The sequence below is a fragment of the Nematostella vectensis genome, chromosome 2 (assembly GCF_932526225.1).
Source record: "Nematostella vectensis chromosome 2, jaNemVect1.1, whole genome shotgun sequence".
Classification (NCBI taxonomy): Eukaryota; Metazoa; Cnidaria; class Anthozoa; order Actiniaria; family Edwardsiidae; genus Nematostella; species Nematostella vectensis.
In genome coordinates, this window is record NC_064035.1 from 12,078,817 (window position 1) to 12,340,345 (window position 261,529).

A 261,529-nucleotide genomic window follows, 5' to 3' on the forward strand; every position below is an offset into this window, starting at 1 on the left:
AATGCTAAATCGACATCCTTTTTTTAACTTTCGCGCTAATTCGCGTCACGGGGCACTTCCCCTTGAGAGGTTCTAGCTACATGACTCCTCACGTTTGGACCTGCGCGGTGGTGCTGCGCAACCGAGGCCATAAGCTTGATTTGTTGAAAAAAAAAACTTTAAATACTTTGATGGATATAGGGCATGGGGTAAAGGGCATCAAAACTGGAGGCATATTTGGACATCTTATAATAACAGCTGTCGATCAGTTTCTAGGAATCTGTCTCTATGAAAGCAATTTCTATGAATTAATTATATGAATAGAAACCCGACCCCTTCTCCGGTAGTAATATAAAGTCCTTTTACCTTCTACTCGAGACATACCTTTCAAAAAATCAGTATTACACTCCAATCAGTAGCCCATATCCCGGCCCTTCTATATCCTATTGTCAAATTTTACATATCCAGTGACATTGTTATCTCTTTTTCTGTGACCTTTTTAACTTTATTCTTATTAATGCTCACGTATTTTCTTTTGTCTTTGACCATCGCTCTGGTTTTCCATCCTGCTTCAAATTACGTCACGTTTTAGCAAATTAAATTGGCTCACTATTTTTGGGGGTACTTGAAAATGACTTGTGACGGTTTAAAGACAATGCCTAGTCTTCTAAATAAAGTCCTCATTTATTGAAGCTGTAAGTCTCATTTATTGAATCTGTCTCCGGGTTCCAGAGGCTCCAAGCTTCGCGGCGATTTAAAACGTTTTGAGCGAAGCGCTCAAATAAAAAAAAAAATTCGTTTTCGCTGCGAAGCTCGGAGCCACTGGTATCCAGGGTAAGCTATCTGTGAATGCAAACCACTTCTTATGCCTGGTGTCATCATGCGCGGAAACTTGCTTACAGAAGCAGCATACATTATTGACAGAGGACAGAGATCTGATAGATTAACTACAATACAATAGGAGGTAAGTCTCGTTATTGATTATAAACAATCCACCGCGACCGTAACGAGAAGGTACTGTGTTTGCTCTGCAAGTATCTATGGTGATTATATGTAATCTCTGCTCACATGATAAAAGAACATTCTACGACTTTTCCATTAGCAATCTGCGTACATTAAAACACGATCGCGCCCGCTAAAGGTCATTTCCTTAATAAAGCCACATGCAGTAATTGACAATAGCTCAGAGTTGGCATTTTGCCTTCATTCCATCGAAACCGCAAAACGCGTGAGGGTAATAGGGCTAGGGTAACCTTGGTAGGATCTGGTAGCTTCTTTTTGTCACAAAGCTATACCAACAGTATTTTAAGTGCACTCATCCCTGCCCTTAGAGTATCGCCATTATTCAGTAGGTACCTCTTGGACTAAGACTACCTTCTAAGTAAAGGTCTTACGCGGGAGTGGTTGGACCTTGTCCAACTTTATGTTCTCACTATGACGCAGTATTAATGTATACTTGATAGTCATCCTTTGGTGGGGAGAATATTACATCTCTCTTTTGCTCGCTCACAATGACAAGTAGGTCTAAAATAGAGCAACTCACAATACAAATTATCTTATCTCTGGATACAATTTAACCACAATGAATAGACATTTGTATCACATGAGATGGTAACTATTTGCCATAGGCAGATAACAGGAAGCAGATTATAGTGACTTTTTTACTCCTTTATGATATAAGCCGATTACATAAGAAATAACTACATTTTTTTGGAAATGAAAATTCTAATTTCCAGAGAGCAAGGCTGAACAAACTTTCCCGATGTAATATTTTTCACACATGGGAACAATATTGGGCCATATTGGAACACATGAAATGAACAGTATCAAGCAGAATTTATAACCGTACCACAATGCGTTAAGATTGAAGCGATAAAGGCTTTGTGCTTTCGCTATCAGTTTTTTCAAGTCAAAATAATGCTTTTTTCGCGCGTTGATCAAATAACATCCGGGCTATCAACCCAAACAAGCGTCGCACACAATGGCTTGAAATGCAGATAAACAGAAATAATTACAAATAAATTAAAATCCCTTGGAAAGCACAACAGCCGTTAACGCGAGCGAAATGCTCCGACTTGTAATCGCAGAGATGTTCGCCTTTTTCACGGCCTCGCGGAACGTGACAGCATAAGTGAGCGGGATTATTAAGTGTTGCTCTCTGTCCGGTTTTACATGATACTCCAGGTACCCCACTATTGTAGACACAAAACAATAGTAACGATTCGCGACAATTTGCAGACATGTCTGGTCGGGTATAAAATCGCCCCCCTATACCACACCCCCACAACGCAGCGCGCTATTCCGCCACGACAAGAAACGAGCGGACATCGACGGACGTAGACTCACCTTTACCGTAAGAAAACAGTAATCGAGGCAAGTAGGGCAAACAGTTACGATCGATAACTCAATATCAGACGAACCGCGACTTGACTTCACTCTCGTATGCGCGCTGCCTTGATCTGCCGCGCAATAGGAATTCAAGCCGTTTTGTTTTTGTGCGACCAGAGGCGATATCTGAGTAGGGCGGCCGGGCATCCCGTGATCAGATGCCACTTCAGTAGCAAATAGGCGATTGCGGTTGAGATGCGCATTGTTGGCAGCCGCTGCTGGCTTTTACTGTCACTTCAGTCATGTCAGCGAGAGATAGTCAGATTTACGACATAACCTTGGGACCTGAGACAGGAATAATTCCAATAAAACCGGTTTGACAAGTTTTCAGCGGGATGATGACCTCGTAATTCGTCTAGATAAAGAAAATGCTCTTTTTTGTATTTTGTTTCATTGTGTCATTGAATAAAAAACATATTCTGGACCTCGAATTTCCAAAAAAGGAATTTATAAAATAAGCACAAAAAGTTTAAAAAAAAAAATAAAGCTTTCCAAAACCAAATACGAAATCCCTTACCCGCGCAAACTCTTTTTGTCTTAATACAGCTTTCTAGTCTCCTCGGAGCCACTTGCGAAGAGACTACCGGTTTTAGAGCTATGGGCCGTTTTTTGAGGTTTTCAAGGCTGGAAATGGGGGGGGGGGGGGTGCGCAGTCATAGGAATCATATAGAAAAAGCATACTATTTGAAAATTCCTGTGTACGCGCCTGCGATGTTCTTATATTTTAAGTGTATATAGGAAAAAAAATACCCAATGGAAATGATTGATGCAATAATATATAGGGTTCTTATTATGAACACAATATTATTCTGCATTTAAGAACTGATCACCCTTGGTTAGAACATGATGTGTCTCAGCAGCAAAATCATGTCATGCAGGACGTTCTTATAAAAAAAGTTCTTATAAAAAGAGTGTAGTGCAGTAGAAATATAGCATTGTAATGTAATCACTATTTGTTACAATTAACAGAGTTGAACGTTGATTATACAAGGGAAAGGAAAATCAGGAGATCTCGTTAAATCGAGATAATTACGTAAGCATGTTTCTGCTGTGGCGTCGTTCCGGAATTGAACATTATCCATTGAGATTTACAAGTATTTGATGACTTATTCCGTGCAAGGGGCAAATCATTTACCACCCCCACTAGTTGATAAGGAACTAGGGACCCAAGAGAGCGAGATGACTGTCATTTGCACATCCTTGCTGCGTTGTAATGAAGCTAATATAAGCATCTGTGCGAAATGAACTGAGCCGTGTCCGCGCCGTGCGCTTTTAGTTAGAAAGAACGTATTTCAGGAAACTGGAATGGGTAAAATAAACGAAACTTTGTGGTACAAGAGTGTGTCGGTGGGGGCAGTGGAATTGGAATCCATAGGGGGGGAGGGGGGGGGGGGGTTCCAAATGAAAAATTTATAAAAAAAAAAAGAAAAGTCAAGGTTGTAGTTAGAAGGGGTGTTTTGAAGTTAAGGGTCCAAGTCAAGTTTAAATGCTTCACCTCTAAATGGCTTAATCCATTCGTGACCCCCCTCTAAAAAATAATTTAAAAAAACAGGTTTAGTACAAAGATAATATGAGACAAGTCTCAAATCGGTTTTATTAAAAACAATCCGAGAGAAGTATAGATGCACAAACTGTTCTCGCGATTTCGGACATTCTTGTTAATATCGCAAATTGGTTTTATGTGGAATTGCGTTGTTTAAGACGTGGTCTGGCTCTTGCTTGGCATCGGAAAGCGATTATCGAAAGTTCGGAAAAAACTGACAGCCCCCCGAGTTTCACAAGCGCGGAAACGGTTCGTATTGTGCTAGCGTCACAGAGTGTACGTGTTATGAGATAAAGGAGTGATCGGATTCACGTAAACCAAGATGTCAAGAGGTTCATAATATAGGTCAAAGTGAGGACAGAAACTAGATAAACCTTCGATTTCGCTAGGGTACAACACAATCAATGTTAAACCTGTAGACCACAGAACACTACCTCGAGGCCAATAAGAAATGTTTAGGGCCTGAAAGAATTGCCATGCTAAACGTCCGGCATTGGTGTAGTGGACCAACGCGCTGCGCCCCGCTACTCCCGCTAAACCGCGAATCGAGTCAATCAACAAGCAGGGGCGCCTCCAGAAAGTGTAGTCCACATCACAGCACAAACGCTCGTACAATAAATGGGTTTATTGAGTAACTAGTTTAAAAAAGAAAACGAATAGGCTTAAGTCAAGGGTCGCGAAATATTAAAAGTCTCGTTAAAATTTCGCAAAAGTCTCGAAATCTCGGAGTTTCTCTTCATGGTCTGGGATATTTTTCTATCCTGGTCTCGAAGTCTCGGATTCTCTCACGGTCTCGGAGTCCCGGATCTTTGTTAAACGTGCTGGCTTGGATTTTTCTTTACCAAGGTCACGGATTTCCCCTTTTATTTTGAGTCTTGTTTTCCGATCTAACCAATTTTGCTAACAAAGAACAAGGTTTAAGCCATTTTCAAATAATTTCTTTGTCTTTGTTTTATAGAAGGAAAATCTCGGGATCGGTTAAGAGACCTTCACAGAATCTCGAGCTCGGATTCTCATCACTTCGCACTTACAATCACAACCCCCCTCCTCAATCGTTAAATGTAAAAGATTGTTTATACATACGGACGAAGATTCCCAGCTCTGTGCTCTCGCACATAGACGTAAAATGCGCGAAAGACAAAAGATCACGATTTTGCTTATTTATTTTTTTTCATGCAATTTGTTTTCAAGTCGTCACCGGAATTCCGCCAACTTAACCCTTAATAACGGCTTTCCGCTTACGGTCGACCCACACCAGCCCGAAAGCGGAAGGTTTGTATTAATCGACCGCAAACACGTGTGAGTGAAAGGTAGACATTTTGCTCGGAATTGCCCTTAAAGCACTGGTTAAACAACGCTTGAAATCTGAATAATCTCTATTAGAAATTCTTTACTGACGCAAGGGGGGACTGTTCTAAAATCATAAAACCAAAATTTCTAGTTTAAACCAAGACATATTTGACATGCTGGTGTACTTGCCATTTCGCCTTTCACAGCATGTTTTGCATGATAACGATATTACACAAGACCCCCGATATTTTTCGCTGTTTCTCAGCGAGCTGGCGTGGCGTAACTGACTAAAACAGGGCTCGGATCCTGGGTATTGCCTCCCGCGCGGGTAACTCAGGTTCTTTTGTGTTGCTAGATATCGCCAGATAGCGGTGCTGGGGCCGAAATAGTCTAGCTTAGCCGTAAAGCTTTAGCTACCATACGGCGTATGTCTGGAGTATGGTCTGTTGTTTTCTTCATATTTCATCTGATCTGAGGACTCGTTCGATCCTCGGGCAATTGGCTCTACCTTTTTTTTTCTATTACTTGTCAGAGCTTATTATGGCTTTATATTTTTTCATGTCATTTCCGTTTTCGGTTATATATTTCATGTGCTAGACAGGCGACGGGTCTGTGCAGGATTAGATATTCTTTAATATAGTAATAAAAACAGGAGGCCGCTTTTTTGATGGCCGAATACAGTGCTCGCGCCCATCCCTACGCGGCTGGTTCGATTATGCTTCTAAAGCCACTTGTGTTTTTTAAAATAATCAAGACAATCCATAGTTTTACTGAATTCGCATCTTTTTAAGAGCGGCCTCCTGAAATCATTGAACCTACCACTGACACCCTGCCCCCCCCTTGACAACGTACATACGGGTGGAAATCTATAATTTACCTTTGGAATCCCAAGGGATAAACTGACAGACATGTGTGAAGCTGTGGTAACCATTTACTTCTTTTTTATTCATATTTAATATTGTAAAGAGCTTCTGTAATTATATTGGTTCCACAAGCTACTACCAATGTTACATCTACATACTAAATGTACTTTTATTGTGTAGCATATAAAATATGCTTACTTTTTATCAATCCCCATTTTGAGATTTTACATACACATTGTTCAAATTAATGATAAGCACTAGTGAAAATCATTGAACAATTACATTATTCGTACTAATTATATTATTCGTACCATTTATATTATTCGTACCGTAAAGCAGGTTAGGGGGAGGGGAACAAATGCCTAGTTGAGACGCCGTTCTTTTAATGTGCCGTTCCAAATGCAAGAGCATGCAAATTAAGATGAAACAAACGACTTCGTTCATTCAGAACAGAACATGAAAAGAACGGCATCTAAGCTAAGCCTCACAGCATAATATACAAGAAAGTTGTTAAAAGTTGCTAAAAAAAGATAACCTGCATCTTTGTCTCAGCTTGGGATTGCCAGAAACAGAGATAATAAAAAAATTTTTCAAGGCTTCCACGTACAAATATTTACAGGTTTCGTGGTACATAATTACCAGATTACCACCTACCACCCTATGTAATGGGGAGACCAAAGCAGTAGCGATGAGCCGATAAATTCTTGGTTGATAAAAACTTTTATTTCAAGGAATTACTGACTTCACGAAATAAATATTCTAAGACTGCCAGCACCTAAAACTAAGAACTTGAACGATCAATCTGAAAGTGTAAGACAGAACAGGCGCGTTCCCAGGATAGTCCGAGGAGGGTGGGGGGTAGGGGGTGCGCAGTCTTAGGTATCATATGGAAAAATCATAGTATTTGAAGATCCCTTAATAAGAAATGACCATCTTTTTGGCCGCCAAGGGGGGTGCGCCAGCACCCTGTGCACCCCCCTGTGTACGCACCTTTCAAGAGGGCTATTACCACCCTTAATTTCGATTTGTAAATAACCATTGCAATAAGAATTGTTATCACCTTTTAAGCTATAGGAAATTTGAGTGAAAATAAAGTTAATGTATGTATATACGTATGTATTTAATATCTATTCTAGACTTGAACTAAAAAACTTTAAGAATTGACCTATTGGACATTACTATGGCAATATATGATATGCCGTTACCATGGCAAGGCCCCTGCCATAACTGCACATAGTCATTCTTCCTGTCGTAATAAGTTTCAACAAGCATATTACACCTAATTGCATTATCAACATAAGGATAATAATTTTAGTGATTTGGTACTAGGTCCATGTTATTAGTATAATCTCTCTTTTTGTCCATTCATCCCTTGCTCTGTATTTCCTTTGATTGTCCAGTAACTGATAATATCAGCTGATCATAATATTTAGCAAGGAAGAGCCATTTTGACCTCTTATCAGAGAACACTTTCTTGAACAAAACACCATACTACAGTGCTTGGCACTATATCCTACAAAGTGCTTAAAAAGGCTTCCCCAGTTCAAAAAGTATAGGTATTAATAAGATTGTCCAGGCAGCTGTTTCTTTAAACAGCATCCATACCCAATTATAAACCAAATGAAGGCTTCTTTTTTCCCAAGCTGAATTTTGATGCACACTTATTGTTGGTTGTCATATTGATGATTTTGTGTCTTGAGCCAACAATGATCATATAACACTTGAGAAGTATCCCATCATTAGCCTGCCATGAAAATGTCTGAAACAACAATTTGGCTGCGTTGTTTTCAATCATTTGGAGTTAAGAATTCTATACTATGGTTCAAGTTTTTGACCTTGTGCAAAGTACTGTACAAAAGCTTGGATATCTCCTGGTGCAAAGTAAGATTAGGCTCCATACTGCCTTATAACATGATCAATCCGTGAGCGGCAAATGGGGCATGGGTCACAACGCCTCTTGAGGACCTGTGCACATGACCAGCAACAGCAAAGATGTCCAGTATCTCCATGGATTAAGGTGGCATTTTTGGGATTTTCCAGGCAAATGATGCAAAGATGCGCATATTCATCATCCTCTGTAGGGGTGGTGATAAATTTGCCACTCTCTGATAGGTTTCCCTCCATTGATTTTGGCTCAACAGGCTCTTCAGCAACATTCATTCTATCTTGGTGAGGATGATTAACAGCCGACATTAGTCGGTAACCTGAAGAGGATGTCAAAGAACATCTTCAATTTATTGTATTATGTTATTATATAGGTTTGTATGTGAATTTCTGTCACTATAATGCTTCTCTGATTCCCTGCTATTTTTTTCAAAACAAGAGAAAAGTATGGCTTTTTTGCACACATTTGTGTTTTTAGCTTCTGTCCAAATGTTCAGACCATGGACCTTTTTTATAGACAAATCTTTTTTCAGACATTTTGAGATCAGATAAGTTTTACAGCGCACACACCTTTATTTTAGGGTATACCTAGTGACAAGTTGGTATATGCTGCCAGGGCTTGATTTTAACATTGCCAACTTACCCAAGCTTAAACAACAATGAAAGAAACAATCTTCAAAATCACCTGACAACTACTAGAGTAAGTAGATATTGTGTAAGATCGAACCCTTGGAATTAATAAGTATGGAAATTACCATTTCCACCAACTCCTGGGGGTGGTCCTGCAACATCGGTTGATGTAACTGCTTAACAAAAAAATAAATAAGTATTAATAATACATGTAGATAGTATAAAGAGACAATAGTACACAATGTTAGTCATTATGCATACAAAATAATATTTCTCCAGTTTTCAATATTTCACTTGCCAACAGTTGGCATTTTGACCACAAAGATTTAGACTTTAAATTTTGTTAACAAAAAAGGAAGCCAAGGGAAGGGGACTACTCAACAATTACTAAAATGTCTTTAAAAAAGTACAAGAATCAGAAGACAATAAACTTACTATAATCAGGATCCAGCCGCATCAAACACTGATTGCAGATATCATATTCACATTCTCGACAGTGCCACGGTCTGAAATCATCTGATGGTCCATGGACTGAACCACACTCATCACAACGCCATCCTCCATTGAACTGCACATAAACATAAGTAGCATCTGCTCGCACCAACGGATGAGGATGGCTTGGAATGATGTGCTTGCGAAAGCAGTCACGGCAGACATCAAATTCACAATCCTCACAATGATGAGAGAACCTAAGGGAGAACAGTCAAGTACTAGTTAGGACAGCTCTTTAGTTCTAGACCACCCTTCTACATGTTGTATTGTAAAATATAAGACTATAAATAATTTAGTAACTTATTTTGTGAATTTGACAGTGCCGGAAATAACATTTTCTGCATAAGGCAGGCATGCATCATGTAGGAGAGACATGTAGGAGAGCGCATAGGGTGCACAACCTTAGCAAATCCTGGCTGCAAAGAGACCTTTGGGGTGTCACCAAGACAGACCTGGTCATAAAAACTAACCTCTCATTGATGCGACTTGTCTGGCGACAGACATCACACACCCAATTCCCATCGGTGTGGCTGTACACAATATCTGTATGGGCAACTCTCAGTGGATGATGGTGTACAAGATGTCTTTGAGGATTGAAGCATGATGTACACAAATCAAACTCGCACAAGCTACAGTGATAAGAAAATCTATCTTGCAGCTCCTGACTAGTTTTGAGGCATGCATTACAGCGCCACACTCCAGACGTTGACTGGTAGAATACCTCTGAGCTGTTGACGTAGTATAAAGGGTGTGTATGTGCAGGAGTTCGATGGGGCTTGGCACATGATTGACACAAGTCAAAGCTGCATTTAGAGCAGTTGTAAGGATAGGAAGATGGTGTATGCTCCTGACCGCAGTTGTCACACTTCCAGTGGCCATTATAAGAATCATATACAACTTTAGGGTTAACTTGACGTAGTTTATGGGGATGGTATGGCACTGAGACTTCAAGCACACTTTGGGGCGAGTCTGCCACCTCCATTTCTTCCATACTATGATGTTATATCTGCTAAATTAATGAAAAGAAGAATGCCATTTTTTAAATAATTTCTAAAACCTAAATACCACCAACTTCCACTCATCGTTCATCCAATAGATTGGGCACTGAGTCACTCTTACAACTGATATTTTGCCTAATCTGTTGACTACGACCCAGAGTACAGTATACAACAATAGTGTAGTTTTAAAACGAATTGACATTAAGTAAAGAGTAAAATATATCTTTTTGAAATACGAAATAGCAGCGGATATCTTAAGAGTCAAGATAAAATTTGAAAAAACGAATAACTTAAAATACTATTTTTATTCTTATTTTCCGCCTTTAACAAATAAACGCCAACAAACTCAGGACCAGGCACAGTGAGTAGCATTATCTGAACTTTAAAAGTAACAACACGTCCCCTTTACCTTTCCTACAGCACTGAAGAAATGCAACTGAAATTTGATGGCTGATTGTAAGAAGACTATTTTGAGGATCTTGTTGTTCGTCACACTGCAGAGTTTTCTTACCTTTTCACTCTAAACAATCTTTTCTCGATGCAACTCCGTTTGAAATGTAGTAATGATGGTTATTTGGAGTCCAAAGATACAAACTTATTGCGTGTGTGTCATAAATAGCATAAGTTGGACGGTACAAACGGGATAAAGCAAGTATGAATACGCACCGAGCATAGCTAAATAGGGAGCTCCCCCACCCCGGTGAGGCTACATTGCGAAATACTAGGGGGGACCGGTCAAGCGACAATTGTTTACGAGCGAGTTCTCTAGAATTTCTGAATACTTTAAAAACACACAGTACTTAAAAAGTTTTGAAATAACGTATCTAATTTCTTCTTGAATCAGTAAAAGATGGAAATGTCATGAAAACGTTTTATAGGAATGTGTTGGATTATTCCACCCAGCCATCCCTCCCTTAGTAAAATGACGTAATTGTCTTTCATCGTTGGGAGGATTCGGGGAAGTCCCGGAGGATGTGAGAAGACACTCGACGTGCGGTTCGGAACGCAATAATACATATGTTACTCATATTCTGTAATTGTATTTTACTACTGCAAGAATGTACTCGTTTATGTTTGTGAATGGATATTCAGTGTTTATAAAATGGAAAATGTTGTGTCAAATGTCATCACCACGAAAAAAATTGTATCTTGGTCGCACAGGGATTTTTTAGAGAGGAATTGAAAAATTCGGGTGATTTTTTATTCTTCTCTTCCGTTCTCAGAGTCCCATTTTTGTTTATTTAAAAGTATTGAAATATAAATGAAAATAGTTCCAGACGGTTTGGCTGACTGTGCGTCAGTGGGTAAGAGAAGTCTGGAAGCTCTGAACTGCCGAATTAAAATCGAGCTGCCGAATACCTTACGAAGCTATAACGATTCCCCGGCATGCACTAGACCCCGCACCCACATGCTTTCTTTCTCTTTGCGATATCTTCAATCATGGGTCACTCGAACGTGTGGTTTAGCCATCCTAGAAGCTACGGACCAGGCTCCAGATCTTGGTAAATATGACTTTTTAATACCATAGAAATAAAGCTAAGTTTCTATTCTATCTGAAAATCTTGTTGTTACTCAAGGAAAGTCAAATGCCAAGCAACATTTTAAGGATTCTCGTCTAGATCTGAATTTAAAATGGCCGCCGAAAACCTCAGTCAGCGTAAGTCAACGCGGCAAAATGGCGTTTTTTTGACGCGGTTTATATGTATATTAGTGTTTTATGAGCTTACTTTAGATTTCCTATTCATGTTTATGAGAATCACTAAAGTGAAAGAATTCTTATTGCACGTATGTATGTTGTTTCGTACCAACGAGAAAAACAGCACAATCTTTCTGTTGTTACTGTTTGTTGGGACGATGTAGTTTGTTATGTTTCGTATAGTTTTTCAAATGGTCTTTCTTTCAATGACTTGGCATTTTAGTAATTTGAAAGGAAGTCTTTATTTGTTAGATTTATATTACATATAGGAGGAAACAATTAAAAAAATGTTCACTCTCGTCTAGATTGAAAGGCCAATACTTTTTTTATTTGCTTTATTTGCTATGTAACCTTGGCAAAAGACTGCATTTTGAATGGCACGTTTCATTTTTCAATATCAAGTATATTCTTGCTTACTAGCCTGAGTGTAAGGAACCATACCGGCAAAGAATCTGCGAGAATATAGATAGTGCTCTAGGCTTATCTCCTGCCTGGAAGAGATGTTCAGACTGTTTGAACCTTACCTTGCTGCAGAGCTAAATCTATAATAAAGGGGTTAAAAATATGTCACAGAAGCATACAATTAATTGCATCATCCAATTGCATTCGTTTGAATAGAAAATGCAGCTATTATATCTCAAAGAAAGTGCATAGACTCAGGCCCTGTCCCTTAAGGGCCTATGGTACTATCTCGTTGCTACAAAACTCCGTTGCTACGAACGGGGAAAAGCGCTACATTTGGTTAAATAGACTAAAATCGCCGCGCACTTTCCAACTTGGTTCCTCGGCCCAGTGGTTAGCAAGCGTTCTGGGTTAAATCCCCAGTCAAGTCTATTTTTTAATTTTTATTTTTTTCGAAACTCCAGAAACTCCAATTTTCTTTTTTTTTTTCAAGAGATTAAAATAAACTTTCGACATTTTGTAGAAGACAATGCGATTTTTATATGTTTTTTTAGAATAAAAATAGATGGCGAAAAAACAAGATGGCGGGCATTTCCGCACGAAAAAACATGTGAATTCTGAACATTTTACAACAATTGTGATTTTTTTTTCATTCAAACCATTGATATTACCACTCCTAACAACTTAGCGCTTTTTGAAGAAATAAAAGTTATTACCAAATATTTGGTTTAAGAAGAACATAAAAATTTTACATTTCTCACGGTATCAAAATTTAGCAAATCTGATGAAATATTTCTGCAAAAACAATTATGTTAGATTCAAACAGTAGCTTCTCTTACACGTTTTTCTGTTCTGGGTCACATGACCATGGGAGGGGTCAGGTGACGTCATCACTTGTGTCATTTATGTCTCAAACACTTATATTGAAAGTTCCAAGAGATTTGACAAAAAGCAGAAGCTTTTATAAAACAAACAAATTTCCCTAGCAACAGACTCAAAAGATAGTACCATAGGCCCTTAAATAAGGAACAAGTCTTCATTCCCCACAAGACTACCCAAAGTGCAGAGCAGATTAGAATCAATCATGACTAAGTTGCAAAGAATCCTTTGTACACACAAAGAAATAACAGCAAACTGCTTGGGATTTGGTGACTACAACAACAATGACAAAATATGTGAATTAGAATTCAAAAACCGTGTGTACTTGTTTGAAAAGATGCTATTCTATAGTGTGTGTGTGAAAATAACAAAACTTGTAAACTCTTTTGCTTCAAAACCTGTCCAATCTCTTTATGATTTGGTTGTTTTTGCACTATAAATGTTTTTAGACATTATTCCAAACACAATAAAGTCTTGTGGAAATGACGACTTACATAGATCAGGTGCAAGCCTTTTATACTTTAGGTCCTTATTGTGATGACCCAATGACCAAGTAAAATGTTGGTACTTAATTAGAAGCATACTTATCCCTGGCTGACCAAACAAGGCCCAGGCTCTAAGTTGTTGCAACTAAATTTTCTGTTTATTTCTGTGTTGTAGCCGTGTGTGTTCCAATCACCATGGCCTCATTCGCAAGTATGGGCTGAATATCTGCAGAAGATGTTTCAGACAGTATGCCAAAGACATTGGCTTCCAAAAGGTAAATGTTGAAATCTAACATTTTATACCCACAAATAAGCAGATAAGACTGCAGAAATGAAGGAATTCAATCTGATGTTTGGTTCTGTTATCCCTTTCCTCAATAAGGATATTATGTCCTGGTAATTTTTGAGATGCTTCTATATATTGATTTATATGAATGATAGAATATGGTATTCACCTTTCAAGATCTTCTAGTGTTTCAAATTAAGGTGGCGCGCCGAGGTTGTTTTGGCTAAAAGCTTATACTAAGTTCCCTACAGAAGATTCATTTTCGGTGCGATTTTCGTAAATTTTTCAGATTTTATTAATACATCTATGCTTTATCAGATTCGGCTAGATTCACTCTTCTCGAAAATCAAATTAGTTTTTGTCATGCAAGTTAAAAGGAGGCAATATTTTTATATTAAAATAAAAATCTTGAAATCTGTGCGATGAAATTTTTTCTAAATCTACAGTAACACCTAACAATGCTCCAACTTGAAGCACACAGATTTTTGGCTTAAAACTGACCTGTCAAACTTCGCGATTGATGAATCTTTATTTCACGCCAAAATTGTCCTTGCAATATTTGAAAAAATAAATGCACTCTTGCCTACAAAGATCCATCCCCGAATTTACTCCCCCTGCCAAGTCCAAACCCTAAGGCAACTGGTGTGAAAGGGGCAAGAGGATCAGTGTTGCACAAGAATAAATTCCTGATATTCAATTCGAGAGTATTTTTGTTAAGATAATTTTAAAACTAAAAATTTTTTTCTTTTCAACATTTTAGCGCAACCCGCTCATCTTCCAAACTATTACCCGACGCTATTGGTAAAATAGGCCTTACCGAAAGTAGGCCTTACCTTAACTCTTGATTCTAGTTTCTCATAACCGCAGGTTCGAAATGCAACTGCATTAAGCAAGTACTTTCGGTAAGGCCTATTTTAGCCATAGCGTCGGGTAATAGTTTAGAAGAGAATTAGCCGAAAATGAGTCTTCTATAGGAACTTAGTAAAAGCTGTTTAGCCAACACAACCTTGGCGCCCACCTTAAAATAAAATCATCAAACCTATTTCTATTTTAAAAAATTAGGACTTATTGGGTTCTGTAAAAAAACAAAGTTCAATTGCTGTAAAAGCTAGTGTATCTAGTGTTATTCAATGTGTGGTATCAGTCCTGTAACTAGAAGGTTTTGTTGAAAGTTGTGAATCCTGGTTGTATTGTAGTCTCCTAGCCACTGTTATTGATCCTGTATCTGTTGTATTGTAGTTTCACTAGCTGACCAGAAGACCTTACAGTGGTTATATGATGATACAGAGGTGCAGATGTGATGGATGCAAAGCCTGAAACACAAACCACCGACATAGTTGACTTGTGTACCCATTGTATTGAATCAATTAAAAGCTAGTTAATATTGGAATGTTTGCATTGTTTATTACTTTGGGTATTTGGATAGGCCTGTTCATTACTTTTGGTGTTTGAATAGGCCCCACAGGCTATCGTGCGTTAGTTCACACACACCTGGAGTATGCCTCCTTAGTATGCGCCCCCATTACAATAAAAAGATGAGGGTGATAGAGCCCGTCCAGTGATCGCCTGTTGGCAGTGACAGCCCTTGCCCCATCCCATGTCCTCCATCCTGCCTATTCCTTTCGCCCTCTACTGTTCTTTGCCAGGTGGTCTTCAGGCCTTCCCCTTTTCCTTTCCCCTTCAGGGGTCAACGATAGGGCGGGCTTTGTTGGTGTTACTCTTTGTTTTGTCGTAGAATATGTCCTATCATCTTCCCTGTAAACACAGGGAAATTGACATACGATCGTGTAAATAAGAAATCATGAGATGTAGCAGCAACAGGTAAAACAGAAGCTCTAACGAAGCAGGTGCGTACATAAAGGGGGTGTGGAGGCCGCCAAAACGTGGAGTCGTTTCATATTGAGGGATAACTATTAATAACATTATCCTTTATAAAGTAAGTATTAAGTTATTTCCTATTGAGATGCATTAGTGGATATGCCTAGTTTTTTTTACCAGGGTAATCAGAAAAATAGTGAAAAAAGAACTATTGTTGTCATTCTATTAAATTCGACCTGTTTTTCATGGAATGTCGGGGACATTCCATGAAAATGCTATTTTCATCCTTAATCACTTCTTCGCAATTAACATATTTCCTCAACTGTAGGTATGTAGGGTCACAGTTTAGCCCTGACGCTTTGGTACACCAAAACTGAAACTGTTTCATGCTGATTGTTTTGGTCTAACTGAAGAAAATGTCCCAGAAGGTTCTTTGTTTGAAAGCTCCAAGGGGGTGTCTTTGCACTTTGTTCAGTACTAACTACCACCCATGTGTGTGTCATGAAATGGGAGGGGGATGCTGTCCCACTTGGTGTGTCTTTGCACTTTGTTTAATACTAACAACCACCCATGTGTGTGTCTGTGTGTATGAAATGGGGGGGGGGGGGGGGGGGGGGGAGTCGGAGTCGGGACATGCGCCTTTGATTGGTGCATAGTTTTCAAGAAGTGTGGTGACCATTACTAAAATCGCCTGGAACTCCGCGCATCCTTGGCCTTCTTCTCGTATCATCCACCACCTACAAGCAGACTATGCCATCCCCAGAGACTCGTCCCCGGGTGACAGCCCTCTGCGAGCGGCAAATCAAAAGTGACGTCATTAACCGACAAGCCGCTCAGCCAATAAAAGCCGAGGAACTAGGCAACCCAGATGGAAGGAAATGGACGCGATTAGGTGCGGGGTTAATATGACCACAGCTGCATTCCCGAAAAAGCGGAGTATAAAGTGCCCATTTAGAAAGAAAAAATACCCGACTTATTGCTTGGGCCTATTAACGTGGACTTTAAAAGCACACTAGCATACACACATTGGCATCAGTCGGGCCAAGACGGGACGCTCGCACAGTCTATTACCCGTGCAGTTCGGCAACCATGGACAGCTGTTTCGTCCTTATTAGGACTCGTCAGCATGGCATAGCCGGTTTGCTTTAGTTAAACTTCATCGGCAAAAAACTGCAGAGCGACTTCGACTCGAAAGAAGTGCTTTAAACCACAGCTTAGATCCATGTGGGATCTAGAGCTGCGGCCGGGCTAGCGTGATGCCAATTGTGCGGATCACGCATGCGACCTTTGCTAGTCTAAAACTCCGTCGGATAGCCAAACTATCCTTGCGAGTATGTATACATAAATGTGGACTTTAAACTTGAAGCCTGGGGGCGACGAATCTCGGACATCCAGGGTCATGTGAACTTTTAGAGAAACTTCAGCTCTGTTCACGCCGCTGCTGTGTACATCCCAAGTAGGAAAATGTAAATATCCAAGGCTAAAACCTTTTCAATGTAAGGGGCGCTTTGTCATGATTACAACTGAGTAAATAACCGGGACATTTCCAAAAAATTTTTTATAATATTTCGAAAATTGAACTAACGATATTTTCCCCATTCATTTTCAAGGTCTTTTTGTATTATATCTAATTAGAAAATGATTAGTCCCTCCCGACCAATCAGCGCTTTCTATATGAACCCCCTAAATCTCATAGTAATTTTAATTAAAAGGTGTCAAGCGGCGAGGACATTGAACAATAGGGAATTAGTGGGGAATGTAGTTAGTAATTAGTGGTTATCTTCTTAGTGATTAGTATTCCCTAAGTTGCAACTTTGTTGCAGACCGCACTTTTTCGTGTTTTTGATGGGGGAGTCGATCCCGGTTTCCTTTTTTTTTCGCCAAATGATTTTTAAAACCGCGCGCTTTCTTTTCCGGGGACGGAAGGCTGATTGCACTCGCAGATTTTTGTTAATTCGTGCCCTAAATCCCATAGAACACTCGCGTCCATTATGTAACCCTTGCTAAGTGTTATTTATCGAGAAAACCTTTACTTTTTGTCAAATGTGCATTTATCTAACGTTAGCTGTTACTTCAATCGCCCTGTGGGTGTTTTTTCTTGTTTTGATTTTAGGAAAACAAGCTCGACCAGTTCTACTTATCTTCATCCTCTATTTGTTGTATTTGATTGAGAAAGATAATAATAGCATTAGAAGCACATGTCCGGTCTTTCTTGAGTAAGCCGAAAATATGTTTCACTTTATGGTTCTCTCAAATACCCATCGGAGCTAATCAAGTGCAAGGATTGCAGTATCGGATCTAGGGGGAGGGTTTAGGGGGTTAACCCCCCCCCCCTGGGCTTCCAGAGAGCCGTATGTAACAACAACAAAACAAACCTCCCCCCTCCTCACTGAGCCGAACCCCCCCTGAAGCGAAAAGCTAGATCCGCCTCTGGATTGATATAACCTTAAAAGTTAAATTCAGAAATATGTTTTAAGTTAAGAAACATCAACACACACATCAACAATACAATTCAATACACCTTTATTTAACTAACTTTATTGCACCATTGACCTCATACCACGTATACATACACTAGTGTTCTAAATGGGGCGCTTTGTTACAACAAGTCACAAGTTTTAACGATTTTCAGAGTTGGCGTATTTTCTACGTGTTTTTAATGTGCTGTATGAAACGTTCTAAGAAAAACGTTTCATACAAGCGGTCTTAAAACTTATGCTTTTCAAAAACTGCAAAATATGACCTCTTTGAGGTCTCTGACCCCTCCTGTAACGTCGTTGTTTTCTATCCTCGGCCACACTCTTGCGGGCACCCCTTCAGATCATCCTCCGCTAGTGACACCAAGGCATCCCAGCTGACGACGTTCCCTACACCGGAAGGGCACTTATTCGCTAGGGCCAATATATCATCATCAGGCAGGACCTGGTCCCATATATTAACGCCGGTTATGTTCCCTCGATAGCATTGATTCTTGTCAAAGCCTCCATTTCCGCCGTAACTGTCTTGCTCCTGTCCGAGAGACAGAATGCCTTGTTTGATAGCATACCCAACTCTTTTATTTTTGTTGGATTTGATCTTGTTACCGTCAATATAGATCTGATACTCGCCCTCGCTGTTTTCCCATGTGAAGATGATGTGGTGCCACTCTCCGTCATAAAGATTGAAATCATAAGTAACGAAACTGAAAAATCATAAAGAAAATGTTTGAAATCATGCAAAAATAGAAAACGCAAATATCGGTTAATAAAAACATAAGGGGAGGGATAAAGAACAATTTTTAGCCCTCCGAAAAAGCAATCACATAATCAGTCGATTGCGAAATACAAAGCCCGGAAAACTCAAGTTTAATTTTTATTGGCTTAAATTAACCTTGACGTCATGGAGTGGGGCACTGTTAGAAACGTGCCCAACAATAAGCTTGAAAGCATTATTATTAATTTTACTATGCCAAATTTGTCGAAGTATTAATTTCTTATTACAAGTTATCGAGTTAGTATGGCATGCAGCCCACATGCGACCCACTTTACTCGAGAACCATAATATCCAGTCTCTAGCGCAGAGAGAGGGAGAGGAGAAGTAGATGAAACGTCACCTCCGTCTCTTGGCCTCAATCTCCTACACGCCTTTGAAACCCAAACACAGGAAGCCAAAATCCCTAGAAAAAACCCCTCATAATTGATTTGATATTTATCCAATTGAGATGCCCGCGGGGGGGGGGGGGGGGGGGGGGGTTAGTACCTGTCATAAGAAGAGAATTCGAGTCTGGGTGAGTCGGTGAGATAGATGAGAACGGCGTTATAGTCATCTTTCGTTGCGACACTGATCAACGACTGAAGTGCCAGATTTCGCTGCACGTTCTGAATCCAGAGGGAGACCGTCAAAGCTGTCAGGTTTCTTCGCATAGGAAATGTCACGTGACGACTGTGGCCTTCGCTGGCGGGAAACTGAAGCTGGGTCAGTTCTGGGGAAGCAATTAAAAATAATGCACATAAGTTACAGATTCCAATTATGAAGACATGGGTTTTCCAATTAGGTCCTCGTATTCATTATCGAATAGCTCTTTAACTAAGAGGGTTTCCATACGAATAACAAAGGGTCAGAGCATCATTTAACCAAGAAAATTTAGGCGGAGTTCTGTCACGGATGATAGAATTGTTGTGGTGGCTGTTTATATATGGACCAATGAAAATTAAATTGTGGTCAGTGAAAGTTATAAAGCCTAGACCAAACATCAGGTCCGTACGCAGGTGGTTGCAGGGGGTTCGCACCCTCTCCTCTACAAAAAACTTACACCCTCCGCATCCCCACCTCGAAAAAATCCCCCCCCCCCACAAGAATGATCCTGGGTACGGGCCTGAACATTCACATGTTAATTTAGTTAGAGTTAATAGGCGACTTGCACTAAGAAATTCACGTGACATTTTGAGTGGGAACTCAAGCCAGATCAACACAGAGATGGCTGCGGCCGTCACGCCAGATGGCAACGAAAACAAATCTAATGAAAATAAGCCCTATCTGACGAGCCCATCGAGATCGCCTCACAAAAGGTGATTTCTTGATGCAAGTCGATTTTTGTAGAGAAATTTATTCTTGCACCCTTTTCACATTTGTCTCCTGCGTAGCACCTCGGGCAGACGCAGCGCGCCGCCTTCTCTCCCCCGAACCCCGTTTGACACGTCATGTTGGCCAATGGACACGTGACCCCCGAACATGCGCTCTAAACAACAAAACAAAGACAGATGGTAGGCAGACAGATTTGAGGACGGGCAAGCAAAGAGACACATACATAGAAAAGAACGGACAGACATCAGTTACCTTCACTGCGCGGTAGACTGCGCCATTGACGTCCTCCAAGTCATCAGCGTGTGTCTCGTGATTGACAGAGTTCAGCTCATATATCTTGGAAACTGGGGAGTAGTTCAGTGATTGACAGTCTGGACTCTTATGGCACTTGATCTCGCACGTCTCAGCGCTACTTGTTGTCATGGTAGCAATAACATGGCCTTTCAGTGTTTTGTTTTTGCTTTCCTCGAGGAACCTTACAGAACGACATCCATCTTAAATGACACAAAATTTTCGAAACTATAGAAAAGGACGGTGAAATCCAGGCGGGAAACCAGGTGCGCCAGCAGCAGCCTATAGTGCCAGTCTTAACCGGTTTTCAAGTGCTCGATATAAACCGTGAGGCAGCTTAGGGTCTGGGTGAGATCACTCACAGGGGAAATTTTCTGTGACGTCACAACTCTTACCACAGGAAACCCGATAAGAGACACGGGTAAGAACACCTAGAGGCTACGCGAGCAGATGTGGGGGTACGTGTGTCCTTTGTGCCCGCTCCTAGCAACGCGCCAGAAATTTATGAATGATGTATAGATGTCATCGAATATTTGCAGCTGCTGGTATCATGGCCGACATCACTATTGCGGAGTGCGAAACTTTTACAATCTATATTACTTTGTGGCTCTTTTTTCGTTGCAGAGCGACGGAAATATATACCGAGTTTATGAAGTTTATTAAGTTTCTTAAGGAAGCTGCCTGCAGTTTTCTAGTAGATATACCGCTCATGTTTAAAGGGCTACAGTTTCCGTTTGCGCAAAGCATGGAATTTCAGATTAAGTCCATTTATCAATTTTATCAATCCAATTAAGTCCATTTATCAATTTTCCAAAAATTCAATCCTTACTTGATAGATGGACTTAATCTGAAATTCCAAGCTTTGCGCAAACATGAGCGGTATATCTTTTAGAAAACTGCAGGCAGCTTCCTTAAATGCTGTACATTGAAACTGTTTGCTCGATGGTGGACGTGGACGTAGTATGGCTTGATCAGGAATACCTAGTGACAGCCTTCTTAGTCCATACTCCTTCAATACTAAAACTCCGGCGAGTGTGTTATCGCACTAAACCTCAAAGACTGTTGAGATGATCGAGTATAGTAAAACCTTACCTGTTGCGGCCGAATTCGCCAAAATAGCAGTGAAAAGGATTGTTAAAAAACTCAAGAAAACGACCATAATGTCAGTAGCTTCTTCCTCAGCGATCCTTTAGACCTAGCACATGATAGAACACACTGCTCATCATATCGGCGCAATGAAATATTGATTGCAGAACTCAATTTCTTCCGTGTCGAGCTATGCGGGGTCTCCTTGCAAAGTAGTCTTGTTTACATTCCAATGCAAAAAATGGGATGGAAGCGACTAACAGTCTAAAGTTTAAATAAAACTTTTATAGCTTTTTCTTGATTTTCCATTCTTGTTCATGGTTAATCATGTGAAACAGCATCAAACCTTGTTTTGAAGTATCTTTGTAATTCTAGAGTCAGTCTACTCTCCTTCGCAGCTAGATAAAGTTCATCATACAAGGACTCCCCGCTTCTTCTCTACTTTAAATTAAGTTAGACCACTTTTCCCCGGAACATATCAAGATAGTGCGTCTGCATTGAGGCCTCTAATTGTGTAACTTCAGATTCTTCTCAAACAATGCCTTTAATATTATTAAGGAGCGCTAAGCAATGTAGAAAACAACTAAGGCCTAGATTAAACGGCGTGTTAGAGTCGCACCGTTCTGGTTCGATCATAGAGCGGCTCTACAATAAACGTCGAACTTTTTGTTTGTTATTTTCCATCGGTATGTAGTGTAACAATATAGTCATTAGGCACAAAATACATGCTGCTTTGTCTTATGGCGCTAAAATGAAGGACAGAACACGAGACTAGAAATGACTAGAAAAGCCTTCTTGGTCGGAGCAATATGGTCTAATAGGAAGAGGAGAATGAATTCATTACATGCGACTCCTGGTGCGTCTTCTGTTTTTTTTTGTTTTCAATTACAAAACGGCATTTCGCATGAAATGCACTCTCATTTCGTGTCTCCGAAACCAAAGCTGCACATCTGTACCCGACCAGTCGAGTCCTCAGGTAATGATTTTCGAAACGCCGCCATTTTCACTATTGCCTGAAAAAAAAAAACCTCCCCCCTCCTCACTGAGCCAAACCCCCCCTAAAGCGAAAAGCTAGATCCGCCTCTGGATTGATATAACCTTAGTTAAATTCAGAAATATGTTTTAAGTTAAGAAACATCAACACACACATCAATACAATTCAATCCACCTTTATTTAACGAACTTTATTGCACCATTGACCTCATACCACGTATACATACACTAGTGTTCTAAATGGGGCGCTTTGTTACAACAAGTCACAAGTTTTAACGAATTTCAGAGTTGGCGTATTTTCTACGTGTTTTCAATGTGCTGTAAGAAAAACTTATGCTTTTCAAAAAACTACAAAATATGACCTCTTTGAGGTCTCTGACCCCTCCTGTAACGTCGTTGTTTTCTATCCTCGGCCACACTCTTGCGGGCACCCCTTCAGATCATCCTCCGCTAGTGACACCAAGGCATCCCAGCTGACGACGTTCCCTACACCGGAAGGGCACTTATTCGCTAGGGCTAATATATCATCATCAGGCAGGACCTGGTCCCATATATTAACGCCGGTTATGTTCCCTCGATAGCATTGATTCTTGTCAAAGCCTCCATTTCCGCCGTAACTGTCTTGCTCCTGTCCGAGAGACAGAATGCCTTGTTTGATAGCATACCCAACTTTTTTATTTTTGTTGGATTTGATCTTGTTACCGTCAATATAGATCTGATACTCGCCCTCGCTGTTTTCCCATGTGAAGATGATGTGGTGCCACTCTCCGTCATAAAGATTGAAATCATAAGTAACGAAACTGAAAAATCATAAAGAAAATGTTTGAAATCATGCAAAAATAGAAAACGCAAATATCGGTTAATAAAAACATAAGGGGAGGGATAAAGAACAATTTTTAGCCCTCCGAAAAAGCAATCACATAATCAGTCGATTGCGAAATACAAAGCCCGGAAAACTCAAGTTTTAATTTTTATTGGCTTAAATTAACCTTGACGTCATGGAGTGGGGCACTGTTAGAAACGTGCCCAACAATAAGCTTGAAAGCATTATTATTAATTTTACTATGCCAAATTTGTCGAAGTATTAATTTCTTATTACAAGTTATCGAGTTAGTATGGCATGCAGCCCACATGCGACCCACTTTACTCGAGAACCATAATATCCAGTCTCTAGCGCAGAGAGAGGGAGAGAAGAAGTAGATGAAACGTCACCTCCGTCTCTTGGCCACAATCTCCTACACGCCTTTGAAACCCAAACACAGGAAGCCAAAATCCCTAGAAAAAACCCCTCATAATTGCTTTGATATTTATCCAATTGAGATGCCCGCGGGGGGGGGGGGGGGGGGGTTAGTACCTGTCATAAGAAGAGAATACGATTCTGGGTGAGTCGGTGAGATAGATGAGAACGGCGTTATAGTCATCTTTCGTTGCGACACTGATCAACGACTGAAATGCCAGATTTCGCTGCACGTTCTGAATCCAGAGGAAGACCGTCAAAGCTGTCAGGTTTCTTCGCATAGGAAATGTCACGTGACGACTGTGGCCTTCGCTGGCGGGAAACTGAAGCTGGGTCAGTTCTGGGGAAGCAATTAAAAATAATGCACATAAGTTACAGATTCCAATTATGAAGACATGGGTTTTCCAATTAGGTCCTCGTATTCATTATCGAATAGCTCTTTAACTAAGAGGGTTTCCATACGAATAACAAAGGGTCAGAGCATCATTTAACCAAGAAAATTTAGACGGAGTTCTGTCACGGATGATAGAATTGTTGTGGTGGCTGTTTATATATGGACCAATGAAAATTAAATTGTGGTCAGTGAAAGTTATAAACCCTAGACCAAACATCAGGTCCGTACGCAGGTGGTTGCAGGGGGTTCGCACCCTCTCCTATACAAAAAACTTACACCCTCCGCATCCCCACCTCGAAAAAATCCCCCCCCCCCCCCCCACAAGAATGATCCTGGGTACGGGCCTGAACATTCACATGTTAATTTAGTTAGAGTTAATAGGCGACTTGCACTAAGAAAGTCAAGTGACATTTTGAGTGGGAACTCAAGCCAGATCAACACAGAGATGGCTGCGGCCGTCAAGCCAGATGGCAACGAAAACAAATCTAATGAAAATAAGCCCTATCTGACGAGCCCATCGAGATCGCCTCACAAAAGGTGATTTCTTGAAGCAAGTCGATTTTTGTAGAGAAATTTAGTCTTGCACCCTTTTCACATTTGTCTCCTGCGTAGCATCTCGGGCAAACGCAGCGCGCCGCCTTCTCTCCCCCGAACCCCGTTTGACACGTCATGTTGGCCAATGGACACGTGACCCCCGAACATGCGCTCTAAACAACAAAACAAAGACAGATGGTAGGCAGACAGATTAGAGGACGGGCAAGCAAAGAGACACATACATAGAAAAGGACGGACAGACATCAGTTACCTTCACTGCGCGGTAGACTGCGCCATCAACGTCCTCCAAGTCATCAGCGTGTGTCTCGTGATTGACAGAGTTCAGCTCACATATCTTGGAAACTGGGGAGTAGTTCAGTGATTGACAGTCTGGACTCTTATGGCACTTGATCTCGCACGTCTCAGCGCTACTTGTTGTCATGGTAGCAATAACATGACCTTTCAGTGTTTTGTTTTTGCTTTCTTCGAGGAACCTTACAGAACGACATCCATCTTAAATGACACAAAATTTTCGAAACTATAGAAAAGGACGATGAAATCCAGGCGGGAAACCAGGTGCGCCAGCAGCAGCCTATAGTGCTAGTCTTAACCGGTTTTCAAGTGCTCGATATAAACCGTGAGGCAGCTTAGGGTCTGGGTGAGATCACTCACAGGGGAAATTTTCTGTGACGTCACAACTCTTACCACAGGAAACCCGATAAGAGACACGGGTAAGAACACCTAGAGGCTATGCGAGCAGATGTGGGGGTTCGTGTGTCCTTTGTGCCCGCTCCTAGCAACGCGCCAGAAATTTATGAATGATGTATAGATGTCATCGAATATTTGCAGCTGCTGGTATCATGGCCGACATCACTATTGCGGAGTGCGAAACTTTTACAATCTATATTACTTTGTGGCTCTTTTTTCGTTGCAGAGCGACGGAAATATATACCGAGTTTATGAAGTTTATTAAGTTTCTTAAGGAAGCTGCCTGCAGTTTTCTAGTAGATATACCGCTCATGTTTAAAGGGCTACAGTTTCCGTTTGCGCAAAGCTTGGAATTTAAGATTAAGTCCCTTTATCAATTTTATCAATCCAATTAAGTCCATTTATCAATTTTCCAAAAATTCAATCCTTACTTGATAGATGGACTTAATCTTAAATTCCAAGCTTTGCGCAAACGGAAACTTAAATGCTGTACATTGAAACTGTTTGCTTGATGGTGGACGTGGACGTAGTATGGCTTGATCAGGAATACCTAGTGACAGCCTTCTCAGTCCAGACTCCTTCAATACTAAAACTCCGGCGAGTGTGTTATCGCACTAAACCTCAAAGACTGTTGAGATGATCGAGTATAATAAAACCTTACCTGTTGCGGCCGAATTCGCCAAAATAGCAGTGAAAAGGATTGTTAAAAAACTCAAGAAAACGACCATAATGTCAGTAGCTTCTTCCTAAGCGATCCTTTAGACCTAGCACATGATAGAACACACTGCTCATCATATCGGCGCAATGAAATATTGTTTGCAGAACTCAATTTCTTCCGTGTCGAGCTATGCGGGGTCTCCTTGCAAAGTAGTCTTGTTTACATTCCAATGCAAAAAATGGGATGGAAGCGACTAACAGTCTAAAGTTTAAATAAAACTTTTATAGCTTTTTCTTGATTTTCCATTCTTGTTCATGGTTAATCATGTGAAACAGCATCAAACCTTGTTTTGAAGTATCTTTGTAATTCTAGAGTCAGTCTACTCTCCTTCGCAGCTAGATAAAGTTCATCATACAAGGACTCCCCGCTCCTTCTCTACTTTAAATTAAGTTAGACCACTTTTCCCCGGAACATATCAAGATAGTGCGTCTGCTTTGAGGCCTTTGATTGTGTAACTTCAGATTCTTCTCAAACAATGCCTTTAATATTATTAAGGAGCGCTAAGCAATGTAGAAAACAACTAAGGCCTAGATTAAACGGCGTGTCAGAGTCGCACCGTTCTGGTTCGATCATAGAGCGGCTCTACAATAAACGTCGAACTTTTTGTTTGTTATTTTCCATCGGTATGTAGTGTAACAATATAGTCATTAGGCACAAAATACATGCTGCTTTGTCTAATGGCGCTAAAATGGAGGACAGAACACGAGACTAGAAATGGCTAGAAAAGCCTTCTTGGTCGGAGCAATATGGTCTAATAGGAAGAGGAGAATGAATTGATTACATGCCGCAATATATTGGATAAAGAAAAGGCGACGACTCCTGCTGCGTCTTCTGTTTTTTCTATAATTACAAAACGGCATTTCGCATGAAATGCACTCTCATTTCGTGTCCCCGAAACCAAAGCTGCACATCTCTACCCGACCCGTCGAGTCCTCAGGTAATGATTTTCGAAACGCCGCCATTTTCACTATTGCCTGAAAAGTGCGAGGCAAGGGGCTACATACGGGCTTCACGCTATATACAATACAGGGTCTCAAGGGAGTTATTGTCAATTGGGCGCATGCGCGAAGAACAGGGGGAGTCAATAATACTCTGCACGGGTAGCTCCTTTTTTTATTGTTGTTCAAACAAAACGATTTGCATTGATTATAAACTCATCTGCATAATGTAATCGTTATGACTGGTGCGACCTTGGAGCACCGTTTAATCCCTCGCCGTACCATAGTCGCATTATCCGATTAGCCCACCCGCTCCAGAAAGTTGGTGCGACCTCCTGATTAATTCAATTTCGTGCGCAATAAACGGCGTGCTAACGTCGCATTATCTGTCGAACTTTTCTAGAGCGGCCCGATAACGCGACCCTGGCACGCCGTTTAATCTAGGCCTAAGTTAACAATGCAGCCATCTGACGCATTAACATTCATTCTAGAAAACTAGAACTCGTAGTCTAATTGTTAAGTATAACTAGACATCGCGTATCTCTGTTCAAATGGCAAGCAAAAACAATAGCTGCTGTATTTATTAATCACTATTAATGCATTGTTTTACCAATAGTACAACTAATTAGTAATAAAATTAAGACTTAAAATTGACCAAATTACTCATATGTACAAAATGGTAAAAATTTGGAGGTCGTTGTTTCAGTTACACAGGTGATGTACCGACGGTCTGAGAACAGAAGTATTAGATGTAAAGCTTAGTCATCTCATTCATGTATCAAGAAAGTTTACCAAAATTGGCGCTCAAGCTGAAATTAGGCATCTTTTGGAGATGGGTTTGCAAAATGACTGATTAGTCTGGCTAGAAATATTATTTATATACTGATCTCGTTAGCAATTACTTACTTACTTACTTAACGTTACCGAACAGTTTCGCGACATGGTCCCGGAAAAAAATGATTACGCGCGCACAATTTATCCAAACTATACAAACGAGGTATCAAATTAATCATTACAAAATAATGAATCTATCTATGTTTGTTATTTATTGCTTTAAAGAAAACTTTTTTTAATAAATGGCAGTAAAACCTAAAACGATATCTTTGGAAGAATTTAGGTACCATACCCCGTGAGTGAAAACTGACGCCAAATGTCTTATTTCAATCAGCACATGCTTGTTAACAATAGTGTGTCTTCGATTTTTGATATCTAGTTTCATTTAAAAGTAATTATATTTCAAAGTTACAGTATGCAAATTTCAGCCATATCCGGCAATCAAATTCCGATAACTTTCGATGGATTTAGAATTTTAATGGCTGTACACACACTTTTGTTAGCGAGGTATTGCTCTATCGACCTGCCAAATTTTATGCAATTCCGAGCAATCTATATGGTACATAAATTCAAAAGTTTAGCGTGTTTCGGTCGAGTTTTTGTTTTGCCGTAATGCGCTTCTAAAGATTTCTTGATGCTTAATCCCTTTTCCGGATTATAACACTTCACACCTAATCGGGACACGCACGTTAGCCAATAGAGTTTGACCACTGCTGTGTTGCGTTTCCGAAGAAAACAAACGCTTATCAAGTGTTACACGCGCTTTTGACAAAAGCAACAAACTAGGAGATCGTAGACATTGGCAAAGAAAAATGCCAAATACGCGGGAAGAAGGGAGAAGCAAAGGATCTCAATCCGGAGGAAGCGAAAACTAAAACCTCCTAAATTAAATGGCTGCTATTTGGTCAGTGTAGATCTTCACAGGACAAAATCAGCCCGTTTGAATAGTGCGTTATCGTCTAATTTGTGTTTTGTGTAGATTTGTTACGAGGTTTTGGGTGGTTCTTTTATGGTATTGGGGGTAGCCGGGGATCGTACACGCTGAGCAAGGGTTGACCGTCTTCTTTGTTCTTTATTGCACCGCTTGAGTGTTTACAAATGTTAGAGCTACCACTGGCTAGCGGGAGATTGGCTTTACGAAGGCAAGTACTTTCGGAAGGTAGTGAAGGAACATCTCTTTCCCGGAAGGGCGACGAAGCCAACTTTAGAGAGTCCTGACTAAACCAACCTAGAGCACTGCCGTGTAGTGTCCTCGCAACAGTTACAGCACAATCCTAGAGCTAGTTACTATGCTGCTCAATTTATACTAATCTCATTAATAAACTGGTCAAACTGGTTTTAAGGATGATGTAAGAAAAGAAGATCGGGTGTTGACTTTGGGAAGAAAATCAACGATTAAATAATAAATGACTTAGAATAAATTCCCTCGATAGAAATAGCAAGAGCAGTATAAAAGGAATAGTTTGACTATAGTAATATGCAAAATTAAGTAATGTAACAGCGGTAAGATTAAGGATAAAGGTAATCGTTAAACTGTTATTTTAGCCTGGCAAATATAAAACCTGTTTTGCTAAACAGTAACTACGCATGCTTAGTCAAACAATGAAGAGATCCACGTAAAGCAAATAAGTGAAATGTCGAATGGAAAGTGAAAGTAAATATCTGACGTGTCGGAAACGACTTTTGCATTAATTAACAATTCCTTCATAACAGATTTAACAGAGAGGAATTCTTAGAGTATCTACGTAACTATCTACGTGCGAGCGTTGAAAACGGACAAAAACGAGGAAAACCTATGCGTATGATAAGATAATACCAGAACTGCCACTGGGATTATACATTAGCTTTTCTACCTTCCCAAGGATTCTTCTTTTTGCGAGGCGTGTTTTTTCTTTGTTATATATATACTAAAAATACTAAAAATGATCGAATATTGTAGAACAGAGTAACTGAAAATTTAGCGCGAGCGCCGATGAAACAAAACACAACACTTGTGGCGCGTTGCTTGGTAACGGGCAAATTCGAGTCTAATAATGACAGGATTAAAAGATTATAACGCGAAATGTGTCATATGCTTATAATTCTCCTAAAAACGTTTTTCGCTTATATTTTCTAAAATAAAATCGCTACCGTAAATATTATTCCAGAATATGGTAGTATTTAATGTAGGGACTCAGTTAATGTAAAAATCGTATTTTCGGTATTTCTGTCCACATGAAACTGTTCCGTAAACCTCTTCATCCCCGGTGGTGCTGAGCTTCTGCGAGTGTTAGCTGGTGTTCCGATAACTCAGACAGGATGGTTCTTCTCCAGGTGGTTTTGGGTCTACTGGGCTTTCTCCTTCCTGGTGGTGTCCACCTTAAAGCAACCTTTGGAATGCGTCGCTGGTCCATGCTTAGAACATGCCCAAGCCATCTCATGCGTCGGCATTTGATTTCGTCAACACGTTAGCAATTGGCACTGCCTTTTTATCGGTAGTTGTTAACCAAGGGTCCCTGCTTTATTTAGTACTAAGAGGTTGGCAATCGTACAATTGAAAGAATAATAATTTTGTAAACAAAATGTAATAAATGTAAATGCGTTTGGTGGGATATATTTTTCTTTTTTTGGAAAAGCTAGTCGTTGTACCGGTCAAATATCCTACAGATCAGAAAATATTGAGTATCTAGTATTTATCCAGAGTATTCTGGACACTCTCAAAATTGGCGCTCTCTGTAAAAAAAAATATAGTACTCAGTTTAGCTGTACTAGAATATTAATTTGCATATTTGAATGAAGGCCGTGATCTCAGTTTTTTTCTTCAGGATTCCTCGAGGATGTATCGTGAACACAAATAAGTAAAGACATAAAGGAGATAAATGCTAGTTAGGTGTAGAATAAAACAACTGTAAAATATCTCCGAATTCGAAATTATTGCTTTTGATGATAGCCTGTTATGATTAAATAAGGGTAACAACTTTATCAAAACAATGGCACTGGCCTTGGCTTTATAATTCCTGTAATATTTCTCAACTTTAGGATCTATATTATTGCTATTGATATAAATGTTTACTTTCCGCCACATATGATATACTTTTTGTTAATGATAAGCACTAGAAGTATATAAGAGGCTGTAAATATGAATTGTAAATAAATTGTAAACTTTACGCGCCGGTGATTTATGACAAATGGCGAGTAAGTACGCAGCTGCTTTGTCTCCTATTATCTTTGTTCTACAAAGGAGTTCTTTTGTCTCTAATGGCCAGTGGTCAAGCGCATGCTCAATACAAAATCTCTGCCTGTTCAAAAGGACAGTTAATAGTGCATACGAGGATTGATTATCTTTTTAAAAATCTTCTTTTTTTTTACAAATTCAGACATGAAAGTACAAGTGATCATATCCGTCACCGTTGTATTTTCACTGATCTACCTTGCATTGAATGACGTGTCACTTGGTAGGAATATTAAGTCACTTTCCTCAGGTAAGTTCAAGTAGAGCTCATAGGCAACTATTTTATTTTTAAAATTTTCTATGTATCTGTTACATGATATACCGGAACCAGTTTTCTAGAAGCTCTCACACAGCGCCCACATGGCTTCGGTAGCTTTTATTATCTTGGTCACTATCTAAAATCACAAAAACGTTGCACGGGTGAGTCGGTCAAGTTGATAAGCGAACAGCATGCTGGGACGGTTTCTGGGAAACATTCAACATGGCGTCGTTAACATGATGATGTGATACTAAATGAAAGCTACAAAATGGTTGTAGCACTTCTGCTCCCGGGATATCTTTGTTTGCTAGATTCACAACATCAACATTGCCATCGTTCGACGAAAGCCAAATAAAAAACTCTTAAAATACATCAAAACTTTTTTTATATTGTTTTCAGAAGGTTCCAGGTTGCATGATGGATTGAGTCGTGTGCACATTGTAACACAGTACACGATATTCAAAAATCCAAAGAAGCTGAAAATCATTGCACGGAGACAAAAAGAAATGCTGGAGGCCTTACAGAACAACCTACATCACCCACATGTAAGCCCTCAGATCAACCTAGATCACCCACATGTAAGCTTTGCAGATCAACCTACATCACCCACATGTAAGCCTACAGATCAACCTAGATCATCCACATGTGAGCTTTGCAGATCAACCTACATCACCCACATGTAAGCCTACAGATCAACCTAGATCATCCACATGTGAGCTTTGCAGATCAACCTACATCACCCACATGTAAGCTTTGCAGATCAACCTAGATCACCCACATGTAAGCCTACAGATCAACCTAGATCATCCACATGTAAGCTTTGCAGATCAACCTACATCACCCACATGTAAGCCCTCAGATCAACCTAGATCATCCACATGTAACCCCACAGATTAAGCTAGATCACTAACATGTAAGCTTTACAGATCAACCTAGATCATCTACATGCTGTAAGTTTTACAAATCACCCCAGATCACCCACATGTAAGCCTACAAATCAGCCTAGATAACCCATATGTAAGCCTACAAATCAACCTAGATCACCCATATGTAAGCCTACAGATCAACCTAGATCATCCACATGTGAGCTTTGCAGATCAACCTACATCACCCACATGTAAGCTTTGCAGATCAACCTAGATCACCCACATGTAAGCCTACAGATCAACCTAGATCATCTACATGTAAGCTTTGCAGATCAACCTACATCACCCACATGTAAGCCCTCAGATCAACCTAGATCATCCACATGTAACCCCACAGATTAAGCTAGATCACTAACATGTAAGCTTTACAGATCAACCTAGATCATCTACATGCTGTAAGTTTTACAAATCACCCCAGATCACCCACATGTAAGCCTACAAATCAACCTAGATAACCCATATGTAAGCCTACAAATCAACCAAGATCACCCATATGTAAGCTTTACAGGTCAAAATGAAGTATTACAAATCAACCTAGAGTACCCACATGTAAGCTTTACAGAGCAACCTTGACCACCCATATGCTAGCCTCCCTTGCAGGTGTTTTCAGGGGGAGCGAGCGACACCTGCCTAAAAGCGCCTGCGAGGGAGGCTACCCATAAGTAATCCTACAGATCAACCTAGATCACCCACATGTAAGCCCTCAGATCAACCTAGATCATCCACATGTAAGCCTACAGATCAACCTAGATCACCCACATGTAAGCTTTACAGATCAACCTAGATCATCCACATGTAAGCCTACAGATCAACCTAGATCACCCACATGTAAGCCCTCAGATCAACCTAAATCACCCACATGTAAGCCTACAGATCAACCTAGATCACCCACATGTAAGCTTTGTAGATCAACCTAGAACCTCACATGCAAGCTTTGCAGATCATTCTAGATCACACACATGTAAGCACTCAGATCAACCTAGATCACCCACATGTAAACCCTCAGATCAACCTAGATCACCCACATGTAAGCTTTGCAGATCAACCTAGATTACCCACATGTAAGCCTAAAGATCAACCTAGATCACCCACAGGTAAGCCCTCAGATCAACCTAGATCACCCACACGTAAGCTTTGCAGATCAACCTAGATCACGCACATGTAAGCCTACAGATCAACCTAGATCACCCACATGTAAGCTTTGCAGATCAACCTAGATCACCCACAGGTAAGCCCTCAGATCAACCTAGATCACCCACATGTAAGCTTTGCAGATCAACATAGATCACGCACATGTAAGCCCTCAGATCAACCTAGATCACCCACAAGTAAGCTTTGCAGATCAACCTAGATCATCCACATGTAAGCCCTCAGATCAACCTAGATCATCCACATGTAAGCCTACAGATCAACCTAGATCACCCACATGTAAGCCTACAGATCAACCTAGATCACCCACATGTAAGCCTACAGATCAACCTAGATCACCCACATGAAAGCCCTCAGATCAACCTAGATCGCCCACATGTAAGCCCTCAGATCAACCTAGATCACCCACATGTAAGCTTTGCAGATCAACCTAGATCACCCACATGTAAGCTTTGCAGATCAACCTAGATCATCCATATGTAAGCCTACAGATTAACCTAGATCACCCATATGTAAGCTTTGCAGATCAACCTAGATCATCCACATGTAAGCCTACAGATCAACCTAGATCACCCACATGTAAGCTTTGCAGATCAACCTAGAACACCCACATGTAAGCCTACAGATCACGCACATGTAAGCCTACAGATTAACCTAGATCACCCATATGTAAGCTTTGCAGATCAACCTAGATCATCCACATGTAAGCCTACAGATCAACCTAGATCACCCACATGTAAGCCTACAGATCAACCTAGATCACCCACATGTAAGCTTTACAGATCAACCTAGATCACCCACAGGTAAGCTTTGCAGATCAACCTACATCACCCACATGTAAGCCCTCAGATCAACCTAGATCACCCACATGTAAGCCCTCAGATCAACCTAGATCACCCACATGTAAGCCCTCAGATCAACCCAGATCACCCACATGTAAGCTTTGCAGATCAACCTAGATCACCCACATGTAAGCCTACAGATCAACCTAGATCATTCACATGTAAGCCTACAGATCAACCTAGATCACCCACATGTAAGCCCTCAGATCAACCTAGATCACCCACATGTAAGCCTACGCAGGGCCTCTACTGAAAAACTTTCTAGCTAGCCACCTTCCTACTGACGTTAACGCTACCTGCACCGTACCATCTATAACTAATTAATTCGAGTAGATAAAAGCGTTATTACTACGCTGTTTACCTATAAGTAACATTAAAGTTTGCTTAAAAACCTTTTTCTTTCTATTTCTAGGTCGCAAAAATTCATGTGTTATGCAAAGACGACAGTGAGATGCAATACATTTTGCATTCTAAGCTTGGCAATAGCGACAAACTGCTCTTTCATCACATTGGTCGCGATCTTTGCTTCTCCGACGTCTTTCGGTATATCAGTGAAAATCTTCTGGGAGAAGCAGCGATGCAACTAAATATAGACTGTTTCTTAGAGCAAGGTTGGCACCGATTGAACATCACACTTCTACAAGACAAGACGATGTATGCCCTAACAAGACACGAGACGGACTACAGCATTAAGCACTGCAACGCCAAAGAATTTTGCCCTAACGATAGACTCGCCAACCAAGGAAGCCATGACGCATTTATGGTTAATCTTATCTCTCCTCTTCCGGAGGCGATGCTCAAACAAATGGAAATACTGAAGCTGCCCTATCTCGGAATAGAGCAAGCACTAATTTCTCTGTTTCGCAAATATGGGTTCAAGGTGAAGAATCCTTGCCGTATTTTGCGCATTTTTCATCATCACTGCAGTAAATATAGAAACATCAAGCAGAAGTACATAAATGGGACGAGAATAGACCGATTTCTTGGCATTAATGGGAGTCTTGGGAAAGTTTACAATACAGGTCTTTGATGTTCACCGAAAAGAAGTGATAGGGTAAGGCAAATAAACTAATATCGTCGGAAAGAAAAACACAGAAGTCGAAATAGCGATTCGAGAGGCCAAAGCCTCGTCTCAACCTCGCTGGCCACTAAAAAGAGAGACGTTCGAGGTTCTGGGTAAAGGCGGTGGGCGAAGCATTGAAATTTTGAGGCGAAAATGTGTTTTTGACAGTAGCGGATTTACGGAGTTGGGGTAGCCAAATGTAAACGAGAAAAACACCATTTGGTTCTCAGATTCTAAATAAACAAAAAATAAAAACACCAAATTGCAACACCTCCCTAGAACAACAACCAAAACCAGAGATTCTCAAAAACACAAGTTTGTCCCTTCAGACTTTATTGGTTTGGTTAATACTACAACTCGTCACAAACTAATTCATCTTCCCCTTTAGCCCCTGTGTTCACCTAGTACTTGCAGTGCGACAATGATCAAAAGAAGATTAGTTTATCATCTACGTTCATCTTGCCGGCTAGCTCGTCTTGGTGCTAATTAATCGGCTTATTACACATGCCTTGTGAATAATAAATGATCTAAAACTTCACGATACGCATAGTTCTCAGCAATAAATATCATATTTTCATTTATTTAGATCCTTTGGTCTGCTACCCCACTTTAAACGAGGACAATAAAGTCACTTTTGGATGCAACGACAAGGGGGGGGGGGGGTAATGACAACAACTGAGGAAAAGAGAAGGGGTTATGGAACACACTTTAATAATTTCGATTCGACGACGTTCATCAGCTTCTTTGATCGCGACACGCGAAATTTTCAATGATGCATAGAGGGAAATATTTCAAGGAGGGTAATACACTGCTCAAAGACAATCATGATAAAACATACTGAAAATTACATCGGATTTCAGACGCACTGACGCACCAGAGGGTTGTTTTTGTCGGTTTTCAGCTTCCCACCGAAAATTCGCAGACGTATGGGTGAGTTGGTTCTTAATCCGGGTTTTGTGAGACGGACTCTCTTGCTATAAAGCCAGGAAATATAAGTGACCAGCTCAAGTTTAAAGACTTAGCTTGGTGGTATCGATGATAATAACCGAAAAAAGGGGAGAGGAGAGAAGATGTCGGTAGGGGATAAAAAGGACTGACAAAAGAATTATGAAATTTGGCAGAATTTGCTACATATTCATCCCTACGATGAAAGCCATAGTCCCGAGAAAGGAATATCAATAATTTAACTTTCTTCACTAAAACTCTAGTCACGGGCACAACCCTCTCCTTTTCAATAATATGATGACAGATATATCTAGTTATTTCCTATGGTTATAAAACTACTCATCGCTTGTCGACTTTAGCTAGCAGAGCGGCAATTCGGGCATCAATCTTGGAACAGTTCTCTTCAATGGCGGACAGATTCGTCTTGAAGTTTCCCTCAACCTAGAGAGAAATAATAGAAATAATTAGATGTGCTCAGAGAGGGCAACACTAACAAAATTATAATAACTGATGATGTATAATAGCTGATGATGTATGATAACTGATGATGTATGATAAATGATGATGTATAACAACTGATAATGTATAATAACTGATGAATGGTAATGTATATATACGATGCTGCTGCTGAAGAACCTAATGAAATGATGTTATCAGCGCTGAGTATAATGAAGCTGATGAAATATGACGCTGATGATGCATGCTCGAGGATCCAGCGTACTTTGCGGGCGCTGATCTTTGGGAGATCAGTAACTCTGGATCCTCGAGTATGCTGATAATGACGCTGAATATAAAAACGCTGATGATGATGCTGTAATGATGCTGATGAAACTGAATATACTGAAGCTGATGGTGATGTTGATGATGTCGATGACGCTGATGATGATGCTGTAATGATGCTGATGACACTGAATATACTGAAGCTGATGGTGATGTTGATGATGTCGATGACGCTGATGATGATGCTGTAATGATGCTGATGAAACTGAATATACTGAAGCTGATGGTGATGTTGATGATGTCAATGACGCTGATGATGATGCTGTAATGATGCTGATGACACTGAATATACTGAAGCTGATGGTGATGTTGACGATGTCGATGACGCTGATGATGATGCTGTAATGATGATGATGACACTGAATATACTGAAGCTGATGGTGATGTTGATGATGTCAATGACGCTGATGATGATGCTGTTATGATGCTGATGACACTGAATATACTGAAGCTGATGGTGATGTTGATGATGTCGATGACGCTGATGATGATGCTGTAATGATGCTGATGACACTGAATATACTGAAGCTGATGGTGATGTTGATGATGTCGATGACGCTGACGCTGATGATGATGCTGTAATGATGCTGATGACACTGAATATACTGAATACTGAAGCTGATGGTGATGTTGATGATGTCGATGACGCTGATGAAGATGCTGTAATGATGCTGATGACACTGAATATACTGAAGCTGATGGTGATGTTGATGATGTCGATGACGCTGATGATGATGCTGTAATGATACTGATGACACTGAATATACTGAAGCTGATGGTGATGTTGATGATGTCGATGACGCTGATGCTGATGATGATGCTATAATGATGCTGATGACACTGAATATACTGAAGCTGATGGTGATGTTGATGATGTCTATGATGCTGATGATGATGCTGCTTTAATGGTGTTGATGATGACAATGGAACTGATGATGATGACGTTGATGGTAATGATGATGACGACGACGACGTTGATGGTGATGATGATATAATTTTCTAACTTAGGCCGGAGTCAGAAAAATATTTGACAGTACATAATTTCTAGAAACGTTTTGTCCTGGTTATGATAGGGTCTTGGCGCAAGTTGCCGGACCTCAGGAGGTATTCGTGGTCATTCGTGCAGGTGAGGGACTTCATGATGTTGCTAAGGATGGGCCGTAATCAGCCTTGAAACACTCAGCTAGTTACTGTACCTATTTAAGAATGTTGCCTGTTTGATGACGGTGATGACAGGAATAATTAATGCTGATTATGATAAGGATATGAACGTGATTTGTTAGATTGGGTTGGTTACTGTACTGTACCTCTTTAAGAAGGCTGCCTTGTGTGTGAAGCTGGTTTGACACATCCTGCTGAGCTTTGTCCAACTGAACAAGTGTCTGTCCGAAATGACTCGCTACAATGGCAATAAGCAGAGAGAGGTTTGTTAGAGGTTTCTAGCAAGTCTATTCACTGCCTTAGTGTATGCCTCTTTCACTCAGGATTTTGATTTTTAAAAGGTGTCAACATAATCCACCATACACCAGACTACATATCTGGTAAAGCTTGATAATCCAGTGGAGCTAAAAATACATGCCATCAGGCTCAATAGGCAAGGAGTAAATAAAATGAAAGGAACTTAGTAAGTATTTGTGAAACATGAATACAGTGTCACTTTTGTTTAAAGGCCGATCTAAAAACAGCCATGTTGGCTACTGTATAATGCAGATATTTTGGTACCACGTAAACGAATAACGATTTAATGATACTTTTTTTTTCTGTGAGTACCTTGTTGATGCAAAGCTTTTAGAGAGTGGAGTCTATCAATCTATGATCAAAAAAAACATAACATACTGTGAATCAATGCAATATAGCAGAAAACGATCAATGCTTACAGTAAAAGAGTATTGAATAAAGCATTCTGGGTCGTGATATAATTATAATTATATAGTTCTCATATAATAAAAGAGGATTGGCTGAATCAAAAGATTAACATTTTCACACGTTTTAACACATAGTGCATCAAGTTAGTTATCGTAGTCTATAATGTGCAACACCTATAGGTGAGGCGAATCATTCAGGGGAAGAGATTTTTCCTAATAGGCGAGCCAAAGCAATAACAGTTCTCTCCTCTATATTCGAGCAGGCAGAACATGGATAGTTATATTCAGAGTAACCTTATCAAGGAGAACGCAAATTTACTATTTAAACCTGTAGTATAAAGACAACAAGTGTTTAAAACCTTACCACATCTGGTACCACATCAACGACGGTGTCCCATTTATTGAGCTGATCATACAACTGAGAAACCTACAACACCATTAAACATACAGTATTATCAGAGCAATTCGTTGACAAATGCTATTTGAAAGGTTTTCACTTTTAACTCTAGTACTGATTTAATTTTACCTTAGACTGCTTGGCAGCATTTTCGACTTCATTCTTTTTTTCAGAGATCTGGGACACATGGTGAAGTACTCCCTGTACCAAGACATGTCATATAATAATTATTCAATTAAAAGGACAATAAATATCAAGAAAATAACAGATCAACAGTTCTCGTTATAAAAAAAACTGAATAGCTAATTGTTAAAGGCAGATGTCCTTGGGTTAGTGGACTTTGCTAAACAGCCAGTGAATTTTTGTAACATAGGAAAAATGGGCTGTTTTCTAGCAATGCTGCCATTTATGCAGCATTTCATATCATTTACAGTATAATTATGAAGGTGTCATTATGGAGTGATTCTCACCTGTAGCCTTGCATCAATATGCTCAATGTGATTGGCGTCCAAGAGAGCAATCTTTGATTGAATAGCAGACACTGCAGACTGATATCAATAAATGGAAAAGCAAACGATAGAATAAAACAGAAACATTCTAAAGAAGTTGAAGTACATTAGTTTAATGAATGACTAGAAAAAAACACAGACAAGTTGTTTATACATTGTGCTCACTACATGTCGATTCTAATTGGCTAAGAGTATGAGCTTTATTTTGAACAACACAATCTCAGGGTCTCCACTCAGATTAATGAATAATCAGCTAGCACATTAATGATTCTAGGCTCACAATGCATCTTGGGCCTAGGGCGTGAAGATTCAAAGGGAGAGGTGGCGTCTTTTGTTTCCATGAATATGTGTTACACTGGAATCAATGTTTAAGTGAAAAAACAATGTCTTGCCAAGTGTAATCAGTTTCTATTCCACTTATCTTGACAATGATTATTCTAAATATCATTAAAACGTCATCCAATAGTTGTTTAGAAGAACTAGTTGGTCTGCAAAAGGTGTGGCAGAATGAGGAAAATAAATCAACACAAGGTTGAACTGGTATGGTTTATGCCTCTCTGAAACAAAGTTGTTTCGATACATTGTGTTTTCCATTACAGTAGGGACTGTTTACTATAAAAAATAGAAGACGGCTGGGAGAGAAAAAGGGGGACCTTTGCAAAGGGAGTAACCCTAAATTGTTTAAAATGATGGTACCTGTTTTAACAATGATTGGTCCTTGTATACAGTATTGTTGTAAGCCTATGAGAAATTCTACATACCAAGAGACTTTTTTCTTTGATTTCTAGATCAGCAGTGATGGAAGACTGCAAAAAAGCACCACAGCAGTGAAAACTGTTCTAATTCACAAACAATAATAGCCCTTTATGCATCAATTATGGGGATTGCACAATATGTTAAAATGACCCAAATGTTATTCAAATAGTTGTTTTCCATTGCTGACTTTGCTGGTGTTTTTATACTGGAAAAATAACAGCCTCGAGTGATCGTAAATGCCATTTGGTCAGTTAATTTTCAGAAATGCACTGGAGGGAGTTTAAGGAGTACAGCATCTCATGCACCACTAGAATAGAAGGAAAAAAGTAACCAAAAGACTTTACACACTCATGAGTCACGATCATAACGACACACATACTGTAGTGTCATCAAAAACTCACTAGTGCATTGATTCCTGATAACATCCACAGACAAATCACTGTCAAAACAAACCCGAGACATACCACCATATCTGTGTCATGGCCAAGTACTTTCTCCAATGTCTGAACCCTGTTCTCCAGTGCGCTGAGCTGAAGTGATAGGCATAATGTTAGTGTAAATAAAAAATTAACATGTTGTTGTTTTCTATGGGTTTAAGTGAGTGGAAATGTGGGTTTTGAAGGTGGGGTGGGGGATTTTGAAATTGTGCATACATCCAAATGAGTACCAAGGATTGGCTAAGGGGGAGATGTATGCAGTCAAAGGTAAAATATGGAAAAAGAGAATTGACCCACTTTTTAGTGGCCAAGGGGAGCGGGCACACCCCTGTGTAACTTCTTAGGATTAGTGTTGCTCAAACTTGAAGGTGGGTTCCGTGTATCTTCAAGATATCTTCAAGGTATCTTTAAGATACACTGTATATAAAGGACATATGTATTCAAGAAGATATGACAAATGAATTAAGCCTTTTCTAGCAAAACAAAGCTTCATACCTGAGAAACCTGATTGAACTTTGCATGCTCTGGTTTGTAGTACAACTCATAAGTGACAAAGTCACTCTTTGATGGAGGCTTGGCTTTAATGCTTTCATGTGATTTAAATGCTTCCAGCTGTGTCTGCAAGCGTCTAGGGATTCCATAAACTTTCAACTCAATGTTTCATAGCAAAATCATTTATCAAACAGTATTAACTTTCATTGTTTGAAAATAAAACTGATTTTGAAATGCAATTAGAAAAAAACTAAATTTCAGACCTGCAGCAGCTAAAGGATATCTCAAACTAAACACAAGATTTTTGTTGTATGAAAAAAAAATACACTAATAATCATGGATAATAATCATGGTGAATTACTACTGCATGTGTACTTACTGGGACAAACCACCTTGTGGTGAAGAAGAACTTTCCAAAACCTGTAAGAAATAGCAGCATAAAAGCACAGATAGCAATATATGCATACACCATGGAAAGTATCTCTTGGTTTTGTTAAATGATAGCATTTGTCAATTAATTTGACATGCACATAGCTGTCACTATCCACCAAAAAAACTTCGAGCTTTCAGACATAAAATGTTTCCTGATGAAAAAAATTCATCATCATTTATCATTAATACAGGAATGTTTGATAATTTGCGTTGTTGCAGGCCGCATCTTTCAGGTAAATTAATTATGTGATTTTCAATCAAGGTTTTGTGATTTCTGTGGAAGACATTTTAGTCAATAAACACCAACAAAATTTTCCATGATTTATGCAATGATTTCCGCCATTTTCCCCCAACTATCAGAAGGCCAGTACATAGTTCCATATTTCAAATTACTCTACAGACTACAATATCTACATAAAAAATATTCATATTAAATGTGTATCATGTACCTTTTTCCCTAAAACTTTCTCCAAGTGAAGATCATGAAGCTGAAAAGAAAAAAATACACACAGTAACATACTTGTCAACCTCAGAAAATCACAAGGCTTGATATTTTTTGGGGGGAGGGGTAGGTATATTTATATTTGGGGAGGGGTGGAGTGTACCCTCAAAGGGGCTCGCTAAAGCAGTTAAATGGCTTTCCTGCTATTATTGAGCCAATCAGCAGGCGTTTGCCGCTCAGAAAGCTCTCGGCCACAATATAGATTTCAAATGTGTGTTCGGTTAGTGGCGCTACGAAAAAGAGAAAAATGGGCAAAATGTTGATTTTCTATAGAAGGATTTTAAGCTCCACGCTCCACACGGGAGAGCCGGAGTAGAGGTCCATAATCTTGAGACTCCCGCCTAATGCGGGAGAGTTAACAGGTATGCATTTTAATAAATTGTATATAAAACATTTGATCAAAATTCTGGTGTCATATTTCACTGTACCTGCTGTTGCAGAATTTTCACCTGTTGATGAAAAAGGACATGATATCAGTTTTACACAAGCGGCCTGGTGTACTAATTTTGATGGCAATTTCTTGGAAAACCAAAATTTAAGAAATGAAATCAATTTTAAAATAATGTTTTTTGTTTAACGATTTTGCTCACAATATGTAAGAGCAATGTTTAAACACCTGAAAAAGTCCTGAATCGAACAGTACTGGAATATAAGCCTGGTCCTCTTGTTTGAGAGGTGCAGTCTGCACCACTGGGCTATTGCATCAATCTCTAATGGGAGGGGGGGGGACTTATGGTTTATTAAACACTTAAATGCCTTTGTTTGCTAGGAGTTGAAAGGTAACTACACTTTCAAAGTACATATAGACTAATGACATAAAAGAGCATAATAAATTATGGATACTTTCTATCCTTTCTGCAAACCACAGTGTATACCTCCTGAGCTAAGGCAACTGGAGAAAGCTTTTTTTCTTCTTCCTCGTCCTGCACAGTTCCCTTCAATGAGACAAAAATGATATAATCACCATCCGTCATTATTTGTTTTTACTCCCAACATGCTGAATGACTTACATGTTCCAATTTTCTTCAAACTGTTAAGTCTTTCATATAACAACTCTATAAAACCAGAACTGATGAAAAATTGGTGTTTTGAGTGCACTTAAATGTTTGAGGTCATTGGACATTCTCTCCTGCCAGGTTGATTAGGTTCTGTTGAAAAGATTGCTAAAAATACCAATTTTCAGCCTGTAGGTTTTTAATCTCTAAGGTTCTTATAAGTGGGTAATATTTTATCAAAAACCTGATCAACTAATAAAAAAATGGAGCATTTTTGTTGCTCCTGGCCCTTGTGAGGTTGGGCTGAATTCCAGTAATTGAAGCAGTAAGTTTATTACTAAACTGAACATCAACTGCAAAACATGTGTCGTAAAATGGGATCAACATACTTCAAATGAGATCAACAGAGCTTGTGTATGACATAGGTACTTCAAATAAAATCAATGGAGCTTGTGTATGACCTAGGTACCTTGATTTGATCAAGCTCTTCTGCAAGCTCCCTCATCTCATGCTGTAGTCGCTGATACTTTTGTTCAGGTGTCTCCTTCTCACTTGCATCACCTATGATCTCATATTCTGATCTTGTGCGGTAGCCTTTTATCTTTCTTAGCCCAATTCCATCAGAAAAATCTAAAAGGAAAATATCAACCCCATCAGAAATTCTTTGAATAAGTGAGCAGACTTGCCTTTATGATATATTTGGCTAGGGCAAATCTAATGGCAAGTACAAATGAATACAAAATAGCAGGTGCACATAGGTCTAAATATAAGGGCATACTATCTATTCTGTTCTACCATTCTACCAGCTGTTGTTACATGACTGTTGTTTTCTTACTGATTGGCATGAGCTTATGCCAGCACAAGTTTGTTCCATGTCATAAAATTCATTGTTCATTTCCTGATGCCAATCAGACATGAGTGCTGGTTCTAAACTCAGTTATTTTACTGGTTCATGTAAACATATTATTTTTCCTTGCTTGCATTTGCTATACTGCTTTGATACATTTGGTGAACAAACAATGATTATCAATTAAAAAATAGACAACTTATTAACAAACCACCTTTACTGATCAAGAATGTACTGGTTATCGAGGGTAAATTGTACCCTTGATAACCAGTACATTTGTAACTCTAAAGGTAAACTTAAATTTTATTGCACTAACAATATGGTTCATTTAAGGAAACATACCTATCCCACTTGAATCCAGATACTTTCCCTGGAATCTATTGAACGCTTGGTTTGTATCAACACTTAGGACTTCCACATTTTCGTCAGCATCATCATTCTATTAAAAAAAAACATTCTCCATGATGCACACACAGAAAGCTCAGAAACAATAGTGCAAGTCTCTGTGCCATCAACTTTCCTGGACTTTCTTTAAGTCTCCTGGATTTTGGTTATGACTCTTGAATTTTCTTGGACATAGATTAACATTATCATTGGTTCGTCATACTGTATCGTCATACTGTATGATATATTATATTAGCAGCCTGTGGTATTTTTAGGAGGTGTTCACATAAAAATAGTATGGTTAAAGTAACCATACTATTCAAATTAAGTGCTCCCTTAAAATAATGTTTAAAAAAGTAAGGTTGATGGTTGAATTAAAAACTATGTACAATAAGAATACAAAATTGTAAGCTATATACAATCATCATTCTATATAAAACATTAAACATGGTATTTAATACAAGTAGTATTTAATATCGTTAATTTATTATAACAAATCTGCCACCTATGCCACATTTAATGCCCAAAAAGAAGCTAAAACAGCAAAAGCATTAGAAGCAACAAGGTTTAGAGTTAAGAATATTATGATAGGAGGAGCATTTAGTACAGACAGGCTGAACTGCCAAATTTTAGGTCAATGATTGGGTGTCTACAAAACGAAGACCTAAAGCCTAATACCTAAAACCTGTGACCCAAAAAGCTACGACCCACCAAAAATTGCAGTTATTATTTAGTCTACCTAGTTTTTGTGCTTTTCATGAAAGAAATATTCTCATTTGCGGGTGCCAATGAACAAACCATTTTCAACGTTGTTATTTGTCCCATTGAAAATGGTAGTTGAACTCATTTTTCAAACACGCTCCTTTGCCCAAAAAATTATCTCGAAAACTCTTCCAATAACCTAACAGAACCGGTAATTTAGAGAAACGCCCCCATTATAATTTCCAAAGTTAATAAAGAATAGATTAGCTAAATAATTATTGAAATCCTTGTTTTGTTGATGTCTGTAGACAACTTGCACTCCAAACATTGTGGCATGGGCATTTTTCGAAAGAAAGACACAAAACAAGTAAATAAAGTCTCATTTTGTAGAAAAACTTCTAATTATTTCGCAAAGCTTTTTTTTTTTAGGCGCACTGTGACAGGTAAATGTCAAATCATTTGACAGAGATTAAACCTCATTGGTTGAAAGGAAATCCCATAAAATGATGTTAGCCTTGATTAGCCCACTTTTTACCGGGCAGTGGAATGTTTTTTTCTGTGATGAAAACTTTCTACAACTCAACACAACTAGAACATAAAGCAATTTCCTGAAAGTTAGCGGGCAATTAAGATTTTTGAAGAAACACCCGAAAAGTTTACTGGGTGAGTTTATCGGCATTTTAAGAAACGACCATCTGGAAACACAATGTAGTGCTTATCCCTATTTCCCAATTTAAAAAAAGAAAACAAATTGAACTAGCTAATTATCTCATAAGGATCAGTGATTCCACATGAAACTTCCAAGCTGTGTAGCCATTTTGGGAAACAAGGAAGGCTTAATAATAACGGCAACACTTTAGTGGTCGTAGCTTTTGGGGTCACATGTTTTAGGTTTTAGGTCTTCGTTTTGTTGATACCCGTAAAGGATTATATAAAGTAGCTTGAAAAAGTTCAGTGCAACATTTAGGAAATAATGTGTTAAGGTACTAGCACCGGCTATTTTGGGGTATTTTGGGCTTGTTATAAAATTGAACTGCCATGGAATTGATCAAAACTGACTACAGATATAGAAAGAATAGTTACTAAAGAGAACTGTGACAAGTGAGTCTAGTGTTTTTGATGGTAATAAACTTGTCCATACAGGTACTAAAAATTACCAAGTAGCATTTATAATAAAGTCAGTCTTTATATTCATGCCAATAAGAAAGTGGTAGGAGCTTAGTGTTAACTAGTCGTTCTTGATTATATTTTGTCATCCCAGCTAAGAATCAGAATGTATTTAGTTGCTCTCCTCTGTAGGTTTTCTACTTTATTTATTTCATTAATAGATGGCAGGGACCACACCTTGTTAGCGTAGCCTACTAGTGGTATTACAAAGGTTAGATATAAGTAATAGCCTGCATGTTTGCATAGCGGATGACTTTCGGCTATGATGACAAAGATCATGAACAATAGGTTGCCGTTTGTGGGTCACTGACACTCTGAACTATTAAATCTCAGCTGCCAGTCTTTACTCCAGCAACTAACGTTTTCTAAATCCCCTTGTTGACTAGCACACTTAGTGTCATCAGCAACAAGGGCGACTTGACAATCTACTACAGAGGGCAGGTCATTCACTATATTCCCCTATATTCTCAGGCTGATTTGTATTCCCTTAGGTATTCTTGGAGATCCTTAACCTTTTTCAAAGTCCAGGAGAAATTCATTTGCTTTTTTCCACTGGATTTTGAGAGATTTTGGATTTAAAGATTCAGGGATATAATTTTGAACAAGTCCCTACACCTTTAGCTTCAGGGGGTGTTGGATTGTTTAATGACGACTCTCTCGATTAAGCAATCTGAAATAAGACTTGAACAACTGCATACCAAGCCCTGTGGATAGAAATATGCATTGAGGGGAAAAAACATAGTGCTTGGTGTTTTCGCCTGACCAGTTTCTAAAATATTTTGAAAACAAAATAGAGAAAATTATATCCTCCTGGAAAAGAGTCTGCGTTTTGGGTGATGCAAATTTGGACCTTTTGAAAAGTGAATGCTGTCAATATTCATGAAATAACCTGATACCCTGAAGAAGTCTTGATTAGTGAGTAAAAGGGTTGTTCGAGTGCATTACTCAATGTGCTTTTGTCATTCCATCTTCTCGGCCAAACCGGCTGTCGGTAAAAATTTGCTCATGTGAACATAGATTTCGTGGTGAAATACACGTTTGGTTGTCAAATGAATATAGATTTTTAGGGGTGATGTTTACCGGAAACGAGATTTATAGTGTCAGTGTCATGTGTTGGAACTGCAAATGTTTCGAAGGTCAAAAGTTTGGTTGTTCTGAGCAAGGCTGTGCTTTGGCAGTGCTATGTTTATGTCGTACTCCTTTCAGTAGCAATAAAAAATTGTGTATTTGTTTTGGACTCTGTTTATGGGTTTACCGCCGGGGCAATGTAATAAATAGAAGTATTGTATTGAAATTTAAGTTTTTTTAAGTCATGTTATTTAGAAATAGATTCGCTGTCAACCCTTAATTATGCTTTAAGAAATGGAAGTGCTTTCTTCTGCTTTCCCTTTGTCCATTACCACAATTCCGTGGGGTTGATTTCGGGGACTCCTCGGTATCGTTTCGGGTCCCGGGATCAGTTGGGGTACTTTTAGGGATCATTTCGGGTCCTGTACAACACTCCCTCATGTGAACACCCCCTTAGACAGTAGCAAGGGTAGAATCACTATTACTGTAAATTGAACAGGCAAGATTGGCGAGTGGTGATTAAATTAAATTGTGCTCTATTTCTTAGTAGATGTTCCAATTACTGCAAAAAAGCAAGATCCCGAACACAATTCTTTTCTCGTCACAAATCAAAAAATTGATATCTCATGTTATATACTACGGTACTGTACCTGGGAACTTTTGTCTTCATCGGTAACCACATCAGGCGTCTCAAATACGTCTTGTTGATTATCCTGTAGAATTAAAAGCAACCATCGGATTTTAAATTTTCAAATGATTCGTATGGGAATTTATGGTGTTAAGAAGGCTAAACAATCTGAAAAAAGCCGAATTTTTACTTACAATTCCTGGGAGGTTTTCGTATTTACCTCTGGCGGCCATATTGGTTAGGAGCAGAGTAACCAGGCCAGCAGAGCCCCCTAGCAGAGCCAAGTCCTCCGGGGTCCGTCAAGCGCAAAAGAAGACACAAATACAACACACATACACTCAACCACACATACACACAAAATAATTAGCAACAGCGGCTACGCCCTAAAAACTACAAAGACAGTTTGAAAGGATTCCGATGATAAATTGGGCAAGATATATGTACGAGGTGAAAAATGGGAGACATAATAAAATCCTCCCATCATCTTCTTGGGTTTCTTCCTCGCGTCTAGAGGAGAAGCTCATAAAAATAAAACACTCGGAAAAAACAAGGTTGTTTTCCTGAGCATAAATACTTAAAAGCGCTATTTTTTTATATAATTTTCTTATACAGTAACAATCCAGTCGTTACCCACGACTGGGTGTGACAGGAAATTTGAATTATTCATTAGCAGCGTTGGATGAAATATGAAATGGCTCTCTGGTTCTCTGAAAGGGCGGAATTTGGCGGTTATAAGAAGTATAAAATATTCATATTACGATCTAGCTGAAATTAATCTGACGGTGACCCTCTAGAGTGCCCCCAGACACTTGTAAGCTTATTAGAATGTTCTGGCGCGGCTACAGTATGTACATTTCATTACCTTTTTTTGTGTGTTAAAGGAATGCATAATGAATTTGACGGAAAGCATAACACACCCTCTTGAATATATACGGAACATGTACCCCGGATTGAAGAAAGCTTTTTGATTGGTCAAACCGCGGAATTTAAAATGAATGCACAGCACGTGACCTTACTTCCAATCAGACAGCTCCCGGCTTCGATCTTTTGCAAAGATTCGTCGTGTGCAGTGGGGAAAAAGGTTAGACTTAAATCTACAAAATGGACCCGAACTTCGTCAGCAAATGCTCTAGGGAAGAGCTTATCCATTTGGCGAAGATGGCCGAACAAGCTGAACGCTACGATGATATGGTTAACGCTATGAGCGCTGTGACGAAGGAAGGGAAGCCTCTAAATGACGAGGAAAGGAACTTACTGTCCGTCGCCTACAAGAACGTGGTGGGAGCTAGGCGTTCGTCTTGGCGAGTAATCTCCAGCATGGAGCAAAAAGCCCCAGAAGAGATGGCGGCACTCACTAAGAAATATCGAGAAGATATAACGAACGAGCTAAATGGAAAATGCGCCGAGGTGCTTGATATTTTAGAAAACTACTTACTCAAGGACGGCCAAGATGATATTAATACCGAGGCTAAGGTGTTTTACCTTAAGATGAGGGGAGACTACCACCGATATTTAGTCGAGGTTGCCGAGGGAGATAGCAGGAAAGAAAATATCGAAAAATCCAGGGAAGCATACAAAGATGCAAGCGCCAAGGCAGAAGAATTGTCACCGTCCCATCCCATCCGACTCGGACTGGCTCTGAATTTCTCAGTATTTTACTACGAGATTGAGAACAAGCCACCGGAGGCATGTAAACTTGCAAAGGAGGCATTCGACGACGCGATTGCAGTCTTGGATAACTTGAAGGATGAATCGTACAAGGACAGTACACTTATTATGCAGCTTCTCCGGGATAATCTAACGCTGTGGACGTCGGAGCAAGACCAAGAAGGACAGGACGATGATTAGCAAGTTGCCATTTCCGAGGAATTTTACAGTCATGTACTAAAAGAGGTACTAGCTTGGCCAATGCTAGATAAACAAAAGTCTTTGGTTCGTAAAATATTTTTGTTCACTGCTTTTCAAGCCGAACTTTTCCGATTATCTCGCATTGTTCTTGACATAGCTGCCAATACGAACGTTGACAAATACCCCCATAGAGAAGTGCCTTCTTTCTTGTTTGTGTGTTCGTATAAAAACACATCTGATTATTGCCGGCATCTAAAAAATTACTCTATCTATGCATAGCGTATTTAAATTCCATAGAATTCCAACAAATGTGTAACGGCAGTTCTGGTTAGGTTGTATTGTACGCAAAGTGTTTCAGTATTTTGAATAAAGCGATGTAAAACAGTTGTCGAGTAGTCGATCGAACGGTAAAACATGAATGTAATGATAGCTATAACCTCTAAGGTCATTGGGCTTTTCTTTTAATGATCATCTTAAAAGCTAATGAACTATTAGCAAAACGAATTTCCTTCTCCTTATAGCTCAGTTCTGTTGGTAAATAGCTAAAGGTTTTTTGTTGTTGCGAAATCTAAATGAAATTCAATTGGACTTCCTAGTGACATATTGTCTATCTTCCCATATTGATAATTTTTCTGTCTTTTCTTACTCTAAATTAGTAAGAAAACGATCTCGACCAACAGATCGAGTAACAGAAATAACGATTATAAGCTTGGGTGGGTAATAGTATTCGGGCGGCGATTGAAAATAGATCTGTTTCTGAAATTTATTCAAATAAGGCTGGAAGCCCATGTGTATCCTGCATAATCCAAATACAATTTAGTTGAGGTTTGATGTCAAAACTTGACATTTTCAGGTTTATCCAAAGTCACATTTTAACCCAAAATCCATTACCCTGGCATATTACCTTTTTTAACCCTCTACATCAAGAATTTTCATTGAATTTTGATGGTTCCCAAGCAAGATGTTCAATGGTAACCAAACCTCAAAATATGTACATCTCTAAAGGCCAATCAGATTCAAACACTGTATTGTATCAGAATTAAGTTTTCCACTTTTCAACGATGATCAAATTATCATTGCATTTTGACATAAACACATTAAAAAAAAATTTCTAAAGATTAATGACACTAAAAACAATCAGACAGTTTACTACTTTGTATGTTACAGGAATTTAGGAATATGTTTTTTTTGTCATCTTCAGTCAGTGTTTTCCCTATTTTAATATTAATCTGTCTACAACCTAAACTCATGAACCTTATTGGCTGATTGCATCTTTTATCTGCACAGGGGGGGGGCTGAGGACCTTAAAAATCCTAGGGGGGCAGGGGGTTTCCAGAGGCCTAAGTTTCCAGCAGGGGGGGTGGCAATAAAGAAGAAATTCTGAGGGGAGGGGGAGCCATAACTTTTAAATTTCAAGGGGGAGGGGGAAGTAGCCCATAAATTCCAGGGGGAGGGGGGGAGGCTAGCTATGATTTCTTAAACTTTCTTTTATCATTCTGATTTTCAGACCGGGGGAGACGGGGGTTACACAAATTTCTTTGGGGGGGGTAGCTCTGTAATTTTTTTTTGAGGGGGGGGGGGGGTTAAAGTAGCCCAGAAATTCTAGGGTAAGGGTATCTAGAGCCCTAAAAATCCAGAGGGGAGGGGGGTATAAATGCTTATATCCTCAACCCCCAGTGCAGATAAAAGATGCAATCAGCCATTGGGGGAAGGGGCTATCTATAACCTTGCTCATGAACAGTGGCATGGGGTACTTTCCATGTTTGGTCCTTGCTTGTAATAGATTTTAGGGTCTAATCTCGTTAGGATGGTACCTTTTATGACTGTTATTACAGAATCAGTAACTTAAAAAGAAATAAAGTACCAGTTACAACCTTTTAAAAATGAGGTTCCGCTATAGAACAAAAAGCTCCTCCCACACCTGGGCTCCACGCTGGCAGTCACAAATTACAAGTCTCCTGTAAATGCTCATCCCTGAACCTGTCGTTTGGAATAAAACTATTTTTGTACAGGTAACAAGACAATTGTGTTAAAAGAGATTGATAAATCAGTGATTTGCTTTCCACTCGTTTTTGGTGCAAATTTTAAATTATATGCTATCCATTATCCATAATTTATGCATCTGCATAAATTATTACTTCAAGAATCAGTGGGTCTCAAGATGAAATAATGGTTAAAAGGGCCAAGAGCCCTAGTCCTGGAAAAAAATATGAAACATGAACGCTCGCTATAAAAGGGATTATTGGCCCCCTTTTTTGCAAGCTCTTGCGCAGGTCATGGCCATTCAAAGCTAGACTTCATTGAGTGAGGACCTCTGAAACTGCCAAAAGAAAACAGCAAAAAGTAAAGCGGTACGACAAACTACGACAAATGTGAAGTACAAGAGATTGTTAAAGAACTATCAGGCAAATTCAGGAAAGTGTTTGAAGTCAATTCTCTACAAAAACGTGCAAAAATTGTCATTAAGAAATTAAAATTCCAAAACAGTGTGCGCGCGCTCATTGGAAAAGGCATCATTCAGGTGCGCGTGCGAACAAACAACTTTTCAAAATTCATCACTTCAAAAACCTATCTTGTTTTTCGTTTTGTTATAACAAAAGGCTAATAAATAGACTGTGTTTACTTCAATGTGTTTTTGACCAATCTTGAGCTCTATTATAGCTTTCTGGCCTCTCTCTGCGGAGCTCTGCACTCAGTGAAGTCAAATGACGAATGACAGCTTGCATAAGGCATGCCCCTTGTATAGTGCGCGTTTATGTTTAAGAGGCAGTTCACCCTCTTTGCACCACAATATGGTTAAGTATTTTATTTGTTAGCCAGCGAGATATGTTTTAAGGAGGGGTAGCATCTAACCTTCCACCCCTTCCCAAGTTCCACTGTCCATGGAAACAAAATAAATAAAGATGTGTAAATGGGTGAGTCTCAAAACCCTGTCAAAATCAGTTACTTCTCTCCCTACCAGAAAAAAAGAGCTCCGCAATAACTTCACATTAATTTTTTACTTATACATAATATGCTGTCTTTATGAAGGAAGTATAGAACATTTTTAAAACTGTACATTTGTTTTGACTGAGCAAGAACAAGTTTTGTGAGCTAGATTGCACAGCGTTCAGTTACATACTCTGCAAACTAAGCCTAAAATACATAAAATCTTGAAAAACTCACTTAACCAGGAGTGTTCTTTTGCTTATATATAGTTTCTTTGGTCTTTCCCTGTTACTAGAAAATTCAAGTTCAATCAAAGTCTTTACAAGTTGTGAAGTTAAGCTGTAAAGTGCTGATAAGGACATTTCTTTTTTGGTTTTGGTATTCATTTACAGTATCTTGCATAGCAAGCATTTTAATACTAAAACATTAGAACAAGCAATGATTATTTGTTTGACCAAGTTAGTCACCTGCAGAGTTGTATACTGTGTAGGTCATGCAATTGCTTGTGACTGGTCAGAATATGACACCAGAAAAGATGTGGGGTCACCACTCTACTACACTGTATTTAAACCTGAAATCCATAGAAACTCTTGCTAGGGTGTAGCTTTTATTTATGTTTTTTTTTATGAAAATGGTTGCAACACAAGCTCTGCAGCTGATGTGAGTTCACTTAGATCTGGATGCCTTGGTCTCACAAATGGAGGATGGTCTCTTCTAGCCTTGAAAAGTTCTGTGGGTGCTCGGCAAACAAATTCCATGCATTCCATTGGTCTGGGCGTGTCTTCTTCTGGGCCTGTTGGGATAAGCTTTCATAACTATGTATATTTTTTAAATCTATAATCAATTTTCTTGGGCCCTAAAAAATAATGGTTGAGTGAGGAGAGAAAAAAATATTGATTTCACCATACTTGGGACTCATGTCTGGATCACAAAACTTACAGTACAATACTTAAGCTAAATATATGCCACATTATTTCAGTTGCAGTTGTATTTTGCCAATCTTAATGGCTCTTGTCAATGGCTAAAGTCTTCCTCCCACAATTTTGCGATTTCATCATTGTTTTAATTAGCTTCCCCTATTGATAAAAAATAACAGATTTTGAGAGCTTCTTGATTGTAGAAATATTCTTATTTCTGTCAACATTACACCTCTAAATTACCTGGTAAAAAAATTGCTGGATCAAAGTGGGGAGGATGTGGTACTGTTGGAACAAGCCAGGTTATCACAGCACTTTTGACAGCATACTCATCCTGCAAAAAGCCCCTGATTTGTGCATAGTAAAGCCCGCCATCAATATCCTCTATTGAGATGACATCACCAACTTGGTAAAGTATATTCTGAAACAAATAGTGATTGTTAATGGGGATGTATAAAAGTGAGGCTCAGAATGCATTACAATGCCCATCTCCATGTCAATTTTCCAATGCCAGTTCTACTGTGATAATTTGGCAAAGATGTTGTTTAGGAGTTCATTTTACAATAAAAACTCATTGATTGAGAGACATATGACCCATGGATTAAAGATAGAGCATTTTTTTTAAAGCTATATACATACAATTACTGTAATTTTCCTAGTCTGTCCCTGTATTTACCCTATTTCAAAAGCAAAGCTTGGAATTGATATCAGCATGCCTTTTTTCATTTAACTTATTTCATGATACAACAATAAGATGGTTGCAAATCCTGATAAGAGTGTAAAATTTAACCAATTGAAGCAAGTTTCACAATTTGGAAATTGTTGGTAAAGACAGAGCTTACATAACTGCAGATTACATACCCAAAAATTTACCAAGGTTCATGGGCAGTGGCCTTAAAACTGTAATAATCGCATGATAAAAATATTAGTATTACTTACTTTGTAATAGACTTTGTTAGAAGCAACAACAGTTGCCACGCCAGTAGGAGATTTGTATGGCTGAGAAAAAAAAGTAGCTGTGAGCCAGTAACTGGAAAATATCTACAGACATACCTGCCAACTTTCCCGGTTTTTGTGGAAGACCCCCCTTTTTTGCCTTCACCTCCTGGCAATAAAATTGAAACATCCTATACATTTACTGTTATCTCCAGGGAAAAATCATCTAGAATTTCGTATTTGAAGCACAATCTTCTGGTTTTTTTAGCTTTCAAGGTTGGCAAGTATGTATGTACAGAGGGTATGATTGGCTGAGAGAGAAATGTAGCTTGTCACAAAAAAAAAAGGAAAGGAAAATGTAAACAATGTAAATTTACTGTAATAAAAATAATAAAAAAAATGTATGTACAAAGGGTATGATTGGCTGAGAGAGAAATGTAGCTTGTCACAAAGGTATGCAGTGGTTTCGTTAGAAACCTGGATTGCTAGAAGACGTTTTGCTTGAAGCCTTGGCTGGTTCACTCCTTGGTTGGGTCGCTCAAAGCCTTATAATTGGTTAAAAAAAAGTAAAATACATAAAAATTAAATACATAAAATCTATTTTAAGTTATTTTTCTACAGAGACACTTGAACAATGGCGCTTCTTTGGTTGCGTTCCGCTGGAGCAATTACAACAACCTTTTTGTGGTCTTTGTATGATCTATTTGATATGCGAATTTTTTAGCTAAAGTAAACCGGCGTGATTTAGTCGCCACCAACAAATAAACCTATGTTGTTGTTGTTCAACAAAGACACTTGAACAATGATGCTTTTTGGTTTGCGTTCGGCTCTATCTAATGGAGCAATGTAGCGATTGTAAAAATCTTTATTGCAAAAGAAAGCTCACATATTGGGGAATCTTTTGGTGGGGGTCAGTTTGATGTGCGAGTTTTTGAGAGAACGCAAAACAGCATGATTTAGTCGCCGCTGACAAAAAAACATGTTGTTGTTAACAAAGATACTCAAACAACGACGCTTCTTTCGTTTATGTCCGGCTCTATCTAATGGAGCACATCGAGAAATTTAAAGCTACATTTCCTTTCCATCGCTATTAACTCGTAAAAAATACTTCACCGATGTAAACTTGGTGTCAAATCTTCGAGCGAACCAACCAAGGTTTCAAGCAAAGCAACTTCACCTACGAGCGAACGAGGTTTCTAGCGAAACCACCATACCATACATACTGATGTCAATTGTGGTATGAATGGCTGAGAGGGAAAAGTAGCTGTAAGTTGGTAACAAAGAACTGATGTTACGTTTGCCTATGGTTGAGAAATAGAAGAAAAATACCAATTTTGTAAATACAAACAATACTTAATACTGACAATTGTCTTAGAAGACGCGGTACGTCTTTCAATAATCATGGCGCTTACCTTTCGCTTTAACTTGGCGAGAGTTCTTCGATTCTTTTCCCTTGTCTTGTCGCCGGATTTGCCATTATGATGTCCCTTCCGTGAGCTAGCCTTAATCCTTGCAACTAATTTTCTACTCTCCTTGGAGCTCTGCCTTTGAGTTCTTGTGCTCGCATTGACTCGTTTCAGGTGACAACAATTACAAAGAATTTCACCATTTGCGCCCTTTCGCCACATTAACGATTCGTTGATTTTACACGCAAAGCATTGAGCATTCTGCCCTAATGGCATTGTAACGGGAATAGTCCTTTCAACAGTAGTAACTATTGCTAAGAACTCCAAATGTCCACAAGACAAATATCTAAATGGAATAAGCAATGTTTTCCCCCATTTTGGATTTTGTGACAAAAAAGCGCATGCTCCAAGATTATGTAACCGCTGACAGTCTTTTAAGACTGTCGCCTTTAAAAAGGCGCACCTTATACTTTTATAACTAAAAACGATACAAAAAGACTACAGGTTTTTAATGACTCATTTAGGTGTGGCATTATATTAATCAGGTGAACATGCGTTATCCTGTCGTAATAAATTATCTCCTGGAAGGACAAAATCAACAAATCTTACGGTCACATTAATATTGTATTAGCAGCGCGGAAATAGAAGTAAGGGCAAATTCTATTATTCTATTATCATAACCTTGTATTTCTATCACTCTACTGAAATGTCACATCTTTTGTTCCGCATCTCCAAGTCTCGATAGTCAACCCCCCCTCCCTCCCCTAACCAAGCCCCCGAGCGAAATCTGGATCTAGCTCTACTAACCGCTGGCCGGTAGCTGAGCCAGCTGTTTCCTCAAGCCACTTCCTCCTTCCTCCCTTCCATCTCCTACTGACGAAGGGCTGATCGCACACCGGGTTATCAAACTAAGCGTTTGCTTCAGTTTGCTGCATGCTCACGCTATCTGCTTACTCAATCAAACGTCTGTCGTTTATCTACACCATCTAGAGATGTCCAATTGATTGTGAAGTCCATAAGATTGCGCGATCAAGGAGGCGAAGACTTTAAAGTGCAAACATGACTGTTTAGAGGCTCGGCGGATTATTACTCTCCCTGCTAACAAACGCTATCCTTGCCTTCGCGTTTTATAACTCATTACGACCTTAGGGACAAGCAATGACACAACAAGGTATGAGGAGGTCTATTTTCTAGAGAACAGAGTTGATTTTCTAGGCGATGAAAGTTCGCCATTTGCACGCTGAAAGGTAGAAAGCATGAGTACTGCGCTCCAAGGTTATCCAACATATCACGTCTTCTGTAACATTGTTTCCTTTCTGCCCTAGTTACAGTAGACGGCAGGGTCTACGATACAGTCGAAGATGACAAGGAACCAGTTTGGAAGTCCTATCGTGAGTAACAAGTAGTAGTCGCCAAAAGCATGGATTCATCCTGTTATGTTTTGGTCATTGTTTCCCTAAAACCCGTTGATCCGACATGTTTTATTTGACAGAATCTAATTAGTTTTACTTTCTTTTTTATTCATAGTTTATCAACTCCAGCAAAAGGCACCTCAACCCATTTGCGTCGTTTGTAATAACGAGGTAGTGAATCGCGTTATTGCTGGAGTAACTATGTGTTTTCAATGAATATTCTGTCCCGCCCGAGTGGCTAGAGACTTGCTGACACCTGTTGCAGAAGAACATATGTTTCAATGAAAACGTTCCACTATTTATGCCCATTTATGGTAGTGGCACTTGATCATAAAATATGCAAAATTAGTCAATCCAAAAGATATGAGTTTAAAAGCGAGTGAGTAACATGCCCTGTCAACTGGTTTATGGGGCATTTAGGGTATTTCAAAAATCCGTCTATTTATTCCTACCTTTGTTTTTTTTGTTTTTTTTTTTTAGCATCATTGCATTGCTCCTTCCAATGCAATGCTTTTTAGGGTTAACTTTGATATTGTTGGTATAAGTTGCTGATTCTACATACTCCATTGAAACATAAACATATTTGTGAAGAAATCTATTTTATACATATTTACTCTATCAATCCTGTTATCACAAATTCTCTTAATCTACTCTTTGTATCAATGCCAGATCAGATTATTATCTGTGTAAAACCCTCAATAAGTTATTTGTATAATAATATTAGGATATATCATACAAAAAATATATTTCTGCAGATTGTAAGAAAACTCAAATAATATTATATCCTCTACAAATAATCAATGATAATTCTTTGTGCAAATGATGATACAAATATTTTCTTTTATTTATCAGATTGCAAGAAAACCTGCCCATTATGGGAAAGAGTAAGTATGCCAGGATATTTAGTTTTACTTAAAATCATTTTGAACATGTTTATTATCAACCACTCATTCGACAGGTTTCATGGTTTTATTTCATAACCACTCATTCAACAGGTTTCATGGTTCTATTATATAACCACTCATTCAACAGGTTACATGGTTCTATTTTATAACCACTAATTCGACAGGTTTCATGGTTCTATTTCATAACCATTTATTCAACAGGTCTCATGGTTCTATTTTATAACCACTCATTCAACAGGTTTCATGGTTCTATTTTATAACCACTCATTCAACAGGTTTCATGGTTCTATTTCATAACCACTAATTCGACAGGTTTCATGGTTCTATTACATAACCACTCATTCAACAGGTTTCATGGTTCTATTATATAACCACTCATTCAACAGGTTTCATGGTTCTATTACATAACCACTCATTCAACAGGTTTCATGGTTCTATTTTATAACCACTTATTCAACAGGTTTCATGGTTCTATTTCATAACCACTAATTCAACAGGTTTCATGGTTCTATTTCATAACCATTCATTCAACAGGTCTCATGGTTCTATTACATAACCACTCATTCAACAGGTTTCATGGTTCTATTTCACGAGAAGAGGCAGATGAGCTGGTGAGTCGTCAAGACGGCTGTTACCTTGTCCGGGAAAGCCAACGTTCGCCATGGGCATATACTTTGACAATGAGGTTGGTAGTGATACATAATACTTATACTGCATTTATACACCAACACTAAACAATATATATTTCAGTCAATGACAATATGGTCTCAATATACTCTTTTGTGATTGTATTGCCAGATTCGATGGGACAAAAAACTTTAGGCTGTATTATGATGGAATGCATTACGTTGGTAAGTAGTTACTTAACTCTGACAAACTACTAAAACCTTTGATCCTGGCAAATAACAACTTCTAAGCATCCTTTTGAAACTTTCTATTATTATGTAATCTTTCTCTTCATATCGCTAAGACATTCTTGAGTATTGTTTAAAAACTCAAGTCCCAAAGCTTTGTTTATTCCTTGGAAACAATTTTCTTTTGTTTCTTGTGTATATTGCCCCAGGTGAAAGTCTCACTCTCTTCATATTTCTCTCACTCACCAGGTGATAAGAGGTTCCAGACCATCCACGAACTGGTAGCTGATGGTCTCATCACGATGTACATGGACACTTATGCTAAAGATTATATCGATACAATGATGATAGATGCAGTCAGGCCAGATGAGGGTAGTAAGGAAGCAGTGCAAGAAAATGGGCAAGTGAAAGCTGTTGAGACAGATGGGGCTAAGACACAGGTAGGTATTATTTCCAATTTTATCAGTAGTTGATGCCAACTTAAAAAGTCCCAAGTAATACTAATATGTTGGCTAGCATGCTTATACAAGGTTTTAAAAACGCTTTTAATGAAGTGCATGCCCATGGTTTTCCACCAAGCTTTTGTGAAATTTTTATTTATACGACCTCAGTGTTGTATTAAAATACAGACAATCTAAAATTTAAAAAAAAGCTTATAAAATATCTAAAAAACCCAGCTTACTTTATGCTTTACTGTAAATGTTTTTTTTATTGATATACTTGATGCTATATGTATTACTATTGTAATCAATTGTTATAATTGATTGGTTTGGAGTCAGAATTTTTTGTTAAATTTTTAGTCATCGTTAAAGAATATACCACATACTTTAAACCACTTGATACATTTTGTTTTTAGGTTTGATTTCTAGTTTTATTGGAATTTGGGATAAAAAATTTTCTAATGTATTATCAAGCTGGAAGATTCTCTTCCTTTCGTGGTTTTGAGTTATGATAATTTCATACAGTGCACTCTTGCAATATTATTTTTCCTGAATAAAGCTACTTACTGTTTAATATTGAGTCACAAACAGTGTTCTCATCAGTATGCCTCACAGAAAGTGCCCTGTAAATAATTAAATAATCACCATGATGCCAATAACCTGTTGAAACTTAAAACACTTTCTTTTTTCAAAAACTAAAAATAAGAGAAAAATGCCTATAACAGTGACACCATCTTAAAATTCTTTGTTTTTGTTTTTAATGAACTAGGATACTGCTTTGCACTAATCTAAATAACCTTTTAAATCCATTAATTATTCCAGATTTCATTATAATGGTGTAGAGGCTACATGCTGCTGTAGAGTATATGTATCAGATAATCTTTGTTTCTAGCACCTAGCCTTGTCTCTATGCAATATTGTGTCCAATGATATCTGGCAAAACACTAGAACCATTTTGGCTTTGGCGATATAAACAACTGGATTAGACTTTGTGTGGGTTACAGACTGACTTGCAAAATATCACTTTAAATTTACTCTTGTGCCTTGAAAATTTACCAAAAAACACATCAGTTGAAGTAAATAACCTCTGTAGTTGTGTGATATGTGTGAATTTGTACTATACCCAGCAAAAAAAGTAACATCATTAACTGACAACCCACCCAGCAAATTGAAGCCAGGGGAGGCCGCTATCTAGGATCTTTATTAGAACAGTTTGTGAGTTTTTTATATGGATAATTGGAATGGCTTAAACCAGCTAAAGTACTATTTGTTTTTCATGCTTACTTTTTATTTAGTATTCACAATATAAAAGAAGGCCTACCAATATCTAAAGTGTGACTAACTGCATTGTATCCTGTGTTTTCAAAGGTCTCTGTTTTCTGGGAACAGGACCAAAATGCCTCTAGGGAATGTTTCCCTAATTGTTTTGTTAACTATAAATATTCACTCAAGTGTCACATTCTAAACATCCTAACTTACAAAAAAAAGATATCTTGAAAACTTTTCCACAGTTGCCAGCTAAGAAGGAAAGCCAACCTATAATGATTCACTCAAGTATCACATTCTAAACATACTAAGTTACAAATAATGATAACCTTAAAAACTTGTCCACAGTCGCCAGCTAAGAAGGAAAGCCAAACAGAGGTGGTGCAACCTACTAATAAAACTAAAGATTCTAAACAAGTGCCAGCTTCTCCAGTGGTTGTTCCTAAAGAGGTAATTGAGTAAAACCCACTTAAGTTAACAACAGCATGATTGAGATATTGTACTTATCTTGAAGTGGTAACCAAGAGAGTAAAATATCTAATACCCTTTAAAATCGTTAGCGTGAAAATGTTGTTTAGCATTAAACTATAAACCTATTTATGGTTTATTTTCGAAAACAAAGATTTGAAGTACCAATAAAGTTTGAATTTAAAATATTTTCTACCTTTTATATAATTCTAGGAAAAAGTACCCCAAAACTGTTAAATATAAAAAGTTATAAGAATGAGTTAAAATAAAATATCAGTAATCTACGAAAATAATATATTTAATAGTCACCGTCAAGATCATATGTTAAATTTTATGTTTTGTAGCGTAAGCGTACTCGTGCATTCACAATTACAACCACAGACTCTTTTATTTCACGGCTAGGGTGCTACGAGTTCCCTCATTGGCCGAATAGTGGGCCGGACATCCCCGTACTGTTCGCTCAAACACAACACAACCATTTGCGGTACAAAAAAATGATATCAACATGATAAATTTTCCATTTTCCATTGGTATTTATGAAAATTACACCGGTCATATTTACAAAACAGGGCGCCTACAAGGGATTTCTAAAGTGAGAAGTTTCGTCTAGCAGATCGTTTGCTGGCGGGAGACCTTTGTCGGGGACTAGAACGAGCTTTTCCCGTCAGATCATACACCTATATTATTCGCAGCGGTTGGCGTGCGGTTTGTAAATTAAAAAATAATTCATTATCCAAAAATACACATTCAGAGGCAAATATAAAGTTTCTGTCAGTTCAACTACTTTTTTAAATAATAAGTTGTAATTCGATATATTCGATACCGTTTGATTGAATTTTTGTTATCTAGGGACCGTCTGTAATTTCTAGTTTTCGAATGCGTCATTTGTGTTATGTGACCTACATGTACCTGCTAATCAGCATAGAATAATTCATTGAATATGACAGACGGGGGAGGTAAGAGTTTGTGTCTCTTGGCCCGCTCACACACTGCGCGTATAGCGACGCGTTCTGTTAATGGCATCGGATCCGGTTCGCTTTTGTTCTTTGCGTCAGCCGTCCATTTTACGACCCCATGTCGTACGAAAGGGTTATTTCAGCCGCGGCGATTGGCTGGGAGGTTGTGAAAGTCTGGTTCATTGCGCTGGTAAGGCCCAGCTAAACAATAATCGCAAAGTTACTCAAAATCACTTTTTTGCCAGTTATTCCAACTGTTACTTTTCTATGCCACATTTGCCACATTTACCACGTTTTTGAGACATTAACATGACAATGTCAGGGGATGTGTGGTTTGGAGTGATTTTTCTTCCATTCTACGATGCTAGGTGCAAGCCGAGAAAAACATCCTTGTGAATTATCGCGTAAATTTTGAATCGCATCCTTCGCATTCCGTGCGATCAGATTAAGAGCTAGTTTGTAAATATCTGTAGGAGCACTGCATCTTGTCCACCCCAAGCGTACGTAAAGATGTCTGTGTGGTCCACATGAGCCGTGTGCGTGCGCGATGTGTCTGAGGGGTCTCAGGACTCGACTATTTCGCTTGGTACGAAAAAGCCCAACAAGGAATAAGGTCTCCTTTCAGCAGTGATTCCATCTAACTCCCTACCTGTGTTTTTGTTTACAGGACAGACGATTTAGTGCTAGCAAGCGACCTAGCGTGAAACCGTCAGCATACACGAAAGCGCATAACTTTAAGGTATTATCTACACGCCTGGAGTCCCCTATATAGATTTATGGACGAGTGATTTGAATTTAAAGATTTCATTTGTGCAACAGCACACAAACCTGATGCGGGATCTATATGTCACGTTACACCTGTTGGTCAATGCCGTGACATGTGTGCGTGACCTACGTGCGTGACTGCGCTCGTGATTTCGTCTGGCAGAGCTTAGAAGATCGATTTTGCAATAAACCACGGAATAGAGACTTTGGCACGTTATTGTGGGGGGGGGGGGGAGGGGGGAGCAAACGCTATTTATCGTCAGCATTCCTCGTTACATGACAGGAAACGTTTCGATCAATTACCTGCTTGACACCGCGCTTTGAATAACAAACGATTGACTTTTAGGTCAGGTTTGTGTGATTACGGGGTAACGTTCATGTAATGTTTTCTTGCAGACGAACACTTTCAAGGGTCCTCATTGGTGCGATCATTGTCGGAACTTTTTATGGGGGCTTACTATGCAGGGGGTTAAGTGTCAAGGTAAGCGACCTGTTCATCTTTTCCTGCTCATAGCAGACAGGCAGAAAGACACAGACGGACGGACGGACGGACAGTGGGTGCGACGTACAGACAGCAGACAGACGGGCATGTCTCACGTTTCGTTTATTTTAACGTGTACACCGCTAAACATAATGTCCATTTTATTTCTCTCGAAAACAACGATAATATTTTACAAAAACGTAGGAAGAAACCACCGGACAGCCTCTATCTGCTGGTGTGCGTCGGACCTTGTGGTCTGCGTCGACAGTTGATTAATTAATAAAACCTTTAAAAGAAAAAGTCGACAACAACGCAGATTTATGTTTTTTAGAACGATATTTCGGCAGGCCAATACCTGCCTTCTTCAGGTTATAAATGAGTTACAATGGCATGTTATAGCTAGTATATGTACAAAGTTCATTGATGATTAACTAACAAAAGGTAAAAATAGTAATTTAGTGACTTATGGAAGATGGTAAATAGGGTGGTGTGGATTACTAAGTAGCTAAGTAGATAATATTTTACTAAGTAGATAATATTTTATTAACTTAATACAGCTGTTATCTCATTACACTCTTTTGTATTATTATGGGCCACTGGTAGGTTCTAGGATGATGATCCTCCTATCCTATCCTGCTCAGTACTGTTATTTTCATGTTTTTTTTTACTCTCTTTCAGACTGTGGCTTTAATGCACACAAACAGTGCACAAAAGCGATCCCAAATAACTGCAAGCCGGACAAAAAGTATATCAAAAGAGGTGAATACTTTTTCCTGTACAAGGGAAAGATCCCTGCAGAACTGAACGTTTCTTGACGTCTCGTGAAACCACGTTATACTCATTCAAAGTGTTATCTTTGTAGCCTTTGGCGTGGACCTCACTACACTCGTCAAACTTCATAACACGAAAAGACCATTTGTAGTTGATATTTGCATAAACGAAGTCGAAAAGAGAGGTCAGTAGCAACGCAAATACCGTCAGTACTCGTTTTGGCGCTTTATCGAGTGTAGGCTCTTATTGATTGATCGCGGCAATATCTCGACAACTTGAAGAAAGAATATACCCCGGGGGGGGGGGGGGGGGGGGGGGGACTCCAGAAAAAATCAGACGGGGTGGTCGTCGGCAAAATCAATTTTAAACTCTAAGGGATAGCACTTTGGGTGTGGTCAACAGCAATTCTTACCCCTAAAGATAGCAACTCGGGTGTGGTCGAAGGAATTTTTAACTCTTAGATATAGCAGAATCGTAAAAAAACGTTAAACATCCCCTAAGTTATAACAGTTTGTCATATTTATACCCTAAGAGGTCACAGAATCGTAGAAATCCTTAAACACGCCCTAAGAGATAGTAGAATCGGAATAATCCTTAAAAACCCCGTAAGGGATAGCTGTTGGTCGAAATTTTATACCCTTAAAGATTAGCCTGCGTGCAGCCGGAAATAGATCCATTATTACTATTAATAATTATTACTATTAATAATGGAACTATTTCCGGCTGCACGCAGGCTATAAAAGATAGGACGATCGTACATACATATACATACATAAATACTTTTTATTTGGTCCTTATACAGATTGTGTACATGGGATGAGTTCCAAATAAAATTAAGATAGTTTCACATGCGATGTAGGACTACAACGTTAATGTGCTTCGTAACGCATTGATTTTGGCAATAAATTTTGATATTATTTTTTGAAGTTTTGTAGGTGAATTAATGAGGAGGAGGGAGAGGTTCGTTGACATTCGATTAACATTAATGTTTGTTGCCATTTGTATGTTTGTGAAAACTTCGGCTCTTTCATTGCAAAATTTGGGGCATCTTGTCAGGAAATGAACCTCATCTTCCACCTCAGCGGTAGCGCAAATAGGGCATATCCTCTCATTTGCTCTTTTGTAAGGTTTTCGATAACGCGCAGCTTCGATTTCGAGCTTATGATTGCTAATTTGCAGTTTTGTCAGCGCGATTCTGTGGTTTGTATTGGTGACCTGGCTGATATATGTTTCAAATTCGTAGCAAAGCCAGCGCGCGGAGCTCCATAGGTATAGAAATATGGTATAGCTATGCGACTTGGTTTTGTGGTCATCGCGCGGGTATCCTGTGGTGTCACAATCCATCCATCCAGTCAACCGTGCAACTCCCAGGCCCCCTCGGTCTTACGTTTTTACGTATTTTTATTTTTTACCGCCATCAAAGTTCGTATGTTCACAGCAAAAAAGGTAGATTGAAAATAGTATTTAATGAGAAAATATGCGGATTCAAATGGGTTGAAATCTTTGAGGAACCGTTTTGTCTGAAGTACGAGCCGATAGTAAAATCTACCCGAGTGTTCGTAAATCCCGTCCGTTGCAGCAGCAAAAAGAGGACTATTTAGAGGCTCTACACTACCATTCTAATAACATTCCTTCACGTCTATATCTATGGAGATCTATAAGGAGATCCTGAGAAGAAAGGGCCTTGGATTTATGTATGTTTTCAGCTATAAAAATAATTCGCTTGTGTCCACGAGTTTCTTGCTAGCAGAAAGTTGACAAGTTCACAGTTTACAACAAAAAGCGAACACAACCACACAAGCGACAAACAGAAAGCGACAAAAAACACTGCCAAGGTGAGTTTTGAACGACGGTTTGAATTGAGAATATCACAGTTATGTTTCTTTTATTGTTGTGCTTTTATAATGCTCGTTTATTCGTGTTTTTTTTTCCAAAACCAATCGCCAAGCTAAAACACCATACCAGTTTGACGTCAAGATGTCATATCAAAGTCATCTATCACTGTTTTGATTGGCTTAAATACCATCTACTTGAATTCCGATCGGCTTATAATTTTGGAGTGCACTTGAGTGGTTTTCATTCCACTGGCAATCGCCATGAAAATGTTCAATTCGTAAATATCTACACGTTCTATAAATTCAGGCATATATTCCTCACGGTAAGTAAGAATTTAACGACAGAAATACGTAGTAGTCTAGTTACTGTTTCAATGTCACTTAGCTTGTTCGATTTATGCATTTGTTTATAGAGTTTGCTTTGAGAATTCGTGGTCTAAGTCAAACAATTTGAGCATAACAACATCCTTTGATATTCTTCGTTCTCTCTATACTGACTGCGTTGAGATATTTAATAAAGGCTGACAAATATCATCCTGTCATTTATTGCTAAAGAAGATCTTTCCTGTCTTTATATTCTGTGTATTTAGGCTTCTCGAAGATACAGCCACTTTTTTAACATTATCAAAACTACAAATAACTTATATATACTATATATATCCTTACTATATATTAACTTTACAGTTACAAAAGAATTTTCTCATCAAAAGTAAAAACACAAAATGCTTAGCTTATATTGTCTGCATCTTGAATACTATCTATTGTGTTTATTTATTTATTATCCAAATAGTTGTGAAAAGTTAATAAGGTTATAACTGGCATGATGAAAATGTTGTTTTGAAAGAAAAAAAATACTTATAATTGTTTTCACTTTTATTTAGGTAAAACCAACCAAGGATTGCCCGAGGGCCATGATTGATGCTGAAGGCTGGGAGACATGAGAATAGGCAAATGTCTTAAAGATAATAAAGTAGGGGATTTCTTACTTTGATACAGCAGTAAATGCGAAATAGGCTTTTTTAAAGCAAATACTTGCCCTCAATGACAGACCTGAAAACATTTTTTCTATCAACCTAAAGATAATAATGAGGAAAGGGGAAATGTTAGGAGAGTGCTCAACCAAGTTGTTGCATTACGGAAGATTTTATTTATCAAAGCTATAGTCCAATTTCTTCCTTCTCCCCCCCCCCCCCCCCCCCCCTCTCTCTCTCTCTCTCTCTCTCTCTCTCTCTCTCTCTCTCTCTCTCTCTCTCTCTCTCTCTCTCTCTCTGTGTGTGTGTGTGTGTGCACCCTAAATAAATTAAAATAGGGAATAGGTTTGAAAATTTGTTCTCCTCCTTGCATTTAATTTTGGAGTAGCATTAGCATATGTGGATCCATGGTTTTTATTAAAAAAAAGCAGGCCTCCATCCTACAGGGTGGATGCACCAATGTCTAATGCATGACTGGAAGTATGTTTGTGAATTTTAATTTCCTTGGTGATGGAGTATCACCAGCAATAAGCCAGTAATATTAATCTTCCATATGGCACCTGAAGTGTATCTAACTGTATCATTCTATCTTTGGAATGCTGTTGCATCCATCATTTGTTTCTTTGCAAGGGAAAAGCTGGTCAGGATGTAGCTTTCATACAAGTGTACATTAATGAAACTTCTATCAAGGGAAGGGTTTTTTATTAGCAAGGTTCAGGGGGGGACTCTCCAGAAAGATAGACGGGGGTGCTCAACCTATCTTTTATGGTATAATGTTCTTACCAACTTCTATCTCTTAGGGTGTGTTTTAGGATTTTTCCGATTCTGCTTTCTTTTAGGGGTTTTCACGCCCGGGGAGGAGTATTTTTCCGATTCTGCTATCTTTTATGGTATCTCACGCTAAGTGGTGGCCCAATCGCTTGAAATGTATTTTACAATAAACCACAAGTCAACTGATCAGTTAATACTTTCGACTTTATTGTCGGTAACATAACAATATAGGATCCGTCAGCAAATTAAAACCAGCATTGTTTTTTAATGCTATCTCTCAGGGTTAAAAATTTCTCTGACCACACCCATTGTGCTATCTCTTAGAGGTAAGAATCCCTTAGGGTTAAAATTGATTATGCTGTGGAGCACCCCGTCTCTCAAACTCCTGTTTCTCAAACTTAAATTATATAAAGACAACATCAAGTGCTTTTTCAATAATAAATCTGTAAAGAAAACAGGGGAAAATGTTAGTAATATGCTCATTTATGCTATTATTTCATTATTGTTATATATTTTTTAGAGTCACAGTTCAATTATAGTCATTCATTTCTCCCTTTTTCTTCTCCCCATTGACTTTTTGTTATATTTATTTCTCTCTAACATAGGTCAATGAACATGGTTTGGTTTGAAATTAGAAATTGGAATTAAGCACTTTCAGTAATAATTTAGGATTTGCCTCCATTGCATTCATTTTTGATTAGCCAGTATGGGTGGATCCAGGGTTTCTAAAACCAACAGGCCAATGGGTGGGTGCACCAATATGTAATGCATGACAGGAGGTATATTTGTGGAGTTTAGTTTCAACACATTTTTCTGAATAATCAGTTGTGGTACATGAAAACTACAGTAGTGGGTCTATGGGGGGGGGGGGGGGGGTAGGGGGTTTAAACCTCCCCTTGGGCTTTCTTTTTTTATTATTATCAGTGTATCTTTTCACCCCAAAATCGTTACGAAGGTAAAATAATGACGAAAATTTTTGGGCCAAATCCCCCCCCCCCCCCCCCCCCCTTGGCAAAAAGCTAGATCCGCCGCTGAACTACAGTATGGCATCTAAATCTTTGGAATGCTGTTACATCCTTCATATATTCTTCACAAGGTCAAAGCTTGTTAGAATGGTGTTTTGATAAAAATATACATAGTGGAACTTCTAAGGGAAATAAGGTAAATTACGTTTCTTTTTGGGTTTGCTTTTTACATATTTATCTATTATTGATTTCAATAATAGATAAATACATTGGCATGTGTCTCTGTTATGCCAAAAATATCGTGCTTGTCGATATAATTTTTAACCTCTTGTAGTTTTAACTTACTACCCAGGTTTTTGCTTTGATGCCCGTGAATATCCCAGAAACCGAAACGTAAGAGTTTAGTCGGCGGCCGGGACAGTTGTTGACCTGGCATTTAAAATATAGTGCAAAGGACAAAGAAGTTAACTATTTACCCTGAACCAGTTGGCTATCTTGTTCGCAGCTTGAAGCAGCTCATCCGGTAACTCACTTCTGGGCATCCGCGGGGAGACTTGATCCGCGCGGTATCCCTGTGGTCCTCTCCAGCTTTCGCGGTTGCCTCTTGGTTGCCTCCCGTCTTCTTTTCATGGGAGCCCCCCCCCAGGGAATATACCGTATTTTTATGGATTTAGAAACTTTGGTTTCTTTATGGTAATACGCTTATGGTTTAAACGATCAAACTCAGGCAAAAGCTTTGAATCTATCAGATGATACCTGTTGCTTTTAAGAAAGGATATTACAGTATTACTGAACAGTGTACATATTCTTACAGGCCTGGACTCAGAGGGACTTTACCGAGTTTCTGGCTTCGCGGATGATATTGAAGCACTCAAAAATTCATTTGACAAAGGCAAGTCTTCAACTAACGTCGGAAATATTCTAGATATTTAAAGCACTCACACAACCGTTAATTACTCAGATGGCGAATCGGTGAACCTCTCCACGTACGACGATATCAACACTATCACAGGCGTGTGCAAGCTGTACTTCCGTCAACTGCCTCTACCCCTCATCACTTTCGAGACTTACAGTAAATTCATAGCCGCTGCAAGTAAGTGTCCATCTCTTGTCGATTATTACTTTTGTCGGTTCTACCCTGTTCCAATTGCAGGAAGACACAGTTTATGCTCTCCCGCCACGATCATACCTGTTTAGTCACAGCATCCTCTCCACCCCTGGTTGGCAAGACCGTTCTTGTCGGTTTTATCCTGTTCCACATATACACGGAGACCAAACTTATTTTATTGTCATTCCGTCACAATTATCTTTGTCCCGATTGCCTTTCTCCCACCTTTGTTGATTACCGCTTAAATTGATATTTAATTAATCTCTGTTGCATTGTCGTGTGCTTTCAGAAACACAAGACAAACACCTAAGAATAGAAGAGCTATCCAAGGCGTTAGGGGAACTTCCACAGGCGCACTATGAGACGATGAAATTCTTAATGGGACATCTCCATAGGTGAGTAAGAACGACCTACTTCTTACTACAGGTGTAGCCGACAGTGCTGAATAACGTATGCGCATGCGCTTGTTCTGGCGAAAACAAACAAAATCTCAGTGTTGAATTGTTCCAGTAAAGGTACGAAAGGCTGACTTCGGTCGCTGTTTTGACTTACTGTACAGCATTAAAACGATACTGTACAAAAGATGACAGATTTGTTTGATAATGAGGGAGTCATAAAGAAAATTTTAGCCTTAGGTTTGATCTAGTTTTCTCAGCATTCGTCAAAATGTGAGAGTGCGCCGGTAAAACGCCGCCATTTCAAAACAAAAAGGCTGGTTTAACCGCGCGGTGCTGGAACTAGTCTTGCGTTTTTCAGCACTGTCGGTTTAGCCCGCTTGATTGTTAGTGTAGGGACTACCCTTCACAAAATCACGGCTTCACAGGCCTATCCCTGTTTTGTCGTGGTTTACTGACTATCTTTCTCCTGACTCGTTTTTTTACGGTTCCTACTGATTAGGGTGTCACAAAGGCGCAGTAAAAACATGATGACGGAAGAGAACCTTTCCATCGTGTTTGGGCCGACGCTTATGCGTGCCCCAGAAGGCGACTCCCTTGACTCACTGGTGGACATGAAGTTCCAGAGACTCGCCGTGGAGCTTCTAATATCACATCAACACGTGCTCTTCGATACGCTATAGTCACGCCGTTTGTGCCGGCATCGTAACCGGTGTGTACTTTGAATGTTCGAATGTGCAGGGGGTGATTCATAGAGAATTTTCCCGAGTAACCCCAACATCTTAAATTTGCTCTTTGTAAACTTGCCGAAGTACAGAGATTCATTAATATATATGATTTAAACCACCCGAATTCGGCACTTCGAATTCGGGATCTCGATTTCCTGGGAGCGAGGGGGGTATTGATATTTTCTGGAATCGACCCCATTTGAAGTGGGCGTACGGCTTGATCACAAGAGTTGCGCGTTTAGTTTGTGCGCAGACTTTTGATGTTTTTCGTTGTTCACGTTCAGGTGAACAGAACTCTTAGATCCGGTAACCACATCAGTCAGATACACGTGGATTCCTCAAGCTAGCTACCGTATCTCCTCAGGGGCTCATAAATAGGGGCAATCAACTTCCCCATGTTCTGGTACTATATAGGTGTCACGGCGTTCCCTAGGATCAGGCTATTTTTAGACGCGCGGATGAGCCAATCAGTTTCAACCTTTGTGTTGACGTTTTGGCTGAGCTCAACTGCACGCGCAGTCTCAGTCAAAAAGCTATGTTCTCTCTTCGATACTTTGACTTTTTGTTGCTCTCTTCTTTAATGTGAATCCAACCCTACCTATGACTTTGAATTCTAGCTTGCAATTCTTTTGGTAAACAAACAAAACCGACGGATGATAGATAAAAATATATTCTTCCTAACTGCAATTTGCGCGTAGGGCCTCACGTCACTCGCGCGCGCGACCAACGTCAAAGTAGCTGATTGGCCAGTTCGTGCGCGCGCGTCTAAAAATAGCCTGATCCTAGGAAACGCTGTGACAGTTATATAATACAGATGATTGCCCCTACTTATGAGCCCCTGATCTCCTCTAATGCCGGATTGCTAAGTAAACCGTGGCCCAATAATAGATAGGTATATATAATAGATTTTACGTATTTTACTCCCCCTCTAGATATAGAACACCCGAAAACAGTGCGAGACATTCCAAAAAGAAACAATAGAAAATTTGTTATAGGTTTTCAAATAAATTATACGACATAAATTTTAATCCAGAGTACCTTAACACTTTCCAACGAAAGACGTCAAACCACGTGAGCCGCTTTTGGAAAACAACATTTTATAGATTACAATAGGTTTACAATGTTTTGTTCTCAAGATTTTCCATCTTATCGCTGTTGTACAATGTTATGTTTTGTAAAATTGGGATCTATCAAAAATGTCATATAAGTATCGCCTCAAATAACTAGGCTACATGTGCCGTATGTTTCCTAAATATTTTTACTAGGTTAGCCACCTCCAGCCTTCTCCGCTGGCATCTCTCTTAAAAAGAGAAAAGAAAATACGGATAAAAAAAACGAAAACGCAAAAAAAAGCTAAAATTCTTGGGGAGGGGGACTCGTCCCCACTCCCCTCACATCCCAGGTGCCCGAAACACAGGTAGCCCAAACCGCTCAAAGCACTTTTTTTCCAATAGATTTGCCTGCGGAGGAGGCTAAGCCACCTCCAAAATACATTTTGCCCGCGACAATATTTTTGGTATCTCGGCTACCAGATTAGTCGCGCGTTTCAATGTATTTTGGGGTGGTTAAACTAAGAAAACCTCACGCACATTTTATGGCGCGCTTTACATGTTTGCCGATTTGACCCGGCAGTAAAACAACCTGAGATGAAACGTAATGCCAGTGCGCCTTTTTCGGTATGACATTGCTGAATCATGTCTTATGCCAGTGCCCAAGTCCCCATTTGGCAGAGGAAGACGCATAGCAAATTGCCATGCTGAATGAATGTTATAATAGCGCTAAACTACAAGTAATTTCTCCATCCTTTTACTGCAAGAACCTGCCCCTGAAGTCATGCCATTTATTCGTGGTTTATAGAGTTTACACGGCTAGATAAGTGAATATCTAAATGGCTTACATTGTAAGTTAAGACCCATTCTTATACTGGCCTATCAATGCATTACAAATAAGCGTTTAATGGACGCAAACCCCTTTACATTTCTTATCTCAAATGCTAGATTCTTAGCATGGTATATTGTATTATTGGCTATGTATAAATGCCCCTGATTTTTTAAACGAGCCTAATATATCAATGATATAAAATAATAATAAAAATAATGATTACATTGTCAGCTAAAAAATTGTGTGATTCGTATTTGGAAAAGTGTGATTCACTCTAACAGTAGTTTGCAGTCGAGCTGTTTTATGGCAATCTAGACGGTTTGTCAAATCTCTACCCCGAACTCGTTCCCAGGGCCCTCTTTCGTGTTATTTGGGTAGGCGAGGGCCCTGGGAATGGGGTTTCCTCTATACCACCCCAGACAAAAAATGGTATAGGCGACAACTTCCACTAAGGAACCGCCTTTTGAGTTGCAAACTCGCGCGCACCGGCTTTTGGCGGCAAAATACGAACGACAAAAAGCTTATTCAGAGCTTTCGAATCAGCCAGAAAATTGCTGTCAGAAAGGGATTATTTTTTATTGAAAGATTTATTTTTCATTGCTCTCTGGCGTGACGGCCGTTGCCATTGTGTGTTTATTTGGGCGTGGGTTTGTCACTCAAAAAGTCACAAGACTTCTTTGGCGGTCGCGAAACTAGAATTTCTGCTATAATTTTATTAAGCTAAAACTCAAATTTCTACAATACTAAGCAAATAAATGTAAAACGGCTTGTAGCAATAGCCTAGTCCCTGGCATTATGGGGCTTCTGTGCTCGTAGATGAACCGCGAGGAAGCTTGAGACGAGCTCATTCAGTAGTTAGGTAGCCACCTAACTAGTGGTATCCAGTGATATCACAACTTTCGCTAGACACAGGAAGCCCGGGCAGAACGCCTTGGATTAGGCTGGCCATGGATTATTCATCAAAAGCAACAAAAGTCTATCATTTCCAGTGATGATTTCCACTGGAAGTTAGACGCTTATAAAAGTCTACTATTTTAAAAAGTCTACGGGAATGTATATCACCGCCATTTTCTATTGTAAATTCTAAAAAAATGGCCGCATATTGGTTTTGGTTCTTAAAGTGTTTCTTACAGTATTTATCTGTTATTAAAGTGGTTGCAAGCGATATCCTGGTGTAGTATTTGCCAATTGAAAACGAGTAAAGGAATGGGTTCCTGGCAAATGGGAATTTTGGAACCTTCGGCTGGAAAAGGCATACATCTTGACTATACTACCCTGAGAAATTATCCCACAATCCATTTCAAAGTGCTGTCGAACCCAGCCCCTCGCTCATTTAACTACTGGTGAACCTAAAACAATCTCAGTGAAAAAATAAGTAACAAAATATAACCGGTTAATCCTGACGTCCCCCTAGCTGTTTCTATATCGTCATCGCGCACGTGGTTATCATGGGTACCACGCGGTTATCACGTGGGAATTGCTTGTGTTTGTGGGTTTCACAGGGCAGAGTCCTGTCCGTCCTGGGGAGATTCATTAGCCTTAGCTGCTCCATTCGTCTCCGGCGGTTTGTTTTCATCCTCTGCAAACACGTGCAATAACAGTAGTCTCCATCAGTGATACGGAAGATAGAAATCTGACATTAGACGCAATTAGTATCATTGAATGCGCGGGGTCTTTGTCTACGTTTTGTTTTGTTTACGTCTCGTTAATCTAGCAGTCATTAGCCTGCGTATTGATCGCGCGCGCCTGGGTTATGCATCCAATTTGCGGCTTATGTTAGAGTCGGATGCTATGTACTTCTTTAAATATACGAACTGATGGCTAAGATCGTCCAATATACGAAATGATGGCTAAGATCGCTCAATATAAAAAATGATGGCTTGAGTGGATTTAAATAAAGCAAGCTTCTTAATCGCGGTCTGTCGAGTAAGTGGTATTCTTTCGTGACACTGCGCTTTGTATTGAAAAACTCGATTCGTTACGCAAGCCTTATCTTGTCTTTAGATAAGGTTTTCTCGCCTACAAAACTTACTTTTCTCCTCCACCTTGTCGTCTTTTCCACAATCCTCCTCCACAAATCCTTTATTCTCGGCATTTACTTCAGGCGCCTTCCCGTTTTCAACAGCTACCATTTGATTCTCCTCGCAATCGACCTCGTCCCCTTTTTTAGTTTTGCTCCGTCGCATGCAGCAGCAACAGACGATGATAACGACCACCAGGAGAATAAATACGAACCCCCCGACTGCGATAGCTGCGATCTGCCAAAGCCTGAGGATAGGGGCGGGGGTTCCAGGGGTAGTTGTAGTTAGGTCAGGCGGGGTAGTTGTGGTGTTGGCTGGACCTTGAAGACGAACCGTTATTAGCCTGCGCAGCAAGCGTTCCCGTGTGTTTTGAGGGGCCCTTTGAGCGAAAGGAAACCCAGAGAAACAGAGGAAACCGGCGAGAAGTTCGATATGCCTCATTTTGGCCGCGCGAAAAATGGGGCGAGCGCAAAAAAAGTACGCGGGGGAACTCCCTTCTTTCCCTTCCTTCCCGCCCGTACTTTTTTGCCTTCGCCCCATTTTTCGCGCGGTCAAAATCTCGCTCATCGAATTTCTCGTCGGTTTCTGGGTTCCTATGCGCTAAAAACACACGGGAACGCTTGCTACGCAGGCTAAACCGTTATAATTCCATCATTGTGACACATGACACACATACAGTTATTAAAAATACGTGGACGCTTCTCAGCTTATCTGCCAAACTACCAATAGCCTGCTAGCCGGCTTCCCGAAACTCCGCAAAGCCGGGGCTAGAAGGCTAAACTATCAAAGAAAAAAATGTTAGTTGTAGACTACTTTATTTAGGCACCAACTTTGCAGGGGCGGGTCCAGGATATTTTGAGGCTGTGTCACTTCACGTGGACAGGCCAGAGTATCAGGGAGTCAGCCTTCCCTCATATGCTTCACTTGTCTTTTCCAACCTTCCCTCATGTGCTACCCCAGTGTAATTATAGGATGGATAATGTAACTGCTAAGGGGAATGCATGTATGCCGATGACCGAGGGCATGCTTGTGAACAGGTTTCTTTCCTCGTTAAACAGAGAAAGGGTTACATAACTCACTTGTAGGAATAACAGGTGTAGCATTTACGGCATTCAAGGTAGAGCTCGCTCCAACAGCTGATAAGATAAAATCAACAAATCGCAATCAATGCTGAATTAAGCTGTAAGCTTACTAGGACATCAAAGCTGTTCGTCTTACTTGGTGTGGGTGTGATCGTAGATCCACTTGCGCTCGCTGGTATCACACTTGTAGTAACCAAGACAACAGAAGTAGTTGCTACTATATGGAAGACAAAAGGAAGGATAAGTGTATCGATGTTGTTAAGAAAATTAATGACAAATGATGAGGATAGTGAGGATATCATGACAAGAATGGCTGCGATCATGTTGATGGCGACGACAAAAAGATGGTGGTTATGATTATGAAGAAGATGGTGGTGATGATGATGATGTGAAGATGGTTGTGATGATGAAGATGGTGGTGGTGGTAATGATTGTGATGATGATGAAGATGGTGGTGGTGATGATGAAGATGTTTGTGATGATAAAGATGGTGGTGGTGGCAATGATTGTGATGATGATGAAGATCGCGTCTGAGAAACGCGCATTGTTCGGAATACAACTTTTGTCATAGTCTGTGTTCATAAAGACTTAAACCATTTCAACTTTTCGATTTATTTCCCCGGTTTGACCACGCCTACACAGGCGACCACCTAGTTATTCTAGAGAGCTTGTCTTTGGTGGTCAGTAGTTCTTTTTAGTCATAAGGAGTTTTATCATTGAACTTTAATAAGCATTTGCGTTGTTATACTTCTGATTGAACGGCATCCCATCTTAAGCTGTTTCTAGAGGGGGATTTTTAAGCCTTGTTTGCTGATAAGATAAAATCAACAAATCGCAATCAATGCTGAATTAAGCTGTAAGCTTACTAGGACATCAAAGCTGTTCGTCTTACTTGGTGTGGGTGTGATCGTAGATCCACTTGCGCTCGCTGGTATCACACTTGTAGTAACCATGACAACAGAAGTAGTTGCTACTATATGGAAGACAAAAGGAAGGATAAGTGTATCGATGTTGTTAAGAAAATTAATGACAAATGATGAGGATAGTGAGGATATCATGACAAGAATGGCTGCGATCATGTTGATGGCGACGACAAAAAGATGGTGGTTATGATTATGATGAAGATGGTGATGGTGGTGATGATGATGATGATGTGAAGATGGTTGTGATGATGAAGATGGTGGTGGTGGCAATGATTGTGATGATGATGAAGATGGTGATGATGATGATGATGATGATGGTGGTGAAGAAAGTAGTGGTTATCATGATGGCAGAAGTAGTGATGATACACTCTTTTTTATAAGAACGTCCAGCCTGAGATTTCACCAAATTCTAAGATAATACTAAGAACATGCCGAGGCTAAGATGGCAGAAAAAATTCTTTTTAGTCCTGATGCGTTCTTAAATGCAGAATCAAATTGTGCTCATAGTAACAACCTTATTATTGCTATTGATCATTAGTGTAAGTCTATTCCTAATATTTCTTTGGGTATTATACTTTTTCAGCCTTAAAATGCTCCAAAAATAAGAACGGCCCAGCCTCAACTGAAAATTAGACGTTCTTTATAGAAAAGAGTGTAGTTTGTCGCAATGATGGTGGTGATGATGCATACCTTGAAAACCTTCTGCAGTAGAGGTAGAAGGAGACGGTGAGGCTGCTCGTGGAAAAATCATGATTAAACAGGGCCGTAGCAGACCTCGAAAAGTATTTTTTTTTTTGGGGGGGGGGGCACAATACAGAAACGTAATATAATATTAGGGGGCATAGCCACACCCCTACTGGTCATTTCCTTGTAATTTTTGAAAATATTGGGGGGGGGGCACATGCCCCAAGTGCCCCACCACCTGCTACGGCCCTGATTAAATGAGTTAGTTCATTCAATATCCACAATGTTACAAAAATATTATAGCACAAATTAACAGATTGAGGCATATAAACCTTGAAAAACGGCGCTATGAAGTCATATAAAAATCATAAAATGAAAATACCGTAGATGTAAAATGTAACCGTAATCGCGATCATTATAATTCCGCCCCTCAAGAATTGTCGAAATCTGTTTACCGAGTTGCGTAGCAATATCAGAACAAGACATAGAAGATAGAAACACCAAGAACAACTTGCGTGAGATATGCTGGCGAGGTCAAGCCATTTAAGATAACCCTTTCGTTGAATAGATTGATTACGATTGCTACCTTGTCGGCACAACTATTCCAACCAATATCAAGGTCTTCCGTGAACGTTCGAAAAGGAAAGGCTATGATAACGCAATATTCATCGAAACCAACCCAATCTTTTAGTTATCGCCTACTTTTAGGTAAGCGCCCACTCCCAGCGCCTCCTGTTTTTAAGGCGTAAAATATCTTAAAGGATTTCCTTCAAATAAACACCTCCCACCCCTCCCTAAAATTTTTCGATGTTGTAACCGTGATTCTTTTGACGCTGTAACCCGAGTTTACGACGCAGAAATTGAAGTGAAGTAATATCAAGGGTCTGAGAAACGCGCATTGTTCGGAATACAACGTTTGTCATAGTCTGTTTTCATAAAGACTTAAACCATTTCAACTTTTCGATTTATTTCCCCGGTTTGACCACGCCTACACAGGCGACCACCTAGTTATTCTAGAGAGCTTGTCTTTGGTGGTCAGTAGTTCTTTTTAGTCATAAGGAGTTTTATCATTGAACTTGAAATAAAGGTATTTTGTTATTCATTCAGTTAATAAGCATTTGCGTTGTTATACTTCTGATTGAACGGGATCCTATCTTAAGCTGTTTCTAGAGGGGGATTTTTAAGCCTTGTTTGCTAAGAGGTTTAACACCCGGTTATTCTATATTGGTTCACAAGTCATTTAGGAATTTGCATGTTTAAGCAAACACCCCCCAAGCTGTACACGCGAACAAAAGATGCTTGTTAATTTAACAGTTTATCAAATACCACTCGCGGTAATTAGATCAAATAAGGAACAAAGATTGCCAATTAGACTTCGCTCATGGAATTCGTCTGAGCTGTTTATCAATGTTCACAATTACTTCTTGCCATGTTTTATGCGTGTTTTACAAGCGGCACCTTACGCCTGTGTCATCAAACTACAGGACTGCAAGACTAATCTGCTAAGAAAATATTTCCTCTCATTTGTGTTTGTTTATAGCAACATCAACAAGATTGTCTAGAAAATGATTAATTTGATCGAAGCGATAATTCATAGAAGAAAAATGATCCCCTAGATGTGTAGGTTATCACATTGAACAATTAAAAAAAGGGTTTTCAAACTTGGGCTCATCTTTGAAAAGTTTGGATTAACAAACAATTCTGTGAAATGAATTTTTCACATGACAAGATTAACCCAACGCACAATTTAAATGCCAGTTGGATGATAACCCTTTAAATATGGCAAATTTTGATTACTGTTCTTGTTTGCCAGCAGACGAGAAAGATGTACCCGTCTTTTCGAGATAAAGATCTGACTGTTAAAAAGAACATTGGGAATCTTAGTCAACGGTACTACCGAAGATAGCCAATCTTTCCCTCTGTGCTTAGTAAACTAGACGACGACCGGGTGAAAAATTATCCTTATTTTGTGCTAAGCGTACTTTTACAGCGACTACGGTTCCACCTGGCCCTGTGCCATTAAGCACGAGGAGGATAGCTAACAGGTAACGGCCCCACGCCTCAAAAGTAAAATCATCTTCATCTTTTAATATAAAGTATTTCTTGGATTTCACCATGAAATGTGACTTACTTGTACTGGAGACATTCGAGGTCGCAGCCATACAACCAGCTGAAATGGTTAATAGAAGTACCAACATCTGGAAAGTTCCCATTTTTGAACAGCCACACAAAATTGTACAATCGCTTTGTGTATGTACAGTATCTGCAGTTAGCGTCACACTACTGTTACCAAGACGGGAGCTCTGATTATTTAGCACTCAAGCTTTCCGAATCGTTCCTTGCCTTGTTACTTGATAATCACGAATAACCTACTGACAGATAGTTGAGTCTTGTTCAATAACCTTGTATTAGTTAGAACTTGTCGAATACTAATGACGTCATCTAAACCTAAACCAATCACATAATTGGGTAGCGAGGGATGCCTGACCTTTTCTCGACAAAGTGATTACAGGGGACATAGACAAGTTTTATTGGAGCCTTGTGGATTTTTCGCGATACTAACTTCTTACTCATCGAGAGTGACCTCATGCAAGGAAATATCAAACTGAGGCTTTGGCGTATCGACCGGGGCCTTCCGAGGCCACCCCAGGAGGTGAAAACTTTATGTGTGGGGAGTGGCCTATCTGAAAATTCCATCCGTATTCCCAAAGAGTGCTATGAAAAAACGATCCGTTTTAAACGGATGACGTGATGACAGGTGACGAAAGAAGTATAAATTGCTAGAGAAATGAAGAACATTCAAAGAAAACTATTCGGCAGCATAAAATTAACGACCAATAAATTATTGAAGTAATTCATGTATTTCAATTATTTACACCTAGATCCACAAAATGAGTCATGACAATTATGTATTTACAAACGCCTACTATTGCCGTACGGGGAAGACAGTATTCCCTTTAATTTCTTGTGTTCACTCTGTTTGCTCTACTGCACTATGCCATAGTCGAACAGTTCCGTCGAACCCACAGGAAGCCAGTACGGATAGAGGTTCACAATACCATAGATCGCGCTAGAAAAAAAAAAGACTCAGAAAAAAGATTAGTTGTTAGTTGCTGTTGAAAAAAGTTAGTTGTCGTTATTGATGTTAATATAGATAAGAACTCATTTTCCGCCTCCACGTGCGTCTATTATTTGCCGTTTGCTTATCCGTTGAATAAAACATGAAAACCTTTACTTTTGCGAACATAGAAAGTTCCCTAAAATTTCCGTAAAAAATCGTTTTACCCTTTCTTATTCAGTCCGATGTAACATTACAAAACAAGCGCGAAAATACATGAAGCACGAATCGGCGAAAATGACGATGACGTGATGATGATGACAACACTGTTGCTAACGATGAATAAGGGCCGATGATGATGATTGTGATGACGATGACGATGATGACGACGACGGTGATGACTAATACTGACACTCATTTTTCGACTAAAACAAACACACTATCTTTAAACAATACTTACAACCATTCCAGTATGGCCTTGCAGCTTAGCAACCACTCCCTGACTTGTAACTTCCCATACTACAATGCTTTTGTCTTGTGAAGTCTGTGGAAGCAAGGCAAAGTTAAGTAGAAGTTAACCACTTACACACCCTCATTCAAATTTCTTTTGCTGGCCAAGTTAGGGGTAGCAAATGGTAAATATGGGGAATATTTGGTCTTTTAATGGTCCCCAAGTGGTATTTTAATGGTCCCCAAGTGCTCTAAAATGAACATGTAATGCTAAAATGCCCACAACTCTTTGCACTTATATCAAGGCAACTAAAGCAAGTAGGGTCACGGGCTTACTCACCTTAGATCCTCTAGTAACATTGTTTTAATATTGTTTAAATATGTTTGTGCTTTTTTAGCGTTACAGTAAGATAAACAGTTCCGTATCACTTCATGTTAAAATTGCTCTATCTTTTTTGAAGAGTGCCCAATGCTCATGATTCACTCAAATTTACTTATGCATAAAATATACACAGAAAAGACTACACATTTTCTAAAATTATTTTATTTTTTGGTTGTTTGCCAATGTTTTTTTTAAAAGATGAATGCAGATGCAGTGATCATTGTTGTTTCTTTTAGGGTGTAAATTGAGAGCCTTGAGTATCTTTTAGGGGTGAAAATGAGAATGCCCAGATTTTTTTTACCTCCGTATCTTTTAGGGTGCTATTATAGCCATCGCTCATCTAACTTGTAGCTTATAAAAGAGCATTAGAACATGTCAATCGGTGTTTTTAGATCACTAACCAGCGTAAAAATCACGATTGATAGCAAGCTTAACAATGATCTGTTTGTTTAGCCTGCTTTTTTGACCTCAAAAAACATGTTTCAGTTACACATGATTATCAGATGTAATGGAGTGCTGAATGACTATGCATATGCAAATCCGTGAGGAACCAGAAGAATCTGATAAATTTTTCACATGTAGTGCCCTTCACTCACCGAGTATATGCAATGCCCTTCACTCACCAAGTATATGTAATGCCCTTCATTCACCGAGTATATGTAATGCCCTTCACTCACCAAGTATATGTAATGCCCTTCACTAACCGAGTATATGTAGTGCGTTTCACTCACCAAGTATATGTAATGCCCTTCACTCACCAAGTATATGTAATGCCCTTCACTCACCGAGTATATGTAATGCCCTTCACTCACCAAGTATATGTAATGCCCTTTACTCACCAAGTATATGAAATGCCCTTCACTCACCGAGTATATGTAATACCCTTCACTCACCAAGTATATGTAGTGCCCTTCACTCACCGAGTATATGTAATGCCCTTCACTCACCAAGTATATGTAATGCCCTTTACTCACCGAGTATATGTAATGCCCTTCACTCACCAAGTATATGTAATGCCCTTCACTCACCAAGTATATGTAATGCCCTTCACTCACCGAGTATATGTAATACCCTTCACTCACCAAGTATATGTAGTGCCCTTCACTCACCGAGTATATGTAATGCCCTTCACTCACCAAGTATATGTAATGCCCTTTACTCACCAAGTATATGAAATGCCCTTCACTCACCGAGTATATGTAATGCCCTTCACTCACCGAGTATATGTAGTGCCCTTCACTCACCGAGTATATGCAATGCCCTTCACTCACCCAGTATTTGAAGTGCGTTTCACTCACCAAGTATATGTAACACCCTTCACTCACCGAGTATATGTAACGCCCTTCACTCACCGAGTATATGTAATACCCTTCACTCACCGAGTATATGTAAAGCCCTTCACTCACCGAGTATATGTAAAGCCCTTCACTCACCAAGTATATGTAGTGCCCTTCACTCACCGAGTATATGTAATGCCCTTCACTCACCGAGTATATGTAATACCCTTCACTCACCGAGTATATGTAACGCCCTTCACTCACCAAGTATATGTAATACCCTTCACTCACCAAGTATATGTAGTGCGTTTCACTAACCGAGTATATGTAGTGCCCTTTACTCACCAAGTATATGTAGTGCCCTTCACTCACCAAGTATATGTAGTGTCCTTCACTCACCAAGTATATGTAACGCCCTTCACTCACCAAGTATATGTAGTGCGTTTCACTCACCGAGTATATGTAATGCCCTTCATTCACCGAGTATATGTAGTGCGTTTCACTCACCAAGTATATGTAGTGCGTTTCACTCACCAAGTATATGTAGTGCGTTTCACTCACCAAGTATATGTAATGCCCTTCATTCACCAAGTATATGTAGTGCGTTTCACTCACCAAGTATATGTAGTGCGTTTCACTCACCAAGTATATGTAGTGTGTTTCACTCACCGAGTATATGTAATGCCCTTCATTCACCGAGTATATGTAGTGCGTTTCACTCGCCAGGTATATGTAGTGCGTTTCACTCGCCAGGTATATGTAATGCCCTTCACTCACCGAGTATATGTAACGCCCTTCACTCACCAAGTATATGTAGTGCGTTTCACTCACCAAGTATATGTAGTGTCCTTCACTCACCGAGTATATGTAATGCCCTTCACTCACCAAGTATATGTAATGCCCTTCACTAACCGAGTATATGTAATACCCTTCACTCACCGAGTATATGTAACACCCTTCACTCACCAAGTATATGTAATGCGTTTCACTCACCAAGTATATGTAACGCCCTTCACTCACCAAGTATATGTAATGCCCTTCAATCACCGAGTATATGTAATGCCCTTCAATCACCGAGTATATGTAATGCCCTTCACTCACCGAGTATATGTAATACCCTTCACTCACCGAGTATATGTAACACCCTTCACTCACCAAGTATATGTAATGCGTTTCACTCACCAAGTATATGTAACGCCCTTCACTCACCAAGTATATGTAATGCCCTTCAATCACCGAGTATATGTAATGCCCTTCACTCACCGAGTATATGTAATGCCCTTCACTCACCGAGTATATGTAATACCCTTCACTCACCGAGTATATGTAACACCCTTCACTCACCAAGTATATGTAATGCGTTTCACTCACCAAGTATATGTAACGCCCTTCACTCACCAAGTATATGTAATGCCCTTCAATCACCGAGTATATGTAATGCCCTTCAATCACCGAGTATATGTAATGCCCTTCACTCACCGAGTATATGTAACACCCTTCACTCACCAAGTATATGTAATGCCCTTCACTCACCAAGTATATGTAATGCCCTTCACTCACTGAGTATATATAATGCCCTTCACTCACCAAGTATATGTAATACCCTTCACTCACCGAGTATATGTAACACCCTTCACTCACCAAGTATATGTAATGCGTTTCACTCACCAAGTATATGTAACGCCCTTCACTCACCAAGTATATGTAATGCCCTTCAATCACCGAGTATATGTAATGCCCTTCACTCACCGAGTATATGTAACGCCCTTCACTCACCGAGTATATGTAATGCCCTTCACTCACCAAGTATATGTAACGCCCTTCACTCACCGAGTATATGTAATACCCTTCACTCACCGAGTATATGTAACGCCCTTCACTCACCGAGTATATGTAATGCCCTTCACTCACCGAGTATATGTAATGCCCTTCACTCACCGAGTATATGTAATACCCTTCACTCACCGAGTATATGTAACGCCCTTCACTCACCAAGTATATGTAATACCCTTCACTCACCAAGTATATGTAGTGCGTTTCACTAACCGAGTATATGTAGTGCCCTTTACTCACCAAGTATATGTAGTGCCCTTCACTCACCAAGTATATGTAGTGTCCTTCACTCACCAAGTATATGTAACGCCCTTCACTCACCAAGTATATGTAGTGCGTTTCACTCACCGAGTATATGTAATGCCCTTCATTCACCGAGTATATGTAGTGCGTTTCACTCACCAAGTATATGTAGTGCGTTTCACTCACCAAGTATATGTAGTGCGTTTCACTCACCAAGTATATGTAATGCCCTTCATTCACCAAGTATATGTAGTGCGTTTCACTCACCAAGTATATGTAGTGCGTTTCACTCACTAAGTATATGTAGTGCGTTTCACTCACCGAGTATATGTAATGCCCTTCATTCACCGAGTATATGTAGTGCGTTTCACTCGCCAGGTATATGTAGTGCGTTTCACTCGCCAGGTATATGTAACGCCCTTCACTCACCAAGTATATGTAGTGTCCTTCACTCACCGAGTATATGTAATGCCCTTCACTCACCAAGTATATGTAATGCCCTTCACTAACCGATTATATGTAATACCCTTCACTCACCGAGTATATGTAACACCCTTCACTCACCAAGTATATGTAATGCGTTTCACTCACCAAGTATATGTAACGCCCTTCACTCACCAAGTATATGTAATGCCCTTCAATCACCGAGTATATGTAGTGCCCTTCAATCACCGAGTATATGTAGTGCCCTTCAATCACCGAGTATATGTAGTGCCCTTCAATCACCGAGTATATGTAATGCCCTTCACTCACCAAGTATATGTAGTGCCCTTCACTCACCAAGTATATGTAGTGCCCTTCACTCACCAAGTATATATAATGCCCTTCACTCACCAAGTATATGTAGTACCCTTCACTAACCGAGTATATGTAATGCCCTTCACTCACCAAGTATATGTAATGCCCTTCACTAACCGAGTATATGTAATACCCTTCACTCACCGAGTATATGTAACACCCTTCACTCACCAAGTATATGTAATGCGTTTCACTCACCGAGTATATGTAATGCCCTTCACTCACCAAGTATATGTAATGCCCTTCACTCACCGAGTATATGTAATACCCTTCACTCACCAAGTATATGTAGTGCCCTTCACTCACCGAGTATATGTAATGCCCTTCACTCACCAAGTATATGTAATGCCCTTTACTCACCAAGTATATGAAATGCCCTTCACTCACCGAGTATATGTAATGCCCTTCACTCACCGAGTATATGTAGTGCCCTTCACTCACCGAGTATATGCAATGCCCTTCACTCACCCAGTATTTGAAGTGCGTTTCACTCACCAAGTATATGTAACACCCTTCACTCACCGAGTATATGTAACGCCCTTCACTCACCGAGTATATGTAATACCCTTCACTCACCGAGTATATGTAAAGCCCTTCACTCACCGAGTATATGTAAAGCCCTTCACTCACCAAGTATATGTAGTGCCCTTCACTCACCGAGTATATGTAATGCCCTTCACTCACCGAGTATATGTAATACCCTTCACTCACCGAGTATATGTAACGCCCTTCACTCACCAAGTATATGTAATACCCTTCACTCACCAAGTATATGTAGTGCGTTTCACTAACCGAGTATATGTAGTGCCCTTTACTCACCAAGTATATGTAGTGCCCTTCACTCACCAAGTATATGTAGTGTCCTTCACTCACCAAGTATATGTAACGCCCTTCACTCACCAAGTATATGTAGTGCGTTTCACTCACCGAGTATATGTAATGCCCTTCATTCACCGAGTATATGTAGTGCGTTTCACTCACCAAGTATATGTAGTGCGTTTCACTCACCAAGTATATGTAGTGCGTTTCACTCACCAAGTATATGTAATGCCCTTCATTCACCAAGTATATGTAGTGCGTTTCACTCACCAAGTATATGTAGTGCGTTTCACTCACCAAGTATATGTAGTGTGTTTCACTCACCGAGTATATGTAATGCCCTTCATTCACCGAGTATATGTAGTGCGTTTCACTCGCCAGGTATATGTAGTGCGTTTCACTCGCCAGGTATATGTAATGCCCTTCACTCACCGAGTATATGTAACGCCCTTCACTCACCAAGTATATGTAGTGCGTTTCACTCACCAAGTATATGTAGTGTCCTTCACTCACCGAGTATATGTAATGCCCTTCACTCACCAAGTATATGTAATGCCCTTCACTAACCGAGTATATGTAATACCCTTCACTCACCGAGTATATGTAACACCCTTCACTCACCAAGTATATGTAATGCGTTTCACTCACCAAGTATATGTAACGCCCTTCACTCACCAAGTATATGTAATGCCCTTCAATCACCGAGTATATGTAATGCCCTTCAATCACCGAGTATATGTAATGCCCTTCACTCACCGAGTATATGTAATACCCTTCACTCACCGAGTATATGTAACACCCTTCACTCACCAAGTATATGTAATGCGTTTCACTCACCAAGTATATGTAACGCCCTTCACTCACCAAGTATATGTAATGCCCTTCAATCACCGAGTATATGTAATGCCCTTCACTCACCGAGTATATGTAATGCCCTTCACTCACCGAGTATATGTAATACCCTTCACTCACCGAGTATATGTAACACCCTTCACTCACCAAGTATATGTAATGCGTTTCACTCACCAAGTATATGTAACGCCCTTCACTCACCAAGTATATGTAATGCCCTTCAATCACCGAGTATATGTAATGCCCTTCAATCACCGAGTATATGTAATGCCCTTCACTCACCGAGTATATGTAACACCCTTCACTCACCAAGTATATGTAATGCCCTTCACTCACCAAGTATATGTAATGCCCTTCACTCACTGAGTATATATAATGCCCTTCACTCACCAAGTATATGTAATACCCTTCACTCACCGAGTATATGTAACACCCTTCACTCACCAAGTATATGTAATGCGTTTCACTCACCAAGTATATGTAACGCCCTTCACTCACCAAGTATATGTAATGCCCTTCAATCACCGAGTATATGTAATGCCCTTCACTCACCGAGTATATGTAACGCCCTTCACTCACCGAGTATATGTAATGCCCTTCACTCACCAAGTATATGTAACGCCCTTCACTCACCGAGTATATGTAATACCCTTCACTCACCGAGTATATGTAACGCCCTTCACTCACCGAGTATATGTAATGCCCTTCACTCACCGAGTATATGTAATGCCCTTCACTCACCGAGTATATGTAATACCCTTCCCTCACCGAGTATATGTAACGCCCTTCACTCACCAAGTATATGTAATACCCTTCACTCACCAAGTATATGTAGTGCGTTTCACTAACCGAGTATATGTAGTGCCCTTTACTCACCAAGTATATGTAGTGCCCTTCACTCACCAAGTATATGTAGTGTCCTTCACTCACCAAGTATATGTAACGCCCTTCACTCACCAAGTATATGTAGTGCGTTTCACTCACCGAGTATATGTAATGCCCTTCATTCACCGAGTATATGTAGTGCGTTTCACTCACCAAGTATATGTAGTGCGTTTCACTCACCAAGTATATGTAGTGCGTTTCACTCACCAAGTATATGTAATGCCCTTCATTCACCAAGTATATGTAGTGCGTTTCACTCACCAAGTATATGTAGTGCGTTTCACTCACTAAGTATATGTAGTGCGTTTCACTCACCGAGTATATGTAATGCCCTTCATTCACCGAGTATATGTAGTGCGTTTCACTCGCCAGGTATATGTAGTGCGTTTCACTCGCCAGGTATATGTAACGCCCTTCACTCACCAAGTATATGTAGTGTCCTTCACTCACCGAGTATATGTAATGCCCTTCACTCACCAAGTATATGTAATGCCCTTCACTAACCGATTATATGTAATACCCTTCACTCACCGAGTATATGTAACACCCTTCACTCACCAAGTATATGTAATGCGTTTCACTCACCAAGTATATGTAACGCCCTTCACTCACCAAGTATATGTAATGCCCTTCAATCACCGAGTATATGTAGTGCCCTTCAATCACCGAGTATATGTAGTGCCCTTCAATCACCGAGTATATGTAGTGCCCTTCAATCACCGAGTATATGTAATGCCCTTCACTCACCAAGTATATGTAGTGCCCTTCACTCACCAAGTATATGTAGTGCCCTTCACTCACCAAGTATATATAATGCCCTTCACTCACCAAGTATATGTAGTACCCTTCACTAACCGAGTATATGTAATGCCCTTCACTCACCAAGTATATGTAATGCCCTTCACTAACCGAGTATATGTAATACCCTTCACTCACCGAGTATATGTAACACCCTTCACTCACCAAGTATATGTAATGCGTTTCACTCACCGAGTATATGTAATGCCCTTCACTCACCAAGTATATGTAACGCCCTTCACTCACCAAGTATATGTAATACCCTTCACTCACCAAGTATATGTAGTGCCCTTCACTCACCAAGTATATGTAATGCCCTTCACTCACCAAGTATATGTAATGCCCTTCACTCACCAAGTATATGTAATGCCCTTCACTCACCAAGTATATGTAATGCCCTTCACTCACCGAGTATATGTAATGCCCTTCACTCACCAAGTATATGTAATGCGTTTCACTCACCAAGTATATGTAATGCCCTTCACTCACCGAGTATATGTCATGCCCTTCACTCACCAAGTATATGTAATGCCCTTCACTCACCAAGTATATGTAGTGCCCTTCACTCACCAAGTATATGTAATGCCCTTCACTCACCGAGTATATGTAGTGCGTTTCACTCACCAAGTATATGTAATGCCCTTCACTCACCAAGTATATGTAACGCCCTTCACTCACCAAGTATATGTAACGCCCTTCACTCACCAAGTATATGTAACGCCCTTCACTCACCAAGTATATGTAACGCCCTTCACTCACCAAGTATATGTAATGCCCTTCACTCACCAAGTATATGTAACGCCCTTCACTCACCGAGTATATGTAGTGCCCTTCACTCACCAAGTATATGTAGTGCGTTTCACTCACCAAGTTTATGTAGTGCTCTTCGCTTACCAAGTATATGTAACACCCTTCGCTCACCAAGTATATGTAATGCCCTTCGCTCACCAAGTATATGTAACGCCCTTCACTCACCAAGTATATGTAGTGCCCTTCACTCACCAAGTATATGTAATGCCCTTCACTCACCAAGTATATGTAGTGCGTTTCACTCACCAAGTATATGTAACGCCCTTCCCTCACTAGTATATATAATGCCCTTCACTCACCAAGTATATGTAGTGCGTTTCACTCACCAAGTATATGTAATGCCCTTCACTCACCAAGTATATGTAGTGCCCTTCACTCACCAAGTATATGTAATGCCCTTCACTCACCAAGTATATGTAACGCCCTTCACTCACCAAGTATATGTAATACCCTTTACTCACCGAGTATATGTAGTGCCCTTCACTCACCGAGTATATGTAGTGCCCTTCACTCACCAAGTATATGTAGTGCGTTTCACTCACCAAGTATATGTAATGCCCTTCACTCACCAAGTATATGTAATGCCCTTCACTCACCAAGTATATGTAACGCCCTTCACTCACCGAGTATATGTAACGCCCTTCCCTCACTAGTATATATAATGCCCTTCACTCACCGAGTATATGTAATACCCTTTACTCACCAAGTATATGTAATGCCCTTCACTCACCAAGTATATGTAATGCCCTTCACTCACCGAGTATATGTAACGCCCTTCACTCACCAAGTATATGTAGTGCCCTTCACTCACCAAGTATATGTAATGCCCTTTACTCACCAAGTATATGTAGTGCCCTTCACTCACCAAGTATATGTAGTGCCCTTCACTCACCAAGTATATGTAATGCCCTTCACTCACCAAGTATATGTAGTGCGTTTCACTCACCGAGTATATGTAACGCCCTTCACTCACCGAGTATATGTAACGCCCTTCCCTCACTAGTATATATAATGCCCTTCACTCACCGAGTATATGTAATGCCCTTCACTCCCCAAGTATATGTAGTGCCCTTCACTCACCGAGTATATGTAACGCCCTTCACTCACCGAGTATATGTAGTGCCCTTCACTCACCAAGTATATGTAACACCCTTTACTCACCATGATATGTAGTGCCCTTCACTCACCAAGTATATGTAGTGCCCTTCACTCACCAAGTATATGTAATGCCCTTCCCTCACCAAGTATATGTAACACCCTTCACTCGCCAAGTATATGTAACGCCCTTCACTCACCAAGTATATGTAGTGCCCTTCACTAACCGAGTATATGTAATGCCCTTCATTCACCGAGTATATGTAACGCCCTTCACTAACCGAGTATATGTAATGCCCTTCATTCACCGAGTATATGTAACGCCCTTCACTAACCGAGTATATGTAGTGCCCTTCACCCACCGAGTATACGTAATGCCCTTCACTCACCGAGTATATGTAGTGCTTTTCACTCACCAAGTATATGTAGTGCGTTTCACTCACCAAGTATATGTAATGCCCTTCACTCACCGAGTATATGTAGTGCTTTTCACTCACCAAGTATATGTAGTGCGTTTCACTCACCAAGTATATGTAGTGCTTTTCACTCACCAAGTATATGTAGTGCATTTCACTCACCGAGTATATGTAGTGCTTTTCACTCACCAAGTATATGTAGTGAGTTTCACTCACCAAGTATATGTAGTGCGTTTCACTCACCAAGTTTATGTAATGCCCTTCAATCTACGAGTATATGTAATGCCCTTCATTCACCGAGTATATGTAACGCCCTTCACTCACCGAGTATATGTAGTGCCCTTCACTCACCAAGTATATGTAATGCCCTTCACTCACCGAGTATATGTAGTGCGTTTCACTCACCAAGTTTATGTAGTGCTCTTCACTCACCAAGTATATGTAACGCCCCTCATTCACCAAGTATATGTAACGCCCTTCACTCACCGAGTATATGTAACACCCTTCACTCACCGAGTATATGTAATGCCCTTCACTCACCGAGTATATGTAATACCCTTCACTCACCGAGTATATGTAACACCCTTCACTCACCAAGTATATGTAATGCGTTTCACTCACCAAGTATATGTAACGCCCTTCACTCACCAAGTATATGTAATGCCCTTCAATCACCGAGTATATGTAACACCCTTCACTCACCAAGTATATGTCATGCCCTTCAATCACCGAGTATATGTAATGCCCTTCAATCACCGAGTATATGTAATGCCCTTCACTCACCGAGTATATGTAATACCCTTCACTCACCGAGTATATGTAGTGCCCTTCACTCACCAAGTATATGTAATGCCCTTCACTCACCGAGTATATGTAGTGCGTTTCACTCACCAAGTTTATGTAGTGCTCTTCACTCACCAAGTATATGTAACGCCCCTCATTCACCAAGTATATGTAATGCCCTTCACTCACCGAGTATATGTAATACCCTTCACTCACCGAGTATATGTAACGCCCTTCACTCACCAAGTATATGTAATACCCTTCACTCACCAAGTATATGTAGTGCGTTTCACTAACCGAGTATATGTAGTGCCCTTTACTCACCAAGTATATGTAGTGCCCTTCACTCACCAAGTATATGTAGTGTCCTTCACTCACCAAGTATATGTAGTGCGTTTCACTCACCAAGTATATGTAGTGCGTTTCACTCACCGAGTATATGTAATGCCCTTCATTCACCGAGTATATGTAGTGCGTTTCACTCGCCAGGTATATGTAGTGCGTTTCACTCGCCAGGTATATGTAACGCCCTTCACTCACCAAGTATATGTAGTGTCCTTCACTCACCGAGTATATGTAATGCCCTTCACTCACCAAGTATATGTAATGCCCTTCACTAACCGAGTATATGTAATACCCTTCACTCACCGAGTATATGTAACACCCTTCACTCACCAAGTATATGTAATGCGTTTCACTCACCAAGTATATGTAACGCCCTTCACTCACCAAGTATATGTAATGCCCTTCAATCACCGAGTATATGTAGTGCCCTTCAATCACCGAGTATATGTAGTGCCCTTCAATCACCGAGTATATGTAGTGCCCTTCAATCACCGAGTATATGTAATGCCCTTCACTCACCAAGTATATGTAGTGCCCTTCACTCACCAAGTATATGTAGTGCCCTTCACTCACCAAGTATATATAATGCCCTTCACTCACCAAGTATATGTAGTACCCTTCACTAACCGAGTATATGTAATGCCCTTCACTCACCAAGTATATGTAATGCCCTTCACTAACCGAGTATATGTAATACCCTTCACTCACCGAGTATATGTAACACCCTTCACTCACCAAGTATATGTAATGCGTTTCACTCACCGAGTATATGTAATGCCCTTCACTCACCAAGTATATGTAACGCCCTTCACTCACCAAGTATATGTAATACCCTTCACTCACCAAGTATATGTAGTGCCCTTCACTCACCAAGTATATGTAATGCCCTTCACTCACCAAGTATATGTAATGCCCTTCACTCACCAAGTATATGTAATGCGTTTCACTCACCAAGTATATGTCGTGCCCTTCACTCACCAAGTATATGTAATGCCCTTCACTCACCGAGTATATATAATGCCCTTCACTCACCAAGTATATGTAATGCCCTTCACTCACCGAGTATATGTAGTGCCCTTCACTCACCAAGTAAATGTAATACCCTTCACTCACCAAGTATATGTAATGCCCTTCACTCACCAAGTATATGTAATGCCCTTCACTCACCAAGTATATGTAATGCCCTTCACTCACCAAGTATATGTAATGCCCTTCACTCACCAAGTATATGTAATGCCCTTCACTCACCAAGTATATGTAATGCCCTTCACTCACCAAGTATATGTAATGCCCTTCACTCACCAAGTATATGTAATGCCCTTCACTCACCAAGTATATGTAACGCCCTTCACTCACCGAGTATATGTAGTGCCCTTCACTCACCAAGTATATGTAGTGCGTTTCACTCACCAAGTTTATGTAGTGCTCTTCGCTTACCAAGTATATGTAACACCCTTCGCTCACCAAGTATATGTAATGCCCTTCGCTCACCAAGTATATGTAACGCCCTTCACTCACCAAGTATATGTAGTGCCCTTCACTCACCAAGTATATGTAATGCCCTTCACTCACCAAGTATATGTAGTGCGTTTCACTCACCAAGTATATGTAACGCCCTTCCCTCACTAGTATATATAATGCCCTTCACTCACCAAGTATATGTAGTGCCCTTAACTCACCAAGTATATGTAGTGCGTTTCACTCACCAAGTATATGTAATGCCCTTCACTCACCAAGTATATGTAGTGCCCTTCACTCACCAAGTATATGTAATGCCCTTCACTCACCAAGTATATGTAACGCCCTTCACTCACCAAGTATATGTAATACCCTTTACTCACCGAGTATATGTAGTGCCCTTCACTCACCGAGTATATGTAGTGCCCTTCACTCACCAAGTATATGTAGTGCGTTTCACTCACCAAGTATATGTAATGCCCTTCACTCACCAAGTATATGTAATGCCCTTCACTCACCAAGTATATGTAACGCCCTTCACTCACCGAGTATATGTAACGCCCTTCCCTCACTAGTATATATAATGCCCTTCACTCACCGAGTATATGTAATACCCTTTACTCACCAAGTATATGTAATGCCCTTCACTCACCAAGTATATGTAATGCCCTTCACTCACCGAGTATATGTAACGCCCTTCACTCACCAAGTATATGTAGTGCCCTTCACTCACCAAGTATATGTAGTGCCCTTCACTCACCAAGTATATGTAATGCCCTTTACTCACCAAGTATATGTAGTGCCCTTCACTCACCAAGTATATGTAGTGCCCTTCACTCACCAAGTATATGTAATGCCCTTCACTCACCAAGTATATGTAGTGCGTTTCACTCACCGAGTATATGTAACGCCCTTCACTCACCGAGTATATGTAACGCCCTTCCCTCACTAGTATATATAATGCCCTTCACTCACCGAGTATATGTAATGCCCTTCACTCACCAAGTATATGTAGTGCCCTTCACTCACCGAGTATATGTAATGCCCTTCACTCACCGAGTATATGTAGTGCCCTTCACTCACCAAGTATATGTAACACCCTTTACTCACCATGATATGTAGTGCCCTTCACTCACCAAGTATATGTAGTGCCCTTCACTCACCAAGTATATGTAATGCCCTTCCCTCACCAAGTATATGTAACACCCTTCACTCGCCAAGTATATGTAACGCCCTTCACTCACCAAGTATATGTAGTGCCCTTCACTAACCGAGTATATGTAATGCCCTTCATTCACCGAGTATATGTAACGCCCTTCACTAACCGAGTATATGTAATGCCCTTCATTCACCGAGTATATGTAACGCCCTTCACTAACCGAGTATATGTAGTGCCCTTCACCCACCGAGTATACGTAATGCCCTTCACTCACCGAGTATATGTAGTGCTTTTCACTCACCAAGTATATGTAGTGCGTTTCACTCACCAAGTATATGTAATGCCCTTCACTCACCGAGTATATGTAGTGCTTTTCACTCACCAAGTATATGTAGTGCGTTTCACTCACCAAGTATATGTAGTGCTTTTCACTCACCAAGTATATGTAGTGCATTTCACTCACCGAGTATATGTAGTGCTTTTCACTCACCAAGTATATGTAGTGAGTTTCACTCACCAAGTATATGTAGTGCGTTTCACTCACCAAGTTTATGTAATGCCCTTCAATCTACGAGTATATGTAATGCCCTTCATTCACCGAGTATATGTAACGCCCTTCACTCACCGAGTATATGTAGTGCCCTTCACTCACCAAGTATATGTAATGCCCTTCACTCACCGAGTATATGTAACGCCCTTCACTCACCGAGTATATGTAGTGCCCTTCACTCACCAAGTATATGTAATGCCCTTCACTCACCGAGTATATGTAGTGCGTTTCACTCACCAAGTTTATGTAGTGCTCTTCGCTTACCAAGTATATGTAACACCCTTCGCTCACCAAGTATATGTAACGCCCTTCACTCACCAAGTATATGTAATGCCCTTCACTCACCAAGTATATGTAACGCCCTTCACTCACCAAGTATATGTAGTGCGTTTCACTAACCGAGTATATGCAATGCCCTTCACTCACCAAGTATATGTAATGCCCTTCACTCACCGAGTATATGTAACGCCCTTCACTCACCGAGTATATGTAGTGCCCTTCACTCACCAAGTATATGTAACACCCTTTACTCACCAAGTATATGTAGTGCCCTTCACTCACCCAGTATTTGAAGTGCGTTTCACTCACCAAGTATATGTAGTGCGTTTCACTCACCAAGTATATGTCATGCCCTTCACTCACCAAGTATATGTCATGCCCTTCACTCACTGAGTATATGTAACGCCCTTCACTCACTGAGTATATGTAGTGCGTTTCACTCACCAAGTATATGTCATGCCCTTCACTCACCAAGTATATGTAATGCCCTTCACTCACTGAGTATATGTAGTGCGTTTCACTCACCAAGTATATGTAGTGCGTTTCACTCACCAAGTATATGTCATGCCCTTCACTCACCAAGTATATGTAATGCGTTTCACTCACCAAGTATATGTAATGCCCTTCACTCACTGAGTATATGTAGTGCCCTTAACTCACCGAGTATATGTAGTGCCCTTAACTCACCAAGTATATATAATGCCCTTCACTCACCGAGTATATGTAGTGCCCTGAAGGGTGCCAGCAGCTTCTTGGTTGACTGTACTCATCGTTGAGCGAGCCATAAAAATTAGCAATCTGAGATAACATCAACATTTGAGCTCTCACAATCATTGGAATAACAACATAATCATGCTCTATACTTACCTGGGATCCATTTTCAAGATCATATATAATAAGTCTGTTTTTATCTAAGGAAGAAAAAAAATCAAATAGCTGTCTCATCCTTCAGACACTGTTTAGTTGTTGTTGTTGTTGTTTGTATTCTTCTGAAAAAAATCCTATTTAGTCCGTTGCAATCCCCTCCCCCCCCAAAAAAATGAATAACATAGATGTTGATATATGTACTGTTATTTGAGTTTTTACCGAAAGTAAAAGTCTAAATACTGACTAAACAAATGTTGACCACATATACTAACAAACTATGTGAGTTACCAGTAGATACAAGAATGAACTTGTCAGAAGGACAGCAGCTAATGTCCATGGCTGTAAAGCTGACATAGTCATCTCCAAGAGCATTCATATTTATTGCCTTTATCTGTAGATAAAATTAAATGTTTTTGTATGACCCGAGGTTCTACTATACATTCTAAATAATGAATGTGAACCTTTTTATAAAATTTAGGGGCTGGGCTTTTTTAAATTAATCCTCATTTCTCCTTACCTCGTTGGGTTCATCTTCTGTCATATCAATAATATGTAATTTGTGGTCATTTCGGATGGCAGTAATCAAAACATCAGTGGTCTGAAATAGGTAAAGATTGCAATAAAGAAAAAAACTGAGAAAATCTAATATAGAAAATTATGTTATGTTATTTGAACACAGATTGACAAACCTGTCTGAATGTGATTGCTTCAACCTGGCCGTTAAATCTCATCTGCTTTTTCAACACATATTTATCATTTTCATTTCCTCTGAACCAAAAACAAAAAAAAACAATGCATTACATTTTGATTTCTCAGATTACACAACTCTTTAAACATTATTTATTTCATTGCAGAAAGTAACTCTCATGCAGTTTTTGCAGTAGTTTTGTTAATTTTAAAGTTACTTTTAGCCTTTTGGTATGCTTACATATAAACTTTTTTGCACACCTGCCAAACTTTAGTGTCACATTTGTGGAAGCAATGAAAATTTTCAATATTTCAAAAGCAGGTACATAATAAGCCAGGTTCACACTAGCAATTTCTGTTGTGTGACAAGCTGTATTAATTTATGCTTTGCTTGTGATTTCCAATACATCCTAGGCTTCCATGCAATGAAATTCATTTCAAAATAGCAGCAGATCACTTCTGAACAACATATTGTGTTTAATCGAGTTTTCTTGCTTTTTCTGCTATACTTATTAGAGGTTTCACATAGAATTTGCAACTGTTTACACAAAAAATGAGATAATTGAATTGGCTGTAATAAATGTGTATGTAGTTGTCAATTAAATTGCTGCCGATGCGAAATTAACTGTTGATGTGAAATTGCTGCAGGCTTTTCTTACATGCACAATTCAGGGTTGCAGCTAGATGGCTGAAAATAAAGTAGCTCAGTTTGCAAACAATCAAAGGTATCTTGTACCTGTAAATACAGATGCTCTGGTCATAGGAAGCTGTTGCAAAGCAATTTCCAGAAGGAGACCATCTCACTCGCACAACAAACCTATGAAACATATTCTCATCTTCAACACAAAACCTAAAGTAATAAAATACAACAAGAATAAAAGATATTTCTTCACTCAATGATCCCTGGCTATTACTTAAAGTGATTTACAAAAGAAAAAACACACAGATTGAAAACAGATACCTACCTCTATTTTGAGTTGTTTCAGCCTGTCAAGGTAAAACACTGCTGCTACTAGTCAGCAACTGAGCAATGGGTGAATAATGGGGAAACAATTTATTTGTACAGGATATAACTACATTTATTGTGGAACTTTCTTTAGGCTGGCCATATTTGAGCCCCCATATTTCAATCATTTTGTGTTGCAGAATAATTCATTTTGTTTTTCTTCCGATTTGAGGTTTTGTGATAATTTTTAGGGGAATCCCCTGGTATTCACTGGAACCCCTTTTGTGAAATCCTGCTCTTTAAAAAATTCCAAAGTTTAACAATTCTCCAAACAAAGCAAGATACACTAAAATAAGATTACACGTAGGTATTACTTACTTTCTATGGTGATCAAATGACTGGAGTACCGATGGCTCACTGTTTGTGAGCTGGACAAGGCATACTTTTCTATCCATGCTTCCAGTAAGCATAAGACTCCTATCATCAATAACAAAAAAATCAAGCATGTACTTTATCTTAATCTTAGCATATTGTTTTAATTAGATAGCTAAAAGACATGTGTTCCACATATGGTATAAGAGGCATTTATTGCAAGGCTCCTTATTAAATATGTATTAAATTTAAGCCAATTTTTTAGACATGAGAAACACCCGCCACTAAATGATGCAGCTGATTGTGAGGCTGCAATCAAATGTTTTGCCTTATTATATTTATTATATATAGTGTATAGGCACCCAGTGTATAAAACACATAAAATTATCTTTTTGAAGCAGAAGAGCATATCCAACATAGAAAATGGAATGGAAAGGGTTGTTGGTGTTCTATGTTAAAGTGAAGGCTAGCTTGCCCACAGCCCACAATAAGGAATGGTTACATATGTATAGCTGTATGGGTTAAACAGTCAAACTAAGGCACTATTTTCAAAGGCTAATATATAGTTTTTGCAGGAATTAGCCTTAGCTTTTTGGTCTCATTATATTTTATTAAACACAAGCCTGTTTTGTATGGGCTGCATAGACTCAAAATCTTCAGTCTTAAAGCCTAAAGTGGCTGGTTGCGGTTAAAAAATATGTGTACCTACTGTTTGAATGGATGGCAATCAATTGTGATAAGAGCCGCAGAGTGAAGGGTCGTCTGTGAAGGGAGGTTTTTAATGCTTGACGTATCATGAGGAAGAGGTACGGGGAGCACCAATGTAGTCAACATGCCTCCAGTTGAACCCATTATTAACACTGTTTAAAAGCCAAAAGGGAGTTATATATAAAATTGTGAATAAATAAAAAGGTACTCATTTAAAATGCTGTCCAAGTGTGAAAAGTAAGATAAGAAAAAAAAGGGATCACAAAAAGAAATCACTTTCTATGGATCAAATAGTATAATCTTTTAAAATATCTTTTGAAAATGGCTACAATGTTACCTCCATCAGATTGGAGTCGCAAGGCTAAGATGTTAGACCCTCCAACCAAACACTCCAGACAAATCAAACACTGAAAAATAAACAAACAGCAAAAATGTAAAATACAATCAAACCCCGCTAACTTGAACTCTGAAGAGAAGTAAAAATCAGTTTGAGTTAGCAGGGAATTCCAGTTTGCAGAGTAAAAATTACTCAAAATAAGGTTCAAGGGAAATCGAACTTAGTTCGAGTTAGCGGGGATTTCGCTTTAGTTGAATTCTAGTTAGTGGGGTTCTACTGTAAATTCAAGTATATGAAAAAAAGGTAACTGCATATTATGAGTACCTTGTTAGCAAATGTGCTACCAGCAATGTCACTCTGAAAAAAATGCCAAAAAATAAATTAAAAATAAACAAAAAAAGAAATCAAAAAGGCATCTAAAGGAGCGGTCATTAATTACTGGGGGGGGGCAGCAAATATGTAGGGGGGGCTACATTTTTTTGGCGTCGATTCACGTACAAATTCATGCAAATAAATATCTATGAAACTAGAGGATCGATAGATGGGTTAAACAAGCTGTTTACTAATTTTTGATAAAAAAAGCATGTTCAAATCCTAAGGATGAAAGGACATTTTCATCCAGAGTTTGTAATGTGCATGGCATCTGACAATTAAGTAAATTAGAAGTCCCTCCAATAACTTGCAAATGGCTTGCATCACCAGTTAAAAAATTGGTATAAAGGACAAACTGATGTAAAGAAATGACTACTCTTAGCAGAGAAATTCAAAAATCAAAACTTTGGGATTTTTTATTATGTTATCCAGGGGCATTTTGTTTGATGCAGATGCAATGTTGTGTAACAGATAATTCATGTAGTTGTGTTTTCTAATAAATAGGTCTTCCCTACCAAGGGCAAAAGACTGGGAGCCAACACTTTGTCTCTTGTAAGTTCATGGTATTCATCTGTTAAGTGAAAAAAGATTAACCATTATTGTAGAACACACCTCATAAATAAACATGAAACTGACTTTCATTTTACACCTTATGACTCCAAACATAAGCACACATCCAGGGGGTGCATGTGGGTGCGCATTATCATTTTTCCATATGAAACTAATGACGGCATCATGCTCAGCAATATACTGGGTATGCACCTGTCACATAGCTGAGAGATTTCATACAAAATGTTTAAAAAAATAATAGCTCTTAACTAGTCCCATTTAGGTATGAACCAAGGACTCCAAACGATTGTAAGGAGAACCAAGTATTTCAAGAAGGCATACCAGTTTCCTCCCCCATGTACCTAGAACTCACTATTTCAAAGCAAATCTGCACATGTCGAGAGGATGGGCTAAAAACTACACAAACTCAGTAGCGGGTTAGGGGGTTAACCCCCCCCCCCCCCCCCTTTGTTTGGGCTGGCTTTTTTTATTGTTTCCATTGAAACAACCTATGTAACAAAAGTTATATGGTACCAATAATATCTACATAATTATCTACATCTACATCTTGTGTCTGTTCATTCCAAAATCGTTACAAAGGTAAAATAATGAGATAACTTTTTGAGTCAAACTCCCCCCCCCCCCCCCCTGGAGAAAGCTAGATCCGCCCCTGAGACTATGGTACTAAGTGCCATAAAACACGTGATCTTACCTAAAACGGACAGCAGTTCACCAGATTTCTTTATAGAATCTTCTTTAAATTCGAAACCACTGAAATTTTAAGTTAAAATTGTAGAGGAACGCAAGGTTGTGTACCACAAGAACGCGACAATTAAACGGGATTAATGACTGATGATAATTGGCATTATTACCTCTCTTCTTGAAAAGCTGAGAGAGATTTCAAGTAGCCTTGTTCGTGTAGAAACTGTGAAATTAGTTTGTGCACTTTCTCGCGGTCCATCGCTGAACATAAATTTTGTTTGATTAGCTATGTTCTTCTTGATTCGACGAGAAGATACGACGCATTCGATCCGCCATATTTAGCACAGTAACCTGGCCTCCTAGCGCCTCGAGATGAAGGTTTATAATGCGAGAATAAAACGTCACAAAATGTATCTAAAATCCCGAATGTTTTGCTAGAAAAGATTTTAAAATACAAGGATGAAGTGGATGCTTCCGTCCTGCATCGCAACATCTCAACAACGCATTGAATGTTGTGCTATGTTTGGGCTCCCTGTGTTTTAAGGTAGCCAGGCCTTATTATTCGAATGCGTTTTTTGGCGGGAGTTTGAAAGACGAAGAAGGCGCCAAACTTAGGTGAGTTCAAATTCACTCTTTCACCCAATAACAAATTTCGCTGTCACGGAAAGCAGACCCAGTCTGCAGTCGCCGATAACATAGCAAACGGAACCAGTATTCAATGTAAAAGGGGCTGATTTCTGTTTTCGGGACGGACTTCTTCTAGTTTTAATGAAAATAAGACGAATAAGCTTGGCTAGTGATATATTGTTTTATGAGACTCGTTGATCACTTCGTGCTTTCGCTTTCACTTTCGTGGCATCTGTGAGTGAATTCGGCCATATATGGTGACGAGAAAGGGGCTTCCCCTAGCTTTTAAGGCTATGGCAATTTAGATTGCGTAGTTCTCTGACCGAAATGTCGATTTATTTACGACTTTCTTCCCTCCTGGCACGGTTGAATTGTGAACGTGACATCCGCACACTCGCTAGTTGAAGGTCTCATGGACATCGAAAGACTAACTAAATGTTAAGACTTGCTTTAAAGATGGTTATAGTGGTGCTAAGACTAATACGAATGCAACTTTTTCAGCACAAAGCATCACTTTCATCGAAGCAAAGACGACTAAAATTCAAAAGCACAGACATGATCGGTTTAACAAGAAACCAGGGTCTGTGCTCGTCCGCGAAAGTTTTAATTCTCGAAGGAAACATCGGAGTGGGCAAGACAACGTTAGCCTGTCAACTCGCTAGGAAGCTCAACTACAAGCTCTTCCTAGAACCAACCAACAAGAACCCTTATTTAGCCAGATTTTATGAGGATCCCAAAAGATACGCGCTAAAAATGCAAATATGGCTATTTCGCCAGAGATTCAGAATGTACTCAAAGGCCACCTCGCATGTGCTTACTACAGGTTAGTAAATATATTATTATTTACTTGTTAACTCTAGTTAACACTAGTTTAACTCTAGTTCCATTTTTTGTAATCTGAAATTTGCTTTTCCATATTAACATGCCTGGCCCTACCAATCAATAATTCTGATGATCAAAAATAATCAATACAAATCAATCAATCAATTAATAGTGGAAATCAATAGAAATCAATAACATTAACTATGGCGGTGTGGGGTGATAAAATGTGTGGTGATAAAATGTGTGGTAATAGACATTAGTATAGAGGATTAAAGTTAGCAAGTGTGGCTATGTTATATGGTGTATCGCATTAGCGGGTGTTAGGCTAAGAATTATTGTAATAAATGGGAGGTAGAGAACGGGCTTGGTGAGCTTGTGGATCTTATTAGCGAAGTATAAATCTTAATTAGGTCATTTGAGTCGACCCCAGCTTTCCTCAGAAGTCTAAGTGCGTACAGGCGTTTATTCACCTTTTTTATGATGTTTTCAACATGCATATTCCATGACAAATCCCTACTAATATGAACACCTAGCATTTTGTAATCTTCAGACTGTTTAACTTGAGAACCATTCAGGAACAGAGGGGCAAGCTCTGTTGGTTTGAATTGTAGGAAGTTGATAGTTAACTCGCGACACTTTTTTAGATAGTGGTTATATGAGTATAGGACAGTTGGTTCCTTGATAAAACCCGATATTAAATCGATAATAATCAATATGATTGAATACCCTTGGGCTGAAAGTACCAATTTTTATGGATTTCCAATATAAATCAATAATAATTGACTGATTAATATTGATTATTATTGATTATTATTGATTAATTAGTTTCTGATTAGTTTCCGATGATCGATTTTTATTGATTGGTAGGGCTGTGGAACATGAAGCTTGAACATTGGGGGGGTGGGGCAAATATCAAACATATGACGGGGTGAATTTGTGGAATTTAGCTCCCATACATATCTTGTAAAACTTCTGCCCAAAAAGGGGGTTGGTAAACACTGTATAGAGTGTATACAGCACCATTGTTTTGAAGTGAAAAGGATTCAAGGTGATGTTTTCTTCACAGGTCAAGGGGTGCTATTGGATAGGTCTGTGTTCAGTGATTGTGTTTTTGCTGATGTCAACTATAAAGAAGGCACGATATCTGAAGAAGGTACTAAATGTTGCTGGTTTTTATTTGTATGATTATTAATATTATTTAATCTGGACTATACGTTTTTTTCCTAAGGTTATAAGTATTACAATGAGCTAAAAACTAAAGCATTGAAGTCAGTACCTCCCCCCCATGTCATGCTATTTGTGGATGCATCACCAGAGGTGTGTTTTGAGAGGATCCATGGCAGAGGACGGGTAAGCTACATACAACTGGGCAAAATTGACGCATTTTGATTGAAAATCAAAAACCCACCACACTTGGCATATCAAATACATGATAAAAATGTTCTGTTGATTTTAACATTTAGGACTATGAGAGTGGCATACCCCTCTCCTACCTGAAGGCACTGCACAAAGCATACAGGAACATGCTTATTGACATGAGGTAATTCTCCAGTATTAGTTGTTTAAATCTAAAACTTATATACCCTTATTACTAGTTCTATTAAACAGTTCCTTCTAAACACCTATATTGTAATTTGCGAGCTCTGGAACATTGTTATACATTACATTAATTTCTTGATCTTATTGTGTTGGCAAACCCTCTTAAAATCTTAATTTGCTTTTCACTTGTATGGGTTTTCTTTTCAGGCAGAGGGGGACATGTGTCTTGGAATATGACTGGTCACATTTCGGTTATCAGTTCGAGGTATATTTTAAAAAGTATCAAATGTTGTGTGGATATGTTGCTGAAGGTATTGTCGGGGATCAAAATAGCGGCCAGAGTTTTCTGGTCTTTGCTGGTTTTTTTTTTTTTTTTTTTTTGAAAAGAGAAAATTGAAAAAATTACTTGTTGTTTGAACCTGTTGCTGCCCTCTTCCCAGTCCTCGCTATGGCCTTGCTGATGTAGCTGTTCTCACATTTCACAGGTATGCAAAGATGTGAATATGGCATCTTGTACTCCATGGGATACAAATGTATTACAAGATTTTCACAAAATGTGAGATGAAATGTAACCCATGCTGATTGTTGAATTGATATTTTTAAATTTTTCTCTTCTTCATCCTCAGATGGTAATAATCATTATTTGATATTGAAGTATTTTGTTCTTTTTCAACAGTGTTGATGATAAGAATTTGATGAAACACACTTTATCTCTAAGTTATACCATCCCTGAAGTAGAATTTTCTGATGACCTAGATGATGAGGTAATGTTCAAGTTACTGTATCCAAGTTAATTGTAATCATTATTAAAATAATGGGTCTGGAAGTTTGAAAAAGTCCCAAAATGCAAATTAAAATATAATAATGCTGTTTTGCTTCAAGCTTACAATAATTGTATTGCAGTGGTACTTCTAGGATGAATGCAGCATTTTAGTTAGAAGCAAACATTATGGGACTATTTAGAGGTTGATCCCTTAGCAGGTAGACACTCCTTCCCAGGTATGCGTGACATAACAGCAGCTGCTTAGCATGCTGTTTTTTAATGTAGAGAACTTTATTTTAATTGTTATTTTTTCATTTTAATAGAGTGAGAAATTACAGGAGGAGGAAAAGAGGTACCATCTGCATGAATCAAAGCAGTCTGCTCACAAGAGAATGAATATACTAAAAGATGTCTTAACGAATAACAAATAGGGAGTGTTCTTTGCTTTTAACAATGTTTTGTGTATAGCCTCTGTATATAACAATGTCAAACATTCATCAGTTTATTTGGTGCTTTTATTATATTTGAGGTTTTCTCATAGCAATGCCTTAGTTATAAACAAAACACATCTTGAAATTGCATTTCAATATTGTATTATAGTTTTATCCTTTAATAAAAAAATTAAATGCCATTTTTGGCTAATGGGGACATTGTGCATCTATAAATTTTTCTCTACAGTTACTGTCCACATAAATGCTTTGAACTTTCCATTATTTTGGTTGTGTGTTAAATGCCACTGCCAAATGTACTACCTACCATCTTTTAAAATTTCCTTCCCCGTCATACACTCTTATTTCTCACCAAAGCAGACTTACCATCCTAAATTCCTTCCCAGTCATACTTTTATTTCTTACCATAGTAGTACTGAACTACCACCCTAAATGGCTCCCCGGTCATACCGGTCTTATTTCTATATTGTCCTCTTATATTTTTTAATGTCACGCGGCACTTTTCCTGCGGTAACGCCTCTTGTAACTGTTCCGCCGTGATATATTTAATGGTTGAACAAGCTGGTTTGCCTGTCGAGCCGCCTGTGCAATGACCACGTGTGATTCAAGCGTCTGGTTTTCTCTATGGTACATGTTCAACGGGTCTTCTTGGACACTTACTCTGATCGTCTCTGTTATGACATGAGTTAAACAAAGTTTGAGCAGGGGTCAAGACGTTTTTTACCACCGGTGACAACCACTCATGACAACCACTCGTGACAAAATCACTGGTGACAAAACCACTGGTGACAAACAATAGTAAAACCACTCGTGAAGAACACAAGCGTCTTGAAAACTTTTCGTAACAATAATTATCGTTGATAAGTTACAGCCAAGTTTGTTGTTGCGCGACCACGGCGAATCCAAATTCCTTTTCTCGTCTGGGAATAGCGCGTAGTCAATCAAAAGGTTTGGGGGCAGTTTGTCTGGTTTTGGTTTGGTTGACTAACGCGCTAATTATGGATTCTGGGAGGTCGCGCAACAACAAATTTGGCTATAAGAGGCCATTAAAAAAGAAAGAAAAATATGTTCAATTTAACTCAACGCTTGATCATAAATTCGAAGTGTTATAGAGACATTGTTCGGGTCTTGGTAAGATCTTTCCTCCACGTTTACTACATTAAGATATCAACATTTTCCAGGAAAGAAATTAACAGAATACCACCCGTGACAATTGGCTTTTATTCAAAAGCAATTGATTCGAATCAAACCAAACTCATATAGATGAAGAGTCTTAGTAAGATCTTTCATCCCTGTTAATTACACTGAGATCGCACTAATTTCATTTGCTATCGAATTAAAGCCAATTGTCACGAGTGGTATATAGCGATCTCAATGTAATTAACGTGGATGAAAGATCTTACCAAGACCGGGATTAGGGCAAATCAGTAACACATACTTTTCGAGCACGGCGCCCTAAACTTGAAAAAAATATGTATATATATTATAAGTATTTTTTAAGGTTAACGTCTAATCTTGTTACTGGCAAAATATCAAAAGTGTTCTATTTATTGCTATAAAGTTATGGTGCTAAATGAAAAACTGTCCGTAATTGGGGCAATACACTGTAGTATGTATTGACAGCCTCATTAGAAATAAATTTTCTAGCACACCCCCCCCCCCCCCCCATATCTTAGTATGAATGAACAAGCGCCGCATTCCCTGACAGGCGCCCTAAATGTATATAAATAACACCGCGATACTAAACAGAATACCAAAGAAACCCGTGGAGTTTTAACCCGCAGCGAGTTTTAGTTTTTTTTTTTTTTTTTTTTTTTTTACAAAAAAAACATTACTATTTTTAAGTATTCTTTATTTCCCCTCGAGGTCTGAAACCTCGTTACCAAGTAACTTAGGTAACCGGAATAAAATAGTATGAAATGAACATTTACTTTCATGTTTCTCAGAATATAAAATTGAACACGAAGTTGCGTATAAGGATTTGATCTAAGGATTTAATTACACAAATACTTTTCATGTTTATGGTATGACATTTTTTTCCTGCTTCGAAAAATCTAAGCTGCTGATAAAAATGCCGACAACAAACTTATAATTGTTAAACAATGAAGCAAATTAATAATTACGTTATTTTTTATAGTGCTAAAGTATTGAGTTAAATTGTACGTTTGTATCTTTAGATTTATTAGAATAAGCGGTTGAGAAAAAGCCTATGTGTAATGGAAGAAAATTATTGTCACGAACGGTCTTCAAATAGTAGCTGTCACACGAGAGGTTTTGTCACCAGTGGTTGTCACCAATGGTTTTATCACGGGTGGTTGTCACATGTGGTTGTCACCAGTGGTAAAAAACGTTTTGAGTCTAGTAGCAAAGTTTCGTTAGAAATGGAAAAAGAGCGCCTGAAAACAGTGGACTTGCGCTAAGAGATCACGTGACCTTTCTGGGCCGCAAATTTAAACCGAAATAACCACAGAAATGACTGCGCCCGCCACCTGTGAACGACGAAAAAACTAAATCCTTAAATGAAACTAAACCCTTTAAAAAAATACTGGCTTTTTTCGTAAGCGCTGATTAAGTTGCTTTTTGTTGCTGTTATTTTGCCACTAAAAAGCCTGAGCGCGCGCTAGTTTGCCACCCAAACAGTCACGTGATCTCTTAGTATCAGTCCCATTATAATACTTTATAGTGTACAAAGTGACGATCACCCCATCTACTTTTCTGGAAAGTCTTCCCGTGCTCGTTTGTGTGCGTGTGTGTTTATCTCCGTGGTTACGCACAGCACATCGTCACGTATTTGAAAAATAAAACTCCAGCCTGTCCGTTAAGTCACACAAACAACTGGGTCTCAAATTTGTATTTCTTAAAACATTTGCATCACAATTCAAATACCCTGGTTATAGGGCCGTGACAGACATCGATAAACTGGAGGGGGGGGCACGATACAAGGGTCTTGCTACTTTACCTGAGTGAGACTGGGGGCGTCTTGAGTCATCGAAATCAAATGATTGTCTAACGGAGCCATCGTTAACCGAACAGAAGGATGGCCTAAGTGATCCAGCGTTAATTGTGTGCTCCGAGCAGATGGTCGTCTTGTCCGAGTCGTCCGTCGATGATACACGTGATCTCACACGAGCAGTAAGGTGTGGTACCAGCAAGTATCCGGGGGAGGGAGGGAGGGATTCGCCGTCGTAATCGCTGAAATACGATGATGTCCAAGATAAACTTCGATGAAACTCGCGCCGTGCTCGAAGATTCATCGGAGAGGACTCTGAGCATTCCGTGGCGCTTGATGTTCTTCCGAAGTCTTTGAAACTTTTCGTGTCGCTATCAAGTGAGGGATTACGCTTTACAATAGTTGGTATTGGAGACTGCGTCACTTTATGATTGAGGTTATCTAAAAAATATATAATTACATCTAAGAATACCAAAAGTGCAGTTTTTAAAACCTTAATTAATATCTGATTTTATTTACCCTCCCCGATATTCATGACAACTACTTTGAAGATTGACGGGCAGTAAACGATGTTTTTTTTTTGTTGTAATGGTGTTCGACTTGGGCGCTAAGGGTGTTGCTCAATAGAATTGCGCCCCTTAGGTTCGAAATGTATGTTCTCGAGTATATTGTATGTGGCTTTTACTCTGCACTAATGCCTTTGGTATCTTTTTTCTTAACTTTCACTCTATTTTTGTTATCGTGGGCTTCAGTGGTTTAAAGAATTAGCAATAACTGATGTAAATTGCGAAGATATTACCTGCTTGTTCAGCTCTAGTCTTCCTGATCCTCGCCCTGAAGCGAGCAGTAGCGAGGGCAGTCACGCTGATCTCTCGTAGAGTCATTTGTTTTCGCTCAAACTCTGAGATCTCCCGGTAATCGGCATCTACGCATAAGAGAGGGTGTCACCTTAGTGTTACAATGGCCTCGCGTGACCTGCTTCTTGTCACATGATAGGCTTAACTGACGTCATGTGACATGAAACCATGTGACCTTTGTTTCAGATGACCCCACGTGACGCACTTTATGTAACATGACCTCGCGTCACGTATTATGTAACATGCTAGGCTTAACTTACGTCATGTGACATGACCCCACGTGACCTTTATTTCAGATGACCCCACGTGACGTACTTTATGTCACATGATCTCGCGTGACGTACTATGTCGCATGCTGGGCTCAACTTTACGTTAAATGTTTTTTTATATATGACTTGGTATTGCCTGATAGGTGGCAAGACTCACCAAAGTCGAACTCGCCGTTGAACGTAACGCAAAGCGCTCTGGGATGCCTGATGATAAACCAATAGGCGCGTCTGTAGTGTTTCCTAATAAAGGCATGTAACAATGGATTGAGGAGAAGACCTATCAGCACTGCGTGTAGCTGGTAATGTGCGACTGCGGAGTGTTTCATCGACACTGCCCCTATGTGCTGCAGCGTCACTAGTACCTAGAAACGATCACAACGTGACGATGAACTATTAACGTGGGTGAGTGATGGTAAAATAAATATCTATATGTATACATTTCAGGGGCGGATACGGGGGGTGGGTTGGGTGAATATCCACCCCCCTTTTTGAGTAAAAAAAAATGAAAAGTTACTTTGCTTAAAGGAAATAAATGTCTGAGGGACGGAAGGTACTGTCCATTTTTCTTTGCCTGCTTGACTTTGCTGACGCGACGAATCCAATTCTGCGTGAGGTCTTGTTAGATCTACGTAGTGGCCACTGGATCAGTTATATGCTGTCTATCCACCCCCCATTTTGAAATCCTGGATCTGCCCCTGAATTTATAATTGAATTAATTGAAATCTGTACCACTCAAGGAGGTGGCCCAGTGCAGTTGTCGGAAATTTACTTCGAACATAAAACCCAAAACTACATTGGTGTTGTGGACAGACTCATCATTATCAATTATTAAATGACTTATGTACACACCATACACATCGCTATTATAGTGTATATAGTAATTTAAACAGCATATAGATAACATAGGTTTATCATTTAAGTTCCACAACTAGATACTGTATAAGCTAGGAATACAATGACAAGACATGGTAATGAAGTGATTATTATCTGTTGCCCCCCGAGAACGTTTTTCCCCCATTACCATGAAATACTATGTTATTTGAAATTCGTCAAGAAACCTTTTATATTAGGAACAAATTAAAACCACGTAAACAGGCGCGCGCACCCGTTTTCCACCTTTTTGGGGGCTCCTATACTACTCTATACCCAGGGCACCACCTCGTCAGTTTCGAGGTCCTCGTTTTATTTAAGGCGCTGTTTTATTTGATTATCGCGTCTCTTGTTTCTAAATGGGTAACTTTTTGCTCCATTTGTCTGGTACTGTCTAAATGTTTTTTCAAGCCCACCTACCTGGCAAACCAGCGAAAGGTCATTCTTTCAGACTTTCACTGTGACAAAACTTCTGTTTCCGTGAACCAATCAGTGATCGAATATTTTGTCATGTCTCCAGAATCACAAAAATATAAGTCTAAGGCAGATCTTATAGTCTGTAGTTTTATATGATGTGTCATGCTGACCATCAGAGAGAAAATAAAAAAGTAAATGAGATAAAAGGTGGCAATCGCGATGTGTGAAGCAACAGTAGTGACTTGGGAAAATCCAATTGCCTAATCGTCTAAACCCCCCGGCCACATCTTCTCCCCCGCCCAATATAATTAAAACATGGAAATGAAATGAGACTTTTAAGTGGTAGTGTTGTTTTTTTTGCCTGGTGTTTTCACGAAAACGTACAACCCGTTTATTTGTCGTCGGTAAAGTAATGTAATATGATTGTTTTTTTTTTGTATTACGCTAAGACAGTGGCTAAGGTTTTACAAATTTGGAGAAGTCACAAAGGAACGAAATCGAGCGTTAAATTGTATAATTCGTCGATAAGTACTTGCAGTGTTTTGTTATTAAGAAGATTTTCTTACTTTGCGGAATAGTAAATCGCTTTCTGCACTTAATAAAAAAAACAAACATGGATTAGAATGAGTAATATTTGTTCTGGTCTCGCGTTTGTTTATCCGGATGTTATTCATTTTTTTATTTTTTCTATGTATTTTTTCGATTCTGGGATATCAAAAAATGAGGAATGATTTTGTACTTTGCAGTTCCCTTCACTGCTCCATATACCCTCTGCTCTACTCGCAGTCTGATAATAGGTATTCCCACATTCTAGTTCTAGCGCTAAGATAATTATAATAGATGAAAAGCAATTCAATATATTTTTTCTACGCCTTTTCGCATTGTTGTTATAAGGTCTCTTAGAATTCTCGAGAGAAAAAAAACACGCTTAGAATAAAATTTCTCGTCATATTTGCATGTGCATGTGACGCATGACATCGATTAAAGTCGCATAATTACCGTGCTTACCTGAATAGGGAGGAAACAAAGTGGAAAGTAGCAGGACACAGCTGACATGAGTTTCGCGTACTTCAAATCGTTTCTTCTCTGAGAGTGATTGCGCGGTGGACGCATTGAGAATGATAGCGGGCGCTCGCCGACGCTTTCGACGGGGGCAACATTTTTCCCGCGCTGATGTCGTCTTTTAACAAAATAAACCACCACGCCGATATTACATAGAAGAACGACTAGTACAGCTAGCCCAGTGTCTATGCTGCATAGGATAATGTACGTAGTAGTCAAGGTTTTTGCGTGTTGCTCTGCCAACCAATGGAAAAAGCATAGCGGCCACTCGGAAGTGTGAATTTTGTGCACTTTTAAAAGTATCCCGGAGAAGGGGATTAGGGCCAGTGCTAAACTGTACACTCCGGACAGGCCCACGGCATATCTAGTAGGTCGAATGAGGATTTTTGATCTATAGAAAAAAGGCTTGGAAATAGCGAGGTATCTGTCAATAGCAACTAGAGAAGCGACCAGCATAGAAAACTTGAATAAAAACATTGATAAAAAAGCGCTCATAAAGCACGCAGCTTTGCCGCCTGCCCAAGAACCAGTCGATCCGTACATCACTAGAAATGGTAGCACTAAAACTGGTGTCGCGAGGTCTGTTGCCGCTAAAACGCCAAGAAGTAGGTCGGTTGGCTTTCTCCGCTTCTTTTTCCCAACAACGCATAATGTAAGTACATTCCCGGCTATAACAACAAGCGAAGCCAGAGCAAAATACACCGCTGATGCACATCTCTGGTTGGCTGTAATAGAACCGCCTGTAATATCACTACCATTGTACCCTAGGGACGATTCCATGCGAGCTTCTCGGCGGCGGCATTAGCGAAAACGCGAATTTCTTTCACACGATTAATTAACGGTCCGTTATGCTTAGTGGGATGTGATGCTTTCCATACGTATCCACCTGGCTTCGACTCGATGGCAGTTGAGACCGCTTTAAGATCGGCTCCTCTTCAAACGTCACGTCTCTTCTTACGATAAACGGATAATAAAGGCACAAGAAGGAAAATGATTTGGGACGAGACTAGAGCGCATATCTTGTTTAACTGTCATGATGACGTCATACCGCCGTTAAGTTGAGCCGTGATGAGGAGTTTCCTTTTGTTTCCGTCTAATTTTGACACGAAAAAAAAACTACTAGTGTCTCCAATTTACGATCTCTCTCGTCTTAGCGACAATGTAGTCGCGATAATGACTGAATTAAAACACTAACAGGATGATCCAAGCAATGGCGTCAAAGCCATTGGAGAAAATGCGTTCATTTAGCAAATGCTTTACGTGCTATTGAAAACACGGTGATTACCGTTTCGATAACAGGTATTGTTGGCCCGTGCCCGGTGACACAGGCTTATTTGATTTTTAAAGGACTCCTCACAACTTTGCTAGATTTTACTGCTTAGATGTTACGACTTCCTAAAGTTACGCATTAGTCCCGGAGTGCAATTGAGATATATTGACTGTGTTTTTATGAGAGTATTTTAAATTCAAGCTGCTCCAGATATCCAAAGTGCGATCTGTAGGATTAAAGATAAACTTCCCATTTAGACTTCCACCACAACCGATGTTCTCATGAAAAAGGAACTAAGTACTTGATAAAATTCACCATCAGACACAGTGAGGAAGGATCTCGCCTTGAATCTTCGCCTTTTCACGAAATAATCTTTTCCTCGCAATATCTTTTATCTGTTTCTGATTTGTTAACATCTTTTTCACGAACTTCAGTTAACAAATAATTATTCTGTATTCCTGAATATTGCAATACTGATAAACTCTGAGACTGTTATGATATGAGTAAAACTAATCATCTTCATATATATGCCTTTCTTATCTGATATGAATTCTTGATCCGAAAAAAAAATCTGCGCGACCCCAGGGGGCTAGTAAACCTGCGGAAGCAGATACACCCCCTTTTTTTTTTATAAGAACCCCTTTTTTTAGAACGTCCAGGCTGAGAGTTCACCATTATATAAGAACATGCTAAGAGCATGCCGAGGCTGAGATAGCAGATTTTTTTTTTCTTTTATAGTCCTGACGCGTTTTAAAATGCAGAATATAGTAACAACATTATTGCTATCGATCATTAGTGTAATTCTCTTCCTAATAATTCATTGAGTATTATATCCTTATATATATACACTAAAACTAATAACATGAGAAAACACTTTGTTATGATCAACAGCACCTATATTTCGGCTGTGTACAACAGCCTTTCTCAGGGTGACTTATATGCTAAAATTTAAGAACATCGTAAAGAACATATTCCGCTTAAAATGTCCAAAAAATAAGAACGGCCCAGCCTCAACTGAAAATTAGACGTTCTTATAAAAATAGAGTGTAACGATTTTATTTTATGGGTTTATGGGAGGGGGGGGGGGGGGGGGGGGGGATCAAGACTTTGTCGTCGCCGTTAGGCGCAAAGTTCGTGCCCCGCCTGCCTCTGCTCTGTGCCACCGACCTTTGTCACTTTTGTTTTCCCACAAAAGGGTTATATAGTTTGTTTACATTTGAAAACCTTATCCCTGACACTAGATGCAATCCCAAACAATCGTTTACAGTTTCCATTTTCCCTTTAGCACCACTCCCTATAACTCACAGTCGTCTCAACGCAGTTAATCTACAGTCCTGAGCGAGTGTTCAACAGAATAAGAAGGCAGATACTCGATGTAGTTACCCACCCCTCTGTAACAGACCCGGCGAAAGCTAGATTTTCGTCAGGTTTTTTTGAGAACTCACTGGGTTCGAAAGTTTCACCGGGTCAGCTGATTTTTATTTACCGCCGGTCATTTAACTTACTCGTCGGGGAAGAAAAAAACTGTTCGGGTTGATTTAGAAATTTCCGGGTAGGCCGTCGGGTTTGGTTTCGCCGGGTCTGTTGGGAACCTACAGTCCTCAGTGAGTGTTAACAGGAGCAGACACTCGACAGGCTGTTTTGGACAATTCATCGATAAATAATTGCAGTTTTTTGTTTTGATGACTTTTTTTAATGTAAGACGTGACAGTTCAGGTCGAATTGGGTAGAAAGTGAATTTATTGTCGCTATTAATGAGACTGTTCTTGTTGTTACATTTGTTCTCTTCCGGCCACATGACTTAGTATGTCCTAATTTTTTTTTGGCGTCGCATTATTCACTTGACGCCTGCCAGCTCCACTTTTCAAATGCCTTAGATCGCTGGTATAATTTCGCCAATTTTATTTAACAATTATACCATTTCCATTAAGGTGGATAGTGGCGAAATCGCTTGTTTTTGCGAGGTTCCCGAGTTTTATATATTACCACCTAGGCCTATACTATTATTCAACAAACTAAACCAGCTGGGTGGCTATCCTCCTAGATGTTGTCTCTCTCATTTTATAATACAATATCTTCAAAATAAGAAATTAATAAGATTGAATAATATCGATTTTTTTTATTTATTTCATGTACATAAAATTTTCACAAACGTCCAGAGATAGTTAACAGTTTTCCCCAGTTATTTACAATAGTCTACTGAAGCTTTGAATATAATAACAAAATTACATTCTAAAAAAGATGGAAAGGCAATTTATGACTGAAAGTTTGGAAATTTCCCTATAAAGCACTAGCCTACAGGTAAAGAGCTCTACTGGCTTGGGTCTAATTTACACAACAAAAATGACTTGTTGAAATTCAGGGGTAAAGCACTTCATATACACTTGCTTGGGTCTATAATTTACTAAACATAAAATGGCTTGTTCTAAGCGACTGGTTGATACTGTTCCACTCTTTCCAGAAGGCGATCAGAGTAACCAGGAGAGTAATATCTGCAAACGGAACAGACAAATTGGAATCAAATTCTTGGCAATTCGAATGTCTCATATGAAGCAACAGAAATGTACATACACCCCTCCCAATCCCTAGTGTTAATACTCAAAACACCTGAATGGGTATTTTCCCTTGCCCGCAAATGTAAAACAAACTTAGAAACACGGTACCTGACGATCTCCTCAGGATAACAGTTATTGATGGTGTTAATGTATTCGTGGAGTGCGGATCCCGGCTCTGCCTTGATCTCCTGAACTTTTTTGAGCCCACCGCTAGTCACAAACAGCCTACGGGCCTTAGCATCATGTGGCAAGACCTTGGCGAATTGTCCAACAACATGCTTCAGGATGTTAGGTGGGGCATCGTGGAGAAGGGGTTCTAGTGCCGGCAGATGTGTACACTTTTGAAGGATGTTCTTTAATGCTTTTTTGGCCTGGGGATTTGAAAAAGAACAGTTTTAAAGAAAAATGTGCCTGAAACAATGCTGGCTTTGTCAACAAATTACGAGGGATATCTGACAGTGACATGACCCATCCATGAGTATCCAAAGAGCATGTGTATGACCAGCCTGGAACTAGTCGTAGGTTGTGCATATGACTATACCTTTGTTTGTAAGTCCTCAGAGCTGTCAGGTCGAAGGTAGCACTGAAGCAACTTTGGGAGGACATTGGCAACAGCAACAGCTTTAGCGTGCTCTGGAGTATGGCGGCCAATCTGGCCAAGCGCCCATGCTGCTGCAGCCTGAAAAAGATGACTTGTGTTTCAAACTTCTGTCTTATATATGAGAAAAAGATACTCAGATGGCTGAACAGCTGGGAGCAAGGTTAGAGTATAAGGTGTTTATATAAACATATATCAAACAAATATCAACCAATGTTGCTTTCGTTTTTCTTCATCTTTGGTAACGCCAATATAGCCTTTCCATTAACCAGCTGGCACATACACAGGGGAGGGGTGTGTGCAGGGTGTCTCCCAGGGTATCCCCCTTGGCTACCAAAAAGTGTGTACTTTCTTATTGAAGGGTTGTCAAACCCAAATCTTTTTCCATGATACCTGTGACTGTGCACCCCATTTAGCAATCCTGCACCTTATCATCCCTATACAAAAAGTCATTTATTTTTTTTTTTTTTGGAAAAGAATATCCCCCTGCCCATGCCCTCCTGCAAATGGTTGTGAAACGCATTTGACTAGCGGCAATATTGACTAGGGGTGAAAGGTGTCATATTAGGAAGAGGTATTTTAATAATCAATTGAAGCTTCAAGAAGAATATCATAGCACTGAGATTGACTTATTAGAAGGAACTTTGATGCTCTGAAACCAGGGTAAGGTAATTAACATGCTGAAAAATACATACCTGTATGTGATCTTCTGACTCTTCAGCTATTGAAATCGAAAGCTGCACGACTCCCTGAAATATCAAAGAAGGCTTTCTATTAAATCAGATGCTCTATTTCACAATGTGACAGGCTTAACCATAAATAAAATATACATACAAATGGAAATGCAGTACTGGCTATCAGAAAAGCTTAAAGCTAAACGAATACCAAAAAGCCATTTGAGAAACTATAGTGAAAAAAAAGATTGCAAGACATTTTAGAAAATAAGTGATATTTATAGATACAGTAGGCTTAGTTTTCTTACCTTGGAGACGATCACTGACATAGCTAGATTTTCAGAGTGTGCCGCAACATATCCCAGCATCATAACTCCAGGCAGACGAACATTTCCACTTTTATCCCCGACATAATCTACCACAGCAGCTACTCCTCCTGCGTTGACAATCAGCTGAGCAAGCTACAGAGAACAAAGACACTAAGATCATATTGCCTGTTATATAATTAGTACCTGGAAAATTGTTAGTTACATACCTCAGGTGTGTGTTTGGCAATCTCTCTGATAAGTGTGGCTACATTTTTGCACACATACTCATCGGGATCTGGAATTGTTAAAAAAATATCACTTCATTATAATTTAATCTTAAGTTTAAAGGCTTTTCACATGTTCATAGGAATACTCCAAAACACCACATTATATGGAGTGGGTAAACCCAAAATAAAGACTTTCCAAATTATACACTATGTATATGAATTCTAGTTTGTTAATTTGTTTAGGGGGGGCTAATAGCGGTACGTAAATCCGCCGATCCGCTACATTTTTGGGACAAATCCGTGGATCCGCAGATATTTTTAGATCCGCATGGTTTGACAGATAAACAATAGCATCGACCGAAATTCATTTAAAATCCGAAATTGGACAGTCGAAGCAGTCAAAATCCGAGATCCGCGCCCAAATTGTCGACAGATCCGTGATCCGCCGTATTTCCAAAATCCGCCAATCCGCTGAAATAATCATCAAAATCCGTAATCCGTGAGCATTTTGGGGCCGAATCCGCCGATCCGCCAACCTATTCACCCCCCCGTTTAGACTTGCTGTATAACAGTAAGAGTAAAAATATTTCTTTGTGAACTAGTGGACAATGAAAAAAACTACCTTTCAAGCAATTCAAAACAGCAGGAAAGATTTCTGCCTCAACAACCATTTCTGCAAGGTCTACAGAATGCTTCGCAATCTGGCTTAGAGCAGAGAACACTTGACGCTGCAATATTAAAATACAAAAATGTGATTTAAAAAATGGAAATAGTAATTTATAAAATTGCTTAAATTATGTTATATGTTCTCAAACATACCTTGAGTTTTGCATCAGTATTGAGAATCATTTGAGCAAGATGGGCAATGGCACCAGCATCAACCACTGTCTGAGCAAGCTTACAAAAAAATGAACAAATAATTAATAGAGAACTTGGCACTGGGATAATAACATTTAAGTTATACAGTATTGTATGTTTCTTATAATTTTGAAATTGCATGTGTTTGATTTAAATACAACTTATTCAACTCTTTATGGAATTCTTGTACAAAAAAGTCATCAATATTAAAACTCTGGAGATAGATAATAAACACTATAAAATCATTACCTCAGGAGAATGCTTGCAAATGTCACTGAGAGCTGAGGAGGCAATTCTCTTGAGAGCCAGTTCAGGTTCCTGGATACACAGGACAAGCAGAGGAACAGCTCCAGCATCTACCACTGCCTGAGAAAGCTCTGAAAAAAAAAAACAGAGGATGTGAAAAGGTTTACAGACAGCTGCATCTACCTTTAAAAATATAGCCTCTTTTTCTGACATGACGTTAGAAATGATTCTTGGAATTATGTCACTGTACTGAATTGTTGCTTGGGGCAATTGGAATAAGAAGAGCAAGGAATGTGACTCAGATTCCCCTTTATTTAGCATTATCTCACCTGCATTGTGTCTGGCTATGTATCCTAAAGCCCATGCTGCTGCTTCTTTGACTCCAGGATCAAACTCTTCCAGGCAAATGACCAGTGCATCTAGAGCTCCACAGTCAACAACACACTATAACAAAGCAAATAATGAGTAAATAACAAATTTTTGTATGTGAAAAACTACTGGCATCTACAATCAACAGTTCATCATCAAAATTCAAAAGGCAAGCTGATTAAATGATAAGCAGCAGTTGCTCAAATTGTGGGGATTGGGTGGACATTTACTATAGAACATTCACTATTAAAAATAAATGATAAATGCTCACCTGAGCATGTTGTGCTGAGTGTTTAGCGACAGCTCTCAAAACAAATGCAGCAGCCTTCTTGTAAAATCTCTGTTTTGAAAAAAAAAAGATATCCATGAGATCTACGAGTAGAGAGGTGTCCCAGCACGGCTGCTGACATAAATGTACATACATTCTGCTCTGCCAGGGAATACACCAATTGGGGAAGAATATCTGCCTTGACAACAGCCTCAGCAAGATCATCATTGTAGTTGGCCAATCTGCCAAGAGCTAAAGCAGCTGTCTGTTGGATCGTAGGTACAATATCTAGTAGCAAAGGCCGGAGAAGTGACATTACACCTGAAAAGAGAAATTCATTATAATAATAAGTAAGAACAAGAAATGTGATGCATCTATGTGGTGTTGTTAAATGTTACTAAGATCATAGTGTCTAAAGAACATAGATAATATAAGCTTAGATAAACCTAAATCGAGCTTTAAAGTAAGGTAAAAGGACCCGGGAAGAACATGAAGAACGACACACGAACATAAAATTAACAAAAATACATATCATTGTGAAATGAGTTAAATGTTATTGACGGCTTACCAGCATTTTGCAATGTTTCTATATTTTGTGGTCTTGAAGCAAGTTCTGCGACAGTCTGCACAAACGAGGTCCTTGACTTCTGGTACTGTTCGAAAACTAAGAAATAAAACCACATATTCTACGTTTAAAATCAACTAACGGATTAGCAAACTTGCTTTGATGAATTCTCATACCTTGAAGTACTTGTCGAGTACTCATTTTGTATACTTTTTTTATCCAAAGTATGTGGATAATCCAGAGAAAAGTTAGAATTCCTTCACCACAACAACCAAACTAAGCCTTTCCTATATTTCTTGTTGCTGTTGTGTCCTAGCAACGGTAAAACAGAGCGTGCGCTTATGCATGATACCGCTGGACGCTAGCTTATTTAGATCGAGCCTAGTTCTACGCAGTCAAAATGAAACAGAAAACCCATTCATGCGAATTGCTCAAAGTTTCCGAAGTTTGTAGCGCACCAAAATAATGTAGCGCCTCCCCCAAATAAGCGCCTCGCACTTAGTAGACCTCCAAGGAGACTGTACGTTTATAAAGAAAGTAGTGATAATTGAAAGTACTACCCGCCGCAGCATTTTATTTTTGAAAGCTTATTTTGTAGCAGGATTTTTGCTTATTGTTTGTTGTTAAAATACACTTTTCTTTATAGCGACAGACCGGATTTTGAAATAAGCTCATCCCCATATAATAAGCACGGCGCTTATTCAGGCAATTAGGGCAGTTTGTTTTCTCAGTGATTCTGACAACATTCAAAGGTTAGGCTCGGTAGGAACCGTTATTATAATCATGATAAGTTTATTTATTATCCCGGGGTGTGTGTGTGAGGGGGGAGGGGGGGGGGGGCTTGAGTATCTTGATAAAAGTAAGGGATAAAATTAGTTGCCCCCCCCCTCAGTAGGAACAAAATTTTCCATGCCCCCCCCCCCCCCCCCCCCCCATTGTGCTTCCCCCATACTTCTTTGCGAGAAAAGCGAAGCACGAGAAAGGAAAGAAAGAGACGCCTACGGCCTAAAAACGCCTGCGAGGGAGACTATGAAAGTCCCGGATTGTCATAGATTCTACACAACAGCAGCGGAGGAGCGCTGGGGACGAAAATGATATAGTGTGTATACAGGTTTGCATTCCATAGATAAAACGTATCCTGGATTGTGCATGCCAACCAACTACCCGCAAACCAAGACTCTTTGAACCAAGAAGTCGGATTTGACACAATTATATAGAAGCGACAACATCAAAAGAAATCAGTGACCCCCCTTTTTTAACATCCATACACTTTTGACGCCCCTTCTTTAGACCTAAGAAATTTCTCGAAACCTCCCCCCCCCCCCCCCCCCCCCCCACACACACACACACACACACCTCCCCCTCGGAATAATAAATGAACTTTCCATAAGATGATAGTAACAAACGGAGTGGATAAATAATAAAAACACACACAAAATGCTCATATAGTTCACGAACAAATTATCGTTATAAAATTATGCGCTATGGAAAATCATATAAACGATGGTGTTGAAAACTATCTTGAGAAACGGGAATTCGAGTATTATTAAGATCAAGTTAATAGGGTTCCGATTCCACTGGAATAAACAGCACGGAAACTCGTTAGCCAGAATTTTATCAATTAGAGAATCTTAAAATGTTATTTTGACCAGTTGAATCTCATACTTGGATGGATTCCATGACCTTTTTGTCAAAGCATGCTCGTTGCTATGATATGATTGCCGCTTGAGCAGACAAGGGGAAGTTGATGATGTAATTGAAATTGTACCTGGTTAACGATGGCCCTGTGCTAACAGGGGGTATCACATTATAGTTATACCTCTTCTTACTCTAGCCTTTTCTCTGCGCCGTCAAATTGATAAAAAAAACCTTCAGTTGGGACCCCTGGAGTTAACAAAGACAGGCGCATGTCGTAGGCAGTGTTCCTTGTTTATGGGTCAAACTGTTTTTTTTAGAACTCAAAACTGCTGTGCGCAAGGGCTGCGAAGACAAGGTGTCTCTAAGTGTGTCGACAGTGTTAAAGAAATTCGCCTGGTATTTCTGGATACTCCGATAGAAACAAGGTCTTCAATCACCTCTTAGAAGGTACAAACGAGTATACAAATAATCAAGCTGTAATGGACTGTTTTAATAACTGTATTGTTATTCGGTATTTATTAATGACGTTTGATAAACAATTTACTTAGACTTATATTTAGCAGACAGCTGTTTTTTAAGCATACTATAAAGTAATATTATAGTTTCTCGAGCTGTTTGGATTATGTGAAAACTAGATTGCAATTTTTACAAACAAAATATTTCAGTGCTAACCTAGCATGAAGAGCTGTTCACAAGAAAGTTTGTTTACAAGAATCAGACGAACACACACTTCATTGTTTACAGTTGTTTACATTTGCGAAATAAACTATAACTAAATAATAAATATCAACTTCTCTAGAGAACAGAACTACACAGAAAAAACTATGTATCAACTCATGCAGACGTGTTTTGTTAAGTTTACGTAGTTGCCATGCTTCTATGAAGAGGTCGTTTTCGATTACCGATGTCTATTTCTCGTAACAATAGAACCAAATCATTAAGATTCACTACTATATTCCCGGGTTATATTGAGGTCAGCACTGATAGAAAATGAGCGTTCACCATTAAGCGGAAGGAGGAACCACGACATTTCTGATTTGGAAATGCCGATTACAAAGGCTGTTAAATTAACATTAAGACTTGATTCCAGAAAAATATCGGGGGGGGGGGGGGGGGGTCGGAAATTCCGTGATTTCGGGACTAGAGGGGGGAGGGTGAGGTTAAAAATACTTTGTTTATTTTTCATGCAAACACTGCATTTGGGTAAATTTCCAGGGCGGTTAGTTCCGGGGAATTGGGTTGGGTCGTTTCCCGTTGCACGCAGAGCTATAAGTGTAGCGAAATTACACAATTCCTCATAGCTTTTCTAGATCTACCGCCCCATTTATTAGAAGAGCACGAGAGAATATTTGAAAAATATTATATGACCGCACGATGGTAAAAGGCGTACTAGCACGCTTGCATGTCCAAATCCTTTCCTTCCAGGTAGTTAGTTTACCAATACCAGGTTTTATTTATTAGCGCCCCTCCCACTCCCCCCGGGGCAGGGATGATGCCCCCTCTTTCTAGGAATCCTAGAGCTGCCCGTAGAAGGAGTAATAATAATATTTTTGCCATTTCTGTTTTCAGGCGTCGACTTCAAATGGCTGTTTAAGATGAATAACGCTCATCGGAACGCCCTTCGCCGTCAGCGGTCGCAGTTGCACAAGGACCTGGAGCCGAAAAAGCTTTTGCCATATCTGGCGTCAATCCTAGATGAGACTGACGAACAGGAAGTGAAAGGAAAAGGGACGAGGGAAGACCGGTGTGACAAACTTTTGGAGATTTTACCGAGGCGTGGGCCAAATGCCTTTGACGCATTTGTAGAGGCCCTGAAAAATGTCCAGGAATTTCTTGTTGGGCCTTTGCTCCAGGAAGTAGGTTAGTTGAACATGCGCTACCAGAGACCCAGAGGCCGAGCTAACTTTTTTCACTATTTTCAACGCTATAAGACACAGCACAGAATTAGTAACATTTCGCAAACTGGATATAGATTGAAATAGCTTTTAAGCTAATCAATAATTCCTTTGTCCTTTATTGTGTTTTGAAAATAATCATTTTCTCATTCATTGTCTTTTTAGAAAGGGAAGAAAAGCTTGCAGAGATGAAAAACGAGTTGACTCGGGCGCGGACACACAGCGCCAGGCTCCGAGAGGAAATTACATCTATCGGAACTCACCTTGATTCGGAGAAACACAAGCACGAACACACCAAGAAAGAGTTAGAAGAGCTTAAAAGCATGCACCAAGCTATGATTAAGCAATTCCAAAGTGATTTCTCAACCATGAGTTTTGAAATTAAACAACTGAAAGAGGCAAGAAAAAAAGATGCAAAAAAACTTAAAGAAGAAAAAGAACAAAAAGCTGGACTGGAAAAAGAAATCGATTGTATTCTAATTGAGCGTGACAGAATAGCTACGTTTTTGAGTGAAATGGAAAGAAATGGGAAAACCCCACCTTTTCTACAGAAAAATCGTTCAATTAATATAGACGATAGCGTTTTTGATGAAATTTCACGTGATGAGAGCTTACAAGAGAGACAAAGGTCTGAGGGGGAGAAATGGGAACACGATGAGACTCGAAATTGTCCCCGGATTTACGACGTTGAAACTTCCAGGCGACAAACCTTGAGCGAAAGATGCCTACCGAATGGGCTTGGGGACATAAGATTGAGTTCGGTAATCAGCGAGGGATTACTTGACAACGATGAAACCATACAAGAGCTTCTTCGTGAACGAGACTCGCTAGAAATGAAGTGCAAGGAGTTAGAACAAGTCATTCTTGATAACGAGTCAACGGAGACGAAGAGTGAATGTCACAAAGTAACTTTGGATAGGGCAACCTCGCCTCTTTCTGCTGACTTGGAACGGATTGAAGGTGCGGTCATGAGACCACTTAATCTCCCCTCCCTTGAGGAACCATTTGCTACCCCTTACCTATTTGTCTACCTACCTGCCTTACTAAGGCGCGCTCTCAGGATTGACTGACGGGGGGTCGCGCAGTCATAGGTATCACATGGAAAAAGCATATTATTTGAAAATTCCTTAATTTTTTGGCTCAAAGAGAGGGTGCGCGCACCCCTCCCCCCCTGTGTTCCTATGGAGGTACGCAGCCATCAGGTATCATATGGAAGGTGATGCTATTTGACGATCCTTCAATAAGAAATCACCTACATTTTTGGCGCGCACACTGTGTACCCTCCTTAGATACACGCCTGCTCTTCTCCCTGTCCATATCTCAGAAATTTACGCCCCAGTAAATAACTTTCCTTTGTTTATATATTACTCTTATAGTGACACCATGCGACAAGTGCAGATTATTACAAGAACAGTATGAGGTTTTAATCAGCGAAAGAGATCAACTGAATTAAACAAATCAATCGCTAGAAGAAAAGACACGACAACTGGAATGCAGAGCCAAAGAAATCACCGATAAACTTGAACGAGAAAAAATCGCCTTGACTACTAAAGTCAGATCTATGGAAGAACAGTATGAAAGAACCTTTCAAAATCATGCAAACGAGATACGCAATACTAAAATGGAGATGACAGAGCAACATTTGCTTGTAATGAAGGACTTACAGAATCAGAATTCCGAGTTGTCAAACCGTGCAGAGAAGGAACGACAGGAGGTCTTACGAATAAAAGCAGAGTTGGACAAAGAGCGAGAGAGTAACAGAGCACAGCAAAGAGACCACGATAAGCTCAGGAAAAAACTCCAGTCAGAGAAGAAGCAGTTAAAGCAAAAGCTTGAGCAGGAGACAAAGACAAAGAAGGAAGCGGATAAGGAGGCCGAGAGATTCGTTATGGAGATGAAGGAGAATGAAAAGAGGGCGGCATGTGAGCTCACGAGATTCAAGGAGACGATAAGCGTGTTGCAGGACAAGTGCGAAACCCTAAATGAGGACCTAAACCTGTGGAAATCCCTTAAAGGTCGTAAGTATTAAAGCCTGTTAAATGACATGAAAGTAGCGACACGAGACAGCTACCTTTTTTATTCTTTCAAGTTGTTCCTGATCCCTTTCCTGTTGTTTTTAGATAAAAGGCTTTTGTTTATTTTCTCTAGGCTCGAAGCCTAGTGGAATTGTCAGTACTTTTAGATAATAAGCTCATAGCTAGTGATACCATGTGGTACCATCCATAAAAGGTCCATACCACTAACTCCACGATGGATGGGGGAGGTATTTCAATGCCGAATTTTAGAGGTTTGTTTAAACACTGTATTGTGGCCACTTTCACATTTCCTACTGTCGAAATTCTTTGGAGAATAGATTTGGGAGTCTCTGAGAAAATCACCTCCGAAGGGGTAGGAATCTCTCCTAAGATCACATATTTTACCTAACGATGACCTTGCAAAAGTCGAGCGTAAAAAGTAATTGGGGCGAAAGAAAAAAACGTTCCTTGAATGCAACACTACCGCAAGTCGATTACCTATCGTTGTAAGCTCCCCTTTAAGCATTCCTCATCTGAAAATCCTCCTACGGCCCTAGATAAATCCTTAATCATGCTATGAGGTGAGAAGATAACCCGGTTAATTTTCTTACTTCGCCTTCAGGTGTATTTAATTATAAGAAGGATTTTGACCGAAATGGCGTCATCTATGCACTTGGCACAGCGTTCGGGACGAGTTCTTGGGTCAACCCCAGCTGTCTTAGCACCGGGGTGCGTGTGTACCGTTCTTCTGGCTACCAAGGAGAGGCCAGTGACCTGCTTGAGACCCGTAAGGGTACTTGCAGTTGCACGAGGGACGAGGAGAGATCCTGGTGGTGCGTTGACCTCGGGGAGCACTACACGCTTTTTCCGACTGTATACACCCTTCGCCATGGGAGGGATAACGGCCTGTCAATCATCCGGAATTGGAAACTGGAAGGGTCACGTGACGGACACAGGTGGACAGTATTGAAGGTGCATGAAAATGACCGAGGGATGAAAGGGGCGTACCCTTTTTACACAGGCACGTGGTCAATTGATGGCCAGGTTAGTGCAATGAGGTACTTTAGAGTCTTTCAGACAGGGAAGAATTCGTCAGGTCGGTACGCTTTGTACTTGTCCGGATTCGAGATCTACGGAGTTCTCGTTGATATGAGGGCGTGAATTACATCCTGCTTCTTTGGCTCTAGTTTACATCTCATGAATGATATTTTAAAAGAATTCAGAGGACAAGCTCAATAGCTGTAAAGACGCCTGATAAAAAGTGCTTGACACATTAATTTTATCTGCAGTGCTAAGTAGAATAAGGACGTTTTTTTTAGAATCTAAGGCCGACGAAGTTTGTTAGGAGTCATTCGATGAAGGAAGGGGCATCTTCAACTAAAACTTGTGTGCTATTAATACAATATTTAAAAAAAAGGCAGTTCTTTGCTTGAAAACTAAACTATTATACAGAGACCATTGATATACAACAAACTATTTGGTCCCAACTCTCAAAGGAAAACGTAACGAGTTTTCCGTGGGCCGAGCCTCTTTGTGGTCATTCACTTTTTATATTGCAAGAATCACGTGACACGAGTGTGACGCAAATACCACAGAAATACACCAAATAAAGAGGCAAGAAACGCTGTCTAGCTTAATAAATGATTCTTTATTTCATTCATGTTGCGTGTGCCCTCTTCAAGGTTTGCCAACTCCATTGTTGCAGAAAAAAGAAGCACGTTCTCCATCCCTTCTCTCCCCTCGCGAAATTCAGAAATCTAGCCGTTCCCTAGCAGTTCCTGTGTTGGAGCCATGCTTCCAGCAGGTCCCTAAACCTATTCATTTTAACAGGGGTTGTCGCACAACCGGTGGGAATTACTTAATCAGTTCTCAATATTTGGGCTTTTTATATCGTAAGAAGAAATTGTTATTTTTGCGGATCAAACTTAGTCGGACCCTTAGCGGCCAGATTTCTGGATTAACGGTATGTGTTCAGAATAGACTGTTTTATTTACACTGCAGAACGTGCATGTCTTTATAAGAGATTGCTAAAACCAAGATAATATGATTTACCTAAATGTCTACTCATCGTCGGTATCACTTTCGGAAAACTCTAGCGGGTGAGTTGGCAATATTGTCAATGCTTCTTGCGCCTTCCCATCTCTATCTACAAACACAAAGCCATCTAACTGACCTCCTCCGGACAGCGCTGAGGGATTCTGATTCTCCAATAAAAACCTGATATTGTTTATACTGACGCTGACACCAGCAGAATCGGGAAATTCGCTATTCAGGTCATCCGGATCGATCAAGTCTGATGGTGTCAGTTGTTTTCGCGAGTCCAGACTTTTTTGAATTGGCCCGACAGCGCATGCCACAACTGGGATAGACCCCCGTTCGTGTTCAGTAAGCTTGTCAAAGTAAGCTTCCAATGGTTGTTGCTCTTTATTCCCGTTAAATGAATTCGGAGTTACAGAGTCCACATCTTGCTCGATATGTGTTGGATATTGTGTTTCTAAGGGTTCTTGCATGTCTCCTTTGTATATGGGGTTTAACGTAGCAGAATCCTCGTGAATTTGTGAAGAAAACATAATTGTCTCAGGCTTGCTTGAGCTATGCATCTCGTCGTTTTCATAGTGATGATAGTCAGCATCATTTGGAACAGGGGCGTCAGAGAGAGGTTGTTGGGCTTGCAAGTTGGACTCATCTGTCTGCAGCCTCGATGCTATCCCTTTATCGATGTCAACAAAATCACATTCCGTCTCTATTGAAGAACCACGAAACGCAAGGGATCCCTTGAGAAGGTCTCGAACCTGAAAAACGAAAAACAAACAAAGGTGGATGATGTTAAGAGCCTAGAAGAATTACGGAAAATAACCGTATATAAAGATTTCTGTAACCTTATATAATACATTGTGTAAGCCTGTATGATTGAGAAAAACTGTGTTTGTTAAAAGAATGTCGATCAGCAACTCCTTTGAGAAAGCTCCTTGTATACATTCGTGAATAAAACCGTCTCGACAAAAAAATACTATAAGATTTAAGAATAATACATTTTTATCAAGGACATTTGAATAAAATGATCAGTATTTACTCATGTACATTACGCACTTTTTTCACGCGAAAATTATCGGGGTGCGTATTATGAAACTTTTATGTATGAGAGGTCATAAATTTGCATGATAAAAAAAAACAATAGAAGGCTCTTGATTATTTCCATCTGCGAATAAGGGAATGTCATTTCGTAACTTAGGTTGTTGTAAATAAAAACTTGAACATAAAAATACTGTTTTCGTTCTATTCCTCTAGCGCGCTTGTTTTTGCTAAATTTTTACTGGTTTTGAATATAGTTTTTAAACATATTTTTCGTCTTTAGGATTTTGTCAAATACGGTTTCTTTTCTTTATTTTTTGAAAAGGACGTAAACAATTAGGGTGCGTATCATGCATAAGTGCGTACATGAGTTAATACGTTAGCGCGCATTAACTAACTCGCCGCGAATTTCAATCGCCAGGTCTGTCAGGCGGCGGCGGTGAATTCGCCGATATCTAGACGGGGGGGAGGGGGGTGAATAGGTTCGCGGATCGGCGGATTCGGCCCCGAAATGCTCACGCATTACGGAGTTTAATGATTATTTCAGCGGATTGGCGGATTTTGGAAATACGGCGGATCACGGATCTGTTGACAATTTGGGCGGGGATTTTGACTGCTTTGACGGTCCAATTTCGGATTTGAAATGAATTTCAATCGATGCTATTGTTTATCTGACAAACCATGCGGATCTAAAGATATCTGCGGATCCACGGATTTGCCCCGAAAATGTAGCGGATCGGCGGATTTACATACCCCTATTCACCCCTCCCCTAGACGTCTGATGGGCGGTCATATTCGCTGGCAATCGCCGGCGACTAAATTCGCTCATACGAGCGTACAAAATCGCCTAGTGTGTCGTGGCTTTAGATTAGCCGTGGGGAATGAATCATATAGATGATTCAAATTGCAAACGGGGAAGGGATAAATACCTGTTTTAATCCGGCAAGAGTTAGAAACACCACATCTCGATCAGCGCGATCATCTTTCATAATTTCATCTTGCATCAGACCTACAAAACACGTTTTAGGAGTTTAATAAAGAAAGGAAATGGGACTCAAGGGATGCTGTAACAGTCTGCAGACTGCTTGCAATTTTAGTAACCAAAGGGTGCTTCCGATCCAATAATAAGATTTTCTAGCCTCTCTATATAGGTTTATGTAACAGCCAATAACCTTCCCAAAATGCATTGCATTGTTGTTGTTATCGTATAATAATAAATATCCTTTTAGGACTAAATATTTGATAAATGTCTTGATTTTCGCTGGCGCCAAAGATTAAAAATAGTTCACCTATATAAGAGTCCATTTTGCGTCCGCAGTACAAAAACATCCCTTCCATCGATTCGACTTTGGAGTTCAGGTTTGAGACTTGCTCTTGAAGACGCTGGTGGTCCTACATTATAAGTATTCATCTTTTAATGGTCAAATAATAGGACTCAGGATGGTAAAGGACAACACGCTAACAACACTACTACCAACACCACCACCACCATAATTAAAGCCACCACCAACATCACCACATCTTCCAGCGCCAACGACCACCCTACCACAACCAACAATCACCACTTCTACTAACGTCGACAACAACACTACTACCAACAACACCACTTCTACTAATGCCGACAACAACACTACTACCAACAACAACACCACTTCTACTAACGCCGACAACAACACTACTACCAACAACACCACTTCTACTAACGCCGACAACAACACTACTACCAACAACACCACTTCTACTAACGCCGACAACAACACTACTACCAACAACACCACTTCTACTAACGCCGACAACAACACTACTACCAACAACACCACTTCTACTAACGCCGACAACAACACTACTACCAACAACATCACTTCTACTAACGCCGACAACAACACTACTACCAACAACACTACTACCAACAACACCACTTCTACTAACGCCGACAACACTACTACCAACAACACCACTTTTACTAACGCCGACAACAACACTACTACCAACAACACCACTTCTACTAACGCCGACAACAACACTACTACCAACAACACCACTTCTACTAACGCCGACAACAACACTACTACCAACAACAACACCACTTCTACTAACACCGACAACAACACCACTACCACCAACAACAACACCACTTCTACTAACACCGACAACAACACCACTACCACCACCAACAACACCACTTCTACTAACGCTGACAACAACACCACTACCAACAACAACAGCACCACTTCTATTAACGCTGACAACAACACTATTACTACCAACAACAACACCACTTTTACTAACGCCGACAACAACACTACAACCAACAACAACACCACTTCTACTAACGCCGACAACAACACTACTACCAACAACAACACCACTTCTACTAACGCCGACAACAACACTACTACCAACAACACCACTTCTACTAACGCCGACAACAACACTACTACCAACAACAACACCACTTCTACTAACACCGACAACAACACCACTACCACCAACAACAACACCACTTCTACTAACACCCACAACAACACCACTACCACCACCAACAACACCACTTCTACTAACGCTGACAACAACACCACTACCAACAACAACAGCACCACTTCTATTAACGCCGACAACAACACTATTACTACCAACAACAACACCACTTTTACTAACGCCGACAACAACACTACAACCAACAACAACACCACTTCTACTAACGCCGACAACAACACTACTACCAACAACAACACCACTTCTACTAATGCCGACAACAACACTACTACCAACAACACCACTTCTACTAACGCCGACAACAACACTACTACCAACAACACCACTTCTACTAACGCCGACAACAACACTACTACCAACAACACCACTTCTACTAACGCGGACAACAACACCACTACCACCAACAACAACACCACTTCTACTAACACCGACAACAACACCACTACCACCACCAACAACACCACTTCTACTAACGCCGACAACAACACCACTACCACCAACAACAACACCACTTCTACTAACACAGACAACAACACCACTACCACCACCAACAACACCACTTCTACTAATGCGACAACAACACTACTACCAACAACAACAACACTTTTACTAACGCCGGCAACAACACTACTACCAACAACAACACCACTTCTACTAACGCCGACAACAACACTAATATCAACAACAACAAAACTACTACCACCACAAACGCCAACAACACTATAACCAACAACAACACCAACAACACTACTATAAACAGCAACAACACTATAACCAACAACAACACCAACAACAAAACTAATACAAACAACACCACTTCTACTAATGCCGACAACAACACCACTACCAACAACAACTCTACTAACACCAACAACACTACTACCAACGCCAGCAACAACACTTCTACCAACAAAAACAACACTAATATCACCAATAACGCCAACAACACTGCTACCACTACCAAAGTCAACAACAACACTACTACCAACAACAAAAACACCATTGGCACCACCGCCAATAACAACAACAACAGCAACGACAGTAACAACACTACTACCAACAACATCACGATTTCCACCAACAACCACACCATTACCACTAACAACAACAACATCAACAACAATACTTTCTATTTTCAGTAAAATAGATTAAAAAGTATTTTGTATTTGTTATTGTGGCAATAAAGAAACCTTTTCTAGCTCCTCTATGTTAGTCCTGGAACGGGTCCTGGGTCTTATAAGCTTCGTCTTCAACTCGTTGCTAAGCGACTTCATAGCTCGACCAGTACTTGGACCTACTGAGTCAGAGCGTTCCCTTGGTTCACGGCCTGGGGGCGACAGTGTACGTGCATCAGGGCATTGCTGTACCAGTTCCTCATATGGCGGGCTCACTATTATTAAATACATTATAATGTATTATTCAAATAGTAAACAATGACCACAGAAGACACAAAAATATAAAAGCGCCACAAACACTCCTGAGTTTGCACAAAGAGACAAAAATGGTAAGTAATGTCAGTATCAAATTGAGAAAATTTCTACCACATTTTGGAAAAAGTGCTCTTTTTACCGCAAGGTACTTGGAACCAGTCCTTTTAGTGTTTTGTTGTATACCTGATGCCTCATTGCTTGATCTGTGAGAAAGAGCCAGGGTTTTTGGTTCACTAAATGGCACATGTCGCTTGTTTATGGATGCAAGAGCAGACTGAGGCCTTCTTATGGCGCTAATGCCCTTCTGTTGAAAAAAAAAATATACCAGAAAGGGTCACCAGTCATGGGGAGTCGTCAGTTATGCTATCAATTCAGGCATAAGACCCAGTCTACTAGCCGGCTTTCACTTGCGCTTATTCAGTAAAGCCTCAGTTCTCTGTTTATTCCATCATTTTTTTCCAGAAACCACATAGTACTTTCCCTTGACACATTTCTTTTACCTTGATAATTATTATTTGATCTCTAGCATTAGTTCATGTTGTTCATACCCGAATCATGTGCCCTGGTCTGTTGGCTGAATCTGGCATGTGATCAACAGCTGCAAGTGTCTTGTCGGTTGCAAGGACACCAGGTGCTGTTGATGTTGATGATGATGATGGGGGCGGAGGGGCGGGGCGGGTAGGTACCCGGCTGTGGGGGCGAGATTTCTTGGTCTGGAAGTAAAGAGAGATATGTTCACAATTTTATTTTTTATTCATTATTTCAAATAAGGTTTGATCCATTTCATCTGAGACTAAGGACACTTTTTTTTCAAATACCGAGTGTGAGCTGATTTGGGGAAAGTTTATGCAATGTTTTCAATCAAATAAATCCCTTACCCGATAGATGACAAGCAAATGCACAGAGCAGTTCTGTTGTATGCTTCAAGGGACTGACAGACTGCAGTTCTAATTGCAAGAAGTTGGGGCATCGGAGGGGAGTTGTCAGGGTTTGTTGAACCCCTCTCACATTGCTGTATGCTTATACATAAGAACTCCTTGGGGGGATTAGCGTCCACTTACCTTTGGCTCCCGCATGGCAACAGCTCTCTTTACATAGGAGTGGATGTCTTCATAGGTGCGCGGGAATTTCATCAAATGTCCTAAGCAAGAATTATAATTACCTGCCATCACTAAAGAGAGAGAAAATGTGTGAGAAAACATTTGTCTCTTAGCTAGACAGGCTAAGCACAATTGGGTTATGTAATGCAAGACCTCACGTTGCAAAACTAAGATCTATAGCTTACATTTGTTTCTTATGCTATGCAGCATTCCAATATAGATATAGTCCACCAGATCTAGGTGGGTACCCTCTGCAAACAATGCGTCCCAGAGCACAAGGAAATCAGGGAACGGAAACTCTCTGCTGAACAGCAGTCGAATCCAGCGGCTGATAAACAAAAGCAAAAGAAGTGTTGAGAAAATGACCCACCAATTGAGCCAACTTTACAAATAAAGAACAGAAGCATTGGTTATTGATCCTACTCTACAAATAGGATAAAGTAGCATTGTGTAAACATTTCCTATATTACAAATAATGAAAGAAAAAAAACGTTGTGTGACTTTACTCAACTTTACTTACAACAACAAATAAAAAAAGAGTTTAATCACTTACAGTCCATATAGTTGAGGTGCAATATCAAGATCTTTAAGATGTAACCACAGATCTGTGTCATGTTTTCTCAACAAATGATCTTGAATCTTGTTGAGTTTCTTGACAATAGCTGTTGGCTGAATAAAAATGTCACCATAGTGAGAAATAAATAGCATATCTAAAGACAACACACTTTTGGCAGCAACTTGTCTTGCAAAACAAGTATAAAACTATGGTATGCACGTTAAAATCGTATAACATTTTCTTAAATTGCTTAACAAATCGGTTGATTGGCAATCTTTGACTTGACAAAACTTTCTGCGATAAGTAGAAAATGTAACTTTTTTTATTTTACAAGACAAGCAACAATACTAACTTATACGAAATATTGACTTTAATAAATTTATATTTTGTACTCACTTCCTAACTTGATAAGCAATAGAAGATATGGATGGTAAAACAAATGTCTGTTCAAGAGAGTGAGACGTATGAAATGATTAACAAAAATGAAACTTACGGGTGTTGTGGTTGGGTCTTTGAACGGTGCAGCATGCACATCTATTAACTAAACAAATGGGAAAAAATAAATAAAGCGAACTGAAAAAAGATCCAATCCGTCAAAAATGGGCTGGGGGATATGAAGGGTAAAAAAATAACCATTTACAACCAATAAGAAAACTGGGTTAAATTATCTCAAAATAAACAGGGCTTCTGGAATTATGCGGGAAAAAATACGAATTACACAGGGTTCTTTGCTTAATTTACGCACTTAATTACGCAGGAAATCAATCATTACGCTCTAAATTACGCGGGATTTTGCAATACACTTTTCTTTAAAAATATAAATTTTGCAGGATTCTTTACTAAATTACGCGCTAAATTACAAGGAATATCAACTGTTACACCCAAACTACATTTTGTACCGAAGGAATAAAAGAATATCAAAGAAAAGAATAAGACAAAGAATATCTGTCTTTTTTATGAGAAATAGAGGTAAGAACCCTAAAAGAACACGTCAGATTTACGTGGGATTATGCGGAAATGTGTGGATTACGCGGATTACACGGAGAAAGTCAAATTACACGCTTCTGCATAAGTGCGTAATTCCAGAAGCCCTGAATAAACAACTTTAAATCAGTTTGTCATCTGGACCCCTTCTGCTTGAGGTGGCCAAAATAAGACATTCAAATATGAAGCATACAGAAAAAGGTTTAGAGTGTGGAGTGAATAAAAGAAGAGCATTGATCTAACGGCAAGCAAAGAGATTACCCTTGACACAAAATACCTGTTGTTGCTTGGCCTCTGGATGCGGCTGATAGTGGTGATACCAAGTTTCTGTCGCATCCATTACTTGGGAGAACAACATACTAGAAATAAAATCAAATTTATGTCAGGGCATTGTCCATGGGATGGATTCATTTTCATGCTAAAAAAATGTTTGTTACAAACAGGGGCAAATATTTACACAAATCATAAGGAAATGACCAATAGGGGAATGGTCTAGGGGCATGGCTATGGCCAATAAATTGAAGCCAGCTACAGACAGCCCTGCACTTAGAACACAATGCATTAACAATTTGAAATGAAAATACGTAAACAAAATACATGACAAATGACCAGTGATCAGAATAGTTGAAACAGCTGTTCAGCTTGGACCAAACTGTGTCTTTATCCAGGAAATAATAGCAGTGTTTGCATCTTAAGCTACAATGAATACTTACAAAGCATCATGCTCAATGTAGAGAGGATCCAAAATAGCTTTTGTCATCTCCCTACAAACATAGAAATGATGTTACCAAAAAAGTAAAATCAGCAACAAGAAGAAAACAACAACAAGAAACAGCAACCTCAATAGTAACAGCGATAGGGCATTTACTTAGTTAAAAAATCTAACTTACATCTGGTTTCCATCAAAATATCTGTACATTCGTGAGTCGGTATCCATTCTCAATAGTAACAGCGATAGGGCATTTACTAGTTAAAAAATCTAACTTACATCTGGTTTCCATCAAAATATCTGTACATTCGTAAGTCAGTATCCATTCTCAATAGTAACAGCGATAGGGCATTTACTAGTTAAAAAATCTAACTTACATCTGGTTTCCATCCAAATATCTGTACATTCGTGAGTCGGTATCCAGCACATGTATGAGGGGGGCTAGCAACTCATGCATTCCCTGTAGAATAAAAGTATACAATAACTAAATCCTAAAGTATTACAAAAAAACACATTTTTTTAACTTATTATATTTAAGAACCAACTAAAAAACAAAACTCTCCTGCTACCAACCTGTTTGTATCCTAAAGTTTCGTTTTTCTTCGCATGACAGAAAAGAATGTTTAACATCATGTCCCTATAACAATAATTATTTTGATAAAAATAAAGTAAATGAATAACACCGAGGCTGGAGTTAAAAATCCAACACCTAAAAATTTACCTTACTCTCTCTGTATGAAAGTATGGATTTTCAGGATAACTATAAAACAAAAAGCAAAAGCTGTCAGTTTCAAACTTTACAAGAAAAATCTGCAAATAATTATATTTGTCAAGGCCATAGCATGGGGTGGGGCACTTGGGGCTTGAGCTCCCCCTCCCCTCCCCCCAAAGAAATGACCAGTAGGGGCATGGCTGTGCCCCCAATATTTTCTTAACATTTCTGTATCATGCCCCCAATGTTTTGAGGCCCTGCTACAGCACTGTTTGTACTTACAGTCTTTCCAAATCTCTTAAAATGATGGCCTTAAGTTCATTGTCCTTGAAAAACTTTTTCCAAGGGCTCTAGAGTAAATAAAAAATAACATTAGGTAATGAGAAACAAATATTTTTATCTTAAAACTAAAGCCTGTTATTTTTTGTAGAACATTGCTGGCAGCTTATTCTGAATCTCTCCAAGACACTTACAGTTAAATAAAAAGACCATTAGAGAGCACTAATATTATAAGTACACTACTTACATCTTCTTCCTGGGATAAGGGATGAAATGTTTCCATGTTGCTTGTTTCTTTGATTTTATTGGGATCAATTATGCACTGATTAAAAAATACAAAGATAATGTTACTTTAAATGCAAAGAGTATGTGTTCCATTTACAGGGGCAAGGTTAATAATGGAGATGAGTAAGACAAGGAAGGGGTCTTGTGCTATGCATCCCAGGGAATATTTTGATATGCTAGTAGAAAAACCTGGAATAACATTACTCCATATTATGGGCCTCTAACTGTGACTTTCCTGGCTGTTCAGTTGGCACAACCTTTATTGATATGACTCTCAGTGTTGTAATTACCTTTGACTTAAATGATATGTACTCCTCTCTATGCTGTTTACTTGTTGAAAGCCAGCTTTCCTGCTTTTCTGGTAGACACTCTAAAAATAACTAGGCAGACAACAAATAATTAACAGAATGATCTGTAATCGTTGGATTAATAATGTTACCTTTTGTATATAGGTGCTTGGAAAAAAATACAGATAATGAACATGAGATGCCCATTGGTTGATGTATAGGATTTAGCATTAATTGAGAATGCATACTATGATGCGTTTTAGTATAAATCCACTCACATACTTACTATCATGAATTTTGCAATTTGATTGGCTCCCGTACTAACTATCTATTGAGCCATAGATAGTAGATTACTTGTTCTTGTTTTCTATGAGTCAAATAATCAATCTATTGACTATTGACTCATAGTAAACTCAAACTTGTAGTTTAATCGTTAAGTATAACCTTACCTTCCAAGCAACACTTCTAAACTTCGATAATCTTAGTTTTCCATTCAGAGCATGGGCCTTTAACTGGTAGAAAAAAAAAAACACAAAATACAACAAAATAAAACAAATCTCAATACTGTCAAGTCTCTAGCAAAATAGGGGTGGGGACTGAACTATGCTTTTTTTCAGATCATACTGTAAAATATAAATCTTTTCATATTTTCCTACACATTTTCTTTCCTAAGTTAAAACAAAAATATTTAAACACACATTATATTGACAACTCCCCAATTGTCTGTTCACATTTTCAACAGGCATATGTGCAATGATATCAGATTTTCGGCATTTACACAGTGACATACTGCATAGAGAAGGTTTATGTTTAGGGAGAGGAATACCAACTTACATCTGATAAATAATGTGATGATGAAAAGAGCTTATTCCACTCCTCTCTGTTATAAAAAAAATAAGAAAGGATTAGTCTGAGCTGATACACTGTCTTTCTGAAATCAAGAGTACTTTTTTTCTCATGCTTACAGTAAATTTTGAGCTTCATCCCATGGACTGGTAGCATTAACAACCCTGCTATTAGGCCCTTTGTTGTCTGTGGCATCAGCTCCCAGTCCAAAGCTCAAAGCTGGTGCCGAGGCTGATAGGATATGGCTTGCACCAAGAGGGTCATCCGATGTCTTGTTGTGGGAGATCGGCATCTGGTTTGCATGACCGATTTCATTCAAAAGTGAATCACTTGTAAATGTCAAATGGTCACTGACAAATGAAGACTCTGAGACTCCACTGTCCCTGTTCGAGGCTAAAAAATAATCACAGTCTGTTAATTTTGTCCTTAATCTGAACAACTATACTTGGGGTATAGTTAGTGCAGTAAAGTGAGGGGAGTTGCCCCTTTATCAAAGTCAAATAGAATTTAGAGGAGATTGGGGGAAAATGGTGTTTGCTCCCCCTCAGCAAGCAAATGGATGTCTAGCTAGGGTTTGCACCCTTCACGGCTATAGTTAAGCCATTCTTCAGTTTATAGGAAAGGAGGAGGAAAAGTTAGATTTTTATTACACTGGGTCATTGATGTGTCTGTAAAACATTATATGGACTTTACAGGACTCCAGGGTTTGTCATCTATTAAAAAATGTGTAATATTTAGTTTGATAATTTATAACTGTGCAATTTCAATTTGCTTTTTGCATATAATTTTAAGAACAGATGTATTGTGCTATTTTTATACACATGTCACCTATAGATAAATCTCAATCTCCCTGTTCTACTTTATCCAAATAAAGAAAAATGGTAATGAAAATCAAATATTTACAACAAATCAAGTAAATCATAGGTGATAGACATAAACCTTTAACAAGAAGACTTCATAACCAGCAATGTGTAGTATTACCAATGCTCAATGCTCTATGTGTGTTTACTCTTAAAAACATTACAAGGGACAATAAGAAAATGCTGATAAACAGTCTAGTTATTTTCTAGGGTACAAGCATGAGTAGTAACTAAAACAAAAAAATATTATAAATAATTAATGAAATAGACATGACTTGTTAGACAATAATGGACCTTATCTGTGTGGTGACAGGCTATATTCAAATCAGAAATGATGATGCTTCCTTAAAAATGCATGTTCAGAATGTACTAAAATATTCAAAGCATGAAAAAACGAATTAACAAGGGAACAAAATCCTTGATTTGAAATAAATGAAATAAAAACAAATCGGATTTAGCTTTTATATTACTTGTTATATGATATTTCAGACCTTTGGATTTACTATCACAACTTGATGATAAATGTTTACATGTTGAACCTTCCAGTTTATGGCTGACAACACCAATCTCTTCAGTATTCAATAGTTGAGGTTAATCACACAGTGGCAAACAAAATAAATAAAATGATCTTATGTAGATATTTCAAGATTTACTTTGCTAAGAGTTAAATAAACTTAAGCTATAACGTAACTATGCAATAAGGGTTTTCAAAATACAATGGTTAAAAAATAATCACATTTTGGAGAAATTTTGTCGATTGTATAGAAATGATAGAAGAAGGGCCAAAATAGCTTGAAAACGCGTCTATGAGTTGATTGATTGTTTATTCTAATCTTGTTTAGTGGTGCCAAGGTAATGATCTCCTGTCTTATTTTGAAAGCGCGGAGGTGCAGGAGTAAACAATGTAGATGCTCATATTATTTCGCCACTAACAGTATGCGATCGGACTTTTTTCATTGAACACTTATGCCTACACAAAAAGGGGATTGTGTGTAATGACAACATTTATTAATTTCAGGCCCACAAGGAGCCTTCACATGGGGATATCTTGAATGAAGTTTACAATGATTAGGTTCATCATATCTACTTACACTAGCAGACTGTATAAAGACTAATATAAATGAAAAGTGCAAAATACCAATACACCAACATATATCACGTTATAAACTATAGAACAAACTTTCCAAGCAACCAGTCTAAATCTAGAAAAAGCGTTTTAATGATGCTTGTGTGAATGGAGAGGAAAATAATAAAATGAAATAAAAATGGAATTAAAGTATAGATTCAAAATTGACACCTTTTTTGGAGCTGATCGTGTCTTGGTTTCGAAACGGCCCTCCAAACGCGTCCAAAGCATCGTGAATGTCTTGTGATGACACAGAACTAGGAAAATTCGGCGAGAATTCTTGTCTCTCCATTCGCAGAGATGATTAAGGCCAGAGTAACGAGATGCTGGAAGCGGTGATTAGAATTCTGTCCATTTCAGCTGCTCTATGTGATGTTCTGTTCGTTCACGTCGATTTGTGGTCACGAGATACGCATCGCGGGCTCACACTAATCGCCTTTTACTCATGCTGGAGGGTGGGGTGTGGGGCACGTATTACTTGCAAGCCCTCTTTATCCCTTATCTTCTCAACTGATCTTCTTAGTATGAAAACTTTGTATGCCCTGTTGGCTTAAATCATTGAAATCACATTGAAAACACCTAAAAGGAAATGATAATAGGGTAAGTTTAAAGTAAAGGAAAAATATAAAATTATGTTCTGTAAATTATCCTTTCTCGACCTTTGTTGCGAGTCCAAATGCATTTCTACTGTAGTTTCAAAATGAAGAAGATTAAAAAGAAAAAGAATAGAGTCGAGTCGTGAGACAACAGACAGCCGCGAGTGGCCACCTTTGTTAAATGATGGCCGTGAAAGCCTAAGTCCAATGCTGACTAAGCCCAGCACGCATTGCATTATGGTCAGGATTTTACAATATGTCGGAAAGATACAGCTTTAGTTTGACAACTTTCAGGTAAAAAATGTTCTTTTTGATCAGTTTTTCTTAGCTTTCATCAGCTAAATTTTGTTGTGTATACTCAAGGCCAACTTTACTTCTGCTGAGAGCCTTTTTTTGCCCAAAGTTGGTTTTTATTGGGGCACATCTTCAATTTAGTTTTGCCGGCGTGGGACGTTCAAAAAAGCTTTTTTTCTATTGAAATTTGCCATAACTAGCCGCGAACATTAATTCATTTGTATCCTTTATTATTAATCTGTCCCTGTAGTGTTTGTTATGATTCTTGAAAAAGTTTTGTGTTTGTCAAGTAATTTAAAGCTGATTTAGTAGTTTATAGAAGGCAACAGTTGCATTTCTCTCATCTCAAGTTTATGCTTCTCACTTTTTGTTATTGTTATTGTTACTATATCTTATAAATATATTAGATATGTGATACTACTGTCAATTAAATAGATACAGAAAGGCACTCTTTGAATTTCAGGGTTATCTGGTATTTACTATGTACTGGGCAAATAAACATGAGGTTTAAAACATTACACTTCATGGCACATGCTGACTTTAGAGGCAATTGTTGAGTGTAAAAGCTCTGTCTATGGGGTTAGATACATTTATTGCATGGATTTTGTGGATTTATTGAAAAAAACTGGCTTATAACTTTACCTATTTCTTACAGCCCCTCAGGGAAGCTTGTCCAGATTGAATATGCCCTAGCAGCAGTTGCCGCGGGTGGGCCATCTGTTGGAATCAAAGGTAGGTATACCTACATTCAAAAAAAGAACACCAGTTTTCTTTGATCATAGCCAGATGGCACAGTAACATGCCTTAATGATAAGAGAACGATAAAAACTGTTGGAATACAATCACCTATGATCTATACCTCTGACACACTTACTGTAATTGGCAAGTGTGTTTTATAAAACAGAACATTACACAGTTATCAAAATAATAGTGAAAGATATATTAGTTTCTAGAGAAAAATAATAATAATTGGAAGAATCAAAGTCAGGCAAATAAGACTTGCTAGTTACATAGTTGGTTTGTTGTAACAGAAAAAAAAACAGTGATCTGTTTTTATTGTACTGTAGCTAATAATGCATATATTTATTTCAGCTTCTAATGGAGTTGTTTTAGCTGCTGAAAAGAAACAAAAGTCAGTACTCTATGATGACAGTACAATTTGCAAGGTATAGAACAGCATAACTCATGATACACCTGTCAATGCTCAAAGATAGTGACAAAACTATGGTAATACTATTGGTAGTGATGGTAGTTATAACAATGTTTGATAAGGATGCTCTCTATCAGTACTACGTAGGTGGTTTTCATAGGTGTTACAGTACATACAAGAAACCAGAAGTAAACATTTGCAACTTCCAATGAAAAACCCTAACTCAATCAATGAAATACAGTCGGTTTTACAACCTGTGTTGTTATGTTGTCATTATAAGGTTGAGATGGTCACCAAGAATATTGGAATGATCTACAGTGGGATGGGCCCTGATTACAGGTACAAGAAAGCATTACCAAACTTAGTACGTTATTGTTCAATTATTATTATGTTGTTAAATTTCAATTACTGCATTATTTAACATAATTCCCTTGAAATAGTTCTACAACCCAGAATTTTTTAAAACTTGGAATAAACAATATTGAAGTTTAGGGTTTTCAAAAAATGGGGGTAACCGACCTCCTTTTTCACAACAGAGGGTTGTACTTTTGACGCGTTTTTACTGATCGCGCGAGGAAAAATCACAACTCTAAATGTTCAAAAGTAGTGCCTATAGTCTTTAAAAAAATAAAATTCTGTTTGTCGAGCTGCCAAAATCCGATCCCCTAAACAATAACCCGTAGTGGCAAACGTTCAAAACAAATCACATTTTAAGAGATCGCACTAAAAGACACTGTGTTCGCCACTATTTATACGGTAAAAAGCGCCATTTTGAAGTATTTTTATGGCTTTTAATAGAAAATAAACAAATTTCTACAAGCCAATTTTTTTCTTTCAGTATATCATTTTTCTGTATATATTTAACTATTTGAGCAAATAAAAAATGGGGGTAACCGACTTTGTTTTTCTGTCAAAGCGATTTTAAGTAAAAAACACGCGCCTTTTGCTTTGTTTTCTTGTACAACTGTGGAACGCGCGCACACTTAATACTGGAAAATTCGAACAAACAACGCACGCCACTATGCGCTTAAATTTAGGGGTATGGTTGCTATTTTGGAATTGCAACCTTTTTCACAAACTTGCAATCTTCTTGGGAGCCTACCAAGTCACTAAAGTGTTAAAGTGACAATCGTGCTAAGTTGACTTCCAGCAAGCTGATGAAAACCTCAACTGACAAAAGCATCTATTAGAATCAGCGCCATATGCTCTGAATAATCAGGCACATTATCAAAAAACATCCACCAGACATACTGCTTTTACAATGTTTAAAATATTTTTGGTGTTTTCAGTTAAAAAAACACTTGAGATTTTAGTGTAATTGAAAGGAAGTCAACTGGTGCAATTGCCCCTTTGAGTGATTTATAGAATACTTTTGCTAAAATCAAAAGGCAAGGCCCTTGCCAAGTCATGGGTTACAGCAGTAATAACTGATAAAAGTTTGTTATATAAACTTAGATATATATTTTTTGTCAATTGAACAGAGTACTTGTACGGCATGCTAGAAAAATAGCTCAGCAGTACTACCTGATGTACAAAGAAAATATCCCAACCTCTCAACTCGTCCAAAGACTGGCATCCGTCATGCAGGAATACACACAATCAGGGTAATTTTGTGATCAAAACTTTACTAATTTTTAAGGGCATGATCAAATGTTTTTTACCTGGTAGTGACATTTCTGTACTTGACAGAATAGTATGGATGTACTGCCCCACACAGTCTACTTTTGTGTATTTTTTATGGGCTGCTACAGACTTAGTTTTAACACATTTAGCCTTGACAGTGTTTTTTGCTATGTTTACCTGGTGTTTTTCACAATGTGACGAGTCGTGTTGCCATCTTTTGTTGTTGTTGTGGCTGGGTACAAGCTTGGGATGAGGAGAGGGTTTGAAACAATGCCTGCTTTGAACCTAGCTTTTTCTGGTAGCTCATTACTTAGAGGGAGTTCTGGTAAAATGCTCCTTGGGTAGCTTGCGGTTGTGTGCCTAGAAGAGTCTTCCTCCTCCTCGTCTCCTACTGTAACTATAAGCCTCTCTTCTCTTGACAGCATTCTTAGTTAGTCTAAAGAACTTGTGGGTTGCTCATAAGCTTGTGCATACAGTACATACCACAGGGTTTAAAAACCCTATTTAAAGATGCATTGGTCAGGCCTTTGGCGGGCTCTCGAAATTTAGGTGAATCCGCAAAATCCCCAAAAGGCTGCGAATTCTGCATAACTTGCTAAAATGTTGAAAAAAGTCTGTGAAATCATGGGGAATTTGCCAGAAATTTTGCAAAACTCATACCATTGTACTACAATGAACATGAAGTTATAGGAGTGGTTTGTATGCAATGAAGTCCAAATCTATCAGTAAACTGCCTTCAAAACTGAAGTACACTGAATGAACTAGGCACTAAAGGTTTTCTTTAAACTTCAAAGCAAATTTTTTATACAAATTAGCGAAAACCACCAGGTTTTTTGTCATGCTAAGTAGTAATAAATTGTATTTTTTTATATGGATATATTCGGATTCTAATTATGTTTTAAACAGAATAGTAAAAGAAGTATGCTGCTATTGTCTTTGCAACCTGTTGATGTAAGTTACAAAAGTAGTGATCAATAAATTTATGTTTTTGAAAACTGTTAAATCATTTTTCAGCTGAAGTAGCTACTTTTACATTTGTAGAGCAACAGCTATCTGGTATTTGTCACTCAAAATGTTATCACATAACGTCTAATATCCTACACAATGTATATGTTAGCAAAATAGTAAAAAAAACAATGAGAAAAAGATATCTACTACAAAATCAACCACTGAGATTTTCTGCAAAATTCCCGAGAAATCTTTGATGTTTCGCGAAATCCCCGCTAAATATGACTAAAAAAACGCGAAATTTGGCGTCTTTTTCCGCGAAATATCAGAAGGCCTGATTGGTTTTAGGCAAGCAGAAACCATACTCTTTACAAAGTCCTGCTGGGACCACCAAGTCCTTTGAATCTTCAAACAAACTTTGTGTTGACGAATATGTCACTCTCTTCAAATTACTGTATTGTATGGTGATGTCACAGATACCAAACCAACAGTAGTTATTAATACTTCAATCCAGGTTTTTTTAGCTCGTTTTTGTTTGATCACCACTTTGAATGGTGCTATTGCTTGATATCATATCATAGAGTGTAACTAGTACAGTAGCTCATGCTGACCTTATTTTGATTTGCATGCCTTGGTGGTTTTGCACTCCTCTACAAATACTTTTTTTACTTTGTGATGTGTGACAAGTAGTATCATGTGTCTCACTGTGGACCTGGTATGTGCTGTTACTAGGAAAGGTATATTTTTCCAGTAAGTACTTTCCCATTTCTCCCCTTCTCCCCAGCTTGCAGGTGGCAGTCACACAAATGGCAGCTTGTTACAGGCTAAAGCACAATTTGTTAACCCATTCAAATCAAAAGTGAAAAGTCAACATGTTGTTCATTTGGCTGTTAAATCTTGTTAACCTTGTTAACAACCTTGTTTACATGACTTGATGTACACACTACATGTCATTCCTTCTGAATGTACAATGCTATAATTGTTTTTTGCTATTCCTTGTTCTTTCAGTGGTGTTCGTCCTTTTGGAGTCTCACTGCTTGTTGCTGGTTGGGATGATGACCGACCATACTTATTCCAGTGTGACCCTTCTGTAAGTAATTTCTTCCTATTTTTGGGAAGTGTAGGTACAGTACAGCCTGCAGGGAACTCAACATTTTGTGCGCGAATTTTGCGCGTTTTTTGCGTGTAGTTTGAGTGTAATTAGATTCATACACTCAAATTACACTCACCTTGAGTGGACTACATGCACCAAACTATGTGCACTAGTTTGCCTCATTAACTGCAGCTCTTGTGTACTCACATGATTATAATAATTTTAGGGCGCTTACTTTGCTTGGAAGGCTACTGCTATGGGTAAAAATTATGTCAATGGAAAGACCTTCTTAGAGAAAAGGTAGGGATTCTTGAAAAGTTGTGTGCTTTTTTCACGGACAAAACAGTTTACATTTTCAGTCACGCATGAACCCTGTGTCTTTTTCGTATTTTGGCGGATGTCAATCATGACTTTTGAATTCTTCCAATTCTGCATCTGTCACAGCTTTAGATCGATTACAACCAAAACAACATCAAAGTAGATCTCCTTCCTAGCTACTGTCACTGAGAAAATACTGATAAACACAGTTCAAATTGTTTCTTAGCTTTGTGTTTTATTGTTAATTAAGTTTGTACAAATGTTCCTACTGTATGTATATATTTAACTGAAAACAAGTGTAAACGCTTTTTTATTGCATCTCACCTGAATTTCAAAAAAAGTATGTTTGCAGCATTAGCATTGCATACAAAATACTTGTGATCTTTGTTTTACGTTTTGTTTTTCAGGGGGAAAAATAATAATTTTATTATTGGTTGGTCATCACAAATTATCTTACTGTTATTGTATTACTCCTTGCTAGATATAATGAGAGTTTAGAGCTTGAAGATGCAATACACACTGCAATTCTAACCCTAAAGGTAACTAGATAACATTATATATTGAAGGTTGTACCCATTATGAAGTAAACCAGAGTACTTACCCCAGTTATAATTATATTTTCACGTTCATAACAATTTAGCCTCGGTCAGCGATTTTTTATTTAAATGATCTATCTTTAAAGTAATGATTTGTATCATAACGTACTATTAGTAATTTTGCCCCACCTATTGTACTTGCAATTGGATGATTTGTGGTAGTTCTTCTCAGGGGAGTCAAGAAATCATTATATTAAAAAAAATACTGGGGCTATTTGGAGAAAAACTGGAGGTTCTAGTAGTAAAGTGAATTAATTATTTGAAATGCTTGTAGGAAAGTTTTGAGGGACAGATGACTGAAGATAACATCGAGCTTGGAGTGTGTAATGAGAATGGATTCCGTCGACTTACTCCACCAGAGGTGAAAGACTATCTAGCAGCCATCATCTCCTAAGCGTCTCACACACATGATGCATACATGATACTAATAGTGGAAGGTGTTTAGAAGAAAGGGCTAGGTCTAGGTTACATTGCATGCCCCAATGAGCTCAAACTAGTTGCATATGTGGCAACAACGCCACAATGTAACATTTTGTAATGCTACTGGAAGTAAAACTCTGCTTATCACGATTTGTTGTACCTGTCTCGTCAAACTACCTTCAACAAAACCAGTTATAAACAGTATGCTACAACTGCATGTTGTTCTGTTGTACACAAAAAATAAATCTCTTCTGGCTGTTAGCCTAACCTTCAACTTCTTGTTAGTTTTAATCGTGCTGTGGCTGGCCGTAGTGAACTAACGTAGTCTGCCTTCTCATAGGCTTCCACTGGGTGTTTTTCTTGGAGATCCAGCATCAAGTCGCTAACACCATCGTTACTTCCCAAGTCCTCTTTTTCGGCTAATCCCCAAAAATAAGAATCCTTTTTAGAATGATATTAAAACTAGATAAACTATATTGAAACCAGTTTAGTTATATGGAAACTGGTGTGTCTAAATGAAACCAGTTTAGTTATAATGAAAACAGCACTTAAATTGAAACCGCAACATACTTTTTAATTGCATTTTCTGGGCCTTTTAATAACCATGTAATAACCTTTTTCAAGTCTTTTCGTGATAATCCTTTTAATATACTTTTCGTTGGTCTTCTCATTGCCTCTTAATAGCCTTCTCTGTGACCCTAAGACAAAAAAGATATAACTCTGTGGGGACGTAAAACATTTTTACAGTATTGAGATAAACGCCACACTGCTTAAAAATCGACCGAGCTCGAACCCGGATCAGGTCAACTTGGTATTTCAGAGGTGTTACAACCTGGCCCTCTACATTGGGGATTGAGAATGTACCATAATTGCCAAAGGCTGTCATTATTTCTAGTGATTGGCTTTAGACCCTACGCCTGACCGGTGTTCTTGCCTGGTTTCCTGTGCTAAGAAATAAAAAATGAGGTAGCATGGGGTCTGATACGAACTCACTCATAGGAGATGTCACACCTCTTACTAAACACAGGAGACCCGGTAAGAATCTCTGCGACTATGCTGCACGCTAACTGCGGTCACACTATTATATATCTTCTCACGTACAGTGTATCGCGTGCGCGAGAGGATAAAACCGCTGCGATATCAGGTTACAAGTATCATCATAAACAAACCTGACACCCTCCATTCATTTAGGCGCTTCTAATCTATAGTTCATTAAATCTGCGCACTTGTTTTATCCGATTCCTCCGAGTCATCAGATCCGGATGATGCGCTCCCCGGCGTGCTAAGGTGGCTGGGCGGTAAGTGATGAAAGACGGGGTAGTAAGCATACGGAGAGGGCATCCCGTAGAACCTCGCGTGTGGTAAGCTCATGGAGTGCTGTACAGGACCCGAAATGATCCCAGGACCCGAAACGATCCCAGGACCCGAAATGATCCCCAAAAGTACCCCAACTGATCCTCGGACCCGAAACGATACCGAGGAGTCCCCGAAATCAATCCCAAGGAATTGCGGTAATGGACAAAGGGAAAGCAGAAGAAATACTTGCAAGTTTTGAAGCATAATAAAGGGTTAAGAGCGACTCGATTTCTAAACAACGTGACTTAAAAATATTAAATTCCAACACAATACTTCTATTTATTACATTGCCCGGCGTTAAACCCATAAACAGAGTCCAAAAGAAATACACAACTTTAAATTGCTACTGAAAGGAATACAGCATAAACATAGCACAGCTTTGCTCAGATCAACCAAACTTTTGACCTTCCATCACACTCTTAACATTTTGCGGTTCCGACACATGACTCCGACACTATAAATCTCATTTCCGGTAAACATCACCCCTAAAAATTAATATTCATCTGACAACCAAACATGTATTTCACCACGAAATCCTTGTTCACACGAGCGAATATTTACCTAACACATTTTAGGCAGCCGGTTTGGCCGAGAAGATGGAATGACAAAAGCACACTGAGTAATACACTCGAACAACCCTTCTACTATCGATGCAAAATATTAAGAGGATGTGAAAGCAATATTATGTGAGTTTTGAATTTCCTCATGTAGTCGTGCGTATACCCCGGCATGATCTCACGATATGATAGGTCTTTCATTTACCGAAAACAAACATGCCAAAAAATAACTTTAAAACATTTCGCTTCCTATGTAAAGCAGCATGTCCCATCTGTAAAGACTTTCTTTTATGGCTTGTTATGTAAAAATGATTTATCCACGCCGGGCTCCTCAAATTACTATCACATGAGTTGTTAGTTGACCCCAATTTTTGACTCAACCACTGTATTTCCCCCGCAGTCGTATATAAAAATCTTAATACTATAGTTTTAGTTAATGTAAATTTCCTTTTAATAACACAAACAAAGCTAAATGTTTCATATGTTTTTTAAAACTGAAAGCCAATCCTTACACATTCCTTTAGTTGTCCATTACTGTAATTCCTTAGGGTTCATTTCGGGGACTCTTGGGGATCGTTTCGGGTCCCGGGATCAGTTGGGGTACTTTTGGGGATCGTTTCGGGTCCTGGGATCGTTTCGGGTCCTGGGATCATTTCGGGTCCTGTACAGTGCCTCTCTGCACTGTGAAAGGGGATGTGGGACGGGCTCATCGTCCACGGAGAAGCTCGGTGGAATTTGCGGTGCTGTTACGCCTGGATGCGTAGCTTGTACCGCTTATTCTTGAACCACGTCTGAAACAGTTATTGGTTACTGATAAGAAGGAAATACTTTCTATTTTCTAAGACGCAAGTAGGTGAGGGTGAATCTTATAGCTTCTTATTGACTCACATTTTTCGGCCAAAGTTCAACAACCTAACTTAGAAGATGTTATGTGATTCAATGAGATAGTCACGTGATGTGTGACGCAGCGTATCAAGCAGTCGTGCGTGTTATATTGAAGTTATTAAACGAAAATAAGCAAATTTTTGTTCTGGAGCTCCAGTCCCAGGCAGTGTCTAAATCTATTACTACTTGCCAAGGATGTGAGGGGAAGCCTTCAAGTCCTTCTCTAGACATGTTAAACAAACCTGTATACTCCGAGGAGAAATTTCCAGCAAAAGAGCGAGTTGTTTGCAGGTTGACGCATCGAATATATGCAGATGATGAGAACGTCCCGTTCAAAACTAGCGTTTGGTAGGATATAAATTGAGTGCGGGTGATTTGAGAGTTGGCTCCATTATTCATCCTCGTATATGTTGTTTTTATTTTGCCCAAAATGCCGATGTTCGTTTCTGACATACTAATATTCTATTATCTGGCTCATACTACTCAAACTTCTATTACTCATACAACATGTTTGTAGTAGATTGCCTTTATGCTACTATAGACTTCAAACGATCTGGGACGAAACTGGTTGTATTCGTGTCATAATGTCTTTTGTAGCTTTTATCAAGACAAGTAGACCGAGATAAAAAATTAAGAAACATACAAATATATCTTAGACAAAAGATGATGTAACACTATACCTTTTTTGAAGTCCAATGGTTTTTGTTCTGGCAGATTCATTTCTGGTCAACCTCTAATGTTTACCGGGGAAAAATCGATACTAAATTCTTAAAAGGGAAAGTGCAATAAAGAAGAACCTCGAAAAGCCATACCAAGTATTAAAATGAATGACGCACTTTTGATCTTTGCATGGAAACTAAATAATCAGGGTTACTAGCAAAATTTGACAAACAAACAAGCTTTGATTTTCGTTGGTTAACATAATTAGTCGCATCGCAGGGGCATTATCCAAACTGCTTCCCAATTCAATGAACCACTCTATCGAACTCTAATTTCCACATGGTTATATAAATAAATGAACAAACAAACTAACAAACCCACACACAAATAAATGAATGAATACGTGAGTGAGTGAGCGAACTTAGCCACCAATGCTCCCCTATTATTGGTATCTAGGTTGATTTACCTTATACAGTGTCGATTGTCCAAAAATCTGGCTAAGCCCGAGCTTCTCTGGCTCAAAGACGGCCCTTGAAAATCGATGTTAGGAGAATTCTCGAGCAGAATATAGGCACTTGGTCTTGCGCCGCTAATATGCACTCGAATTCTCACAAGCAAACAGCTCGAGTAGCGCGATTGAGTAGTATAGTAGGAACCGAATTAGCCACGAACTTTCAGGGAGTACTGATTTAGCGGGGGAATTGATTATCAGCGTCAAAGCCGCATTGTCACCAGTTTACTTCCGGAGGTCCGACTGAAACCTCGACAGTTAAAAAAAATAATAATCTATTAAAATCCGAGATATTTAACAGGCCATCCGCTCTAAATTACTAATCACATCCTCAAAAAAACCTCAAATAGACACACTGCTTTCAATATTTTGAAATATTTTTTCGCGTATTGCGTTAAAAATCATCTGAGATTGTTACGTAATCGACCGGTAGTAAAACTGGTGACAATGCGGCTTTAACGGTCTTGTTTTCCTGCAAACAATAAAACTTTAGTTCTGATCCTCCAGGTTTATCTCCATGAAAAACAATGCCCACTCCTTGAAGGGTTCTGCTGTCCATGAACCTGGAAGAGTGTTGGTGATTCATTAGAAAATGATTTCTCTGTCCGATCAAAGCCAAACAAGAAAATCCCCATGAATCCATCTTTTCTAGCAAGCACGGCATTCGTTATGCCCTAATAGATTTTAGATGTCCTAGGGTATTCTCCTTATATGTTAATAGAGCTGTATTTAACCGATAAAATACATGCAACTGCCGATAAAATCCTCGTCTAGAGTGTAGCTGTGCGTCCAAAAGGTGGGACAAGCACTGCTGAAAAACTTGGATGCCGCTTACTAAGTACAGTGGTATATCACATTTACGAGCTGTAAAAACAAGGAGTGTCTGTTTTTAGTCTGTTGCCTGTAAATTCTACATTTCATACTATATTTTGGTATCCGCTTCAATCCATCGGGATAATAAATACCACAGGGAATCCCGTTATCAGGATAAAACCGAGTCAGGATAAAATACCAAGGGAAGCCCCGTTATAAGTGAGGTTTGAGTAAGAGGACTTAAGTCAGTTCACCACCGGAATCCGATGGTCGACGACCGGAGTCCATCGGAATTCGGTTGGCAGTTTTGGACATGTGTGTGGAATTGACAGGTTTTGACTCTTAGCCATGTCCTCACCCTAGGGGAGTGGGAAAAAACAGAAAAAAACAACCTGAGGGTACTGGCTAAACCCAGATTGCTTGTTGTCTAAAATGTTATGTACACAGGTCCTGACTGTCTCCTACGTCGGAAAGGCTTCTAATTGGCTTAAAAGTGACGTCATCATTTCTCGCTGGCTCGCGGGACAGTGAGCGCCAAGACTTTGCAAACCCGCTCGTATTTGAGATTCCCGGTATCCTTTACCGGTTTCGAAGGTATAAATAGCAAGCGATACATCTCGGCCTCATTTTGACCAAGTATGGCGGCTTTCCAGTGATTTCATGGCAAACGGTGAGTAAATTTCGAACTAGCGCCTGCTTACTTGCTCGTTTCTATGAGAGAACACGGAACTCACCGACCTCGACATATTTAATTCCTGCTTTTTTTAACGCCTAGAGAACCCATCTTTTGAGGAATCCCCGGAAATTTCGATGTGCTCGCAGTTTTCGGCTAATGCTCGCATGCTCGCCCATTTTTCCCGCCGTGCTCGCATTGTATTTTTCCATGTGCTAGCTGCTCGATTTATTCAACAACTAAAAATGCTCGGTCTCGCATAAAAAACGGGGTGCTCGCAAGTGCTCACCAAAGACCATTCAAAGGCCCTCATATAAGATCATGCATCCTCTAGGGGTGGCGGAGCTGGCTTTTTTAAAGGGCTCAAGAAAAAATTCAGAGAAACAAATTTGCATTGCGTATGAATAAAAAAGTTGGTACACAGAGAGGTCTGGGGGCATGCTTCTATTTTCAGGGAAAGAGTAAGACAAGACTATCGACGAAAGCATTGAAGCTAGATGCCCTTATATGGCCATCGGTTAAGATATACAGAAAATATTACCAGAAAACCATCAGAACGAGGAGCTACGCAATCCGCCCTTTCCCTTGATGCACCCTTAATTCCTTATCTTGTTGAGTTGTCATCTTATCAGTTTATATTAACTGATAAGAGTGGAGTTCTTAGACGCATTGTAGGAACAATTAGCACAAAATAACTAAACAAAAGTGTACCAGTAGCATCCTCCCCATTTTTCAATTGTTTGATTTTTGTTCATTTTAGTGAAAGTCATTGCATAATGAAAAGTCTTTTTCACATAAGAGACGGCCGGAACTCAGTGGCTATAAATTCTCGAAGGGTGCGTGGAAAAATATTGGTAGAACCAACTAAACGCTCTTTGCGTGCGTTTTTGTTTTTGCAAGAATAGAGTTTGTCTTTATCAGATTCTGCTTTTTTGATAACTGGCAGCAGAGGAAACTAAATATCTGGTGATTTGCGTGGAAAGTGTTAAAGATGTGAATAAATGGTCACAGCACTAGAACTCACTACGCGAGAGGAGCCACACGCTCCATCTAGATTTCGCTCCTAAGGCAAAATCTAGATGGCAAGCATACGAAGGGAGCCACACGGGTTAAGGCGAGTTCTAGATGGCAAGCATACGAGGGGAGCCGTACGAGTTAAGGCGAGTTCTGGATGGCAAGTATGCAAAGGGAGCCACACGGGTTAAGGCGAGTTCTAGATGGCAAGCATACGAGGGGAGCCGTACGAGTTAAGGCGAGTTCTAGATGGCAAGCATACGAGGGGAGCCGTACGAGTTAAGACGAGTTCTAGATGGCAAGTATACGAAGGGAGCCACACGAGTTAAGGCGAGTTCTAGATGGCAATCATACGAGGGGAGCCACACGGGTTAAGGCGAGTTCTAGATGGCAAGTATGCAAAGGGAGCCACACGAGTTAAGGCGAGTTCTAGATGGCAATCATACGAGGGGAGCCACACGGGTTAAGGCGAGTTCTAGATGGCAATCATACGAAGGGAGCCACACGAGTTAAGGCGAGTTCTAGATGGCAAGTATGCAAAAGGAGCCACACGAGTTAAGGCGAGTTCTAGATGGCAAGTATGCGAAGGGAGCCATATTTTAAGGGATCATTAAAGGTCCTTCTAGCAATGGTTAAACGTACCTGTATACTCCGAGAGGAAATCCCCAGCAAACGAGCGAGTTGTCCGCAGGTTGACGCATCAATATATGCAGATGATGAGAACGTCTCGTTCAAAACTTGCGTTTGGTAGGGTGTAAATCGAGTGCGGGTGATTTGAGAGTTGGCCCGATTATTCATCCTCATATTCTCTCCATATGAATTCTCGTCTTCTGTAAAGAAAAAGAAGCGATGTTTAGAGATAAGTGTAGATTCTCACTTTTGCTTTAAACTCTTAAGAACATGATTATCTATACAAGTCAATTGCTTCCATCGACTTCTCACGGTTTTGTTTTGCTGAGACGACTATAGACCACAAAATGAAATAACGAAATATTAAAAAAAATGTTGAACAGAAGATTCGTAACGTTACCTTTTTTGATGACCATTGTTTTTTGTTCTGTCAGCTCCATTCTTTGATCGACTTCTAATTTTAAAACTCGATAACAATATTTTGCGCTGTATTATCAAAAGGACAACTGCAAGTAATGGAGAACACCGAAAAGCCACCGGTTAAGGTTTGCAATGAATGACGCACTTTTGATCTTTGCATGGCAACTGAGTAATTGGAGTAACTAGCAAAACTTGGGACAAACAAACAAGCCTTGATTTTCATTGGTTAACAATTTACCTTCGTTTGAAGCCTACAATCAAATCAGTTAAGTTATATGATTTTATCGGACAAAGTATTCGAGAACCCTAAGTCAGTTTTGATGGAATTACGGTTATATAACTATGCGAGTATGGTACTAGTCACGAAAGCAATACTACCCATAGCAAATACTTGGGTTATGTCATATAGAATCACAACACAAATATTAGATATTAGATTAGATTATTAGGTATTACAAAATTTAGGCACTACCTAAAGCGTAGCCCCACACTTATTGTTCGTATCTATAAGTACAAGTGATAGCATAGTTTGATAGAGATAGATAGTTTATTTCAAAATTGTTGATTGCAGCGAAAAGGCTGAATTAAAAAATTTAACAAAAATTTAACAACAAAAAAATTAATCATCTAATACAAATAATAAGATAATATGATAATAATAAGTTAAAATAACGATAAGAATATGCTTCACAAATATAATTGTGCTTTATACAGTATACAACCTCTTTCAAATAATGTTGTATCGTAACCCGCAGTGCTTCATGAGTAGCGTATAAATGGCGGAATTGTGGATTCTTCTAGTGCAACATATTTAGAAATAGTTGTATATAGATTCCCTCAATTAAAAACACCATTCGGGCCATTTGACAATCTTTTGGAGTAGCGCATAAACAACAGAAGATACTTTTTCTTACGTTTATCTATGAATAATATTCTCGCATCATCCAAGGTTTACGAAATTGCTTGGATTTCTAAAATACCAAAATGCTAGGTTTGAGCAATCCTCGTGATCAGCAAAACTTTTAATTTTTTTCATTCATTCATTAATTTGTTTGTTTGTTTATTTATTTAAAAATGAATGCACGAACTTGAGAACATTCAAAGCTATATTGTTTGTTTATTGGTCTCTTTCAAGGGTGTAAAACATGGCTGTTAAAATTTTAACAAGTTTTTGCTTTTTAATTACCAATCACATTTGCTGAATTATATTTGGCTTTCGAAAAAGTAAGTTTACTTTGTAAGCTACTTTGAATTATTCTTCGTGGGATGAATGCACCAAGATTAAACTGAAGGTTATGGTGTCGAAATTATTTTTCGAATGTAAGTACTTATTTACTACAATCAGACTTCTCTTTCGCACCCTAGGACTTGCTTACAAGACTGAACTCACATGAAATCCTTACGATAAAATACACTGATAGTGCTGTGAAGCTTTTTTAGCAAACGTATGATGGAAATTAAAAATTTACTTTTGCGCCTTTTTAAATTTTCTCTCAATCAGAGAAGCGAAGGGCACAGACATCATACGGTCAAAACAAAGACATCCCATCGTGACCATGAGAACGTATATACACTCTTTTTATTATAAGAACCTTTTTTTATAAGAACGTCCAGGCTGAGATCTCACCAAATTTTAAGAACAAGCTAAGAACATGCCAAGGCTCATAGGGCAGCAACATATTGCTTTTTTAGGCTTATATGTTCTAAAATGCAGTTAATTAACTTGTGTTCCATTGAGTGGTTTCAAAATTACGTGCAACAAAATGTAATTGTTAAAGTGTAATAGTCAAGCCAGAACAAAAGGAAACAAATACATTACAATGTATTAGTACTAAATAAACTAAATAGTATTTCACGGGTTTGAGCAATCCTCGTGATCAGCAAAACTTTTGAATTTTGTGTTATTTATACTATGTATATAGAAAATATTTGACAAAAATTTAAATGCACGAACTTGAGAACATTCAAAGCTATATTGTTTGTTTATTGGTCTCTTTCATTGGTGTAAAACATGGCTGTTAAAATTTTAATAAGTTTTTGCTATTTAATCACCAATCACATTTGCTGAATTAAATTTGGCTTTCGAAAAAGTAAGTTAAATTTGTAAGCTACTTTGAATGTATTAGTACTAAATAAACTAAATAGTATTTCACGGGTTTTTTGAAACTACTCTAATATATATAAAACCTTAAATATTACATTGCTTTTTATCATTTGTGCAATTCTCCTCCTAATAATTCATTGGGTACTATATTTTATAAGCACTAAAATTTAAGAGCATCGTTGAGAACATCAACTGAAAATTTGACGTTCCAATGAAAAAAAAAAGTGTAGCTTACCACTTTCTCTGACTATGGGGCCCCGCAAAAACACACCAGAAAACTGAAACATGCGTTAAGATCGATTTAGAGTAATCGCGCGACTCTGAACATAGTTGGTATGGAAAACTACTGACCCTCTACTAACTATGAATAATGAGTTGAGTGATATACCCTTGTGTAAATTCTTATAATCTTTCATTTATAGCAATCTAGCCAAAAGAAAGTATAGACAACTTTTCTAAATAAGGATGGAAGAACGACAAACCGAACCAACGTTTTGATTTAAAAAAAAAAAAACAGACCTTTCTTAATAACCGACTCGGTATCAAGAGCTGATGCCCTGTGTGTTTTATATTTCTATTTTTACATTTAATATCCATTTTATAGCTTTGAATGCTGTCGTCGTGAAATTTGCAGTCTGCTAATACACGAGCAGCTTTGAATGCGGCAAATCACCGCAGCTAGCCTGGCGACACTTTCTATTGCGAAAATGCCAAGTGCGGTGCAAACAGCGTCAACATCGGCCAGCATTGCTGGCACCACTATACTCGGTTAACTACAAACGAAATGTTGGCGAGCAACTACACAGCACCTCCCAACATGGGGCGTAAACAGCACCTCCCAACATGGGGCGTAAACAGCACCTCACAACATGGTGTAAACAGCACCACACAACATGGGGTGTAAACAGCACCTCACAACATGGGGTGTAAACAGCATCTCACAACATGGGGTGTAAACAGCACCTCACAACATGGAGTGTAAACAGCACCTCACAACATGGAGTGTAAACAGCACCACACAACATGGAGTGTAAACAGCACCACACAACATGGAGTGTAAACAGCACCACACAACATGGGGTGTAAACAGCACCTCACAACATCGGGTGTAAACAGCACCTCACAACATGGGGTGTAAACAGCACCTCACAACATGGGGTGTAAACAGCACCACACAACATGGGGTGTAAACAGCACCACACAACATGGAGTGTAAACAGCACCACACAACATGGGGTGAAAACAGCACCACACAACATGAGGTGTAAACAGCACCACACAACATGGGGTGTAAACAGCACCACACAACATGGGGTGTAAACAGCACCTCCCATCATGGGGTGTAAACAGCACCTCACAACATGGGGTGTAAACAGCACCTCACAACATGGGGTGTAAACAGCACCTCACAACATGGAGTGTAAACAGCACCTCACAACATGGAGTGTAAACAGCACCTCACAACATGGAGTGTAAACAGCACCTCACAACATGGGGTGTAAACAGCACCTCACAACATGGGGTGTAAACAGCACCTCACATCATGGGGTGTAAACAGCACCTCCCATCATGGGGTGTAAACAGCACCTCACAACATGGGGTGTAAACAGCACCTCACAACATGGGGTGTAAACAGCACCTCACAACATGGGGTGTAAACAGCACCTCACAACATGGAGTGTAAACAGCACCTCACAACATGGAGTGTAAACAGCACCTCACAACATGGAGTGTAAACAGCACCTCACAACATGGGGTGTAAACAGCACCTCACAACATGGTGTGTAAACAGCACCTCCCAACATGGTGTGCAAACAGCACCTCACAACATGGGGTGTAAACAGCACCTCACAACATGGAGTGTAAACAGCACCTCACAACATGGGGTGTAAACAGCACCTCACAACATGGGGTGTAAACAGTACCTCACATCATGGTGTAAACAGCACCTCACAACATGGGGTGTAAACAGCACCTTCCCAACATGGTGTACAAAAATTGCTAGGGCAGGAATTCTGGATACTTTCACCAGCAATACTGGTGCAATTCCCACAAGTTTTTTTTTCTAGGGTCGGGAGGTTGATGGATAGAGGGTGTACGACAGTCGCTATAAATGACCACCAATTTTACCCTAAATGTCAGTATACTGACATTTAACTGAAGCATTTATTATGATCCGAGTGTTTTTTTTCCACAAATTAAACAAATGGCCTAAAAAATGCCAATACAAAATGGTTATCGGTTGAAAATTTTCTTGAAGATTAAAAAACAGCAGTCCAAAACCAATTGACTCTAACCAATAACTACTCTAACTGTTAACTCGACTCGAAATTTTGACCAATTGACAATAATTCCAAACTTTTGCTAACTTAAAGTTTCAAAGCCAAAGCAATTCACATTAGAAAATTGTTTGGAACATTGTCTGCGTTTTTCGAGATTCCTTCTATTTGCGAAGTTATAAAGATTTGAACAGAACAACAAATCATATTCCCCTGATATAATTTTGGTGCCGGTCAAGTGCTGATTGATATGATGCGCTTGAGCTGGCTTGCTATGATAACGCCATGGTACTTGAACTCGCGATATAAACAGCACTTGTTTAGTCTTTTTGGGGAATGCGTATCGGCATAGGTGGAAACGCACGAGTCTAAGTCCAGTAATATGACCCGAAACAAATTCTTACAATGCATCTGCCTAATTAATAATAATAATAATAATAATGACTATTATTATTTAGGGGTATTTTTGGCATAGAATTATTGGTCTATAAGTTGTGATACAATAAATTATAGAGAATGCTAAAACTGGGGCAAAAGGTCTAAGAATTTTATTTGTCTGGATGTAAATTAACTTACAACTATTAGGAATTATTACGTGCCCCTTCTTTTCACCACCAGACAAGGGTAATGGCGAGAGATTAAAAAAACCCGACTCCATGCGAAAACCTTGCACTATAGGTCCTTAAAGAGACAGACAAGCCCGCGGGATCACCCGCTCAGGGTGTGATACGCTTCGGGTCACGCGGGAACATGGAGGATTTGCGGACATTGTGTAGATCTAAGTAAAGCATCACTACTCGAGCCAAACCTGAAAAATAACAAGCAAAGAGAAATTAAGTTACAACATTATCTCCCTTAACATTTACTGTATAGGCTCTACAAGAAGACCAGTATAAGCAGTTTGGGCAATCAGATCGATACCGGTGCTTGAAATGGCTTGGTCATGTCCTCCGCATGGACCAACAGCGGATACCAAATGCGGAATGGCGGAAACCCGGTAGGCCAAAGACCACCGGGCAAAAAACTGTTACCTCTTAACTGAAAGATCTTGGCCTCAGTTGGGGACAGGTACAGCACCTTGCCCGCAACCGACAAGAGAGACGGCGAATCAAACTTGCCTTATGTCCAATCAGGGGTGAAGAGGCCTAAGTAAGTAACATCAAATGGAGACAAGACGTTTTTCTCTACAAGGAGAGGGCTTCTCACATTAAGATATAGAATACCTCTCCTATCAGTTCAAAAATATCGAAATGACAAGGCAAATGAGAGCGTTTTATCTTCTGTGTCAAGATGAAGATAACACATCCAAACGAACCAAGGAAGCCTAGCCATGTTCTCAAATGATCACTTGGCACAGCTAGCTGTACTCACCAATCCCACCTCCTGCATGCGGAGGAGCGCCATAGCGGAACGAGTCAATGTACGACTTGATGGTTTCCAGATCTGAAAAAAAAAATATATATATATATATAACAGCATCCTGCAGTTGGATTCTCCGTAAAACACAGACGACAAAGTCAAAAAAGAGGACTCTCACCTATCCCGTGATGGCTTGCTCTCTCTTTGAGCTTCTCAGGGTCGTGGATTCGCTGCGCACCGGACAATACCTCCTCCCCACGTATGAACATATCATACGAGTTGCTCACATTCTGTCAGAGAAGCCAGAGTGTTACAATACTCCTACCACTTCCTTGTGCTGTTTCAAAAAGGGGCCAGGCCCTTCTTTGAGAGGTATGTGAACGCTGGACAAGCAATAGTTGCAGTGAAACAAACTAAGGCGTTAGGACCGTGTTGATTAACGTGGGTTTAATTGTGGGTGAGTGCTTTTTCCGAGCAGCATGGTCAAACAAAAATCTACATACATTTTATATTTTTCTGTGGTAAAGAGATTAACGCTGGTGGTTAAGCAGCAATTAAAATTAGCGGGATTTGAATTCTGCCCTACAGTACAGTGTGACTTGATACAAAAATAGAATAAAGCAAAGCAATATGTATAGTAAAAGGGAATCCAACCATACTTTATTGTTGTTGTTAACATTATGCTTCCTACTAATGTAACCTCTCAAGCGGAGCCAACATTGGCCAAACCTGTTGGTTAAAATGTTGTACTGAGGTCACGCGTGTGTGAAAACAGCCTCAGCAACTGCCAGTACCCCTGCTGGAGGTCAGCGGCTGGCTGCCTCGACCTTAGCATTTCTAGTGTGTGTCATGGTCTTAACAACACTGCCAAAAGGTGAGTGTAAATGGATAATGTCAACTAGAGTACCTTGTTGCATGTGCTTGACTTTTCTTACCCAGCGAGCTCTCTGTGCCACAGCAGTGTTTCTAGACTTACCGGGTTGAAGGGGTCAGGCATAGTGTAGAAGGGGCGAATGCACAGTGGATACTTGTCCAGGATGAAGAAGTCAGTATCATACTTCTGTTTGACGAGCTTGCCAAGGAATTTCTCATTTGGCGTACTAAGATCTTCCTCATAACCCATCTCTATCCCAGCTTCACGTAACATGTCTACCCCTTCACGATACTCGAGAATCAGCCTTAAAAGATTAATGAAATCCATTACATCAAAAGAATACTAGCAACATTGACATGATCAGATGCTTCAAAAGAAATGAACTTCTTGTCCACAACCATATACATCAGGGGCAGCGGTGTGGTCCAATAAGTGTGTGTGTGTGTGTGTGGGGGGGGGGGGGGGGGGGGGGGGGGGATTGGCTGGGGGTGGTTGGTGGTTTCATGGGAGGGGTGGGTGGTGGTTCCAAATCCTATTTATAAGAACGCGGGGATTTTAAAATGTTCAACAATTTTGTTATCGGTTGCATATATACCGCTTGAAACACGTTATCGTATCTAAAGAAACATCCGCTCAGAAAAGTGGGGGGCCCCTCCCGTTCTGCCGCCTCTGTACATACATTAAGTGTTTTTATAAACACTTTCGCTATACAGGACAAATGGAAACCATAAAAAAAATCAGTTAATTGACTATTGATTCTCTTTGACAGGATATATTTATAATCTTCATTTTTTAGTGTAACACATGCTGTTGTGGCCACCAACACAAAGTTTGAAAAAGGTTAGCCAATTAGCATGCAACTTCGGTGCCGTGCTCTGATGTGCTGTTGTCAGTTAGTTTGCCTGGCTATTTTAGGGAGTGAAGTCATATCAATCAGAAAAGACCTCTTTCTCACACCCTGATTAGTTTGAAGAGGGAATCAATTAGAACTTCGAGTAGACCACAGCCAAATATCAAATACCACGATAATTTCCTTTATTTTACAAAGTTTATGGTATAGCTCTGGATATAATAAAATTAATTTTATTTTTTGCACCAACTGTGAAACCAATTTCTCCAAGTTTCAAAAAACTATAGAGAAATGCCTATAGAGTTGAAATTGATATGGAGAGTTCAATGAAACAGTGCATTTAGGAAAATTCCCAATTATCAGATATGATTTACATGTTTCAGTTTCCCAGACCCCAAAATTATTGCTGCAGATTTTAAAATGTCCTGGTGCAAGAATTTTGATGCCTTATTGATGGAAATTAATATTCTGTTGTTATTCATCCTAATTGGCTTACTTCACAAGACTGTCAAGGTGGCCCCGTTAGCAGAATCACACTGTTATTAAGTTAAAAGGAGGGAGAGCGGACTGGTAACATGATAATACTAACGCTGGTTCCAGGAACTTGAAAGGCTCACTTGGATACTGCTTCTGGACTTTAGCTATGTCTTCAGCATACCTAATGTGATAAGAAATAATACACACTTTATAATTACACAAACCTGACTATCAATCAATGCAATGTGCAGTTTATAGAAAATCTACAGGATACCTCTCCTGGAGGCCTTTGAAGATATAGTTGAACATGTCACCAATGGTTCTAACGACCTGTAAAACATATAATGCTGTTTCAGTGAATAAAGCAACCCAATTCTGACATAATGGCTAATAGCAAGGGCTAAAAGCAAGCTCACTTTTTACTCTATGTACTGTAGTTTATTCCCTACCTCATGATAGTGTTCATAAAAGCTCATCTCCACATCCAAACCAATGAACTCTGTCAAATGCCGGTGGGTGTTGCTATCCTCAGCACGGAACACTATGAACACAAGATAATACCACAAAAGCTTACTAAATACCAAGCATTGATTTTCATTCTTTACAAACTGAATTTGCATTATGAGTGGTTCCATAAATGACAGTAATTGCCCATAAATTTACTGGAAAAATATAAAGTTCCATCAAAATGTATTTAATAAAAGTATATGTAAAAAAGTGAAGGTGCACAGGAATTATTGTGTATGAATTGTGTATGTTTACAGTATATTGTTACATATGGCTGGTGCATCAAAAACAGAAAACATCAGTTTCTAAATGGATATCAGCATTGTTATTTGTTGAAAAATCATGAGACAGTAAATGAAGTGATTAAAATCTGACCTGAGCCAATGGTGTACACCTTGTCAAAATCTCCTGTTAGCGCCATTTGCTTGTACAGCTGTGGTGATTGTGCGAGGAATGCCTTGCCTAAAGAAGTTGGACATGATGAACAGTTCAGGAAAGAAATAAAATAGAAATGTCCTATGGGGAATAGTGAACATGTAACAGTTATAACCCTATACAATAAAGTATGTAACAGTTGCTAAAACAACAACGGGTTTTCAGTTCTGAACGTATTCCGCCATCTTGGGACCGACGTGCATGCGCTAGTCCCAGTCCTACAAACAAACTGCTAATACCATCATTGGCCCACATAAAATTGCGCTGACTGGCAAAAGAAAAGTGATATCTGACCTGTTTCCGACCCCACACTTAAAAAATAATAATAGTTTCCTGACAAACTGTACTCAAGGTTATTTTCAACTAATATATCCGTTTATTTTCATCCACTATCTATGCAAAAGACTTCACTTACAGAAGTCTGTAAAATACTGTATATTATTTATTGGGAAGCAAATCAGAGAACTGAGAAAATCTTCAGAAGTACAGTTCCATCCTGTTATGAGAGCATCCAAAACGAAAAAGTTGTAGTCACCTTTAAAATAGGAAACCTCAAACACATTGGCACCTCCCTCACTTGCAGCTGAAGTAAGAACGTGATAGAGATTAGCATGGATTCATAAATATTGTAGAAGTGCTTTATTAGAATACCTTCCACTTTGATTGACTGTGTATTGCTATAAAAATCTATCCATTGTTACCTGCCCATGGTTGTCAAACAAATGAGCAAACAATATGCGAGTAAACTGATTTGAAAATTTAGTATTTCGATCTTCTATGTGTTTTACACACTGTATGGGATTAGAGGGCTGTTATGTTCTTTCTAGGTAACTACGAAGCAATGCAGAATACAACTCACAGGGGATAAGCACTATATTCCACTAAAAGTTCTACTGTATGTGGATCAGGAATTGTACTAATAAGCATTAATGAAAATTATTTATTATGAGTTAGAGTTGTATAAATAGAATGCAGTTAAATTGTAGTTCAAAAGATTTACAGATGCAGTAAAACCTGTTTTGATCCTTTTTGGATATTGTTGTTCAAATTGACACCCAAATCTAGAGCCAAGATAATACTAACCAGTATCACAAGTAGAGGTTTGTATATAACTGATGGCCAGAATTATAAGCCTTTGTTGTATTTACTAAGATTAGACACCAACTATACAAGTACCTGATATGATTTTTGGAGTATGGATCTCATGAAATCCTTTAGAGTCCAAAAACTCTCTGAATAGTTTACAGACACCAGCTTCTATGCTAAATATAGCTTGGTTAGGAACAGTCTGGAAGGAAGAAGAAAATCAAGGATGCTTATGGATATAAACAATTTTGTGCCATGCCTTGATGTCTTGCAGATTTAAGTGAATCACTCACTCGTAAATCAATGATCCTGTTGTCCAATCGTGTGTCCTGGTTCACATGTGCTAGCTGTGGGTGGAAAAACTAAATGAGCAGACCACAAAAACTCTTAGTATTCCCAGTTTGTAGTTTGTCTTTCTTTTACTTATTTTTTTAGCACACAGCTCTCCTTATTTTTTTAGTCTTGGCATTGCAAAAAAAGAAAAAAAAAAACAGTGTTCAATGCAATGCAGTATCTACCACACCTCATCAGTCTCTGGTCTTGAGGCATCTTCAATTTGCAAAGGGAGACGTGGCTCTGACAAGCTGATTACAAACAACTGCAACAGACCATAACAAGTGATAATAATAACAAGGCACCAGTACAATGCACCTCAAGTTCAGAATAAAAGCACACAAGAGACGGGCAGTTAGTGACATTATACCTTATCCACTAGGATTTCTACGTCTTGTTGACTGCAACTCTTGATCTTCTGAGCTGCTGCTTTTACTTCTCCCTCAACATCAATGATTGATTCTCGGTTAATTCTGTTGGGAGGAGCATGTGTGATAATCTTCATCCTTTCTAACTCTGATATTAAAAACCATAAATCTTGCATTGCTTAATGCTAACAAAACAATTCCAACTGATTAGGAACCATCTTACCCTGCGGCAAATTTGACCATATGTTTGCTGACAACATCACTTGCTGCACACAACGCCTGGACAGTATACTGGCGGTCTCGTAGGGTCATGAAACACTGCTTGCCTAGTGGGCAGAATAACTTAAAAATTAAAGAGTGACTGGAAAAGCATGCTCAAAGATCCCGTGTATTTTGTGGGCTCTCCCAAAGGTCACTACGCAGAAGAGCCAATGGAAAGTTTCCTAGTAAGACTAGTTCTGAAGGCAACACGTCGGAAGCTAAGCCAATTTAAAACTGACAGCCGATGAAATCAAAATTATTCTGACGGAATTAAATACAGTTTCTTTCTTCGAGATACTAAAATGGAACGTCAGAAATATGTTCCTTTTCGGTTGGCACACACTTAGTTTGAACTTTTTGTGAAGAAACACTGTCATAGACAAAATGTGGAAAACTTAGCCTTTGTTAACCTTATTCTCATGCTGCAGCCCAAAGCTCGACAGCAGGTGAATTTTCACTCATAAGTTTACTCAAATTCGTCTCAATATAGTTCTGATCTCCAAGTGCTTAGACCTTGTTCGCTTGCAGTTAGATTATTGACTTCAGCGGGCAAACAACCACAATGACAGGGTTCTCTGGAACAATCGAGTCACCAATTTTGCAGGCTTTTTTAAAAAGAAGTGGCAAGATTTTAAATACCAGGCTTTTACCGAAGCCTGTCGGTAGCTGAGCAAAAACATTGCTCTTTCCCACTAAACACGACTGTATCACAAGCAATTGTTCTGGCTTCAGAGTTTCTCTTATCGTACAAAACAAAGTAACTTGATCCATCAAACTGGCAAAGCATTTGTCAGCAATGTGAGCGTTGTTAAAATTAGGAATTACAAGTAAACATTGCTGTGCTGTGATTGGGACATTTTTCACAGCTCAGCTCCCAGCATTTTGGAATTCAAAATTGTTATAAACTTTTCCAGTGGCTCTTCTGCGGAAGTGACCTTTGGGAGTGCCCGCAAAGGATGTTGGATCCTCAAGCATGCTGGACAAGGTAACTGATGAACTGTGATTTGAGCTACACTATAGAAGCTTCATCTTCTGGGGTAATAGAATCAAAATGATATAAAACATTTTACGAATAATCTATATTCAAGGAAATGGATATAAAATACCTGTAGCTCTGGATGTGTGAATCCTTGCTCTGACAAGAACTCTCTTTCCAACCATGTCTTCTGTCAAAGCCTGCACTTTAAGCCACTGTCTTGCTATTTTAAAATTAGAGCAAATAGCTTTAGAAAGTTAATATCAGAGAAGGTAATGTAACACATATGATCAAAATGCAACAATAGAAAAAAAAACGTGATGCTATTACATTGATCTACATACATGTCTTCTCTTTGGACTGAAGTAGAGGAAGGACAGCATAGCGGTCTTTGGCAAAATCCTAAATTAAAAAAAATCTTAAAAAGCATACTTAAAAATAACTATATCTTTTATCTAATTATTCTAATTAATGGATTCAATATCTGTATTTTAAAGAAAGTAAAAATAACCTTTAATATGCTTTAGAAACACACTTTGCATTTGATTTTTACTCCAGCAATAAATCAATATATTGACAAACCATAGAGAAACTTATCATTACTTTAGTTGCTATGACAACCTCAAACTTACATTTGCTTCTTGTGCTTCTGCCTCTGCTGCCTATTATTGATATAAAAATATTAGAAACAAGTAGAAGGTTCTAGCACTCAATTGAGCAAGTTATAACAAGACCTAGTAAAGGGTGTAGACTAAGGTACTATTATTGATATAAAAATATTAGAAACAAGTAGAAGGTTCTAAAACTCAATTGAGCAAGTTATAACAAGACCTAGTAAAGGGTGTAGACTAAGGTACTATCAGACTAGTAACGAAATAAAAGGGGCACATTTTGCAATAACAGGTAGAATGTACACAAATTTAAACAGCAAGAAAGAGGTCTGGTGTAAACCCTTCCCACCCTCCCCTTCTCAAGAAGACATTCATTTCTTTCGTGCATTTGGACTTATAAGTAAATACTTAAATTGGAATCAGCTGGGAGCTAGATTTATTGACGACTACCCCACATTCCATTTCATTACCCCGTACTATCAAGGTTAAAAACATAGTTAAAATGGTTTATTATGGATAATCAAATACTTGCTAAGTACTCAAGTATATTTCCAACAAGATCAAAGAATATATTGTTTTGTGGGAATGGCCCTCGACCTTTTGAAGCATAGACTTTTTTTAATCTACATACCCTTTGCGCCTCCCTCTCAGCTTTTTTCTTTTCTTTCTCCGCTTCTTTCTCCATTTTCTTCATAGCTTTCTTGGAAAGTGGCTTGCCGTCAGGCCTAGAATGCAAGTAAAGGGTTTCTTTATTCGCCTATTAAAGTACCACGGGTCTGATGAAATCTTCTCAACGCACCCTAGCGGAATGTCCTCTGGCTTGGCATTGGGATCAGCGTTCTGGTCGTTGGCAGACATGGCTGGCGGTAATCTGTAGCCCCTGTGGAAAACTCGTGTTGGAGTTGTGAATCTAGTAGGTGGAAATGCGGGTTTTACAAGCGTCCGAAGGAAACGTGCGGCGATACGAGTGGAAGAGAGCATTAGAAAGGACCAAGCTAATCGAGCATGACACTCTCATGAAACAGCCGCAATCCGCTGAGCGGATTTCCCGTTAAATGTGACGCGCGGTCCTGGGTCCGATTATAGCCAAATTCGTTGTTGCGCGCCTGAGAAGCCAAAATTTCTTTCTAGATCTTCGCGCGTAGTCAATCAAACCAAACAATAAAAACTAGACAAACCGCTTCCAAAGCTTGTGTCGGACTACGCGCTGTCCCCAAACAAGACATGGATTTTGGATTCGCCGAGAATTTGGCTGCCCGGCGAGGGGACTCCCATATTATAATGGCGGGGATGCTCGTAGGGAATTTCATTTTTACACCTAAAAGGTACCAAAAAGGGCGCCAATTTTTACCTCTAAAAGGTACCAACGAACAACCAACATACATTTGTAGTCGAAAAGCATTTAAATCCATTTCATTAAACGTTATTTAAATATCGAAGTAGCAGCAGGGGCTCATAAGTGAGCCCCTGGTAGAGCAGCTTGTTCTGTCCTCCAAAAGGTACCGTGTCACAAAAAAATGCCAGCACATGAACTCGAACCCCCTAAAAGGTACCAAACCCGTGATTTTTGCCCCTAAAAGGTACTACGAGCATCCCCGTCATCTCGGTATAGGGAGACCCCCCCCCCGGGTTTGGCTGTAACAAAACCGGGAACAAATGTCACCGGCTCCTTTTCCCTAAAAAGGGGACCTCTTTCAAGCATTTAACGGAAAACGCGAAAAATATTTTAAAATTGTAAAATCAATGCGTCTATTGGAAGTTTCCTTAAAGATGTGATTAACAATTTAGAGCGGATGGCTTGTTAAATAACACGTTTCCGTCGGACCCCCGGAAGTAAACTGGTGATAATGCGTCTTTAAAGCCCAGGGTAAAAGTGACAGGGGATGCTCGTGGCAGGAAATTAAAAAAAAAATGGCCCTAAAAAAATACTGAACACCAAAAATTGCTACCCTAAAAATATTCCTAAAATATACCAAAACGCATATCTCTTACTGCGAACCCCTAAAAAATAAAATCTATAAAAAATAGTGGAAAAGCCTATTTTCTCTCAGATACCCCCTAAAAATACCTGAGGCCCGATTTTGACCCCTAAAAATAATACGAGCATCCCTATCAGGTCGATACGGGAAGACAACCCCCCCCTGGATTTTAATTGTTCATATTCCTTTTATCGCAATCGGGGGCGTATATATCACGCTAAAAATAGAAATTAAAACTTACGAATCATGGAGACCCGAAGAAAAGTAATTTCAAAGTTAAATAAAACAATCGAGAACTACGCATAGAATTCCTTACTTGGATATCAAGATATTTGACCGAGACGGCCACTTTTTCTGTTTTTGGAAAATGTGGAATATTTGGGCGTTCACATTCTTATAATTTCTTGGCACTCGGGGGTGTTTGGGGGATCAAAATAACCAACACAGCCTTGCCTTTGATTTCGGGCAACCAGCGTACAGCCGCCAGTATGGTCGCCTGTATGGACCCAGCGCAACTAGCGCAGGCCTTTAGCCAGAATCAAAATTTAACCTAGCTAGCCACTGGTTGGTAAATTCAACAGAAGCAGGTGTTTTATCTCATACTTTTTAATTGTGAAACACTTAAAATCAAATTTTGACCGAGGCGAGTGCCTCACTTGCCTCATGCTGGCTACGACCCTGTAGCGCATGGTTTGCTATGGACCCTGTAGCGCATGGTTTGCTATGGACCCTGTAGCGCATGGTTTGCTATGGACCCTGTAGCGCATGGTTTGCTATGGACCCTGTAGCGCATGGTTTGCTATGGACCCTGTAGCGCATGGTTTGCTATGGACCCTGTAGCGCGTGGTTTGCTATGGACCCTGTAGCGCGTGGTTTGCTATGGACCCTGTAGCGCATGGTTTGCTATGGACCCTGTAGCGCATGGTTTGCTATGGACCCTGTAGCGCATGGTTTGCTATGGTTTGCTATGGACCCTGTAGCGCATGGTTTGCTATGGACCCTGTAGCGCATGGTTTGCTATGGACCTTGTAGCGCGTGGTTTGCTATGGACCCTGTAGCGCGTGGTTTGCTATGGACCCTGTAGCGCGTGGTTTGCTATGGACCCTGTAGCGCATGGTTTGCTATGGACCCTGTAGCGCATGGTTTGCTATGGTTTGCTATGGACCCTGTAGCGCATGGTTTGCTATGGACCCTGTAGCGCATGGTTTGCTATGGACCCTGTAGCGCATGGTTTGCTATGGACCCTGTAGCGCATGGTTTGCTATGGTTTGCTATGGACCCTGTAGCGCATGGTTTGCTATGGACCCTGTAGCGCGTGGTTTGCTATGGACCCTGTAGCGCGTGGTTTGCTATGGACCCTGTAGCGCGTGGTTTGCTATGGACCCTGTAGCGCATGGTTTGCTATGGACCCTGTAGCGCATGGTTTGCTATGGTTTGCTATGGACCCTGTAGCGCATGGTTTGCTATGGACCCTGTAGCGCATGGTTTGCTATGGACCCTGTAGCGCATGGTTTGCTATGGACCCTGTAGCGCATGGTTTGCTATGGACCCTGTAGCGCGTGGTTTGCTATGGACCCTGTAGCGCGTGGTTTGCTATGGACCCTGTAGCGCATGGTTTGCTATGGACCCTGTAGCGCATGGTTTGCTATGGACCCTGTAGCGCATGGTTTGCTATGGACCCTGTAGCGCATGGTTTGCTATGGACCCTGTAGCGCATGGTTTGCTATGGACCTTGTAGCGCGTGGTTTGCTATGGACCCTGTAGCGCATGGTTTGCTATGGTTTGCTATGGACCCTGTAGCGCATGGTTTGCTATGGTTTGCTATGGACCCTGTAGCGCATGGTTTGCTATGGACCCTGTAGCGCGTGGTTTGCTATGGACCCTGTAGCGCATGGTTTGCTATGGACCCTGTAGCGCATGGTTTGCTATGGACCCTGTAGCGCATGGTTTGCTATGGACCCTGTAGCGCATGGTTTGCTATGGACCCTGTAGCGCATGGTTTGCTATGGACCCTGTAGCGCATGGTTTGCTATGGACCTTGTAGCGCGTGGTTTGCTATGGACCCTGTAGCGCATGGTTTGCTATGGTTTGCTATGGACCCTGTAGCGCATGGTTTGCTATGGTTTGCTATGGACCCTGTAGCGCATGGTTTGCTATGGACCCTGTAGCGCGTGGTTTGCTATGGACCCTGTAGCGCATGGTTTGCTATGGACCCTGTAGCGCATGGTTTGCTATGGACCCTGTAGCGCATGGTTTGCTATGGACCCTGTAGCGCATGGTTTGCTATGGACCCTGTAGCGCATGGTTTGCTATGGACCCTGTAGCGCGTGGTTTGCTATGGACCCTGTAGCGCGTGGTTTGCTATGGACCCTGTAGCGCATGGTTTGCTATGGACCCTGTAGCGCATGGTTTGCTATGGACCCTGTAGCGCATGGTTTGCTATGGACCCTGTAGCGCATGGTTTGCTATGGACCCTGTAGCGCATGGTTTGCTATGGACCTTGTAGCGCGTGGTTTGCTATGGACCCTGTAGCGCATGGTTTGCTATGGTTTGCTATGGACCCTGTAGCGCATGGTTTGCTATGGTTTGCTATGGACCCTGTAGCGCATGGTTTGCTATGGACCCTGTAGCGCGTGGTTTGCTATGGACCCTGTAGCGCATGGTTTGCTATGGACCCTGTAGCGCATGGTTTGCTATGGACCCTGTAGCGCATGGTTTGCTATGGACCCTGTAGCGCATGGTTTGCTATGGACCCTGTAGCGCATGGTTTGCTATGGACCCTGTAGCGCATGGTTTGCTATGGACCTTGTAGCGCGTGGTTTGCTATGGACCCTGTAGCGCATGGTTTGCTATGGTTTGCTATGGACCCTGTAGCGCATGGTTTGCTATGGTTTGCTATGGACCCTGTAGCGCATGGTTTGCTATGGACCCTGTAGCGCGTGGTTTGCTATGGACCCTGTAGCGCATGGTTTGCTATGGACCCTGTAGCGCATGGTTTGCTATGGACCCTGTAGCGCATGGTTTGCTATGGACCCTGTAGCGCATGGTTTGCTATGGACCCTGTAGCGCATGGTTTGCTATGGACCTTGTAGCGCGTGGTTTGCTATGGACCCTGTAGCGCATGGTTTGCTATGGTTTGCTATGGACCCTGTAGCGCATGGTTTGCTATGGTTTGCTATGGACCCTGTAGCGCATGGTTTGCTATGGACCCTGTAGCGCGTGGTTTGCTATGGACCCTGTAGCGCATGGTTTGCTATGGACCCTGTAGCGCATGGTTTGCTATGGTTTGCTATGGTTTGCTATGGACCAGGAGAGGTCGCAGTTGTTCCAGGTGCACCTGTGTAAAGTTCGTGCCGGGGATCGGGATAGCGACTCAATCAGCCTGCGACCTCAACGCGAACACAGACCTTTGACTCCTATCTCTTGAAGATGGACCTAACACAAAGCAAGTTTCTGTACTGTTGAGGTATGCCCCTTTTAAAAGTGTCTATTATCTGAAATGATAAACGTAAAAAAGAATGGTCTTTGGAGTATGCCTTCTTAGTCATTGATCGTGTTGTGTTTTCAAGTGTTTAGGTTTAGTGTGGGGATCTGTATTAGGGTGGGGAGGGTTGGGCTATAAAAGGACAATGCTAGTCACTGGGCGTAGGAGTATGAAAACGCATAAGCGCGACGCGGGACTATAAGGCCTCTTCTGTCGTCCCTCGTGCGCCGAGCACGAAGATTCTGAGGCTCTAGTGTTACAAGAACGCTTCAAATGCTGCGATACGCCGGTAAAAACATGTCTAACCGGTTTTAAGTAGTTTTGCAGGAAATGGCGGGAACTCAACCGGAATGGAATAATAATAAAAAAAATTTATTACCACATACCGCATTTGACGTGAGTTTTGATCTTACAGATTTTATCCGTATGTTAAGTTAAGGGGAGGGGAGGTCGCCAGTGGCAGGTTCAATGGAGGTCTGGCAATAAAATGCCGCGAATTCATAATAATGTGAAACTAAGGATTGGCTTAATTGTTTAAAAAGACGGATGGCTTTAGTAGGATATAATGATTAAGGTTGTATAATGAATCTGCTTGCTGGGCTGTAGCAGGGGGTGGGGTACTGGGGGCACGTGCCCCCCCCCCAGTATTTTGAAAAATGATAAAGAAATGACCAGTAGGGGCGTAGCTGAGCCCCCATGTTTCTGAATTGTGCCTCCCCCCCAATATTTCCAGGCCTGCTACGGCCCTGGCGCAACCTTAGTTTGAGATACTGGAAACCAGCTGCACTATTACTTGAACCAGTAATACATGGCGGACCTGGTGCTACACCAATAATACAGGAGGATCCTGTGGCTATTAGCTACACCAGTAATACAGGGTGAACCTGGGGCTACTAGCTACACCAGTAATACAGGGCGGACCTGGCGCTATTAGCTACACCAGTAATACAGGGTAAACGTGGCGCTATTAGCTACACCAGTAATACAGGTTGAACCTGGCGCTATTAGCTACACCAGTAATACAGGGTAAACGTGGCGCTATTAGCTACACCAGTAATACAGGTTGAACCTGGCGCTATTAGCTAGACTAGTAATACAGGGTGGACCTGATGCTATTAGCTACACCAGTAATACAGGGTGAACCTGATGCTATTAGCTACACCAGTAATACAGGGCGGACCTCGCGCTATTAGCTACACCAATAATACAGGGGGATCCTGGCGCTATTAGCTACACCAGTACTACAGGGGGATCCTGGCGCTATTAGCTACACCAGTAATACTGGTTAAACCTTGCGCTATTACCTACACCAGTAATACAGGGCGGACCTGGCACTATTAGCTACACCAATAATACAGGGTGAACCTGTCGCTTTTAGCTACACCAATAATACCAGTAATACAGGGTGGACCTGATGCTATTAGCTAAACCAGTAATACAGGGTGAACCTGGGGCTATTAGCTACACCAGTAATACAGGGTAAACGTGGCGCTATTAGCTACACCAGTAATACAGGGTGAACCTGATGCTATTAGCTACACCAGTAATACAGGGTGTACCTGATGCTATTAGCTACACTAGTAATACAGGGTGAACCTGGCTCTTTTAGCTACACCAGTAATACCAGTAATACAGGGTGGACCTGATGCTATTAGCTAAACCAGTAATACAGGGTGGACCTGGGGCTACTAGCTACACCAGGAATACAGGGTGAACCTGGCGCTATTACTTACACCAGTAATACAGGGTGAACCTGGCTCTTTTAGCTACACCAGTAATACAGGGTAAACGTGGCGCTATTAGCTACACCAGTACTACAGGGTGAACCTGGCGCTACTAGCTGCACCAGTAATACAGGGTGAACCTGGCTCTTTTAGCTACACCAGTAATACAGGGTGTACCTGATGCTATTAGCTACACCAGTAATACAGGTTGAACCTGGCGCTATTAGCTACACCAGTAATACAGGGTGAACCTGGCGCTATTAGCTACACCAGTAATACAGGGTGAACCTGGCGCTATTAGCTACACCAGTAATACAGGGTGTACCTGATGCTATTAGCTACACCAGTAATACAGGGTGAACCTGGCGCTATTAGCTACACAAGCAATACAGCGTAAACCTGATGCTATTAGCTACACAAGCAATAGTGTAAACCTGATGCTATTAGCTACACAAGCAATACAGCGTAAACCTGATGCTATTAGCTACACAAGCAATACAGCGTAAACCTGATGCTATTAGCTCAGGGCTCAGCTCAGGACTCTAGTGTGGACAGAGCTAACACAAAAGAACAAAGCATTAAACTGGTTTACTCACACGGTCTATTGTTTTTGAAACAATGAGTTCTATTTGACATATAATACAGTTCTATATCCCAGGGTGGCTTTACTTCATCTTGATATCTTTATCCAACATTACCACAGGCTTAGCCGGGAGGAGTTTTCTGTCGATAATTGTTACAAGTAAGTTATTGAACAGCTGGTACACGCCCTGCCTGTTCTCAAACTGGTTTACTCTTTGGCTGAACATGTGGTCTATCGTTTTTGAAGCAAATGCTTTTTTACATATCATACAGTTATATATCCCAGGGTTGCTTTACTTCATCTTGCCATCTTTATCTAGTGTTACCACTGGCTTGGCCCGGAGGAGTTTCCTGTCAATAACTGTTACAAGTAAGTCATTGAACATCTCATACACGCCCTGCCCATTAGCTGATGAGGTCTCGTAGTACCTAGACATATCAAAGGGCACAAGTTAGATGCACGTAATAGCTTCTAGTGAGCTAGATAGGCGCAATATCTCCTAGCGAGTCATACACCTTTTTCAATAAACATTGTCAGTGCAAATGGCGAATGGCAATTAGCAAATGGCTGTTTTATAAGACCATTCACTCCTTATGGGAATAATTATTTGTAGGAATAAAGATAATTAGAATAATTACAGAAATTATACACATGTTCCTACAGTCAATAGAAATTTGACAAGTTTCATGGTATTTTTTGATAGAGGAACTGCCATTTAACAATGGTTATTTGCCGTTTGCACTGATAACATTTATTGAAATAGGTGTATTTGCACAATATTTCCTAGCAAGTCATAAAGTGCTCAATATCTCCTGGCAAGTTAGATTTGCTCAATAACTTCTAGCAAGTTAGATGCGAAGTCATCTTTAAGTGAGTTAGATGCAAACAATATCTCCAAGCGAGTTACTGATACGCAAATATCCTAGCAAGTTAGATGCATGCAACATCTTTTAGTGGTTTAGATATGCACAATATCTTGTAGTACCTAGTAGTTATTTTATCACACAAGTTTTACTTACTTGAGGTCCTGTGCTCTTGCCCATTTTTGGCCTTCCTTTGAACTAATTACTCTTCTGGAAATGAGGTCAATCTGCGGGAACAGGCAATTTGACATATCCAAAAATGAATAAATAGAAAAACTGCTTTTAGTGCTGTGGTTGGATTGGATTACAAAACAAAGGTATTTCTTGCCTTATTTGCAACAACAGCAACAACAGCGTTTTTCCCTCCATTAGAAGAGAACTCATTTAGCCAGTCCTTCAAAGACTCAAAAGACATTCTATTTGTCACATCATAAACCAGCATGCAGGCCTAAAGAAAAAAAGAGGTAAGAATATTAGCAGCAAACTCAAAGAGAGACAGTGAAAAGAGTTGCAGACCCATCTACAAAACCACAACTAGCTAAGCAAACATGTAGACATGTTAAAATATGCCCAAGAGAATTCTAAGATAAATAACATTTTGAAATGCAAAAATGATTTTCATGCAGTGTATAACTGGACATTTTTTTCTAGCATTTTTCATGTGTTATTACACATTACTGTGTGTCAATTTATCCAAGGAAAATTAAACCAAAATAAAAGGAGAGATGCCGCATTGTTTGCTTCAGGATCTTACCTGTGTTTGTCCATACAGTTCTGATCTTATCTCATTGTAGTCTGGATCACCTCCAAAATCCCAGAAATTTATCCTGTCTGTAAAAAAATATGAAACTTTGAAAAAATATTTCAACATTGAAAATCTCACTTTACCCCAATTAATGATGTTACTGTGTTCACTTTCAATGTCTGAATGTTATCGGCTTGAATCTAATAAACAAGTTCTCTTGCAGCTCAATTAAACCATGTAGCCAGGATTTGTGGCAAACAAGTACAATCACATAGTAAATGAATGGATGTTGCAAAGATCACCAAACTATAGCAGGAAGTGATAATGTACTTACATTCTACTCCATGGATTTTGTGCAGCTTGAATCCTATTAGAAAACAACAGTAAAATTTAAAAAAAATTAAGAAATGTTAAAACTAAAATCATTAAAAAATACTGTATGCTTATAGGATAAGTTTTTTCACCATACCATAGTCAACTCCAACTGTCTGGTGATAGCTTTTTGAGAACTAGAAGGAAAAAAAATAATGTAGAATTTCAAGGGTAGCGATGGGTACTTTGAAATTTCAAAAAGTCTCACAAAAATTCTGCAAAGTCTCAGGATTCCCGCATTTTTTAGCTAAGCCTCGAAGTCTCGTTTTATTTAAAAAATTTAGGACTCTCTCCTTTATTTTTCTACCAAAATCTCCGAGTCGCAGATTTGTAAAGGTGACCTCTGAGATTTTGTGAAACATGATCTGTTTTATGTTGTTACCACGCTACCGGTTTCCCCTTCTTTTTTGAGTCTCGAGTCTTGAGTCTTTTCGCTCTATACAGAAACTTTAGCTAAATCAAGATTGTATTGTAATTCTACTAATTCTCTTTTCAACTGAAGTTTATGACATGCCTCGAGCAAGTTATCTGAAAAGCTCAGGTTTGGATTCCGAAATCTGAAAAGCTCAGTTTTGGATTCTGACGCACCTCGTCAAGTCTCGGATTTCCCCATCGTAATCGTAATCGTAATTATTCACTAAACTCTTGATTGTCACAGATTAGTTGATCATGTATAATGCCCATCCTGTTTTTGAAGGTTATTTTTTCTTGAAATAAAATGTTTATTATACATGAGCTAATATGTTGACAGACTTTGCAGACTATAATTTTGGGTCCTGGGGGGAATCGCCAACGCATAACAATAACCAATGATGCCACATAATGTTACAAACCTTTTTTTCACAGAAGTTTTTTACCAAGCATGTCTTTCCAACTCCATCATTACCTATGCCTACAACCTGTATAAAGAGATCCAGCTCAGAACAAAAAAGAAAACGTAATATGATATGCATCATTTAAAAAGAAGTTCCGGCAGGAGTAAACATGATTGATTACTTTACTCAAGAAAAAAGTTCAATAAATACTATACAAAATATAGAACACACGATGTATCTATTTGCTTAATCAAGAAATCCATTATCAGACTTCAGGTTATTTTGATTTTCTTAATTAGATCATTGTATTTTTAAGTAAAATTCTAGAAATTTGTCAAAAAAATGTCAACAAATGAACATTCAAGCAGTCGTTACCATGGCCACATTTCGTGCAGCGCAAGCAAAAAACATCCCTTTCCTACCTTAATCCAGAACAAAGAGCCAGCGGTGTCTCTAATAGCCTTGACAATACTGGAGTCTTTCTTTTCCATTATGCACAGACTACATTGGGTTTAGCTTTAGCAATGTTTGCGATTGCTGGAAGCCATCTTGTTTTTAATTATGGACGTAGGGGTCAGCGGCAGTTTAAAAAACATACACAGCCTGCCCAAAAGTTTATGTCCACAGAAATTTTTGAAAACGTATTTTACAGGTACGAACCAGCGTAATTTCCGGCCGTATCCGGAAATTTTTGAAAAAATTCCGGATACGTGTATACATTGGTAGGTAGGCCTTTCTCGATTATGTTAGTAAAACTGGCATTTAATGCTAATAGAAATTCTCGCATAAAGCCCCCAAAAATGCCAAAATAAAGCCTGATTTCTTTAGAAAATGCAACTAACAAAACGTACAAACTCTTACATTAATTAGTAAATAAACCCCTTCTGGCGGGTGGGATAATATCGGCGGATAATGTTCAAGGATGAGAAATGGTACGAAAAATGCAGTGACATGTCAACGCCCGATATGTTTGTCGTGTCAGTAGTCTCATTCTGACTTTCATTCCTGTGCCATAAACAAAACACTAACAATTTTCGAAGAAATATTAGGGACATAATAAATTGAATACCCTACACACATCCTACCAACCATCCCCGATCTTTTTGTGGTGAAAAAAGAGACGTGTCTAATATAATGAAAATATTTTTCGAATTTTTGAGCGCGAACAAATGCAGGCGTCTTTGCAAGTTGTAGACAATGTAACAGTGTATGTAAGTAACAGTGCATGGCCATTTCGTGACACATTTTTGTCATATTAGCTGAAACACAAGTTTTCTTGACTAGTTGCAGCATATATTGTTGCAGGTACCTTCTCCTACTCTCCACCGACATCACCGTCGCCATTTGAGACACCTACTGGGTAAAATAGACACCCAGTTCTATGACATCAAACTAGCTACACGTCAATCTTTCTCCGCAAAGCAAACAACATAGACGGATAATCTTGGCTAGTTACCTTCTTGTACTCTCCTTCTCTGGTCGGCTTGCGCTTCTCCACTGACTTCTCCGTCGCCATTTGCGACTTTCCAAATTGGGCTGAAATTCCTTCCTACAAATTACACAGACATCGGCATTGCATTGCCGAATCGCTGGTAGAAAAAAGGGTGTGTAACAAATTAAATTGTTGATCTAAATGTTTTATACTCTTGATCAAAGATAAGATATACTCTTGATCAAATTTCTAACAATTTCAGTAACTGCTACGCATAAATTGAAAGCACGCAATTGACGTGCGAGCCGAGATTTTTTGTCTGTGCATTAATCTACCTGAACTATGAACAAAAAGCAGCGTTTCATATCAGTCAGTCTACTTATTTCGGAAAACGAGTGATTTCAAGTCGTTTGCCAGTAAGACATTCATCAAATCTGTTGATCAAGAATCTCTTAAGGTCTCCTCTGGTGCACACCCCCCCACTGTGCCAAAAGTGGGTCATTTCTAATTCCTGAGCAAAATCCTAGGTACTTGTCTGAATTCCTCGGCCCCAAAAAAGTATGGCCGCCATATCATGGAGCTTTATGGTGTTGTGCAATTCGTCAGTTGCTAAACAACAATAACAAACAATTGTAAACAGCTAAGTTGGATACAGCTTCAATTGACAACATATATTTTCTTGTATCAGGGGCATTGAACAAAAAACAAATGTACAATTTGGATGTTTCAGCATGACTCCTCTACAGGCATCTTGAGCGTTTTATTTGCAAAATTGGATTTCTGAAATTACGTGAAGGCCCTAAAACATGTAATCCAAATAACGAGATGTTTGCACAGAATTCTAGCTTTCTCTTAAAATTATCTTAAATATTTCAATAATTGCATAGAAATAAAAAGCTTAATAGATTATAGATTAAAAGCTTATATATACCATTGTCAAAAAGTTTAAATATTAATCGAGTAAAGGCATAAATATATGAGATATTTCCAATAAAAATGTATGAAAATTACAAGAAAGAGACGCTAATAACATGCTCTCATGCATGGATATCACTAGTTATTAACAATTAAAAGTACAGCAGAAACATGGTGATTCTGTCCATCAAGCGCTTGCCAGACTAAATGCCTCACAGCAGAGAATTGTGTTTTTTTGTGGTAGTCAGTCATGAGAAGAAGGCTGACTTCATGTGAACAAATTCTGCATAGGACGTAGTGACATCACAATGGCACGATCTCCTGTCAAGGAATGAGCAATGGTCAGGCGTGGATTTGCTTGCCTACTACTTTTATCCATTTTAAGATATGTAAGTTCCCCAAAAGGGAGCAAATTCATTTCTGGTCGGCAAAAACGAGGAAAGAACCAGTGATGTCTCATCTGATTTTGACCTGATAAGCCCCCTATCCACGATGAACCTTACCTTGCTTATGATGTCTTTAAACTCGGTATATGCTTTGTCAAGGTCATCATTTATGATTGTATAGTCTGCATTGCCTGGTTCTTCCCCTGGTTGGCAAGTAAAACAGAAAAATCTATCAATGGCCCACAGTACCCAGGTTTTATCAAGCTTACACATTTATTATATGGACTGTGCAATGATTAACGCAAGAGGAAGTTCTGCAGATTCATAGCTAGCGTATCATAGCAAGATAGCAGGTAGGGGGAGAGGGAGTCATTTGGCCATTTAGCAGACCTTTGTTTTAGGTACAGTATCTCCACCAAGTTTGTTGAATCTCTACATTTTCCTTAATTTTAAAGGGCCTTCCATGGTTCAAGTCAAGTTGGGTGGTTTTTCCAAACCACCAGAACCCCCTAGCTACAGGCCTACACTGACACAACATTCACACAACCTTTCAACAGTAGGATAAGCCCAAGGCTTTCGCTAACTTTCAGAGTAGGTGATGGAGATTGATAAGTAGGGGGTGGAAGTTATTTTATCTTTTTAGTTTAAATAAAACCTCAGTCGACTTTTTTAAAAAAAAGGGCCGGCGCTCATCAGTGGAGAATAGCCAGCACTTCCGCCGGACGCCGTGGCCTAATGAAACCCCTGAAGCCTCTAATAAATTTTAAGCAAAATTCCAGGTCATTCAAAAACACTTATAAAGAATTAAGGAAACATAGGTTCTTATTAATTTTTTCCCAATTTGGTTAATCAACAGTAGGAGTATCATATTACTATGTATTCAGTGTGACTGAATACATAGCCACTTGGCTAAAAGAGATATCCTACTGTATATCTCAGTAAATCTTAAGTAAATTTTGCTATTTTATATTTCAAAGCAACAAAATTTGTTTCACTTTTATATAGAGTAACCCATCATATAAGAACCTTTTGATTTTTTGGCTTAGTAGGTTCTTATATTTTGGTGTATAAAAATCCAAAATTTCTGCCTATATGTTCTTAAATAACTAGGTTCTTACACGCAGGTTTTTACTGTATTATATATTGTATAATATTTAAAACTAAAATTCATAACAGTGTCAATGACACATTGTCAATGACTATACTTCACAACCAAGAGGGACAACAATACTCACCATATGCTAATTCGCTCTTGGCTATTTCCAATCTCTGCCGCAAAGTGTCATCAGTTTCAGTGCCACGGCCACGTAGCCTATTTTCCTATTTTATGAGATATAATAAACATCAAGAAATAATTTATAACAGAGCTATATCCAGATTTATGAAGAGGAAGGGGTAATTTCCCATATTCTGTAAAGCTTTGTAAATATTAGAACTCTAGTATATAAACCTAATGTGGGGAGTGGACTTCATTCTTGAGAGACAAGCTTTTGCCACCTTGTTTTGAGAACACAGTGCAGCTCACTAATAGGGACCTTTAATACTGTATCAAAATTCCATGGTTTAAAAGCTTGAATTTTAAATTTTAACATAATAAATTTATTCCACTAGTAGTCATATGCTTAGCATTTCAGTCAAACCCCTTGGATATTCAAGATGAGTGCACTTTTTGCCTTCAAATACTAAAACATCAAACTTAAATCCTTACCAGCTCTTCTAAGCTTGGTGGCTTTGCAAATATATACAGACATTTCATTTCAGCTTTCTTCACATTTTTTACACCCTGCAGTTGTTTAACAAACAAAATCAGGCTTGAAGTGTGAACATTTTCTGCCTTAGTTGTACTACTAAGGTTGTACATTGATAAAAAGACATTAGGATTCTGAATTTGTCATTATTACCTGTACATCAATGTCGAGGATGCAGACTTTACCAACATGTATTACATCCTGGACTGCCTTTTTACTAAGGGAATGAATACTTGTCAAAATTAATCACATCATTATTTCTGGACAAATGGACAGATGGATGCCTTCTTCACAGGCATCTTCAATCATTAGAAAACTGGTAATGAATTTGAATAGGTTCCTGTGATAAACAAATTATTATGTTAAGGGGGGGCACAGTGATAAATGCAGAATAGTTCAGAATAGTTCAGCTCCTTGTGCCACCACAGAAGTCCTGAGTAGCCTTTTCTGTGCTTTCTGGGCAAACTTGTTGCCAGTGGTTGAGGGTAGCCTGATGAAAGCACTATAGTAGAGGGAGGATTTGTTCCCCCAATTTGGGTATAATCATCATATCTTAGAGTCTAAAGTCAAGAAGTTCATAACTTGAGGGTTCTAACCATAAAATATACACCTCTTACCTAAAATCTAAAATACTTTCTGTTTGTTTCTTTTTTTTAACTTCTTTGTATTTACTTTGAACATAACATTCTCTCTTGCTATCATACTCTCTTGCTAGCATTACTCTAAATTTGTACTCAGAGCATTTGCGAAGGGAATGAACAACTTCTTAAACAAACAAATAATGGTAAATAAACTCACCTTGTGCCATAAAGATTTTGATTATATTCAGCAAATTCTAAAAATTCTCCATTCTCTATTGCTTTCTCCATTATTCCTCTTTCGGTAAAATTATAGTCTAAAAACAAAAAGTATTATCAGTAATAAAATGGTAGTTATTCTCTCCCCCCCCCCCCCCTTTATATATATATATATATATTTATTTATCAGGTCCAAATTCCCTTTTTTATACCTTTTCCATTTATTTCACCAGGTCTAGGTTGTCTTGTTGTGTCTGAAAAAACACAATCATGAAAGATTAGGTCATTTAACACTGAGTATAAACAAAAAAACATCAAAATGCATGTGTTGCGTTTTTAATGTGTATTGGTTTCAATTAAAAGCTAATTTTTATATTTATTTTTAAAAAATTTTATATGATTTTTTTATGGGATTTGGTATATTTTTATTTAAATTACCATAGAAGTGCAATTCTACTTATAAACAAAATTGAGATTCTAGCACAATAAAAAGTAGTCTGGCTAGAGTATTTTTTAAAGGGTTCCCCCCAATGTATGAGTGTAAGGAACACATATTTTGGCCACCCCCCCCCCCCCTCCCTCTCCCCATAATATACCCTTGGTAAGGGTACAAAATATAGAAATGAACTTTGTACATACGAGAGACACTGAAACCAAATGTGTCAGGGTATTCCTTCATCAGGCGTTTGACAAGGGTGCTTTTTCCACTTCCGCTTGGGCCATGTATAACAATGGGTTTCTTCTTCATCTTTCCTGGATATGAAAAAGATAGGTATAACGGTTAAAAATTTCCTTAGAAATACCAAAAAACTCACATCATGCTGAATTGATCCAGGATCAATGTAGTATATAAAATGTTTTATATATGTTTTACTATGTCCAAAACTTAGATCTTTTGTAGTCTGTAGGGTTAACTCAGTGATTTTATAATCGGTGATGGAATAACTTTTTTTCAATTTACACTCGTTTCATTCATTCACTATGATTAAACGTCCAAACGAAAACCGGATCCGTGTTATTCGAATCCCCAGAAAATAAATCAGGATTTCTAAAAGAGAGGAAGTAGCCGGCGAATCTCATACTAACAGCGGTTGTCAAAACATCTCGACCAACCCTTCCATGGTCGGGTCACGAAATTTGAGCCGAAGATTGTGTTTACTTCTAGTTCTTACCAACAGCTTGTGCAGTTCTTGTAGAAAAATAACACGCAAAAAATAAAACCCCGCGGAATTTAGAGGCAGAAACGAGGAATCTTGCATGCGAAACCAACGCTCTTGTAAATGCTGGCATAGGATTCGTGGCAAAGGATCAAAATGTTAATGAGGCTTTTGCAATAGTTGTTGAGTTCGGGAATCGGCTCTTGAAATGAGCCTCAGCTAGTCTACCTTATCAGCGGTACATCACTAAGTTTCATGCGCCAACCGAGTTTTCTAGTCACGCAAGATTGGACGAGTGGATATCGAACATAAAATGCCAGTCGATAACAAAGCGCAATATTTCGAAAACAAAAATGGCGACCGTGTTGTTACGGAAATCTTTGCGAACACATAAAGCCTGCATAGCACTGATTAGACCAACAACGAACATTATTTGCGGTCAATGGTATCACAAATATAGGAAAAAGAAGCCACGAGACGCTAAAGTCCTAAACATAAAAGAACTCCTTGAAGAAGGAGAAGCGAATGAAAAGGTTACAGAATCTGAAGCAAATCCCAAGCCTGCAATTAACACTGAATGGGCCCACTCAGAGAATAGATTCAATTCTTTGAAAACTGCTGAAAAGAGGTACAATTTAGGTGGTGAAAGGGCCCACGAATTCAGTTATATTTGATCCTGTTGAATATGGACAGTAATAAGAATAAGGACTGTTGTTTGTCAAATGTTTGCTCATCTAACTGATTCTCAAACCACTATAATTATATCTACTAAACTCACCTCTAACTAGTTGTCTTACGTGTCCTGCCTTTGTAAAGTCCAGAATAGCACGCACATCACTGCATCTTCCTCGCTATTTTTATTGAGTACACTATCGCTAATAATTACTAATTATTTACTGATAAAAACATGATGATGATGATGGTATGGGAATCAGAACTCAAAAGTTGGCGGGGCAAATTGGGGGCTAGGGGACCTTTGAAGGAAACTATTGACATTGATATCCACATGTCTTGAAACTAAATTATTTTTTCTATCCGTGCCACCATCACTAGAAAAGTTGTTTATCATTGCAGGGTTGCAGTTATGGCTGTTATAGTCATGCTTCTGGGATATGTAGGGATTAAGTGGATGGTATCAGGTAGGAAATTATGTCCTGGGATATGTAGGGATTAAGTGGATGGTCTGGTAGATGGGTTATGTAGGGATTAAGTGGATGGTTTCAGGTAGGCGATTATGTCCTGGGATATGTAGGGATTAAGTGGATGGTCTCAGGTAGGTGATTATGTTCTGGGATATGTAGGGATTAAGTGGATGGTCTGGTAGGAGATGGGTTATGTAGGGATTAAGTGGATGGTTTCAGGTAAGAGATTATGTCCTGGGATATGTAGGGATTAAGTAGGTGGTATCAGGTAGGAAATTATGTCCTTGGATATGTAGGGATTAAGTTGATGGTATCGGGTTCCCAACTAGGCTTGCAAGCAATGGGGCCAAAGTTTTGCACAATTGATGTTTAACCCCCCTAAAAAAGAAAAGGATTCCTAGGCTACCAACAGAGATCTGTGTAAAGTGTATTAAGTTTTTACAACCAAAATCCTTTGTACCTCTCCATTCCCTTCTTGGTTCATCCAAATGTATTTTTGATGCTGCACTAAGTCTACCCTAAAGTTTAAAAAATATCACATCCCAGGTGCAAACCTAGGGGAGATGCAGCATGAGGAACGATTCCTCTCGGCTACAAAAAGTGGGTTATTTCTAATTGAAAGATCGTCCAGTACTTTCCATAAGATACCTATGACTGCACCTCCCTCCCCTCCCCAGAGCAAATCCTGTGTTTGTAGGCTCTCTAGCCTCCTTGGCAGGTAATGCTTTTGCCCAAAAAGCAGCAGAAAGCCTAATAAACAAGACTATTAGGGTATCATGCCGCAAGGCTCTGAGGCAAGGAGCTGGGAACAAGTAATAAAGTCACAAGCTCTTCTTTTCAGTTTTTGGTATTGTCCTCTTCCCCGTTATCAAGGATATCTGTTCACCACAGGAAACCCCTGTAGTTATTTCTATTCACTCTTGGTTTTTTTAAAGCTGAGAGACATAGGGGAGGCTATCATGTATCCAGTCAACAATTCAGTGTGCCTGCTAATGAAATATTATGACTAATTTTCTAATTTTGGGAAAATAGAGGATGTCCTCTGAAGTATGAAAGATATCTATGGATGTACCTGTATATCACTAGTCTAACATGTGAGGTTATGTTGTCGATCCTGTGCCTTTGTTGCAGCTTACCCATCGAGTGGACAAATTAATGATGAGGCTATAAAGGGTGAACCTACATCTGAAGCAAACCAAGCCACAGACAACAAAAAATGACAGTCATGTTACACCTTATATCTTTCCCATCAAGTGGACAATCAAATGATGAGACTGAAAGTAAGGGCGAACCTTCCTCACCTGAGGCGAACCCAGCCACAGATAATAAAACATGACAGTCATGTTACATGCTATATTTGATTTGCTTTATTTAAGAAACCTTTTTCCTATCAATGTACAGTGCATGGCTTGCATGAGAGAAATATTTACATGGAACACTGCTCAATTGCAACTAAAGTATAATTCACTACACGTAAAATATTTACATCTGAAGTGCTATCTAAATATGACAATGATCTTTGTTCATTTAATTTGAAAGGGGAAATGTCAAAAACATGTGAATCAGAGCACAATAAAATAAACACTTGATTTTTACTGCCCCCCTTCCCCTTCAGCTGGCTTAGCCTCCTCACCTCCTTCCCCCTCGGGCTTGGTCTCTTCACTTGCAGCTGCTTCCCCATCTGCAGGCTTGGATTCCCCACCCTCCTGTCCCTCTTCTGCTTTGTCAGGTTGCACCTCTGCAGCTTCACCTCCCTCCTGTGCTTGACCAACTAAGTCACCAGTGTCAGGTTCTGGCTCCTCTTCTGGTGTTTCTGTTGCAGTTTCACCTTGCTTCTCCGGCTCCCCTTCTGGTGTTTCTGTTGCAGTCTCACCTTGCTTCTCCGGCTCCCCTTCTAGTGTTTCTGTGGCAGTTTCACCTTGCTTCTCCGGCTCCCCTTCTGGTGTTTCTGTTGCAGTCTCACCTTGCTTCTCTGGCTCCCCTTCTAGTGTTTCTGTTGCAGTCTCACCTTGCTTCTCCGGCTCCCCTTCTGGTGCTTCTGTGGCCATGTCACCTTGATCAGCAGTCTCTCCGTCTGCCGCTCCACCCTCAGAAGGTTTGGCATCCCCCTCAGGTTCACTCTCTTTAGAAACCTCACCTGGCTTTTCTGCATTTTCTGGATTGTCTTCAGCACCTTCTGGTTTGGTTTCTGTTGGCTGTGCTTGGCTGTCTTCTTGTGAAGCAGGTGCTGGTAACCCTTGCTGTGGTTCCTCAGCAGTAGCAGGGGGAGTTTCTACAACCTCTGGATTTCCCTGTTCTGTTGACTGATCTCCTGGTGTTTCTTGGGGAGTTTCTTCCTGTGTCGGCTCTGCCGCGCTTGCTATTGATGCTGCTGTAGTAAGAGGAGTAATGGAATTCAAGTTATTGTAAAAATTAAAAATAGTGTGATATTTGGTTTATTGTTTTATGGATTAATGTTATAAACTCAGATTACTTAGTGTAAGTATTGGTAGTGTGCATGGTGAAGGTGCTTGGTAGGCTTCTCACAAACGCTGCACAACAGGTACTCTATATGCTAAAACCTGATCAGCATTTATCATAAATAAAACATTTGTTAACAAAAAAATTAAAAATAGTTTCTAATTTAGTGGTTTTGTGTTATTTGTTTCTGTTCTTTTAGTGAATAATAATTAAAATATCAAGTCTTGAAGTTACTCACCCTGTGAGTGCTTCAGATGGTCAAATCAGCAGCTTGTGGATTATATGGTTAATATTTAAGGATTTACAAAGCAATTACAAGGTTATAGAAGCTTATTTTACCACAGAAAAGGAAGAGTAGTAACAAAAGTGGGAACATTATATTATGCTTAGTCACCAGGTTTAGCATTGCATTTGTTAGTTACAATTTATTTACAAATCATACCAAACTGCAAGAAAACTGACCGAACATAATTGATATATTTTTTTCACATAACCAAACATGAAGGCTTGTCCAACAAATAGTGATAACAAATAGATTAGTCATATTCAAACATGAGGCCTTGTCAAACAAATAATGATCACATATTCAATCATTAGCTCTTGTCAAACAAGTGATTTGTTATACAAGTATGCTTCTTATATGCAAATCAAGTTTGAGCAAGTTTAATCTAACTAGATGTAAAAAATGTTGGATTACAATAAAAAAAGACAAAAACAAATCACCAATCTTGCAATAAGGTGGTACTGCCTAATTATTAAAAAAATAAATTTAAATTATATAAAATTTAATCCATATTTATCATTATTGACAATCAGCACCAAATGCTGTTCACCTAGTGTAGTGATAAAATACAAAATTAGATGATAAAGAGTTTATAAGTTCATAGTTAAACTCAAATTATTTATAAAAATACTTAAAATATTATATACAACAATAGCAATGAAACTGGGTTAATCTTATAAAATTCTTAATTACGATTAAAATATAAAAAATACCTTTTGGATGGCCACAGACTTCCAGTCTAAGTGCAATATGTTCATTCCAAGTCTTAGGATGCAGCCGGACATGGGTTGCACAGGTTGGTAAGCAGAGCCAGTTTGAGACCACGCTTTCCTGATCCGTGTTTCCCTGAAACACCTGTCAACAGAGAATGCAGAGTTACTCTAGAAGGGTAAGCTATGGCTAGCAGAGAAGGCAGATTACTCTAGGAGGTTAGTCTGTGAGGAAATTCACAACGATTTTCAGTTGTCATTAGTCTATAGGCAGCAAAGTCAGGTACAACAAGCTTTACCTTATCTTCACCACCTTCCTTGTACACCTGGAATTCCTGGCCATCAGTACTGAATGACAGGGTATAGCTAGTGACATGATGCGATGACTCGCCACCTTTGCCTTGGGTTGACACCTTTGTCACCTCCCATTCCTGGCCAAGGTTCACCTGCAGCCACTGGTTCTCGTCATTCTCCTTGGCTGCCCATGATGCTTGCTTGTCATCCTCTATCTTACTATTAAGACGTCCTCGACAGGCAGCATGGTTGTCATCCAACTCTGACGAGGCCGACAATGCAGCATCTGGTAAACTCCCTGATTCCACTCCGCAAGGTTCAGTAAATTTCTCTGCAAGTGGGAAGTTTTTCTAATGACTATCTAGCACAGTTTTTAAGGGTGGAAATGTATCACAATGAAGGAGCAGGGGGATGTTGGAGGGAGGAGTTACAAAGAATGTGAGAGAAATTCTGTCATGTCGGGTGGGGGGGGGGGGGGGGCATCAAACTTGATGTCCACTGCTGAAGTATAAAAAGGTAGGTGTACTGTATATACTTACCGGCATCAACACCATAGAATTCAGCTCTTAGAGCAATCTGTTCATTCCATGTTTTAGGACAGATCCTTATATGTTGGGTCAGCAGAGGTTGTACAAGGTCATTGATTACAACAGTATCTTGGTCAGAATTTCCTTCAAATACCTGGAATGGAGATGGAAAATGTTTACTGATACTCATTTATACACATTTGGCACATTGGTGACCTCTCACTGGAATCCATAGCAGCTACGCACTCTGCAACAGGAGAAAGAAGCACATAGCATTTCAAATCCACAATGTAAGCATTCCAATGTATGGTTACATTTCAAAATGTGGTTAACGTTCATTTAGGAGCTCATTCTAAATCCCTTGTGATTTGATAATGAAATTCGTGCAGCACAAGGTTGAGACAACTAACTGAAGAGCGAGGCTGTGTAATACCTGTTGCTCTTTGTCACCATAACTCAGGACATTCTGGCCATCCCTGCTGTACGACATTGTGTATGTCTTGACATGAGAAGTGCTCTCTCCACTCTCTCCTTGTGTGCCAACTTGACATATTCTGTAGACTTTGCCAAGATCCACTTGAAGCCACTGGGTGTCATCAGAATCCTTTGCGGCCCATCCACCTTTGAGGTCCCCATCTGGAGTGACATTTAGTCGAGCAAGTGCTGCTATGTGGCCTTCATCAAGAACTGAAGATGCACTGAATGCTTCATCTGACACAGCACCAGTCCCTAAGCCCACTGGATCATTGAACTTCTCTGATGAAGTGAAGGGAAAGCCAAGATAAGTATAGCATTTACTTTTAAGTAAGGGAAAAAGATACCATCCACTGTGGCTCACTGATGGCACCTTTATGGATTTTCCTCGTGGCCTGCTGACTACCTTAAACTTGAAGTGTTTCAATGAGACATCTTGGCATTTTAGGCGTTTATTTAGATACACTTTAAACACAGCTAAGTTCTGACAAGCTGTCCCATCCTTATTTCTTGGCAGGAAGTTGAGCCTGCTTAGCAAGCGATGTCTACACCATGCTAAAATGATCTACTTCTCTTGTTCATCAGTAGTACAGGTTGGGTTTTTAAAATTCCTAAGTAAAGAGTCGTTTAACATGCCTTTTGAGCCCTACTTACTGTAAGCGGCGTTATAGAGTCACACTTGTACTCAGAATATAATGAAATCCTAACCTTCCACAAGTTCTTCAGCAGGTGGTCTACCTCTAATGATACACCTCTTGTTCAGAAGGCTACAAGCGGTGGTTTTAGAGTCACACTTGTACTAAGAATTTAATTAAATCCTTACCTTCCACAAGTTCTTCAGCAGGTGGTTGAGGTGATGGTGATGGTGCTGTACAATGAGAACGCAAGTATGACATACGTAAGAAGAACAACATTAAAACAAGACGAAAGCATAGGTTTATATCGATTTTCCATGGTCTGACTGATATGATGAGTATATTTGACCTAATAAACTTACTTTTGACAGTGCCATCAGGTAGTATCTTGGCCTCAGGAAAGAACTCTTTGATGACCTTTCCAGCTTTCTCGGGATCTGAAGGACCATGTACTACATTCTTCATAACATCTTTGCCAAGCGCAGCACGTATCCTGAAAATACCAAACATCACTAAATAATGCCCTTTCTAAATTACAATGGATAGTGTAAAACTAAAGCATGACTGCGTCTTATCATACATGTGGATCTAGCCCCAAATGATTGTAAAGCCAATCGTCCAAATGAAGTTATCTGAAATAAATATTGGAGTAGCTTACGATTCTGGGGCCATCTCCTTGGCCTGTTCTGGGTCTACTGGACCCATCAGCGACCTCCATCCACTGACAGCGTCCTCTTTCGACAGAACCATAAACATGGTTGGTCCACTGGAAACGGGAAAAGGGTGTCAACTCTGATCAGTCTATTATCAAACGTTATGTGAAATCCGCCTATTTAACGTTTTTCTTTCTGTTTTCCACTGACATATATTCAAAATAAGATTTTTACGCTCTGATGTGCTCGTGGAATACAGTCGCGGTCAAGATAAAGTTGTAACCAGCCGCTTTGAGATGCCTTTATGCTGTACTAAAATGCTCAGCCTTTGAAAAGGTGTTAGCATGCCCCACGTTTTGCATGTTCATATTCAACATAATAGAAGTTAGCTTATAGCACCTTGACATGTAGTCGGTGAGGCCCTCAAAGAAATCTTTGCCCTCATGCTCGTGATAGAATTGAGATGCAAGCTCTTTAGATAAGGTCACTTCTTTTTGCAGTTGTATCTTGAATCCTGCTTCTTTGATGCGCTGTTTTATGAGTTCTGCAAAGATAGTAAGCAATGAGTCAAAGTGGTCCCCAAAAACCGGTTGTCAATTCAGGGTGTGCTAGGGAGAAGTGTTAATAGAGATTACTTAAAAGAGAAAAACAGTTTTTTGGGGGAGAGGAGGGGACTATATTAATTCCTCTGGTTAAATGACGCGTCTAGGGCATTTTGATGGCTACGCCAAGTGGTAATAAACTTTATAGGCAAGGTTAATATTTCAGTTGATTAAGCACATCCGTAAACATCCAGGAGTGCATATGGAGCTCTACAAGATGCGGGCACCATCCCTTACCTCTCTCATCAGGCAACAAGATGAGAGAGTTATCCCTTACTCCTCTGACCAGGCAACAATATTGGAGCACCAAATCTTACCTCTCTGATCAGGTAATAAGATTAGAGCGCCACCCCTTACCTCTCACCAGGCAACAAGATGAGAGCGCCATCCCTTACCTCTCTGATCAGGTAACAAGATGAGAGCATCACCCCATACCTCTCTGATTGTTCAACAAGATGGATGCACCACCCCGACCTCTCTGATCAGGTAACAAGATGAGAGCGTGACCCCTTACCTCTCTGATCAGGCTCAACCTCAGGTTTGATGACAGCGACTGTACTTTGCATGGGGAAGAACTTCTGAATCTCTTTCTCGGCATTTTCCGCTGTATCAGAGCCATGGAGCGGGTTTATAGGGCTATCCTCAACTTGGAACTGAGCTCGTAGACTGAGACAACCAGAATTTCATTAGTATAGTGCAGTAGAGAAAAGCACATTCGTACTTGGAAATAAGCAAACGATTTGCCCACGCAAATCGCCTTTTTAGCTGATGCTATTTAAGTACTTGTTTTGTTTATTTTTACTTATATTCTAGTGACAAAAGCCGTTTTATTTTGTTCTGGCCGCATCACTTTTGTGCATCTAGATATTTTCCTCAACGAATTAAAAGAAGTGCATTATATACTTAGCTGCTTTATATTTGTGACATTGCTATCCTATTATAGTAAATTATGGAGACGTTTTACCATTATGTTGTTATTGTATTTAAATACCTAAAAATATCAATGGAAAATTAACTGGCGAAATTGATAGTTTATCTGCTACACAACTAAATGGTACTCAGTGGCCGCTAAAAGGTTTCTAATGTGATAACGGCAATACGTGGTTCTACAGGAACGTCTTATCAATAACAGCCATGCTTTTTAAGTTTAACATAAAAACCCTCCGCATGCAAGATCATCTAAGAACCAGCATAGAAATTAAGAATACAATGTAACATGGTTTTGTTATTGCCTGCAACTTGCTCAAATTGACGGCGATACTTTTAAGATACAAAGAAGTTTTTCTCTGCGTCAAGGATGATTTTAGTTAGACAGATTGGAAGTGTGTACTCGCGGATAATGTTCTGTCTACTTCTCAGGCGAGCTTTTCTAACGTGATAGAAAAGGGAATGTGTTACACTGCTCAAATATAAATCAAGTGAACAGCTACCTTGTAATACCCTGACCCCCATCTTCTCCAGATAAACTACAAGAGAAAACTATCAGCACAAATTCACTGGAAAGACCACGGAATACAAATAAGAAGAAACCTTGGAACATAGATAACCTGCGGCTCGGCTGCGATGCAGGTTAGAGCAGGGAACGACTGGATTTCATGTGCATTAGTTGAAAGATGTTCATAAGTATGACTTTATGAAGGTTAGGTAGGTCATTCCACATCAAAAGAGATCGACCTCAGACCCCACTAAAACTTTAAAAAAAACTAATCATTTTCAAAGTGACTCAAGAACAAGAATGCATGGTTTTGTCATTTGATTTCTTTGTATGACGTGGTCTATTTGATGGGCTAGTATGAAACCTAACACTACATATAAAATCTGCATTATTGAGGCATATACGCTACGCTAGTGTGCACTTTGCAGTAGAAGTTGTGCAAGCATGCAATTCAAAGCATTTTGGGACAGAAAACCTGGTTAAATTGTAAGTCGGAGTGCAGTAATTAGTTGTTAACATACTGCAAAATCAAAATTGTTGTTAACAGACTTAAGGGAACCACGGGCAAATGGTGTGAAACTGTTGTAAAATATGTAGGAAACAACACATTTTGAAGTTCTCATCTATTTGACAGATCAGGCATATCATTTTATTTGACACCATTTTCACATCAGGTTTCACATCACAATGGTGAGAAAATGTATGATGAAGGTAACAGTTTTTTGCACCAGATGTTTCTCACATATTTCACTCTAGCTTCACACCTCCCAATAGTATTAGTTACAACAGGGGTACGAAGAGGAATGTAAATGGTTCTCAAGAAGAATTAAAATTGTGATAGTGCAGGCTTTGGATATATGTGAGTGGATCACTATCATTAATTTGTGTTATACATCTTTTTGAGTGTAGGACATCGCGATCAATAGGGCACCGGATGACGATGCTATTTATCTACTGCTCATTTGTACCCTTAATACACCACCCAAGACTTCCGTATTTCAGAGAGTATAATTACCTCACGTTCTTTTACCAAAATCATTCCAGCCAGGTTATACAAAAGGCTTGGAAATGGAGAAAATACCGAATTTCTTAAGTGGTCGTCAATTTGTTACTCAACGTTTCACTTAAAATCTCCTGCACTGAGTTTGGTGTGGGATGGTTTGTTTCCTCATTTTCCATACTTGCGTAGCTGACGGTCATGGCTTGCTTACCTTTCAGGTGCCTCGTCCTTCGCTTTCTCAACCTCCTTGGGCCCGAGCATACCTCTCCACCCCTCTATAGCGTCCTCTCTGGCCAAGCACAGGGCCATCATGGGTCCACTGTAAACAACATTGAATTTTAATAGCAACTCACCCAAAGGAGAAAAACATTGGCTTTTTAGCCAACTTTTTGATCATCCTTGAAAGCCTAGGAGTGTTCTGTCTTACGTCCCACACACGAAAACACGCCCCTAGGAAACACGCTTGTTAAAATCGAATTCGAAAAAAGAGATAAGTGTGTGGCTGAATACATTTTTAGTGCGACTTATTACAGCCCTCGATGTTAAAACAGTTAGAGACTAAAGGGACACGCACCCTTGTTCTAAGAAAGTTTAATAATATACAAAAAAATGTGTAACAAAACAAAGTAAAATCTTTTTCTTACTTCGTCCAAGTGCAATAAATAGAAATGAACCAGTTTTCCTTATAGGGGATTTAATCCGAAGGATCTGGGTTTTGGTATTATGCAATTTCAAGATTTGAGTAAAGGTACAGACACTTCCAAAACCTAAAAGTACTAGATTCAATCCATTTCCATCCGCTCTGTCTGAAATATCAAATGACTTGAGAGTAATTCTAATTATTCCGCGCGATTTTGACTGTTTTTGAGATTGCCAAAATAACACTAAAATCACAGTTTACCGTTTAAGTGCCCTTTAACAGTTTAAGTTAAAGGGCCCTTTCATCGATGACAAGCTAAAAGCACGTCAAAACTAGCAAAATCTTGACTTTTTTACTGTGCCAGTGGTTAGTTATTGTTGGCAAGATTAGTCCAGGTAAGTCCCCCACAAGTTACTTGCAAACATACAATAAGCCATATCTACAGAGCGTGATAAAACAAGGGACATGATAGGGAAGGGGGAATACCTGCTCATATTAGTGACAAGAGTATCAAAGAACTCCTGGTCTTTGTGTTCAGAATAGAACTCTTCCGCCTGTTCACGAGTCAGGTGCATCTCCTTAGACATTGCAATCTCAAATCCAGCCTCCTGTATTTTAGACATGATGGACTCTGTAAGAAAAGAATGAAAGAAAAGATACAGTTAATTGAAGGCAGGATTCGTTGCGGTGAAACAAGAATACTGTAGCTTTTCAACACCATAATACTGGTATGATACAGGGTGCGACTCGAAGCTTGAAAAGGCAATAGCTACCTTATCAACAACCACAACTCTTAGTTGCAGAAAAATCATGTAGAATGAAAAAGAAGAAAACTAAATACATCCCATACAATTCTTACCTCTCCTACTTCGCAGGGCATCAGGCCTGATAAGAGCCAGTGTTCTTTGAAGTTGTCTCTTCTTTCGCTTGTTGGCGACCGTTGGTGCTGCAAAGTCTGGGAAGAAGAATGCCAGCTCCCTGTGGTATAAATATATGAATGTGTGTGGTATAAATAATGAATTTTCACGTGAGATGAGCACCTATCTTTCAAATGGCTTCCCATATTCTTTAGGTACACAGGTCAGAACTTTCCTTATATCTTTGTCCCTGCTTTCCAGTGTCTCTACAATATTGTTCAATATAGAGGGCTTTCTAAAAAGTGTCAGAAGGAGTTTTTTTCTTAATTTAAAGAGTCTCACCTCGCAGCACTTTCATTTGAATCACAACCATGTACAGCATTCATGACAGTGTCAGTTCCATACATTGCTCTCAAGCTAAGGGAAAACAGCAATTCATTAGGTCGAGGCATGAGAGAGTAAGATAAGTTCTTGTGAAATGATGCAAACCTGTTTGGTGCTTCCTCCTTTGCCACATTGACATCCTTTGGTCCTATCAGTTCCCTGAAGTTATCAATGACACCTTCCAGGGCTTCTGGGGTCTCTCCGGCTTTACTCAATGCCAATGTCATGAGAGGGCCACTAGAAATATAACAGGTATAATATTTAATCATAAAACCTTTTAAGTATCAATGTCTACATTGACATTCATAGTTCTACTTATATGAGATTCCATTTATTGACAAAAAATCAAACGCCAACCTCGACATGAATTCCACTAGCTGGTCAAAGTGCTCAGTGCCTTCGTGTTGTTTGTAGAACTCTGCAGCTTCTTCCCTAGTCAGCGTTCTTTCCTCCATCTTCAGAACTTCAATACCAGCCTCCTCAACCTTAAGCAATAATCAGTTAGTAGGGGGTGAGATCCCCTTGCTACAGACACTGATCTTTCGAATAAACAAATTGCACAAAAGAACAACGAAGTGTTGGTATAAAATCCGCTCTCAATATATTTGGCAACATCTTTATCCTGGTTACTAGACGATCCAAGACCCACTCAAAGCCAAACAAACTTTATCTTGCTTTGGCTAATGAACCGGTGGAACTATGGAGACTATGGTACAGCACTTTCTAACCTCTCTCGCGCTAGCTCCTCATAACATTGCGCAGAATGGGTTTAAAACAGTAAAACTGGGTACAGCATTTTCCAACCAGACTAGCACCAAATAACATTAACATAATAGATTTAAAACAGTAAAACTTTAACTAAGGAATGCTGCATGCTTCCCAAGACAACACAATGGATTTGCACAAAGCCTTATTAGAAGAAAAAGTATCTGGAGTCAGTTATTAAACTAGAAAAAATATTTTAATCTACTGGTCTTACCTTCCTGATGATTTCTTCAACCAGGCCTGCCTTGACAGCATCAGGTTTGATAACAGCCACGGTCACTTGCTTGGGTAAATGGACTGGAAATAATACATACAATACCATAAATACAAAAGGGGAACCACTAGAGGACATGCTGTTTTAGACTACTTTGTCAAGAAACAATCTACAGCTTTTAACCCCTCTTTTCTTTGGATTTTCAAGTAAGTACTTTATGAGTTATATTATTGTTTATAATTCTATACAAATTTTTCTTCTGTCTATATAAGTGTACCATTTGATCTGTGTTTTGCTGAAAATACTTTTATACTACTGTATACTTATTCTTTCTGTTTTGGCAATAAAGAGCGCTATATATTGTGCTATCTGCCCACCATGTATGTCTACTTTGAATTTACTTCCTACACTTGCCTCTACCTTCCTGTTTAACAGCTAACTGGCTGCTTCTAACCCTCTTTAACATCTCTTCAGCAACTAAAACAGAGGATGATAAGTGATGATGATAAAATATGTGGTACTTGTGGAGCCAAATTTTTTACATATAAATATCCAAAATTTATAGGGAGAAAATTACAAATTATTAATGTAAATTTCTCCAGAATTCAAGATCAAGATTAATACGAAGTAAAGACAAAGATCTATATCCACTAAGACCTTGTCCTCCTCTAAAGTTGAATGTAAGTTCAGTATGTTTCCATACGGCCTTGCTAAGAAATTAGCAAGATTCCAATGCAACTAAAAAGGAAAAGAATAAGATTCTGAGACACCCACAGGACATCCACTGAACTATAAAGTTCAGTTCATTCAAAACTTTGTGACAGTCATGAGTTTTACCTATCTCCTCCTCTTCTTCTTCAGGAGTGATTTCTTCCTTCTTCTCTTCCTTTACAACCTTCTCCACCTCCTCATCCACAAACTAAGGGAATTAAAAGAAACAAACATTTTCATCAGCTAATCAGCTACATTATAACTGGCAGTTTGATACAATTATGCTGCAAACCGTACTCTAAAAACCTTTTAGGTTCTATGGAGATTTCACTCAGCCTTGTGAATGACTCACAGGGCATGTGGGTGCTTAAAATGGGGCATGTGCCTGAATTGCACAACAAACCGGGACATCAGCACAACCAACCACCTTTCTACAACTAGTAACATAAGCTCTTAAACTATATGTGCTCTAATAGTATTGGAAACTCATTTTGTTTAGTTCATACTCACTGGAACTCTTTCAGCATTTCCTTCCAAAACCTTGTGTTCATGATCCAGCTCTTTCCTGATTGTTTTTAAAAGCTTTGGACAGTGACATCCTCTGATGACATTCACCAGTGTTCCAGCCTAGAAAATATTAAAAAGTATGAGGGAAAATAAAGCCAAATAAGGTTTTGGATCCATGCAATACTTACAGCATAGAAAAGAAAAGTTGGTTGGCTTCTCATTCTGTATTTCTCCAAAGAATCAATGCTGTCTGTCTCAGCCTATGAGTATTGAAGCATAAAGCAATATCAAAGTGAGTTCAAAAGCATGGGTATGTTCAATGTCAAACCTGCTTTCCTATAAAAGCTATTTACAATTGATGCCTACACATGCCAAATTTTCGCTATGCACTCACTCTCTCACTATCCATTTAACATCAGAGTCCACCTATTGGCAGGTGTGATGGCGCATGGGGTTCACATGAGGGTCATGCAGATTCCTTAAGGCATCCCTCCATACAAAAATCCTCTTCTCAACAATGATGGCATTTGTGAGGCTGGCCAGGAGGGGGATGCTGACTTCATCAGAGGCCTTAACCATCTCAGCCACGACACCACAGGGACCTGCCGCTTTGCCCTGTTTCATTTTATACCCTTTCCTTGCCACCATATCAGATGTTACCAGGATTGGAGGCCCCTTGACTGGGCCAGCAGGAGGTAGGTCATCATGGGACCATGGAAACTCAACATTCAGCAGACGATTGTAGTGCTCTCTCCACACAATTTTCTTAGCATTGACAATGAGTGAGATGTTCCCCTGATCGTCTTTAATGCAACATTCACCCACAACATCCTTGCGCTCCTTCTTCATTTGCTTGACAATGTGAAACATTTTCTTGTCATCATTTTCAAGGATTTCAAATTTACTGGTCTCTGCTCTCCATGTGGCGGTATAAACTATGCTCTTTGCAGTACGTTTAGCAGTCAGATAATCTTGTTTGCTGCCGCCCTTCTTCCAAACTTTCCACAAACTTCTTTTCTTATCAATGGCCAAACTAAGGGAGTCATCCCACAACCAAGTCTTGTTTCTCCAATTACCTTTCTTTGTGATCCACAGATCTTTTCACTTGTACCCATTAGGGACCCTTTTAGTGACTGCCAGGTGTCTTCAATTGAATCTGTCTGTGCATCTGCTGAATCTAACCCAGCTTTTACTATATTTAGGAACTTGAATCTTCATTTGGGACAACTTAAGTATTAGTGGCATGTCTAAAGTTGTTTCTTCTGGTTAGAATGTAATCAACCTTTAGTGTGCAGATGCACCTCCAGACTGATATGTAACATGGCTTGTCCTTTTCTGAAACATGGAGTTGGTTAGGACAAGATCATTAGCCACTGCAAAGTCAAGCAGTCTCACCCCCTTCACTTAGCTTCGTCATCCACCCCTACTAGGGGCATAAATAGAGAAAATGGTCAGAATGGTGAAACCAACATTGATCTTAATGGCACAGATTAGGTCTGAGATGCGTTTGACCTCCAAAACATGTTCCACCTACTTCTCAGCAAGCAAGATACCAAAACCACCAGTGCCTTTGTCATTACCAGACCAGAAGAACTTGGCGTCTTTACCCGCAATCATCCGAGCAGAACTAAACCTTAAACTACCAACTTGTCTCTTGTAAACAACAGTAATCAATCATTCTCCTCGAGATGGTCTCTACTACCTCATATCTTCTTCCTCTAATCGTTCCAACATTAAGAGTTGCAATGCGAAAATCGTGATGTGGTTGCAGGATGTTGATCTGGTTGTGCTCACACCTGACACCAACATTGCCATTGACGACACTCCTATTACTTGCAAAATGAGCCAGCTACTGTAGAAAAATGAACACCAGGAAGACCAGATTATTGTATAAGAAGTCATAGGCAGACTAGCTTACCATAGCAAAAATAAGAAGGTCATCTCCAATCTCATTCTTCAACCTCTTTAAGGAGCTTATGATTGCCTTGCATGGACCACACCATTCAGAGTAAGCATCAACAACTATGTAGACAAAAATACATTGGTTAAAATATGAATAGAATAAAAAAGCCCAAACTGTCGCGATCTCGTACCAGAACAATGAATACAATACACCAAAAACTGGAAATCTACTCTGCCAAATTTTCGTCTTTAATAAGACTTCTTCAGGGTTAAAATATGGATGTACAGTACTGTTCCTAAGATAGACAAGGCAGAGGACCACATCATCCAGCAAGCACAAAAAAACTAAGTAAAAAAAATGTTAGGGCAAAATATAGTGGTACATTTCAACAATTAAGTACACAAAAATGTGAGGGTATGCTCTTTTTGAGACAAATCGAGCACAAAATTTATTAGGGATAAGAGTTGACAGCTACAGTATAAAATCTAGATTTCATTATGTCCTACTCCACAGTTCCCTGCTAGCAGTCCATAACATATAGTACAATATAGTAAGATGCAATAAATGATTAAAAATGTAATAGAGCTCACAATTGTAAAATTGTAAAATCTAATAAAAATGACAAATGCATTATGGAGATTGCTATCCATCCTAATTTGGAGTTCCAGATCTGCCTCTGCAGGGAAGAATGTCTAATGTGCTTGTTCCCGCTAGTAAGACAATTTAGACTTTTGGTTTGTATCCTGTTTCACAACTGTACCTATGAGCCCTTCCTTTCCAAGCAACTCTTCCCATTGCTCTTGACTTTTGACCTCAACCTGTGTAGCAAACAGGATGCAATCATCATTAAAAAACAAACATGTATCATCAAGTGTAGATAAGAGAATGCAGTCTTAGAAGGGCTAAATTCTGTTTTGGTCTTGAATAAAAATGCCTGCAATGCAGGGCTCAAATCTCTGGCAGCTTTACATATGCCTCCATTTATTGGGCTGATTTCTAGTCAGAGCATTTAACAAGCTGCGACTTGTTAGGCCCCTGCTTTGGTCTTTGAGGGAAAAGAAAGGTAGGCAATAAAAAATCAGGAACCAATCACAAGATAAATTTTGTAATTTCACGGTTCATAAAGACATAATTTCACCAGTCAAAACCTCAATGTCTCTGTTTTCACAAATTTCACAACATATTTTTGGTCTTATTACAGATAACATAAAACCCCTTATTGCCCCCTATAAAAATTAGGCCTTACATAAAGGAAATCCCTAAAGGAAATCTTTTGGTGTTGAGGACACCAAATAAAATATCTTGGCCTAACTTGCCAAACGTAGTTGCTCGAAATCGGTACCAGTAAATCAGCCATTACTAAACAATTGCAGTAACCATGGGTAAGCGTAAATGGGTAAAATTGAATCTAAAAGAAATTGAAATTGAACTGAAAATGAAAGCTTCCTAACTGGGTTTTGCTGAAGCCTGGGCCAAGTATAAACCACACACGATTTCCATGGAATCTTGCACTTTTCAAAGATTAAAAAAGATTCATATTTTCTATTCAGTATTTAGTATTTTGTCATTAGGTGTAACAAGAATCTCTGGAATTACTTAAGAACATTTTTTTTCTGAATTACTTGGCTGGTTGTAGTTTAAAGTACATTTGTCTCCTACAACTGAAAGCTTAAATATTCTTCTCAGGCAGATGTTTTGTATTTTTGCACATCAACTCTCTGAAGCTTCCAAAAAGTCACAAGTATTTTTTATATTGGCGTTAAAACACATGGTACAAATCAAGAGAGCTGAATCAAGTTATAGTTTAATTTATCTTAGTGGGTCTGAATCCCTTAGGGGCCAGTCCCTATGCACATCAGCTGTTGCAATTGAGTAAAACATTCGTTGCTTTAGAAACGCAGGGCAAGAAATGCAGTATCACTAGGGACATAAGTGAGGACGAGAGGTGCGGGCAGCTTCGCTGTTTTGTGGTTTACAAATGTAGAGTATCAAATTAGTAAACGCCATATTGCCAACACAATAAAAATAAAACGATGAAATCGAATTATTTTAAATTATCTTGCCTGTAACGGTCTCAACGCATCTGGGTTTTTCTTGATGTACGCCATCTTGGATTATACTATGTGTATACATAGAAGGTTTCTAGGGTTCGCTAATTTATTCACGCTCCCCTACTAGGGTTAATATTTAGCAGGCAAAGTCTAGCCAAATAAATATTAAAAACCTTGTAAATTCGCTGGACGGTATTAAAAAAACATAGCAGACAAGTACGAATTAAAAAGCACTCCTCCTCATGAAGAGACCAAAACAATGTTCCTCATCTGAAGACTCACGTCCTCGTATCGCATTTCAGAATTCACAAAAAGGGATTATCACAAGCGTAGATCTACGCTTCCTTGGTGCTACAGGAATGCATTTACTCTCACAAAGGCGCGAGTTTTTAAAGTAACTGAATCCCAATATTGGAATATTTTTTTCATACGATTTCCACTTTGGGACCGTTCCAGTGGCTGGTTGGGAAGTCAGTCGTTGAATCATAACGTTAAACACTTCTTACAACAAGAAAAGAGCTTCACAGGAGATTTGGGAGCTACATTTTAGCTAGGCATGGGTGAGCGAAAAATAAAGGCTATTTTTTGGTAAATTATAAAGGTTGAATACGGGACATGTTGAGGAAGATCCCGCCAACACGGCGTTTGATTTACTCAGTAGGCAAGCAAGCAATAATCAATTTATTTGTTGACACAGACTTATTGTAAAATTATGAACCTGAAAAATACACATTTTAGAAAAAAAATACTTGAAATCCATATGGTAACAAATGACTGACTTTTTAAAAGAGATCCATACAGTTAAAAGCAGCTTGAAAAACCATACCGAGTACCAACACGTTGCATTTCAACTATCTTCAAGCAAATCCTAGCTTGATTGAGCGAGCAAATAAAGCTATATCATTAAACAAACTAACCTGAAGTTCCTTTGCCTTTCCTTTGGACATGTTTAGATGTTCTACTTAGTTCATATAGCCCTTAGATTTTGAAACACAGAAGAGTTTTCGGCAGTGGTTGCACTACTTTTACGATTTGTGTGCACGGATTTTTGGCGAAGGGGGCATCGTTTCTATAGAAACGCTGGTGGCGCGGTCGTGACCCAAGGATCAGTTTACCCGACTGGTGCCTTTATGTGAGCTACATGTGAATGATTAGTGCTATTTTACAGTTTTAATTCACCAATTTCTGTACCTTCTTCTATAATGATTTGAGAAAAAAAGCCGCAAAGTTGGTATTTTTAAATAATTTTTAAATAATGTTAAAACATTACTGATTGCGGTGGATAATAAATCACATAAACTTTTCTCCATGAATTGGAATTTTAGTTTCTTAAAAAAACTTTTCCGTAAAAAAATTGCCATGGCGTCATCACATCATCAGCAGAAGTACGTTTTTTTCGTTACAAAGAACTGTTTTAGGTTGCTTAACTTATTTAGTGAGGTTGGGAATGAAATGGCTGACAACTGCAGGTGAATAGACTATCCTGTGCATTTATTTGTCATTCGTTAAAAGTATCATCTGGCGAATACAGCAAATACACTAATTTTTTTTTTCTTTAAACGTCTAATTTTAAGTTGATGTTGAGCCGTTCTTATTTTTTAAGCATTTTAAGGCTGAATATGTTCTTAACGATGTTCTTAAATTTAAGTGTATATAAAAATAAAATACACAATGAATTCAATGATCAGTAGCAATAATAAGATTGTTACTATGTTGAGCACAATTTGATTATGCATTTTAAAACGCATCAGGACTAAAAAAAGATTTTTCTGCTATTTGAGCCTTGGCATGTCCTTAAAATTTGGTGAAATCTCAGACGTTCTTATAAAAAAGTTCTTACAAAAAAGAAGAGTACACATATTTTGTACTACTGGGTAGTACAAAGCACTGTACGACAATCAATGGACATTGCCATTGCTACATTCTTCTTTTACAAGGGGAGAGGATTTTTCGTCGATTTGTTGTACATACACTCTTTTTTTTTATAAGAACTTTTTTTTATATAAAAACGTCCAGCTTGGGATTTAGCCAAAGTTTAAGAACATGCCGAGGCTTAGATAGCAACAAAATATTTTTTTCATTAGAGTGATCATTCTAGAAATGAAGAATCAAATTGTGCTCATATTGTTATTGATCATTTGTGTAGTTCTGTTTTTACTCAGGTGTGTATGATTTCAGGTCACTGAAATTCTAACATCGATAAGAACATTTTCAGCCTTTTCAGCCTTAAAATGCTCCAAAAATAAGAACGGCCCAGCCTCAACTGGAAAATAGACGTTCTTATAAAAAAAAGTGTATATTTTTGCTTTTGGTGAGCTATTTCCTGCACTATGTCGGCTACGCCTCGGCAAATACACAACGTGCGAGGGGACAAAAATATATATTGTAAAAATAGTATAGTTAGTATGATCTCAATATATACTTGTATTATCGTTCATATTATTTTGTCCTCAGCTATATGGTTTTTTTGGTTTAGATGAGAGGTTTTTTGGGTTTATTCTCCTTCGACGTAGGATGGTACTAAATTCAGACTCACGAGACCATGGTCTCTTGTCACAGTCCATGAAATAAGGAATTTGACCGTGTCAATGGCCACGACAGAACGAGAGAATTTGTCGAATTATTACCTTTGTTTAATTTATACCGTAAAAAAAGGAGTAGAAAAGATAAACAATTGCATGTAAGTACATATATGTACTATAGTCTGTGAAATAAGGATAAGTTAAAAAAAGGATAAATAAGCTATACATATATAAAATAAATCTAAACTTTTTACATCTGTTTATCTCATTACCTGATTACTTGGTCGTTACACAATAACGCATTATTCATTGTGGAATATCGAAAATCGCTTTAAATGTTTACATTTGCAATTATTTTTACATCACCTGGCCATCGACCCGGGTGCTCGACGTGCGCTTGGCGTGAAGGGCTAGCGACAATTGCCTTGCTCGTTTCTTCTCAAATTCAACTCTAAATTTCCATGATTTGTAGCAACAGGAAACATCTAGGCTCGTCGCAAAACGAACAGCAATGATCGTTTTGGTAAATCTGGATCGAGCATTACCTTGTTTAGCCGGCAAATGTCGACACAGTGTCGTACTCATATTTTATCGAAAGCGCCTAATGGACGCGTGCTCTAATCATCACTAGGTTAGGCGCGCAAAACACCTCCGAATAATGCTGTGAACTCATATGGCTTCCGTCTTGAGGGCAATAAAGATAAACCTTCAACTCAATAACATACTGGAATGATATTTTTCTTTGATGTCTGATACATAATTGCTTTAGCACATTTAGCTCATTGCGCTTGTGAGCTTGTGATAGACAGGTGGAGAACATTTGTTATACGTTCATCGAAATCGATTTGAAAGAATAATATAACAACCTTAGCAGCTGGGCAATAACACAATTTTACACTAAAATAAGGACAATATTAGGATTTTTCTGAAGGGCTAGGTTTCTAAAATAAAAAGACACCATTTGATTAATCCTCAATGGATAATCATCCACACACATCCAATAAACTGATAAAAGGTTTAAAGGTTTACGACCAAAACTAAAAAAACATAGCCGTAGCAGGCCTCGAATTATTGGGGGGGCCACGATACCCCAAATAAGAAATTTCCTTATATATTTGTTTAAATTAAATATTAGGGGGGGACGTACCCCCAGTGCCTCACCCCCTGGTACGGCCCTGAAAACTAATAAAATATCCTGCACCCATTAAAACGAACAGAGGTTAACTTGCCTTTAATGATCCCGGCCTCGCTTCCTTAACTGTTTCATCTGTTTCATTCCCTCACTGACCATATATCATCCCGATAGCAGAGTCTATTTGCTAATAATCTCTCATTTACATTATTCTATAGTTAACCACATTACCTAGCATTCTCTTACAGTATTCAGGGGCGTAGCCAGGGTGGTGGCCAAGGGGGCCCGGGCCCCCCTTCTAGCAGCCAAAAATACAGTAAATGTAAGAGACATTTTCTAAGACACAGGAGAAAATGCCTTGAAAGGGCTTTTTGGGCCTCCTGTTAAAATCCTGGCTACGCCGCTGGTATTAGACTATTGGCTAAGCACTCTCTTACTCACCATTATTCCATAGCTGGTCTTATGTCTATCATAGTCTCTCATTCGCCATTGCATAGTGCACTCTATTACCTAGCATTCTCTTACTCAGTATTTGTCCACGCGGAGACTATTGGCTAAGCATTTTCTTACTCACCATTATTCCATAGCGGAGTCTACTGCCTATCTTCTCCGGTAGAAGCAGATTCTTGAATCGTTTCATTGCGAATTTAAGCTTGGTCGGTCCCTGGGTCTCCCTGGCTTTTTTGAGCACCCGGCGCAAATCAAACGAGGGTAGAGGTTCTTCGTCATCTTCAGATTCTTCGTCTTCGGAGCCTTCAGGTGAGGCTGGCTGCTGCCCCGCCCTTGCAGTTGCAGGGGTATGAGGCGTAGTGGGAGTTGGGCTGGGTCGGTGTTGAAGGATCCTTGACCGGCGTTCACGTACCGAGGAGGACTCACGGGTGGGCGGATCAGAGTTGTAGGGGTTACGGTGGCCCTGTTTTACGGAATTCATCTTCCTTCACCACCGTACTGCTGTAAAAAAAAGCCTGATCTATATTAATATTTTACTATTAGTATTTAAGCCATTTGAGATTCACATGTATTATAACCACACCATTTAGGTAAACATGGCAAAGGAGCCGGCTTTTCACAGAGTGTACGACTCATTTGTAAATCTACAAGTTTATATAATTGCAATAATTGATAATGTAACTTAATTTCATTTTGTTGCAAATAACGGGAGTCGACTAGCAGTAAAAAACTTTTTGCATTATAAAAATCTTCTAAACGATTAAACCTTGTTTTCATGGTAATCAAAATATAGATTTCTGTCATCCTAATTTCATGAATATGGTTAGAAATAGTGGTAAAAAAAAAACCATTATATTAATGATAGATTTGTACTATAGCAGATTTTATAGAATCATTCGACAAATATAAGCCTATTAAGATCAAAGAATGAAGAATAAGACTACAGATAAATAGGTTACATTATAAGTTACATGGGTTACTGTAATCTGTTTGGAAAATAACAGACCAGATTAATAGCACATGAGGATTGAGTGGAAGTAATTATAGTATTATCAAAAAATATATATCAAAAACTGAAAGATAAGAATGACGAAACATCTTAGTATGAAGGACTAGGTTACTTACTAAAGGCGCGTACGTTTTTTCTGCTGATAACTAATGCAAACACTGTTGCCTTGACAAATTGATAAAAACTATCTTTGAAGTGCACGCCATGAAAATTTAATGTAAGACATTATTTAAAACACCAATCGCGTGTCTTATGACCTTATTAAGTAATCGCTCATTACAAAAACACTTTTCTAGCTGACATACAGATGGATTGCATCATTATTTTCTCCTATAACGTCTACAAGTCCTCGATATAGTGAAAGAGCATACTGCTAACGGCAAACTGGATTGCGTGATTCTGCAGTTATAACCGCAGCGCTACCGGACGTATAAATAAAGGGACGTTCGTCAAAATGACCTATTACGGACGCTCATATCCAGACTGAGCGTCTTACATATAGGGAAGTTATTAATACGAGCCCGGAGACAAGGAGGACCACACTGACCAATTTTTTTTGTTTGGGAGGGAGAGGCCTTTCTCGATTATGCTGGCAGTGTAAGCATTTTTGTGAAAACGAGTATTTTTCTTGAAAAAGAATTGCTAGCTTATTCTGCCATTTTTCGTGACTGTGATTCAGATTTCAAGTAATTCAACACTTAGAAGGATAAATAAATGAATGTTGTTATAACTTAATTTGATTGTTTTCAGTCTGTCTCGACTGTGAGTTTTCGTTGTGTTACTTGTGTGGGAATTCCCATTCACCCCCCCCCCCCCCCCCCCCCCCCCACCTCCCTCCCTTCGGGAAATCATTGATCCTTCCGTGAGTTCCAGAGATCGACAGCAAGAGATGCTTCAAGTATGACTTCTTTATGGCTTGGCTAGAACGTTGTATCACAAACGAATATTAGTATAAAGTATCATTTGTTGTTGATATGGGCATATAATGTAATAATGTAGAGCTTGTAGTCGTACGTTTTGTTTTAAATAAAACAAAGCATTCTTGGAATTCAAGTGCCATTTTTGGGGGGCTTTATGCCAGAATTTCTAGTAGCATGTAAATGCCAGTTTTACTAGCATAATCGAGAGAGGCCTTAGGGCCTCTATACGGCACGCCCAACTAGCAAAGGCTAAAGATGGTCTTCCTGTGCTTTCTCTCCCATGAGCCCTTGCTTTCCTAATCACCCCGCCATTTTGATTGCCCGGGGAAAATGGTGAGTTCTCGGCATAATGTTCAAAATTGCTCTCCAAAAATCCAACAGTTCCTTAAAAGTATCAACTTTGCTGTTTCTTGACATCTTTTTAATTCCCAAATCCACTTTGAATGCATCCTCTTCTCCCTAAAACGAATGCTTCTTCGCTCTTCAGATTCGATTCATCCTGATACAAAACAGAGCGGGCAAGACCCGTCTGGCAAAATGGTACATGAACTTTGACGATGATGAAAAACAAAAGCTTATCGAAGAGGTTCATGCCTTGGTGACTGTCAGAGATGCGAAGCATACTAATTTTGTCGAGGTAATGGAAGAATATGGCCAGAGAATGTGTTGAATGTGTAACACCTAACCATTAACTTCAGCTTCCAGTTCATATGACAATACAGTATACAGTTGTATAGTTCTTATTGTTTTCTAGGCTGGAGTCTGTTTCAGCAGATGTACTTTTTATTCTTGTAGTCGCATACTGGGTTTACTTTGTACAATTTGTGTATTGTGATTTATACAGTTTTGTCTGCCTGATCATCCGAGCAATTCTTCTGCCCCCAACGTTTTTTCCGTAGTGATTTGCAAGGGTTATAGTATGATAAGCTTACTGCAATTTTTATAATGCACCCTTACAAAATTAAATAATCAAAGCTGTTACATTTTTAACCTGTTACGTGTGATCATTTCCATCCCCAATTCTTTTACTTGTTATTTCAGCATAATATTAATAATAATAATAATGATAATAACATTGACACTTTTTGATCTCATAGTATCTGTCCCATTTGACAATTGTTTATCTTTTTTTGCAGTTTCGCAACTTCAAAATAGTATACCGCCGCTATGCTGGACTCTACTTTTGTTTTTGTGTGGATGTCAGTGATAACAATTTATATTACTTAGAGGCTATTCACAATTTCGTGGAGGTAAGAATCTTTTATTTGTTTTATACAGAATGTTTTAATTTTGTTTTATAAAGTTGTAATTTCTATTGTTCAACTAAGCATAAAAAAATGGTGTTTTGAACTTGCAGACGTCACAGGCCGGCAATCATAACATGAAGAATCTTAGTAATGAAAATAAATCATATAAGAGCATTTTCATGTCTAGTTGTCATATTCAGTCAATTGAGCTTACCATACTTCTGATGTAATCATTATATCTTTATGGAATTAAAATTATACTCACCTGAAAATTATTTGCAACAGTCAATGTTTCTAAAAACGTGCTATTTCCAATCTACTTTTCTCCACTGATAAGCACTGTTCTTTTTTCCAGGTATTAAATGAGTTCTTCCACAATGTTTGTGAACTAGATTTAGTATTTAACTTTTACAAGGTATGTCTGACCTCTTATCCTGGTTCCTCGAATGTCTATCAAATAAGTGGCCCGCAAGCTTGAAATGTGGCTCTGGTTTCTCGAAGTGTAATTTTGATTTATCCTAACTTCAGCCTCAAGCCCAAAAGGTCAAAACTGTTTTTTTAATAGTTAAAAAATAACAGACATTGAAGCAAATGAAGCAGGAGTGATAGATTATTTTGATTACAATTTTCATACTGCTTTGCAGTCCGAATTTTTTTAGATTTACCAGTATTGGAAATGTGAATTCTGTTCAAGAGGAGTCTCTTTACAAGTTCATCAAGCGGCGAGATGTCTTCTCTGTGCTGCCGAACAACTACTGGGAATTGCTGATTTTCCAGCTTATTCCCAGAGTTTGCTTTTGCCTCAACGATAGTGGATTCAACTATCCCAAGCAAGCCATTATACTGGTCATTTGCCCCTTGAGTTCTTGGATAGACTCGTTCCAAGGATAACTATCTGCTATTTTCTCCTCCTTGGAGCGCTTTCCCAAGAAAATGCTGTATTTTCCACCTCATTCTATGCACAGATTCTTGTCACAAACTCTATAGTAATGATCCCATTGGTTTTTAGATGTTGTTTTTAACTCAGGTTTTTATGAGCTATTCATACTTGTGAACTCATTCCCAAGCGGAGAGATGTTAACATCCAAGGTTGCACCTCGTGAAACAGACACATGCTTATCACAAAACATTAACATGGAAGTGAGGCATAAATGAAAAAAAAATGCTTTGAGAGGCCAGAGCCTTGTCACAAGCTTGCTGGCCACTTAATAGAGAGACCTCTAGGTTGTGCCTTCCAACCATTTTCTGGGCCTTATTTCCTAAATTCACAGCTAGTTACAGTCAAACCTCAAAATATCAAAGGAAAGATATGGCAAGGGACAGTAGTTTCCAACATTACATTCTTCAATCCTATATATTTTACTGTTACTGGGAGCAAAAATGTTTCTTGTTTAACCAAAATTTCAAGTTTCAATCAAGTTTCCACTGCAAGAGGCTAAAACAAGAAAATTTTCCAGTTTCTTGACTTGTAATTCCTGAAAAAAAACTTCAATTGCTTGAATAAGGGCTAGGTGCTTATTTAGCTCTCCTAACATAGACATAACTGCTGGGAGAAGGCACTTATTTCAAAATGTTTTATCTTTAGGTAAAGTGTTCTATTCCACTGTATAATTAACCCCTGTTTTCTTTAGGTGTACTCTGTTGTTGATGAGATGTTCTTAGCAGGGGAGTTACGAGAAACCAGCCAGAGTAAAGTACTCAAGCAACTTAACATGCTACAGCAGCTAGAGTAAAAGGTTCTTGGAATCCTAAGGTCTTGGACTTGTAAATAGAGTTTGGCTTAACCAAATAGTAAACCTTCTTGTCATATCACTGACCAACATGAATGGTTATACTTTTTGTGTACTAAATGCCACTATCTCACTGATATTTTAAATGGCCATTGAGGCTGAATTAAATGTTATACATAAAATAATAGCAACATTGATGTCAAATTCCAGTTTTATTTTAAAAGTAAAAACTGTACAAATATCTGATCACACTATACAGAAGCTATTATAACTTGCATTTACAATAAAAATTCAACAAAAGTTAACTGCTTGTTTTATGTTTTTAATTTTTATACATAATTAACCAGGGAAATACATACAACTCTAGCTCTCACATTCCTCTTTTGACCACAACTTAATTCAAAGGATTAATGAAAGCCACTCTAGTTTTTAGAGCATCACCAGTTTGTGATTTCAAGACAGATCTAGTTGATTTATGGATGTGCATTCCAATAACTTATCTGTCCTGTATAATCTAGATGAAATGTGTATTTTTTGTAGTGGTTTTCTAAATCCCGTGCAACAAAATGTAATTGTTAAAGTGTAATAGACAAGCCAGAACAAAAGAGGACAAAGACTTTACAGTGTATTAGTACTAAATAAACTAAATAGTATTTTACAGGTTTTTGAAAGCCATTCTAACTTGACACTGGTAATTGCTAATATTAGTGCTTCAATTTTGATTATTTTTGCAAAAAAATTATGGTGTTCAAAAGGATGTTCACCTTTTCAGAACAATGTACAGTTTGTCAATTGCAGTTTCTGTTTGCAAGTGTAAGTTTAAAAAATACTCAATATTGTAATGAACTCAAAATACATTTTTAAAACAACAATCTATTGTAATCTGTTCATTGGCATAAAATTATATTTTTTATGTCTAATAAAAATACTCTGGAAGACAGTGTCTTGATCCACAAATCATTTTTAGACCACAGTGACTACAGCACAATCTTGTCATTTCTTTAATCAATCTGCTTGCTCAAAAATATTTAAATATTTACATATATCTAAAATTGTCAAAATCTAAAAAGTTAATAACAAATTCACCCTTTATAATAAGCATTAGAATCCTGTCAGAACCCTGCAACTGTTTTGTATACTAGCCATTATTCTTTTTGCAATTTTCTAGATTAAAATCTCATCATTTTGTTAACCTCCCAGCAGGCTTTTTTTAGGGAGGTCGCACAGGAGATGTGCAACCTGCCTAAAAACCTGCAGGGGATGCTACATTTTGCTTTATGCTCTTTGACAATGCACCCATTAATTTTCACTTTGCTAGATATTCTGGGACAACACTGCCTTTAACTCTCTGTTACCAGAAGTATTGGGTGGAGTTCCAATGCGATATTTACATGGCGTCATTGATTCGTTATTGTCTATTCTACTTCTCACTGACCCTGGGCATACTTTGGTTGTGACTTCACTGTTAGAGCCATGGGAGGGCCGCTTTCTAAATTGCTGAGTATTTGGTGTTGTCATATTATTCTTGTTTACTGCATTTCCATTAACATCTTGTAGGATCTAAAAACAAAATAAGATAATTATTGTTATGTGTTTAAAATAGCCTTCAAACAACAGTATGCCAATTAGCCTGTGCAGCGGTTAAAGGGAGAGGGACGGGGGGAGAGGGGGCGAGAGAAGAAAACCTCTCCTTCTCCCCATGAGACACTAGGCATGCTATATGGCAATGTTTTTTTTATAAATGAAACAATTTCTTTTGGAACAATGTTGTTTTCAATCAGAAAATTACCTGAGTTTTGGGGTTGTTGATGGTGGATCTACTCCTGGGCGACGAGGAGAAGCAAGAAGTTGCTCCAGATGAATTTCTGAAGAAAAAAAGGATTGTTTTTAACTAGTAAACAACAACAATAAAAACAACAAAATAAAATATAATTGACCCATTTTAGATTTTTATTCTCCTAGTGTGAGCATTATTGTTTTTGTTTAATGATAAATTTGTTTTATTATTTTGAAAAGTTGTTGTAGAGTTATTCTAGTTGACAAGTAATCTTTATATTTAGAAAAAATGTTGGAATCTGTTTTTGTTTAATGATAAATTTGTTTTATTATTTTGAAAAGTTGTTGTTGTAGAGTTATTCTAGTTGACAAGTAATCTTTATATTAAGAAAAATGTTGGAATCTGTTCTGTGCACAAACTGCTATATTCTATAAACTAACCTTCGCGTGACCCTCCTTCCCCTCACTCCTCCATGTCCATGCAGTGCGGCATGCCCTGCTGAGACAGGTGCAGGCTGGGGGTGGGAGTGCTCAGTGCAAGGTGAGGGTGCATAAAATCTACTACTTCCTGATGGTGTGTTTGTGTCAGGGGAAGGGACGTAGGTCGCTGCATCTACCACTTTTACATGTTCTGTCTCTGATGATAACAAGGTTTTGGCATGGTCTTTTTTCACTAATGGAGAAAGCAATTCATGTTTAATATTTAATTTCTGTTTCAATTAAATAATGACAAAAAATAGAGAAAACTTGAAAACTACACTTGGGATTTTGTTTTTCACATGTTGCTGTTTTTGCCACTAGATTATGGGTTAGGGTATAATTTAACTTACTATGTAGAAATGTTACTTTAGGTTGGTTCGAAGGGTTAGGCCTATATTCTGGCTATTAGCAATTAGTTATTAAAAGCCGCACTTCTCTTAATTTTTATTTTCACATTTTTTAAAAAATTTTTATCAAGCATGAAGTTAGTCCCGAATGGCTAAATGAATACCTTTTGTTATGGTGATTCTGGACAGTATTTATAAAGGGGCAATCCTCACAACATTGCGTTGAAATGAGCAAATATTAAAGGGCTTTTTTATTTCAATTTTGGCTATTATAATGTGCAGATTTTTAGTTGCTTATATCCCAAAAAACAGTAACCACCATGTAACAGACATCCCTGATCCCATGTGTACATTAGACATAGATCTGGTTTTCTCTTCAAATCATCTGGGGTGCTTATTACTACAAATCGCGTTTAAACAAGAATGTTTACCCATATCTGCAAGTGGTTTGACAGGAGTGAGTGGTTTCATGGATGTTGCAAACATCTGAGTTGAGCGTGACATGATGACAGGGTTGCCAATACCACTGTCTCCTTCAGAACTCTTAAAGGCTGTTAGTCTCCTGGGATTAGATAAATACATGGATTGATAAAGCAATTTCAGCTATTACTGTGTGTAAAACTATAAACAATAGAATATATTACATATCAAAGTATGGGCAAATAAAGAAAACAGTGTATGGATAAGTAAACCGGACATGCAGTTGTCAATGAAAATGTACAGTACATACGTTTGATACCTCTTGTTAGCTGGTGAGAGAGAATTTAGATTTGAGTCCATCAGCCTTCGCTTGCTGTGAATGCGAAGACTCATCCTTTCTCTGGATTGGGAGGTTATTTTCTCAATTTCAGTATCATCTAAATAGAAAAAGAGATTTAATACTGCTGTACAGTGGAAGATTGATCATAGAGATTTGAAGTGTAAAAAATGGATTTCAAGCAAACCTTTGCTGAATATATTTTCATCAATTTGGAATGTCTTTTGATAAGAGAAAGAAAGAAAGATACGTAGAAAGATGAATTTCAAGCCAACCTTTGCTGAGTATATTTTCATTAATTTGGAATGACTTTTGATAAGAGAAAGAAAGAAAGATACATAGAAAGATGAATTTCAAGCCAACCTTTGCTGAGTATATTTTCATTAATTTGGAATGACTTTTGCTTGTTCCTCAGAAGTTCTGCTTTAACACTCTTGGACCGTCTGTGCTGGCGGACAGGTGTTTTTGTTGAGGTGGAATTTCCCTTGAACTTACTCAGGCTCTGGCCTATAAAACCTGTAAACAACACTTATACCCTTTATTTCTTAGTTTTCAGGAGATGCTTTATTTTCTTAAAGAATGTTGACCAACCACTCCTTTGTAATTGTTTATAATTGAAAATACAATGGTTTATTTACAAGGAAACTTCAAAATAACAATCTACAAATGAAGTCTGATAAGTTATTGTCGCAATTTAATTAAACATAGCTTGATTACTCGCTTGAATTAGGTGATGGAAATAGATGCCTTCTATGACTTGGCATTGAGAGGGAGCATAAAATGCCGGCATAATAGGTCTTCTTTAACTTACCAGTGATTGAGCCAGTTCTTGTTCTTTGACGTGAAGCCCTCTTGCCTTTCCCCTGCTGCATATCCTCACTATCCAGTTCATCTCCAGATGACGTCATAGCATTGGCACCATCATCTCCAATCAGCTTGGCCCTTTCAAACACATCATCAGGCACCATCCCTAAACTACCAGCATTTTTCAACAAAGTCTTTATGACCACTGTTTGATCTTTGAGGAGCCTTTCAGATGAACTGCTGTTGTCCTTGCGAATATTGTGCATTAAATTTGGCGTTAGGACAATGGCCAGGTTGGAAAATCCCATTTTACTCTTCTCAGAGTGGCTTGCAAACTCTGCCAGGAATTTCATTGTGTATTTCAGGGCTTGGAGGTGGGCAAGTGGTAGCAAGAGGCAGATATATAGCATGGCTTTGGTGCGAGTGTTGTCATCTTCAATGCGCATGGTCTTGATAAAACTGTCATGGTAAGTGTTTGTGAGCAGTGGCTCCTGGAGTTGCCGGAAAAACTGTTTCATCAGGCCAGCCACATCGTGAGGTTGTGCTGTTGATATTTCTTCACCAAGTTCAATTCTTTCCTTTATAATGAAAAACAATAGGTTATAAGTTGTATGTATTAACATAATCATAGACCGAGCTCAAGCTTTTGGTAGTTTCTAATAATCAGTTATCCACAAAAGACATGTCTGACATTGCAAAATCGTACCTTGAGAAGTTTTTGCCTTTGTACCGAGCCAGACTTTCTAAACAGGCCTTCTGTATTCATATGCTGTCTAAGAAACTTAGCAGAATCTACAAGGAATCTAGAACAAGGAATCCGGGAATTAAAATTACAGATTATCATTTAGAATCTATGATATAACTCAATATTTCTTGGTATAGCTTACTTGGGTACACTACAGTAGTAGTTCTCGCCCACATTTTCGGATGGAACATTATCCAGTAAAGCACCGAAAACTGCACCCTCTCGAACATCAGTTCCCTTGTAGAAATAACAGCAACTTCGTCACCACGAATTGCATTCATGTTTACCATTAGTTAGAGGAGTTGAAAACACAAATCCGCAGAGAAGGAGAGCATAGCAAAATCAAGGGGTCTTCTAATGAACGAAATGTGACATATTCTTTTACCTGTTTGAAAACGGCTTTGTACTTTGGCACTTTTAGGCCAAGGCGCTTCAGATCTCGACGAACAACGAACCTCACACTGTCCTTGAAGTCTATAGAACAAAGATCCCTCATAGTTTTGAAATAGGGGCTTAGAGTTGGCAGCAGAACAAGAATTCGAAGAGGGAGAACTCAATGCGAACATGAGATGTTTCTTTGTCTATTCGAATACTCCCGCTCGACCGTTGGTAAACACGATGATTGGCTAATTCGATCGGCTGCCCCCGAACAATAATCGACTAATAGCCGAAGCTTTCTTTCACATTTGGTTTGTGAGATCAGCACAAATGATCTTTATCGGAAACCATAAAACACGCATTTAATTGTTGCTCATAGAATGCCGCATTTCCGATTCAGATTTAGCCTGATATTATGAAAGAAATTCGCATTTCAGCCAATGACGTCCGAATCATAACAATTACTCGAGGGCGAGAACCTTCCGAGGATATCCCGAGAATGCTATCGCATCGAACCAGAAAGGTTCATTGGACTAGTATTTCATTTTCTTTATCACTTAGCGAGAAGTGTTCATAAGCTCATAATTAAATTCTGTAGGAAAACTCCAGTATAAGTTGTCTTTTATTCAAAATAAAGGATTCCACACCCTTTCCCGATGCTAAATCCGAAGATTACCCGATGGCCGACTCCCTGCCGTAGACCGGATGTGACCGCTAGATCAGCAGGGCTGCCTCCGTGCGGTAAAGAGGCAACTTTGGAATTTCCTGTGAGAGGTCGTAAATCTACATCATGCTACTACTTCTGAGGTTAGACCCGAATAACATAGAGCTCTTGACTTTAATGCTCGGAGTTCAGTAATAATTCTGAGGTTTGATGGAGCCTTTAATCTCAGAGACCAACTGTATGAACGAAGGTGGGTTTGTCTATTTCTCATCTAAAATTGATTTTTAGGTACGATTTTAAATTCACATTAAGATAAAATAGTCCTTATAAAAAATGTAAAAATTGCTTTTTCTATGTTTTTTTCTAGTGACAACAGAAATCTAAACACGTTTTGTGTTATCATATGTTTATTTTTAAGAATTTCACTTTATGAAGTCTATTGACACTAGTGTAACAAACATATCGTTTTCATTTTAAAGTGGTTAAATCCTAAATTAGCCTCGATAACCCTACATACTAATTTGAAATGTCGATGAGCTGCTTATGGAATACTTATGGCTTATATTTCGGCAATAGAGGAGGTCAAGAAAGTCACAATTTCCGAAGAAAATCAAAAACAAGCACAACCGATCAATGACGACCTGGAATGCATCGTAGCTTCGTCTGAAGATGACTGCTCGCCATGCAGGGTTCCAATCAAAGCGGCTACACTGGAAAAACTTGTCGAATACTGTATTGATGAATTCGGTGAGTGCTTTCACTGATACAGTAATTATCCATGATATCAAATCCAGTTGTTATTGGAGGTTTATTACATTAAATAACTGTGATTGGGAATTAAGTTATTCTGTTGTGTTTTACGCCGTGTTTTTACGATGTTACTAAAAATTTTGTGATTGAAACACACGGCAAGCTTGTAGCATCCCTTAGATTTGCTATTCACTAAAAGCGATTATATGTTATTTGGTCTAGAGTGATCTTTTGTCGTGCCTGTCAGCGGGTTGTAGTATTCATAAGTCGTCTAAACCTATTGTGATTATGTCTGATGGTTGAACAAACTTTCGACTTCACGCTAGAAAATCGCTATTGTACCCAACACAATAACCATCAACACAAAGCTATATTCACAAAGCTATATTTGTTTCTTTGCAGACGAGAATGGACCAAGGACCAAAGATCCTATTCTTTCGAAGTCCTTATTTATTGGCCATCAGTGGTTCCTTGAGTCCGAAAAGCTACTCGAAGTTTTTCTAGATGCGTATCCTTTCATAATAAATATCGAGTTAAAATTCGTTCTGGGTTGTGACTATTCTGATTTGTTCACTAAATTATACATTTTGCTGTTAGGTTGTCGACAAGTGCTATAACTAGGAAACCTGAAGGTTGAAGATCTTTATCAAATGCTTTGAGTGATAACAGATTTGATTTGCTATAATCCTAACCCTCAAGCACCGAAACTATGTATTTATATCACAAACTAAGATTTTTTATGGGTTTTATTCAATGATTTCTCTATATTCTAGTTTGTTTTTGTTTTTCAATTTTAAGTTAGTGCAGATTTTCTTATAGTGATATAATGATATAAGTATAATATTTTAGATATGTAATATATAATATGTTAGATATGCAATATATCAATGTAAGTAGAACTACTCAAATGCTAAAAATATGTTGAAAGCATGTCCTGCAATGTACCTCAACCAATATGTGCATTGTTAGGATTGTTTGATTAACATTTGATAAATGGCAAAGCCAGGTTTTGCTAAGCTTACTCACTATAAATTTAGCTTTCCATGATAAAAGTGACGGCTCCAGAATTCACCTTTTTTTATCCAAAAATGGAGTCATGTTGTGGTGAACAGCAACATAATTAGTTATGCATGCACCATGCCTATGCTATTCTGAACATTTTTTTATCTTTGGATCAATTGTTTTAAGAAAGAATCTTTTGGTGATAAGTACATTGATTTGCCATGAGCTATTTGTTTTGAACATGTTTGTTGTTGAACATGAAGTAATATTTTTCTGAATACCATAAATATTTAAGTTCTAACTCTCTACCAATTTTTACAACGTCGCAGTGTTTTTTATTTATAAGTATCTCTTAATTCAATTGCTTAGGTGTTAAATATCTGTTTACTGGTCAATTATGTAAACCTTGAGGCCTATTATAAAATCTTTTGTAATTATAAAAAAACATGCAGTTCTCTCCAACCGCTCACAAGCATATGTGTATCCCATTTTTTGTGAGAAACAACCACTTTGAATTACTTGTAGACTTTTCCAACAATATGAGCTATAAGGGTATTCACCCATAATACAACCTAGGTGTATAGCAAGAATTTGCTGAGGAAGGGGGGTAGGTGGGGTGCTGCTGCAAAAGATTAAGCTGGGAACACTATGGAGCAAATTTTAATCAACTTTGTGATACTGTAGGAAGGCACAGCACCTGTTTTTCTGTCAAAATAACAATGAAAAATTAAAGTAAGTTCATGTCTTATTTGTCTTCGTCATATAAAGCTAGACAAGACAGAAAGCAGAAGGTCATAATTTGTTTAAAAGCACACTAACATTTTTTTACTTTGTCAATTCAGCTTTATAATATTGAAGCTACCCCTGTAAAAAAATCATTGATTGATAGCCAAACAGTTGTGATATTAGAAGAACCCCGATTGGTTAGGTTTACATGTGAGTCATGAGTGACTCTCAGCCTTCCACAAAAACATGTTCCTAAGCTACATGTATACACAACTCATAAAGTGTGCAAGCAAGTAAAATATTAGCAAAAGATTGTGGGCCTCTTGATTTTAGGGTCCATTATTGGGACCTAAATGAATTCCGAGAAATGAATTATTTTAAGACAGTAATACTGGTTTCTGCCACGTGGTGATAGATGGTGTTTTAACATGATACAAGAAGGTCCAAGCTCTATATCATTTGAAGTTATTTTGCTCATGTTTTTCAGAACCCCCTCCTCTACCCTCCCCATCAATTTGGTTCTTATAATTAATTCAAATTCCCTAAAGGAAGTTGATTACTTAACAGTATCCAAGCTATGTACATTGTCTTAGTAACGGAGGCACAGATGAGAATTCCAATGAAGACCTGGGCCGAAGATTTGCAGTTTGCCAGTGTGTTAAGTGAGTATTGCTAGTGACTAAAACACATGTAAAGACACAGCAACATGGCACTAGCCTGGAGTTAGCCCAGAAGGTGGGACTCCAATAAAAACCGACAGGGGTGATCGTCAGCAAAATCAATTTTAACCCTAAGGGATAGCATTTTGGGTGTGGTCAACATAAATTCTTAAACCTGAGGGATAGCAAAATTACGTGTGGTTGAAGGAAGTTTTAACCCTAGAAAGCTGAATCTGAAAAACTGTTAAACATCCCCAAAGGAAAAGCAGTTTCTGGTCTTTAAATTATGTTATATAGTCTTTATATAAATATATAGCCTATATAAAGCAATGTAATCATCAATGTAATCTAATTTAGTTACTGGATGACAAGATATGGTGTTGAGTTCAAGCGCAATGAAGAGCTCACATTTGTCGCCAAGCGACTGGAGGCTCTGGTTGTAGGGGATGATGATGAGAAACTAAAAGATTTGGTTCACCTTTCTAATGTGTGAGTACTAACCTATGTTTGTACATTACTGAAAACTTTGGAACTGTGTGCTTGTTTTAGAGAAGTCCTGTGACATAACTCTTACCCTTTATAACACTGGAATAAGGCTTTGTCCAAAGAGTGTCAATATTAGTGTCCTATTCCTGGAGGGGCGCTCTTCAGGGTAAAAGTGATAGGGATGCTTGTCGGGAAATTCGAAAAATACCCCTAAAAATACTGGCACACCAAAAATTGCTACCCTAAAAAATACCCCAAAAGCCCTAAAAAATACCAATTCTAAGAGAAAAGCCTATTTTTCCTCGGATACCCCTTAAAAAATACCCCTCCCCCCCGGGTCTTATTACGATATTACTGGATGAGTGTTCCTTCTACAAGACTTCCATATAAGAAACCGATAACCTTATATTCTTACCATGACCAAGGCTGTAACAGTGGGCGATTCCCGGGACTTGACCCCTTGACTTGACCCCTTGACTTGACCCCTTGACTTGACCCCTATAATCCTAGAAAGATACACAAGAAAATGACTAGTAGGGGCGTGGCCGTTCCTCCAATTTTTTCTTACCGTATCTACCAATGTATAAAACACCCTTTTTTCATGCGAAAATGACCTCCAAAACGGGGGTGGGTATTATACATGAAACTTCTTGTTTGAGAGGTAAAAAAATGTGCATAATAGTTAAATCAATAGAAAGCTATTATGAGTATTTCGACCAGCGAATAAGTTAGTCAAGTTATTTAAACTCTGCGAGGCATCGTTTTGACATATCAAATCTAAATAAACAAAAAAGAAGAGCGTGTCATGTAGGCGAGAAAGAAGTTTACTGTTTTTTGGTGTCTTTGAGGCGAACGTCATGATTATTTTTTAACATATTTTCCTTTTTTTTGCAAATGACCTAAAATATCAGGGTGCATGTTATACATAAGTTCATTTTATACATTATTAAGTAAATACTGTAAAGTTTCTGTAACCCCATCCTCCCATTATTGACTTTTGCCACACCCAATTAGAATGCATGAGATATTGTTACTCTTCTGTTTTGTAGTGATAATTTTGATGCCCGGCGTAGAGCCTCAAGCAATTTTGGCAACAGGCCACCAAGTGAGAGGAAATATTCCTTAGCATTTCAAGACCAGCAGCCTGAAGAAATAGCAGAACAGCTCACTTATCTAGAGTTTAGAATGCTCAGGAGGATACCGGTAAGGATTAACTTAAACCCTTCAACAGAGAACTGTTTGGCTTATTACAGTAATATAGCAGACATGAGTTTGCTGATGCCAAGCCATAAAGCTTAACAATAAAAGAGAATTTCCTTAAAAGTGTTTTAGAGAGTAGCTGCTTACATGTTAGCAGTTCAGTAGTTGAGAGTGGCTGCTTACAAGTTAGCAGTTCAGTAGTTGAGAGTGGCTGTTTCTCTGAAATTGGAGGTAATGTCAGTAATGACTTTTCCTTTTCAATGCTTATTTTGCATCTTATGTATTTCAGTTTTCGGATTGGAAGGCATACTCGTTAACTTCCAAACTAGAAAATACAACATATTTAGAGCGCTATGTATCAATGTTTAATGGACTCTCAAAATGGATCCAAGCAATGGTACTGAATCACACATCTGCGGAGGACAGAGCCAAATGCATTGAGAAATTCCAGAAAGTCGCACAGGTACAGTAGACGTGTACATATAGACTTCAAACTTTAAAATAAGGATTATGAATTTCATTATTGGTGTGACCTACCGGTGTGCCTTTCGTTTTAGAGCCTCAAGGAATTGCAGAACTTTAATGGTTTGCTTGCTGTTACTGGAGGACTCAACAACTCTGTATTATCAAGGCTTCACCAAACCAGGGAATATGTGTCCAAGGACTGTAAAGAAGTGAGTACAATGATCAGGCCCGTACCCAGGGGGGTGCACGGGGTGCGAACGCAGCCCCCCCACACACACACACACACAACGGCCGAAAGTCCACTTTGGGTTCTCAATAGACGTGCTATTTATAGACAAAACTAAAAATCATAAGCTAGATCACTCTGGTATGTAGCCAAATCCGACAATAAACGTCCCGTGGAGATACTGCAAAGGTTCCCCCAGGAAAAATTAGGTCCACTTTTTCGGATTTCGCACCCTTCCAAGAAAAATCCTGGGTAGGGGCCTGCAATGGACATTTGAAGGATGCCAAAAGGGTGAACTCCTTATTATGTTATGAATCTCTAAAATAGGGGGGTGTCAACCCACCCCTACATCCACCCTATATTTTTATTCCACTACATGTTAATCCTTGACACTTTTTTGTATTTGGAAGAGTTTGGCAAGCCCACACTTTCCAACGTGCTCCTTGGCATGTGGTATTTTATAAAGAATAGTTCATTTCTCCATCTTTCTGATCCCAGTAGACTTTTTAACCTATCATTAATTTTCACGACTTCAACATTTTGCGATTTTGAGATTGCGATATTTCGCGGCAAATTATTCTCGCGATTCCGCTATTTTCGTAAAAAACAGGTTATTTTATTTTCGCGATTTTTGGACAATAAAATTTAGCAAAAACAAGTGGAATTAAAATGTGCTTTAATCATCAAAACTGTAACAAAAACTTGAGTGGGCTAAATTTAGTTCCACAAAGATCTATTAAAAACAGTTCAGAATTGTCCAACTTAACCCCTTAGCTTACGGTTCTATATGTAGGACTACTAGTAAATAGACAAGGTGTTTCCATAAAGCTTATCAATTGGGTAATATCTCACCCAAAGGCTTTTTGTGTTCTCACTTAATTGTCGCTCATCCCAATTTTCGCGAAACTTTTATTTATCGTCACTTTATTTTCGCGAATTTTTTAAAATTGTGAACTTCGCTAAATTAAAGTTACGTGAAAATAAAGTATAATAAGGTAATTTGAATATGTCTATAATATTGAGTTCTTATTGTTTTCTAGTATATGAATCTACTGACTGAGTTTTTGTCGTCGGAGAATAACTACGCTACGTACCGCAAGAGGCTTTCCTGTTGTGCAGGATTTTATATTCCAATCCTGTGAGTAATCGTCACAGATTACAATAAATATGTTTATTTCATACCATAGCTCACGATTTACACAACAATTTACAGATATACTATGATTTAAATTTATGTCACCCAGAGTAACGAAATCTAGTCTAGACCTCTTGCATTTTATATGACATTTTGTTCTCTTTTGCATGTTTCTTCTCTGTTGTCTTTATTTGGATATGATAGAGGTAAGGCTGGTCTTAATTGTGCTCCCTGTTTTGGTTTGTAAGGTGTTGGTGTTGTTTCAACATGTTTGTTAGGATTCCTTAATATACCCAGAATGTATCCCAAAACGAAATTCGTGTCTCACATTTCGACTGTAAAGGGCTCTTTTTTACAATCAAAGTTGTTTCCTCTTTTATATTTACGCCTCTCACTTGAGCTTTTTTGTTTTTCTTACCGATACAAAACCGGTATACTGGGAAATATAATAAATAGATAGAAGGTTTAACAAATTGCACCGCAAAAGCTTTTTACCCAATAAAAAAAATACGATTTAATAAATCACAATAATAGCAATCAATTGAGATTATAGCATTATATTGATCATCATCAACCATCATTGTTTGACGTCAACTTACTGGCGGTTTTATGGTTTAACAGGTATCCAGCTGAAAGATTTAATCGCTACACACACTGCTCTCTCAGACACTGTGAATGACAAGCTTATCAACGTCCATAAACTCGTCACCTTAGCCGGGATCATTTCGAAATCAATCGTGTGCCAGACAACCCCACCTCTCGTCACCCCAAACATGGAGCTTCTCAACATGCTCAGGGTAAGTCACAGGGGCGTGACTAGGGGAGGGGTCACTGCCACCACCCTCTTCTATATGGGCGTGGCTAGGGGAGGGTCACTGATCACCCTCTTCTATATGGGCGTGGCTAGTTGAAGGGTCACTGCCACCACCCTCTTCTATATGGGCGTGGCTAGGGGAGGGTCACCGATCACCCTCTTCTATATGGTGGGCTTGGCTAAGGGAAGAGTCACTGCCACCACCCTCTTCTACAGGGGCGTGGCTAGGGGATTGTCACTGGCTCCACCCTCTTCTAAATGGGCGCGGCTAGGGGAAGGACCACGGCCTCAGCCCTCTCTCAGCCAAAATATACTTTTAATGTATTGGAAATCATGGATGAGCTGGTAATTGAACACGAAAGGGGGCGGATTATATGCACAACATACCAGAGATTATCCTTATGGGAGGAGGAAGGGTAGATAGTCACCCAAACCCCCTGAATCCTCCCTTAGTTTTATAAAGAACCCGGGCATTTGAAATGGAGGTTGTTTTGTAAGTTTGGTGAGTCATATCTAAAGCACTCGTGCTGACTTTGATATAGATTCCCACCTAAGAAAGATATTAGTTTTTAGAAGTTCCTTGTGCTTTACCGAAAATCCTATATCCCCCTCTTAAAAATAATTTGCTCGCTTTATTTTAGGTTTCACTGCAGCCAAGACTCTCTGAAGATGAACTGTATGAGTTATCCTTAGCGCGGGAGCCACGCACCATGAGTTTATCATCAACGTCTTCCACCTCCTCTTTGGTAAGCAAAGTGTTTCTAATGGTAGGGGGAAGCTTACTCCCTCCCCCTACAGCACAACTACTGTTAGACTGGAAAAATCAACATATTTCCTTAGTTGGTCTCAGATGGATCCGCGCGCACCCCTCCATTCCCCTTGACGGCCAAAGAGTGGGTCTTCAGATACTAAGCTTTTTCCATATGATACCTATAGCTGCGCGCCACCCGTCAGCCAATCCTGGGTACGCGCCGGGTCTTCCTTTGAGAATGTATTTCTGCCAGGAATGCAAGGCGCAACTACCTAAGTAAAAGACTATACTGTATGATGAGTTCAGAATTCGCCTTCTTTCTCTCTCTTTTTTTTTTGCCACCATTGCAATGAATACCAACTGTGCTGTCTGTTAACGAACAATTTCTGATTTTACCTCTTGTTCACCTGCAGAGTCGGACAGACTCGGTTAAAAGGAAAGTGTCAAACAACTCGAATGTTTTTGCGGACTGGGCTTCAGGGGGCACAGCTGTTCCTGACCGAAGGGTTGTCGAGCGCCACGTGTCTGCCATGGTTGAGGTAAGCTCTCGCACCATGCTATCCTTGACGCTTTCTCTACAGAAACATCTTGAAATAGCGCTTCCATGATCATCAGGCCCGTACCCAGGGGGTGGGATTCACTTTCGGTGAACGAGCTATTTGTAGACACAATTATAAATTATTAGCTAGGTCACTCTGGTATGTAGCCAAATCCGAAAATAAACGTCCCGTGGAGATACTGCAAAGGCATAAAAAAAATCCAAATTTTTTTTTTCGGGGGTGGTCAGATTTTTATCAGAAAACTCACCCCTCCCCCCTCCCTAGAAAAATGAGGTCCACTTCTTCCCCCCCCCCCCTCCCCCAAGGAAAATCCTGGGTACGGGCCTGGACCTGCGAATCAAATGTGTCAATAGATGGTTATGGGCTACGGTGGGACCTTTAGTATCGCGACACCCCAGCCCTTGTCTCGTCTGGGAGATCCGAACATGATTCAAGTATGACTTTACAGTTCGGTCATAAACCAAGAAAATTTATTGTTTAAGGTGGTATGACCCACAATGTGCTATGTCCAGCCGCAAAAAACTGTGAAATAGGTGCTTTGTTTTTTCTTCTGGCTTTTTTTTTGTTTCGAGTCGGCCTTGCTTACCAGCTAAAACTTCCATTAAGTGTAGTGTTGACTGCGTTGTCCTAATGTTCGATACCTCTTAGGCTGTGTTCCGTGTATACGACACTAATAAAGACGGTACTATAAGCTCCAAGGAGTTCGACGCCATCGCCACAAATTTCCCCTTCATCGATCCGTTTGCAGTTATCGACTCGAACTGGTAAGGATTAGAATCTCCGAAATCTTATGCCAGGCCACTCTCGGGACCCACTGCGTAGAGAATGGTGACGAGTGGCCTCGTTTTCGCGAAACTCGCATTGCTGCTCTCTTCGCATTGGCTCTTCGAGAATGATGTCAGAGCAGTGTACCTAAACTAGAGGCCTTTGAAAAAAATAGAGCGGGGGGAGGGGGGTGACACTGGGAATAGGGTCTCACCAACATTTCTGAAATTCTAAAACATTGTATTTACCCAACATCACAACGCAATTATGCTTCTGTATTTTTTTTTATTTTCAGTGATGGTATGATCACAAAAGACGAGATGAATAGCTACTTTTTGAAAGTAAACTGCCAGAATCTCACCCGAGAGTTTTCGCACAACTTCCAAGAAACGACTTATTTCTCCCCGACGTACTGCGACCACTGCGGGGGACTGGTAAGAAATGTTTTTTATTAAACCTCAAAGGCCTTGAAGAAACGCAGCTCTTTTTATGTGCTTTCTGAAATACAAAAGCAGGCAAATGAGCCAGGTTAATTGTTAATTTGTATGCAAGTGCGGTACATGAAAAGAAAGGGGTCTGTTCACGGTGAAACGGTACAAGGCCAGATAGAATGATTATTTTATACTACTTATTATTACTATAAAGGTCATCCTTCTATTTCAACTTTATTGACCACTGTAAGTATTGGTAGTATGCTTGCTAAACAATCTTTTTTGTTCTTTCTCTGATTCAGCTTCGAGGTATCATAAAGCAAGGCTGTAGGTGTAGAGGTAAGTTATGTTTTTCCATGTTGATACTTTGTTTCATGTTTACGTCTATGAAGGTCTATGATACGGTTGTAGCTAACGGGGCGCGAGGCCAGGGCATCCTACCCCTCAGTAAAGCTGGATAAAAAAAATGTTTATTATGTTTAGCGTTTTTGGTATAGTAAGCGTGCTCCTAGAGCGTACCTCTTTGTTAGGTGTATCATTTGTTACAAGTGTTTTTTAACGCAAGATTTTAGGTGTATCATTTGTTACAAGTTTTCTTACGCACGGTGTTAGGTGAATCATTTGTTACAAGTTCTCTAACGCATGGTGTTAGGTGTATCATTTGTTACAAGTTTTCGTACGCACGGTGTTAGGTGAATCATTTGTTAAAAGTTCTCTAACGCATGGTGTTAGGTGTATCATTTGTTACAAGTTTTCTAACGCATGGTGTTAGGTGTATAATTTGTTACAAGTTCTCTAACGCACGCTGTCAGGTGTATCATTTGTTACATGTTTTCTAACGCACGTTGTTAGGTGTATCATTTTTTACAAGTTTTTTAACGCACGGTGTTAGGTGTATCATTTGTTACAAGTTCTCTAACGCACGGTGTTAGGTGTATCATTTGTTACAAGTTTTTTAACGCATGGTGTTAGGTGTATCATTTATTACAAGTTTTCTAACGCACGGTGTTAGGTGAATCATTTGTTACAAGTTTTTTAACCCATGGTGTTAGGTGTATCATTTGTTACAAGTTTTCTAACGCATGGTGTTAAGTGAATCATTTGTTACAAGTTTTCTAACGCATGGTGTTAGGTGTATCATTTGTTACAAGTTTTTTAACCCATGGTGTTACGTGTATCATTTGTTACAAGTTTTCAAACGCATGGTGTTAGGTGTATCATTTGTTACAAGTTTTCTAACTCATGGTATTAGGTGTATCATTTATTACAAGTTTTCTAACGCACGGTGTTAGGTGTATCATTTGTTACAAGTTTTCTAACGCACGGTGTTAGGTGTATCATTTGTTACAAGTTTTCTAACGCAAGGTGTTAGGTGTATCATTTGTTACAAGTTTTCTAACGCACGGTGTTAGGTGTATCATTTGTTACAAGTTTTCTAACGCAAGGTGTTAGGTGAATCATTTGATACAATTTTCTGACGCATGGTGTTAGGTGTATCATTTTTTGTACAAGTTTTCTAACGCACTGCGTTGGTTCTACAGATTGCCATATTAATTGTCACAAAAGTTGCAAGAAAGAGCTGGTGATCGAATGCCGGAACCGATCGCCGACACACAACATGGGGAGTAAGTATCATGATTTCCGGAAAAGGACCCGCCTTGCACTGCATTGACTGTAACTGTATCTGGGGGACAAGAGCCGCTGGGGACGCTGATTCAGCCCTCATTGACAATACTTAAACATTCATACGCTGGGAGGTTAGTTTTCATGTGAAGCGTTTCTCCCGTCTAGAGTAACGTTGAAAAAGTCCCTAAAAATGATACGTAACGTCTGGTAATATTTGTCCCTTGATGCAAATACCTTTTTGTAATCACACTAATAGCATTTTCTTTTTTTTAATAGCACTCGATCGATCTCCAAATAAAACCGATACGTTACGGGGTAGAATAAAGAGTAAAATAAAGTTTTACAAACAGCCGTCTGAAGAAAGCTTGAGATCACAAAATGGCGACAATGTCACGGTTCCGTCCGACTTCTATGATCGCCTTCTCAAAGCGGAGGAGGTGAGGGTGATTTAAGAGCTGTCCTAATCACGTGACTCGGTCTGCAGACATGATGATCATGTGACTTTTACCTCCATACATCTGAGATGATCATGTGACTTTCACCTTCATAAATCTGTGATGAACATGTGACTTTCACCTTCATAAATCTGTGATGAACATGTGACTTTCACCTTCATACATCTGTGATAAACATGTGACTTTTACCTCCATACATCTGAGATGATCATGTGACTTTAACCTCCATACATCTGAGATGATCATGTGACTTTCACCTTCATAAATCTGTGATTAACATGTGACTTTCACCTTCATACATCTGTGATAAACATGTGACTTTCACCTTCATACATCTGTGATGGACATGTGACTTTCACCTTTATACATCTGTGATGATCATGTGACTTTCACCTTCATACATCTGTGATGGACATGTGACTTTCACCTTTATACATCTGTGATGATCATGTGACTTTCACCTTCATACATCTGTGATGATCATGTGACTTTCACCTTCATACATCTGTGATGATCATGTGACTTTCACCTTCATACATCTGTGATGATCATGTGACTTTCACCTTTATACATCTGTGATGATTGTGTGACTTTCACCTTCATACATCTGTGATGATCATGTGACTTTCACCTTCATACATCTGTGATGATCATGTGACTTTCACCTTCATACATCTGTGATGATCATGTGACTTTCACCTTCATACATCTGTGATGGACCTTTTGACTTTCACATTCATACATCTGTGATGCGGTTATCTGGATCCCGCTTCAAGGATTACGTGTCTGACGTGATCATGACGTGATGGTCACGTGCTTCGGGTAATGGTTATGTTGTTGAAGTAACCATATGAACGATATGATAGTATATGGCATTGGTATGATTTTGATAACCAACATTTGTGTTTTGTATAATAACAGAGCCGTGACCAGTTGCTGATTGAAAACGCGTCTCTGGCATCTCAACTAGACGAGGCGGACCGCAAGATCGAGATCCTCCAGACACATCTGGACATGCTTCGCTCCAACACAGTCTCGTTCATCTTGGACCAAATGGACGCTCTACAGATGCAAAAAGTAACCGAAGTATAGCTGGCTTTGCTGTGGGCCTTTTACGATATATTTATACATTCATTCACATCCGAATGGAAATTCTACAACTGTAGTCACAGGAAATTATTTTTATTCGTCATACGTGCCTCCGGCTGCGCTAAGGGGTCATTAAATACCAGCATCGTGTTCACTTCACGTTTGCGGGATGGAAACACGTGTTTGCGCATTTTTGCAGCTGATAGCCTTAGCCAATTGGTCATGTGACGCATTCAATGTAAATACTGAACCCCACCCACATGTTATTAGTAAAAATGTATTGCAGTCCTTTGAAATGTGGTAATTACAAATGAATTCCGAGAGAAATTATCCCGAGAACTCCAAGAGAAATAGAAATCGAGAAAATGATATTTAACCTTAAGGAAAATGTCAAGTTTATTCCTTGATTCACACATATAATGATTTAATATTGTGAGAATGAATGCATGTAAGACGCAAAACATTTCAAGAGCCCTGTACTATATGAAAAAAGTTGAAAAAATAAAAGAAAATACATTATTGTGTCTCAAAATTTATCTCAGCTGTTCAAAGGAATTGTAGGTATTGAAGTTCATAATTAGGTAGAAAGATACGAAAATCACTATTGAGGGTTCGAGTTACTATCCTAGTTTGTTTGCACACATGGAGCGGATGAATACAGGACGTGTAGACAAACAAGGTGAAGGTATAGGATGTGTAGCTATTGGGTGTGTGGATACATGGTGGGTACCGCGTGTGTATTCACAGGGTGTTTAGAAAACAGGGTGTGTATTCACAGGGTGTATACAGACAGGGTGTGTACTCACAGGGTGTACAGAGACGTGTGTATTCACTGTGTGTACAGAGACATGGTGTGTATTCACTTGGTGTATAGACTAAGACAGGGTGTTTAGAGACATGCGTATTAAGGGGTACTTGGAGACGGACACAGGCCCGTAGCCAGGGGGGGGGGGGGGGGGGGGGGGGTTCGGAAGAACCAAACCACTCGACTGGAAGATCCGCTCTAATGAAAGAAAATCGAGTACCACTGCGAGTTACCTAAGAGAAAATGGTCCGCTGAACTCATCCACCTGCTCAAAATCCTGGCTACGGGCCTGGGACATTCCTAGTGAGTACAGTAAGGAATTCATATATATCTTAGATTAATTTGTTAACATTATATTACATCGTTAACGAAGCAGAGTCTTAAGATGTGAGTAAATTCAGAATATGATCTGTAAAATGAAGAAGTCGTACACGTAGGACTAGACACCATCATGCCTGCAAAACCTGTGCGGTCTTGCTCGACCGATGTCCCATGGATGACTGATAAATTGAAAACCCTTATCATAAAAAGACAAAATGCGTTCAACATCTATGGAGCTGACTCGGTCCAGTTCAAATACTTCAGGAACATTGTTAACCGAGAAAGGAAGGGCTGTCGGGTGAAGTACTATGAGTCAAGAATGCAGCACCTAAAATGTGAAAAACCCCAAACGTGGTGGAGTGAAGTAAAACGCTTGTGTGGTCTGAAGACTACCAACAGCGATCTGGCTAGCCAGATCAACATCGAAGAAATATCGAACATGCCTCCCAGTGAACAAGCAAATGTCATCAATTCAACCCTGCTCGAGCCATTGGAAGAGTACAAGTTACCCATTCCTCTTGAGCGCGTGTCACTGGAGTTCGACTCTCCCCTGTTTCTGACAGTGTCTGAGCAACGTGTGCAGAAGGCGTTAGAAAGACCAAGAAAGGCCTGCGGTCCGGATAGAATACCCAACTGGCTGCTTAAGGAATACTCTGATCTTGTGTCGTATCCCATCACCGATATCCTGAACACCTCTTATGCAGAGCAGCGCCTTCCCTCCATTTGGAAGATGGCCGACGTAACTCCTCTACCCAAAAAGAAACCAGTAGTTGACCTCCAGAAAGAACTAAGGCCAATATCACTGACGCCTGTAGTTTCTAAAGTGGCTGAGGGTTTCGTCGTAGATGATTTTGTGAAGCCTGCAGTAATGAAAATTCTTGATGATAGTCAGTATGGTGCTATCCCACAATCATCAACTACGATGGCGCTGATCAACATGTTACATCACTGGTCGACAAGTACTGATGGGAATAGAGCCGCTGTGAGAACTCTATTATTGCGCTATCGTAAAGCCTTTGATCTTATAGATCGTAGTATACTTGTTAGAAAGTTACGTAGCCAGTGCAATCGTCCAGCTAGTGTTGTTAACTGGATAATAGATTTCCTATCTAACAGATCTCAGCGCACTAAATTTGCATCAGATTGTTACTCTGAGTGGGGCCCAGTCCCCGCCGGCGTTCCTCAGGGTACGAAATTAGGCCCTTGGCTTTTCTTATTAATGATCAATGACCTAGATATAAGCGCGCTTCAGTGGAAATATGTGGACGACACTACGGTGTCAGAGGTAATTGCGAAAGGCAGTGACAGTCACGTGCAGGAGCTAGTTGATAAAGTGGTAGAATGGTCTTGTGATAATAGAGTCCAGCTAAAAGCAGACAAGTGTAAAGAACTCCGAATTTCTTTCGCCAGACAGGAGAGAGATTTCACTCCGATAAGTATAGAATGTAAAGAGATAGAGGTGGTCACCAGTGTAAAACTGCTAGGTCTTACGTTAACGAACAACTTAACTTGGAACGACCATGTTACTGAGGTCACGAAAAAGGCTAGTAAAAGGCTCTATTTTCTAACACACCTAAAAAGAGCTGGAGTTCCCCAACATGAGCTAGTATTATTTTACACGTCATGCGTTAGATCCCTTATGGACTACGCCGCGCCAGTATTTTATAATAGCCTTCCTCAATACTTGAAATATGAGTTTGTGCACCTTGAAAAAAAGGCGGTATCAATAATAACATCAGGAAGGTGTAAATTAGTGAAGGATATTAACATCAATCCGATCTTTGACCATCATAATTTACTGTGCAGCAAGCTTTTTAATGACACTATTAATAATCCTAACCACAAGTTAAGTACTCTTCTGCCGCCTGTAAATGATCACTCCCGATATGCTCTGCGACACCAGCGCCGTTTTAATGTTCCAAGACTTCGCACAAAAAGGGCTAGTAATACTTTCATATTCTCCATGATCAAACAACTTAGGCTGTAGTTATATACATTTTTATCATATATTTTTATAGGAAGTAATTATATTTTATCATAATAATACTTATAACTATTGTCGTATTTAAATCTTTCATATTATTTTTAATTTTTTCGTACATAATGCGTAATTCAGCCTTTTGGCTGCAATGCATATTTTTAATAAACTATCTATCTATTTATCTATCTAAACACTAGAGATTATGCTTGCAGAGATCGAAATGTTTCGGGATGTTCCCACCCATAGATTTTTTCAGGATTTTTAATTTAAAGATTGATTTCAAAACCGCGAATAGCACCTATGTTTTAATTAGTATCATTCTAAGCTGGACTTTGAATCAATTTAATTACCGCAATGCCTCCATAACAAATTTAACACCCTAGCAGCAATTCTCCTTCATTCCTCCTCGCCAAAGAAAACTTGCGAAGAGAGCAAATCTTGAGTTAAACTGGCCAGCCAAAAATAACTTCTTCAGTTCACTCATTCGATTGATCCATTATCCCAAGAAATAAAGAAAGCGAACCAAACTGTTTACCCTATATAGCAACACCTAAGAAATTATCTTCGTCATTAGTCAATCGATAAAAGCCTTTAAAACAAGATAGTGCCAAAGTATAAATAACTAAATCAAATAAGTTCTAGTTTAGCTGACGAAATCATAACCCTCTACGAGAAAGCATATCAATAAAACAAATTCCTTTTCTTTGCGTTATCCGCAGGCCTGCTACGACCCTATTGAAATCCTTCAAGATCACAGTATTTCATTCCAGGTACTAATTGACACAAACAGCTCAACCAATTTAACGGTGAATGAAAAGCAGGTGCCAGCACTGCGTTTCTCTCATTAGTCCTTCCATAAACCACACCTGCTCCGCGTACAAATAGAAACCATCTCTTATACACCACAGAGGTTGGGTTTTTTGAAGACCGGTCGGTACCTCGATCCTCCTATTTCGCACGAGAATTTTCAGTTCTCTTTGTACTTCTAGTTACCGCCCTGCGATATCCAATGATGGCAAAGGGGGTGGTCATCCTGTGCGCATTCCTAGCGCTTTGCCTGATCTCCGCTGAGGTCCAGGGGCTTGTGGTATTAGGCAACGCTCGAGGAGGGCGAAGAGCGCCGAGCAGGAGATTTGGCTACGGATCCAGGTTAAGGTCTAACAAGAACCGTTAACCGTTAATTATACAAGAAACCCAGATCTGATGTTTACGAAATCGCCGAAAAGGTAAGAGGGGTTACTTCTGACGATACTGTAGCGCTTAAAACAGACCATACACAGTGGCAAGAGAAACTACAAAGCATTAGCGGTCCCATTATCATAACTGGGCAGCACGGTGGCAGAACGTCCAGCCTGAGATTTCGCCAAATTCTAAGAACATGCTATGAACATGTCGAGGCTCAGATAGCACCAAAATATTGCTTTTTAGCGTGATGCGTTCTAAAATGCATTCGAAAATACAGAATCAAATTGCGTTTCAAATAACAATATTATTGCTATTGATAGTTTGCATCTCCTTCACGATACTTCACTGGGTATTGTATTTTTATACTGAAATTTGAGCACATACTACATTATATAAACATCCTATTACATTATATGAAAATTAGACGTTCTTATAAAAAAATGTATATTGGTGTAGAGCATTCATCTATCTGTTGTCTGTTGTCATTTTGTACAATTAAGAGGCCAGAAAAAAATTTGGATTCTCACGATGGGCTCGCGGGCGCACGAAATCGGCGCTTTCAAATGCCGGCAGATTTCCCCACTTTCGAATGCATTTTGCTTCCACGGTAACCAAAGGCGCGTTCTGTAAACAATGCACTGCCGATTGGCGCGAGCGCTAAATCAGACCACCAAAGCAGCACAAATATTGTATCTGATGTTAATAAAATCCAAGATTCAAAAGAAAATTTCATTGTCTTTCTCATGAGAACCTCTTTTTTCCCCGTAAGTCCTCTGTTTTTCAGAAACTGACAAAACTCTCGAGCGTATGATTGTCAATCGATCAGAATTTTCTGGCGAGTGGGATATCTACTCGAGCGTCCTCTGTAAAAACACGAGAAAATAACCTATCGAATCAGACGAACAAGCAAAACTTTCATGAACATTTTCTTTGTTATGCTTCTCTGTGTATATGTCTTGAAAATCAGCTCGTCTAACCTAAACCTTTTCAAGTTATTAAAGTTTTTGTGAGGTTCTCTAGTTCGCATCTAGTCGGAAAATGAGATGGTTCGAGCGTATAACGGGGATCGAGCGAATGAGTATCGATTTGATATATACTGATCTGATCATCATGGATTTTAGTAAAGCCTTTGATATTGTTCCCCACCAGCGGCTTATTTCCAAGCTGGATTTTTATGGAATTCGGGGTCTCCTAAAGACCTGGCTTACAACCTGGTTAACACATAGGGAACAATCCGTTCTTGTTGATGGAGTCTCATCTGCCCCTATAAGTGTGTCATCTGGTGTGCCCCAGGGGACCGTTCTCGGCCCACTGATGTTTTTACTCTACATAAATGACATCGGCAATGATAGTAAATCTTCTACCATAAGATTGTTTGCTGATGATACTCTTTTATACAGTGTCATCGAGGCAACTTCTGATGCACATAAGCTCCAGTCTGATCTTACCTCCATCGAGAAATGGGCAGAGAAATGGCTCATGTCCTTTAACCCAACAAAATGTTTTGTCATGAGAGTCACGAGAAATAGGGAACCTATAGTATTTAACTACACATTGATGAACCACATCCTTAAACCAGTCGAACACCATCCATACCTAGGCGTCGAGCTCTCGAACACACTTGACTGGAGCTGGCATATAAACAACAAAGTGTCCAAAGCCAACCAGACCTTAGGTTTTCTTAGGCGCAACCTAAGCAACTGCCCAGAGAACATTAAGGAAGCTGCTTATAAATCGCTCGTTCTTCCACACTTAGAGTATGCCAGCTCTGCCTGGGATCCATGGTTGAAGAAACACGTCAAACAGATTGAGAAGGTTCAAAGGAGGGCGGGTCGTTTTGTTAAAAATTGCTGGGATAGGACTCCTGGCACAGTCACAAACATCCTAAACGATTTGGAGTGGCCCCCTCTCTCTAAAAGGCGCCAGGATGCCAGGCTTACATTATTTTACAAGGCTGTTAACAAAAAATCAGCACTTGAGATACCAGACAATATTCATAGACGCACCCGCCAATTACGCAGCTCTCATCCAGATAAATTTATTGAGTTATTTCCAAGAACAGAAGCTAATAAGAACTCGTTTTTCTGTAGGACAATAAAAGAATGGAACAAGCTGCCCCGCCTTACCCTGGATTCCACTAGTGCAGATATTTTTAGAGAACGAATAAAATTAAATTAAATCAATAAAATTATATTAATACCAATAATGCTGTTTAAACGATTTTTTATCTTTTTTTTATTCTGCCTTATTATTATTTGTATTATTATTTATTTTTCATTTATTATTATTATTATTATTATTATTTCTATTATTATTTTATTTTATGTTTTTTATTTTGTATTTTTTTTATTTTTTTTTATTTTTTTTATTATTATTTTTTTTTATTTTTTTTTATTTTTTTTAGTTAATTAATTAATTAATGTATTTATTTATACAATTAATTTATATCCACAGTGATGGTAACCCCTTTGTGGATTAACAATGTAGATGTAGATGTAGAATATCATCTGAAGGCTGGATGACACTTGCTTGTAGGTTTTTCCTTAGGTTTAAATTTAACTTTTGGAATGTGACAGGTCCAACATCTATTTTATTTGTATTAGTGCCTTCACATATGGAAAAAGGGTGCCCTTTACTTTGCTCCTATTTCTTGAGTGACCTACTGTATGGAGAACTTGGTAGGTAGGCATGCTTGACCTCCCCCTCCCCCCCCTCTTTAGCTAAAAAGATTCCTTTGTATAAAAAAAATATATATGAGTGCTTGGTAGCAGCTACTGCACAGCTGCTCTAGAAGCTAGACTAGGAATTTGTCAAATCAGTTGAGTTGACTAATGTGTAGACACAAACAAAAAGGACAGGCATCACTTATGTTATCATGAACATCCTAAATAATTGTCATCAGTTTCTTGAAGCACTTTAACACCTCCTCAGTCTCAAAGATTCTGTTTCTATTTCCACTAGACTATGGTCTCTAACACAGCGGTCTTTAGTCTTAGCCTAGTCTGACAGTAAGGACAGCTGCACAAAATACTTTGACATTGCATCAATGGTTATGTAAATGATGTGTCTGTTCACAACAAACCAAAAATGATTTTAGGACATGTAAGGAAAACTATGTTCTACTGTGGCTATGCCATCCTCTATCACTTTTTGGTAATCTGTGGTTCCTTCTTATGATTTAAGTTTTTTTGAGAGTCAGGTAAACAAAAACCCCCAGTATTCAAAAGAGGATTAGTTGACACTAAGTTTGTTTTTGTCTTGCTTTCTATTGCTCTTAGTGATTTATATAGTAGGAGATAGAAGTTTCGTTTCTAACTCTTCTTTTATTGATAATTAACTCAATAATAAAGTTTTGCTGCTGTAAAATTAAAGCAAGCTCTCCTGTACTCACTGTATAGGGCACCAATAACTATAAATCAAGTCTCACAACTCTTAATTAATAAAATACTCGGAAAATCTAGAGGCATATAATTTTTTTAATTGATATAGTTGAATATATTTTGGTTGATATAGTTCTTTGGGTATCATGAACTAGAGTTATCACCTTTTATGGGATTCACAAGATAAGGCATAGAAGAGGAAGACGGCTAACAAGGACTTGGAATAGCAAGTAAAAATAAAGCTTTTTTAAGTAAAAGCAATCCAGAATAATAAAAATAGAGAAATCATAGATTCCACTCAGACAATAACAGTTATTCTAAACCCTTGTACAGTTGTTAATGAAATACACCAGTACAAGCCAAGTAGCTTGGAAGGATTTCATGAAAAAGGTAGATTTAAAGTAGGAAAAAGTAGGATTTTTAAGACTGCTTCAAGCTACAAAAGAGTAAGTGGATTTAAAAGACAATTCTAATACTACTATTTTTGCTTAGGAATATACTTTTTAGAGAAAAGATAAAGGCAAGATAAAAATTACTTTCTTGCCCAGTCATAATGAGATGCTTGAGATAGGAATTTAGCATTTTATAAATTGTTCAAAGGAGAGTGATGCTCGAATTGTATAGTAAAAGGTTGTTATTAAAATATGTTAAGGGGTTTGAAATATACAGTACCGATGTTTGGAAAACAGTTACATGTAGATCAATTTGCAAAAAAACATCATGTAAGACATATTATTTAATAAATAACAGGTATTCTATTACAAATATCACCATGGACCTTTTGGTAAAAATTGAAGCTAGAATCAACAGAGCATAAATGCTTTAAAAAACGATAGAATAAAAACAAAATAATTCGACATGCTCACAGACTTTATCCTTCTAAGGAAATCTTCCAGAGACTCCTTTCTCGGGGATCTGTCCCATTAGGCCTCAATTTTCGTTCCTAGAGAAACACAATCACATTGCAACCTCTCTTGTGCAGCCTTGACAACGGATTGGTAAGAAAATATGCGTCGCTCTTCTCGAACCCCGACAAAATTATTTCTTCAGAGAGACTCAAGCTTGTCATAGAAGCTCAATTTTTTGCTGCTTTGTTTTTTATCTTCCACTATTGGTTGTTTTCCTTTCTAAATCCTATAATTTTGACAAGACTCCTTCGAACAGCCTTTGCCGCCATTTTTAATTCCGAGTGTTTTTTGGATGGATAACCGCTGGTTTTTGCGGGCTCGCGTGAATACGAAAGCGCCGATTTTGACCACTTATTAGCCCACCGTGCTCTGATATTTTTTTTTGTTTTATTTTGCAAATGATAGCAACAACCAACAGCTGTATTTAGTTTTTAAACTAAATACAGCTTATTAAACTAATTAAACTAACTAAACTAATTAAGCTAAATACAGCTAATTTAAAAATGACATGCCAAAAAATCGCTCAATTTCTCTTCCGCCAATAAACACCTTACACCTATTTTTCAAAAAACTAAAATGAAATACAAGTAAGAAGCCAATAAGGTTTCAAGTAATCCTTTGATATATACATGCGTACGACTTCTGGCGCATGAATGCTATTTGAACCATTAAATTGTTTTGAGAGTAGTGTAGTAATTGCTTTTGATAATTTACACCCCCCCCCCCCCCCCCCAATCCCTAAGGGCTCTCGTCTATTTAACATAGCTTAATGTGTCCGTGAGCCTGCTTTAAGGTTGATTTATTAGTTTATCCATTCTAGGTGTACAGGGCTCTCGTGTATCTAACATAGCTTAATGTGTCCGCGAGTGCGCTTTAAGGTTGATTAGTTTATCCATTCTAGGTGTACACGGCTCTCGTGTATTTAACATAGCCTTTATGTCTCCGTGAGAGCGTGTTAAGGCTGATTTATCCACACTCTAGGTGTACAGGGCTCTCGTGTATTTGAATAGCCTTTATGTGTTCGTGAGAGCGTGTTAAGGCTGATTTATCCACTCTAGGTGTACAGGGCTCTCGTGTGTTTAACATAGCTTAATGTGTCCGTGAGCCTGCTTTAAGGTTGATTTATTAGTTTATCCATTCTAGGTGTACGGGGCTCTCGTGTATTTAACATAGCTTAATGTGTCCGCGAGTGCGCTTTAAGGTTGATTTATTAGTTTATCCATTCTAGGTGTACAGGGCTCTTGTGTATTTAACATAGCTTAATGTGTCCGTGAGCCTGCTTTAAGGTTGATTTATTAGTTTATCCATTCTAGGTGTACAGGGCTCTCGTGTATTTAACATAGCTTAATGTGTCCGCGAGTGCGCTTTAAGGTTGAGTTATCCACTCGATGTGTGCGGGGCTTTCGTGTATTTAACATACCTTAATGTGTCTGTGAGAGTCCATTAAGGTTGATTTATCCCCTCTAGGTGTACTGGGCTATAAAAGCGATCTTCAGTCGAAAATGGAAAATTCCTTACAGACTTTATGACATGACATAATTATCTATCATATCCCGAAAATTTGAAGGCGATATCTTAAACCCGTCGCGTGTATTTGAATAGCCTTTATGTGTCCGTGGGAGCGTGTTAAGGCTTATTTATCCACATTCTAGGTGTACAGGGCTCTCGTGTATCTGAATAGCCGTTATGTGTCCGTGAGAGCGTGTTAAGGCTGATTTATCCACACTCTAGGTGTACAGGGCTCTCGTGTATTTGAATAGCCATTATGTGTCCGTGAGAGCGTGTTAAGGCTGATTTATCCACACTCTAGGTGTACAGGGCTCTCGTGTATCTGAATAGCCGTTACGTTTCCGTGAGAGCGTGTTAAGGCTGATTTATCTACACTCTAGGTGTACAGGGCTCTTGTGTATTTGAATAGCCTTTATGTGTTCGTGAGAGCGTGTTAAGGCTGATTTATCCACTCTAGGTGTACAGGGCTCTCGTGTGTTTAACATAGCCTTTATGTCTCCGTGAGAGCGTGTTAAGGCTGATTTATCCACACTCTAGGTGTACAGGGCTCTCGTGTGTTTAACATAGCTTTATGTGTCTGTGAGAGCGTGTTAAGGCCGATTTATCCACTCTAGGTGTACAGGGCTCTCGTGTATTTAACATAGCCTTTATGTCTCCGTGAGAGCGTGTTAAGGCTTATTTATCCACTCTAGGTGTACAAGGCTCTCGTGTGTTTAACATAGCTTTATGTGTCCGTGAGAGCGTGTTAAGGCTTATTTATCCACATTCTAGGTGTACAGGGCTCTCGTGTATCTGAATAGCCGTTATGTGTCCGTGAGAGCGTGTTAAGGCTGATTTATCCACACTCTAGGTGTACAGGGCTCTCGTGTATTTGACTAGCCGTTATGTGTCCGTGAGAGCGTGTTAAGGCTGATTTATCCACACTCTAGGTGTACAGGGCTCTCGTGTATCTGAATAGCCGTTACGTTTCCGTGAGAGCGTGTTAAGGCTGATTTATCTACACTCTAGGTGTACAGGGCTCTTGTGTATTTGAATAGCCTTTATGTGTTCGTGAGAGCGTGTTAAGGCTTATTTATCCACTCTAGGTGTACAGGGCTCTCGTGTGTTTAACATAGCTTTATGTGTCTGTGAGAGCGTGCTAAGGCTGATTTATCCACTCTAGGTGTACAGGGCTCTCGTGTGTTTAACATAGCTTTATGTGTCCGTGAGAGCGTGTTAAGGCTTATTTATCCACTCTAGGTGTACAAGGCTCTCGTGTGTTTAACATAGCTTTATGTGTCCGTGAGAGCGTGTTAAGGCTGATTTATCCACACTCTAGGTGTACAGGGCTCTCGTGTATTTGAATAGCCGTTATGTGTCCGTGAGAGCGTGTTAAGGCTGATTTATCCACACTCTAGGTGTACAGGGCTCTCGTGTATTTAACATAGCTTAATGTGTCCGTGAGCGCGCTTTAAGGTTGATTTATGCATTCCATATTTTCAGGCTGCTTCAGATGGAGCTGAGAAACGCCAGAGGAGGTTCAGCTTTTCGGACGACCTCGAATTTCTAAGAAGTGTTGATAACAAAAAAGGTTTTGATTTCTTCGACGAAAAACGAAACGGCAACAAGCAAGAAAACACTGAATAATTTATCGAAATACTACAACGAATAACTGCAAACGAAAAAAAGGAACATGTATTATTTGTTGCATGGTAACCTTAAAGGTGGCAAAGGATACCAAAACAAGTAGTCGACTGCGCCAAGTTTTTTTTTCTTTACTTTGACTTGTACAGGGCAGACTTTGATAACACAGTCGACTTCTTGTATCATATTAAGTATTCGTGTGCAAGATCACAATCACTTAGTTGTTATGCATGAGCATGTTATATAATGCAAATCAATAGATCAACGTTGGGGTGGTGACTAATAATGATCTGATCTGTATTAAGCCAATAATACTAGATTTAGTCAATAAAATGGACGAAGATATGAACATCCATTCATTTGCATTTGATGAGTTTTCACCTTAGAGTAGACCGTGGCCACCAATATCGACCATATGTCACTTATGACTGTTGAAGCTCTCATCAATATTTAAAAGGCATGTTAATCAATCGATCAATCTGATGCCCTTCTTTGGACACGTGAGAAAGCCTTTATAGTTCTGGCATTTATATTTAGGCATGAGTGTTACTTCAACGCTCGAATACTAGCCCTTGAGTGATTTCACTTTATTTAAATATTCCGTGCTGTTTATCCGCGATCTAATGAAGCTGGTCCTTTTACCAACTATTTTTCGCCAAAATATCTGAAGGTAAATTTGAATATTTTTTTAAAAATTGTCAATGGTGCATAATTAGCGTTTTCAAAAGCTTTTTTTTCCATCTTGATTGATTCACATGCCTTGAAAATTGATTTGAATTATAAACATTTTAAAACACCCGAAGGTTGTGTTTTAGATAGCCCCAGGTAGGGTAAAAACCTGCTCGGGACTCACCAGGTCTGTATAGACTAGCGAGGAGTGGCATGGATCATCTACTAGGGACTCACCAGGTCTATATGTATAGACTAGAGAGGGGTGGCGGGACCATCTACTAACGATGATGGTGGATTTTGTGGATTTTTCAGGCGGTACTCGGAATACCCGCTCGGCCACGCTGCTTGAAATTCAAGATGGCGCCCGATCACCGAACCGAGCGGGTTTTCTGGGATAATTACACCGAGTGCCGCCTGCAAGCAGGCAATGATGATGATGGATTTCGATGATTTTGATAAGTGATGATGATGATGATGATGACGTATTTTGATGATTTTGATAAATGACGATGATGATGGATTTCGATGATTTCGATAAATGATGATGAAGATGATAACGGATTTTGATGATTTTGATAAGTGATGTGATGATGATGACGGATGTTGATGATTTTGAAAAGTGATGTGATGATGATGACGGATGTTGATGATTTTGATAAATGATGATGATGACGGATTTTGATGATTTTGATAAATGAAGATGACGATGATAAAGGATTTTGATGATTTTGATAAGCGATGATGATAACGGATTTTGATGATTTTGATAAGTGATGATGATGATAACGGATTTTGATGATTTTGATAAGTGATGATGATGATGACGGATTTTGATGATTTTGATAAGTGATGATGATGATGACGGATTTTGATGATTTTGATAAATGAAGATGACGATGATAAAGGATTTTGATGATTTTGATAAGCGATGATGATAACGGATTTTGATGATCTTGATAAATGATGATGATGACGGATTTTGATAAATGATGATGACGATAATGGTGGTGATTTTTCAGTCGAACACAATCGAACATTATGTTATTGATCTTTATACTAGGGTTTCTCCCAGGCCTGTGTGATGATCAAGGAATTCATCAAGCTCAAGTGACCTTATTGAGGATGCTCGAATTATCTGGGCTGACATGAGGAAGCAAAAGGCGGCTAGAATGGTGAAAAATAACTATCACATAGTAACAGTGTGTTGCTGGAATAATTCTATTTATATCCTGCAAAAGTGAATCGTATTGAAGATGTCATGGCTCTACGTGCACTTCTATTTCAATTTTACCCAATTTATCCTACAATGGAAAGAAGAGCTTTAAAACTGCTTTTTTCCGTAATCGAACGAAATCGAACTAATTTTCTATTTATGTCCAATAAGTTCGGTTAGTACTTTATAAAAGCAAAGAATGGTAACTGCGTTTGTGGCAAACGTACTAACATTCACAAAAGAGAGACCAGAAATTGACAAAAGCTCACCAGTTTTAATAGTGTTATCTTTATCGCCACGAAAAAAAATCCCGGGTTTCGTCAAAAGAATAGGGGCAATGGTCGCAAAAAAAAAAGGCCGAAGGCCGAAGTCACGTTTTGTTATTATCGTTTGTAGTCCGTGTTATCCCTATCTGGTTTGACAGCTCATTAATCATTCTATGGGCGGAGCTAAGAAAGCCGTGGGCAATATGGCGCCGACCACGCAACACCGACCTTAAACAGCCAATCACTGACGGGAAGGAGTAACATAACACCATGATGCCTAGCGGTCGTAGAGGCGCCTGGTGAGGCAATAAATCATCGTGAAAGAGCAGCCTGACAGACCTTCGAGATTGAACAAGGAGACTACTCCGTCGGGTTAAACGCTGGCGCAGAGTTGAATCCAAAGCAGCTTAAGAACGCTATCTATCTGCGGCGGGTTTCGCTAGTTGACTGGTATTACCAATAAACTATTGTTTTACAGAAATAGGAGCTAAACATAAAAAAAAGGAAATCAAATTGGTGTAACTAAAAGGATGGGCTTGGCCGGAGTTCGAATTGAAACGTTGCTTTTAAGAGATAAAGTTGTCTAATAACTAGACTGCGGTCCGAAGCCGGGTATATGATTGGTCTAAAGCAATCACATGGTCAAAATTTTTGGTCTGTACTCCTCGGACCCTTCCCGCATTATCTGAATGCTAATATGTCAAGCCAAGAATGAACTACTCTGCGCTTTTTCCAAGCTTTGACACTTCTGTCACTTGGGACCCGTCACGTCATCATCTCAAAAACACAGAAAATCCCGGCACCTTGCCCGAAACTCAAGGGTTTGGTGCTGGCCTTTTTCTTGACACTTACACGAGCCATATAGGAAGGGACTTTGATGGGCCCATAGGTAGCATACCGGTTGGAAGCTCCAATCGTGAATCACTCCCAAACTATCTTCTACAGCCCATCTACCCATGGATGAGGACAAAAAAATCCGGCTCTCGCGGAATAGGTAAGTAAACAAAGATCAAGTTGATAAATAAACATCTTCCTGAACGTGCGAAGTATTTATTTATTTATTTATATATGAGTTAATAACACAGCGAGGAGCGATGAGAGGGAATTGATGGGGTGATCTCGGCTTAACGCTTAAAGGATTCACAAATGATCCGATATTCCAAAGTACTCGCACGAATTTTCTTTTCCGATAAGTAATATCAGTAACATGGAACTAAGAGCACCCTAAAAATTAAAAGGTGGTCCCGGGTCGTAGTAGAAAAGGAACGGCTGAATACTGATAAATAAGATGTCATATAATACTACAATGCAACAAGTACAATAAAACTTATGTCCCTCTCTCTGGGAAAAATACTTCAAGATTTTAAGCCCTCTTTTCACAAGAAGAAGAAGAGGGAGACGTTGTGACATGATTAGGGCAAATAAAGAAAAACAAAGGTTAAGGAATAGAGAAAGGAATGGAATCTTTTCCTTACTTTGACCTTCTCATCATACGCTTTTATGTCATGTCACGTTTTTCTTCTTCATCTCCATTTGCTATATAAGTAATGTATATTTCTCGTTTTGGTTCTTCATTATCGTAACTTATCTCCCACAGGCGGCAAGCACGCCAAGAGGTACCGCACGAGCTACACAAACCGACAACTTCTTGAGCTCGAGAAAGAGTTTCACTACAATAAATACTTATGCGGCACTCGAAGGCGAGAGCTGGCCAACGCTATGAAGCTCACAGAGAGACAAGTCAAAGTTTGGTTCCAAAACAGGCGCATGAAACTCAAGAAGGACGAGAAGCAGAAAGAAGACGGACCAAGCGCCTTACCGGATTATGATGTGATGAAGTCTCTTCCTCGTCTTCCAAGGCTACTGCCAACATACGCAACTCAAACGGAAGGCTACCCTCCTATAGAGGCCGTAGAGCACCTCGACAGTCAGTCACAAAACGCACTAAGACATTACACCTATAGCAATTACTCCATGCTAACGCACGCGCTCAATACAGTCCTGCAGTGATTTAAACTTATAGTTCGTCATTCTAGCCGAAATTTCTCTACAAAAGACAACCACATAGCTCCTGTAATACAGTGATCAAGGCTAACGCACGTCACTTTGGTGACTAAACATAAACACATTTTCACATCCTACAACGGTAAGTCAAAATGCGCTTATCTTTTTTTATGTTTGCACTAAAAAAACTCAAATCATACGAAATGTGCTTCGAGTAACAAAAAACCTGCACATTTTGAAAGAGAAATAAAAAATGATTATTTCCATTACTTGTAGTATGCTATGTGTTCATCAGTGACTGCATTAAGCTTGTACTAAACGACTTACATGGATTTTGGGCGAAGGGAACTCAAACGGCTCACGGTGGGCGAAAAAGCCGTTAGCGTCCAACGTTTTCCTAGCCCCCCCCTATAACCATCTAAAATAAATGTAAAATTTCATACAGCGCTTATCCAATATAAATCATTACAGAAGTCACAATCCAAGCGATTCACATTTAAAATTCTGGAACTAAGGAACACAAGCTGTAAGTTGTAAGCTCCCTTCCAACATGAACCCTCCGTTGCCTTTTTGATCAATCTCCCCCTTGTGAACACGGTAAAAATAAATAAACTGCTTTTTCTTTTTAATATATACTGTATCAACTGAGCTGAATAAGTAATGCAATTTTATACGCAATAAATGCGGAGTTTGTTGAGCAATTTCAAAATAGAATATTGTAGGACGTCGAGATAAGGACTTCGTACGGTAAAACAATGGGATTATATTTTGCTATTGTATTTTTTTAATATTTTTCTTATGGATTACAATATGATGCGAGCTAAAGGAAGTCAAAAACTCACTAAACTAGCTTACCTGAACAACTCATAACGTCTTCCTCACGCGTGTCTTTCTTGAGAATCTGACAAAAGTTTACCGGTGGTTTTCATCTTGCTGTATTCTTTCTGCGCATTCTATCACACACATATATATTCCTGTGTATTCTGCGTCTCTCAACTTCAAATACCTACTGATGGAACCGACTTCCATCAGTAGACATTTGAAACGGAGGGACACGAGTCAGTCCTAACGCCTCTTTGTTACTGCTGTAAGAAATGAGAGATTTCAAAGTGAGTACAACATCTGAATGACTAGAGAACATCGTCACTAAGCACGCAAGCGCTACAGAGGAATATCCAGACGTCATTAGAACACAACCGCAAGTGAGCTCAACTGTCTGATTTCCTTGCGCTTGTGTTTACCGATTCTTACTTACATCCCCAAGCAACTTACTTGCATCCTAACCTAAGGTAAGGACGATATTAAAGAAGCGATTTGTCGGTTCCCTGCTTTGGCTTGTGGAGAGAAAAATGCGGACGGCAAAAATAATCTTTTGAGATACAAGTAAAAAGCTGTACGTACGCTTCCGTTAATTTTGTTTTGGCGAAAAGAATAGTTCTTCATAGATGATTTATCAATTTTACTTAACAAATACAATGCAGTTTTCTCATACCTTCTGTAAAAGTGTTGGCCGTAACAAACGAGTACCTTAACAAAAACTTGAAAAGTTACAAGCAATTTCATCAAAACTTATTTGTTCGACCAGAGGGTTGCAAATTTGACAAGTATCCTCTCAAGGCAAGAATATGCTATATTCCTTGGAACTCTTAAAAGTCCTTCATGCTAAATGCTACAAAAGGCAGAAGTTAAGGAGAAAAAATTAATGCTTAACACTATTTGTTTCTAGTCAGCAAAGTTATCATTATCTCCACCAAAACCATCATGATGGTCTGATTTTCTGGTTTTCATGTTTTTGGTGAAGGCATTTTGCAGAAGCTATGTAATAGAGTTAACACTCGGTGTCAACTTTTGACAAATCTTTTCATTGCTGAGTTTCGAAATTTTACGAAAATAACGAGATGCAACTCACCCATTCTGTATTTTGTATTATAAAAATAAATAATTTATGCCAAAGATGCAATCCTTTGATACTGGCTCGATGTGAATCAATGAACTTAGACAGGTAAACAGCATTTCTTTAAAAAAAACAACACGAAAGATGATGAGAAATGCATAATGGGTCAATTACATTATCTAAAGATCTAGGAATCCGCCATACATCTGACACTCAAATAACTAAGCACTAAATAGAAAGCGAGACTTGTTCATGTCAACGAACCATACCCATGTAGCTGTTTTTATTCAATATTTTAAGATAACCTTATAAAAACAGAGTTTCTCAAATTCTCGCAACAGCTTTCACAAATCAGCCAATGGAAATTGATGCTTCTTCACACTTCGCTAGCGCGACAAATGGCGGATGACAGAGGCCTTTAAGAGGGTAGGGGCTCACCTTATCGCGATCATGAGACGTGTCGCCAAATGATAAACTGCAAGGCAAATAGAAGTTATTTCAGTGTCCGAGTGATTTATCAAAAGGCTGTTGCAAATAGAAGGAGACAGCCACGGGCAGACTGAGTATGATAAATTGCATAAGGGAGTTTCCCCTTTGTCCGGATGGGGCCTAAAATACAGATCGTTAGTTATATAAAGGCGGATCATTAAAGCGTGATTAGCTACGTTTTTATGTATTTTTAAATCGGTCCTTTATCTTCTCCAAGACCCGTTTTGGTAGCACCAAAAAAGTAGAGATGAAGGTACACAAGGCTATGTTACTTACTCCCTATTCGAAAAAAAAAAAAACAGCGCTATAAATATACAAACCGCTTATACAATAAAATATCTATTGTGATATCTATTGCAAAATGTAGAGTTCTAGAAAATTCCTCCGTTTGATTCAAGCATGTTGTACATAACTTGATTCTTATGGATTTGTTTTGCTTTAACAGAATCATTTAGTGTCCGCGAGACTTACCATAAAACGCCAAACCATTGTCATTCGAGATTTGTAAGACACGGCCAAACCATTATTCGATCTTACTAAAATATTACGTCCTTGGGGGCCAATCTAGTTGCGGATCCAGTGTAAGACGACGACGATGTCCTTCAATAGTCGTCTCACATGGCATGTTTCGTTGAGGGGAGCTAGAAGTTTAGCGCGGTGGCCATGTTGAATGAAGCAACTAGTGAAATCGAGCGTTTGGCCTCGGCCTGCACCTCACGCAATCGTAAAAAATCTATTAGCATCAACGCCGTTTGACCAAGAGACATTATGGTCAAGCTAGGAGCCAATCAGCGTGTACGATTGCCTCTCGTCTAGACTCCGTTTTGTCAAACCAGGATCAATTAATCACTGTCATTAAGCTGACCCGGTTGGTGAATGTTATGGCCCTACCACTATTTAAGCTAATTTCCGTTTACTTGTTTACAAGTTTTAGATAATTGCAGTCAAATTCGTTGAATATTGCAAACCAAAGCCCTGTATTTTGTTAAGCAATTCTGCGTTTATAGCTTATTAATTTTGGTAATTATGTGAAATGGTATGGTTTCTGATGTACGTAGAGCAAATACTCAAGTAATGGATATTAATGGTCGGCTGACTGACAAACCGACTTTTGCATTTCTTATCATATCTATACTATGCGAGTCCAATCGACCCATGATATTTCCCCGGCCATTAAAAACGTCGGACAAAATATAATATGTTTTTCACTCTAATATAAACTCCTCCGCTAAACACGTCCCTTAGTTACTGACAATAGGCTGTTTGGGCAATATGATAAATGGAATACGGAAGCGGTGGATCTGGCTGAATTAAGAAAGGGTCTCGAGTAAAAAGATAAAAGGAGAAAGCCTCGTATATATAAGACAGGCCCGTACCCAGGGGGGTGCAGGGGGTTCGAACGCATCCCCCACGGCCGAAAGTCTACTTTTGGTTCACAATAGACGTGCTATTTGTAGACAAAACTATAAAGCATAAGCTAGATCGTCTGGTATGTCATTAATCCATAAGTCAGACTTCATTTGTAGCCAAATCCGACAATAAACGTCCCGTGGAGATACTGCAAAGGCATAAAAAAATCCCTTTTTGTTCAATCTTGCTTTAGCTAAAGTTTCTGTTTAGAGCGAAATGGCGAAAGACCCGTTACTCAAAACAAAAAGGAGAAACCCGTATCATGGTAACAACATAAAACAGATCGCGTTTAACAAAACAGCTACTCCGAGAATGCGTTTAACCGAGACTTTGGTAGAAAAAAAGGCTCCGAGACACTTAAAATTAAACCCATTAAACGAGACTTCGAGACTTTCGTAAAAAACGCCGAGATTCCGAGTGAATTTTTCGCTAGACTTTCGAAAAATCGAGGTACCCATTGCTACCCCTAAATATAGAAGCAAAATAACAAAAGCGTGTAAGCGTGTAAGCATCCATTAGTTGATTGGGGAAAGTGTTTGCTTTAATCGAATTTGGTGAATGAATGATAACATCTTAAAAGTAGGTCATTTCAAAACTTTGCTACATCATTTTTCTTTAACTTTTGAATGAAACAATAACAAAGGATTGGGTGAGTAGTGTCCTTTAAGTAAACAGTCGGCCCGAATAATCTAATCCATGCGACGCACTGATGTTACTTTGTCGACATCATTTATCAATACAAAGTATTGGCTTCAATCAAGCATTCTATAGCTGCTAACATGCTAACATGCTAGTCATACGCACACATAGGATTTCGCATGGACATTACTTTTTGTAGACATCAAAGCTCATGGTTGTAAGGTTCTAAATGCTTTAACACACTTTGTATGAATGACAAGTGTAGGCCGCTTAGCTTAAGAAATAATTGCACCTCAACACAACGAGGGAAAGCTACAAGCGAAGGCACAAGGTCACTGGTAAATGGACCAACTGAAAGACTTTACTTGGTTTTCGAAACTTGAGATCAAAACAAGAATTAAGCCAAAATATCTTCAACAGGCTATGTGATGCGCTAGGCGTACCTCACGGAAAACCCTTATGCTTATGAATAAAAACCCTTATGCTTATGAATGAAAACCCTTATGCTTATGAATGAAAACCCTTATGCTTATGAATGAAAACCCTTATGCTTATGAATGAAAACCCTTATGCTTATGAATGAAAACCCTTATGCTTATGAATAAAAACCCTTATGCTTTCGAGCGCACTTGCACACGGGGCATAACCCTAAGAGTAGCGTTTTGCATTTGTGCCTGACCTCTATTCAATATACTTTAAGAATACCATCACTTTGTTTAAATACATAACCCATTTGCGCAAACCAGAAACAACTTCTTGAGAGCAATGGTAACTGTTTCTCTTTCGATGCAATAGGGAACGAACGTGACCTGCTATTTGAGCTTGTTTGCAGGCGAACTTTATATAAGAATGATCACAAATATGGGCGTGTCGTCTCAACAATGGTTCTTGCATGACTTTTGACGAACAGTTAACAACTGTTTTTTTTTTAGAAACTAGAAAGCGCCATGAAATGCACTCTGCTATGACAGGTATTAGGCACCTAAACGAAATGTCCCTAGAGTTTCATTTTTTGTAGGAGCATATTACAATAGCAATTGGCATGCAAAAAAAGAAACTCATTATGTAGATTTTTAAGCATCTTCAAAAACAGCCCAGCAAGCTGCTCACAAAGATTCATGTTTGGCAAAGTTGCTTTGTATGAATAGAATGAGGAATGATGAATGGTATGTGAGCAACGCAATCGTCCTGGGATTATTTCATTTCTACAAAAACAGACTTAAAATATATACTTAGAAATATATTTAAATATATCCATATATTAGAAAGACAGCAATTAGGGAAAGACAGCGCAATGGTTGGTTTCATCTCTTATGGAATTTATAACAGCATGTCGAGTCTATCCGTTTCCTTGGTTTTCTGATCAAGTCCAATAACACATTATCCTTCCTTAATTCTACTTATGTTAACTAATAACGAATCACGAACAATCAGCATTTGAGGAAAATACCATTTGAAAGGGGAGCAAAGCAGCCATGAGGAGATGCCTTAACATTGGGTTGATGTTGGTAAAGGCCCCTTTGGTACAACTGAAGGACAGACTACAAACTTGTTATCATACCCTGAGCTGAGCATCCCATGAACCATTCTCTTCTCCCTCTGTAGTCTCTCTGTGAGTTACTCTAGGCGTCATCCAGTCCAGGTCCTCTGACGGGCTCTCATTCCGCACTCCCTGTTGGTCGGCCGTCTGAACCAGCAGGGTCCCTGAAACTATTCAAGCACACGAACTTATGAAAACAGCTTTCATCCGGCAAACACCTCCATCGATGCCAACGTTATCGCTTCTTGTTATTATCAGTTATATTTCACTTTCTCGTAAGCTTCAAAGCCATATATAAATGAACAACGATTTATTGTGGAGGAGCACATTGTGTTTTAGTTCCTGACAAAGTCCAAAGAGTCCCGCAGATCTAAACATACCGGAAACATATATTACGGACGACTTAATGATGACATTTGAAATCATAAATCAAAAGTTTCAATCCTACCCGACAGCACCTAGTCTTGAGAACGTTATTCTATGGAATCTTTTAAAAAGAAAAGAAACTCAGGGCGTTTGTCATAGCCTTACACTAGGAATGTTTAACTAGTAAGTGCTTGTTTTGGGACGGAAATGGAAGTTAATTTTATTGAGTATCAAACGGGATTAGCAGCAGTAGGTTTGTCACCTCGTTAGTAAAGCTAGCTGTGGAACTCGTGGCTCCGACGAAATGGTTAACGCTCGAAACGTCAGCTCAACTACTCTGTTTCACAGAGGCGTTAACACACCTTTTCAACCTTGTGTTGATTTATACCTTGTGTAACGACTAGTCCCTATAACAACACTAAAGAGATGTTTTGGCTGCGCATGTGAAAATGTATTGATGATCTGGGGAAAAAATCTTAAAAATAAAGAGCAATTCTTTTTAAAAGGATACAACATAAGGATAATCAACTTTTGGTTTAGTTGTTAAACTTTAAAAGTTGCGAGGACAATAGAATTTTGGACTTGTTGCGTACGATCAAAGGAATGAAGTGGAATCGATTTGTGTTCTTATAAAAATGAGAGCACCCTAGAAGCCGATGATATCAGCTTGTCATATCGACTGCTACTTTGATTTATGATTTCGCTTGTTGTCGCGGCATTCAAGAAATATTAGTATAGGGTATCACCAAGTGTTCTAATGGGAGAGTCACGTGGCATAGCAGCGTCTATCACGCTCACGAGAGCTGCCTATTTTTTTTCACTCAAAAATGAAGTCAGGCTTGTAGTCATACGGAACGATGCCATTACACGCTTTTAGAGATAATGTTAGTGTTTGGTGCTATGTATGCCTTTGCTGCAGATTCTCAAATGTGTACCCAAACTGATCCTTTCGCAAACGTAATGGAGTCGTTCATTACCAACTTACTATCTTGAAAGAATCCGAGGAATTAAATTTGTTAAGAATCTTTTCAAAGGCCGGACTAGAGGTAATTCGGATGCTTAGATACTTACCAAAGTTCGAAAAGAAGACGGGATGATATTGAGTGATTTCTTCAGCTGTGTAGGGAACACCCTTACCAAGCTACGTTGTTCTCTGATTTTGGTGTTTATCTACGCTTACCTCTCCCCTTCTCAATTTACTACTTATCTGACAATTCATCCACATTGTCTAGATGTTTGATGACAAAATAAAATATGCTCGATAATAAGAGGAATTCTGACAATGAAATTCTCAAATCACTTTATTTTCGCCAATTGTCCCAGTTGTGAAGCAAGTCTTGAAAGCAGTTCTTGAAAAACTAATAGCCTCAGTAATAAATACATAAAATAGTCTAAAGCACCTATATGCATCGTCGACAAGATTCGATTTCAACTGCGAAGGACCCCGACTTTATACGCTCTTGCCCAATCAGATCGCACTATTCTGTGACGTCATTAGCTCAGACTTGGTCGGGTATAAATATCGTGAATTATAGCTATCACGTTCACAAAGGCTGAACACCCCTCGTCTCAGGAAAAAGGCTGGGTTTATCTCACAACAACTGTAGATAAAGACAGCTCTTGTGTGTTTTGGGGGAACGCTGTCTGAAAGAACACAGGTGGTGCTGGCTTTAAAAAAAAAACAGGAGTGTTTGTCAGTTTGTCACAAAATGACAAACGCAAAAGAAAAGAAAAAAAAAAGGAATAAATGGAGTTTGATTGGTAAGAAGAAATTGAATTGTAATATTTCTTCATCGTCAAGTACATGTTACGGAACCGAGCGTTTCGAAAGGACATGGAATTAAAGAAAAATGGATTAAATGGAGTTTGCATGGAAAGTGGAGATAGGGTAGTAATATAGCCTCATCGTCAAGTACACGAGCCGAGCCTTTCGAGATGGCATGTATAAGTGTGAACAGAGGGCACTTCGGAAGGATTTCACGTGTACGACTCTGCGGGACCTGGACCTTGGGAACTACCTGAGGTTGTTGCGAAGATCAAGCGACCGCTTCTCTACTGGAATCAGGTCAGTGAAGCCTTTTTACGTGAAAACTTGAATATAAAACAGGTGGGTGTTTTCACGTTAATCTAATTACATAAACAAAATAACGCAAAGACGTGTTTTATGTCAGTTTTTGTCATTCACCATGTCTTCAACTGGGCAAAACAGCTATATCATGATTAGGCAAAAAAAAAAGTTGTACGGAGGGCTACTGCATATAAGTTCCAGGCTTCCAGACTTGGTGATAACTTGTATCAAAAAGGTACAAGAAATTAAAAGGCATTAGATATTTCCTTAAAGTTTCCGCAATACAGCCCACAGGCAGCCAAGGAACGGGATGTTTGCAAGTAGATTCCATAAGCCGTCTGGCAGATCATTAATCACACCAGTGATTCTCACGGAGACATGCGCGCCAAGACGGCTCCAGAAAACCTGCTCTGTATTCCAACAAGCCAATCAGGTGCAAGTATACTTTACGCGGAGCAATTAGGTGCGAAAAATGGCGACAACACGACCGACTTCGCGAGACCGACAAGGCAAAACAACGAATGCCAGGTCAATAAAAGCCTTTCGTAACTACTATTTGATACTTTAATGTTATATACGATATACTTACCGAAATAATCTAATTTAAAAAAAGGGGGAAGCGAGGAAGATATTTTTGGAAATTGCGAAACAAATCTCAAAGCTGAAAAAGAAATAAAGCAAGATTTCTGATACGTTACTGATACGAATTCTTCAAGATTTCCGTGGCGGCATTTGTTGTTGGTTTAGGATAACGAAAAAGTGCCCAAAAAAGCCAAACAACTGCACTTTAAGATAGCGAGGTCGTGCCCCTGTGCAATACTGGTACCTGATTGGCCGACTCTAAGCACGTGCACACTCTAGACCGTCTTATCGAGACATTTCGGTGTCAGAGTTTAGAAGGTTTGCAATGGACATGTCAGGCCCCTATAAATCACCAGTGATAAACAAAACTTATCCGAGCTCGGAAACCATGCTCTGGTCCAGCCCGCCAAGACTCGCACATCTGAATAGTTGCCTCTACACACAACCCAGGAAATCTCTATACACGTACGGAGAAGGCGAGAGGGCTAACGAGATCCTACAGGGGGAGCACTCTAGTAGACCGAACTACAGTTACCCTGTCCCGAATGAGAATCAAGGAAGCCAGAGTGAGCCTATCACCCAGCATCTTCTCGATCCTATCTACCCATGGATGAAGCCCAAGAAGGGAGGCAAAAATCACTTTGCTTTTGGTAAGTCCACTGTAAACAAGATAACCTTCACTGCTAAAGGGTACTTTCACAAGTGCGCGCTAAGGTGCAGCTCTTTTATTTTCACAAAAAAAAAGTTAACGTAAGGCCCAATGCAAGCACATTTATACTAGTACCAACAAAACAATAGTGAATATTAAAACAACGAGAGCTCTTAACTGAGTAGCCCAGGTCACTTGACTTATAGAACCCGTGCATCTCACCCCGACATAGAATCGGAAGGGCGAAAGACACTGTCGGCTTAACATGATTAATGGTTTCACTTTGTACTCATGAATTCAAATAGTGAGAAATTCCCTGCTCGGTCAAGCTATTTGTTGGTTACTTTAGTAACAGAGTGTGATGCAAGGATAATCAAACGAAAGAAGATCTGCTGTAAGTTGTTTTGTATTCGGATCGGTACACAAAGAGTTCATTGTGAGTAGAGCAACAGGGTGTGTTATCCTCGCTTATTTCAGGCTAAGCCTAGTCGTACCATATACGATGTTAGACATCTTTTGTATCTGTTACAACACCGTATAGACGTGTAAAGATTGGAAGCTCTTTAGTGAGCTCACTATTTCCGTGCTTCGAGTATTTTTCACAGCTATGGCGAGAAGAAGTGAAAAGAACTATTTACTCTTTAATTCTGAGCACACTTTTGGTGTGAAGTCTAACGAGGGAAATCCGAAGCTGAAGGTGGCTTTATTCACATGCAATAAAAACTTTCCATGGCCTTCAACAACAAAAATGTGTTGACGCATGATATTTTTCTACCGTTCATCTCGATAATGGGAGCACTGCTATTAGTGGTTACATGGCTATCGACCCTTACTTTTATTGCGTAAAAGATTTCTTCTACGTATGCTTCCATGTTTTTAACATTTAAGCTATATTAACATGGTTTTAACAAGACTTTTTATGGTCTCCTTGTCCTCAGTTAGAGAATCAAAGAGGCACCGAACGAGTTACACCAACAAACAGCTCCTGGAGCTCGAGAAAGAATTCCACTTCAACAAATACCTCTGTAGCTCACGCCGAAGAGAAATCTCAAAAGCCCTGCAGTTGACGGAGCGTCAAGTGAAAATTTGGTTTCAGAACCGCCGAATGAAATGGAAAAAGGACGAGAAACAGAAAACAGAGGACTGTTATAGTGCGCATCAAGAGAACATCGAGGAGATTCCATTATCGTCGGCACTAGCGCCATTGTACATTCCAAACTCTCGGTCAGCGTGCCTTCACTCCTGATATCAGAAAAGTAAGATAGCTATATAATATTAGCATTCTATAGATTATCTACTATCCTAGAAATCAGGATTTGCAGACCGAATTTAACCGGGGATTTGTGGTTTATTTAACTATTTCCAAAACCTTCCGAACGTAGTTCCTCTAGATTCCATACGCCATATTGCGCCAAGAACCGGATCAAAAGGTCTCACGCCAATTGTGAAGCAAAAATAATTCCATTTATCTTTCTGCTTGAATATTTAATTATACATTTTCACAAGTTGCAGATCATTCGTTAACTCCAAGCTCTAATTTGTTGATTTATTTAAGTATAACACAAAAGCAAGTATCTTTTGATTCTAAAGGACTGAAATTCCATCAGTGGATATTTGAAATGGTCTGAATGTTGACCATTGATTTTTACACATTTCTCATACATAAAGCAGGCTATTTTAAGTAAATCAATGTAAATTGTCAACTAAAGACTCATCTAGAATCACGTCAGAAAAAACTATCGAGGACTAGGGGTGTAATGATTCTCGCGAACTTTTTACCTCGAATGCGCCCCCTAGGAATAAGTCTAGTCTAGGTAATAAAGAAAACTTGAACACTCAATTATCTTGAACATTTACATCCGTTAATTGTATAACAACTTGATTTCACCTCGTTTAATTAAAGATCTCATAATTCGTACGGGTTTACTTTTTGCCCGCGCGAGACGCCATTTTGTTAAACGAGCGGTATTTCGTTTATAAGAAATGTCCTATGTTTACAATCATCATTTATGTACAATATTTTAGAGTGTAATATAAAGTACAATTATGTATACTTTTACAATACACTCGTATCATTAATCACTTTGTCCCAATAAAGTGCACCAAACACTTCAGCGTTTCGTGTTGATTTATGGAGAGGGTGCTGCGATACAAATGGCGCCTTGTTAATCTACTTTGTCGTCTCGAAAGCCTCTTTAACTCAATTTATATGATTTATGGCATTGTCATTTTAACAAATACCCGCTAAACTTGTCCTATTTGGTCACATATATGCCTAATTGAATTCTAACACTGAATCTTCCTTCCTAGAATTTGTCCTTTAACGGAATGCAAAGCTAAACGCAGATAAACTTCTTTTTGTAAAGATCAAACATCACCGCGCAATTTCCTGAAATAAGGAGCACAAAAGACTATTTAGAAATCTTTCCTCGTTATGTATGAACGTCCTCGAGAGGCCATCAAGGCATAAAACAATAGCTGTTTATAGTTAGATTTTAAATCTTATTCATTGGACCTTTATTCGGGAGCATTGCATTGAAAGCCATGAGACTGAGAGATAGCTCAGCAAAACCATTGTAAATTCGCTTGCCAAAAGCAGTGAGCAAATTAGAGAAAACCTTCCGCATGTTAATCATCTCAAATCATACAATACCGTATGAAAGAAAACCCGGGGTATAAGGAAACCAAGTATAAGCAGATGATACGTTTCAAACACACGCCAGGCATTAATTTACTCAAATATTAATTTACAGTTTCAATCCTACCAGACAGCAAGTGATGTTCTGTTCAGAGAAAATGCAGTTTATAAATACAGAACTATAAATCATTTGTCATTTCGATTTGAAGTAGTGCACAAACATCGTTCAGATGGAATCTACCTTTTGTATGGGCCTATCTCATCATATACACTTAGCTTTCCTAGCATGGGAAGGCGAAGGGTGGGGGGACTTTCCTAGTAAGAAATGGCCAGGGGCAAAGATGTTTGTATACAAATCTGGTGTTGTATAAAGGGGGCAGTAACTGGAAGCTCTGAAGCTAACGCTTATTTCTCAGGGAAAGGAAGTGGAAATGGACATTTTCAATAGACGTGCTATTTGTAAACAAAACTCAAAATCATAAGCTACATCACTCTGGTATGTAGCCAAATCCGAAAATAAACGTCCCGTGGAGATACTGCAAAGGCATAAAAAATCCATTTTTGTTCTTTTGGAGGTAGTTAGATTTTTATAGAGAACATCCTCTTTCCCCCTCCCCCCCGGAAAAATTAGGTCCACTCTTTCTGATTTCGCCCCCCCCCCCCCCCCCCCAAGAACAATCCTGGGTACGGGCCTGATTGCATAAGTTGTCCTTGTATCTAGAGGCTAACAGAGTTATTTGTGCATATATTTGGGAGAGAGTAACACAGTGATCCTTAGATATCTAGGGGGGAGGGGGAGGAAATGAGTACGTTTGCATCTAAAGGGTGGGAAGTTTTGCCGAAAAGTAAAGGGGGTGGAGTGGGTGTCCAAAAGGGACAACAAGAACCCCCATTAAAGCACCCGGGACAAAGAACTTAGAAGTGCCACAACAGCCATTGAGGTGTTGCAAAATAATGCCCGAGGAAAATAATAAAAAATGAACAATAGACGCCAAGTAATAATCTGCATCTGCAACCTCGCCGTGGAACGGAGTATTTAGAAGGCTACGCCGCGTCTAATGATGTACCACTGAGCAAAAATTAACAGAAAGTAACTCTGTTAGTTCAACATGACTTCTTGAAGTTTTGGGCGCTTTGTCGATCTGCGCAACACCCCACAAGCGAATAAGCCAGGGGACACAAATACTGATCAATTTAATGGTAATATCGATATTTCTGTGATGAGATAAAGATACCTAATAAGGATGTTTTGCCTCTTAGATGGTAATGGCGCATTGACGCGCTGATAATTCACGGGTGTACGGGAGAGGCAGATAGGCATTCTACTGCCAGGCTCTTCTCATTACGCCCATAAATAGTTATCTCACAATAGCAAATCTATCAAAAGCAGACTTTCTTCTCTAACTCAGCAATGTTGCCTCATATGAAGGTGGCTCATTTAGAGTAGACCCCCTGTGCAAGACCTGGCAGATCATTAATCATACGATAAGAAAACGCATAATTGCAACGGGGCGCGCAAACTGCTGGAACCCATTTGAGTGTTCAAATAAACCAATCAGTGTCAAGTCGTGACAAAGCGGGTACGCCAAGGGGAGGTGTTGCTTTCCTGTGCGAGCTGACCGGATATTACCTTAAATAAGCCATAAATCAAGCCGAGTCGGTAGCGCGCTTCCCCCCAAGCGGCCCGCACGGCCTGACAATATGGCGAGGCAGTCTGTTCTTGCCTATTCTCCGGAATTGGCACGTTTTGCATGGAAGGGATCTGTTATTGATTAATTCAGTCTTTAAAGTTTTATTCCATACGTTTAAAAGATAGATTAGCTGACTTAGCAATAAATCACAAGCAATTTCTACAAAAATTAAAAGCTGTTCGAGGAATTAAGCGACGAACGAGCCCAAACTTAACAGGCTAAGTTACCGCAGGGTGAACATAGTAAAAGATATAGTAAGGTTACACACTAGAGGAACTCAGGGTCACCGTCAGACGGATGATTTGATAGGCTGAGGCCGGCTGACACGTGACATTGGTGCGCGCGAGCTTGACTATTTAGCGCAACGAGTGAATTCAAGGTTATGCTCCACATAGCTGGCTGATAACATGGAACTACTATCTACTTACGCAAACTCTACCATGCAAACTCTGCAGGCCAGCTCCGCACCACCCCCGCGCAAGACGGACTGTCACCAGACGAGGAATCACAAAGCGCTATACCAAGCCGACCAAAAAACCGGACACCAAGCTGACCAGAAAACCGGACAAGTGAAACCCTCTATCAC

The 261,529-nt window shown here is 39.2% G+C and overlaps 27 protein-coding genes and 5 long non-coding RNA genes across 49 annotated transcripts in view; 15 read left to right on the top strand and 17 right to left on the bottom strand.

The window, feature by feature from the left end:
• The window catches only part of LOC116619169 (discoidin domain-containing receptor 2), a 12,347-nt gene extending 9,823 nt beyond the window's left edge, over nucleotides 1-2,524 (bottom strand). The window contains exon 1 of the mRNA XM_032383645.2: nucleotides 2,326-2,524. The gene's annotated coding sequence lies outside the window, so the exon portion shown is untranslated. The remainder of the gene's footprint in view (nucleotides 1-2,325) is intronic.
• A 3,589-nt stretch (nucleotides 2,525-6,113) lies between these two features.
• On the bottom strand, nucleotides 6,114-10,745 carry LOC5514038. Of its 5 annotated transcripts, none has more exons than XM_048723302.1 (5): nucleotides 10,477-10,745; nucleotides 9,540-10,075; nucleotides 9,013-9,266; nucleotides 8,703-8,753; nucleotides 6,114-8,267 (listed from the first exon to the last, which is right to left on the bottom strand). In XM_048723302.1, exons 2-5 carry the CDS (start codon nucleotides 10,058-10,060, stop codon nucleotides 7,951-7,953), a joined length of 1,143 nt encoding a protein of 380 aa, XP_048579259.1. In that variant the 5' UTR covers nucleotides 10,061-10,075; nucleotides 10,477-10,745; the 3' UTR covers nucleotides 6,114-7,950. The 5 variants fall into 5 exon arrangements, with proteins under 5 accessions (XP_048579259.1, XP_032239541.2, XP_032239540.2 ...); XM_032383650.2 differs by having other exon boundaries at nucleotides 10,579-10,744; XM_032383649.2 differs by having other exon boundaries at nucleotides 9,540-10,078; nucleotides 10,579-10,744.
• A 7,394-nt stretch (nucleotides 10,746-18,139) lies between these two features.
• Nucleotides 18,140-22,094, bottom strand: LOC125556673 (neuronal pentraxin-1-like). Its single transcript, XM_048722043.1, has 5 exons — nucleotides 21,580-22,094; nucleotides 20,449-20,690; nucleotides 20,230-20,350; nucleotides 19,372-19,594; nucleotides 18,140-18,814 (listed from the first exon to the last, which is right to left on the bottom strand). The coding sequence occupies exons 1-5, from the start codon at nucleotides 21,644-21,646 to the stop codon at nucleotides 18,418-18,420; spliced, it is 1,050 nt and encodes a 349-aa protein (XP_048578000.1). The 5' UTR covers nucleotides 21,647-22,094; the 3' UTR covers nucleotides 18,140-18,417.
• LOC5514079 (neuronal pentraxin-1) lies at nucleotides 18,140-27,187 on the bottom strand. 2 transcript variants are annotated; one of them, XM_048722041.1, is made up of 6 exons: nucleotides 26,101-27,187; nucleotides 25,003-25,244; nucleotides 24,784-24,904; nucleotides 23,921-24,143; nucleotides 22,929-23,366; nucleotides 18,140-18,376 (listed from the first exon to the last, which is right to left on the bottom strand). In XM_048722041.1, the coding sequence occupies exons 1-5, from the start codon at nucleotides 26,165-26,167 to the stop codon at nucleotides 22,970-22,972; spliced, it is 1,050 nt and encodes a 349-aa protein (XP_048577998.1). In that variant the 5' UTR covers nucleotides 26,168-27,187; the 3' UTR covers nucleotides 18,140-18,376; nucleotides 22,929-22,969. The 2 variants fall into 2 exon arrangements, with proteins under 2 accessions (XP_048577998.1, XP_032239543.2); XM_032383652.2 differs by lacking the exon at nucleotides 18,140-18,376 and having other exon boundaries at nucleotides 22,727-23,366; nucleotides 26,101-27,179.
• Nucleotides 27,188-31,147: 3,960 nt separating this feature from the next.
• On the top strand, nucleotides 31,148-35,647 carry LOC116619165. Its single transcript, XM_048722048.1, has 3 exons — nucleotides 31,148-31,390; nucleotides 31,799-31,944; nucleotides 34,729-35,647. The coding sequence occupies exons 1-3, from the start codon at nucleotides 31,288-31,290 to the stop codon at nucleotides 35,344-35,346; spliced, it is 867 nt and encodes a 288-aa protein (XP_048578005.1). The 5' UTR covers nucleotides 31,148-31,287; the 3' UTR covers nucleotides 35,347-35,647.
• A 48-nt stretch (nucleotides 35,648-35,695) lies between these two features.
• On the bottom strand, nucleotides 35,696-48,632 carry LOC5514080 (dynactin subunit 2). Its single transcript, XM_032383648.2, has 17 exons — nucleotides 48,480-48,632; nucleotides 48,308-48,370; nucleotides 44,679-44,775; nucleotides 43,959-44,119; nucleotides 43,370-43,429; nucleotides 42,923-42,943; nucleotides 42,442-42,480; nucleotides 41,940-41,980; nucleotides 41,564-41,696; nucleotides 41,096-41,161; nucleotides 40,637-40,681; nucleotides 39,837-39,914; nucleotides 39,496-39,567; nucleotides 39,334-39,396; nucleotides 38,875-38,914; nucleotides 38,412-38,503; nucleotides 35,696-36,765 (listed from the first exon to the last, which is right to left on the bottom strand). The coding sequence occupies exons 1-17, from the start codon at nucleotides 48,516-48,518 to the stop codon at nucleotides 36,664-36,666; spliced, it is 1,212 nt and encodes a 403-aa protein (XP_032239539.1). The 5' UTR covers nucleotides 48,519-48,632; the 3' UTR covers nucleotides 35,696-36,663.
• A 664-nt stretch (nucleotides 48,633-49,296) lies between these two features.
• On the top strand, nucleotides 49,297-50,517 carry LOC5514040 (14-3-3 protein beta/alpha-B). The gene has a single exon (XM_001634188.3). The coding sequence runs from the start codon at nucleotides 49,387-49,389 to the stop codon at nucleotides 50,131-50,133; it is 747 nt and encodes a 248-aa protein (XP_001634238.1). The 5' UTR covers nucleotides 49,297-49,386; the 3' UTR covers nucleotides 50,134-50,517.
• Nucleotides 50,518-53,113: 2,596 nt separating this feature from the next.
• Nucleotides 53,114-56,726, bottom strand: LOC5514081 (GATA zinc finger domain-containing protein 1). Its single transcript, XM_001634239.3, has 4 exons — nucleotides 56,327-56,726; nucleotides 54,918-54,977; nucleotides 54,222-54,399; nucleotides 53,114-53,854 (listed from the first exon to the last, which is right to left on the bottom strand). Exons 1-4 carry the CDS (start codon nucleotides 56,594-56,596, stop codon nucleotides 53,685-53,687), a joined length of 678 nt encoding a protein of 225 aa, XP_001634289.2. The 5' UTR covers nucleotides 56,597-56,726; the 3' UTR covers nucleotides 53,114-53,684.
• A 431-nt stretch (nucleotides 56,727-57,157) lies between these two features.
• On the top strand, nucleotides 57,158-71,535 carry LOC5514041 (N-chimaerin). Of its 2 annotated transcripts, XM_032383667.2 has the most exons (16): nucleotides 57,158-57,491; nucleotides 57,646-57,711; nucleotides 57,848-57,903; nucleotides 58,585-58,616; nucleotides 59,209-59,322; nucleotides 59,436-59,488; nucleotides 59,741-59,931; nucleotides 61,546-61,647; nucleotides 63,289-63,360; nucleotides 63,783-63,867; nucleotides 64,546-64,626; nucleotides 64,730-64,822; nucleotides 69,995-70,072; nucleotides 70,142-70,273; nucleotides 70,578-70,683; nucleotides 71,186-71,535. In XM_032383667.2, exons 1-16 carry the CDS (start codon nucleotides 57,479-57,481, stop codon nucleotides 71,364-71,366), a joined length of 1,455 nt encoding a protein of 484 aa, XP_032239558.1. In that variant the 5' UTR covers nucleotides 57,158-57,478; the 3' UTR covers nucleotides 71,367-71,535. The 2 variants fall into 2 exon arrangements, with proteins under 2 accessions (XP_032239558.1, XP_032239559.1); XM_032383668.2 differs by lacking the exon at nucleotides 61,546-61,647.
• A 9,309-nt stretch (nucleotides 71,536-80,844) lies between these two features.
• LOC116619156 (probable cytosolic iron-sulfur protein assembly protein CIAO1) lies at nucleotides 80,845-102,326 on the bottom strand. Its single transcript, XM_032383590.2, has 15 exons — nucleotides 102,003-102,326; nucleotides 101,843-101,901; nucleotides 101,097-101,152; nucleotides 100,534-100,566; nucleotides 100,210-100,279; nucleotides 99,874-100,024; nucleotides 99,171-99,269; nucleotides 98,583-98,663; nucleotides 97,849-97,927; nucleotides 97,677-97,757; nucleotides 97,448-97,550; nucleotides 97,160-97,203; nucleotides 97,007-97,090; nucleotides 81,521-81,604; nucleotides 80,845-81,072 (listed from the first exon to the last, which is right to left on the bottom strand). Exons 1-15 carry the CDS (start codon nucleotides 102,089-102,091, stop codon nucleotides 80,974-80,976), a joined length of 1,212 nt encoding a protein of 403 aa, XP_032239481.2. The 5' UTR covers nucleotides 102,092-102,326; the 3' UTR covers nucleotides 80,845-80,973.
• A 35-nt stretch (nucleotides 102,327-102,361) lies between these two features.
• LOC5514082 (deoxyguanosine kinase) lies at nucleotides 102,362-106,231 on the top strand. 2 transcript variants are annotated; one of them, XM_001634193.3, is made up of 9 exons: nucleotides 102,362-102,447; nucleotides 102,961-103,282; nucleotides 104,348-104,434; nucleotides 104,510-104,631; nucleotides 104,745-104,821; nucleotides 105,028-105,085; nucleotides 105,306-105,376; nucleotides 105,497-105,584; nucleotides 105,907-106,231. In XM_001634193.3, the coding sequence occupies exons 2-9, from the start codon at nucleotides 103,015-103,017 to the stop codon at nucleotides 106,012-106,014; spliced, it is 879 nt and encodes a 292-aa protein (XP_001634243.3). In that variant the 5' UTR covers nucleotides 102,362-102,447; nucleotides 102,961-103,014; the 3' UTR covers nucleotides 106,015-106,231. The 2 variants fall into 2 exon arrangements, with proteins under 2 accessions (XP_001634243.3, XP_032239482.2); XM_032383591.2 differs by lacking the exon at nucleotides 102,362-102,447 and having other exon boundaries at nucleotides 102,466-103,282.
• On the bottom strand, nucleotides 106,081-114,168 carry LOC5514083 (5-hydroxytryptamine receptor 7). Its single transcript, XM_032383589.2, has 5 exons — nucleotides 112,404-114,168; nucleotides 110,266-110,470; nucleotides 109,782-109,907; nucleotides 108,992-109,423; nucleotides 106,081-106,703 (listed from the first exon to the last, which is right to left on the bottom strand). The coding sequence occupies exons 1-5, from the start codon at nucleotides 113,235-113,237 to the stop codon at nucleotides 106,522-106,524; spliced, it is 1,779 nt and encodes a 592-aa protein (XP_032239480.2). The 5' UTR covers nucleotides 113,238-114,168; the 3' UTR covers nucleotides 106,081-106,521.
• Nucleotides 114,169-115,821: 1,653 nt separating this feature from the next.
• On the bottom strand, nucleotides 115,822-120,729 carry LOC5514084 (sperm-associated antigen 6). Its single transcript, XM_001634241.3, has 14 exons — nucleotides 120,572-120,729; nucleotides 120,399-120,494; nucleotides 119,985-120,151; nucleotides 119,834-119,902; nucleotides 119,523-119,637; nucleotides 119,197-119,324; nucleotides 118,909-118,986; nucleotides 118,712-118,817; nucleotides 118,090-118,157; nucleotides 117,863-118,015; nucleotides 117,576-117,629; nucleotides 116,824-116,961; nucleotides 116,391-116,653; nucleotides 115,822-116,219 (listed from the first exon to the last, which is right to left on the bottom strand). Exons 1-14 carry the CDS (start codon nucleotides 120,594-120,596, stop codon nucleotides 116,153-116,155), a joined length of 1,527 nt encoding a protein of 508 aa, XP_001634291.1. The 5' UTR covers nucleotides 120,597-120,729; the 3' UTR covers nucleotides 115,822-116,152.
• Nucleotides 120,730-122,144: 1,415 nt separating this feature from the next.
• On the top strand, nucleotides 122,145-127,599 carry LOC116619182 (MAR-binding filament-like protein 1). Its single transcript, XM_048721132.1, has 5 exons — nucleotides 122,145-122,480; nucleotides 123,603-123,893; nucleotides 124,094-124,888; nucleotides 125,383-125,946; nucleotides 126,566-127,599. Exons 2-5 carry the CDS (start codon nucleotides 123,629-123,631, stop codon nucleotides 127,102-127,104), a joined length of 2,163 nt encoding a protein of 720 aa, XP_048577089.1. The 5' UTR covers nucleotides 122,145-122,480; nucleotides 123,603-123,628; the 3' UTR covers nucleotides 127,105-127,599.
• On the bottom strand, nucleotides 127,573-141,101 carry LOC5514045 (TBC1 domain family member 5). The gene is made up of 23 exons (XM_048721137.1): nucleotides 140,857-141,101; nucleotides 138,819-139,092; nucleotides 138,688-138,733; nucleotides 138,303-138,365; nucleotides 137,857-137,946; nucleotides 137,529-137,603; nucleotides 137,285-137,352; nucleotides 137,012-137,050; nucleotides 136,864-136,927; nucleotides 136,668-136,750; nucleotides 136,295-136,345; nucleotides 135,859-135,940; nucleotides 134,994-135,138; nucleotides 134,884-134,891; nucleotides 134,595-134,803; nucleotides 134,227-134,369; nucleotides 134,003-134,112; nucleotides 133,490-133,654; nucleotides 133,125-133,245; nucleotides 132,702-132,901; nucleotides 130,305-130,407; nucleotides 129,945-130,024; nucleotides 127,573-128,735 (listed from the first exon to the last, which is right to left on the bottom strand). The coding sequence occupies exons 1-23, from the start codon at nucleotides 140,975-140,977 to the stop codon at nucleotides 128,004-128,006; spliced, it is 3,072 nt and encodes a 1,023-aa protein (XP_048577094.1). The 5' UTR covers nucleotides 140,978-141,101; the 3' UTR covers nucleotides 127,573-128,003.
• Nucleotides 141,102-141,505: 404 nt separating this feature from the next.
• On the top strand, nucleotides 141,506-147,873 carry LOC5514086 (proteasome subunit alpha type-2). Its single transcript, XM_001634195.2, has 9 exons — nucleotides 141,506-141,575; nucleotides 142,231-142,307; nucleotides 142,668-142,741; nucleotides 143,006-143,064; nucleotides 144,207-144,329; nucleotides 146,305-146,386; nucleotides 146,616-146,689; nucleotides 147,189-147,246; nucleotides 147,578-147,873. The coding sequence occupies exons 1-9, from the start codon at nucleotides 141,538-141,540 to the stop codon at nucleotides 147,695-147,697; spliced, it is 705 nt and encodes a 234-aa protein (XP_001634245.1). The 5' UTR covers nucleotides 141,506-141,537; the 3' UTR covers nucleotides 147,698-147,873.
• On the bottom strand, nucleotides 146,926-151,952 carry LOC116619183. The gene is made up of 4 exons (XM_048723299.1): nucleotides 150,309-151,952; nucleotides 148,950-149,101; nucleotides 148,338-148,421; nucleotides 146,926-148,142 (listed from the first exon to the last, which is right to left on the bottom strand). The coding sequence occupies exons 1-4, from the start codon at nucleotides 150,344-150,346 to the stop codon at nucleotides 147,994-147,996; spliced, it is 423 nt and encodes a 140-aa protein (XP_048579256.1). The 5' UTR covers nucleotides 150,347-151,952; the 3' UTR covers nucleotides 146,926-147,993.
• On the top strand, nucleotides 148,822-155,170 carry LOC125560914. The gene is made up of 2 exons (XR_007306954.1): nucleotides 148,822-149,021; nucleotides 152,953-155,170. It is a non-coding gene; the product is annotated as an uncharacterized LOC125560914 (long non-coding RNA).
• A 4,987-nt stretch (nucleotides 155,171-160,157) lies between these two features.
• LOC5514088 (aspartate--tRNA ligase, cytoplasmic) lies at nucleotides 160,158-168,774 on the bottom strand. The gene is made up of 19 exons (XM_001634244.3): nucleotides 168,562-168,774; nucleotides 168,394-168,487; nucleotides 167,784-167,813; nucleotides 167,496-167,553; nucleotides 167,282-167,374; nucleotides 166,138-166,240; nucleotides 165,917-166,019; nucleotides 165,737-165,811; nucleotides 165,507-165,560; nucleotides 165,304-165,415; nucleotides 164,663-164,710; nucleotides 164,068-164,154; nucleotides 163,635-163,726; nucleotides 163,460-163,515; nucleotides 163,298-163,366; nucleotides 161,961-162,162; nucleotides 161,163-161,274; nucleotides 160,997-161,068; nucleotides 160,158-160,433 (listed from the first exon to the last, which is right to left on the bottom strand). Exons 1-19 carry the CDS (start codon nucleotides 168,741-168,743, stop codon nucleotides 160,342-160,344), a joined length of 1,734 nt encoding a protein of 577 aa, XP_001634294.2. The 5' UTR covers nucleotides 168,744-168,774; the 3' UTR covers nucleotides 160,158-160,341.
• A 6,747-nt stretch (nucleotides 168,775-175,521) lies between these two features.
• LOC5514089 (dnaJ homolog subfamily C member 27) lies at nucleotides 175,522-180,274 on the bottom strand. 2 transcript variants are annotated; one of them, XM_032383619.2, is made up of 8 exons: nucleotides 179,784-180,274; nucleotides 178,346-178,411; nucleotides 177,610-177,649; nucleotides 177,475-177,507; nucleotides 177,150-177,226; nucleotides 176,724-176,843; nucleotides 176,552-176,622; nucleotides 175,522-175,960 (listed from the first exon to the last, which is right to left on the bottom strand). In XM_032383619.2, exons 1-8 carry the CDS (start codon nucleotides 179,841-179,843, stop codon nucleotides 175,825-175,827), a joined length of 603 nt encoding a protein of 200 aa, XP_032239510.1. In that variant the 5' UTR covers nucleotides 179,844-180,274; the 3' UTR covers nucleotides 175,522-175,824. The 2 variants fall into 2 exon arrangements, with proteins under 2 accessions (XP_032239510.1, XP_032239509.1); XM_032383618.2 differs by lacking the exon at nucleotides 179,784-180,274 and adding an exon at nucleotides 178,750-179,749.
• On the top strand, nucleotides 176,770-178,247 carry LOC125560907. The gene is made up of 2 exons (XR_007306942.1): nucleotides 176,770-176,859; nucleotides 177,364-178,247. It is a non-coding gene; the product is annotated as an uncharacterized LOC125560907 (long non-coding RNA).
• Nucleotides 180,275-180,400: 126 nt separating the features above from the next.
• LOC5514046 (thioredoxin domain-containing protein 3 homolog) lies at nucleotides 180,401-204,083 on the bottom strand. Of its 7 annotated transcripts, none has more exons than XM_032383616.2 (33): nucleotides 203,927-204,083; nucleotides 201,719-201,776; nucleotides 200,974-201,077; nucleotides 199,244-199,315; nucleotides 199,059-199,175; nucleotides 198,675-198,756; nucleotides 198,252-198,314; nucleotides 197,838-197,920; nucleotides 197,216-197,343; nucleotides 196,964-197,095; nucleotides 196,817-196,891; nucleotides 196,477-196,595; nucleotides 196,104-196,248; nucleotides 195,189-195,296; nucleotides 193,973-194,008; nucleotides 193,057-193,208; nucleotides 192,340-192,484; nucleotides 191,946-192,053; nucleotides 191,650-191,780; nucleotides 191,476-191,520; nucleotides 190,612-190,934; nucleotides 190,191-190,332; nucleotides 189,657-189,982; nucleotides 189,361-189,502; nucleotides 187,538-188,275; nucleotides 184,245-184,358; nucleotides 183,818-183,859; nucleotides 183,607-183,703; nucleotides 182,962-183,025; nucleotides 182,769-182,843; nucleotides 182,296-182,380; nucleotides 181,178-181,263; nucleotides 180,401-180,995 (listed from the first exon to the last, which is right to left on the bottom strand). In XM_032383616.2, the coding sequence occupies exons 1-33, from the start codon at nucleotides 203,954-203,956 to the stop codon at nucleotides 180,978-180,980; spliced, it is 4,185 nt and encodes a 1,394-aa protein (XP_032239507.2). In that variant the 5' UTR covers nucleotides 203,957-204,083; the 3' UTR covers nucleotides 180,401-180,977. The 7 variants fall into 7 exon arrangements, with proteins under 7 accessions (XP_032239507.2, XP_048579212.1, XP_032239506.2 ...); XM_048723255.1 differs by lacking the exon at nucleotides 203,927-204,083 and adding an exon at nucleotides 203,022-203,304 and having other exon boundaries at nucleotides 198,258-198,314; XM_032383615.2 differs by lacking the exon at nucleotides 203,927-204,083 and adding an exon at nucleotides 203,022-203,304.
• On the top strand, nucleotides 185,049-187,499 carry LOC116619162. Its single transcript, XM_032383621.2, has 3 exons — nucleotides 185,049-185,390; nucleotides 185,837-185,901; nucleotides 187,036-187,499. Exons 1-3 carry the CDS (start codon nucleotides 185,116-185,118, stop codon nucleotides 187,122-187,124), a joined length of 429 nt encoding a protein of 142 aa, XP_032239512.2. The 5' UTR covers nucleotides 185,049-185,115; the 3' UTR covers nucleotides 187,125-187,499.
• A 5,195-nt stretch (nucleotides 204,084-209,278) lies between the features above and the next one.
• On the top strand, nucleotides 209,279-212,324 carry LOC5514091 (AP-2 complex subunit sigma). The gene is made up of 5 exons (XM_001634196.3): nucleotides 209,279-209,375; nucleotides 209,530-209,679; nucleotides 210,179-210,292; nucleotides 210,645-210,704; nucleotides 211,921-212,324. The coding sequence occupies exons 1-5, from the start codon at nucleotides 209,373-209,375 to the stop codon at nucleotides 212,020-212,022; spliced, it is 429 nt and encodes a 142-aa protein (XP_001634246.2). The 5' UTR covers nucleotides 209,279-209,372; the 3' UTR covers nucleotides 212,023-212,324.
• LOC5514047 (rho GTPase-activating protein 11A) lies at nucleotides 212,213-217,561 on the bottom strand. 4 transcript variants are annotated; one of them, XM_032383673.2, is made up of 10 exons: nucleotides 217,314-217,557; nucleotides 217,071-217,165; nucleotides 216,890-216,986; nucleotides 216,191-216,761; nucleotides 215,743-215,895; nucleotides 215,353-215,479; nucleotides 215,054-215,184; nucleotides 214,237-214,468; nucleotides 213,809-213,884; nucleotides 212,213-213,579 (listed from the first exon to the last, which is right to left on the bottom strand). In XM_032383673.2, exons 1-10 carry the CDS (start codon nucleotides 217,422-217,424, stop codon nucleotides 213,334-213,336), a joined length of 1,839 nt encoding a protein of 612 aa, XP_032239564.2. In that variant the 5' UTR covers nucleotides 217,425-217,557; the 3' UTR covers nucleotides 212,213-213,333. The 4 variants fall into 4 exon arrangements, with proteins under 4 accessions (XP_032239564.2, XP_032239565.2, XP_032239566.2 ...); XM_032383674.2 differs by having other exon boundaries at nucleotides 215,362-215,479; nucleotides 217,314-217,555; XM_032383675.2 differs by lacking the exon at nucleotides 214,237-214,468 and having other exon boundaries at nucleotides 213,005-213,579; nucleotides 217,314-217,561.
• Nucleotides 217,562-218,009: 448 nt separating this feature from the next.
• LOC5514092 (ras guanyl-releasing protein 3) lies at nucleotides 218,010-231,629 on the top strand. Its single transcript, XM_032383672.2, has 18 exons — nucleotides 218,010-218,220; nucleotides 218,547-218,717; nucleotides 219,123-219,228; nucleotides 221,024-221,110; nucleotides 221,465-221,596; nucleotides 222,643-222,796; nucleotides 223,083-223,256; nucleotides 223,351-223,467; nucleotides 224,525-224,622; nucleotides 225,239-225,416; nucleotides 226,075-226,179; nucleotides 226,598-226,723; nucleotides 227,393-227,508; nucleotides 227,805-227,943; nucleotides 228,243-228,279; nucleotides 229,482-229,565; nucleotides 229,843-230,003; nucleotides 230,943-231,629. The coding sequence occupies exons 1-18, from the start codon at nucleotides 218,181-218,183 to the stop codon at nucleotides 231,111-231,113; spliced, it is 2,196 nt and encodes a 731-aa protein (XP_032239563.2). The 5' UTR covers nucleotides 218,010-218,180; the 3' UTR covers nucleotides 231,114-231,629.
• A 3,508-nt stretch (nucleotides 231,630-235,137) lies between these two features.
• Nucleotides 235,138-243,177, top strand: LOC116619176. The gene is made up of 2 exons (XR_007306943.1): nucleotides 235,138-235,443; nucleotides 242,682-243,177. It is a non-coding gene; the product is annotated as an uncharacterized LOC116619176 (long non-coding RNA).
• A 1,947-nt stretch (nucleotides 243,178-245,124) lies between these two features.
• Nucleotides 245,125-247,243, top strand: LOC5514093 (homeobox protein Hox-A5). Its single transcript, XM_001634198.3, has 2 exons — nucleotides 245,125-245,967; nucleotides 246,571-247,243. The coding sequence occupies exons 1-2, from the start codon at nucleotides 245,685-245,687 to the stop codon at nucleotides 246,981-246,983; spliced, it is 696 nt and encodes a 231-aa protein (XP_001634248.2). The 5' UTR covers nucleotides 245,125-245,684; the 3' UTR covers nucleotides 246,984-247,243.
• A 1,523-nt stretch (nucleotides 247,244-248,766) lies between these two features.
• LOC125560908 lies at nucleotides 248,767-251,266 on the bottom strand. The gene is made up of 2 exons (XR_007306944.1): nucleotides 249,832-251,266; nucleotides 248,767-249,346 (listed from the first exon to the last, which is right to left on the bottom strand). It is a non-coding gene; the product is annotated as an uncharacterized LOC125560908 (long non-coding RNA).
• A 758-nt stretch (nucleotides 251,267-252,024) lies between these two features.
• LOC116619177 lies at nucleotides 252,025-254,490 on the bottom strand. The gene is made up of 2 exons (XR_004296555.2): nucleotides 254,387-254,490; nucleotides 252,025-253,119 (listed from the first exon to the last, which is right to left on the bottom strand). It is a non-coding gene; the product is annotated as an uncharacterized LOC116619177 (long non-coding RNA).
• A 345-nt stretch (nucleotides 254,491-254,835) lies between these two features.
• LOC5514048 (homeobox protein Hox-A6) lies at nucleotides 254,836-258,725 on the top strand. Its single transcript, XM_001634199.3, has 2 exons — nucleotides 254,836-256,615; nucleotides 257,553-258,725. Exons 1-2 carry the CDS (start codon nucleotides 256,291-256,293, stop codon nucleotides 257,858-257,860), a joined length of 633 nt encoding a protein of 210 aa, XP_001634249.2. The 5' UTR covers nucleotides 254,836-256,290; the 3' UTR covers nucleotides 257,861-258,725.
• Nucleotides 258,726-259,923: 1,198 nt separating this feature from the next.
• The window catches only part of LOC5514094 (homeobox protein Hox-B6), a 2,864-nt gene continuing 1,258 nt past the window's right edge, over nucleotides 259,924-261,529 (top strand). The window contains exon 1 of the mRNA XM_032383677.2: nucleotides 259,924-261,529. This exon is cut by the window's right edge and continues 83 nt beyond it. Coding sequence (XP_032239568.2) covers nucleotides 261,351-261,529 — 179 coding nt within the window. The 5' untranslated portion in view covers nucleotides 259,924-261,350.

Bases quoted from the DNA above. Each gene is read 5' to 3' on its own strand.
- LOC5514038 (XM_048723302.1), bottom strand. From the start codon at position 10,060: ATGGAAGAAATGGAGGTGGCAGACTCGCCCCAAAGTGTGCTTGAAGTC. The intron at 8,754-9,012 runs GTAAGTTTATTG...TTTTTTGTTAAG, and splicing joins GCGGCTGGATCCTGATTATA to CAGTTACATCAACCGATGTT. The intron at 8,268-8,702 runs GTAATTTCCATA...CATCCTCTTCAG, and splicing joins CCCAGGAGTTGGTGGAAATG to GTTACCGACTAATGTCGGCT.
- LOC125556673 (XM_048722043.1), bottom strand. From the start codon at position 21,646: ATGGTCGTTTTCTTGAGTTTTTTAACAATCCTTTTCACTGCTATTTTG. The intron at 20,351-20,448 runs GTAACTGATGTC...TTTGTTGTTTAG, and splicing joins CAGTCTACCGCGCAGTGAAG to AGCGCATGTTCGGGGGTCAC. The intron at 19,595-20,229 runs GTGCAAGAATAA...TTGCTTCCCCAG, and splicing joins AGGAGACAAATGTGAAAAGG to AACTGACCCAGCTTCAGTTT.
- LOC5514079 (XM_048722041.1), bottom strand. From the start codon at position 26,167: ATGGTCGTTTTCTTGAGTTTTTTAACAATCCTTTTCACTGCTATTTTG. The intron at 25,245-26,100 runs GTAAGGTTTTAT...GTGTCATTTAAG, and splicing joins GGCGAATTCGGCCGCAACAG to ATGGATGTCGTTCTGTAAGG. The intron at 24,144-24,783 runs GTGCAAGACTAA...TTGCTTCCCCAG, and splicing joins AGGAGACAAATGTGAAAAGG to AACTGACCCAGCTTCAGTTT.
- LOC116619165 (XM_048722048.1), top strand. From the start codon at position 31,288: ATGAAAGTACAAGTGATCATATCCGTCACCGTTGTATTTTCACTGATC. The intron at 31,391-31,798 runs GTAAGTTCAAGT...TATTGTTTTCAG, and splicing joins TATTAAGTCACTTTCCTCAG to AAGGTTCCAGGTTGCATGAT. The intron at 31,945-34,728 runs GTAAGCCCTCAG...TTCTATTTCTAG, and splicing joins ACAACCTACATCACCCACAT to GTCGCAAAAATTCATGTGTT.
- LOC5514080 (XM_032383648.2), bottom strand. From the start codon at position 48,518: ATGGCCGCCAGAGGTAAATACGAAAACCTCCCAGGAATT. The intron at 48,371-48,479 runs GTAAGTAAAAAT...TTAATTCTACAG, and splicing joins ACGAAAACCTCCCAGGAATT to GATAATCAACAAGACGTATT. The intron at 41,697-41,939 runs GTAAGTACACAT...TGGAATCCCTAG, and splicing joins CCACAAGGTGGTTTGTCCCA to ACGCTTGCAGACACAGCTGG.
- LOC5514040 (XM_001634188.3), top strand. From the start codon at position 49,387: ATGGACCCGAACTTCGTCAGCAAATGCTCTAGGGAAGAGCTTATCCAT.
- LOC5514081 (XM_001634239.3), bottom strand. From the start codon at position 56,596: ATGCCATTAGGGCAGAATGCTCAATGCTTTGCGTGTAAAATCAACGAA. The intron at 54,978-56,326 runs GTAAGCGCCATG...TTTTTTTCTCAG, and splicing joins TCGCCAAGTTAAAGCGAAAG to CCATACAAATCTCCTACTGG. The intron at 54,400-54,917 runs GTAAGTAATACT...TATTTGTTTCAG, and splicing joins CTAACAAAGTCTATTACAAA to AATATACTTTACCAAGTTGG.
- LOC5514041 (XM_032383667.2), top strand. The intron at 58,617-59,208 runs GTAAGTATGCCA...CTCATTCAACAG, and splicing joins CCTGCCCATTATGGGAAAGA to GTTTCATGGTTCTATTTCAC. The intron at 63,361-63,782 runs GTATTATCTACA...GTTTTCTTGCAG, and splicing joins CGAAAGCGCATAACTTTAAG to ACGAACACTTTCAAGGGTCC.
- LOC116619156 (XM_032383590.2), bottom strand. From the start codon at position 102,091: ATGGACCGCGAGAAAGTGCACAAACTAATTTCACAGTTTCTACACGAA. The intron at 101,902-102,002 runs GTAATAATGCCA...TTAAAATTTCAG, and splicing joins TCAGCTTTTCAAGAAGAGAG to TGGTTTCGAATTTAAAGAAG. The intron at 97,758-97,848 runs GTTTGTCAATCT...TACCTATTTCAG, and splicing joins AAGCAATCACATTCAGACAG to ACCACTGATGTTTTGATTAC.
- LOC5514082 (XM_032383591.2), top strand. From the start codon at position 102,895: ATGTTAAGACTTGCTTTAAAGATGGTTATAGTGGTGCTAAGACTAATA. The intron at 104,632-104,744 runs GTAAGCTACATA...TTTAACATTTAG, and splicing joins GGATCCATGGCAGAGGACGG to GACTATGAGAGTGGCATACC. The intron at 105,585-105,906 runs GTAATGTTCAAG...TCATTTTAATAG, and splicing joins CTGATGACCTAGATGATGAG to AGTGAGAAATTACAGGAGGA.
- LOC5514083 (XM_032383589.2), bottom strand. From the start codon at position 113,237: ATGGAATCGTCCCTAGGGTACAATGGTAGTGATATTACAGGCGGTTCT. The intron at 109,424-109,781 runs GTAATATCTTCG...TATATTTTTTAG, and splicing joins GACTAGAGCTGAACAAGCAG to ATAACCTCAATCATAAAGTG. The intron at 106,704-108,991 runs GTAAAGTAGCAA...ATGTCATAACAG, and splicing joins ACGCCCCCAGTCTCACTCAG to AGACGATCAGAGTAAGTGTC.
- LOC5514084 (XM_001634241.3), bottom strand. From the start codon at position 120,596: ATGAGTACTCGACAAGTACTTCAAG. The intron at 119,903-119,984 runs GTATGTACATTT...TTTTCAAAACAG, and splicing joins ATTCCCTGGCAGAGCAGAAT to AGATTTTACAAGAAGGCTGC. The intron at 118,818-118,908 runs GTATGTTTGAGA...TTAATATTGCAG, and splicing joins ATACTGATGCAAAACTCAAG to CGTCAAGTGTTCTCTGCTCT.
- LOC116619182 (XM_048721132.1), top strand. From the start codon at position 123,629: ATGAATAACGCTCATCGGAACGCCCTTCGCCGTCAGCGGTCGCAGTTG. The intron at 123,894-124,093 runs GTTAGTTGAACA...TTGTCTTTTTAG, and splicing joins GCCTTTGCTCCAGGAAGTAG to AAAGGGAAGAAAAGCTTGCA. The intron at 125,947-126,565 runs GTAAGTATTAAA...CTTCGCCTTCAG, and splicing joins GTGGAAATCCCTTAAAGGTC to GTGTATTTAATTATAAGAAG.
- LOC5514045 (XM_048721137.1), bottom strand. From the start codon at position 140,977: ATGGAGAGACAAGAATTCTCGCCGAATTTTCCTAGTTCTGTGTCATCA. The intron at 137,947-138,302 runs GTAAGGTTATAC...TTGTCTGCCTAG, and splicing joins TTAGAAGTGTTGCTTGGAAG to TTATTTTTAGAGTGTCTACC. The intron at 136,928-137,011 runs GTAAATTTTTAG...TTATTGTTATAG, and splicing joins TTTCATACAGAGAGAGTAAG to GGACATGATGTTAAACATTC.
- LOC5514086 (XM_001634195.2), top strand. From the start codon at position 141,538: ATGTCGGAAAGATACAGCTTTAGTTTGACAACTTTCAG. The intron at 146,690-147,188 runs GTAGGGATTCTT...ACTCCTTGCTAG, and splicing joins AAGACCTTCTTAGAGAAAAG to ATATAATGAGAGTTTAGAGC. The intron at 147,247-147,577 runs GTAACTAGATAA...AAATGCTTGTAG, and splicing joins CTGCAATTCTAACCCTAAAG to GAAAGTTTTGAGGGACAGAT.
- LOC116619183 (XM_048723299.1), bottom strand. From the start codon at position 150,346: ATGAGCCCGTCCCACATCCCCTTTCACAGTGCAGAGAG. The intron at 149,102-150,308 runs GCACTGTACAGG...GGGTCCTGTACA, and splicing joins CCCTTTCACAGTGCAGAGAG to GCACTCCATGAGCTTACCAC. The intron at 148,422-148,949 runs GTGCGCAGATTT...TTTTTGTCTTAG, and splicing joins GGAGGAATCGGATAAAACAA to GGTCACAGAGAAGGCTATTA.
- LOC5514088 (XM_001634244.3), bottom strand. From the start codon at position 168,743: ATGCTCTCTTCCACTCGTATCGCCGCACGTTTCCTTCGGACGCTTGTA. The intron at 168,488-168,561 runs GTGCGTTGAGAA...CTTGCATTCTAG, and splicing joins CCAGAGGACATTCCGCTAGG to GCCTGACGGCAAGCCACTTT. The intron at 166,020-166,137 runs GTAAGATGGTTC...TCCTCCCAACAG, and splicing joins ATGGTCAAATTTGCCGCAGG to AATTAACCGAGAATCAATCA.
- LOC5514089 (XM_032383618.2), bottom strand. From the start codon at position 178,818: ATGGAAAAGAAAGACTCCAGTATTGTCAAGGCTATTAGAGACACCGCT. The intron at 177,650-178,345 runs GTTTGTAACATT...TTTTCCTTCTAG, and splicing joins AAAACTTCTGTGAAAAAAAG to TTCTCAAAAAGCTATCACCA. The intron at 176,844-177,149 runs GTAAGATCCTGA...TTTTTTCTTTAG, and splicing joins AACTGTATGGACAAACACAG to GCCTGCATGCTGGTTTATGA.
- LOC116619162 (XM_032383621.2), top strand. From the start codon at position 185,116: ATGGCGACCGTGTTGTTACGGAAATCTTTGCGAACACATAAAGCCTGC. The intron at 185,391-185,836 runs GTACAATTTAGG...TTATCATTGCAG, and splicing joins TTGAAAACTGCTGAAAAGAG to GGTTGCAGTTATGGCTGTTA. The intron at 185,902-187,035 runs GTAGGAAATTAT...CCTTTGTTGCAG, and splicing joins GATTAAGTGGATGGTATCAG to CTTACCCATCGAGTGGACAA.
- LOC5514046 (XM_032383615.2), bottom strand. From the start codon at position 203,066: ATGGCGTACATCAAGAAAAACCCAGATGCGTTGAGACCGTTACAG. The intron at 199,316-200,973 runs GTAAGCTAGTCT...CAATACTCATAG, and splicing joins ACCTTCTTATTTTTGCTATG to GCTGAGACAGACAGCATTGA. The intron at 189,503-189,656 runs GTAAAGCTTGTT...CTCTGTTGACAG, and splicing joins AGGAAGGTGGTGAAGATAAG to GTGTTTCAGGGAAACACGGA.
- LOC5514091 (XM_001634196.3), top strand. The intron at 210,293-210,644 runs GTAAGAATCTTT...TCTTTTTTCCAG, and splicing joins CTATTCACAATTTCGTGGAG to GTATTAAATGAGTTCTTCCA. The intron at 210,705-211,920 runs GTATGTCTGACC...TGTTTTCTTTAG, and splicing joins TAGTATTTAACTTTTACAAG to GTGTACTCTGTTGTTGATGA.
- LOC5514047 (XM_032383673.2), bottom strand. From the start codon at position 217,424: ATGAGGGATCTTTGTTCTATAGACTTCAAGGACAGTGTGAGGTTCGTT. The intron at 215,896-216,190 runs GTAAGTTAAAGA...TGTTGTTTACAG, and splicing joins AAGAACTGGCTCAATCACTG to GTTTTATAGGCCAGAGCCTG. The intron at 215,480-215,742 runs GTTGGCTTGAAA...TTTTCTATTTAG, and splicing joins TGAAAATATACTCAGCAAAG to ATGATACTGAAATTGAGAAA.
- LOC5514092 (XM_032383672.2), top strand. From the start codon at position 218,181: ATGGAGCCTTTAATCTCAGAGACCAACTGTATGAACGAAG. The intron at 218,221-218,546 runs GTGGGTTTGTCT...TTTCGGCAATAG, and splicing joins GACCAACTGTATGAACGAAG to AGGAGGTCAAGAAAGTCACA. The intron at 229,566-229,842 runs GTAAGTATCATG...TTTTTTTAATAG, and splicing joins GCCGACACACAACATGGGGA to CACTCGATCGATCTCCAAAT.
- LOC5514093 (XM_001634198.3), top strand. From the start codon at position 245,685: ATGAACTACTCTGCGCTTTTTCCAAGCTTTGACACTTCTGTCACTTGG. The intron at 245,968-246,570 runs GTAAGTAAACAA...TATCTCCCACAG, and splicing joins ATCCGGCTCTCGCGGAATAG to GCGGCAAGCACGCCAAGAGG.
- LOC5514048 (XM_001634199.3), top strand. From the start codon at position 256,291: ATGGACATGTCAGGCCCCTATAAATCACCAGTGATAAACAAAACTTAT. The intron at 256,616-257,552 runs GTAAGTCCACTG...CCTTGTCCTCAG, and splicing joins CAAAAATCACTTTGCTTTTG to TTAGAGAATCAAAGAGGCAC.